This window comes from Vicugna pacos, chromosome 8, assembly GCF_048564905.1.
Source record: "Vicugna pacos chromosome 8, VicPac4, whole genome shotgun sequence".
NCBI classification, from domain to species: Eukaryota; Metazoa; Chordata; class Mammalia; order Artiodactyla; family Camelidae; genus Vicugna; species Vicugna pacos.
Genome location: NC_132994.1, coordinates 32980063 through 33268420, shown reverse-complemented (window position 1 = coordinate 33268420; position 288358 = coordinate 32980063). Strand labels below are relative to the sequence as shown.

The 288358-nt window shown below is 42.9% G+C and overlaps 2 protein-coding genes and 1 long non-coding RNA gene across 11 annotated transcripts in view; 2 read left to right on the top strand and 1 right to left on the bottom strand.

The window, feature by feature from the left end:
• The window catches only part of SCML4 (Scm polycomb group protein like 4), a 114769-nt gene extending 32555 nt beyond the window's left edge, over positions 1–82214 (top strand). Inside the window, exons 3-9 of one of the 2 annotated variants that reach the window (XM_072966297.1) lie at positions 29772–29986; positions 48320–48449; positions 49786–49986; positions 54132–54326; positions 71049–71339; positions 79269–79414; positions 81913–82214. In XM_072966297.1, the coding sequence (XP_072822398.1) occupies positions 29831–29986; positions 48320–48449; positions 49786–49986; positions 54132–54326; positions 71049–71339; positions 79269–79414; positions 81913–82038 (1245 nt within the window). In that variant the 5' untranslated portion in view covers positions 29772–29830 and the 3' untranslated portion in view covers positions 82039–82214. Of the gene's footprint in view, positions 1–29771; positions 29987–48319; positions 48450–49785; positions 49987–54131; positions 54327–63756; positions 63892–71048; positions 71340–79268; positions 79415–81912 lie in introns of those variants that run through there. The other variant, XM_015240418.3, reaches the window with a different exon arrangement.
• A 36456-nt stretch (positions 82215–118670) lies between these two features.
• On the bottom strand, positions 118671–275522 carry SOBP (sine oculis binding protein homolog). Of its 6 annotated transcripts, XM_072965669.1 has the most exons (7): positions 275396–275522; positions 262655–262793; positions 260675–260860; positions 235814–235965; positions 186686–186781; positions 138122–140077; positions 118671–120005 (listed from the first exon to the last, which is right to left on the bottom strand). In XM_072965669.1, exons 1-6 carry the CDS (start codon positions 275489–275491, stop codon positions 138125–138127), a joined length of 2622 nt encoding a protein of 873 aa, XP_072821770.1. In that variant the 5' UTR covers positions 275492–275522; the 3' UTR covers positions 118671–120005; positions 138122–138124. The 6 variants fall into 6 exon arrangements, with proteins under 6 accessions (XP_072821770.1, XP_072821771.1, XP_072821773.1 ...); XM_072965670.1 differs by lacking the exon at positions 186686–186781; XM_072965672.1 differs by lacking the exons at positions 260675–260860; positions 262655–262793; positions 275396–275522 and adding exons at positions 256098–256174; positions 256489–256508.
• On the top strand, positions 256624–274316 carry LOC140697680 (uncharacterized). 3 transcript variants are annotated; one of them, XR_012074893.1, is made up of 3 exons: positions 256624–257243; positions 264595–264683; positions 273528–274316. It is a non-coding gene; the product is annotated as an uncharacterized lncRNA (long non-coding RNA). The 3 variants fall into 3 exon arrangements; XR_012074891.1 differs by having other exon boundaries at positions 264592–264683; XR_012074892.1 differs by lacking the exon at positions 273528–274316 and adding an exon at positions 266978–267126 and having other exon boundaries at positions 264592–264683.
• Positions 275523–288358: the final 12836 nt, after the last annotated feature.

Here is a 288358-nt window from a genome sequence, read left to right as displayed (position 1 = left end):
TTGATGGTATGAATTGGCTTTGACTGGCCTGTCATGTTTTGGTTGATGTCCAGGCATTGAGAGAAAGAACTGGGACAGCTGCCTTGCCTGAGGGCCAGGGGTTTTCCTGGGGACTTTCTGGGTGACTTTATTTATTCCCTTACCACCTGATGCGCCAACTGAAGATTTCCCGATGTGGCAGGCAGGGAGTGGAGTGAGAATGTGTACCCAGCCCAGGAGCAGCCTTTGTGTTAACTGCCCCTTTCCCAGACCACGTGAGCCTCAAGCCTGATACAGAGCTGCTCCTCATGTTTTCCAGATGGATCAGAGGATGTATGGACAGAAAGGGGGATGAGTGGTTACGTGAAGGGGTTTTGTATGCAAAGACTTGCTTGGCTAGCTTCCCAAGTTCCAGTTTAGAATTTTAACTGTTTTGATGGACATCTCCACCTACATGTTCTGCAGGTACCCTAAACTCAACATTGCCAAAACTGGACTCGTTATTTTCCCCCTTCGCCACTTCTTCTCTTTCTCCTTTATTCTGACTTCATGAAAGCAATCACTGCCTCCCCAGCTACCCAAGATAACGGTTTCAGAATCCCTAACTCTCCTCACCCCATGCCTTTGAATTATAAACCACGTCCTTGTTGATGCTACTTCCAGAAGAGTTTCTGGTACTTCCCCCTTCTCCCTCCACCCTCTATTGCCCTTGCTTAGGCCTTCAGTGACACCCCTCCCTGGACCATATTCAGGGCCTTTGGCCACACCCCTCTGCCTGCAGTTCCTCCTCCCGTCACCCAATTGTGCACTGCAGCAAGGTTACCTTTGTAAGACACGATGCACTCTAGTCACTCAATTGCTTAAACATCTTGGGTAGATTCCATTGCTTACACTCAATGGGTACCAAATGTCTGGACCATGTTCTCCATCATAGTTCCTTGAGTGCACATTCCCAATATATGTATATTCATAGATTATGTACACACAACGATATTAATGCATCATACATATTATAAAACATAATATGCAAAACTTGCAAAAATAGAAATGAAAAAGGCTATATGAGCATTTTGCCCTTTCCTATACATTCTCAAAGACTGTGTTTTTTCACTTTCTCTTTCCATATCCTAGAATTCGCTTCCCTCACTTCTCCATGTGATGAAATTCTGTCTTTTAAAACATCGCTCACATATCACTCCCCTGACCCTAATTCTCCGCACAGATTCTCCACACAGACTTTATATATAGTATTTAGATCTTTAACTATCTCCTGCTACATGACTTCAGAATATTTTTCTGGTGGACAAGGAGGAAGAAGGAAGGTGTCAGGATGTGTGTTCTTGTTGCTGCCAAAGAACAAAATTGTAGTAGTAAAGTGTCTTTCCTTCCTTGTTGAACATTCCAAAGAAGTTTTTTCCCCCCTTTTTTCCTCATTCAGCTTTCCTATTACTCTGGGTAAAATACGTATCCCACAAATGAGTGCAGAAGCAGGCAGGCAGGCAGACAGACAAAGCGGGAGGGAGTAATTGCGGGAGATGTGCAAAAGTAAACTGAATTCTGAATATCAAGCAATTAGGTTGATGTGATTTAGAACAACGTGGTGGGTGAAGTTTGTGTTTGTTTTCCCCTCAGACTGTAATTAATTCATGGAAGTGCTGTAGGTTGTTAAATTCTAGTAATTGGATAACAGAACTGTTCTTTGAAATAAAAGCAGTGGCAACAATCTTGTCATTTTACAGTCGCGTGAATGGAAGACGATTACAGTTTGCAAGAACATCCCTGTCCAGTGCAGGAACACTGGTGGGGCGGCTTGTCTTTGGCAGGGAGTTGCTGTGAGCACAAATTGCAAGGTTGATGTGTGCTCAGGGAAACGGCCCAGTATTTTCCCCATCTAGCTAAGGAGAGTGCTTAACTCACTTTTCAGATATTCCAACCAGTGTCCTACAGGGAATTGTGCTAATAAATATGACAATAACGTTGTAATGGGACAAGAAAGGCTGACACGGCATTTAGTTAATTTGTGTTCAGCATTAGCAGGGAGCTTTGCAACCCCTGGGCAGTGAAACAGGAGCATACTGGTTGACTGTGGGCATTTTAATTAGCAGTATTGGGAATATCTCTGTGCTGTGGCAGCTGAGTGAGACCTGGCCCCACAAAGCTTACCCAAGGCAGGCTTTCCTCCTTGGCCTCAGCATCCATGAAAAGGTCTTACTGGAGGCAGGGGGCTGGAGGAGGGGAGGGAAAAGTTTTTAAGAAGAGGACTCCTGGTTGGCTGGTGTCCAATACCAATTAGCTACTCGGCTGTCAGCACCCAGAGCCCTTGTTTTAACCAAGTGGTGGCAAGGATTGACAGAAATGGCTCGATCCCATGATGGATCCCAAAGCATTTTTAAAGGGTTCTTTTTACTCTTGCTACCTTTTCATAATTTGGCTTAAATACAATGCAAGAATAAAGACATCATAAATCAAAAGCTGTTAGCACACATGGCCCCTGAAATTTATGGGTATTAAGTAGAAAAAGCTTAGGAACATTTCACCAAATAATTTTCCAATCCCTTAAGACTCATTTAAAATTCCCTCCTCTCTCTACCCCGTTGCTGATGCACATTTGCTGGCTGCCAGCAATTTATTGCACGGGAGCACCTGAGCCCTAGGGCAGAGGGAGCCGGCTCTTCTCTTTGCCATGAGACAGGCTGGTGGATTCTTATAGGGTGGAAGTCAAAGCTCTGCCCAGCTACCAGCACCACTTGGGCAAAGAGCCAGGAACCAAGGGAAAAATATGGCAACTGCCCTCAGGTCAATGATGCAGCTGTGGAGATGGTAGTGTCCATCGAGTCTAGGCCTCAGTCCCCATTCCTTTCACTTTTAGCCCTGGAGCTGGAGGGTGGGGAGCTTCACTGGGAGATAGTGGGACTAATTGGAGATAAGGAGTCCACTGCCAGGCCAGGATGGGGATTTAGTGCTTAAAGCCAGCAATTTCTGTGATGGTTCAAGGAAGTGAATGCTGGTCCAGTTTGGAGGTCCAGTGCTAAGTCCTGGAAGGCAATGTGTATACAGAGCAGTGGGCCCACCAGAGGTCAGCATTAAGGAGCAGAGACACCGAGTTATGCCCTGGAAGGTGGTTACTCGGTCTGGTCTTAGTGGTATTACATTTGTTAATCAGTGAACTTGACAATAATTATCGAGCCCCTCTGATGGGCAAGACACATGGAATAACTTACTCTGGCCATGCAGATAGACAAAGTCACGTCCACTAGCACCAAAAATTGGATCTCCTGTCCTCCAAGGATCATGTCCTCCAGGAAGCCTCCCTGCCTTCCTCCAGTTCTTGTACATACCCTTGGAGGACCATTCAGGTCTGTACCTCAATCCTCTACTCCTTTAGGTTGGGGGTTATCTATTTCGTGTATGTGTGTGTGAGACTGTGATTGTGTCCTCTCCTCAGGGCAAACTCGGAGGACAGCTGCTGCCTCGCCCTTGCGGCTCTGTGGTGCAGCATTAGTGTCTGGGCAGCTCAGAGTTTGAATCCCAGCCCTGCTACTCCTTAAATAGTTAAATTGCCTCTTTTCATCTCTCTGAGCCTCAGCTTTCCCACAGTTCAAATGTAGACACAAACACCTACATCACAAGTAGCTATGGGGAGCAAATGAGCCAAGATGAGTCCAATACTTAGCATATTGCCAGTCCACAGTGTGCAATAAATTGAAGCTAATATGATTCTGTCATTTAGCACATGGATTGTCAGCTGAGCCCTTGTTAACTGTCTCTTAGGACAAAATCTCTTTCTGATTGTTTGTCCTTCTTGAGTTGACAAGGGACCCTCTAGGTTGAAAGCTGCCCGGGAGAAGTAGAGAAGGTGGTAGGCAACAAGACTCTCTGTGGAAAATCTTATTTTATTCAATGAGGAAAGAAAAGAAAAGGAGCATCTCCTTAGACATTCTTCTGAGGCTGACGGGAATCTTTTGATCAAGAACTCATAACCATGGCCTTCTCCACTTGAATCCCTGGGCTCTCATGCTCTCTGATCCCCTGCCGGTCCAGGTTCTCCTCGGAGATAGTGTCTGTCCATTTCAATGCCATTGTTCTTATTATAATTAGGAACATTATTATTTGCGAACCAGGCTGATTTCTTATCAGGTCTCATTGCCAATGTTATAGCAGCTATGTGCTCTTAGATCCGAAGGCCTATAAAACAGCTCACCACATATGTGATTCTTTACGTCACTCTTCACTGAGCTAAGTTGGAAAATTTATAGTTTAGAAGAACACAGAGTCAAGTTGAAAATGTGACTTTGGCTGCGTTTGTGCATAACTGGGGTTTTCAGGTGTAGTTTGGCAGCTTTCATCTAACAGAAACATCAGGGCTTGTAAAGTCAGTCTAGTGTCAGAGTTTCAGGTTGCTGCAGTAAATATTCCTGCGGTGGCTGCCATCCCTCACTTTTTAAAAAATGAGGGTATAAAATGACAGGATGTGCTGCTTTAAAAAGACTAAAATCTCAGTATTCCTCACAATGAGGGGGAATAAGCTTGCTGTTGAAAAAGATGGTATCTCATGTTTTCTCATTTATTCATATTTTTAAAAACATCCATTGACACCCTGTGTTTCAGGCACTGTCCTGGGGTACAAGGAAACGTAAATTGTGGTCCCAGCTTTCATGGAGCTGATGATGCACTAGAGGGCTCAGCAAACATTTTCTGTAAAGGACCAAATAGCAAATATTTTAGGTTTGGGGGCCATTTTGATTGCAGCACCCGCAACAGTGCAACCCTCAACTCTCCCTCCCTCCCTCTAGCCTACTGACACCTCTCTTCTCTCCCTACACCCGTTATCTCCTCACCTGTAAGGCAGGTAGTAATATCTACAGTGCAGGCTGATTGTGACGATGGGCGGAGCTGACAGTGTGACGTTCCCACTCGGGCTCTAGCCGCCTCCCTTCCTTCCAGGTGAGTCTGAGAAAGTAACATCCTTCCCCCCTTCCAGACTGAAAACATCTACCTGTGCCCCACTGCAACCCAAACATTCAGCACTTTCTCTTGAACATTCTACCTTCCCCTCTATCTTGTTACTCTTTGCCTAAAAACACACTTCAGTCTCCTCTATTTAAAAGAAGGATTTAAAGAAGGAGGAGGAGGAGGAGGACACTGTATTTGACCTTACATTCTCCCCTGGCTACCATTCTTTTTCTCTTCTATCCAGCTGATCTCCAACTGCCTTCACTTTCCCATTAATCTCTTTGTTAATTTCTTTTTCTTCCTTATGTTTTCCTCTCTTAAAGGCATTCTGAGCTGTGGGAAAGGCAGGCTTTAGAATCAAGCACACACCTCCACATCACCATTTGTAGTGTCACAGACCTTGGGCCACTTACACAACACCAAGGTTCTCAGCCACGGAATGGGAAAAGCGAGACCTCCCTCAGGAAGGGAGGATGAGAATGCAACAAGGTGATTGATGAAAGGCGCTGTGTCAGGGCTTGGCTGGTGGCAGGTGCCACTTAATAAATACCTGTCTTCTTCTTCCTCCACTAGCTGCTTAAGGAAGGGCAGGGGCCTTTGTCCTCAGGGATGTTAGGGGAGGGGTAGATGCAGGCAGTTTATTGTTCGAAAAAGTACCTGAAAATGGATAGGTGCCCAGGTTGAGCTTATCAAAGAATTAACTAATCTACTCAACATACACTTATTCAGCATCAGCTGTATGTTCATCCCTGTGAAAGGCCTGGGGATACCAAGATGGCTCCTGCCTGAGAGAAGCTCTCAATCTGGTTGGGGGTGCAGAGGAGTGAGCCAGGCATGTTACACACACAGCATTCCTGGGCACTGAGAGGCCAGCTGTCGGAGTTCCTACAAAGTGCCATGGGAGTGTAAGAAGGGAGTGGTCCTCTTTGCTGGATGAGGTGGGGAGTCTTGCGAGGAAATGTCCTCTGAGCTGTCTGGAAGGGTGTCTTTGAGTGTGCCAGGGCAGAGAAGGCAGGTGGGGAGGGATTCCAACAGGCTGAGCAGTGTGTGCAAGACAGTCTGTGGATCAGGGGGACCATGCCCTGGGTATGGAATGGAGAGAGGGAGGCAAGGCAAAAAAGGCAGGCTGAAGGTGTGAGTCTCACCATGATTTTCCTCTGGAAACATAAAGTATTAGTCTTCCATATGGAGGAGAAAGTGGACTTCCTCATGTAAATCCAGAAATAGAGCTAGAGCCAGGGGAGAAAATTTTCTGGGAGGCAAGGTTCAGCTCAAGATTAGGAAGAATTCGCAATCCTTCATATCCAGCAATGGAGCAGGCTTCTACCTCCCACCTGTGTAAGCAGTACCCAGGGTGCATGAGGGCAGCGAGCATCGGGGAGTGTCTCCTATGCCAAACATAGAAGGAATTGGTAAGAAGGATGAGGGGGAGAAAGGAACTTGACCACCCCACACCCTACCCCTGCCACAACCCACCCCACTCAGATGGTCAGTACTGGTCTCATGACTCAGTCTGAGAAGAGAGCAGGACCTCTTCCCAGATGAGGGCTGCGTGCCCAGCTCAGCTCTGGGCTGCCTCAAGAACCCCAGTTTCACGACACTTTTTCCTTTCAAGGGACAAGAAAAAAATGGAGCAACTAGATAACATCCTCTACTAGCAGGAGAAATTTGGAGTGCTAGACAATTTTTAAAATTAGAAGATTGTGTGTGTGTGTATACACATATGCATGGGCATCAAATGAAGTTATTGTCTTTGGATTCCAAAATTAGGTCTACTTGGATGCATAAACAACATATTGCAATTTGAATCTGGCCCTCATTCTCTCTGTCTCCTTTCGACTCCCCTCTGGGTGGCGTGTGTCTGTATGGCTGAAATGAAACTTGAGAAGCCAAACCCTGGACCCCATCTTACCTTCCCAGGGGGTCTGGCCTCAGGCAATGGTGGGTGTTCTTTCTACCAGGACTTAACTTTGTAACAGGCTGTTGACGGTTATTTATCTATTTAAAAAAATTTTTTTCGAGTTCTGCAAGTTGTACACACACATGTTTATGTTTAAAATGAAAATCAGTAAACTGGTACAGAAACAAACATGTAGCCATGTTCTCCACAGAGCTGCCAGAGCAAGTCACATTACTTCTCTGGCTCAGAAATGCCCGGTGCTTCTGCATCTCACTCAGAGAAAGAACCAATACTCATAAATGGTCTGCAGGGCACTACGCTCTCTGGCCCCTTAGTCTCCTTCTTACCTCGTCTCCCAGCTCTATCCTCAGCCACTCTGTGCCCAGTGTCTGACTTCCGTACTATCGCCCACTACAGGGCTCTTGTACTTGCTGTTTCCTCTGCCTGGAACACTCTTCATTCACACATCCTCATGGCTCACTCTCCAAGTTCCTTGAGTCTCTGCTCAAATACCCCTTGATGAGAGAGGCCTTCCCAGGCCATTAATATAAAGTAGCACCCTCATTGCCATCAGGTTTTATCCTCCTTAACCTAATTCATTCTTCTAGTATTATGTTTGTTTATGGCCTGTCTGTCCCCACTAGAATGTAAGTTCCATTAAAGCAGTGACTTTTGGTTGTTGTTTATACTATATTCTTAGTGCCCAGAAGACTGACATACATAGTAGGTGCTCAATAATTTGTTGTTGAATAAATTAACAAATTAATGAAGATCACAGTTAAAAAGTAAAAATTTCTCTCTTTACCCACTTGTGTGCTCACTCCCATTCCACATTTCTCAGTCTTTAGAATTATAACAGCATATACTTCCGGAAATTTTCCTTGCATATGCAAGAATGTCTAGAGGCTTCTACTTCCAGTGAGGATGTAAAGAAATGTGAAATATTTTTGGTCATGGGAAGGAACAAGAAAAACTTGGGAAAATAAAACCCATACTTTTCTATGGAACTAGCAAAAAGTGATGGATGCAAAGAAACCTTGATGAACTATACTCCAGGGAGAAATGAGCCCTTCCTAGGTAGGCGGGGAACTCTGGCTTCCATACCCAAGGGCTGGGCAGGTATAGGTAGATGTAGCAGTGGGGAGTTTCCTCAAGAAGATACCCTCTGAACCATCTGGAAGAATGACTTTGAGCGCACCAGGCTAGGACGGGAGGTGGGGAAGGGACTGCAGGAGTTGGGAATAGTGTGTGCATAGATAGCACTGTCTGGGAATCAGTGAAAGTATGACTGGGGTCTGTAATGGCGTGGACTTGTAAAAGACAGAGAGAGTTTACAGGGAGAAATCACTTGGACTTTATGTAACAGTGTGTGCTGGTAGGAAGTGCTGAAAGATCCTTGGGTTCAGTCAGAGACATAAATCACACTAACAATTTGAATAGGAAAGATTTAACATAAAGAGTTGCTAACTAGGTAAAAGGCAGCTAATTATTGAAAGAGGTAAAGAAGAACTCTAAAGTAGTAACTTCAGAGAGCAGTAACTATTCCTAAAGCTGAAGGAAAAGTGAATAATGAAGGAACTTAGAAACTCAGAGGAAGGGGGCTCTGTAAGACTGAGGGTCAGACCTCTGTCTGTGGAAACAGCGTGTTGACATGTGGTGGAGACAGCTTGCTGCTGAACCCAAAAAACATCCTTCTCTCTAGGAACACTGCCAAGGCTTCTGCATACTGACCCACTTGCCACCATGTAAAACGAAACACTGGAAGAAGACAAAGTCCCTTCTTTTCTCTTCCAGATTTGAAATGTCTCTCCAATGCCCTCTGTTGACAGAGCCTAAAATCAAGCCAAATGGCAAAGGAGAAATACAGTCTGTAGAATCTAGCTCCAGTATCACAGAACATGATGAAGAAACATGGGTTTGTTGCTGGGAAGCAATAAATTAATGTGGCACTAAAATACATACATGGAACACAAAAAAACCAGTGTTGTTATCTCCCCCTTTCTGAATTTTTTGAGACAGCACCAGTGGAGGAGGGGCTTGTAGGCAGAGAAAAACCATGTAGTTTCAAATATTCTCCTGGTTTTTAGATTCTGGTGGGCCCTGCAAGAGTTGAATTCAAAGGTAAACAAAAATAGAGGAGACTGGTTGGGAGTTGGGCAAATTAATCTAAATAAATTTAGGTGAACTCAACCTAGATAGAGCTGCAGCTTAACACCATTTTAACTCAATTCTAAGTAAATCTGAATAGCCACCTGGCAGAGGAAAGGGTTTGCAATCTGGGAAATAAACAAAACTAAGCAAAACCATTATTTTCCATTCTCCACTATTTTCCTATACACAATTTCTGGATATACAATTTATTATGTGTATATATATATATATATATAAAGAGAGAGAGAGAGAGATGTAAAGAAGCAGGAAAAAATTACTTATGATTGAGAAAAAATACAGGCAATAGGAACATATCCCTGGATGGCCCAGGTATTGGAATTATCAGATAAGTACTTTAAATCAATGATTATATATATGTTAAATAATTTAAAGAAAAGAGCTGAATATTTCGGGAGAGAAATGAAAACTCTAAAATAAAAACAAGTGGAAATTGAAATTCTAGAACTGAGAAATAAAGTACAAGACATAAAAAAATGACTGGATGGGTTTAACAACAGATTAGCCATTGAAGAACAATGAATAAGTAAACTTGAACACAGCTAAGAAAGAAAGCAATGATGTCTAGCTAAAAAGCCAAAAGCAGAGGTAAAATGAAATTCTAAAAAAAATTCAGGAAATAACAAAGTCAGGAAAAGAGAAATGAAGGACATGTAGTAAACAAATAGTAAGATGGTAGACCCAAAGTCAACTTTCTCAATAATTACATTAATTATAAATGGACCAAACACTTCAATCAGGCAGTGATGATCAGACTGGATAATAAAAACAAAACCTAGAAAACTGGCTACAAGAGACATATTTTAAATATACAATTGAAGTTAGATTGCAAGTAAAAGATCAATAAAAGCTAAACATGCAAACATTAATCATAAGAAAGATGGAGTGACATATTAATATCATACAAAGTAGACTTAAAGCCAAGCAGTTTTATCAGAAATAGAGATATTCATAATGATAAAGCAGTCAAATCATTAAGAAGACATTAAAATCTTAAATGTATTTGCACCTCAATAACAGCTTCAAAATGTATGTAGTAAAATCTGTCAGAAGTACAGAGTCAAATGAAAAAATTCACAGTTAGAGTTGCAGATTTTAATACTGTACTTTCTGTAATTGGTAAAACAACTAGACAAAGAATTGTAAAAATATAGAGCATTTGAATACCACTGTCAATCAAATTAACCTAATTAGTATTTATAGAACACTATACCCTACAACTGCAGAATAATCATTCTTTTCAACTACACATGGAACATTCACCAAGATAGACCAAAAATTGGTCCATAAATCTCAATAAATTCCAAAGGACTGAGGTCACACAGAATGTTTTAAAAGTCAGTAACAGAAACTTATCAGGAAAATCCTAAATACATGAAATTAAAAACAAACCACCAAATAACCATTGTGTTAAAGGAGAAATTTATAAGGGAAATTATAAAATGTTTTGAACTGATAGAAAATGAAAGAAAAAAATTCAACATACTAAAATTTGTTGGATGTAGCTAAAGCAATGCTTAGAGAGGAATTTATTGTGTTAAATATTCATATTAGAAAAAGAAGAAAGGCCTAAAATCAGTTATTTAAACTTCCAACTTACAAAGCTAGAAAAAGAAGAGAAAATTAAACTCATACTAAGTAGAAGGAAGGAAGCAATCAAGTTAAAAGCAAAAATGAATGGACTGAAAAACAGTAGAGAAATACCAACAAAGACAAAATTGGTCCATTGAGAAGATTAATAAATTTGATACTCTCTAAGAAGATTGATCAAGAAAAAGAAGGAAAAATGCACATATAGATACTAAAAATATTAAAATGATAATAAGGAATTATTATGAATAATTTATGCTAATAAAGCCACGAACAAAAAATCTCTTTGAAAAACATAATTTACCAAATCTAAGACAAGATGAAATAGAAAACCAAAAATAGTCCTCTATCTTTTAAAGAAATTGAATTTATAATTCAAAACTTTCCCACAAATAGAACTTCAAACTCAAATGACTTTACTGGTGAATTCTATCAAATATTTAAAGGAGAAATAATACCAGTCTTACACAAGCTCTTTGAGAAAGTAGAGGAGGAGAGAACACTTCCCATCTTGTTTTTGAGATCAGCATAAACCCGGTCACCAACCTTCACAAGGATATTATAAGAAAATAAAATTATAAGCCAATATCTCTCACAATAACAGAATAAAAAATAGAAATTATATGATCATCTCAATAGATGGTGACAAAGCATTTTGCAAAATTCAATGCCCATTCTTGATTTACAAAAACAAAATAAAATTGTTAAGAAGCTAGGAATAGAAGAAACCTTCTTAATCTGATAAAAGGCATCTTTAAATACCTTATGATAACACCACGCTTAAAGATAATATAATAAAAAATTTTCCCTCTGAGATCAGGAACAAGCCAGGCTATCCTCTTTCGCTATTTATGTGCAGCATTATCCTGGAAGTTCCAGCCACTATAACAAGGCAAGAAAAAGAAAATTTTAAATTAAAAAGCAAAAAGATTGGAAAGAAAAAAATACAAATATTTTAATTCACAGATAGGACTGTGAATATAGAAAGTCTAAAGGAATATAAAAAACTTACTAAATCTGGTTATTTAGAAGTAGTTTACTAGTAGTATACAAGGTCGATGTACAAAAATCAATTATATTTCTATGTAAAAGTTGGAAAATGAACCATTCCAATAGCATCAAAACCCAAAATATACTTAATGATAAATTTAACAAAATATATGCATGATATCAACACCAAAATCTACAAACACATTTCTGAGGAAAAACCAAAGAAGTCATAAATAAATGGAGAGATACACTGTGTGTAAGGGTTGTAAGACTCCAAAGCGGTAAAATTTCAGTTCTCCCCAAACTGATTTACAGATCAATGCAGTCCCAATCAAAATGCCAGCAAGTTTTTGGTACTTATGTAGAAATTCAAATGTAAATTATGAAAGAACCTTGAAAAAGGAAAATAAAGTTGGAAGACTCACATTACCTGATTTTAAGACTTACTGTAACGTTATAGTGACCAACGAATTTGGCATTGGCATAAGAACAGACGAATATGTTAATGAAATAGAATACCTGATCCAGGAATAGACTCAAACTCACATGGTTAATTGATTTTTGACAAAGGCACCAAGCAATTCAATGGAGAGATAAAGTCTTTTCAATAAATTGTGTTGGGGATGACTGGATATCTATGTGTGAGAAGCATGAATCCTGAACCTTACCTCACACCGAACACAGTAATTAATTTGAGATGAATCGTAGACCTTAAACTGTAATAAGTAAAATCACAAAGCTTCTAAATTAGGAGAAAACAGGAGGATATCTTCATGATCTTGGGGTGGGAAAAAATTTCTTAGAGAGGGCACAAAACCCCATGATTCAACAAGAGATTGCTATATTGGACTTCACTGAAAAAAAAAAAACCAAAACAAAACTTCTGCTTGTAAAAGACACTAGAACAGGCAAGCCACGAACTGGGAGAAAAGTTTTGTTGTACAGATATTTGACAAAGGACTTGTATCCAAAATATATATAGAACTCCTACAGCTGAATAATTTAAAAAAGGCAAACAACCCAATAAATATTTGGGCAAATACTTGAACAGTTACTTTAAGCAGAAGGTACATGAACGGCCAATACACACAAAAGAAAGGTGCTCAGCCTCTCCTCATCTAGGAAATGCAAATTAAATTCCACTCACTAGAATAGCTAAAATGAAAGACTGACAGCACTGTATTGGTGAGGATATGGATCAGCTGTCCCTCTTTCACATGAAGAGGGTGAAAGATGGTGCCACCATTGGAAAACTGTTTGGCAGTTCCTTATAAAGTTAAACATAAACCTATCCTATGACCCAGAGATTCCACTCCTAGGTATTTGCCTTAGAAAATGAAAACATACGTCCACAAAGGACTTGTATATGAATGTTTCTAGCAGATTTGTTTAAAATAGCTTAAAACTGGAAACATTCCAAATGTCTAACGATAAAACAGGTGAATGGATTAACAGATTGTGGTATATTCACACAGCGGGATACTAGTAAGCAATAAAAATAAATTGATTACTGATTTATGCAAAAATATGTTTATGAACTAATGAAGCCAGATGCAAAAGAATACATATTGTATAATTCAATTTATATGAAACTAAAGAACAGACAAAACTAATCTATGGCGATAGAAATCAGAATAGCAGATGGCTTTGGAGCAATGAGGTTGGCTGAAAAGAGGCATAAAGGAACTTTCTGCAGTGAAGAAAATATTCTATATTCTAATTGGGATATGAATTACATTGGTGTATACATTTGTCAAAACTTGTTACCATGTACCTTTAAGACCTGTGCATTTCACTATGTGTAAATTGCATCTCAATTAAAAAAATATTTTTATTTGTAAAATATAAATTTAATTGGAAAAAGTCACTTGCACAAGTTAGCTTGAAGATGAAAAAATATGGTTAAATTATAAGAAGGGCTGTCGGATTTGCTTCATCTTTCCAGGGGATGTAGGAAGAAAAATGCCTCAAATTATAGCAAAAGACTTCTATAGAAATTCCTGTTCTAGTTAACACACCACCATAGCTGGTAAGATAAAGACAGTATTTCCCCTAAATGAAAGTTGATGCATACTACTTGTATGGGGCTGGATGATGTCCCCCCCCAAATCTGATGTCCATCCAGAACCTCAAAATGTGATGTTATTTGGAAATTTGCAGATTAAATAAATTGAGATAATATCATACTGGATTAGGATGGGTTGTAAATCCAGTGACTAGTGCATTATAAGAAGGCCATGTGGAGATACAGAGACACACAGAGAGGGTTGAAGACCATGTGACAATAGAGAAAAAGATTGAAGTTATATAGTTGCTGGCAACCACCAGAATCCAGGAAAGAGGCAAGGAGCAGACTCTCAGATTCTCCCTCAGGGCTCCAAGAAGGAATCAAACCCTGCTTGACACCTTAATTTTAGACTTCTGTCCTCCTGAACTGTGAGAAAATAAATTCTATTATTCTAAGCCAACAGGTTTGTGGTTATTAATTATGACAGTGCTAGGAAACTAATATTCTATTCAACTAGGTTATCGAAGAATAGGGTTAAAGTGTTCAACCATTTGTTTGGTGTACTCGAGTAGATTTTAAATAATAAACTAAACAAAATGTGCTCTAAAAAGTATATATATGCTTTTTCTTGTATACAATTTGAGTAACATAAAATTGAGGTAAGTGTACAGCCTCTTTGGCTACTTCTTACTGTTATTTTCTAATGGAATAATAAATCCTAGAGACATTTCCCTGTTAGCACACAGAGAGATGCCTGAATGAGCCCGTCTGGGCTGCTCTGGGACCAGGGAATTAGTCTTTCTGAAGACTGCACTGTGTTCCGGGATACATATGGATTTCCTATGATTTATTTTGCCAGTCCAGTTCAATTGGATGAAAGTTTATTAAATGCCTCATCCTGAGCACTTCAATTAAAATCTGTTCTGTTCAATCCAACCCAGTATGAACGACTCCAATAGCGTCTGTGGAGCACCTTCCTTTTGCCAGTCACTCTGCTGTGATCTCATCTTTGGTTTCATCTTAACTGATTACCTCTGCCCCTCAGGTCTCGTGGCAAAGATATTTCTTGAAAATCTAGTATGAAATATAACAAGAGACTGATAATAAGACCAGAGGAAAAGAGGCTGATGTTCAGGATGGATAAAATGTTTTTCTTTTCCTAAACTGACCTTCTTATTTTAATAGTCTCTAGTGTCCTTACTTGGCTGGGCTTCTTAGACTTTGGGATTTGCCCCAGATAGAAAGATGCAACTCATCCTACAAAGAGTCGAAAGCAGAAATAATAGGTGATTCACAGTGAGAAAGACACACACCCAGAAGCCGTGAGGAGAAACCCAATGTCCTGCACTTGTTCAGCGTGTGTTAAGTATTTGTCTGTCTCGTACGATTCCCAGTTACTGGTTCTGTGTTTCACGTATGTGCAGGGGCTTCCTGTCCTATAGAATAAATACATACTGGCTGTAATACACAACATCTCACTTAGTTCTCCTTGCTGCTGATGTAAGGAAGCACATTAACTACTGCTTTCCCACTTTTGAGTTATACTGGGTCTTAGATCGTGAGAATTCTGAGTAATCAACATTTTCATTAGTAATTTACTTTAAATTCTTGACACAGTGTGAGAGTGGAGTTGGAGATCATTGGGGCCATTTTGGAGGCTGTCTGCTGCTAGATCCTGGTTTTGCCTTGTGCTGTGTGGAATAGTCCATCTCTTCCCCAAGCCAACGGGCCTCAATTATTTCAACTGCTCCACAAGGGAAAGTTTCCATATGCTGTTCTCCACTCCTTTTGGGTTTAATATTTGCTTTAATTTCTGCCCCCAGAAACAAGTGTGAAACTCCAGATGTTCTGAAGACAGTGGGGTTGTTTCCCTTGATTTGGATGCTGTACATAACCCTGAGAGCTTTTTGATAAAATAGCCTGCACCATAATCTAAATAAGACTTCTTGTTAACTAAAATTCCTAGATCTTTTTCACACAGGAAGCTTTGCCTGTCAAGTCTCTCCTGTACATCTGTGAATGAGGATTTTAAGTATTTCATTTTTTAAAAAAACATTAGTTGATTGGTTTTGTCTCCCAGGCTAAAAAAATTTTTTTTGAATCTTAATTCTGTAATCTGTATAATTAGCCATTCCTCCCAGACTTCTGTCATTTGCTTATTTGGTAGGCCTGCTTCCAAATCTTCATCCATGTCATCCAAGAGAATATAACTAAAACTAGAGGCCTGTGGCATGTCACTAGAGACAACCTGCAGATTGGTGCTGTCATTAGTCATGCAACTTGGAACCTGGGTGGTGTCTCATTAATTATGATTCTGCCCCAAAGTATTATCCTTCCACTCACATTTACTATCTGATCCATGAAATAATATTGGGAAATTTTGTCAAATACTTTGTGGTAATCAAGACAGCCCACGGTTATAGCATTCCTGATTTCCAACCTAATCCATCCCCCACCCCCAATAAATCTAGTTAGGTTAAGCCTTAAACTTTAAGGGAACTTGCTCGTAGAGAGCCAATGTTCCAATGTTAGTGACGATCACATTCCTTATAAGAGCTCACCCATTTGTTTAGTGTCAGTTCTGTAATGGATTATTCACGTCCAGAATCCAGCCTGTTTGGAAATTGGGATAAAACACGCCCCTCTGCTCTTCTAGCACTTCTCTCCTTTCCATGGTTCCTCAACGATTTCCAACAGCAGCTCTGAGACCTTGTATGTAAATTTTTGTTGCCCTGGAGGAGGGTTTGTCTGAACCTGGAGAGATTTGAGCTCACTGAAGTGGTAAACAGTTATCAACACTTCTGCCCCCTACATTGGGCAGCGGTCCCCTCTCATCCTGTTTTCTGCCCCCTCCACTTTGAGATCCTTCCCCTTTCCATACTAAGCAGAAACAAATAGTCTCTGAGCCATTCTGGCATCTCACTGTCAACTTGCGAACTCTCTCGCCTGCTTTAAGCAATAGGCTAATTCCATCCTTGTTCTTCTTGCTCTGAAAAATAGAAATCAACGCAATAGCACATCCCTGTATTCTTAAGTGCTTTTTGTCGCTCTCAGCTCCTTCTGTGCTTTGACCTCTGCTGAGACTTTTCTGCTTGCCTCCTGCAGTTAAGTGTGCAAGCTTTGTCCTAGACCAGGCACGCCTGCTGCTGCAGGCACTTTTTTATTTGTATGCTTGTCCTGATGGCCCTTTGTTTCTCCAGGGCCTGGCACATGTGCCTTGCACTGAGGAAGTATTAAGTGTTCAATAAATATTCATAGAGGTATGGATTTTCAAAAGGTAAACTTTGAAAGCTAATTAAGAATTGATTTAACTGATGTTGCATGGCCTCAGGAGACCCCTGAGAAGGGGAGATCTGGAAAATTATCTAGGAAGCCCCTATTTGCTGACTGCTAACCCACTGGAGAGGGTCCAGGATGAAAGAGTCATTATTTTTTCCTTTTTTGACCTTTTCTTTCACAACCAAGCAGTAGAAGGCTGCAATTGTGTCATTGTATGCTCGCTTCCCTCTCTTTCTTTTTATGAGTCAATCAAATCATATTTGCTGAGGATTGACTCCATGCAGGGCCCCAGGAGGTCACATAAGCTTTAACCAGCCCAGATACAGTGGCAATAACATTGTTGACTTCTCTCAGGTTGTGTGCAAGGCTTCCAGATTCTGAGATTTTGCTCAGACATTTTTTTTTCTTTTGTGTTTCTTTTTTTGGCATATATATATATATATTTAATTGAAGAATAGTCAGTTTACAATGTACAATGTTGTGTCAATTTCTGTTATACAGCCTAATGCGTCATACATGAACATACATATATTCATTTTCATATTCTTTTTCACCATAAGTTACAGATATTGAATATAGTTCCCTGTGTGCTCAGATATTTTTAAATGTAACATCTCCTACCCCAGCTCCAACCAGAAACAAAAGCCCTGGGGGACAACCGCCTTGGGTCTCAGCAGCTAACATCTTGCTAGCCAGGTACTGGCAGAGAGAGGCTGTGTCTGGCACAAGACACAGAGTCTCTCCAGGCTATCATCTGTGTAGATTTGACAGACTCTTTGTGTAATGCAGATATATAACAATACCAAGATTGGTGGGAATTGGTGAGAATTTAACAAAATAATGTATGCATATGTATATATGCTTCTTTAGTTCATTTATTTATTGATCTACTGTTGCCTTTTTGGTCCTGTGAGCTGAGCCCTCTGTGTAACAGTGTCTACCAGGGACAGTGCCTGCAGCATCGGGGGCAGAGGTGTGAGGGAAGCAGCTAACAAGAGCTGGAGGGACTGGGAAACCCGTGCTCCAGGGTGGCATGTACTGAGGGAAGAGGGAGCAGGGGAAGACCTGAACATAAACCTGGCTGTTCTGCTGTGGGCTGCCAGCCTGGTCTACTGAGGCTTTGTGTGGGTGGTTATTGGCCACCACTCCTTATCTGGACTGAGTGTGTGCTGTGACTGCTTCTCCTTCTTCAGTGACCTGCGACTGTCACCAGGCTCAAAACCATCCTAGGAGACCAAGACTGAGAAATGGGCTGTGCTCTGCACACCACAACATGCCAATGGGACACCCTTGGAAGGAGGCTTGTGTGTGTATGTTTGTGTGTGTGCATGTCTGTGGTGGGGATGGGCTGGGACTTGAGGAGACGTGATGACCTGTAGTTGCTCTTCTTCCTTCTGTCCTCCTGAGAGTCTCTGGGAAAGGAGTCATTCTGGGTTCATCTTCATTTCTCCAGTGGGCTCTGCACAGGGTCTGGCACACAATAGGTGCCCAGAAAACTATTCATTGAATCACTGAAGAGATAAATAAGGGTGAGAAGAATCCATTTCTGACCAGCACTTCCCTTTTGAGGGCAATAAGTTGCTTTTTTGGCCCTGATCTTGTAGTACTGTTAACTGTGGGGCCACCAGGCTGTGTTCGGGTGGCCACTGCAGACACTGGTTTGAGAAGTAGTGACCAGTCTACCGTGTTCCTGGTGGGATGATGCTGCAACTACACCTAACAGGACAACTGAGTGATCAGAATCAAATTAGGACTGCCCTTTGTTTTCCTTCCTCTAAGTTAGGAAAACAAAATCAAAAACAAACAACCACCAGGGAAATTTCCCTGTACTCCTCGTTCCAGCCCCCTTTCCTTCATTCATTCTAGTCCCAGACCTGGTAATGGTTTGCGTTCTGCTTTAAGACCCTGGGATTCTTCTTTGTGAAATAAGGGGGAGAGTGAACCAGTGTGCAGTGTGCATGTACAGATGATGGTTGGTGACAGTGCCAGGCACCAGGGACCCCACCTTCCTCCAGGCTTACAGCTTTATGTTGAGCTCTGAGTCCCCGCGATGCCAGGGTGTCAGTAGCAGCTTCACCCCCATAAGGCAGGTATAACCTAGCCCAGAGACAAGACTAATGTGATGCTCTCCAGGAGAAGATGAGGAGCATGACATTCTCTGGATGTATCTGGGGGTATTTCTTTAGCATGGTAAATAATAAAAAATGATTTTGTTATGTGTGGTCTTTGGGGGCTCTGAAGACAAGTTAGTCAGGAAATAGAGTTCCCATCAATTCTGTTCTTTGCAGAGAAACAAAAGAAAAGAATTATTTGTCTGGGAACAGCAGCAATTTATATCACAAACAGCTTAACAGATTAGGATGGGCTTTTCTCATGGATTCTCAAGGCAGTCTGGTGATGTGACCCTGGCAAGTACTGGTGTCTCCATTTGACAGGTCAGGACACTGATACCTGAGAGTTACATTGCTCTTGTCCTTACTTTCCCACTCCAAGCCGTCTCTACTGATCCTTGCTCGATGGCCCCTGACTACGGCTCCTCCTACTGGTCCCTCGATCACAGAAATATGATTCTTGTCTATTGGGGAAGCAAAGCTTTCCGCTACCAAACACAAAGAACCAAAATCAGTTTCAAGATAACCAGGCACTTGCTGTTTTCACTTTTCACCTCTAAATCTCATCTCTCCTTAACTTGCATGAGAGGTAAGGGCACTGATTCCTAGGTTGTTCTCATGTTTGTTTTCTGCTGATTACTGTATCTTACCTATGTGGGGCCAAGGTGTATATCTTTCTTAGACAGTGAGTTCTTCGAGGGCAAACATTGAGTTGATAAATCTCATTACATACCATTAACAGAGTGTCTTGGGTACTTCAGTGTTTTGCAAAGAGTATCATAATTCAGATATCACAATTGCACATTTTTATATTTCAGTCTGAACAACTATGTGCCTGAAAATTGTGTGAGAACATTTGTGTTGAAAAGGGTGTTGTCTAAAACAGCCTTGTGTGAAATCCTTGAAAAATTCACGATCCCCAGGACTGCTGAATGGATTCCTACTCTGTTAGGCATTGATTCAGAAAGTTATGATTCATCTTATTTGAATCTAATTGTTTCATTGTTAAAGCTCTAAGAACTTTTCCTAACGAAGCGTTTTAAAGGAATCTAGCTCTATGGCTGGCTTACATTTCAAAAAATCATTTTGAAAAGAAAGTTTGCTTTGTTGATAAAGATTGAGCTAGAAACAACCAAAACACCAAACCACCAGTGCTTTCTCAAAACTTAAATGTAAAGTATAAATAGAGAACAAAACAGGAAATCGTGGTTTGCAAAAAAAAAGAGAAATACTTGTAGCTACCCTAAAAAGTGCCTTTCCTTACACTGTAGACTGAGTTCAGAGACCAAGTGATTTGGATCAGTCAGTATGTCACAGGCACTGGCCTGACAAGGGTGCTCCTGTATCCATCCAGTCTTCACATGCTCAGTGAGTTGACTGGATTGCCTTATACCCCCTAAGTTTCCCCTAGGGTTAGTGCCACCTCTTTACTTCCTACAGAGACGTGGAGATGTGCCTTGAAGGGTCAGGGTTCCCTCCTATCCCTCTGTTGCCAGCTTCCAGCATGCTACCCGGAGCTGACTCCAGGAGGCAGCTGTAGGGATTTGTGCTAAGAGCCCTGGGATGGAATCTGAGTTCTGCCCACTAATGGGTGGTCTCATGCAATATTTCTGCGCCTCAGCTCCTCACCTGTGAATCCATGGACAGTAATACTTAGCTCACAGAGTCATGAAAATTAATACAGATGAAGGAGGTGAAGGCCCTGGCAGCATGTGGTGCACTGTGTCTTGCTGGGGTGGCCTTGTAGGAAAGTGGCTGTCATAGGGTGGAGTTCTGAGCCTGGTGGTAGAAAGTGTCTTGAGCCGATCCTGCTGCTTCAGTGCTGGGGAGGGGAGGGAGTCCTGGAAGAGGGGCTAGGTTGAGATCATTCATCCATCATTTATTCAGTAAATATTTGTTAAGTCCCTAGGTTGGGCCAGATGCTAAATTAGGTGGGATACTTGTCTATCAAGACATAGTGCCTCTTTCAAAGAGCTCAAATGTACTGGGAGAGACAGACAAGCATACAAACAAATGGAATGACATGTTGGAGGTGCTATGGTGGAAGTTGTTCAGTCACAGCCACAGAGGAAGATGTAGAACAGAAACATTCTATCCAGGCAGGGTTGTTGGGAAGGAGCCTCTGGAAAGCCACCTTTTTGAGGAACACAAGTCTTTGAAGGTGACTCCTTTTCATCCAGCCCAGGGAAAAGGCCTCACATTTCAGGCAGAAGCTGATAGCTTTTGCAGAAATGATAGATTCCTCTCTTGAAAAGCTGAGCAGGGGTCCAGTAACATCACTCCTCTGACTCTGGCCTTAGAGAAAACTGTAAGTGAGGGCACCTCCCTCGAGGCTTTTGAGGAGACCTGCTGTGATTCCCTCACTCACCTTGAGTTCTCCTACCTTTCCATCAGACCGGGAGCAGGTCAGTTTCACCATTATGTTCAAGCCCATGAAAGCCACAGGGAATGAGCTAGGAGTAGGTAATGGGGCAACTCTAGGGGCTGCCTCAGGGGACCCCTCCAGCTTGGAAATCCTCTCAGGTCAGTAGCAAAGGGGAAGGTGCCCAGGATCCCTCAGGGAGTGCTAGCTGCAAGGACCTGAGGTGGGTGGGGAGCGGGACTGGCAGGCCCCAAATGCTGACTTCCCCTTAGCTGTTACGTGGCCCCCAGTATCTTGGCCCCACAGACCTCTTCTCTCTGCGCGTCATGGGCCCTTTGGTCCTCATTCTTAGGATTCAAGTTGTCGTCCTGCCACTTCACTACAAATATCTCTTCTCTCCTCCTCAGTGATTAGCTTCTTGAAGGCAGGAGAGGAGTGTGTAGGCTGGCTCGGTCAGGGCACCCCAGGAACTTGGCATATCTCCACAGAGACCACCAGGCAAGGCTTGGCCAAGCTGATGTTAGTCTTGGCAGAAGCCCTGCGATCCTCTCAGACCAGAAGCACGTGAGAGGCCTGCAAGGAGCTGCTGCCTCCCTCTCTGCCCAGAGGCTGCTGTGGGACAGCCTCTCACTGCCTCCTGGGTGCTGAGCAGCTTTGAGGCCTGGCTCTGCATTCGGGTTCAGCTGCTGCCTCTGAAACTACATCTTGCTGCTCGGTGGCTCCTGAGCAGCCGGGTGCAGCCATCCTGTCCCTTGCTTGTGTGTTGTCCTGTGGGGCAAGGGACACAGGGGCTTGGTGCTCTTCTTTCTGATGTTTCTTGGAAGAAACTGTCTGGATTGAACAAAGGCTTATTGTCTCCCAGCTGCCTGAATCTGTCCACTTTGCTCCCCAGAAAGCTTAGAGATCTAAACCTGCACAGGTGAGGGGGGCAGAAGCCCAGAGAGGTTAAGTGACCAGTCTCTATTTCTCTTCTGCTTAGGAGCAGAGCCAGAACTGGGTGCTCTCCCGCTTAGAGGTACATATTCTCTGCTGTTGTTTCATGCATCTTTCCTCCTTCCCCTTAAGTATATGAATTTTGGCTCTCTATCACCCTGGCTGCTGCACCCTTACTGGATGCAGGGAAGGTTCTAGTTTTAGGGAGGGAGAGGCTTTTGTAAGTTCAGCCAAGGGTGGAATGGATGTGACAGGCTTTAGAATTTTCCCTCACAGCTGACGACAGCCTGTTACCAGAGGCAGGAAGCCCCTGCATCTACCCAGTAGCAAAGTGGGGAGTTCTGGCTGTGGAGAAGGAGACATGTGTGTCTCGGAGTCTCCATATACTTACTAGGCATGTCTAGAAGCTTCATCTCCAGGGGTTGAGGGTATAAGTCTACACATTAAAACTCCCCTAAAGACATTTAAATTATTCATCACCTTTAAACATTCTGTTGAACCCACTTTCTACCTGGTTATTTTGTGGGACAACTGGGGCTGACCAGTCCTTTCATTCCTAGGTCAATTCCTATTTTTCCGGAAGAAATTGGCTTATTTATAATACCTTAGTGCTCACTCCTGTGTACGTAAACATGGAAAGACAAGGGCATATCAGTATGCAACTAATGGAACAAAATACCTGTAGATAAGCCCTCTCATACTTATTAAAATCAACAAAAATAAATTATACTTTATTCTATTCTCCCTTCTATTGTATTAAAACAATTACATCTAGAGTTTGGTGCACCTTAGCTTAGTCTCCTGAGTATCATGAATAACCTTTCACAGACAATTATTTCAATTCACTATCTTACCATTGTTGTTATTATTACAATTGTTGATTCATAAATTGCTACAGCTTGTTTCTTTGTCCTCTTAACACCACCCCTGATACTCTTAAAGTCATCCTTGTCTGGTAATAATAAAATGTTCCACGCTGATTTTGACCTTTCTCTGTCCCCAAGATACAGAATCAGCTGAGGAGTTTTGGTTTCATTTCAAGTGGAAAATAGTATCAGAGAGAAAAAAGTGAATGCTAGGAGTGAGTCCACGTGAGTGTTGGTTTTGGCTTCTGTTGGCCCAATTTTTGTGACAGAATTGGAGAAAAATGTATATTAAGGGAATTACTTTTCTCCATTCAACTGATTATGTTGCTGTCCCTCTTCTCATGTCCTTCTTCTCTTTTCATTGACCATCAAAGTGTTCTATTAAGTTGATCTATTTCTATCCAAAATTAAAACATATGAGAGCATAGCTGTGGGCCCTTAGCCTAAGAGAGATGGCAGACTCCATGGCAAATGGTCTTGCCACAAGTGCCAGGTGCACTCTGTAGGGGCAACATTGCACCAGGTGCTCTGAAGAGCAGAATGACAGATGAAAGAAACATGGCCCCTGGCCTCCAGGAATGTACAGAAATCATTCATGTGCCTGAAACAATGAGAAAACCATATGAATAATCATCTAATCAGTGCCCACAGCAACTGGTGGTGCAGGTGGGGAAGGAGTCGAGAGAAGGGAGAGAGAAGCACATGGAGAAAGAAAGATCTCTGAAGAAGGAGGGCTTGGACCACCTTGGAGAGTGGTTGAATTAGATAGATGCCAAGGCACATCCTTATTGCTGGAAACCACCTCACATACAGACTTAAGCAGCCTGAGGAGCCATGGGTTTTAGGGTGTGTACAAGGCTGCTGGCAAGAGAATGACACTAGAGACTGGTTTATGGTGAATTCAACACGGTACCCCAGAACAAGAGAAAGTAGGATTCCAGTTGTACTTTTAAAATAACAGTGAGAAAGAGCGTTACACCAAGGTCAGGAACCCATCCCATGCAGTTAATAGAAGGAAAAGATCTCGAGTCCATTAGATGGCTAGAGATCCTTGTAACTGCCTCCTCTCAGTACTTTTAGAAACAACAGAAAGTCAACGGTCCTGCTTCTAGTCTGGCTGGCCCAACACTTCTCCATGTACCGCCAAACATCCCTGCACGAACCTGCTCTATTGCCAGCTCTGGGCATTTAGCTTGCTCCACTTGGGTAAATCCTAGCTCTGATGTCACGTTTTTGTGCTTCTCCTGCCTCCACTATTTCTAACCCTGTTAAAGAACTGATTTCTTTCCTTCTTGGTGTTCTCATAGCATTTCATAGGAAGCCTTTGTTACACCATCTATCTCATTTATTATTATTGCCTCCTTATATGTCTGCTCCTCCATAGTGAATATCTTAGGAGATGTGTCTTGTTTATTCTCCTCTTCTGTAACCCAAGTGCCTATGCACAATACCTGGCATTCACTGCATATTCAGCAGATGCTTATTGGATGAATTAATACATGAAAGAGTGAATGAATGAGTAGATACATGAACACATGCCTGAGGATTGAATTAGGTGACTCAATAGCCCCATGGGATTGGTGTTTGCTTTGAATTTGATAATTCCTTGTTCTTTACCTTGATGAAGCACCATTAGCCAGGATCTTGATTTATATGTATTAGATTTGCAAGACTAAAAGGTAAACTGTCATCCCCAAATTCATAGACCAGATCTTAGTTTCTTTTGGTTTCAGCTGTAATATTTCTAGCCAAGCCTTGTTCTGTTAAGAAGAGGGAGACTTAGTAAACAGTGGCTAATCACTTGGTTTAATATGTTGTCAGGATATGACAACTGCTTAAAGGTTATACCTTGGAGATTTAGAGACTTGAATGTTAAGTTGTTCTAGGGACAGACTCTTTTAATGTTTACCAAAGCTCTGCTCCAACACAGCTTCCAAATCTGGATGAACTGAGACAGTCTGTATTCAATGAAGTTCACAACTGAAGGCAGAGAAACTCAGAGGGATCATATATACCTCAGGATTTTGACAGTTTTCAAATGATTTATATAGTTGGTTGTATCATATTCTGTGTCCATGGTGAGGATGTCTTTAGACAGCATTTGAGGTCTTTGAAGGTTTTTGGAGATGGGTGGAAATCTTTGTGAGAAGGGCAATAACCTAGGTGCCAACAGGTCCCTTGGTGGAAGGGCCTGAGCGAGGTGGTATCAAGGAGGGTGAGGGTGGTAAGCTGGTTCTCTCAGGTCCCAGAGAAACACCCTTGTCCACCATCTGTTTATGGGCATTCTTCCTGGCTCTAAAACAACCTTCTCTGTTATTTTTGGTGACAAAGTCTTTTTGCCTTTTTGTTAAAAATTTATTTAAGATGTTAAAGCAGTGAAGTTCTGTGGCTTAGAAGCTAAAACCATTAGAAAACAAGAAAACAAAAGGCCATCTAAAGAAGCACAAATTTCCAGTAGAAACTTCCAGAGAATGAGAATTATTCACTCATGATTTGCTTTTCCCTTTATACTGTTTTTTTACCTATGTTTTAAAAAAAATTCAAACAATGCAAAAAGTACAAAGAAGAAAGCAAAAACATCTTTCAGTATTTTTCTGCCCAGAGATGACTACCATTGGCATTTTTGATAGTTACCTTTCCTAGACCTCTTTCTATGCCTACACACATGCAGATTTATCTATATCTGTATGTGTAAAAAAGATATGAATAGGATCACACTATAAATGCTATTTTGCAATCTTTATATATGCATGTATAAATGTATATACACACAAATGACAAAATATTCCATTTTATGAATGTGAAATAATTTACTAAACTAAAGTTGTTTTAGAAGGCATTTTGATTGCTTTCAGTATTTTACTATTATAAACAATGTTTGAAGAATATCCTTGGCCATATATCTTTATGTTCTTCGCAGATTATCTTCTTAGGATACATCTTTAGGAGTTAGATTAGGAAGTGTGCACCTATAAAGTTTGTGAGTGATTTTCAAACTGTCCTCCAGAAAAGTTAGCCAATTTCTACCTCTACCACCAGTAAATGGGAATTTCCTCTGCCTCCTCCCCAGCGTGAAGGATTATCAGGGTTATTCATGTTTATCAATCTGATAAGTGAGAAATGATATCTCAATTTACTTTTTGAGAGGTTACCAATGCAGTTTAGGATCTTTTTTTGAAATCACTGATCATTTATTTCTCGCTCTTTCTTCCTCTTCTCCCTCCCTTCCTTCCTCTCTCCTTTCCTTCCTCCCTCTCTTCTTTCCTTCCTTCCTTCCTTTTCTTTTCTTCTTTCCTTTTGCAACCGTCCCTGCCACCCTCCCCACCTGTTTTGTGAATTCTGTGTCCTTTGCCCATTTTTCTATTGGAGTGTTCATATTTATTTTAATAATTTTAAGGAGTTTTTGTATTAACTTTTCATTAGTTCCATATACAGCAAATAGTTTCCTCAGATTTTTATTTATTTTCAACCTTTGTAAACGATCTATTTATTCTGACTAAATGCTTATAGAAGATTTTTTTCCCTTTTCCCTTGAGTATTTAATTTTCCTTAGGATATTGTTGTTGTTTATTCTTAAAGAAATTTTTCTGCGACTCAGAGAGGCTTTTCATAGATGATGACAGCCTCTTAATGTATCTTTGAATATTTTCCCTTGCTATTAGTTTTGACCTTTTCTTTAAACATTTGATAAATTGTGATTATGTATCATCCATGGTTATGTTTTCCCTAGAAACCATCTATTTTGTTTCCACTGCATTTCAAGATTGGGACCTTTCTTTATTTTCAGTATTGATTATTGCTATTTTTACTTTTTTAAAATTCATGTCTTAGTTTTGGAAGGGGAGAATTTGGAGACCCTGCACTTTTGCCACCATCTTTTCTAACGTGTCTGGATCTGTTATTGAAAGAACCATTTTGTAAATGCTTTCCCCCAACTCTTTAAAATTATTCCAAGAAGATATTTTGAGACTCCCCAATGGTTAAAATAACCTATTTAATTTTTAAAAGCTTTCTGTCCCCATTACTTAAAGTTGGATTCATTTGTAACAAGAAATTGAAGAATAGCATCTTCCTGATTGATGGATGAAAATGTAATCGCTCAGGTGTGGTGAACTGAGGAGACTGTGAGAAGACTTTCTATCTCCAAGTATCTTCCCAACCACTGTGGTACTTAGTATTCCACTAAAAATACTCCACTGTTTCTCCATGAGCAGGAAGTTCATTGATAGGGTGTAGTTACCTGGAAAAGTCCTTCATACTCCTGAGATGGATGTGCTTCTATAGAAGGAAGTGGAAGATAGCACAAGTCCTGGTTTTTCCTCCCACTTGGGAGAGGGAAGTAGAACAAAAGATCCGGTTTAAAAGATGACATTTTCCTAGGAAATTATTTCTGACATATTGAGAAACTTGAGGATATTTAAGTGTAATTTTGAGTGATACAAATTCTTAGGGTAATGTGCTAACTAGTTTATTACCCTTCCTTTACTCTTCAAAACCTATTCAACAAGAAGGGCTTTGTGAGGGAGTATGTCATTTAGCAGAGTATCCCAATACACCAGGGAAGGGGTGCAGCTAAGTGACCCTTCCAGAGGACTCCCATTTCCACGAGAGGAAAGAGACTCAATGCCTTCTCTGATTGCGGGTTTTCTGTTGTTGACTTTTGATCTTGATGTCAGTGAATACATTGCTAACCTCCTCACTAGAATTAAGTAGAAAGGAAGAAAAACATGTCCTAGACTAGGAAAAATTCCTGTTTCCAAAGTCCAAAGGTAGAGTAATAATGAAAAAGCAGAAACTTGATCATGATAGTTCAAAATGGGACTCATATAAAGCTTCACATTGCAAAAATCTTATTAAATAAACATTTATGGTTTTTCAATGTTTTTAAAAGCGTCTCTTTTGAAAACAGATATTTGGGTATTTGTTGGCACTATGCAGTTGAAACACTAAATCTAGAAATTGAATGATGTCCTTTATTTACCTGTTTGTTTACATACGAGTTTATCTGCATTGATCATGAATCCTTGACACCAGGATGTCTTTAATTGTATCACATATCATTATTTCATGCACCACTAAGAAAGAAAAAAATGCTCTTTGTGGAATTCTGACATGTTTACAGTTCTTTATGGTATATCCTTATTCAAAGATGTTAATGTGTGAAAAAATATCCATCTTAGAATCAATGAGATATAGTATTTTTTTAAACTGACAAAAACAGGGAAGATTGGTGTCCTCAACAGCTCATCCAGCTATCTGAAATAGTTAACAATGCAGTCAGTAAATAAATTTATGCTTTAAAGCAATATTTACTAGATATATTTCCAAGAACAATCAAGATGATCGATAAAGTACCTTAACATTTAGAGAATTAACAAAGTGATCTCTATAGATGATACCCCAAATTTCCCCTGTCATATTTTAAAGAATTTCTACTATTTGATATTTTCCTTCCTGTGCAAAGCAATGTGGTCCCTGCAGCGCTATCCAGACCAGGGTATGGGGATTGCTTCCATCATCTCTCCCATCTCTTTCTGCAGCCTTTTTAGTAAGAGCCTCTCATTTCCACTGTTAGATACCACTAATGCCCAGAAGTGAATTTTATCACCTAACATTACCTCTGAATAAAAGTCTAAAGTTCTGTCCCACTTGTCACATTTCTGAACATTCCAGGAAATCTGGTCATTAAGCTCATGATACAGCTGTGTTCTCTGGGTTGGAGTTGATCAACTATCTCTTGCTGCAAGGTTTAACCAATTCTACCTGAGAAGCTTATTCTCAGTATTCTTAATGCTTAGAATATTATAGTGCTTGGGGGAAAGGATTTATACATGGTGAACAATTATCCATAGCCCTCCCATTTTTGCCATTGGTGGCATTTTAGCACATTTCTTTCCACTTTTTCACCACATTAATTTTTGCATAGATGAGATAACTTTTATGTGAAGTTTGTGTGATGCTTTTTCACTCAACATCATATCATTAAAAAGAGTATTTTTAGAGGCTTTTGACTAGTTGATTGTTTTATTCTGTAGGTATATTCACAGTTCCCCTATTGCTTGTTATTGGGCTGTATCCATTTAGTTTTGCAGTTCTGAATTGTGTCAAAATTAGCATCTTTGTAAGCAAATCTCTGTCCACATTTTGATTGAGGGATGTAATCAACTTTAATACAATGGATTTGTGCTGTTAAATTTCTTTCATGGGAAAAAAAGGTCATAACAATTTGTTACCCAACCAAAGGGATAGGAGTTAGAAAATGGTTATGTTTATTTAATACTGTTATTGCTTCAGTTCACAGTTGAACTAACTGGGAAACTGAGACACAGATAGATAAAGTTGTCTCATTGCTGGTACACTGTCAGTTGTGCTTGTTGCTGGGAATCTATTGTCCTCTCCACCTAGCTCGTATCTTCCCTACCTCACTGTAGTCCCGTGGAAATTCACTTTCCTTGAAATTATACCAGGAGCCAGACTTTAAAAGTCCTGGTGCCTGGCTTTCTTGTATTTGGTCTTCCCCTCCTGTAAGGGGTAGTTATGGCCAAAATCACCAAACCGGATCCATGTTTGCCTTGCAAACCAAACAAACACTTCTGTTTTTGTTTTGCTTTGTGTCTGGACTAATTCTTAGCACCTCTTCTGCCTGTGAGCGATTTGTCACTTCCTTCTGTAAGACTGGCACCAGCAGACATGCAGTCTCAGAGGATCCCGGGGAGAAAGAGAGGCCGACCCCCACTTCACTCAACACCTATGAAGATGGCAGTTCATAACCTTTATTCTGCTTCAGCTGGTTCTTTACCAGCAGTGAAGATCCCAAAGAAAAGAGGGCGGAAACCCGGGTACAAGGTACGGCTCCATCATCTCCTTTCTCCAAAGTGGGATTGGGCTGGGGCATGGTGCTTGGGCAGAACTCCAATGCAAAATGTGATGAGAGGTTGGAAGCGGGGTAAAGACAGGATGAGAAATAAGTTTCTCTCAGTGAAGCATGTGACAGACGAGGCTTCATTGTTGCAACATGGCTCACAATGCATGCTGTCGCTGTTGTGTGCATTTTTACAAGTGGAGAAAGCAAATTGCACCAGATGGGGAAAGCTGTAAGGCGAACAGATTTTAGGGTCATAGCTAAACACACATTATTAAACCTCGCATCTCAATTAGCGTTTCAGACACTGAGCTTTCCCCTGACTGTTCTTACGAGGGCGGCTCTTGAAGTCACTTTCCAGAACTCATTTGTCATTAATTTTAGTAGAAGCAGATGATGTTCCTGAGACATTTAAATTAATAATGAGAGCAAGCTAGTGGCAAAGGACATGAAGAGTTTTCCCCAAACGGAGCCTCAACAAGGGGACTCATCATTCAGGGTGTTAATTCATAGTTTCCTGCTTACAAAAGGCACTGACGTCAAATTTGGCTGCAAGCAGGCATATCAGGCAAAATAAAAATCCCGTTACTCTTTCAAGAATTAATGACTTGGCAAGGCTGCGGGGTGGAGAATAAAACCTCTGATGGAACTGAAATCACATAAAGCAACCCAAACCCGAGGGAAAGCTTCTCCTCTAAGATGTTTTTGAAGAGTCTGCTAGAGAAGAAAGACCATTGAGTTGTTTTCCACGAGCCTTTCGGGCATTAGAAAATGAGCTTCAGAAGTTTTCCTTCATTTATTTTTCTGGAAATAAAGAGCTTATGTTTCCATCTTGAGATCTGAATCTCAAACCAAAATGCAAATTGGCAATTAACTCCCATATATTTAGGAAAATGTATGGAAATTATTTCAGGTCAGCAGAAAGACAAAGCTTCCGGAAGAATTGGTAATGAATTCATCCTCTATCCCTTTGGTTCTCCACAGTTCTTCCAACTGCTGGAAAATAGACACAGTAGGTGGGGGGAAGGTGAGTCAAAGTTATTTGGGGGTCATTGGTTTTAATAAAAGAAGCTTTTACTCAGCCATTTCTTGAAGTAAAGTCTTCTATCACTGGTTATTTTTCTAACAAAGAGAGCTTCCTGTTTCTCATGGGCACACCGGCTTCAGAATTGTGTCTCCCGGAGCTGGTCCAGGGCAAGTCTCCCTGCTCAGCTACCTGTGTGGTTGCTGGGGTCTGGGAATTGCATCTGGAAGTCTGGAGCAGGGCAGCCCTTCTGTTTATAGAGCCAGGGAGCAAATCCAGGATCTGAAGAAACACACTAAAAACTTCTCTCTCCTATTTGGCCTTTCTCCTGCTCCCCTGGGAGCTGTGACCCAAGAATGAAAATTACCGACAGACACAGCATTTCTGGGGCCAGGAAAAATGGAAATTCACTCCATGGAATGAACCCAGCTTTGCAATTTTCCTGTCTCCTGAAAAGGGCAATTTTCAATGCTCCTAACACTTAGAGACAGCTCAGAGCAGGAAGAAATATTTGGGGACAGTTAGCCGACATATGGGTCCTGCACGTGGCAAGTGGGGCTCATTCCCATGCCTCAGAGAGTCTCTTTTCTGGGGACAACGGGCCACAGCTCTTCCTTCAGTCCACCTCCCATATATTTGGGGAAATGTGTGGGAATTATTTCAGGCCAGCAGCTCCCAGATAGCTCCCCAAGCCATGGGCTTTGTGTTTGAGAAGAACGGCTCTAAACCAGGTGCCAGTCTGCATGAAGCTCCGACCCACTCATGGTGGTGACAGGAGAAAATGTCTGAAAGGACTTATAAAGCTAAAATGATTCCACTTAAAGGATCACCCTTTATTCTAAAATGTCTGCTTCCTACTATTTTGGTGTTAAAGTTTATTTTATAAAGTGTTATGTGTTGTGAGGGTTTGGTAATTTTTTAAAAATGTCCTTACTTGGCAAAATAAAGTTAGCAATCTATTAAGTCTCTCTAGTTTTATTCTGACAATTTCTTAGACCCCAAAGCCCCTTTTTACCATTAACAGAAGGGTTTTAATTGTGGAGAAACCAACAAGGAAACTGTACAGTTTCATTCCATTTACCAAATGGCCACTCATTTGGCAATTTTAACTATCTGGGACAAAGTTGTTTAAAAAAAATCCTGAGCAAGCGAAATAAGATAGTACTTGGTCTACCCTTAAAGATCTTGTATTTTATTACTAAGAAAATGCTTCCAAGCCCTCCCTTGAGTCTATTTACCTTTATTGTAGACACGTTTCTTACAAGCTTGATTATCGCAGTTTAATAGCCTTCGATTTGAAGGGGAAGATATTTGGGGGAGAAGACTGCACACACAGCTGGATACTGAAAGTATAATTATATGATATTACATTAATCATATAGAACAATAAGATGCACAATAATATTATCAATGCTATAAAATAATAAATAACAATATAACTTTTTTATACCAAAACATTATTATCATACATTTATGTTAACAATATTATCATAATAAAATTGTAGGTGTTGAGACTTTGGCAGGCTCTTCCCCAGGAGATTCTGAGGATTCCTGGCTGTGCTGATTATGTCACAGGTTTGTGCTGGGTGACATTTGTCACTTCTTGCTTGGTGCTGTCCCAAGCTGCTCTGTCAATCACCTCTGTGCCCCTGCATATGTGGACTCTCTTGTCCAAATATGGGCACAGACCTCTCCCTTTAAGACCCAAGCGCAGCTAACACAGGCTGTGACATTTAACCCCTTCTCTGAGTCTTGAGAATAGCATGAACAAATTACAGGTGGAACAGGAAGAGCTTAATTGGCAGTCAGATGTCAGCACTCCAGAGTTCTTGGGTCATTCCTCCTCCCAGGGCCCATCTGGCCATGTCTCTTAGCCCTGCCTGCAGCCCACTTTGCTGGGACATGCTCACTGCTGTGAGAGCATCATTTTATGGCCTTACTGCCCACTTCTCACCCCAGTCAAAGGAAGCAAAAACCTCTTAACATCATGTTTTCTCTGAAGAGCCATACTCTGCCACTAGAACAACCTTCTTCATTGTCAAACAGAACATTTATATCTCAGTTTGAGGCACCCGCTGTTGATTTAGGTCCTTGGTTCAGAGACTCCCCAAAGTCATCAGGTAGATTTTCCTTACGTTTCATGACTAGAGAGACCACTGAGGTCTTTTTTAAAGAGATAGAGAGGATCTGCACTAAGGACAAACCCTAGCTGCCATTCTGTAGACACAGCTGATTATAATGGCTCTAAATGGTGGGATTTTCAGCTTGTGTCCTTATGATTTAAGCAGGAAGAAAAAAGTGCTGGGTTTTTAAGATAGCCATTTGTCCCCAACAGACAACAATAATAATTAATACTAATAGTAATAATACTTGTAAGTAGCACCTATTAGCACTTCTACATTTGATGCTCTGGGCCTGAGTACTTTATATATTTTTTTCTTATTTGATCCTTGATAGTTAGTCATGAATTAACCAAGTCCCATGGCCTGTAGGGCCAGCAGTCCTCTACAACTTTACCTTATTGTTCAGAATAGTAATTATGATTCAAAAAATGAGTAGATTATTTTCTGTCTGCTTCATTTAATGAGCTAAGAAAAGTGTAAATGTTCTGGAAAGACTATCATTCCTGAAATATTAAAAACAAATGGTTAAAATGTTCTAAAATGTTAGTAATTGTTATCATTCAGCGTATAAATTCAGTTGCTATAACAAAGGCCAAATAACATGGCTTTAAAAAGATAGAAACTAATTTCTCTCTCATGTTACTCATGATTCAATGGCTACATGATGTTGAGGACCCAGGCTCCTTCTATATTGTTGCTCTGCTATCTTAACCTGAAGTCTCTACCTCATGCTCTAAAATGGTTCATCCAGTTCCCACAATCTTACCAGTCTAGCCTGCAGAATGGGGACAGAGGAGGTGGAGGGCACGCCATTCCCTGTAAGGGTGAAACCTCCAAAGTTGCACACACACTTACATTTGCAGCTCACTGGTCAGAACTGAGTCACTTGGCCACACTTAGCTCCACAGGAGGCAGGAAAATATAGTGCTGGGTGACCAGATGATGAGCTAAAATTCAGGAATTCTATTAATAAAGGACGAAGAGAGCATGGATATTTGGGAAGAACCAGCAACCTCTGCTAAGTATTTAAAGGACAGCCTTCCATTAACTGGAAAATTCACTTTATAAAGAAAATAATTTTCTAAAGAACATGGGTAAATGCAACATTTTGTTGTGTTCCTCCTTTCTTATTTTTGTCCTTTTTCACCCCCTGAAAAATATGTGTTCCTGACACTGTAACAAGAATGTGAAGTTCACAAAAATCTCATTTAAGAGAATATTCAAACTTAAGTAGAAAGGGTTTTGTTTGTTTCAACACTTCTTTAAAGCCTCTTTCTAAAATGTTTCTATTAGAACTGTTGAATTGGCTTCAATGCTTCTTTGATTATCCGGGTCTTGTATTGCCTTAGAGTCATATTTGTGAACATTAAATATAGCCTAATAGTATGGAAGGAAAGAATGGATCTCTGATAACCCTTCCTGTGCTTATTTTCGAGGTCCTCCTCTTGCTGGTGATGGGTATAAAGTACCACCTGTGGCCCGTGGGGGAAAATGATTACACATGCACAAGGCAGGGGCCATTCCCTTGGCCTGAACACTGTGTAGCACCTAGGGCAGGGAATGTCTCTCCTAGCGTCTTCTGTGGGCCCCTGCCCTCACCCCAGGGCTGGAGCAAAAGTCAGCGGTGAGGCTTAGCAGTGATCTGGGACAGAGACATCTTGTGAATGTTTCCTGACCAGCGTTCTGAGTATAACTCTGACATGAATGTTCATTGATATTTTTTGCTTATCTTAAGGAGTAAGAGAAATGTAAACAGTAAGGTTGTGTGTTGGAACTTCGCTCATTTGTCAAGGATGTGATTTACTTCTTTGCTGAAACTTCTTTGTGAAAACAAAATGTTTTGGTTTTTTTTTTTGTGCGATTCACAGTGTAACAGTTACAGACAAGACACACTTTTAAGTTTAATTTGCGTTTTAAACGTATTTTCCATTACTCTCTTAAGCCTGTAAATCAACAAAGTAGTTAATCTAGCCCTTGTCTGAAGCATTTGCTAAGGTGTAAATATTCTCAGCATGGCCAGTTCCAAGGCACTGATGTGACACCCCTGAATATGGAGTTGGTAAAAGAAGTGTCACAATACTGTACTGGTAACTGTATTTCCGCACAGATGCAACAGTAAAATAATTAGAAAGTGATGAGTTTTGAGTATCTATTATCTTTGTCTTTGATATTCTTCACTGAATACTCTGTAAGTGTATGCACTTTAATTTTTAATAATTGCTGTGTTTAACAAACAACTTGCAATATTCCCGAAAATTTAACAGTCATCTCTTGTGAATATTAATAAGCTGCTCTAGCCCTCAACTCCTCTGAGCTCTGCTATGCACAGGATACCTGTAACTGCATGTCCCATGTGCCCCTCTCATCTGCAGGGCTGATTCCATGTCGGTTGATGCACAGAACTTGGTCCCCTCACAAGTCTCTGTAAGAAACTCAGTCATAGCAAGCATTCCTTGAAATGTGTGGTCTCTACTAAAAATTGTTGGGGTCACACGGCAGAGTGGACAGCATTCCAATACATACTTCTCATGGATGGCTCTGTTTTTCTGAATTCCACTTTACCCAGTGATGGTGATTTTTGTTTTCATTTTTCTTCCTTCTGTCTCCTAGTACCCATGGAATACCATCTTCATTGTCTCTTTTCTGGGCTCCCCTCTGTCAGCAGGAAATTAAACCATTCTTCCCAGCCCCACCCAGGCAGAGTAGTAGCACAGCAAACCTCCCCCAACCCCCACCCTGCCCCACCCTGCACTTTACTAGTTTCACTGCCTCTCTGGAACCAGAGGAGAGTCTGGATCCAACAGAGTTGGTGGGAGAAAGCTCCAGCATCCTCATCCTATCCCTGAGCCATTTGCACTTCTGAAAGACACAGGAGAGCTGGATCACTCCCTCCCACCTCTGAGGATCCCCTTCTGTCTTCATGATGATGAGGATAGTACATTGTATTTGGATAATTTTCTTCTTTTGGGGAAGTTTTAGTGCAAAGATTGTTTAACTGGAAGCTCAGATTTGACTGAGGAGCATGTTGCCAAAGCCGTCCTCAAGGCCAAAGGATACTGGCCCGTCCATCCCTTCCATGTTTAATCTCTCCCCAGGGAAGGAAGAAAAAGGTGTGGGTAGACCCAGAAACAGGCTGACTCCTTGGAATGGAATTAGGTCATTGGCTGCAAACTTCTTGTTGTTGGAGCTGATTTGCATTCCCAACAGGCAAGTTTTTAGACTAAAGTCTGAGGTTAAACACAGTGGGGTATTCAAATTCCCCTAGCTCTGCTCCCTGCAACATCTCCTCAGAACCCTGAGGGAGTTTGGTGTGAAGACTGAGTGTGAGCTATAAGGAGGAATGTGCCCCCAGGGAAAGCTACGGCAGGGACTTGGACAAAACTATCCTCAGATGGGGTGGGAGGGGAAGGAAGGGAGGGAAAATGACTTTAAAAAATAGAATCTGGTAAATTGGTTTCTAGAACTGCTGTAACAAAATACAACAAACTGGGCGGCTTAAACAATAGAAATGTATTGTCTCCCAGTTCTGGAGGCTGGAAGTCCGAGATCAAGGTCTACCAGGTTGGCTCCTTCTGCGGGCTGTGAGGGAGGATCCAGTGCAGCCCCGTCTCCTAGCTTCTGTTGGCCTCAGGTGTTCCTTGGCTTGTGGATGGAATTCTCCCTGCGTCTTCACATTGTCTTCCTTCTGTGCATGTCGATCTCTGTGTCCAAAGTTCCCCTTTTTATAAGGACACAGTCATATTGGATTAGGGCCCACTCTAACGACCTCATCTTAACTTGATCATCTGTATAGATCATATTTCCCAATGAGGTCACATTCACAGGTACTGGGGGTTAGGACTTTAACATCTTTTGGAAGGGACACACTTTAATCCATAGCATCCTGTGTAATAGTCTTCATCTTTTAACTAGACATTTAGTCTATTTAAAGTAATTATTGATAAATTTGGGTTTAAATCTGTATTTTGTATATTCTATTTGTCCCACTCATTCTGTGTTCTTTTTACCTGTCTTTCCTGTATTCTTTTGTATGTTTAAGTATATAATTCTTTTCTACTCCAGCACTCTGTTTTCTATTGTATTACTGATTGCTTTAGAAATTACAGCATGCTTCCTTACTAGAGTTTTCTAAAGTTAACTTTACCTTTGTTTCTCCCTAGATATACAAGGACTTAGGGACACTTTTTTTTAATCTCTCCATTTGAATATTATTGTCATTATACATTTTAATTTTTTTTTTTTGCTTTTTTAATCTCTCAAAGCACTTATTTTTGTTTTGTACAGTCATTTTCACTTAGATTCACCTGCTTATTTACCACTTCTAAAAAATTCATCATTCCTTTTTGTATATCAGACTTCCAGCTGAGATCACTTTCCATTTGCCTGCAGTACATCTTTTAGAAGTCTCTGTAATATAGATCCTTTAATGATGAATTCTCTTAGATTTTGTTGTCTGGAAGTATCTTTATTACATCTTCATTTTTGGAAAAAATATTTTTGCTGGATATAGAATTCTAGTTGTTAGTTTTTTCCATACAACACATTGAAGATATTATTCAATTTGTCTTTGGGCTCATTGTTGTAAAGAACTCGGCTATCCTTTTAGCTTATTTGAGTGTTCCCTGTAAGGTTTTGTATTTTTTTAAGCTAATTTGAAGGGTTTTTTTTTTTTTCTTTATCTTTGGTGTTCGACTGTTTCATTCTGTTGTGTCTACCTGTGGATTTCTTTTTTTATTCATCCTATTTAAGATTTGTTGGGCTTCTGGAAACTGTGATTAGAATTTTCATCAGCTCTGGAAAATTCTCAGCCATTATCTTTTCAAATATAACCTCTGTTCCATTCTCTCTGAAACTCTAATATTAAAACTCCTCATATTCATGTCTTTTAACCTCTCCTCCATAGTTTTTATGTATTTGTCTCTATGCTACTTTTTGGTTAATCTCTTCTGACATGTATTCTGGCTCACTAATTCTCTCTTTAGCTACGTTTAGTATGCTGTTAAATCTGTCCATTTAGTTTCTAATTTTAGTTATTATATTTTTCATCTATAGAAGTTAAATTTAGTTCTTTTACAAATTTTATATGCTATTTTTTTTATAGTTTTCTGTTCACCAGAGATGTTTTCAAACTTGTCCTTTATATCTTTAAACATAGTACCACAGTTGTTTTTATGATCTAAGTCTGATAGTTGAAATATCTTAAATATTTCTGGGGTTTATTGCTGTGTTTTTATTGCTCATTCTTGCTTTGATTCCTTACTTCCTTGTGTGTTTGGATTGCGCTATTCATTGACTTTGAAAAATCATTTTGGGAACTTCTTTGAGCCTTTCTCCAGAGATGATTTATGTTTGTTTTTCCACGTACTTGGGAGCACTGCCAGATTGGGTAATTTTTAAACTAACTTCACAGGCTGAAGTTTTCTTGGTCACTCAAGTTCTATGCATTTGGGCTGCAAATCTGTGTGAGCTCTGGCCTGTGGCAAGATCTTCTCAGGGATTTCCTTAGAGTTAGGTGGGGTGGGGGTAGGGCAGGACAAGTTTACAGCTGGCTCACCTTTTCTCTGAGGTTGTAGCCCTTTGAGTGAGCCCTGGGATCCATGGCAATTGCAAGGCCTAGATTTCACCTATATTTGGGCCCAATTCTTCTTTGTATATTATTAGCTCCTCAATAATTTTACTAACCTTACATTTTATCCATTATTGGTAGCTGTTTACAGTTGATCCAAATAACCTAGTTTTCTATATTCCCTGAAACAAAACAGCAAAGAAATTTAGGATACCACATCTCTTTTAATCAACATTCAAAATGGCACTGACACTGGTTTTACATCAAATTCTTTAATACTTTCAAAAGTAGTCTTACTCAAGGTACATACACAACATTGTGAGTTGGAAGAGAACTTAGAAACCACAACTCTACCCTCATTTAATGGCTTTGAAAGATGAAGCCCAGAGACATTGAGCGGATTGCTCAGACTCTCATGTGAGTTGGTGGTGGGTTAGAATCCCAGTCCTTTCTGGGTCCTGTGTTCTCACCACTTCCTTGCAGCTCGTTGGGCACTGTGAAGTCATGTCAGTTCTTAGTGTCCATTTCCCAGATGAGGGAATATGGATGCTCGACTTCTCTTCTTGTCCTCTCCCAGAAGTTCTGCACAGAAACTTTTCTGTCCTGGTCTGAAGGTTTACTGCTTGAGTATTAAAGGAGGAATGTTTTGAACCTTAGAGGCAAGCCAGTATTCTTGCTTCCCCAAAGTTAACTAAATAAGCAACAAGTAAAATGCTAATGTTTTAAAACTATCGTACTGTCAAAACAAAGTTTATGTGAATAAATCTAGAAGTTGTGTTAAGTTTTGCACCTCCTCTCACACATCACCTTGAATACAACCAATTGTTTCAACCCACTACTCCCACCCTACTTCAGCGACCAGTGCCTCTTGCCTGGACCACCTGATAAACCCCTTGCTAGTGTCCTTTCTCCACCTTGCCTCTCCCTATCCCCATCCAGTCTCCATAGAGCAACCATATTTATCTTTATAAAACAAAAACTGGGTTGTGTCTTTCCCTTCTTAAAATTCTCGATTTGTTTCCATAACTCTCAGAATAAAATATAAACTCCTTAATCTGACTGAATTTATTTACTAGGGCTGCTGTGATAAAGTACCACAAGTGGTGAGTGGCTTAAAACAACAGTTCTGGAGGCAGACCTCTGAAATCAAGTTGTTGGCAGGGCCATGCTCTCTCTGAAGGTTCTCGGGTATGATCCTTCCTTGACTCTTTCTAGTTTCTAGTGGTTTCTGATAATCTTTGGTAGTCCTTGGTTGTAGATGCATCATTCCAATCTCTGGCTCTGTGGTTACAGGACATTCTCCTTGTGTGTCGGTGTCTGTGTCCAAATTTCCATCTTCTTATAAGGACACCAGTCATTGGCATTGGGGCCCACTCTAATCCAGTATGACCTCATCTTAATTTGATTACATCTTCAAAGACCATATTTCAAAGTCAAGTAACATTCACAGGTACTGGGGATTAGGACTTTTAAACATATCTATTTGAGAGGGACATGAATCAGTCTACAACACTGACTTAGAGAGCCCTCATGATTTGGCTCTAGCTAACCTCATCTTGCATCATTCTGCCTCTTGCCCACAATTCCAGCCACCCTAACTTCCTGGTTCCTTGAAGAAGCCAAGCTATAGGAGGCTTGGAAAGTTCTTTCCCCAGGCTCCCTCTTGTCATTAAGATCTTGATGTAAATGTCACCCCCTTATTGGCCTACCCTGGTCACCTGGTTCCTTTTTATCATATAACTATTTTACTTCCTAGAGTAGTACTTATCCCAATTTTACATTCTTATTGTGTGCTGTTTGTCTCCTCCTGCTATGACATTAGCTCATTGAGAACAGCGACCTTATCTCCCTCATTCAGAGCTGTATTCTCAGCATCTATAATAGTTTCCTGCATATAGTAGATGCTCCATAAATATTAGTTGAGTAAGTGCCTCATAGAGTGATTTTTTTTTCCTTTTTTAGACTTAGCTTAAATGATGCAACTTGAAAAGGGCAGTTCCTGCCTAAGCCATACTTAGGGACCATTGCAAGATGAATTGGGAACATGTTTCTTAAAGCGGATCTGTGTGAGGTGTAAGGTAGGAGGGTGGGTCTGCAAGGATTTGTGAAGATGTGATCCCAAGTGGTAAGTAAAGAAAGTGTAGGTGGTTTCTAGGAGAAAGATGAGCAATTTCCCTGTCCTGCCATGGCTACATAAATAAGAACCTTGGAACTCATTTGTATTTCTGGAATTTCATAATAAATATTTACTAAGTTCTCACTTTGCACTAGCCCTATGCTAAGTGTTTGCACTTCATTTTCGCCACATCCCTGTGAGGAGGTATTATTATTCTTACCTTACACCTGGGAAAGGCAGAATCTAAAACTCTAAAATGAGATTAGAACAGGGTTAGTGAGGGGCCGAGCTGGACCTGGAACCCAGATCAAAAAGCTATGTACCCATTGCCTTATTTGTAGATTTTTCTCTGTTGTTTCATCCTCTGCTGATGTGCAGTCTCCATATATCTTTATACTCCCCCAACCACTTTTTTGTCCTCCGTTTACCAACCTCTTGCTATCAGTCTAACAAATACTGTGTAGTTAGTATGTCTGTTTCTGCCACACTTGCATATTTCTGGAAAAATACTTGAATGTTACATCAGCTGACCCCTCTCCTTTAGTGTGCCCTGGCCACACACTTTAGTTTGCAAACTAATCCCCTCCCAACTCTTTGCAGTGATTCTCTAACAAACGACTTAGAGAGGTCTTACCCTGAAAGACAGCAGGAGCAAGAAACTCTCCAGGCCCTTATTTTTGGATCTGTGAATGGAAAAGAAAGATGAGCTGATCCCAGACTCCCCAGCCCCTTTGGTTGAGACTCCAGCTGGCAGGGGCCGCCTCTGCCCTTCTGCTTCATCCCACCACGATGTTTTAACAAGTCAAAGCACAGCCATTGGCAGCCATGCCCTGGATAAGGAGTTGCCACACCCATTTGATTGAGGTTTTGAATTTCAGATAAAGGTGCCAACTTTGCCAGCATCTGTACAGGGCTATTGGCTTTGAAGGCCCAGGATTAGCGCCTGTAAGTCAGAGCAAGGCGTCCTGGACAGCAAATCTTCTTCCAGTCTTATGCTGCCAAGAAAGAGGCCTCTCCTCCCTCCTTCTTCATTTTACCCAGTTTATTCTGCCAGATCCTGTTTTTAATATTTTAAAAATAAACTATATTTTAGAATAGTTTTAGGCTTAGAGGAGAGCTGCAAAGATACCGAGGCTTGTTATGTACCCAACACCTAGTTCCCCCTACTGTTAACATCTTACATTACTGTGGTATATTTGTCACAGCTAGAGAACCAATAATACGTTATTGTTAAATAATGTCCCTTTTTACTCAGATTCATTAGTTTCTCCCTATTCTGTTCCAGGATCCATCCAAGATACCTCATCACATTTAGTCATCTTGTCTCCTTAGGCTCCTCTGGGCTATGAACGTTTCTTAGACTTTTCTTGTTTTTGATGACATTGGCAATTTTGAGGAGTATTGGTCAAGTGTTCTGTAAAATGTTCTGCAATTTGAATTTGTTTGAAGTTTATTCCACAATTAGAAGGTTACGGATTTTTGGAAAGAAGATCTCAGAGGTAAGATGCCATTCCCACCACATTATATTTCAAGGGTGTGTACCATCGTCATGGCTTATCACTGTGGATATGACCTTGCTCCCCTGGCTGGTGCTGTTTGACAGGTTTCTCTACCATAAAGTTACTTTTCCCCCCATTTCCATACTGCCTTCTTTGAAAGGAAGTCATCATGTGTGGCCCACACTTAAGGAGTTAGGAGTTATGCCCCACAATAAATATTCAGAATTTTTATGCATGGGAGATTTGTCTGTCCCCCTCATTTTATTGACTTAGTCAATAGATATTCAGTGTGTACTCTGCATTATAGTCCATCACTTCATTCTTCATTTGTTGCTCATGTTGCTCCAGATATGGCCACTGAAAGCTCTTTCTGGTGACTCCTGTGTCCCTACCCCCTTCATTGTGTGTGTGTGTGTGTGTGTGTCTGTGTGTGTGGTTTTTTATTTAGTACTTTCTTAATTTCTGGCTCATCTCTTATGTTTCCTGTCCTAGTCCTAGAATCAGCCATACCTCCAAGGATACCTGGTTCCTTTTATTGAAGCATGGTATTAGAAATCAAGATAGCAGCACTCTGTTTTATTTTGTCCATTTAAAAAACCAACCAACCAAACAAACAAAACCCCAGCAATGACAAAGACAAATGCCCTGCTAGGAACAGCTTGGATAGGTTGGCGCACACAGGGAGCTCCTCACTGCACACGTGGAGAGGCACTGACTCCCAGGGTGCCACATCACACCAAAGGAATGTTTCTAGTCAGTGGACTAGAATATGAATCTATTTTAGGCCCTTTCTAAAATCATGGGTGACTCCCTTTTCTAGACTAGGTTACTTTAAACAATGAGAAATTTCAGAATGCTAAGTCAAAGGATATTTCTACTGATGATTTATTCTCTTACCAAAAGGATATTACAAAAAATCATATACCGCCCATAGTTGCACGAGATTCTTTATTTGTTCAAAAGTCCTAGCCGTTGTTTTAGAGGTTGAATGAATGCATATGGTTTTTCCTGCAACCAGCTGACTTATTCTAATCCCTTTAATTGCTTCACCTGGACAGAATTGATGGGCAGAGGTAACAGTCAATTGTAATTGTCTTACTTCATTGGAGGTGGGTTCAAATGTACAGATCCCTCTCTAATAAATATTAAAATAATGAGCAAGCATTAGATGTGAGCGTTGTCATGAGGTTTACGTGAACCATAAACAGTGCCTGTCTGTCTAAATCAGCTGCCATCATCATCATCATTATCATCATCTTTCTAGGGAAGGATCACAAGGATCTTTGTGTAATTTACTTAAAGACACCGGGGGAGGGGGGGGGAATGACGGCTTGCTAATCCTGTTTTTACCCCCACGGACATTGTTATCTGTGTGTTGGGAGCTGGAGGGCTTTACGCCTGTAAAAGGAGGATTTAGCCAAGGCTCTTCCAGAGGCTGCCTTCGGTCCTTGGGAGCTGTCACCGCCAGCCTCTCCCTCACAAGCTATGCAGAACTGGATATCATTCCTAGAGAGACCACCAGGGGGACCCTTGGTGCATGACCTGAGAGGACAGACAGCGAGGCCATAGCTCTCTTCACATTTGGCAGATGAGGAAACCCTGCCAAAGTCATGGTGACTGAGTCACAGCAGGTTTCCCACCTGTTCCTTCCCACCACTGAAGTGTCTTTTAAATTAGTTTTATAATATTTAGTAGTGTATTGGTACATGATGACCCCTTTGATTTTTCAAATGCTAAATTCACAGTAAGATGAGATATCTGTTGTTATATGCTGCTTCTGATTAGTATAGGGTCTCGCACAAGAGCCCCAGATTCTGCACTCATACAGCCTTGTGTAGCCAACCCCCTTACTCTTGGCCTATCTCCTTTTAAATTCATTTCAATGAATTTAAATTCATCTCCACACATCCCATTGTGCCTTCAGTGCTGCTCAGCAGCTATGCTTCATTCCTCCACCTCTCCCTCCAACTTCATCAATATGCCCTCCTCTGCCCTTACACACAGCTTCCAGCGTCACTGAGAAATTAAAAGCCATTGGAAGAGGCCTTCTGTAAGCTCCCACCTCCACATACCCAGATCCAGACCCTCTTTCCTTCCTATTGCACTGGATGCAAAGTCCTTGTTTCTCCCTAAGGCCATAGCTCCCCTCTGATTCACCAAGTCTCATCCTCTATCACCTACTCAGAGACCCGATGCCAGCAGATCTCCACTTACTCCCCTCTGTCATCAAATTTTCACTCTCTACTGAGTTAGTTCCATCAGCATTTGAACATATTTCTCCCATCTCAAAAACAAAAGCATCTTTTAAAATTAAAAAAAATTAATTGTGAAAAAACCACATGGCATAGAATTTACACTCATAACCATTTCTAAGTATACAGTTTAGTAGCATTAAGTATATTCACTTCATTGTGCATCCAATCTCCAGAATGTCTTCACCTTGCAGAACTGAAACTCCATACCCATTAAACAGCTTTCCCTCTCCCCCTCCCTCCAGCCCCTGGCACCCACCATTCTACGTTCTGTTTAGTGCGTCTGACTCCTTTAGGTACCTCATATAAGGGGAGTCATACAGTAGCTGTTTTTTTGTGACTGGCTTATTTCACTTAGCATAAGGTCCTCAGGTTTCATCCATGTTGTAGCGTGTGTAAGAATTTTCTTCCTTTTTAAGCCTGAATAATATTTCCTTGTACATATATACCACATTTTGTTTATCCATTCATCTGCTGACAGACATTTGTAGTTGCTTTCAGAATGACAATTATGAATAATACTGCTATGAATATGAGTATATAAGTATCTTTTGGAGACCCTGCTTTCAGTTTTTTTGGATATATACCCAGAAGTGGAATTGCTGGATAATTCTATTTTTAATTTTTTGAGGAATGCATCATTTTAAGCATTCTGTACCATTTGACATTCCCACCAATAGTGCACAAAGGTTGCAATTTCTCCCCATCCTCATCAACACTTGTTATTTAAGATTTTTTTTTATAGTAGCCATCCTAATGGGTACAAGGTGGTATCTCACTGTGAGGCAAAAATCTTTTGATCCTGCTTTCCTCTTGCTATGGCTAATTTGCTGGTCCCCTTTAAGACAAGACTCCTAGACAGAGTTGACTTTACTTCCTGATCCCAATACCTCTTTCCCCATTATTTCTTGAGCTTATTCCAATCAGGTTCTCATCCCACCTACTCAACCAAGACCTCTCTTGTTGAAAAGTTGCTACATCTAACAGCCACGTCTAGTCTTCCTTGTCTGATCAGAGTATTTGACATGGTTAATCACTCTCTCCTTCATGAAACACTTTCTCCATTTTGCTCCCACATCACCACACTTCCCCAGTTTTCTTTCTACCCCACTGGATGTCTTTCATGGTTTCTTTTGCTAGTTCCTCCTCATCCCTCTAACCTCTTCTTGTTGGAGTCTTGCAGGGCTCAGTGCTTGGATCTTTCTCTTCTCCATTTACACTCAATTCTCTGATGATCTCATCCATTATCATGGCCTTAATTATCAACTCTCTATTGATGATTCCCAAATTTTAACCTCGGTTTAGACTTTCCCCAGAACGCCATACTCCAGTATACATACTTGCCTACTTACCATCTCTACTTGGATCTAGGCATCTTTAAACTTGACATGTCCAAAACTAACCCCTGATATTCCCTAGTTCTCTCCACTCTCCCCTCCTTCTGACTCCACCTACAGACTCTCTGGCCCAAACCTTGGAGTCATCTTTGACATCTTTTTTTCTCTCACACACCACATCCAACGTGTGGAAAGTCTTGCTGGTTCCACCTTCAAAAGCTGTCCAGAATCCATCCCCTTCTCATCACCTCCACTGCTATCACTCTGATCCAACCTACCATCATTGCTCTTCTACCCTAGATTAGTGGTCCTCCCACTTTTTCTCCTTTCATTTCTTTCAACACAGCAATCAGAAATATTGTTAAAATGTCCGTTTAGATTTTGTAGTTTCTCTGCTCAAAAGAGCTCAGAGCAAAAGTCGAAGACCTTGCAGTCTTGCAAATCCCTGTGGCTTTACCACCTCTCCAATCTCACTCTTGCCTCCTTGAAGTTGCATAAATACTCCAGGCATGCTCTTGCCTCAGGACCTTTGCACTTGATATTCTCATTCACTGGAATGTTCTTCCCATAAACACTGGTATGACTTGCTCCCTCACCTCCTTGAAACCTTTATGCAATATCATCCAAGAAGTGCCTTAACTGTCCTATTTTAAAATTTCAACCCCAAATACAATTCCTCTCCATGCTCCTTCCTCTTTTTTCATCCTCAGCTCTTACCATCTCTAACATACTATATCATTTTCTTGTTTATTCTGTTTATTGTCTGTTTCCCCCCATCAGAAAGTCAGTTCTATGAGGACAAATATGTTTCTCTGTTCCCTGCTGTATCCCCAGCAGCTAAAGTAGTCTCTGTCCTGTAATGTGCACTCAATACATATTTGCTGAATGAATAAATGAATGAATTCAGAATGATTGGATAACTAGCAGTAAGAATACTATTTTCCCATTACTATTATTATTATTACATCCTAAAAATCTGGGAAGCAAGTTAGGATATGGATGGGAACTGCATATATATTAACAATGTCTTACTACTCAAAGCTTGGTCCATGGACCAGCCAGCATCAGCACTGCCTAAAGAGCTTGTTAGAAATGCAGAATTTCAGGCCCCATCCCAGGCCTCCTGAATCAGAGTCTGCATTTTAATGAGACCACACCCCCCCAGGTGATTGATTGCACCTTGAAGTTGAAAAGCACTGGTGTTGAGCAGCGGTCCTTAATCTTTGATTAATTTTGTACTGGAATCATCTGAGTATCCGGGGTCCCACACCCAGAGATTGATGTAAGTGGTCTGGAATGGGGTCCAGACATAGGTCGGTGGTGAAGTGATGAAGTGACTGACTTCCTTCTTATTTTTGGGTGGACAGCTAAGATTAGAAACTTATCTGTCAGACCTTGGTACAGAGAGTGACTTGCTGGCATTGACACATCAACCAGTCATCTCCACCCTATTCCATAACAGCAAACTTCAGCTCCTCATTTGTGATTTCAACTGAGGGACCTTCCAGGTGGCTGCTTGTCACTACCAGAGAATGCACTCATGTTCACTCTCAGCTGCCTTGATGGTCTCTGCTGCAGAGGCACTACCCTGCTGAGAAGCACGTCAGCCACTTGGGGGAATGGCTCTTGCTCTCTCTTTTCCAGCAGGAGCCAGTGATCTTTGTGAGCAAAAAGCTCAGTAGAGTGAGCAGAACTTCAGGGACAGTCTCTAGGTGGCTGTTGGGAAAGCCCTGTCCACGGGAATCTCGACAACACAGGGGCTCAGGCTGGGAACTGTCCCCCACTCTGCGTCTTGCACTCGAGGGCTTGCAAATTCCAACTGTCCACATCTCTTTGTGTCCCACACACGCTGCCTGACACAGTCATTTCCTGGGTGGCTCCACTGTAAGGGTGGGGGATGCAGAGGTGACCACTGGGTGTGACCCAAACTTGAATCTTTTTTTTCCTAATTGAACTATAGTTGATTTACAATGTGTGTCAGTTTCTGGTACATACCGTAGTGATTCGGTTTTATATATGTATTCTTTTTCATATTCTTTTTCATTACAGGTTATTACAAGATATTGTCTGTAGTTGCCTGTACTATACAGTAGGACTTGTTGTTTGTCTATTTTATATATAGTAGTTTGTATCTGCTAATCCCAAACTCCTAATTTATCCCTCCTCCCATCCCTTTCCCCTTTGGTAACCGTAAGTTTGTTTTCTATGCCTGTGAGTCTCTTTCTGCAAACTTAAATCTTGGTCATGGACTTGAATCTGAAGTTCAGCTCCCAAAGCTGCACAATAGAAAGGTGTGAAAGCGTGACAGAGTCGCAGTGGTTAACCAACACCCAGGAAAGATCCTGGGAAGGTGCAGAGAGCATCTCCAGATTTTCATTGACTCTGGGCTCTCTCTTGCAGCTCAAGTCTCGGGTTCTCATGACTCCGTTAGCCCTCTCACCTCCGCGGAGCACGCCAGAGCCCGACCTCAGCTCCATTCCTCAGGATGCAGCCACCATACCCAGCTTGGCGGCCCCACAGGCTCTCACAGGTATGTCAGGTGAATGAACTCCTGGGCTGTGATGGTCTGCCCACCATCTAGAGTTACTTTGTGAACTAGAGAGCCACCTCTGAGATTGAGCAAATGGAAGATTTACAGTGTTAGCTGGACAGCAGGTGGGGTGCTCAGGTTCCCTGAGAACAGGATTTAAATGTTTCACAGCCTGGATTATTTAAAATTTGTTTTCAATGCATCTTGGGTTGCTGGCTGCCATAGATGGGTGGGGGACTATGAACAGTGGTTGGTGGCCCAATTTTTTCTTTTCAGAGCCAGGTTTATTTTGCACCAATAGTGAGCCTACTCACCTTGAAGTTGCTTCATTAGTAAAGGAAGTAATAATATCTAAATCCTATGTTGAGAATCAAACAAGATAAAGTATATACAGTGCCCAGGATAGAGTAGCTGTTCAATGAAAAAGTGTTTTTCTTCAACTTTGTTGTTACTGTTTAATCCTTCCGAAATCCTAGTGGTCTCCTCTTAAAGTCCCTCTTGAACACTCCTTTGCACTAGTGGCTCCCAAGGTAAGACGCTCACACCTGGGGTGGAGGCAAGGGGAGACATAAGAGGAGTCATTAACGTATGGAAGAAAATACGACATCTACTATTATTTCTTTTCTTCTCATCCTTTAAAAATGTCCATTTTTTATTATGTTTTAAAATTTATGCAATACATTGATACAGTTGAGAATGTGTATAATCTATAAATAAACACACACTCTTTGGGGCATGTGTTCAAACATTTTTTACCGATGGGGTGTATTACTTTAAAAGTGTGGGGACAATTGGTTGAGCTCATTTAAATGGACAGCTGACTGTTTATTATTCCTGAGGTTGTAAATAGCATTCTCTTTAGAACTTCATTGAATCAATAGTCTTTGGAGTGATTAGCATCATGTTGCTTTTTTTATTTACTTCAGGTTAACAAAAAAAAAAAGGGCAAATATTATGTATAGCTTGATAGCTTCTTGGGAGGAGGGAGGAAGATTTTGTGTGTGTATGTTCCCAGCATAGAAATATATTTATACACATGGTCAACAATTGTCCATAATTGTCTACGATTCAGATTTAAGTACACCAGAGAGGACCCATCTGTCTGTCTCTTCCCAACCAGGAGGCCCTCTTGAGATCAAGCCCTGGTGGTTGGAGGTGATTGGCTCTACTGCCTCTTTTACTTCTTAAGTTGGGAAAAGTTGGTCCCACTTTGGCCTTTTCAGCTTTCCCAAGGCCAAGGCCAAGGGGGCATGGCTGAGGCACCCCCATACACACGAGAGCCACCCCAGGCCTGATGTGTGTTGATGCTGAGGGCTTTGTGGGTCTGTTTCCACAGTCTGCCTCTATATCAACAAGCAAGCCAACGCAGGGCCATACCTGGAGAAGAGGAAGGTGCAACAGCTGCCTGAGCACTTCGGGCCCGAGAGGCCGTCGGCGGTCCTGCAGCAGGCTGTGCAAGCGTGCATCGACTGCGCTCACCATCAGAAGCTGGTCTTCTCCCTGGTCAAGCAGGGCTACGGTGGTGAGATGGTGTCGGGTAAGGCCCCGGAGCATATTGTGTGAGGAGGGCTGTGGGTGTCTCTCTGAAGAGGAAAGAAACTATAATCAGGCTGGGGGGACAGGGGCTATGGCCAGGGTCCGTCCCCATCTGCTGGTGGGACCTTAAATGAGCCTGTGTGCCGAAGGCCTCTCTCAGGGCTTCAGGAGGTGATACTTCCAGACCTGGACAAGAAGACTAGATGACTGAACTCTTACCCTTGACTTGTCTCTTTCTCCCATCTCCCACTTGCAACCCATCAGTAAATCCTATCGCTCTAACTTCAAAATATATCCAGAATCCAGCCACCTTTCACCACCCACAGCAACCATTCTGGTTCTTTAAAAATCTAAGTCAGATTATGCCCTTCCTCTGCTCTAAACCCTCAATGGCTCCCATGCCATTATGAGAAAAAGCCCACATCCTTACAAGGGCCCCCAGGCCCTATGTGACCTGACCCTGGGTAATTCCTAGTCACTTCTCTTGAGTCCACCATTCAGCACTGGCCACAGTGGCCTCATTCCTATGTCTTCCAACCATGCTCCTGTCACAGGGTCTTTGCACCTGCTGTTTTCTTTTTCTGGAATGTTCTTTCCCCAGCTGTCCGTGTGACTTGCTCCTGGACTTCTTTCAGGTTTCTACTCAAATGCTACCTTATCAAATTGCCCTTTCCTGACCACCCTGTCTAACATATCAGCCCTTGTCACTATTTATTCTCCCTTCCTCTGCTTCATCCCTTTTTCATAGCACTTAACACCATGCAGGGCAGTGGGGAAAGCTCGTGGTCTCAACCCCGTCTCACAGGGCATCTTTTAAACAGGAGCCTTCAGGGTCAATCCCTTCTCCCATTGTCACCACCCTCCTCCAGTTTCCGCCCTGACCCAACCGCATCCAGAGGGAGTAGAAGTTGTCGCCGCAGGTGAGAGGCAGAATCAGAAGCTCTGCCGCCTTCAAACGTTTGCCTGTAGAGCCTCTCCCCTTCTTACCCAAGGCTCTCTACATACACAGTGGTTGTCACCACCTGCCCTGAACCCCTTTGCAAGATGCTTTCACTCTAAGGGGACAGGTTGGTGTCTTCTCTGGTCCAGCATTGTGGATATGGCCTCCATATCACCAGGGAAAGAGGGGACGCTTCCCTCACTGTGGGGCAGTGCACGTGACTCTGCTGGCTGGCTAAGAGAGGATCGGGGAGAGGGGCCTCTAATGTGGCTGCACCCTGAAGAATCAAAGCAGAAGCATTTTATGTAACTCCAGATCGACCCCAAGGGCTTGAGGGTGGAGAGGTTGTCCAACCCAGCCCCCCCCGCCCAGCTCTGATTGATTCAGACTCCTTCTGGCGCTCCCTCTGAGCAGGAAGCTGGGTCTGACTTGCTAGTAATTGATTAAAATAGAACTTGGCAAGGTCTGGGTGCATGTGTCTGACCCAGGATGACTGTTAAGAGACACAGAAGATACAGCCAGAGGCAGGAGGAAGGAGTACTACATCAGGAGGGGCCAGGAGGAGAGGCCTGCTGCCAGGCCTCTGAGAATCCCTTTGCCGCTCTTTTCTTGGTTTCCATCTGAGAGCCAGGTTCTCGATCTTGGGCTGCCCTCTGAGGTTGAAAGCCTTGTCGTTTCCTTGCTAAACAGTAGGACATGACACAGATTCGTGCTAAGAGAAAGCTCCTCCTGTACTGTGTGCCCCTCCACCATCCCCTGAATGAATCCCGTCTAACTGAGTTCCTTGTGGCCCCCACCCTCTAAGCTGGGAGAGCTGACCCCATCCTCCCTGCTCTCCTCTCAGCCTTTCTGTGGCCTTATGGGCCTTGGTGCCAGGGAGGAGGTTCTATAGTGCTTGGCACCAGCAGAAGAGCAGGCAGAGCCCTGCCAAGATTCCCTGGCTGCGGGATTCCCAGGAAGGCCAGAGCTGAGCACTTGGTCTTGGTGTCTTGGAGAATGCAGTAGCACTGAGGGGACTCCTCATGCTACCTCCTTGAGGTTGTGAAGTGGCAAGGTGGTCTTCCATGTTTCCGATGGTGATATGGAAGCCCAGCCAAGCTGTGATATCTCCAAGTGGTTTAGGGAGGGACTCAAAGAGCCAGACTCTGCCACTCTCTCCACTTAGAACCTGATCCTTAGGGCACTGCTTTCTAAACATTCCCATGGTGTGACATGTAGAAAATGGTGACGTTGGTGCTGGCACCAGGGGCTAAAGGAACTTAAACTGCCATGGCTGGGCCTCAGGCCACCCCAAAGGCTGAAAGGAACAGCAGCGCGGTACCCATGGACCATTCCCAGCACACCTGTTGGGATGCTCTGCCTTAGTCCCGCTCTCCCAGAGTGGTAGACTCCATGATCTCACAAATTCCATGTCTGCTTCCAGGAGGTGGAATTTTCCCAATATCTCAGAATGTATACACACTGATTTATGGCACAGGCCTGATGCCCCAGACCCTCTTTCTGTGGGTTCAGTCTTTTAAGGTATCAGAGGCAAGCAGCAGCACCCACACCAAGAGAGAATTTCCAGAGAGTCTGAGTGGCCAGGATGACCCCCTTACTCAGCATCTCTGCTGGCTCTCCCAATCAGAGTCACCTGGAGTATTTAAGTGACAAGCAAGTGCCACTTAGATGCCACATGAGCTTGAAAAACCATTCCATGACTTCTCCTCAGTCTCCTCTTCTGTATTATGGGATCACAACCTTTTCTTCATTGACCTCATAGGATGGTCAGAAGGCCTAAATGAAATGATGGATTTGAAAGTTCTTATCAGACTATAAAAAGCTACACAAAATGAAAGGATTCCTTTGATTTTTAATTTAAATGGGTGTGTGAGGGGTTGTTGTTTATTTTTTAGTTCTGAAATCAAAATTAGCTCTGGTTGCTCTGCAGCGTGCCAGCCTTTGGGAGATATAGTATAAAAACTCAGGCTGACCTCCAGGTGTAAGCACTGAGGGCAGAGCCCAGCAGGGAGCAGAGTGTCCTGCTGGGGATCTTCTTGCATGTTCCCTGCACCAGAGCTGGTGTGCAAGCTTCACGCTGCAGCAGAGGGCTGTGAGGAGAACTGCAGAAAGGAACATGCTCTGGGCTGGAAGAAAGTGGTGCCTCTTCTAAATTCTAGTAACCTAGAGAAATTGATCTAGCATCACTATGGAGAGGTGATTGTCCTTTTATAAAGATTCCTCCCCAGAAGGCTGAATGAACCCTGAACTCCGTGATGCTGGGTTAGAGTTGGAGACCTCCAGATAAACTCATGATTGTTTGAATAAACTTATATATCTAGATCTAGGCTTATCTATCTTGATCTACCTACCCATCTAGATCTATCTATCTAGAGTTGCTGGGAAAAAAAAAAGGGAGTACCTCATAGGGATACAGGAGTCAATCTGAAAGCTCCCAAATACAAAAACTAGAGTAATTTAGCAACAAATAAATAACACAGTATTGGGCAACCCAAAGTACAAAATATTGAGTCTGCACTGATATAAATACATACATACATACATACATACATACATACATACATACATACATACACGAAGGAGAAGGGCCAATTCTTCCTTATCGTAGAATTCCAAATGATGCAGAGACGCTCCCTCTCCGGGAGGCGGAGCTCAATCCCGCCACCGCCCTTGTGTGTGGGCAGGACCTTGTGACTTTTCTGGGGAACAGAATATGGAGAATTCAATGGAGAAATGTGGCAAACACTACCTTGGTCAGGAGATGAAGGTTAACATCGCAGTGATGTGATGTAGATATTATGTACTTCTGATCCAATGTGATGAGAAGTGCACTTCACCTCTGTGGTCTCCCTCCCCAAAACTCATAACCCCAGTCAAATCATGAGAAAAACATTGGACAAGCCCAAACTGAGGGACATTTTACAAAATACCTGACTAGTACTCTTCAAGACTGTCTAGATCATGAAAAACAAGGAAAGTCTGAGAAACAATTTCAAACCTGAAGAGACCAAGTTTACATGACAGTGATACCCAATGTGGTCTCCTGGACGAGATCGGACATTAGTGAAAAAAATAGGTGAAATCCACATAAAACTTAGTTTAAAACAAAACAAAACTGAACAAACCAAACCCTGCTCCCCAGGGCTGACGGGCTTGCGGCTTTCTCCAGAGTCCAGCTCTGAGTCTCCATCTCTGGGCTTTTCCAGTCTCTGCATCCTTCGATGGGAAGCAGCACCTGCGGAGTCTGCCTGTGGTGAACAGCATTGGGTACGTCCTTCGCTTCCTCGCCAAGCTGTGCCGGAGTCTCCTGTGTGATGACCTCTTCAGCCACCAGCCCTTCCCCAGGGGTGCCAGCGCCTCCGAGGATACCCCCGAGCGCCAGGAAGGCAGGATCGAGTCAGGTAGGCTTTGTCTGTCTGTTTTCCAGAGACTGCAGGTGGTTCCAGGTGTCTCCACCCTCCCAGGGCAGGTGCGACTGCCCCCCACGGGGCTGCTGGGTGCGCTGCTGCCAGAGGCTCACAGGCTGCCTCTCTGGGCACTGGGGAACGGTCAGGGCCCACCAGGACCAGGGACTCCCTGACAGTCCCCACCCAGGCTGCAGTTGGAAGAGATGTCTCTGGCTACTGAGAGCTGACATTATAGCTTTTAGGCCTGTGTTATTAGAATTTAGACAATGAGACCACATCACATGTAATGAGTGATTTTTCCCCCCTGTCTTCTAATTAGGACTCTTGGGCATTTATTCATCATTTTTGAGTAATTGAAGGACTACTAACCTAAGGAAAAAAGAAACCCTGAAGAAACAAGGGCTAACGAATTGATTACAGTGGACCAGTCTGGGGACCTCAAATTCCTACCCATGTCAATAAAAGTGTCTAGCATGGCAGGGATTTGACCTGGCCATAAATCAAATCTGTCCTCCAATGAGAGTTAGTGTTTCTCTCTCATCACAGGGTAGAAAGTGACCCAGGGGCTGAATGCCTTTTGTACCACCTGCCCCAGAATAGCTCAGCATAGGGAAGTGACCAGTAGGAAGGGCAGCAAGACCACACGGGCAAACTTGCCACACCATTGTCTGCCCAGTGGGCTAGATGCCAATGGGAGTTGCTCTTTCCCTAATTAGCAGCCCCAAGTTATGGATTTGCAAAGAGTTGAGCATGACTCCAGGTTCTAGATTCCAGGTTCCCAAGGATGAACAGACATGTTGCCTTTTTTCTTTCTCCAGAAGCAGTGTTCTTGATACATAAAGAACACATAGACAGTGAAACTGGAATTTAGCCACTATGTCATCTTGCAGACATTTGCTGAACCCTCTTCTGTTCCAAGTACCATGTGAGACCCTGTCTCAGGATAAGGCAAATATGTGAGTTTAGGAGTTTTTGAGGTACTGAGTGACCAGTACAAATAATGAAAAACTGATTCATTTGCAGGTATGTGCTCACAGATAGGCTTAGCATTCAACAAGAGGATATTTATAATAAGAGTGGTGAGGACATCAGGGAAGGATAACATAGATTTTCTCACATATTGTCAAGAACCTTGTCTATAATTTTATTTTAAACTCTCTGAGACCTGGGAAACAGGAAGGAATTTGGCCTTTACAAGAAAGGTACCTAATTAAATACAGTCTGTGTGAGCAGATGCTATATATTTCTATGTTTTCCTTGATGTCTCTATATGTGTGAGCTTGGGAAAGTCTTCTCATTTCTCTGGGCCTCAGTTTCCTGTGTGAAATGAGAGGGTAGAGTTGCTCATATATAATGTTCCTTCTGGTTCTGATAGTCTATGATCTGGCCTTTCGTGTAAACCTTAGTTGACTCAGAAACATTGTAAAGTTAATGTATCTTCTAGTGAATCTCGCAACGAGAATAGCAGAATGATTTGATTTCACTTTGCAAACCTTTGAGTCATTGTTACACTGAACAGACGATGACCCAGGGGACATAATCATAAAGCCACATAATTCGTGTCTCCTGTTCTCCTTTAAATGTATCCTGTGAGACCACTTCTTCCCTGTCTGTGGATGAAATTTAGGGCAAATCTCATGACTTTTATGGCTCCTTTCAGGGACCAAAACAGTCTCTAGTCAATAATTAATATGTCCAGGTCAGTGTGACAATCAAACTTTAAACTTCACTCAAAGATGTAACTTCTCAGCCGTGCTTCAGGCCAGTTGCCTGCAGCAGTAAAGGGGAGCATGGTTGGCTTCTCTCCACCTCCTTCCCAAACCTATGTTTTGGCCCCTTCCGTATCTAGCTAATAATGATTCAAATCCTTCCTGATCAGAGTGAGGGAAGGAGGAGGGACAAGAGGTAGGAGAGTTTTCACTTGACTAATCCTGCTGCAAGCTGGCATCAGGCTCGCTGGTTCTGGCAGGCGTTTCAAGCTGATTCTTCGTCCTGTGGGCTCTTACATGGGGCCTTTGGTGATCCGACCATCTCTCACCTCCATGTTCATTGACATGGACAAAGGTAACTCTGGCTGATCACTTACAATTCTTTCCACAGCCTCAGGGCATCTGAGGGTAGATCTCAAGCTTCTTTCTTCTGAGACCCCCTTGTGCCTCCAGATAGTCCTGTGGAAAGGATCTAAGATAATCTCACTCCAGATCTTTCTTCTGATGGCCCGCATCCGGTCCCTGAGAAATACACATCCTCTGCTCAAACAAACTCTGGGCATGCAGGTTGATCTCTGCCCCTCTCCTTTGTTCTGCCATCAGAGAAGCCAGACTATTTAGTTTCTCATGGGAATCAAACAATAACCCATTGGGTCTCTTGAGCTCCAAGGACAGATATCAAGCTATTCACATGGCGACACTGAATGAAGCCCTTGGGAACATATGAGACCATTCTGTCCACAATTCTTCTATTCAACCTGTTTTTCAGCCTCTACAATTTCTCTTGTAGGCTGCATGTGGGTGATCATCTTCAGGTGTAAAACTGGCTTTCAACCACTTCTTGTTGCAAGATCTGCTCACTTTACTCTGGTCTGCGTGTCTATGGTCTTGAAGCTTCATCCGAAACTGAAACTAAAATAGTTTCATTTTAACATCCTGTCCCAGGAGCCTCTCTTCAGCTTTCCTTAAGTGATCATTGAGGAAGCCCTTGCCCTGGTTTCCACCTTATTCTCTCCTCTTCCAAGCTCACTATGCTGAATAGAAGTTCCTGTCTTTTTCCTGGAAGTAGCGTAGCTGCTCACTTCTTCCCTTGACTGAGGCAGGCATTTCTACCTGGAAGCTGGTTTCCTTCCTAGTTGGCTTGGCTTGGCTTTGGAAGTAATGACTCCATTTGTCTTAGTGAGCCCTTCCCTAGCCCATAGCTGCTTTGAAAAAATGAATTGCTCCAGATCAGCCGACCTTGTGGAAATTTCTCCTTATGCCATGGGTATCACAGAACCAAGTGCTGTGTGTGTCATGTATCCGGGGGACTCAGGGAGGGTGGAGGAAGCAGCCATGGTACAGTGAGCTCTGAGCAGCCCCCTGGCACACATATTTCCTACCTCTCTGCCAAGGGGCCTAAGATGACACCATTAAAGAGTTTACCTTTAATTAAGACATTGCCTCTTTTGAAGTGCCTTGTTAAAGCTCCCTTAAAGGATAACATGTCAAATTATTATTACCTTAGATGAGGAATTAGTTTTTCACTCGCTTTCCCACCACTGTGGCAAGAAAGGCAGGTGTATTTATGAGGGAAGAGTTGGAGGGCTTTGTTGGCTTTAGGCTTTGTATCCATCCATAGGACCATGTGGTTCCTAAACAAGATCATATGGTCTTGAGTTTATTTGAACCAGGTCCTGCTCTGTCCCATGGTTGTTCAGTCAAAGCTGAAGTGTCCCATGCTGAGTGGCACACAGAGAGTTTGTCAGCATTCATTAGGGCATTTCCAGAAGTTAATCAGATGGTAAGAAAATGCAAAGCCATGACACATAAGGAACTATCAAAGAAACCATGATGTTTGTGGCAAGAAAAAAATGGATAATTTGGGGAAGACATGATTTTCTGTTCCAAAAATATGACAGCTGGTCATGTGGATTTGTTCTCTGTGGTCCTGAAGATGGATTTAATTAAACCTGAGGTCTTGCCACTAAAACTCTGGTCAGGAATATTGTCCTCACCTGAGAAAGGAAATGCTCAGTGGCCTTTATCCACTCCTTCACAACAGATCTCAGGTGTTCTGAAGACACATTAAAGTTTGAGAAGCATAGGTTTAAGGAATACTCTTCCAGGTAGAGGACTCGGCCTCTGAACAACCAGAAGACCACTCCCACGGGAGTCAGGTGGGGTTGACACTGTAAAGAACTTTGAAAAGTCAAAGCTGTTCAGAGTAGAAGGGGTTGCTTGGATGGAATGATCTCCGCATTATTGGTGACAAGTACAGGTGTCCACTTATCAGGGCCATTGGGGTGAACTCTGGCAACCCAGAGGAGTAAGAGCAGGATGTCCTCTCTGGTCCCTTCCAAGCTGAGTCACGGCTGGAGGTGGCAGAGGTCAGCCCTGGACAGCCGGAGGTCAGCCCTGGACAGCCAGAGGTCAGGGGCCCCAGGAACCCTTGGGAGGGGCCCCCCAGAGGTGAAGATGAGGATACCAAGACAGAAGGGCTCATATAAGAGCAGGGAGAGCTTCTTCCAAATCTCTTCCTCAGACCTTTGAAATATAAACTCTCTTGCCAAATGATCTTTCTTCTTTGTCCAGGGAAAACCTACTCAGCTGCCTGAATTCAGTCTGAAAGGTAGGGACCTTGGCTTGGAACGTCAGTCATTTTCCTCCAAATCTATTAACCAGCAGCCAAACATTCATCTTTTAGGAAAAACAGTTCTCTGGGTGCTTTAGGAGAATCGAAGCAGAAACATGGATTTGATAACATTTGTGGTTCTGTCAGAAGTCATGAGATCATTATAGTGGAAATTTTACCTTACCTTTGAATGTTGAAAAAAAAAGTTCACGATTGTAAGTAAGCTTTCACCAGGGCTTCTCAACTTTAATATGCCCAAGAACGACCTGGGCATCTTGATAAAATGCAGATTCTGACTCAGTAGGGCTAGGAAGGGGCCTGGGAATCTGCATTTCTGAAAGGATCCCAGGCGATGTCCATGCTGCTGCTGGTTGAGGACCACATTTTGAATGACAAAGGATGTGCTGATGGAGTCCTGCTCACACAGGGAATTTTATTTCAGGTTTTCAATAAAATAATTCTATCTGGGCTGGGACAATGCTGCCCCTGTACTAGTGCTGCCACTGAAGATGACCAAGTGCCCCGTGGGTTGGAAAAGAAGAGAGGGGCTTGAGAGGGCACAGGGGATGTGCAGATCCAGGTCAGAAAGAGGTCTGCAGCCCTGGGAAGAGGGTGAAAGAAAGGAAAGAATGATGACGGGCAAAGGTCCCAGTGTGGCCTGGCCACCACGGGCAGGAGGGTCTCTGTTGTCCTTTAAGCATCCCCAAATCCCTAGAAGACATCCACCTGTTCTCCCACACCCTTGTTTACCTCGCTCAGTGGATTTAATTCCGCCTTATACTGCTAGAATCTGGTCCAGCTCTCATCTCCCAGCTAGACAGCCTTGAAGGCAGGGCCATGCGGTCCTCAGCAGAGCCTGAGATGTAACAAGTCCACATAAATATTTGTTGACTCGAACTCTGTGCAATACAACAGAACAAACTGTCTGCTCACCAAGCGTAGGGGAGATTTCTTTGGAAACCACAAATGTGGTAGCTGAACTCTTCTGCAAGATCTAATTTAGCAATTGGTTTCCTGCCTTTTGAAGGTTTGACCTGATGAGAACAAATTGTTTACTTTTTGTTGAGTAGCTTTTTTGATACACAGATTGTGGGGGTGGGAGATGAGAAAAGACATTTATTCTTGAGACTTGATGTTTTCTTCCTTGGCTGCTGGTCTTGGAGCCAAGCACCAGGAAACTATTGGAGTAATAGACACAGTGTGTTCTGTTATGGTTGAACCTTCATATCCATTCATCTAGAAATTAAATCTGCTTCCCTGTTGATCTACAAATTTGTCTAATGTAATAGTTCTACAGAGAATGACTATCCAGAGAATATCTCTTTTTCCAAAAGATTGTTAATTTCAAAAAGGAAATAGAGCTTTTAATGGCATAAGTTCCATTATATAGAAATGCTCCCATGGTCAGTCGGCAAACATTTTCTTAGCTCCCTCTACTTGTGATGCCTTCAGAGCTGAGGCCACTCATTCAGAGAAGACGGCACAGAAAGGCGGCAAAGGGGTCATGTGGAGTGGGTAGGGAAACTGAGCCCAGATCTTCTTCTCTCTGGCTCTTTGCTTTTCGTCCCAAGCCTGTCTGTCAGTAGGACCCCATTATCCACACTTGCTGGGTGGGGTGTGTCCTGTTTCTCAGCTCGAAGGCTGACTGCACAAAATAGATGTTCACAAGTGACTTGTGGTACCCCTGTGTCACTTCTTGCAGCAAAGATGTAAAAGAACACAACAAACATCAATGCCACTTAGCAAAATCTAGGTAGAAACTGCGCTCCAAACAGATCAATTATCTTTTCTCCACTGGGTTTCCTATCTTGGCCCCAAGGAGTGTTTCGTCCTTATCCTTGGTCCTTGCTACACCATTGCTGGATGACTTCCAGCAGACCCTATCATTCTAGACACCAGGAGAACTTTCTCATCCCTACAAAATTGGCCCATCCCACCGACATTAGGCATAGTTTGACCTGGTATTTTTAAATGTTATATGAAATGATGCAGGAAAAAAAAAAGAAATGAAGGAAGGCATGTGCAGGCCAGTGGTTGGAATATTGTAGAGCTGTGCTCATTCTGTCATAGCCACGGGCCATGTGAACAAAATGAGCTGTCTGCTTCTCAAGCCGTGCATTGGAAAGGGGGCCATTTGGAAAGAGAACAAAGCATAAGTGTCAAGCTCAGTTCTTAACAATCTTTGCAGAAAGTTTTGATAGAAAGGTGAAAAGAAAAATGGCCACAAGTTCCACAGCAAATACAAAGACCTTCATATATTTCCAGACAGATAGGTCCAGGAGAAGCCCAGCCGGAGTTCTTACCAAATGGAATCGGGAGCGTTTGCCAGTGTAGAATTCCTGATCTTAGTTCTGCCTGTGTGCCAATATGAGTTCATTTAGGAAAAGCCATTTATTATATTTTCAATGATATCATTCATTAAAGTGTAATATCTATACATATTTTAAAACATTGAGCTAAAAGGGAAAAATGTAACCTCTAAGGGAAAGACTAGGTTTTGTAGAATTTGAAATAGATTTTTACAATTTTCAGTAATTTATTCCTCCTTTGCACTGTATGGTTTAGGTTCTTTTTTGAATCCTGTGGATATTTTTTGAAAATTTATTTTTAGCTTTATTTTTTTAGAAGCATACTCTTTTTTCTTTTTGCCCTTTTTTTCTTTTTTCTTTCTTTCTTTTTTTAATGGAGGTACTGGGAATTGAACCCAGGACCTTGTGCATGCTAAGCACACACTCTACCACTGAGCTATATACCCTCCCCCTTGAGTTCTGTGGACACTGAGGAAGCACAAGTATTCAATAGTTATTGACTAAATGAATGAATGAATAATATTCCAATTAAGTTGTTGGAACCTCCCAAGGAACTTTAAATATGGGATCAAAAGTATAATATTGAATCATGTTGACCAATTTGACAATATTTTAATAGAAAGTATATACATATTAAAATGAAACAAAAAGAAATTAAGGTAATTCTCCTCTTGTGTAAGATCACAAATAAAATCATTCTGTGGATTAAAGATGCCAACATTCAAGGCTTGAGGAGCAGAATGATGATGATGGTAAATCCCTAGTAGACTTTCTACTGTTTGGGAGAGCTCCTTCTAGGAGGGAGTGTGGAGAAGAAAAAGACCCTGTCAAAAAAGAGGCCATATGGACTCCTTCTTCCTATAAGGCTGGTCTCAGGGATTCTCTAAAAGACACCTCCACCCCTGCCCCATGCCTCTCTTCAAATAAAGAAACCTACTGGAAACCCTCCCCTCTGTTCCATGAGGTTAACTGTCCTTTATGTGACCCCCCCACCCATCAGTCCCCCATGAGCCACTCTCCAACTGATCCGACGATGCTGCAGGCACTGGGCTCAGCTGCAGAAGGCCTTTTGTATCTCTGGCAGGCCTTTCCAAAGAGGCTCCTGCCCATGGGGGAAGAGGAGATACAGGGAATGGGCACGGTCTCTAAGGGATCTAAAGAGATGGTGACCATCCAAACACAGAAAGCATAAGGATTGATGGAGACAAAGGACCGAGGATATGAGATGTGGCCATTCCCAAACCTCCAGGGTGCACACAGTAGCTGTAACTGGAGACTCTCTCCTTCGGGCTGTTCCCCTTGAACTGATACCCTGAGCCTCTGTGGTGGGTCCTAAGGTAATATCTGCAGGTTATCCACACCAGTATCTACTGACCATGCATCAGAATTAGGGTTAAAATGGCAAATCATGCCAAGAGGAATTGAAGCAACTTTGGAAACCAGTAGGCTTCTAAGATAAACTCCACGAACTCTCTCTTATTAATGGGTAGTTTATGGGTCTCAGACATAAGTAGTAAATTCCTTGATTTTGAAAAAAAAATCCCATAAACTTCCTGAGAGAGAATTAGATATTCTATAGCAGATACATCCTAGCTGCTACTGAATTAATAATTACAACTTCCAACCTGGAATATGCAGTCAAGAGGAATGAAACAAACCTCTTTTCCTACCTGTATTAGCTATCTATTGCTGTGTGACAAATTACCCCAAAACTTAGTGGTTTAAACTAACATTTATTTCTCACAGTTTCTGGGAGTCAGGAGCTCAGGTGCAGCTTAACTGGGTCCCCTGGTTCTGGGTCACTCACAAGCCCACAGCGTCTCAGAGGTCAATTAGGGTAGGATCCACTTCCTAGCTCATTCATGTGGATGTTGGCAGGATTCCGTTTCCGCGAGCCACATAGGCCTCTCCACGGAGCATCTCACAACATGGCAGCCTGCTTCACCCGTGTGAGGGATACTGGAAAGTACTGTGAACCTTCCTCAGAGTCAGGATGTCCATTTAGAACCAAAACCTGTATGGTGTTCTCTATTCCAGGGACTCAACATTTTCCTGATTAAGCATCACTTTTACTTTGCCCAGAGTTCTATGAAAGACAAAAAGTGCGGGGGCTGTTGAGGAAACAGAGCTTGACTGCAGCAGGTCCCCCACTCTCGCCCTCCTCCACCTCTTGGGAATTCCCATAAGCCTTGGGGTAGAGACTTGGCAAAGCTGCAAGACCATAGAGAGGCTGGTTATGGAAACTCCTCTCCTCTGGAGACTGAAAGGGCATTCATTATTTCAAACGGCTGACGTTGGGCAAAATTGCCTTTGGGCAAATTTCTACAAGAGGAAATCTTAAATCTTAAAGAACAAAGTCTCAGGCAAACGAGAAACACTGGAAAGGGCTAAAGAAGTTTCAGGTGTCAGGCATTAAAATTATGGTTGGTTTCTGTCCATCTCATTAGGGGAGAAAAAATATAAATGTACTTAAATGGACCTGAGGGAAGTCATAAGGTTGATTCTGAGGGCTGAGTGATCTGAACTTACAGACAAGCTTGAAGAAAAAATCTATACTGGCCAGAGACCAAGTTAATGGAAAATTTAATTGAAGCGAATGAAAGGCTAAGCCTCATAGGTGGTGTGGCCCGGTGCCCTTTGAACCAGGAAGGCTGGGACAAGAGGCCACAGAGGGCCGTAAGGGAAAACGTGGTGAGCTTATCTGAGCGAGAACAAGGGGCGGGACCAAGCCCCGGAGTAAAGGAAATCTGCAAACCTCCACAAGAGCCTCAGTGAAAGGCAGCAGGAGGGCAGAGAGGAAATCGGCTGGTTTCTGCCACCAAGAAGTCCCTCAGAGGTCCTCCCTACCTCCCACAGCACTGAGCACCAGCGGCGCTGGAGAGGGGTGTGCGGGACGCTGCCTGGTGGCAGAGACACGGCCACCCAAGGTAGGAAGCTGAGCCCCACCGTCCTGGGCTCTGAGCAGGGGAGAGGCAGCTCTACCAGGACCCGCTGTTGTTTCCTGGCCCTTCTCCCTCCTGGCCCTCTTTCTCTTTCTGCTTCTTTCCTTGCAGGTTTCTTTCTCTGCAACCTGGAGTTTCCTGGCTGTGATCCTTAGGTGGTGGCACCTGGTTAAGCATAGGGGGATAGTTATTCCACGGTTATTTAAGTGGTGGTATTATCGGACCCACAGTATTACTTTCTTTCCTAATCTGGGTTTCAAGGCCAAGAATCTGTGGTGCTACCGTCTCTTTAAGCAGCAGAGCCAAAGTGCTCCCACATGGAGCCCTCTGGACACTGGTCCAGTGGTCTGACCTTCTTGAGGGCCTGGGCAGAGTTGCGTGGCCTGCTGGGCTGGGCAGGCCTGCTGGTAGTCAGTTCCAAGAGAGGCAATGGCTCCCAGCCTGGGGCAAGGTAGCAGAGATGATTGTAGAAAGGATTCACTCTGAGCAGTGGCTCCATCATTTGCAAAGTTATGACTGATGTGGAGAAATAAGGTGGGGAGTGGAGGGTGAGTGTGTGTGTGTGTGTGTGTTTGCGTGTGTGAGAGGGAGAGAGAGGGAGGGAGAGAGAGGAAGAGAGAGAGAGGAGGAAGGGAATAGAGAGAGAGAGAGAACTGTTTAGTGCTGGGAAGAATAGTGTCTGAGACTCTGGGATGTAGGGTTGTTATTGCATGCATAGATATTATTTGAGAATAAGCTTGCAGATGGTGTTGTTACTGCTTCTCGGGGTTTCATTTGGTTAGAGAATCCAAGTAAAGTGCCATTAAAATTATTTAAATAGATTAAATACTCCAAATTCACTTAACTGTGGGCATTTGGGTCTTGGGTCCTACACATAATAAGGGACCAGCAGCCCCTGAACTCACCCTCACTCAGCAGTATCTGGAGTCTCATCCATGTGGCCCCTCTTTCTTCCCCAGGCCACTGTCACTGCTTTGGGACTTTCTCTTTCTCTCTCTGGTTCTTGGCTTTCTCCTTCCTGTCCCTCTGCCTCTTCCTGCTTCTCTTTGGAGGTTCTCCGCATTCCAGGTGCTCAGCTGACCCTCCAGAACTGCAGCAGGTTGGGCCGTCCTGGGCATCCTGGGAGCTGAGGACGCAGGGGCATCCCCCAGGCCTCTGAGGGTGCAGGAGGAGTCCACACTCCTGACTCACACCCTGGAGCTCTGTTCCCCAGACAGGGAGGCTGAGACATGGTTCAGATTCAGAAGCAAAGAAGTATCCTTTGAGGCTTGAGTGGGTTTGAACTGTTCTAGAGTGTTCTTTGGCCTCACAGGCAGGCTTTATACATAGCAGCTGGAGGAAACTGTAGTCCACAAACAGATCAGCCATGGTGAAGAAGGCACATCAGCCTCTCCTGAAAGTTCCTGAGACATTAAACCCTGAAAATTGTGGCAGGCTTCTTAGAATGTGCCTTTTTATTTAAGCATGCTCTTGTGATTGGACGAGAGCAGTTTATTCCTTTTTCTGGAGGAACGACTTAATGATTTATGAGTGGCATCCTCAGTGTCTTTGACAGAGGCGGGGGGGTCACAGAAGAGAAGCACATGAAGTGCCTCTTGTTTACCCTGCTTTGCCAAGCTGGTGTCCACAGTGGTGAAACGGCCTTAAATAGAATCTGGGTTGGAGCCACCTGTTTAAGGAGAGGTGCCAGGGTGACAAAAGAGCTCATTTCAAATGAGAAGGGATTTTCTAAAACTCTAGGAGAAAAGGACCCAGAAACGTCATAATCTGTCAGCCCTGTGGTTTGCCACGAGTCTGTGTGCGGGGCTTAGATCCGTGCAGGGCACTCACGCTGGACGATCCCAGGTCTGCTGGCCCCATCTGGTGTTCACTCACCAGTAGCCACAGAACACTTGAAAAGTGTAGTTACCTCTCTACAAGGATAGATTTGATCCTTCTTTTTTACCAACTTTAAATAGTGGTTTTAGGTAACAAACAATTCACGAGACACATTTTATTAAAGTTCTTAAGCTGCTAGAAGTTCTGCATACCTATAGTTCATCTTACCTGCATGTTGGATGACTTAACAGTTTTAATTATAAAGGGTATGTATCCAGCAGCCATCTTTTTAACTGAAGTAAGAGGAATTGGGGTTAGATGTAAGGAAGAAGTTTCAGGCAGTGAGATTTGTGGCACAATGACCTAACTGTGAGGAAGCTGTAAAATCTCTTTGGGGAAACTTTAAAATAAGAGGCTGTTATTTTTTTAAACATTTTTAAAAATTGAATTACAGTCATTTTATATTGTTGTGTCAATTTCCAGTGTACAGTGAGAGGCTCAGTTATTTACTTTCTTTTCCTCTTGAGACACCACCCTGCCTGAAAAGAAGAGTTGGGGTCAGCTCAAGGCACCGTCACAGTTTTTGCTATATTTAAGTAAAACCTATAGAAGTGTTTCCTCAGGAAATTCCTTTAAATGGATTCATTTTGTTTAGTCTTAGCCTTTAGTCATCTTAAGTAGTGATACCTTATCATTAAAATATAGTTTGATGGGCTAATTATATTTTATTGCTGTACTCTAAAATATATGACTATAAAAAAAATAACGCTTACCTGTTTCTGTGTCTTCCAAAAAGATATATGTTCAAGTCCTAACCATGGGTACTTGTGAAAGGGACCTTTTTTGGAAATAGGGTCTTTGTAGATGTAATGAAGTTAAAATGAGTTCACACTGGATTATGTACACTAATCCAATGACTGGTGTTCTTATAAGAAAAGGGAAATTTGGATACAGACACACCCAGGGAGAATCCCATGTGACAACAGCGGCAGAGATTGGAGTGGTGTGTCTATAGCCAACGGGCACCACGGATTGTTGGCTACCACCAGAAGCAGGTAGAGGCAAAGAAGCATCTTCCTCTAGAGCCTGCAGAGAGAGCATGGCCCTGCCGACACCTTGATTTCAGACTTGAGTGTCCAGAACTAGGAGACAATATATTTCTGTTGTTTTAAGCCACCAAGTTTGTGGTAGTGTCTGCAGCCTTTGGAAACTAATAGACCAAAGTATCACCAAAAATCATTCCTGTCCCACCAGTGGCACACATTTAACACCTGGGAAAATGCTGGGCTGGGTGCTTTGTGAAGGGCCTTTCCAGCCCTATGGTTGCATGATGATGGCCCTCATTGTATCAGTCATTTTTACACTCAGGTGTGATGTCAGTGTGCGCACTGCTATTTATAAAGGTGAGGAAAAGGCTGTTTTAAGCAGGTTTGAGCAGATGCGTCTCATCAATTCTGAACAGCACCCTGGTGTGTGCACCTGAACGTGCTAATCACTCCCAGAATTCCTGGGAGCTACAGGCTGTGCAGGATCACGGCTGGGGCTTGGTGGTCTGGCCTCCACGGCCGTGCACCTGGCTGCCTTCGGAATCATGGGTGCATCCTTTGCTGGGTAGAGGACTATTGCTTGATGCTCTCTCAAGTCGATTTTACTTTCCGATGAATTTGTTTGGATCATAGCCCAGAAGCTGGCTTTTACTACCTTTGATCTCACCCATGGTTGTCAGCAGTTTTTAAGCCAATAAAATCCATGCTCCCTTGTTCCCCATTTCCCCACATTGTCATAGGAGAACAATATTCCATCTGCATCTGTATTTTCCAGCTATAGTGCAGATTGGTGAACTATCTGCATTTCTACCTTAGACTACCAGAATTACATAGGCATATTTAATTTGGGTTTAAAATATTTAATAAATAGAATGAATGTTTTAGTTAGGTCCTTTTTTCATTGTTTATCATACATCTAACATGAAGCATTTATATTTAATCCTTTAAAATCTGAATTTTAATGTATCTTCTGTGTAACACCAGCCTTACTGCCCAAATTTCTACTTAATAAATACTTATTTAGTGCCCTTTGTGTGCCAAGCACCATGCCAGACGCTGTGAGTAGCTTCCTCATATATACCAGAGCACCTGCCACTGGGGACACCAAAAGGATTAGTATCCCAGAGAATGAAAACTTTCCAACAAAGGGAATGTGATGGCAGCTTTCCTGATCACTGGTTTGGAATGTGCTGCCCCATAGTAGGTGCTCAGTAAATGTCAGTCTTCCTCTTCCTCAGTCCATTCAGGAAGCAGCCTAGTATACAGTTCAATAGCCAGGTCCTTCCTGCTGATGTCTTCTGACCCCGAGGGAAGATGCAATAGGGGCCATCCAGGTGCAGGTGCAGACTTCCAGTTTCCTGAAGTCATCGTGCAGCACTGCATTAGCCACAAAGCATGAGGCACAGAGTGTGCATACTTTTTGCTGCTCAGATTCCCTGTGTCCTAGTGGCCAAAGTGGTGTCGGACCTGACCATACAACACTCTCAAGAATGTGTTCACAACCAAACATTGGGCCTTTGCAATGACCTTTTTAAAATGGCTTTATTGAGGTATAATTCATATATCATACAATTCACCCATTTAAAGTGTACAATTCAATGGTTTTTAGTATATTCATGGATATGTGCAAGTATTGCCCCAGTCAATTGTAGAAAGTTTTTAACACCTCAAACACCACACATCCTTTAGCTAAGAACCCCCACTATTCCCCCAACCCCTAAGTCCTAAGCAACCACTAATCTACTTTTCGTCTCTATAGATTTGCCTACCCTAGCATTTCATACAAATGAAATCATTTAGTATGTGGTCTTTTGTGGCCTGGTTTCTTAGCATAGCATTCCAAGGCTCATTCACACTGTAGCAGGGATCAGTACTTCATTCCTTTTTATGCCTGAATAATATTCCATAGTATAGATATACTACATTTTGTTTATCCATTCATCAATTGATAGCTATTTGGGTTGTTTCCACCTTTGGCTATTAAGAATAGTGCTTCTATAAATATTCATGTATACATTTTTGTGTGGAAATTTCATTTCTCTTGGGCTTTCTCTAGGAGGAGAACTACTGGGTCATATGGTGAATTTACTTTTAACCATTTGAGGAGGTGCCAAACTGTTTTCTAAAAAGGCTGCATCATTTTACATTCTCACCAGCAGCGTATAAGGGTCCCAATTTCTCTACAATATCACCAACAGTTGATATCATCTGGCTTTTTGAATATAATCATCCTAGTGATTGTGAAGTGGTACCTCAATGTGGTTTTAATTTGCATTTCCCAATTACTATTGATTTGGAACAAGATTTCATGTGCTTATTGGCCATTTGTATATCTTCTTCAAGGGAATGTCTAGAGTTCTCTTTATCAGGTATATGATTTGCAAGGAATTTCTCCCATTCTGTTGGTTATCTTTTCACTTTTTTGATAGAATCTTTCAAAATTAAAAAGTTTTAAGTGTTGATAAACCCAGTTGATCTGTTTTTTTCTTTTGTTGCTCATGCTTTTGGTGTCAAATCTAAGAATGTATTGCTAAACACAAGGTCATGAAAATTTACCCCCATGTTTCCTTTTAAGGGTTTTATAAGCTTTTGTTCTGATATTTAGGTCTTTGATCCATTTCAAGTTCATTTTTTCTACATGGTATGATGCAAGGATTCAATTTCATTGTTTATATGTGGATATCCAGTTGTCCCAGCACCAGTCGTGGAAAAGACCATTCTTTTCCTTTTGCATGATCTTGGCACCTCTGTTGGAAATCAGTTGAACGTAGACCTATACATGTGGCCATGGGGCCACCGGATCAGCATTTGTGCCCCCAGTTTGCTATCTTTGGTGGAAGGTCCCTCCCCTCATGTGAATTGTGACTAAAAGTTCAGGGAGGAAGCAGCATCACATGTGTGTTGGTACCCAGTCCAAAGCTGTTTCTTCCAGCTCTGGAACACTGTTACTCCAGCTTGATCTCTCCGAGGAATCCTGGGCCCAGTAGGGGAGGCAGTGGTGCTGGGCAAGAGAAGAGGGAGCAGGGAGATTCAGACAAGCTGGCAGAGACTGCCGGAGCGGCAGAGCCATGGAGGAGAAGAAAGCTTGGTTTGAATTTTATGTCCAAGTCACCGATAACCAAGATAATCCCGTTTTCCTCTGAACATGGAGGGACACATCTTTGAGTCCCTCCTACGATATGCTTCCTTGGTGAGGCAGGTGTCCATCTGAGGAGGCGAGCTATTTGGAAATATGCCGTGAGGTCCATTCCATCTCATCGCCCATCCCCACAGATGGGCCCCGTGCTGCTGGGAAAAGTTTTGCCAAGACTGAGTGCCGGGTGGCCTGTTGAACTGCCTGCTCTCTGATCTCTGCTTCTCTGTCCTGCCTTTTTTTTTTTTTTTCTCGTTCTTTTTTTTTTAATTTTTTTTAACATTTTTTATTGATTTATAATCATTTTACAATGTTGTGTCAAATTTCAGTGTTCAGCACAATTTTTCAGTCATTCATGGACATATACACACTCATTGTCACATTTTTTTCTCTGTGATTTATCATAATATTTTGTGTATATTTCCCTGTGCTATACAGTGTAATCTTGTTTATCTATTCTACAATTTTGAAATCCCAGTCTATCCCTTCCCACCCTCTACCCACCTGGTAACCACAAGTCTGTATTCTCTGTCCATGAGTCTATTTCTGTCCTGTATTTATGCTTTGTTTTTGTTTGTTTTTGTTTTTTAGATTCCACATATGAGCGATCTCATATGGTATTTTTCTTTCTCTTTCTGGCTTACTTCGCTTAGAATGACATTCTCTAGGAGCATCCATGTTGCTGCAAATGGCATTATGTTGTCGGTTTTTATGGCTGAGTAGTATTCCATTGTATAAATATACCACACCTTCTTTATCCAGTCACCTGTTGATGGACATTTAGGCTGTTTCCATGTTTTGGCTATTGTAAATAGTGCTGCTATGAACATTGGAGTGCAGGTGTCATCCTGAAGTAGATTTCCTTCTGGATACAAGCCCAGGAGTGGGATTCCTGGGTCATATGGTAAGTCTATTCCTAGTCTTTTGAGGAATCTCCACACTGTTTTCCGTAGTGGCTGCACCAAACTGCATTCCCACCAGCAGTGTAGGAGGGTTCCCCTTTCTCCACAGCCTCTCCAGCATTTGTCATTTGTGGATTTTTGAATGACGGCCATTCTGACTGGTGTGAGGTGATACCTCATTGTAGTTTTGATTTGCATTTCTCTGATAATTAGTGATATTGAATGTCCTGCCTTCTTGCTTAGAGAAAACAGCCACGGCCGAGGAGTGCCGGGTGAGCCCCGCGGGCATGCACCGCTACAGCGTGGATCCCTCCGCCTCCGCCTTCAGCCACAGGGGCTCCCTGCCCGCCTCCTCGTCGCTCTACTGCAAGAGGCAGAACTCCGGAGACGGCCACCTGGGGGGAGGCTCAGCCACCACTGCCGGTGGTCCCCGCATGAGCCCCATGTCCTCTGGAGGCCCCTCAGCACCTGGGCTGAGACCCCCTGGCTGCAGCCCCAAGAGAAACGGGACCTCTCTCGAAGGAAACAGATGTGGTAACGTATTGCCTGCCCGGGTTCCCCACGACCTAACCTCCTCTGCCCTTGCCCTGGGAGACCTCCAAATGTGGAGGGACGGTGTGTGTGTGTGTGTGTGCGTGTGTGTGTGTAGGGGGGCTGCTGTTTGAACATGGGAACACTGGAGAATTAGAAGTTTCCACAAACCCCTTCATGGATTTTTGTTGCTCTTGAAGGCAGCTGACTTCAACCTTTGACCGTAAGCAAAGAAGATGGTGTGTCAGAGTAGGCTAGGTGTAGGGATAGTGGAATCTAAAATGCACAGCGGCTCAAACACAACAGAAGTTTATTATTTATGCAGGCATCCAAGGTGGGTGTTCCTGATTGGTTCAGGGACCCCGGATCTGTCTGTCTGTGGCTCTGCTCTCCCTACAGCCTCCACGCCTGTGCCTCTGGCAGGTAGAAAGCAAAGGGCAAATGGAGAAGGCACATGCACTTCCCTAGAGCCTGGAAGTGACCCACCACTTCCACTCACATTCTGTCGGCAAGAGCTGGCCATTTTACCACGCTTAACTCTAAGGGAGTCTGAGCGGTGTAGACTAGCTCTGTGCCAGGAAGAGAAGAACCAGAGGTTGGTAAAGCATTTTCTCTTGCACAGTGGGTGACTCTTGCAGGGCACAAATACGTGGGCAGAGCCAGAGTTAGATAAAATTGCCCCCGTGCTGGTTGTGATGCCACGTCTGCCTCACCCGTTAGAGTTAGCTTGTTGGGATGCAGTGTCTGAAAGTGCTGTCATTCTCAGGATGGCTTGGCATCCATTTTGATTTATGTTCTTAAAAAAAAAAAAAACACATTTTCAAGCTTCAGTATTTTGTTAATGAATAGAGGCTGGAAGGTATAGTCACATGGACTGCAGAGCCAGACGGCCCAGACTGAAATCCTGGATATGCCACTTCCTGACCCTGTGATCTTTTGCAAGCCTGAACTTCTCTGTACCTCAGTTCCTCGTCTGTGAAACTGGAATAATAATGACAGCACCTACCGCATAGTTTTGTTGGGAGGATTAAATAAGTTCAATATGTATTTAGTACAAGACCTAGGACTTAATAAGAGCTCAGTAAGTGTTAGTGGTCACAGATCATGTGAACCACCCCTCAGTAGATCGTAGCCCATCAACCCCACACTGAAGAAGTGCTGAAGGATGGAGGCCCCAGGCCAGGGAGTCAGGGAGTCTTCATCTTGCCCCTCTGGTGCCTTCCTTGGGCTGACTGTCTTCTTGGCATTTTTGTTCCGAGCCTTGGAGGTGTCCATCCATAGCCCTGACAGCCACAGCAATGAGCTATTTATTATGATCCAAAGTCCTCCACACGCTCCCCTCAAAGAGCCTCACCACACCAGATGAGCCTCTGCTGGCCAAGGAGGGGTGGCAGTTCCAAGAGGCAGGGCACTGTTCCCTCAGCCATGGGGGATCTGAGAAAGCCCTCTCTGTCGGAGCCTCGGTTGCATCCCAGGAGAGCCTTGCTAGCGCCGGACTTGTGCCTCTCAGAATCTTGGGTGAGGGCAGAGAAACAGAGCCCACCAGCGCCTGCCGCCTTCCACTCCAAGCAAACCACTAACTGTAACCTGAGTATTGATTGTCTCTTTTACAACTTAGAAATAGTCACGAGAACTTTTGCCTGACATGCTGAAAATTAGACTAGTTTATAATCAGCAGGACCCCACAGGGTTGTGGGATGTTCAAAATCACACACCACCCAGGCTCCTTGGAGTAAAGTGCTGCAGGATGTAACAGCTGAAGTTCATTTTGAGCTTTTGTGATACACTGAAGAAAAATGAAATTATTCACCCTTTGTAGGTGCATTAACTCTTTGATATTCCAAAGATTCCGTTTAATCAGTGCCTTCTTCAGGATGGTTCATGGAACCACAGATCCAGAAAGAGCCAGCTGGCCATACATATTCTTAGCATCAAGACAGAGGAAAGATTTGGGGAGAGTAAGAGGACAGAGGGTGGTGCTGGAATCTCTGAAAGTGGTTTCCACGTCTGCTTACATCTCATTGGCCAGAATGTGGTCACATGACCACTTACTGCAAGAGAAGCTGGGAAGTATGGTTTCAATTCTAATCAGTCGTGATCCTAACTGGAAATCAGGGCTTCTATTGCAAAGGAAGAAGTGGGAAAAAATTGGGCAGGCAACTGGCAGTCTCAGCCACTCTTGATTAGAAATGTTCATTCCCTCCTGTTTCCTCCTGTGGCTCTTCGCTCCTCATCTCTAGTACTTCCTCTTCCCCGTCCCACAGTAGGAGCCAGACTCGCAGCCTCCTGAGGTCTCTCACTTGTATTTGAATCCTCTGCAGCCCCAGGAAAGGGGCCTGCTTGTTCGAGACATATCCTAAATAGCTGTTTATTGAGCACCTACTATGGGTCAGACACTTTGCACACATTACTTACAACTTGTTATAAGTTGTATTTTATAACTTCTTATTATAGCAGGTATATATATTATTGTCGAAGGTATTATTATATTCAATTTACAGATAAAGCAAGTGAAGATCAAGAGAAGGTCAGTCCAGTGTTGAGCCAGGATTTGACTTCAACTGGCTCTAAAGCCTGTGTCTTTCAAAACTGCCTCAGGGGTTTTCAAACCATGCTCACTGGTTTCAGGGGGTGTCAAGGGGTCCCTCTGAGGTTCCAGGGGAGCACAGGGAGGGGATGGGGCAGACAGGACTCCAACACCACCCTCTTTAACCAGGGTCTCTTCACATTTGCAGAGTAAGGTTCCACATTTGTGTTTCTTGAACAGAGTTTGCACAGCTAAACACATCTGGAAACCACGGAGATAAACCACGCTGAACTGAGTGACAGTACATTAGAGTAGGAGAGAAAACCTCTGGTTTCCTTACCTATTTGTCTCCCAGCTGCCAGTCCGGGTGCCAGCTGTGGGCTCTCTGGAGAGCTGTTAAGTTTTCCCTCTGCCCAAAGAAGTGCTCAGTCTTGCTCTGAAATTGCATCCCAAGTGAAAGCAGTTGATATTAAGAAACCGTATCTCTTAAAGAAGGTTTGACCCAAGTCATAAACCTGGAAGGGACCCAGAAGTGGATTTTCCCCCATGGTGCAAATCAAAATGGTTTAAAACCACAGAAGCCAGAAAATGGCTTAAGGCTGCAGGCAGGACAGTAGGTATCGGTGACATGACAAACTTCCCAGGCTTCTTTCCCTGTGAATACTTACCCTAGCCTCCTGCTGCCTTGATCTATCAGGCTCATTGCCTCTGCCAGTGGACTCTGAGGGGGTATATTCACAGGACATGTTCCCGTTTTTTGCTGCTACTCAGGTGAAAATTGGAGAGCTCTCCTTTGTCTTTCATCCAAGATATAATCCCCAAGAATGATAACGGGGTTTTGGATAACAAAGCTTCCTGACTTTTGCATTTAACAGGACATGCTGTAGAATTCCCAGCCACAAGTAGGTCCAGGCTTCAGAACTGAAGTGAAGCTGGCATTGTTATTCCCACCCTCAGGCTTTCCATGGGTTGGAGTTTGATTCCATAGGGTATGGCATTGCGGATGGATAGAGAATTGCTCAGCCAGAAAAAGAAGAACCGGGATAGCACTCTTTGTGAGGCGGTGGAATGAGTGAAGGCGTGGCAAGGCCTTTTTCATTCTGAGGAAAGAAAAGAGTTTGTGCAGGGACACTGAGGGAAAGTACGCTGGGAGATTTGGGATTCGTGTCAAGCAGATTGGACTTTCTGTCCTCTGTGGAAATCAGACATTTCTGAACAGGGAAGTGAGCTGATGGCCACAGGATATAGGGAGACAAATCTATTGGCCTTTATGGAATGATGTGTAATAAGAAGAATAGCAACTACTTTTTGAGTAAGTCTTTCTGTTTAATGCTTCACATTGTCCCATTTAATCCTCACAACATGGTAGGTGTCTGACAGGCAAGACAACCAAGACTCAGAGATTTTGTTCAGTCCTGGCCAGCAGATACTTCCTGAGCACAGTATGCCAGGGGCTTTAAGGATGGAGCTGTGAGCAGGACACGTGGTCCTGTTCTCTGACAGCGTCCATTTCCAGAGGGACAGTTGTCAACAATACTGAAGGACCCCGAGGGACCCCTTTTGGAGACTAATGGGCTTCCCTTCAGGATGCTTCTTGTCAGGCTCCAGCCCAAAGCCACATCTTCACTTGATTCTTACAATACTCTTGAGAAATAAGATGAAGAAACTGAGGCCCACAGAGAATAGAATGATTAGGGCCAGGAAGGGGCTCCAGTCCTGGCTGTTGGCTCTGCATTCACCGTGCTTTTCACACGAACACACTGACAGGGCTTCAAATGTGTGAGCAGGTAGCTCCGTAGTATTGCCTGGGACATCCTGTGGTGTGAAGGGACCTCAGATATCCTTCCCAGCTCCCTTACTTCACACCGGAGATGCTCACAAAGCGGGTGGGTGGTGGGAACTTCTGATTTACACCTCATTGTTCCTTCCATTCTTCCCCATGACTCTATTGTCAGCTAAAAAGTTTTCTCTGAATTATGAACGAGCAAAAGGAAATTATGTATGTGCTGGTGGGTATGTGTGAGACAGGGGGCGACTCACAGGCAGCAGCTCAGGAACCTGTGCTGTGAAGATGTCTAGGGTTGCTTTAGACACTGATTCATAGTCACTCTATTCCTGGTGAATGTGAGTTCAGTGTTAGAAACAGCCACCACCATCTTTCATTATACATCCGTTCACAGCTGGGTTTCACTTTACACATGTCTCTGGCAGCGCCCAGTGAACAGATCTGACCATGCACGATGGTCTCCTCCCTGGAGAATGCCACCTTCCCACAAAGGAGGTTGGCGAGCGCTTTGCATGCTCTGTTCCTTTAGGAGCAACATTGTTTCACATCCATCATGTCTGACCGCTGACCAGTCCCATCTGCCTGGCCTGGCTGCGTCAGGCTGGACCCATCTGTCTTCCTGACACCTTTGCAGCAGCTGGAGGGGCTGGTGTACTTATCTTTGTGAGCACAGACCACTGCAAAGGCCCTGCCGCTTCCATGCCGCTGGAAAGTTCCCTCTCTCTTCCTTCTAGAGTGAGTTGATGTGCTTTGGATCCTGAGCAGCTCCTGAGGTGCAACAGGCTTCCGGCTGCTCTCTGTCTTGTATGACTGACCTTACTGGCCCCTCAGAGAGGCCCCCCAGCCAGGCCCCGCTGCTGCTGCTCCAGCCTGGGAAAGTGAAAATGCCCACGGCCTGTGCGAGGCACCTGGAGCAGAGCCACATCCCTCCACATTCATCACCTGGAAAGCCTCCCCCATAAAGACAAGCCAGTCCTCGTCCTCAGCCCCATGGCTGTGGCTCATGGGAAGGTATTTCCCTGATCTTACTTGAAGGACTTTAGGCTCCATGAACGAGGCTGTGAGTCGGTCTGGTGTTTTTCCTTCCTGTCAAACACAGGGAATTAGATTTGACCTCTGCTCTGATCACTCTAAAATCATTCTTGGCACTGAAGATGTCCCGCCTTTGTAATCAGAGCATCTATTATCACCCTGATTGCCACCAATGCTCCGATGGGGCGGGATCCAAAGGCAAATGCGATTTCCGTGATGCCTCCTCCCTGTGTTGAGTGCAGATGTCTTTAAATGCAGTGAAATCATGCCTAATAAGCATGCATCAGCATTCAGATGGCCCCGGGGTGCATGAACAGTTTCCTGGCAAAGTGCCCCACCCCACCCCGTGCCACCTTAGGGGACCCTTGCAGGTCCAGCAAGGAAAAGGCAGGGACAATCTCAAAGAAATCCCAATTCTCAAACATTATGTGTTTAGGACAGACTCAGAAACGTGATGCTGTACTTTTCTCAGCACTAATGGAGACCCATGCACTTCTCAAACATGTTGAAAAGAAGAGGGAAAAAAGAGACAGCAAAAAACCACTGCACTCTGAGATTAAAGGAGGGAAATGGAAGTGAAGGCTTCTCAGCTTCTAACTTAGAATTATTCTGTAGGGAAGCTGCTTCATTGCTCAGATGAAAATAGGATTAAGGATTACTTACACAAAGCTTTTTGTAAGAGTTACTTGTACTGTTTCTTTCGTTTTATGTTCATTAGACTTATATGTACAAATATTTTGCTTGGAACTGCGGAGGAGTCAATGATTATAAACCTTGTAATGAGAGGATCCCATTTTTCACCAAACACGTTGCCCAGGACCTGGTACAGAAGAGATGCCCTGTTGATATTTGTGGAATGAATAGGGGAAAGTTGAAAAAGATCATTCTCCAGAAATTAAAACTAACTGGAGGTTACAGACAAGCACATGCACACTTCTAATATAAGGCAGAATGTAGAGAGCATCTTAAGAGAAGAGCAAGCAAAGATTTGGGGGTTAAAGGTAGAGCAAGGCGACATCCAGATGGCAGGACACAGAGATGCTGCACATGAAGGGGTCTACCAGGGCTTCGATGGCTTAGAGAATTTCTTTGAAAAGGAGGGAGGGTAAACACCTTCCAGAGAGAAGCAAAAGCACCAGCTAAGCTGGGTGCTGGGGGAACATTCAGTCACAACCAGTGTACCCAGACAGGCTGTGCAGGAGGGTGGGTAGGCAGGCAATGCACCTCCTTCCCTCTGCGGACCATCTCATGCAGGCCAGCCACAGGCCCAGCCCTGACGTTATTTCCAAACTCACTTGCCCTTCCAGGTGGAGAGCATTGCCATTTTATAGTTAGTCACAGGCAGTGCCAGGATTGCTCTTCCCTCCATCTAGGCAGGAAAGATGTTACTGAGACCAAAGGGAGCCCTTGACCTTGCACTGGAATGTGGACTCAGTGCACAGGCGAGGGGTATTCACAAGGGGCATGGTGGAGCTGGAACTAGGGAGAGCATGTGGCAGTGGCAGTTTTGCTCTAGCAGGAAGGGAGCCCGGGGTGAGGATACCTGTTAGAAAACCTTTGCAGGGGTTGAGTAAGAGGATCCTGGGTTGGGAAAGCAGGGATGGAAGGGAAGGGGCCAATGTGAGAGGCATTATTCCAAGAGCTTCAGAGTACTCAAATGCAGGGAGCAAATAAGGGGCAGGAGGTAGAGGTTTTAGAAACATGAGAGATAGGAAGAGAAGCTGATTCTGGACAAAGGATGAGTTAGTTTGGGACATACAGAGAAAAAGTCACCCCTTAAATATTGCCAGGCCTCTGATCCACTACCCTTCCTCCTTCACTAGTTCTGCACCTTTTAATCTGCCATGTGGGAAGTGCATTGATGCAACAATGCAACTCATGCTGCAGTCACTGATCAGGGACCAGGTGTAGACCAGGCACAGGACTGGGCTCTTGTTGTCAAGGGCTCCCCCGTCTAGTTGGGAGACTGGAGTGAGTGCTCTGACAGACGGAGGGCTGGAGGCACTCAGTGTGAAGGTGGAGCGGTGAGTGAGACAGCGACGTCTTCTTTCTGCACGTGCAGAGCAAGGCACAGACATCTCACAGACAGGGCTTCCACAGCCTGGTGGCAGAGACCCACGACAAGCACTAAAATGCCCCTCCATTCTGCCACATGTTTATTGTCTCAGTGTGACACGAGCGGAGGCAGAAAGGACCTGAAGTCATTTTGGCCTCACAGCACCGCAGAGGCCTATTTGGAACTTCTTCGGAGCAAGGGTTCTCTGTCACCAAGTACCCGGTTCCAGGAGACCCAGGCCCACTGAGACAGAACTGAGCAGGAGGGTCTTTGAAACTCTAACATGGATCAGCATTTCAGCCTGCTGAAGGACAGCCATTTCCCAATGCTCTAGCGCCCAGGAGAGCAGAGAACGTCCACACAGGTGGAGGCGGGGGGCTGCCTCTAGGAATGGCCTTGGTGCTCCAGGATCCTGGCAAGAGCAGGCATTCGGAGCCTTTCTCTGTCACAGGAGGTCACTCAGGGCCAAGTGGGGCGCTAAGGCCCTTGGCCCACCATCTCACGGCCTCCCTCTCTGTGCTCCCCATCCAGCCTCAAGCCCTTCTCCGGAAGGGCAGGATGCCCGGCGGCCAAGGAGCAGGAACCCGTCCACCTGGTCTGTGGAGGACGTGGTCTGGTTCGTGAAAGATGCTGACCCGCAGGCCCTGGGGCCCCACGTGGAGCTCTTCCGGAAGCACGTACGCCTGTGGTGGGCCTGGTGGGCGAGGATGGTGGGGGAGGGTCAGGGAGCTGTTGGGGTGGGGGCGCCTGCACTATGCCCTGGGGGCACCCAAGGGAGGCCAGATGGAAGCACACTTTTCTCAGAGCAGAACCACCACGTAGTTTTGTTTTTAAGGGATGTTTGTCCCATCTTTTCACTCACTTCGGCCTTTTTCGGGAGCGTCTGTTTTCCTGCCCATCCGTCCGTCTGTGCATTCAACAAACATTTATAGCACCCCTACAGTATGCCAGCAAACTTAATAGTGCCTCTTCCTAAGCTGCTTTGAGAATTAAATGAGAAAATGCACATCAAATGTTTAGCATGGTACCTGGCTCATAGATAGCCTTCAGCTAGCAGGTATTTGTATAATTATTTAGGAGATTCTAAAATATATAAAGATGATACAATTTTTTAAAAGGTAAGAATTCATACTTTACCTGCCAAGCTTACTATGTCAGTTTTAGATTTGCTGCTATAACCAGTCACCACAAAGATAGTAGCTTAAAACCACACAAATTCATTATCTTACAGTTCAGTGGATCAGAAGTCTGACAGGGGTCTCACTGGGCTAAGACCAAGGTGTTGATGGGTCTGACGTGTTTCTGGAGGCTCTGGGGAAAATTCATTTCCTTGCCTTTTCAGCATCTAGCTCCTCCCTCATTCTTGGCTCCTACCTCCCTGTCTGCATCCTTAGAGCCAACAACATCAAGCTGAGTCCTTCTTAGGCTGCCAGCCCTTTGGTTCTTCTGATTTCTTCTTCCACTTTTAAGGATCCTGTGATTGCGTTGTCTCCCTTCTTCTCCAATAATCCAGGATAAATTGATTCGTAGCCTTAATTCCATCTGCAACTTTAATTCCCCTTTGCCAGGTAACTGCTCATATTCACAGGTTTCAGGGATTAGCACATAGACCTCTTGTGGGGAGGAGAGGGAGCGTTATTCTTGTCTACAGGAGTTACTATTATTTTTTTTCCTTCCTGTCTTTCATTTTATTTGAAGTGAAAATCATGGAAATCATACTTTCAGATCTGGAGAGGACACTCACATTTTCTTCTGGATATACGTGACCTCGGCTAACAGCGGGGCCTTGAGAGAAGCACCAGAGAGGGGTTGTGTTCAGATAGATCTGGGTGGGAGCAGTCTGGCCTCCTTCCTGAGTGAGAAGTGGAGACAGTGGAAGTCTAGGAGGTGGGGTAAAGAGAGAACATTAGGCAATGAGGACCCTGGGAGGGTCCACAGATGAGCTTTGCCCAGTCTGCCATTTTGCCATGGACATGGAGAGTGAATGAAATGGAGTAGGCAATGCGTCAGTGCTGACTGGCTGGATAGAGGAATGAGAGGGGCTGGTGACACTTGCCGTTATATGAGTCCTGTATGTGCCTCTTCTCCCCAACTGAGCACCCCAGATTTCTACCCTTTGTCTCTAGTAATCTGAAAATAGCAGTGTAGGTGAAGGAGGAAACCCAGCCTTACTTAGTTCATTAATTTAACATGCAGTCTGGAGGGGTGCCATTTTCAGAGACAAATAGGAGGAATACCAGGACCTCGGAGGATTGACATTCCCTTAATAGTTAATTGTGCTAAGCCCTCTGATGAGGCAGGTGCATGTGCTACCTAGTATTATTGACAGAGACGAAAAAACACCTCAAATCCCTTATAGAGTGTCATTAGCAATTTGGTAATCAGCTAAAGGTGGGTGAGCTTACTGAGAAAAGAAACCAGAGATTAGGATGACAGATAGAAGTCAGGGCCTTAGATGAGCACCTGGAATGGAAAGATAACCGCTAGTTCCAGGATCTAATGGGATGATGCTTTGTCTTAGTTCAGGCTGCAGTAACAGTCCCATAAACTGGCTGGCTTATGAATAACAGCAAATCATTTCTGTTTTGGAGGCTGGAAGTCCAAGATCAGGGTGTCAGCAAGGTCACCTTCTGGGGAAAGCTCTCTTCCGGATTTCAGACTGCCATCTTCTCATTGCCTGAGGACACCAATCCCATTCACAAGGGGCTCCACCTTCAGACCTTATCACTCCCCAAAGTCCCACCTCCAAATACTATCACTAAGGGGTTAGGATTTCAACATATGTATTTGGGGAGGGGATGAAGGGGACACAAACATTCAGTCCAGGGGGCACTTCCTGTTCCATTAGCCCTAGACTGGATAAGGAGATAAACATCGTACATGGTATATTGGGACAGTGGCTGGTGTTATGTTAGATTCCTTCCATCAGGAGAGAGCAGGGATATGAAAGATCCAGTATATCGAATGACCCCAGGGAGATGTTGGGAAGAGGAGCACATAGTATTTGTGGGCTTTAATTTATTTTCTTAAGATCTTGCTTCGGAACTAAGAGAATATGCATCTGAGTAAGTCCGTATCCCCTTATCTTATTTCCTGACCATACTCTAACCATAGCCACTATTTGATTACTCTGACCACCTTCTGGGTTTTCTTTTCTCTGATCCTGTTCCATCAGGAGATTGATGGCAATGCCCTCTTGTTACTGAAGAGTGACATGATCATGAAATACTTGGGCCTGAAGCTGGGACCTGCACTGAAACTCTGCTACCATATTGATAAACTGAAGCAAGCCAAGTTCTGAAGATGTTTAAAGGATAGAAGTGAAATCCAGACAACAGATCTCAAGATCATCTTCTGAAGCCTTACCAACATCAGCCTTCATCGCAAAGATTCTCTTCTGAAAAAAATAACAACCACAAAGACTTGGTCTTTTTATAAAACTCGTGCATCTTTGCCTTTAAAAAAAATTCAACATGGCCCTTTTGAAAGGTTCCTCTGTGTTAGTGATTTGCCAAAAAATTATCCCCCAAATCTATCATTTTTAACATTCCTGGTAGGTTGGTTTCTTGTAGGGTGGGTCCTACTTTTATAATGAGAGTGTGGGGAACTGAGTGTTATTACTCAAAGAGGACCCTTGAGGCTTCCAGTGATGTTAGAAGGACCTTTATCTCTGCAGCACCACCTGTCTTTAACTCGGACCTGGGGACCTATCATTGTGAGCCTTGCCTGATTCAGCTCTGAAAGCTGTCTTCTGAGGATAAATGCCTCACTTTGCACTATCTGGAAAACTTGAATTCTTTTGCTCTCTGAAAGAGAAGAAGGAAAAAAAAAAATTCTTTTCTTTTCCCAGTTATCTGAAGTACTGTGTTGCCCCACTAGAGGGCAGACTGCTGATGAAATTTCAGGCCCCTCATTGCAGTAGCCTGATACTCAGTACCCAGAGGATGGGTAGGGTTTCTGTGAACAAGATCTAGCCTACACAGACATGGGAAATTTATTCCCAGTGAGCACCACAGATTGCAACTTGGGAAGAAATCACCTTCTTCTAGAAGGTTCTAGTTCATATCCAATCATTATTGACTGACTGAGATGCAGCAAAGGCAAGAATTTGGAAGCATGTTCTTCCCAGATGGGGCTTTGGAGTTCCTTCCCTTCCAGAGTCCTTACTGAAGTGTCAATGTGTTGGCACATGGGAGAGTCTTAGTGACATTTAGCCATGGTGTTTCTTAAAAAGAATAAGAAGAAAGATGTCTCGACTAAGCTTTGAAATGGGAGAGTGCTGATTTCTAGTCACACTGAAGGACTGTATAGTTGTATCTGCGGTTAATTTTTCCATCTTCAGCAAATACACGGACATGCTATTATGAGGTTTAATTCAATTTACAAATAGGTTTTCCTTTCTCACCTTGGAGTAATAGAAAAAAAATTGATTTCTACTCCTTTGCAGCTGTGTCCAGGGAAGGACAATGAATCCACAATTTATGAGACAGAAGGGCAACCTCATCTCCATTTTTCTTCTTATCCTTTTCATTTCTCTCCTCCCCTGTCTCTTTTTCCCTTCCTCTCTCACTTAACAGGAAACATATCTTCAAAATGGATGGTCCTTTGCTGTGGGCATATCATTTTCCTTTAAAAGCACCTGTAGTGTTGGAGGTGAGGAGGACCTTGTGATCTCTGGGAGGGCGAGGATCAAGGACAACTCAGGGCCTCCCCTGGCCCAAATGCAAGTTAGAAAAAGCACACCGTTCCCGGTGGGCAGCCTGGCAGGGGTCTCGGCTGGTGAGTGGGGCCAGGTGGGATTTCAGCCCCCTCACCCCTCCACCAGCTGCCCTTGTGCAGGACAGGACCTGTACAGACTTGAGTGCAGCCCTGGGTAGATTTGTGTGTTGATCCTCTGTAAATCATACAGAACCTAGGCAAGGATCGTAAGAAGAATTCCATGCCGTGCCATTAGACCCACTTTGATGAGTGATATTTGAGAAAGCACGTCATAGCAAAAACCCTTTTTAGATACACAAATGGTGGCTGGATTTAGAGCACAACAGAGAAGGGACAGAGGAGAATGTCCTAAAAGTGCCCAGGGAACCGAGCTTGAGTTACCAGGTCATGGAAGAGCTGAATGTTGGTTCCGGCACCTGACAAAACTGCCCTGAATCAGGCCTTGGGACAGAGTCCTCAAGATTTTTAAGCGATAGATTGTCCCTCAAAGTCGGTTAATTGTGAAATGCTTGCTGCTGGTCTGGAGTTAGAGTCTCCCTCAAAAACCCATGGATAGCTTATGCATTCAGAATGGCCAATGTGAAAACAGTAAGAGCCAGAAATCCCACAGCAACCATGTTTCTCCTCCTTTTTCTCAGTCCTCTAAAACTTGCGGTGCCTCTTCCATCAACATATACCTCATACAGAGACTTTCAAAACTTCCTACCCATTCTCAGTAGTGTCCCTTCAGGATTAAAAACTTCAACATTGGTGTCCCCCAAATCCAAATCATCCCCAAACAGTATCAGATAGATGCTTGGTGTGGTTTTCAGGGGAGAGAGATTTTGCCATCTCAAGTGTAGAAGAAAAACTGGGTCCACGTTCGTGGGATCTGCTCTTACGGAGGTGCTATCTCATTTTGCATTAAACTTTAAGTGGGACAGATTGCTGAAGCCATGATATTTAAGGTTTGACTTTTTAAAAATCTTCTTACTCTTAAGATGAATGTTGCCATATCAGAGAATAACCCAGGCAGGAAGTTCTTCCTTGCCTGTTTTTGCACTGAAATGCAATTAGCCCACCACATTATTGTTGTAATACTGCAATTATAATTAATTTTCACCCCTTTCAAAAATCTTGTCAAACCAGGCAGCTAAATAGCTCAGCAAATGTAAAACATGCCAGGCCATTTCCTCTAAACGGACCTTACAGAGTCAGGCCACGTGTGTCACCCCATCCGACTGGGAGCTCTTCTGGGGGGCCTCGCTCTTGTGCAGACGTGGTGCTCGTTACTCCACGGCAGTAGCTTTGCTTCGGGTTGTGGCGAATAATGATACAGTTTAGCATAATTCCAAATTAGAGTGTGTGTGTGTGTGTTCATGCTCCAAACACTTCCAATTACACTTGTCTGTTAAACACTTTTACAAAAAAAGTCTAGAGACAGTTCTATTGCCTAAGGCATTTTAAATATTTAATGAAGCACATTATTCCCTTTGTGAAGACTTCAGGTAAAAGATGTGCATTTTGTGTGTGTGTGTGTGTGTGTTTCCTGACACTGTAGTTGGAAGAGCCTTAGGAAGTAGCTAGGTGTGTATCGGCTGTTGGATTTGCTTGGTGTCAAAGGCTTCCCCAGCTTTGTGGCACAGAGGTGGAACCCACTCTAGGCTGTTACTACTGGGTATCCCCTCTAATGCCAGTAGGGTGCGCCCTGGAGGCTGCTGGGGGGTGGTTCTGGGGTTCTGGGCCTTCCCAGGTCAGGAGCTGGCTGACAGGACTCCACTCCGTGTGACTGAGGGGACAAGCCTAGCCAGGAAGCCCACGGGGCAGGACCAGCCGTCTGGAGCCTCGTTTAGTGCCCGCCAGAGCTGCACCGCTCCCCCATCATTTCCCTTCAGCAGGAAAAAGGAGTGGAGAGCACCTCACCAGAACCAAATAGGATACTGAAATACGCCGGGGAGGGACACTGAGCTGCGGTTAGGAAGGAAACTGCGAGTTGGGGAAGACAAAACTACAAATGTCTTAGGAAGACAGTAAGAGGGGGTCTCTTCTAACAGCCCCAACCCTTTAAGCTACAATATCCTATTTTTGTATTTATGTGTGGAATAGTTCTTATGTTTTAAAACATTAAAATTATGTTTTTTATTTTCTGAGATTGTTTTAGGAGAATTTTGTCATAGCTCCGAAGATTGTTGGAAATGCCCAGAAGTGACCAGGGACTTGAATTTAGTCATTGTCAGAAGGTCTTGAAAGACGGAGATATTCTGCTTTCTTTCCAAAGAACTAGCCAGGTTTCCTCCGTGTGAGCAGAAGGTGAGTGCTGCCTGCCGTTTGCTCTGACCTGGTGCTTTTCTAAGTCTTCTCCGATGGGCTTAGGGGAGGAGGAGATGGGACTCACTTTTTTTTTTTTTTCCTTAAACCTCAGATAATAAGACAGGGGACTGGGAAGGAGTGTGTGTTTTTTTTGGAAACTGCAATATTTCGTTAAGGAGAGGGATGAACACCTGCCCATGGGTGTGGTTTATTTGTTGTCACAAACACACTCCAAGAACTGAGTCACTGCCCAGCTCTGCTCTGGTCTTGCCATGTGCCTTAGTCTCCATGGCATGAGAGGACCATGCTGAGAACCCCAGCTGTGACCCCAGCAGACGGTCAGCTGTTTAGAGGTACAAGCAGTCCTGTTCCCACCTTGTGATGTCACCCTGGTGGCGCCTCTCACACAACTCCCGCCGGTGCTGCCCTGGGAAGAGCCCTGGGAGCCTCAGCTTCCGGAGTCCCCTTCCCTCCAGCCACTAGCCTAATCGAAGACGATTCCTTTGCGGACAATTGGAAGCTGAATTTTTGGAAATCTAGCATTTACTTGAAAGAGAATCGCTCTTATCTATTGCCACCAGTTAAATATTATGGAAACATGTCTGCTAACAATTTGCTTTGTGTAATTTGTTCTAATGCTAATAAGTAACAGCTGGGACACTTCCTGTGGTAAATTCCTTTGTGGTTACAGTGGTATGATCACACATGGACTTCACCAAATCGCTGTACTTGAGAAGAACGCTCACTCGCTCTCCCAGGTTGCAGGAAATTCCCAAACTGAGAAGCAGTTCTGGGCAAAAGCATATATTTTTAGAGGAGGATTTGCTTTTCTTCATTCTCTTGTTTTCCTAAACAGGGCCCCAGACCTATGCTCTTAAAATCCTGCATAAAGAGCCTGGGGTTCTCCTCCCGCTTGGCGTTGAGCTTGGTTTCCTCCAGAGGAAAAGACAGCAAGCAGAGCTAAAGAATGACACCAGCCCCCAGGTCAGTGTGCTGTGCCCAGAGCTGATATGGAGAGGACAGGGCGAGAGCAGTGGAGATGCATCTGAGAGCCAAGTGCTGTTCAGCAGCTGATTAGGTAGTGATGGCAGACAGCGTGGGCATCTTGCTGTCCAGAGGGTCTAAATGTACCACTCAGACTTGCTCAGGGCCGTCAGCCCACCATTCTCTGCTCTGTAGCTCGACCACATGACCTGAGCCACGTACTAGATGCTCATCGCAAAGGCCAGCACAAATGCCTTCTACTGGATCCTACTTTGGAACACAACCAAAGCCTTGCTTCTCCAAACAGCTCACTAGGAAATACCCGACCTTCACTGGGTGTCATTTTACAGTAAGCATATATGACCGGAGGCTACCTCCACCATAACCTATAATTGTAGCATCCTCAAACCTCAGGAAGGCTCTACCTCCCCATCCAGTGCTGGAACGCCTTCCCTACAGCCCTGAGAAATGGCTCTGCCTGACCGCATCCCATTAGGAGGCGTTCACTCCCATAGGAAGTGGCTTATTTCTCCGTTGGACAGCTCTGGTTGTGAAAACATTATTTCTCAGGGAGACACAGATGTCTGTGAATCAGACACAGACGTTTGAGATGAAGCCAACTCTGCAATCCTCTTTTAAACAGAGCTCATCCAGGCAGGAACCACACCTACAATACAAATTGACGTTGGCAAGTCCAGCCCAGCTCCACTACATTAGGGCAGAGGAACAGACACCGCATACAAATGCAGGACTCAGATAGGTCGCAGCCATCAGATTCATCAACCCTGTCATGAAAAACTATTAAAATTCTTGTGACCTCACACACACACAAAAGGGTGTCCTGGGAGAATCTTCAGTGTCATTGTAAGTCTGGCTTTGGTCACATAAGCACACGAGTAACAAAAGATTGCGTGAATGAATCTACAAGTCCATGGGCCTCATTAGCTGAAGAAAACACCATGACACGCGGAGGTTCCATCTCTTAATTGTACTCACTGGTGATTTAATAAACTAGGGAAGCTTTAGTTTATAGACAAAAACAAGGAATAATTGATGATAGAAAAGTAAACACGGTCTGTTGTGAATTTATGCAAGCCTTGTGCAGTTCATGACACCAAGCCCAAGCCGATTTCATGCTTGTGCGTGCATTCCCCAGTGAGCGTGTATTTGTGAGTTAATGCAATAAGAGATGGGAATTGGGGGAGGTTTGGGAAGGGATTGCCAAAGGAGATTTAGCTTTCTAGAGCATTCTTATTCAGAAGAACTATCTAGCAATGATTTAGAAATCAGACAAAACATAGTTTATGTAGTTTACTTAGATAAACTTCTGGATTGTGGGGCAGACTCTCTATGAAAATCGTTCAATCTTGGTAACTTGGAAAAAGCAGCTAAAATCCAGCACCTTGCCCAGCACCTGTCATACAAAAGGCATCTCATTCATATTCATTGACTGACTTAAGGAACTTGTCTAGTTTTCATATTTTATTCAAAAAGCCATGAGTTTCTTTTGGGAGCTCATATCTTTACTGAGAGGAGAACCACTGAAGGGACAGGCCAGAAGAGCAGGAGGCCTTTCCAATGGTTCTCCAAACGCTTGAGCAGGCCAACCCTGTGGTCACCGATGTGAGTTTCTGTCTCCTCTTTTTGTCGTAGGATCTCACATTCTGCTTAGCTCCATGCTCCACTGTGAGTGTTAGAGAGGAACAAAGGCTTCTTCACAGCTGTACTGTTTTTTTCCTTTGCAGATTTCTTTTTATTTTATTTTAAATTTTTTATTGAAGTATAGTCAGTTATAATGTGTCAACTTCTGGTGTACAGCATGATGTTTCAGTCATACATATACATACATATAATTGTTTTCACATTCTTTTTCATTATAGGTTACTACAAGTTATTGAATACAGTTCCCTGTGCTATACAGAAGAAATTTGTTTTTTTAACTATTTTATACATAGTAGTTAGTATTTGCACATTTCAAACTCCCAATTTATCCCTTCCCACCTCCTTCCCCCCCAGTAACTGTAAGTTTGTTTACTATGTCTGTGAGTCTATTTCTTTTACAGCTTTACTTTTAAGACATCTCCTTTTCCTTCTCAATCCACAATGCCTCTCAGAAATAAGTAGGGTATCCACTGGCTGGTTAACTGAAGGACTGTAAGGGTCTCCAGGAGGCAGAGCACACTGTCCATGAGCCCTGCATTCCCAGGACCCTGCTTGCCTGGGCCGGGGGTGGGGGGCAGGTCAACGGGGCGTCCTCCCTACAAGCCACAGGCTGAGGGTAGCACCGCTGAGGAGGCGCCGCCACGGGAAATGGGTAGAAGAGAACCTTCCAGGTCCTTTTCGCTCTTTACTCATCTCCACCCTTGAGAACAGATTCAGAAAGATCAGGGGCTTCTTTTTTTTCCCCAGATGGTTACATAGGAGCATTGAGAATCATGTGACCAATTTTTTTGTCCACAACCACTCCAGAACTTAAGAGTGTTTCACCTTCAAAGTAACCACCTCAAAAGCCTGGGCATGTGTTCCAAGGATGTTCTCATTGCTCAGAATATTCCTAGTGCATCTCTTTTGGGGTCATCTTTAGGAGCTGGAACACATTCTCCTCAAAGTGGAAAGCCTATCACTTGAGGGTGGGTTTTTTTCCTTTTTGGAGCCAAAGGCACTGGAGTCATGTCTGGTGAGCAGCATGAGCAACACTGATAATTCATTTGAGATGTAAAACAACATGTCTTCATACTCATTAGTTTGTCTTTTCCTTGTGTCTTTCCATACTGGGTACCAATGGTTTGAGCAATAATAGCCACAATTCATTTGTTAACTTAACTGTATTAGGCAGGTGTCAGTATAAGAAGCCACAATGTGTAGACTACTTTGAAGGGCAGTGTCATCTGGATGAACATTCAACATGTTCATTTTATTTTTTTATTTTTTATTGTAGTGTAGTCAGTTTATAATGTGTTAATTTCTGGTGTACAGCATAATGTTTCAGTCATACATATACATACATCATTTTCATACTCTTTTTCACTATAGGTTACTACATGATATTGAATGTAGTTCCCTGTGCTGTATAGAAGAAACTTGTTGTTTATATATTTTATATATAGTAGTTAGTATCTGCAAATCTCGAACTCCCAATTTATCCCTTCCCACCCCGTCCCCCCTTTGGTAACCATAGTTGTTTTCTGTCTATGAATCTGTTCCTCTTTTGTAAATAAGTTCATTTGTGTATGTGTGTGTATGTGTGTGTGTGTGTGTGTGTGTGTGTGTGTGTGTGTGTGTGTGTGTGTTTTAGATTCCACATATGAGTGATATCATATGGTATTTTTCTTTCTCTTTCTGGCTTACTTCACTTACAATGATGATCTCCAGGTCCATCCATGTTGCTGCAAATGGCATTATTTTATTCTTTTTATGGCTGGGCGGTATTCCATTGTATAAATATACCACAACTTCTTTATTCGGTCATCTGTTGATGGACATTTAGGTTATTTCCATGTCTTGGCTGTTGCAAATAGCACTGCCATCAACGTGTTCATTTTAAAGTAATCTCACTGTCGTATCTTTAGGCATTGTAAGGTGAGGCTATTGTGAGTTTTTGCAAAGATACAGAGACCACCCTTATACCTAGAACCCTAGAATACCAGGGGACTTAGGAGGAAGAAGCCTTGGGGGGCACCTGGACAGCTCACTCCAGCGTAGAACCTTCTCCACAGCATATGCCACTGGGTCCACATCACTCTGTGGTACAGAGCAAAGAAACAAGCTCTCCAAGTTACCACCCCCACCCCCATCTCCTCATCTGGAAAAGGAGGGGCATCCAGATGACCTTCAAGGGCACTTACAGCAAAGTCTAGCGGGGCTGTTGGCTCCTCGGTCTTCTGTTTTATGACTTCAGCTTCTGCCTCTGCTCCTGTCTGTCCTTGTCTAGGTGTTTTCTCACCCTCTTCTCTCATGGGCCCATAGCTCCTCCTCAGAGCCACATAAGCATCACTCTGCTATCCTTTCTCATTTTTCCTTTTTTACTTTGCATTTCATTCTTTCTTCCTGTCTTCATGTTTTTTTAGTTTCCCCTTTTTTGTTTTTCTCCATTCCACTAGCTCAAATGCCTTGTGGGAAGGAGAGGGGGTGGAGAGAGAAATAACCAACAGGTGGCCTCTTCCCTCACTGGCCAGATGGTCCTGACCCTTGCCTGCCTTCCACTGTCCCATTGTCACCCGCCTACAGCATTCCCCGGCTCTGTCATGCTTCTGGCCCCATCTCCACTTGTTCATTCCATTCCTCAAGGTCTAGCTCTCAGTCTGTCCTTGAGTTTGGGAATAAGAGTCCCATCCCTTTTGATTGCTTTGTTCTGTGGCTCACCCTGATGTCTCACTGATAGGCTTTATCAACCTTCCTCAAGCACATACCCCAGTGCCCATCCCACTGGGTGTCCCTCCTCATTCAGCCTCGAAGGTCAAGAGCCAAGTGACCTGGAGCCATTGTGACATACCTCTTGAGAAGCAAACATTGTTTCTCCCAGCCATGCTGCCTCCTGCAATCTGCAGGGAGTCACTCTGCCCTCCAGTAGCCTTTCCCGTCATTCCACATTTCTTTATGGAACACGTAGCTTTGTCCAGACCCGCTTAGCAAGGACTGCACCTCCTAGTGACCAAAGCCAAGCCAGTGTCTCAGTGTAAATGAGAAGGGCCAGCCTGGATCAACGATGAGGCACAATGAACTACGTCAGAAGCACTTCTGGGCTGAGGGTTTGTCATTAGTCATTTACAGGTCCACTGAGATATGCACAGTATGAAGTGGCTTGTGTCTGGGTGGTGGAAGATGATGACACATTTCCCAAAGGAAAATATGGTGTAGAGGGGGGAGAAAGGCAGCAAAATTCTGGAATGGGGTTGCTCTATTCCTGGGCTTCATCCAGCATCATCACACCCCCTCCCCAGGAACTGAAAGCATTTCTGCCCAAGGGTGAGAGGTTTCGGAGGACTTTGATTTCTTTCATTACCCACTGTGTGCTATGCCGCAGTACTTAACTTGCTGTCATCTTCCACAGATATCTTTGATCACATGAGGATTAAAACAAATGAGCTCCTCTCATCTCATCCGCCAAAAATTTTGAAATATCAGTTGCTTTATACAGCATATATTTTCATTTTACAGACATCGGTTGATCTGTTTGTTTTTCTCCTGTATATACGTAGAAGTAACTTTATCAATATAAAATTTTATACTATAAGTACAATTGTAAATTAATTTACTTTTAATTCGATATACACAAAAACTAAACATATAGATGAAATAAACTCATTTCATCATAATTGTATTCTGTTGCTATTTTTTTCTTCACATTAACAGTGAAAACTTTTTGTTAAATTCTATTGTAACATCACAAAGCATCGTGAGGCTTTGTGTTTTGTGTTTTTCTAGCTATGCTAGGTTGTGAGTATGTGGCATGGCTCTTGCTAAATAATGTGGAATTCTGAGTAAGTGAAAATCCATGTTTGCTAAGCTCTCGAAGTTGAATGATGATGTGCCTTTTGTTTTGTAAGTTGAAGAGGTTATTTTCAGATTCTTTCTTTCAGTGCGGCCTTAGTTAATCTCATGTTTCCACCTCTTTATGCTGAGTCTTGACCTCGCTGTGCCACACTGGAGACTTTCTCTCTCTGTCCACCTGGGAGGCTGGCAGCCACTCCCTTTCCCTGGTTAAGTTTTGTCTTTAACAAGGGTACTAATAAGACATGCCCCCATCTCAGTAAGAGAAAAACCCTCCCTAGATGGTCTCCCCTTTCTTCTAATGAAAGATTTTAAAAGGGTATGTGTGCGCATTTTCATGTGTGTACTTATGATTAGGTTTGGGGATCCAAGACAAAGGTCATCCAGTGGAAGTTTTTACATCATTTGCTTGTGCTGAGCGAGGCACGTGTGCAAGAGGGACCCCATGTGTGTACTTCATATACTCTAGTTACTTGCAAGTTCCTGTGCTTTCACTTTTTCTGGGCATTAGGTAATTCTGGACCATTACTTCAGTTCCCCGCTTTACTTAAAAGTGCTTTAGGAACGTGGAGCTTCAAGCTTAGGAAATAGTATAGTTTTAGGGTATGGCTTTTTTCATTTTTAAAATACCAATGGATCTAATTTTGCAGACCAGAAGTCAGTGAATAGAAGTCATTGTAATGGGGAACAGCGTTTCCAGTGGAGAGAAAAGGCAGCAAACTGTCACCTGGGGAAAGAGCCTCTCCTTAATTCTTGCTCTTTGCGAGCATGATGCAATCAGTGCTTCCTGATACTGGGACAATCCTCTCGCCTCAAAGTGTTCCTATGTAATTGTGTCACATAATGGGGAATTGTAATAGGCAATTTGGTCCTGTAATTCAGTTTGCAGAGCATGCAAACATAAGATAACTAGGTTAAATGCAAATCGGCATTACACTAAGGTACAAAAAACGGGGCGGGGTGGGGGCAGAAAAGATGCTGTGTCCATAACTTAGAAACAACGTGAATTTTATTCCCCATGTGCCTCAAAGTGTAGAGTTTATTAATGTTATTTATCCTCTTAGTTTAATTTCATTCCAGACTGTTCACCCAGGTACCTTATCTGTATATGAACGTACATGTGTCCTTACTGCACATATTTATGGTTTGTCTCTTATTTGTAATAAGCAGTCTCTGAGGGAAGCCCCTTCTTCAGGAGTGAGGTGACGTGCTCATTTTCTACGACGTACGGTGCAAGTAGACTGTTAACAGACACGTTGTTCTATATGACACCGTATCGAAATGTGCTTTCAGTTTTTCAAAGCCTTCTCGTTATTGTCTGTAACTTTTTTCTTTGGGCTAATTCTTTCATTATTTAGAGGTCTATTTTTAATGTATTCCCTTAAGCAGTGACTGGTAGGTACAGTATAGTCAGATATGTACAGTTTCATTAAATAAACACTACTGGCCTTAATGATTTTAATATTTTCAGGTGCTTTTTTTCATTTTTGAAGCAGCATTTTTTTTTTTGTAGTACAGTATATCATGGGCCTGCGAGTGATTCAGTAAAATTTCTAAATCTTAAAATTCCAAGATAATGCAGTATTTTCTGTTCATTCTGTAAAAAGTAGTTCTGTATTTTTAATAAAGAATGGAATTTATATGTGCCTCTGTATATTTTATCTGATCAACTTTTTAATGTTTATTATTCTTTCATTAGGACTAGTTCCTATAAGTAGATAACAAGGAAAAGTCGTTCGAAAAGAGTCGACAGCCAAGATCTCAAAAGCCTAAATCACAGCTGCCTGGGAGGCCCCTCCCACGAGCTGCCTGCAGCCCCTCAGGGTGGCCAACCCAGCTCCCAGATGGCTCAGGAGCCCACGCGTCTCTTATGACTACACTTTGTGTCTCCCTGATCTTTCTATTCCAGCCTGTGACTGCAAAGGGGCAGCCCCGTGGCAGGGAAGGAACATGAAATTTGATCAGAGCCCCCAGGTGAGGGCCCGCCCAGGGTCATCTTGGACCAGGAGCTCCTTCCTGGTCAGTAATCAGGGACAAGAGGGCTGCCTCCTCTGATAGTTGGGAGGATTAAAATAAATGAGGGTGCCTATAAAGCTCCTTAGACAGTTGAATCTGGACTCCTCCTCTGGGACTCCAGCTGTTTGGGGTCACTGACCCAAACAGTCTTGGTTTTTGACCTGCCATTTCCCTGCTCAGAGGCCCTATCCCGTCCAGACTTTTGCAGTAACCCTTGACAAGGGCAACATGGTTCTCAATGTCACAGTTTAGGGCGGGGGACCCTCCTGGGCCAGTGTTCTCCAGGCTGGGTAAGGCCAGCAGGGAAGGCTTGGGGACAGCCCTTGGGGAGAGTTGGGGTCCAGACCTCCAAAGCCTTCTCTCAGTATCTGCCCTTGGTTTGCTTAAAACCTAATAGACTCTGAAAATATTAACCTTACAACTTGTCCTGCCTCGAACACAGTCATTTCTGAGCTCATCTTTCCCGTCTCTCCACCCTCACAGGTCCAAACTAGGTGGCCTTTGTCAGATGTCCATGAGCCCCTGAGCCACTTACGCTTGCCCTCACACACCCGGATCCTAAGGTCTCTTCTCTGAGCCTGTTCTTTTCCAATAGTTAGACACAAGCTCTGAAAACCCAGCTTTTTTTCTCATTTTGCACCAGCTGTAGAAACCTAATTATAAAAGGTCCAATTGGGGAAGAAACCCTAAAGCAAATGTTAGATGTTTTTCTGTCTTTTTTCTGTCCAACCTGAACATAGATTTGGCCACCAGAACACTTGCAGACCTAGAAAGGAAGGAGGGAACACCATGAAGGGAGGCCTCTTGCCCTGGATTACAGCCCCTGTGTGGGGTGAGGCTGACGGGCATCACCGAAGGGCAGGAAGAGCACAGCTGGTGTGCACGGCCAGGTTGGAAGCTGATGTGTGGGCATGTCAGCCCCTGACCATGTGTACGTACCTGCACTGCCCCCACCTCATTCCCTATTTCTCAAGTGCCAGCAGATGAGAAAATTGATCAATAGTCAATCTAAGAAAGAAATGGAAAATTTTATTTGAGCCAACTTGAGGATTATAATCCAAAAGACAGTCTTTCAGAAAGCTGAGGACTGTTCTGCCCATCAGAGGTCAAGGCAATTAAAAGTTTTTGAGACAAAGGGTTATCCATCAAATGACATATTGACAATTTACACAATCAAGAGCTGCAGGTACAAAGCAGGTAGGAGGTCATCATGACCTTTTACCAGATTAAGAAGGAATGTTAGCTCTTAAGGATGTCTGGTTAACACAAGACACACTAAAGGGGAGGGAGAAGGCCCAAATGGGCAGAGAAAATTTTTGTTTAAATTCTTCTTGTCTTGCCATAAAATATGAATTTGATTTCATCAATAGATTGGACCAGAAGACACAAGCCTGGATTTTAGTCCTGACTTCCCCACTGACCAGCTGAGGGTGTTGGGTAAATTGTTTCACCTTTTTAGAACCCACGGAGTTGGACCAGCTGAGGTCCACATCCCTCCACCCCGACCCTGGCCACTCCAGGAGCCCGTGGGCCTGCGGCTTACCTGCAGAAAGGCCATTTGTGACTAGATTCATCCGTCATGATCCTGAAAGTCCTGAGCTGGTAGGACCCACAGGGCCCCGTAGGAAAGAGAGGAGCTAGTGTAGCTGAGACGATGACCACCCACCTCGGGTATCTCCCTAAGGATCTACGAGGGAGAGTCATTCTTAAGAACAGAATGGGGTTGATTTTCTCAGGCAAGTTATCAGAAATGAGAATTTCCTACATACTCTGAACCACTGTGATTCACACAGTGACAGAGTTCTGCTCCAGTGTAGAAATTTAAAATCCCATCACACGCACTGAGCATGGACACATCTTGCCTTCTGACCTCGAAGAACTTCCATTCATTTCAGTGCTCAATGAACTTGCACATTTTCCCATTACACCTTTCATTAAAAAAATCATTTTTTAACAGAATTGCTTTTCTCCTTGAACTCTTCACCAAGGTTGATTCAATATTCATCTAAGAGTGGCTCTCCTAACTTATTGTTAGCCTATTAGTGGAATCAATTAAAAAAAAAAAAACAGCTGTTGAAAGGCAAGGGCTACTTGAATGAGAGATATTTCTGTAAAATCCCCTGGGATTGGGGGATGGAAGAGAAGCGGATCTGACAGCAGCTCTGCTGTGGTTTCAGATTAACAGGTTTGGCAACGATGTTTCATTAGCGGCAGTTAATCAGCAAATCTCATTACTTAATAAGGTTATCACTCTTAGCAAAAGCTGCAAATTACAGTTTCTTTCTCTCCAGGCTGAAGATAACATCCTTAAAATTTTGCATCTACTAATAGTATCTCATTAGCAGAAACCGGTAAACAGAAGCACATTGGAAAATGCCATTTGTGTGCAAATCAGGCTGATGTTTTTATCCAAATATTTTAGAGTCATGCGAGCCTGCCACTTCCCTTCTCCCTCATTGTTTGGTGCTGGTGGTACTGTAAATCAGAGAGAGGTAGGAAGCTGCTCCTTTGTTCATCACCAGCTGAAGAAAAGACACTCTTGTGTCCATGGAGAGTAAATTCATAGATTTGTAAAAGCCTTGCTAAGTCAATGTCAAACACAAGTCCATCTGCTCATCAGCTTTGGAGGAGAGTTTCTAGTGATTTAGTGGTCCAGGAGAGCCCCTTTCCTTCAACAAAACCACCTCCCTTTACCCCACTCGGCTCTCACTTCAACTCTCATCCAGGGCTTTCAGAGTAGCCTATGAGCTCCGCCTCTCACCCTCTCACCTTCTCTTCCTTCCAACCCCTTGGCTCTTGCCGGTGTTTAAATCCCATAGCCTCATCTGCCAAACTTCCCCTGCCTGAGTTCACACATGCTCACCCATCCTTTTCCCCAGAGAGCCTGGGAACCTCAGAGAAGGACCAGGTGGTGCTAACTTTGACCTCCTACCAAGATGGCGTCATGTCCCATGTGGAAGGGGCGGTGGTGTAATGGTGAGTGTGTCATGCAGCTGGTGGGGAGCGCTGTGAGAGCCCCTCAGAGATGGGGGCAAGGGAAACAATTCCCTCTGTGCAAAATGTGGGATAAGAGCTGCTGGGAGAAAGGCATCAGGGAGCCAGGAGAATCCACAATGAAGACCTTTCAGCATCACCTCCAGAGGGGCAGGGCTGTGTCTGAGAACCACCCAGCACTCACAGATGTAACCAGGCAGACCTGTCATTCCCTCTCCACTGTCCTCCGCTTTCCAGTTCAGATCTTTTGTTTGTTTGTTTCTTTTTGGCTCAAGAAAGCTCCAGAGGGGATGAATTGGAGAATTTTTCTGGTGTGTGGTGCATGTCGTGTGCACACACAGAGTCTGCCTCATTCCAGCTGTGGGTGACATTTTTCCCTCCGGCCATTTCTCCCCGGCCCCTCTGCCCACCCCTTCCCACGCATCCTCTGGTCCCTAGCATTTCTCAGAGCTGCATATGATTTCCCTCAGGAGGGACTGTGTCTTCTGGCTGAATTATTCTTTACAATTTCCAACCCCTTTCCCTGTTCGGCTGCACCTCTGCATCCTTCCTCCACTTGGCCCTTGCAGCATTTTTTTCCCTCGGTGTTTTATTTCCTCCTCTGCCTCCTCCACCCCCACCCCAGTGAGACCATCTCTGCGCGTCTCACAGCCTTACATTTTCCACCCGCAAACACTCTTCCAAGGGCCTCAGTGACTTGTGAAAATTCCTTCCAAACTTGTCTCCTGGAAACAGGATGGCAGATGAAAGAGTTCTTCATTAAAATTAGACACTTTAAAGAGGGATCCTGTAAAAGCTCCAAGAATCCCCAGTGCACGGAGCTGGCGAGAGGGCCAGGAGGAGGCGTGGTTTTCAGGAAAGGCCAGGACCCGGGAGCTGCGCTTCTACACGGCCTCACCACCCGCCCTTCTGACACTGTATCCCACCCTCCGGTCCTCGGGGCGGAGGCTTTGAGCCTGGTGGATTGTTTGTTGCCTCGGCTTCCTCCCCTGCCTCCCGCTGAGACGGCTGCTGAAACAGCTCGTGCGACTGCGGTGCCCGGAGGTCCCGACGACCCGCGCTTCTCGGAGAACCCAACATGATTTCTGAGCTGAGAAGCTGGCCGAGGGCCTGGACGTCATTCCAAGCTGTGATTTCTCATTCGGGCTCCTATTGTGTGATTGTGCAGCTGGGCGGTGTCCCCTCTAAAAGGCCCAGCAGAGCGCAACTGGAGCCCGCAGCAGACTCCCGCGGGGCCTCGGGCGACTCAGGGCCTGGGAAGGCGGTTGTCGAGCTCCGGCTGAAGCAGGCCAGGTGGCGGTACGGAGCTGGTTCACCCTCTGCGCCCGGCTGGGCACTGGGTGCTGAACGAACCCTCCAAGCAAACTCTAGGAATCGACATCCTGGCCAGCGGAGTGAATCCTACGGCAAGGGTGTGACCCACGTCAATAGGCCCCTCCTTACCCAGCCCAAAGTGCCCCCTCCTCAGTCCAGCCTCTCCAGACTCATTTCCACGTGTCTCGGGCTCCCATGCTGTGTGAACACTTCCTCCCGAAGCGGGGACTTTTTTTTCCCCCTCATTGAGCGATGCTGAGACCTGTCCTTGGAGGCAGCAGGGGGTTAGGGTGGAGGGCAGGGGACAAACCTGGAATGATGCTTCAGAGGAAGTCGTTACATTGTCTCCAGGCAACGGGAAGCTGTTTTCCTTTGTCTAGAAAGAGCCTGCTTTTGCTGGCCTGGAGAACTAAGGGGAAGTGGGGACTGAAGATTCTCAGGCACTTCTAATCACTGTCTCTGTCCCAAGTCTCAGGGGCTCACTCAGTTGCTTTTTTTTTTTTTTTTGGAAATTTTTTTAATTAAATTACAGTTGATTTACAATGTTTTGTTAATTTCTAGTGTATAGGATAATGATTCAGTTATTCTTATGTATGTGTCTTTTCATATTCTTTTTCATTATAGTTCATTACAAGGTATTGAATATATTCTTTTTCATTATAGGTTACTACATAATATTGAAAATAGTTCCCTGTTCTATACAGTAGAACATCATAGATTATCTATTTTATACATAGTAGTTAGTATCTGCAAATCCCAAACTCCCAATTTATCCCTCCCTGCTTCTTTTCCCCCTGGTAAACAAAAATTTGTTTCTTATGTCTGTGAGTCTGTCATTTTTAGGGTCATGAATTTGCCATAGGAGACCTAAGGCTGCACATTCTGTGTCCTTAGCAGCTCTGCCTCTATTATTATCAGATCTTGGGGCTGAGTTTCAGCACAGGTGTCCCGTGGATGCAGGAGATGAGGGTTAGGGCTGCCACAGAAGCCCCCAGCGTTCCTGGCATGCTCTAAGTTGGTAGTAAACTGTCCCAAACATTTTTTTTAATCAAGTGTTGCAATGCCATCAAAAACATCCAGCATCTACCACAATCTACTTATCATTGTCATTACCCCATTCCACCAATCAAGAGCCATGGCCCATGCATATCCCAGTGGTTCCCAAATTTTGGTGCATGTAAGAATCACCTGAAAAAAAAATTACCTGGAAAACTTTAAAAACTACTGACTGCTGGCTTCCACCTACGGACAGTTTGATTGGTATGGGGTGGGACCCAAGCATGGGGTTATCTGAGAGCTCCCCACATGATTTAATGTGCAGCAGTGTGGAAAATACTGGCCCATCCCAGTGCCTCAACTTCCACCTCCAGTGCAGTGCAGTTACTCCCAGGAGAAGTGTCAGTGCCTCCCTGCACATCAGGGATGTTGCCAGGCCACTTACCACTGGCGACAGGGCCCAGGGCCTTCAGACTAGTGGGCAAGTCAACTCCAAAATCCCATTCTGACGGTCTGCTTTCTAGGGCCACACTTGGAAATGTCTCTGCCCGGAATCCCTAGGAAATAGAGGCTGAACTAAAGGTTACATGCTTAGACTTTATTAAGAGATGGAATTCCAGGGAAGCAGAAGTGAAGATAAGAGTCAGGGGAAGAGAGAGGGCATATAAAGAGGTGTGTCACCAAGCTGCTCACAGCTCCATGAGAAATTGCTCAGTCCCATGGGACATCTGCAGAGAGACCATGTGACTGGCCTATCCCCAGACAGTCCCTCCCAGAGGAAAACAGGAGAAGGACTTACTTTCCAGCTCCCATCTTCCATCGATCCTGGCCTGCCATTTCACTGTGTTCTGCATCTCAGTAGTAAAGGGAAAGTCCCATGGCAGAAGATGAGAGGCAGGAGATGTGCAGCATGGCGTGGAAGAAAGGAACTGTAAGACTCATCTGTTTCTATGGAACACTAAAACTTGATGACATAAGACAACAACCGCTCCATCTGCGCACAGTACTACAGGTCAGCAATATGGGGTGGGTTCAGTGGAGTGGTTCTCCCGTTGGTCTCACCAGGGGCTACTGTGTAACTGCAGTCATCTGAGACTTCCCAGGGGCTCACCAGGCGCTGAATGGTCCAAGACAGCCACCCTCACTCACCGGGCTGTGGCTGCATGCTGATGGCAGGACCTCTCTACCTGGTCATTTACCCTCCAGGGGACCAGCCTGGGCTTCCTGATGGGGCAGGAACGTGTTCTAAAAACTAGGGACGAGAGGCTGTCAGTTCTATTGAGGCTGAGGCTCAGAAGGCACACAAGTTCCTTCCTACACGTTTTAGTGGTCCAAGGAGCCGCAAAGCCAGCCCAGATTCAAGCAAGGGGAAATAGGCCTCTCGATGGGAGGGACAGGACAGGCACACAGTGAGGGGTTTGTGCACAGCAGGAGGAGGGACCCCTGAATCTGTCTTTACAAAGAATGTACCACAAGCATTGTCACTCTGTGCCTGCAGGCAGGCCCTGGGTCCATGGCAATGGTGGCGGCGGCAGCAGCCTCCTGGCTCCGAGACAGAGGGGACAGCACAAGTTGCAGCTGAAGATGCTCCAGCTCCAGCCGAAGTCCAAGCAGGATGTGTGGATCTGGATGGCTGGTGCCTGAATCCAGTTAAGAGTGTATCACTATTTCTGAGAGCAAAATGGCAATGTCTAACAAAGTTGAAGACGTGCCTAGCCTACAACATCTAAGTTCCATGTCTAGGAATTCTCACTGGTGTCCACAAAGAAGTGAGGCCAAATATACACACAGTAACATTGTTTGAAATAGCAAAACACTGAAACAACCCAGAAGCCTATCGACAAGGAAATGAATAAATGAAGGCTGAAACATTCATTCAATAAAATACTATATAGTAACTAAAATTTTATAGGTGAATCAACATGAATAAATGCCAGAAATACAATGGTGAGGGCAAAAAGAAAACTGAAGGAGGCATATGTATTGATACAACTTGTGCAATTCTTAAAGAACACAAAAATGATACCTTATATTGTTTAAGTACGCAAATGTACATAGAAAAATATTAAAACACATATGGGAAATATACTCAGCTTCAGGAAAGTGGTTATCCCCAGGAAAGAGGAAAAGGGTGGGGGTGGGGGAGGGTATTAAAAAATCAGCAACCTTGTGTTCATTAAAACAAAAGGTATCTGAAGTGAATATAGAAATGCCAACTTCTGTTATATGTGGACCTTGGGTTTACTGATTTTTGTACTATTTTCTATACTTATTGTGTATTTGAAATGTATCATAATAAATAAAAACAAATATTCTTACAAGGCACCAAGAGACCTCAGTTCTGGTTTGGGTTCAACTTCTAAGCTTGCTCTTTGATAGAAATAAGTTTGGGAGATAAACACCAAAATGTAAATAGTGCTTTTCTCCGGGTTAGGGGACTTTAGATTACCTTTATTTGCTTGATTTTCATTGCATTTTTCAGTATTGCTTGTATTTTTTATTATCAGGAAAAAAGGTAAGACATTTTCAAAAACTTGTCTTTGGCCTTAGACAAATCACTCAACTTTAAAACCACATTATGCGTACAAGAAAAAAATGGAGGAACATACTACAAAACACCTAACAAGTACTCACAACTGTCAAGATCATGGGAAAGAAAGAAAAGTGAGAAACTGTCATAGACCAGAGGAGACTGAAAGAGACTTGAGGACCAAACAGTGTGGTTTCCTGCCTCAGATCCTGGGACAGGATACGGACTTTAGTGGAAGAACTCGTGAAATCTGAATAAAGTCTGGAAGTTAGTTAACATCAACGTGCCAGTGTTGGTTACTTAATTTTGACATAGGTACCATGGTTATTCAAGATGTTAACAGTGGGAGAAAATGGGTGAGGGGTATATGAGAACTTTGTGAACTATCTTTGCAACTTATAAATCTAAAATTGTTAGGATCAAAAAGGAAAAACTAAAATTGGCATTATTTGATATGGTTGTTTACATAGAAGTCCAAAACAATAGGCAAAGCATTAGAACAAATAAAGCTTCAGTCAATTGCTACCAACACACACACACACACAAATAATTAGAAAATGTAGATACTCTTAAAGATACCATTACAATAGCAATAAAAGCTACAATTTACCTAGGAATAAATCTAATATAAGATGTGCAAGGTCTTTATAAAGAAACAAAATTTTATATTGAAAGATATAAAAGGGATAGACTGGGATTTCAAAATTGTAGAATAGATAAACAAGATTACACTGTATAGCACAGGGAAATATACACAAAATGTTATGATAAATCACAGAGAAAAAAATGTGACAATGAGTGTGTATATGTCCATGAATGACTGAAAAATTGTGCTGAACACTGGAATTTGACACAACATTGTAAAATGATTATAAATCAATAAAAAATGTTTAAAAAAAAGGAAAAAAAGATGCAGAAAAAAGAGAAATGAAATAAATGGAAAGATGCACCATGTTCATGGGAGGAAAGACTTTATATCATAAAGATGCCACTTTCCTACAAATTAATGTATTAATTTAGTAAATTTATCTTCAAAATCCCATCAGTTTTTCATGGGATATTTCCAGATTAGTTTATTTGTACCAAGGGATTTGTACGCAGGAAAACTCCACAGAGCAAGGACCAGTGATGACAGTCTCATCTCTTCTTTGCCATCATCCTAGGGTGATGCGATCTGGCTCTTCATCCCCATTCCCCCCTGTAAGGTGATGAGTAGGGGAGTCTTGAATCAGACCTGTGACTGGGGTGTATTTCAACATCAGCAGAGTTCTGTGTTTTTCAAAGAGGAGCAGTGGATAAAATTGGTTCCTGCTATTTCTATCGCTCTGGAACCAAAGTCTCTTCAACCTTTGGATCTGGCCAGCTAGGACATAATAAATAACCCCACTAGTGGAAAAAACGCCTTCATTCCATTCCATGAGCTTATAAATCAGTATTACTCAGTTATCCCCTGACTTCATCTAGTACTTTTCTCCATCACTCCACCACTGGGGATAGTGTCCTGCAGGAAAAACTTTCATTCTGAAATGTGCATTTCATCTTCTTCCAGTACTGGAAAAGCAAGCTCAGTAAGGAAGAGAAAGCAGCCACTGCCAGCTTTCTGCTTGGAAACATGCCACGGAAAAGCATCCAGGAAGAATCTCGTTGGAAGATGACTCTATCAGGAGTTTACAGCAGGCAGCTCAAGCTGGGGGCTTCAGGGACCAGCTAGGAGAGGAGCTGACCCTTCTCCTGCCGGTGTCGGTTCCTCCAGTCTGAAGGAAGCTCTGTGACACAGCTCAGGTCAAAAGATGAACCCCAACAAATGCACCCATGTGTATATGGTTCCTCATAGTTTGCAAACCTTTTTGTCTCATTTCATCCACACAACGACCCTGTGACTATTGCCATTTGAAATATGGGGACGATGGCGTTTTACAGATGGGGAAGCAAACTTCAAATTCACAGCTACTAAGTAAATAAGCTAGAACTCATGCCTAGATTAAAACAAAAAACAAAACCCCAAAAAACTGTCCACTCCTCTGTGTCCACATTCCATTCTTTCTGGGCGTTTTACCCACGATGTCCACCTGCCTTGACCTCTTCAAGCTGCGGTTTGGTCAGGATGCCCCGCAGCGGCCGTTTTACTTATCTGAAGGCAGAGAGAGGCAGGTGATTAGTCTACAGGCAAGACCGAGGGAGAGGCCTTGGGAAACTTAATCATCGTGCCCCTATTAATAAAAAAAAAGGCAGTTTCTCTAGACAAGGAATTTTAAAGGGCAGCCGGCAACATCTTCTCTGCGTGCTGGGCATTCTTCCTCCGGCCGCGCGCAGAGCCAGCACCTGGCCAGCTCACTGCTGCCACCTTGTGGCCGAGAAAGAGTGCCTGCCCATTGCCTGAATCACCCCAAGAAAGGAAGCTGAATGCTAGGACCAGCCGGATCTCCTTCTGCCCTTCCCGGGCTCCCCTAGCAACCCCCTCCCCTGACCCCTCAGTGGCAAGGCTGCCTAGGGTAGGGGTTGGTGTAAGCCTCGGTGGGTGGCTGCCGGGCTTCCTCAGGCCCCAAGGCTGCCCCGCTCGTGCCAAACCAGGGTGGCGGTCCCAGGGCCCTCTAGATGGCACCTGCTGCCCAAGGAGTTACAAGCACACATGGCACTGGCCAAACAACTGACAGATGAAACAAGGATTTGCTCGTAAAAATAGGCCTGAACCGGACACCTGAACACTGGGTCTGCTTGGGGCCCTGTGTCTGCTGCTGCAAACTATGAACATCAGAAGGCAGGCAGAGGACACGCTGCTGGAAATAGAGCTTGTGGCAGACGGCCTCTGGTGACAGCCATTGAGGCAAATTTAGAGGCAGAAATCATCGGGAGACTTGTTCCCATGTCAGCAGGAAAACACTTCAAATTCTCAGGAGACACTGAGAGCAGTAGGAAAGGGGGGCTTCTGGTATCTGCACACCCTTCTAGTGGAGGCCTCTAAATATGGGGAGTCTATCGCTGCTTTAAAATGTGGTGTGCAATGATTTTAGTTCAAGGTTTTTTTGGTTTTTTTTTTATTCCTAACGGTAATCATCCGTGTGGCTGTGATTCGATTAATAAGAATTTAAGACGGTTCTATCTCAAAGCACCATGATGCTCTATTACACTCGGTGGCGAAGGGTCCTGAAGCAGATCATTTAACTTCTAGCCTCTGTTTCCTCACCTATCAAATGAAAAGACTGAACAAATCTGTATTTCTTAAAATGTGGTCTGTGAACATATGTGCATCAGAATCACGTGGTCTCACTAACAAACAACCCAGATTTCAAAATCACTGCTCTGGGGTCTGGGGATTTGCATTTTAATCCATTCTTCAGGTAATTCTTATGCACGGGTGACTGAGAATCACTGAGCAAGGTGATGTGGGGCTTAAGGTTTATTGAGACCTATATGCATCAGGCACTGACAAGAGGCAATCCTTTTCCACAAAGAGCCCACAGTCCTGTTAGGAACATAAACGAGTGAACAAAAAGCAAGTGCCTGGGCTTGGTGAGGGGGGGGGTTAGTGGAGAGAGTGGATGACTGCCTGGGGCATCATCCCTGAGGGCTTCATGGGGGAGGTGACGCTGGAGTTGTCTGGTAAGACGGGGTCACCAGGTGCACAAAGAGCGCTGCTGACGGAGGTCAGAAGGGGACCGCGGGCCTCGTGAGCAGCATGTGACTTTCCACCCACGTCCTAGGACTGGGAAGGTTAGCGATCTGAAGCCCCACCCTGACGGTGAGGCCAGCATCTGTAAGAGGAGAGGAACATGCTAAGGATTAGTCTGCCGTTTTCATTTGATCCAAAATTGGATCCAAAGCTCTGGTAATCTCATCCTCTCCTTCCAAAGCAGTATGAGGTCAGGTCCTCACAGAGGGAATGACCAAGGGCAGGGCGGGTCCTGTGTCCATCACAGCACACATGTGGGAGGGCGTGGGAGCTTCCACAAAAGCTGGCCGAGGGTTTTGTGTCAGCATATTACTTTTTTAATAAAGGATATTTTAAACATCATAGCCCTTTCCCTCCTTATTTCTCTTTCTCCGTTCCCTTTGTTCCTTTCAATTTCCTTGGCTATCTACTATTTGAAACTGTTTATGTCCTGTAGCTTTTGGAAGGATGTATATAAAAAAAACACCTTTTGTTACCTGCTACATAGTATCTGATCCATGTTCTTAAGTCTTCCCTCTTGGCCTCTGCATGAGTTGTGTCCAGGCCTTCTTCCAGATGGCCAGTGTCCTCTCCTCAGCCGGGGCGGCCCTGGGAGGAGGAGCTACTAGTGGCACGTTAGAGGCTGCTCCTGCGGGCTCCTGAGAGACAAGTCTAAATTTCCAGGAATTTTATGAGCCAGTTGGTAAATACAGACATTATTAAAAATTAAATTACACCCATTAGAATTAAGTAAGCTCTGTTAAAAACAAAAGCAACTGATGCTCAAACCTTACCACTCCCCAGTTATTTTACCTCGTTATACTCTTATCTATGATATTGGAGTTATTTATGTCTGTTGTATCTGAATAGTGGAAATACCACATAAGCAGGAGCCACTGCACACTGTCTTGCCAACTCTGGGTTCAATGACATCGATTGTTAGCTTGAAATTGGTCACGGTGAAAATATCTGTACCACGGAAGTCAGCATATGCTAGAAACCGGGACTTGGTTTATTGTCTTGTTGACTGTCTAGACTTAAGAAAGTGATGGAAAATATTAACAGTGAGGGGCAAACTTAAAATTGTGTCCTGTGGCTGCTGCACTGCACACAGCACAAACATTCAAGGAAATATTTTCCCTGTATTTGAAGACTAATATCTGATTTGGAAAAAAATTCCTATCATTGATGAATAAGCAAAGTTCCAACCTGTGTCTCTGTGGTTTTGCTTTTGTCTTATTTGTTAACATCCAAGAAAATGTCATGGACCACTCCTTCTGCAACTGCAAGCGGATGCAAGAATTCAGCCAAAGTCAACAAAAGCATTCTGTGAAAATCATCTGGCTGTGGGGAATTTATAACAAAGAGCGTTGTATGTTTTATTGTAATTATTATTATTTGTAAATTGTGTGCTACACGTGCTTTATATCAGCAAAATCTATAACAAACTTGCGTATGCAAGTATCTGCACACATTGTGTTTTCTGCAGGGTCCGAAGTTAGACATTTACCAGTGCACCTTTCATCCTCTCTGAGCTCCACATCTGTGGAACACAACTCACACACATCAAGGCAGTAAAAGCTTTAGCTGGTTTTAATTGCCTTGGTGGCCGCTGGAAGGGGCACTAGACTGAGGTCCCTGACTCAGTTGCTCTCACACTGGAGTGCATGATGCCACCCTCGAGGTCACAGGTGTGTTTAAAGTGCCCCATTGTCATTCGGTTACTATACTTTCAATAGGAATGACAAGAAATCCAGCCAAAGAGGAGGAGAGACGCCTTTCCCATAAAGAATGTCTCTCTAGGCCTGTCAGTTTGAAATGAAATAGCATAATTCTGCCTGCAGAGATAGGAGTGAGAAAAGTGTATTAAATATGCATCTCAGGCAAAGACGCTGCTGTCCTAATGGCCCCTCTCCCCGCAGAGCGCAGGCAGCTCATATCCAAAGAGTGATGGCCCACAAAACATGGCAGCCTAGTAGAGAGCACTTCAGGGCTCACACAGTGTCTCTGTGACCTTCACGATGTTGGGCAGGAAATGGTTAAGCAGGGACTGTCCTGAGCCTGGGCCGGTGAGCCAGGAGCTGTGCTGATCACTAACACTGCACCGGAAGCTGGGCCTCCTTCCCTCTGCCCAATGGGAAATCCATTTTCAATTCTGACTTCAAGGAGGAAGTCACTCTTCCTGCCAAAAGGAGTGCAGGACAACCTTCCCCATCCCCGCAGCACAGCGGAACCAGAAGACAGAAGGCAGATGGAGAGAAACAGTACGGAGGGCAGAGCAAAGCCCCGGACAGACAGAGCAGGGGGCTGATGGACACAGCTGTCCTTAGTGGCAGAGGCATGAGACAATTCCTAGCGCTCCCTCGCTGAAATGGAAGACGAGGCCGGGAAACAAGAAAACTCTCCCAAGTGTGGAGCAGGAATAGTGGGGGGACTCAGAAGAAGGTCAGCAGGACGTCGAAGAGTCTAGACACACCAGAGCATATGGCTATAGGAGCCTTAGCAAAGACTAAGTGGAAGGCAGACCAGAAGTACCCTGGATATTTTTTTATTAAGTATATGTTTTTACACTGATATATGATTTTTTTTAATGTAGGTCTTATCCCTTTTCTCCTGTCTTTACAAAATCCCAAGTTGAAGAGCCTCCTCTGGAAATTGTTTCTGACTGATAACTGGCCCAGGAAGATCCTGCCCTTATAGTTAAAGTCCAGGATCTGATGCTTAGGGTGCAAAGACCCAGGTGAGCAGCCCCGCCCCATTGGACTTTGTGGAATGAGAGCTTCTGGACATCTGTTTCCATCTAGGTGTGTGATGTGTTCACGCATCTGCATGCTCTGTCAGCTAAGGTCCAACCAGGAAAACAGGAAGCACCCCAGCACTTATGTTGACATGCAAGGGAATTCAGTGACAGGGCCTGGCTGCACAGATGATGGTGAGCTGAGCTGCTGGACAGGGGACAACAGTGAGGTAACCCTGAGGTTGAAGGGAGAGGGGCAGGAGGCCATTAAGGGAGCTGCAATATGAAGGCCTTTCCAGAGGGGACTGGAGACTTGGCAGAGCGAAAACTGCTGCTGGAAAAGCTGCCTGAGACGGAGAGAGAGAGGGAGAGAAATGCCTCCTCCCACATTCCCATTGGCTGAACTCGGCCAGGGTCAGGTCCCTCCCACCCAGGGCGGAGCAGGGAAAGTTAAGGAATGGGCCCAGAGCTGGCACACATATTATCATTTCATCCTGGAAGTAACCCCAGGAGTAGGTATTACAATTTCCACATCACGGATGGAGAAACCAAGCCTCAGAGACAATGAAAAACAACACAGCCAACAGCAGTGTATGTGGTGGAGCTGAGACAGAAGTGCAGATCTCCCATCTGTACACCCACATTCGTCCTTTCTCCCTGATTTGGTCCTGGGGGCAGGGCTGTCTACGGAGCCACATGGCACTTCCAAGCTACTGATGGGAGTGGGCCTTCACCTCTAGCTCACTCCTGGGCCGGGAGCCACAGTAAGGGCACCACATGGTGCTCTGGCACGAGGGGGGGTCGTCTCGGGCCAGGACTGCCGTCCAGGGAGGCGGACTCATGGAGGCTCTTGCCCAGCCTCCACGGGCCTCCATAGAAGGACCTCGTGTGCTCTTCAAAAGGCAGAGCAATGGGCCAATACGTTAGCTGTGCCAGCTAATTATCTAGCCCTCCTCCTGCTCCCTGGAAGCCCAGGCCCTGCGTTCTGCGGTCCTGATGTCAGACGGCCTGGCTCCATCCCTCACTGGGGCTGGTATTTGGTTGATCCTTCAGGCTCTCATTTGGCTTGTAAAACACAAACATCTGCTGGGGTTCTGCTTGGCCTGTGGCAGACTTCAGAGCGGAGAGGGATGGAGAAAAGGTGAGGAAGGGAGAAGGGACTATGGGGAGAGAGGGTGAGAGCAGCCGTTCTGGAGGAGTTAATTAGCTACCATGTGATGGGGCCGCTTTATCAAGCCAGAGGCCTGATCAGCCCCCGAGGAAGGGAAAGGCAGGGAGGATGAATTTTCATGGAGTTTCGCTGCAAAGCCTAGGGTAGAGTTTGAGCGTGATTTTCCTCCATTGTTTTGCTTCCTCCAACTGTTCCTTTTCTCACCAGTTGGTTATTACTTTCCAACGCATTTTGATAATTACTTTATCAATCAAGAAAGATAAACAAAAGTCTAAAAATGCCTCTGAGGGAATGAGTTCCCAAAGCCAACCGGTCTTCAGTACTATGATTTTTATTTTATTTTTAATTTAATTTATTTTATTTTTTAATGGATGTGCTTAGGAAACAGCTAAGGGCTTGATTCCTCATTCACTGGTGGTTCTGTAGAATATTAGCCAACCTCTGCCCTCCTGGTGCTCATCCAGAGGGCCGAAAAAACGAAGTGAGTTGAGGAAATGCTATCCAAGTGAAATAAACCCCCTAAGAAGACTGGCCTACAGTCTTATCCTTATTAGAATGACTCTTTGCCTTTGATTGGCTTATTAAATCAACAGAGTATTGGGTCAAGAGAGAAGTCTTCACGAGCCACTTTTCAAAGGTAAAATGCAGGGTGTTTGCAACTGTTTAGGAAGAAAAAGTGCCAGTTACTCAATGAATAGAACTATTTCAGAAACCAGAATGTTGTCTAGAGATGCCATGTGAGTGACTGGACATAAACCCAGCCCATTAGCCTCGGATGTATCTCACCGAGTAGCCCAGCCCAGCCCTGCTCTTTGAGAGCCCTGGGGCGAAGACCAGGAGCCCTGCACTGAGGAAGAGGCATTAGTCTCAGCTTCTGCTCTGTCCTAAATCCATGACTTTGGAATGAAAAAGTCACTGGGGCAAAGCATCCTCATGACCAATTGGAAAGGCTTCCATGGCCTATCCCACCCCCCCGACCCCCTCCCCAGTGTCCATTTCCCAAAGTAACATTGTGCCCCGCCAGGGGAAGGCCTGGGTTTCTTCCCCCATCATTAACAACCCAGGACTAACACCTTCAGTGATGATTCCTGACAGTCCTTAGCAGGTAGCATAGGGTATCAGACCTGAAGGAAACCATCCAATTCATGGCTGCTCACGTAAAAGCCATCAGGAGCATCGTGAAGTGATTCTCCATATGGTGCCCTGAAGCTTCCAAAAACTCTACGAGAAAGGGGCTTAGAAGGAATTCTTTCCTTTTCGGAGACAAGGAGGGTTGAAGCCAAGCATCTGTGGCAACCTGGGAGAGACACTGCTCTCCGACACCCACCCCCACAGCGTCCCCAGGGGTGGGTGGCCTGGAAGATCATCTGGGACGTGCCCATGCCCAGGGTCGCCGACGTCGGGGTGTTAGGCTTTTCCATTAACCAAGCTCATGTTTTCTGGTGTAAGTGAACTCTACGGTTACATTGTGTGGAAGCTTCAGGACACAGTTTGCCAAATGGAAAAACATTTGGAGGTTGGGAAAATATCTTGCACATAAATTACTGAAGGCACAGAGAATCTGAAAGAGAGATGAAATCAGAAGCCAAGGAAAAGCCGGGAAGGTGCCAAAGTAAAAATGGAGAGAGAGACAGAGACAGGGAAAGCGATGTAATGATTTCTCTTAATGACCTGCCTTCAAGACCAAAAAGGCAAGTTTCTAAGCCATGTTTGAGCCTCATAAAAGCCATGTGCCTGGGATTGGGAAATATCCTTTAAACAGCCAGATCAAGCCCCCATTCTTCATCCTTTCCACGTGGAGCTCTCCATTGATTATGTTAAATGCTGGCCACCGGTAAGAAACACAAAAAGCTCATTGTCTTTGACTGTGGTAAAGGCCAGTTACACACTTGTTAATTTCCTGATTTATGACGCTGAGGAGATGGAACTGAAAGCATTGCTTCCTCTGTGTGTGTGTGTGTATGTCTCACGGCCTCTGTCTTTGTTTCTCTCTCTGTCTCTCTCTGTCTCTCTTTTGGTGGTGGTGGTGGAAACTATTAAAACAGAGGCAGATCAGGAAGTTTGTGATAAAGAGAAGCCAGGCTCTCGTCTGACATACAATCTCTCTTGGCTTAAGTAAACTTGCTCCTTCAAGGCCGGCCGTCAACAGAGTGGGGCTCACGTTTCAGCACTGAATCTGAGTCAACAATCTCTAATCTGGACACTGGGTTCGGAATCCGGGTTCAGGTTGCACTTGGAAGCTGACAGCAGGGACGAGAGCAGAGAAAAATACGGCCTTTGTTTCTGGTTTGCTCGTCCCCACTGAGCGGAGTTGAGGTCATGTGTCGTTTTCTGTCATCAACAAGATAAAAGTTTGCACCTCTCTGGCCCTGAAACGGCTCTCCTGCCATTTCTATTAAGGCCAAGAAGCTCTCTGCCCCAGGATTGGAGGGCCAAGTTTGCAGAGAGCTGAGATTTGGAGTCCTTTTCATCTTTCTGACATGCGATACCGTGACATAGGCAGCCCTCGCTGGGTTGCTATGCAGATATACAATTTCTGAAAAGTTACACCCGGAAAATGAAAACCCCAGGCTGGATTAGCATTTCACAAAGAACAGGGATAAAATGTGTAGCAGTTAGGCTAAAAAAGCTAAAAAAAAAAAAGTGAATTAAAATTTCATGAAAACAAACTCTTTTTTTAAAGGATCAATAAGATCGCAGAATCTTCTTGCATTCCTGGCCTTTGGTCCTGAGCCCTCATCCAACTACCGGACGTGAAGGGGGTACTGTGAGGTAAATGGCCGAGGCAGGGGAGGGAGGTCTTGGTTGGGGTTGGGGACACGGGGTGCAGGGGGGCACAAAATCCAAAGGACCCCTGATGGGTGCTGTTGTTTTATGAAACGCTCCTTTATTTCTGCCTGTCATTGTTTTCTTTGGTGTCATTTTGTGATCATCTTTCCCTTTTGTTTACATAAACCTAGAAAGAAGGGGAAAAAATACTCCATAGTCTGTGTTCTGGCTACATATGCTTCCGCACTGACCTTCTCTTTCTGTATCAAGGTTAAAGGGCATGCCTCCCAGAGCCCACTCACTCTAACATCCGCCTTTCCTAAGCAGCTTTTCTCCCCTAAGTATTCCCAATACCGGAAATTATCTTACATGGAACATTTAAACAGAATGTTAGGTGTTTGCATGAGAAGCAGGAGAGGGGGAATGATGAGGGGTTTTCCTCATTCTCCCAGACCAGCTGAGGCTTCCCGAACCAGCCGTGTCTGCACAGCTGGGCAGGTGGTGGCCCCTCACCTGCTGCTCAGACACCAGGGCTTCCCAGCAGCCTCAACTGCAGACACTCTGGAAGGAAGCCCAAACAGGAAATGGAAAAGGGGTTTCAGAGATACAGACGGTGTGGAGGAGATTCGAGGGACTCAACGCATCCTGTTCCCCCATGCAAGGAGGCACAACAGCTGGGATCTACACACTCAGCAACTCAGTCCTTCAACGTTGAGTGCGTGCTGTGTGCCAGGAGCGTGTAGGGAATGCAAAGGTGAATTAGCCCTGATCCTTGCCTGCAGACTGTTAGAGGAAAGCAGATGAGTGGAAAGCTCCATAAAGATCTCCGGAGGGGATCCCATTCAGCAGTCCCATTTGTTGGATTACGAGGACCTCCGTGTTTGCAATGAAGAGTGCTCATTCAGAACAGGAGTTGACAGGAGGTGAGGTGAAGAAGATATGGGCGACTGATTTTTTTTTCATCACTCAGGAGATGGGAACCACTTCTGTGCTCCTCTATGTCACTTTCAGAGTTGATGCTCCAGTCCCGCTCAAAGATGAGATGACATATGTGAAAATGACCAGTGTAAGATCTGGCCTCACGTGATGTCCTCAATTAAATGCTCTTTCACTCACACATTCAGGCATCCATCCGTCCATAAGAGGGAAGTCAAAATGTAAGTATGCTGGTGAGGCCTGGGCTAGGTATCCGACCACCCAAAGGCAGTGCAAGGCTCTGCCCTTACTTAGCCTCTGTGTGCTCAGCTGCTTGTCTGTAAAATGGGAATAATAATAGTAATCACCTCACAGGTTGTTGTGAGGCATTAATAAAAGAGTGCAAACAAAGTGGCATTTAGTACACATTGGATAATGTCCATTAAGATTAGCAGTGGTGTTGATACCCTCCTGGAGGGGTTCACTGTCTGCTAGTTTGGCCTAACTCTGCAAGTATGGAATGGGTGAGGAAAGAGAGTGTGGTCCATTCCCAGATGTCTGGAAGCGGGCTGGAATGACATCATCAGGAACATGTCCCATTGGCTGATTCAGATTCAAACTGAGTTACGACCTGAGTTGATGCTGGTATTTTTGCAGCTGCAGTGCCATCAAAGAGCTCTGCTCGTGGGGACCAAGGGTCCAAGTCTTGGCTCTGTCTTACTGGCTGAGTGACTTGAACAGATCACTTAATCTTCCTGAACTGTATCTTTCTCACCTGGAAATGGGGATTGCACAGCCTGTACAGCATGTGGTTTTGGGAGAATTGCCTGAGACAGTCTGAGTGACTGCCCTGGGCTATGTCTGGCATGTCCATTTGTTCGGTTGGTTGGGTGACCTGGGATCCAGTGACCCAGCCCAAAAGTGACTGCGAGAATTGGCTCCAGCCCCCTCCCCTCTGGGCAAAGGGATGTAGTCCTGTGTGGCCCCCGCAGCTCACCTGCTGCCCTTGTTTGACACCTCTTCACCCATCTAAGCAAGTGCCATGGGAGAACCCAGCTTACAGCTCCCAAAATCAGAATAATGGGAAATGGAAAACATCCCCTGGTCTGCCTGCCCCCTTTCTTCCTGCCCCAGGAAATTTAACACAGGGACCAAAGTGCTTCTCTCTTCCCTTCTTTTCTCTGAGCTGCTGGTACAGGCCCCCACCCTACTCCCTCAAACTTTACCTATGGACACATTGGCAGTTGTGATTTTGGTGACGTTCAAAGCCAGGAATCAAGACAAGTAGATTTTTTTTCCTCTCCAAATGCAACACAGAGGTCAAAAGTGTCTCAATCTCATGGTTTAGGCACCAAGTAAATGACCTAAACTCTGCCAAACGGCCTAAACCGCCAGGCGTCCTGGGCCCTGGGGATGCGGCTCTCATCACCACAGGGAGTGTGGACACTGGAGTCCACTGCTGGATTCTGCCTCTTATATTTGTGGACGGAAACCCCTTCATCCTCATGCTTCAGTTTCTTCTGCTCTGAAATGGGGGTGATAAAACTAACCCCTCCAACAGGGCTGTTGTGAGAATTAAATAAGCAAAAGTATGCCAGGCCTATAGATGGGGCCAGGCACAGAGCAAGTATCTAATGGATGTGAACCCTGTTCCATTTCTCAGTGGAGGCCCCTCCTTTCACCAGAAGAACTCCATACCCTGGTGGCAACCATTCATTCCAGGCACGGTTAAGACGATGGAATAAGAGGCCATTTCTGGATGCTGAAGACTAACTTTCCATCAAGAAATGATCTAATCTCTAAGGCTCTTGGGGACAAGAAATGTAACCTTTCCGTGGCCTGGCGTTGCCGCCCAGCCCCAGGATAGTGCTGCGTCTTCTCCCCTTGAGTTGCTCCTTACGTTCAAAAGCAGCCCGAAGATGTGCTGAATCTGGGAAGTCACTGGCACCACTCACCTTGAGCACCAGGGACAAAATGAAACTCCGCAGCCTTCCTGTGTCTTTCGCATGCCTGCTCTGGTTTCTGGGGATGGGTTCCCTGTTATCTTCTCCCATTAGGCTAGTAGGAGGAAAGGGCTTCAACTCAGCCAATGTTTTCTGTTTCGGGGGTGGAGAATAGTTCTTCAAAGATGCAAAGTGCCTGGCTTCAAGCAGCCTGAATGACGTGGGAAGGATGGCTCAAGAAGTGGCCTCGTTCCACGTAAACAAGAGCCATGGGAGCCGAAGGGAGAGGCAATTAACTGCCTCTCAGGGAAATAACCCTGTGATGTGAAGTAACCTTGTCACAGGCTGGACATCACTGAGAGGTGGCACGTCCACTGAACTTTGAAGCGGATGGCTTGTTAATTGTATTCAACATCATAGTAATAAGGAGGGCTTTCCAAGTGCTGGGTCTAGGAGATATGAGGCAAATAAGACAGGGTCCCCATCCTCAAGGACTTTGCAGAGATCATGGCCAGGTGAGCAGCTGGGAGTGTGATGTGCACCAGGATGGAGGTGGGCAAGGAGGGGCGTGGGCAGGGCGGGAGGAGGTAGTGCCTGCAAGCTCCCCAGGAGAGTGTAACTGACTAGTTGGCTGAGTCTCGATGGTCAGCAGAAGTCGCCCAGAATACCGGGAAAGACCTTCAAGGCAGAGGCAGCTTCCTGTGCAAAGACATAGGAGGGCTAGAGAGGAAACAGCTCCTAATTCAGCAGGTGGCGTGCAAGTGAGGCTGGGGGCAGGGAGCAGGTGGGGCTGTAAAGTCCAGCAGAAGCCCAGAGGGCTTTGCATGCCACCCTGTAGGCCACGGGGAACCAACGAAGCATGTCCCCAGGTGGGTCCCTGTTGAAACTGGTGAGGGAACCTAAGGCGAAGTTCAGGGTAGAGGAGGAGCCGGTGGGGAGGGAGTCAGTGTGAGTCTTCTGTGCCTGTGCGCCTGTCCCAGCCCCGGCCCTTGGCTGTGCCATGTGAGCAGCACAAACTGCAATCCATAGCCCTGCTTGCAGCTCAAGCTGCTTTTCCAGTGTCAAGGGAGCACCTGCAAAAAGAGGGTGGCTTTGCAAAGCTGTGAATCCAGGCTCCAGATGTGATTTTTCATAAACCTTGGAAACTTACAGGAGAGATCGTGCTGAGACCAAGAAGCAGCCCTTCTTCACAGCCCCATCTTCCCACTTCATGGAAGCCACTGGAGCGGGGCTGTGAGCTTTATTCTTTCCAGGTCTCCCCTCGGCATCACACATGGGGCCTTGTGTTGGGTGGGGCTTTGATAATCAGCAGGGAATTCACTGCCTAATGTCTCAGAAAGCGGAGTGGCCTCAGCACTTCCCCACAGCCAACAAGGTGCGGAGGCCAGTAGCCACAAACACTCCACTCTCTAGCTTAGTCTAATACGAGGGCCACTTTGGAACAAAACTGAATCACTGCCACAAACTTACAGGAAGTCAAAATAGTAAGTCAGGAAGATGTCAACAGTTTTTCTCCAGATTGGACGTGTGGCCTGGGTTTGACTCCCATCTGTACTCACTGGCTGTGTGAACTTGGGCAATTACTAAACTCACCGAGTTGCCAGTTCTTCATATGCAATAAAGGGAAAACATCTCACAGTTACTGTGAAGACTCGATGAGGCTGATGTCCATAATTGTTGGCATTATTTCTATTTCTCTGAATATGGCTTTGATAGCCCATCAGGATTCTGTATTCGGGGAACACTAAGATTAAGAGAAGGAGGAAAAGGTGTGCTGTCTAATGAGATGCCGTGGAATCTTTTCATATTGGAACAAACGGACCTTTTGTTTCCTGAAGGGTCAGTGTGTTTGCTGGATGATCTTGGACTACAGACAGAAGCAAAATCAATATCCTGGATGACTGTGTCTACGGCCAAATCCAGATGAGTAACGCTATCAGGGACTTTGCACCAGACAGCCCCAGCGGGTTGCTGGCTTGGCACATCCTTGGCTGGGCTGAGGAGTTCTGATGGAGTCATACCCATAACTCACACCAGGAACCTCCAAGATCCCTCAGGCTCCACGAGAGAAAGAAACCCAGTGGCCAGAATCCACTGCTAGGATGGTTATTTAGAGGAGATTGCTGATGGTGCCTAAATTTTTAATGAACATTTGTGTTTTGATGAGCTAAACCAGCTCAGCGTGGGATCTAAACAGGTCAGTTCACCTTTCCAGCTTCAGATTTTTCATATGCAGAACAAGAGGATTAGGGTATGTTAATATTGACTAGAACTAGGTATCAGTGCTCTTTCCATCTTAGAAACTTTCTGATGTTTAATTCAGGTACCAAAGCAAAACTGGATTGACCCCTCCCATCCACATAATCACCCCCATCTCCCTACACACACCCACAGGTGAGATGAGGTACTGATGGGAGCAGAGTCTCCCAGGGAGGTTTGCTTTCACTGCATGATGCTTCTTAAGCCTTAGACCCAGACCCTTGGAGCCAAAAAAGACCAGGACTTAGAGAGCACCTGGGAAGGGGCACCGCAGTCTACAGCCCCAAGAGCTCCTCTATGCGCACTGCGTGTTGTCAAGAACCGGGTGGTGGGCAGCAGACCTTCAAACGGACCAGGTGGGCTCTCGTTTGCAGAGAATTAGCTTGGGAAGGGCTAGGGTCACCCTCCTATCGCAACATCTTATAAGACTTATTAGCTTTATTTAAAAAATATTTTTCCCTGGAGGGAAGAAGTGAACACCTTCTGTAACAAGGAAAATAACAACAATAGTCATAATAATGAGAAAAGCAAAATAAGCACATGTAAGTGCATTTTTCTTTCTGAGAGATTTATTTTTGTTTGATGAATCGGACACCAGTCAGGGAGAGAGGAGAACGTTGGGGGCCCCGCAGGGAACTGGGCACCCAGAGGTGGGGGCTGCCGCGCCTGGCTTGGGCGGGTATGGTGTGGGAGGGCTGGATGGCTTGTTTAATTGGTTGCTGGAAGTTTTCCTTTTGTTCACTTTTATAAATCTCTCCCCAGGCTCGCGAGCTTCCCCTCCCTCCCGCCTCCCTGTCCCCTGCCCCCCAATTTCATTTTTAAAAAGCGAGCTCGCTCGCCAGGTGTGTCCCCCAAGCTCTCACAGCTCTAATAAATAAGGAGCACCTGTAAAACAGTAGCTTGACTTGTTAAGTGACTCTGTACAAAGGAGAATATAGAAATACAGTATGTACACCGCATCCACGGGCCCCGTGGTGCTTCAAGGCCAGCGTGGCACCGCCCCGGCCTCGCCCGCCCGGCCGCCCCCCTCCTGCCACCGGCTCCACGGCCTCGTGGGCGGGGGTACCTGGACCCCTCCAGAGGGAACAATTGCTTTATTGGAGTTAGTAAACAGATACACTGAATCACAAGGTGATTTGATTTTTTTTTTTTTTTTTAGTTTTCTTCTTTTTTGGGGATTTTCTTATTCTCTTTTTTTTTTTCCTGTACTCATCAGAATGGGATACTCCACGACTGTCTCACCAACTCAGTGCCAGTACACATGCTCTAGAGGACTTCTGGACTCGCAGCTACAACTGTACAAGTGCACACAAGAAAATCTACCCTGTTATCCTCCACCCACTGATTGAGGATCGAATTGCACATTTCTCTTAACCATGACAGGAGAAAGCAAACAGTGAAACAGAATCACGGGTGAGCTTTCTCACTTTGCCTCCTGCTTTCATTGGTTTGTCCATACCATTCTAATTATCATGAAAGGACTCTGCGTATAGAGAGATTGCTTCACTGACTTCCTGGATCACCGAAAACCATCAGGGTTGAAATTTCATCCAAGTCTTTCGTGACGCCCAGCAAATATTCCCCCTCGGATTATTTTACACCTTGAGGGCATTTTGGTCTTCAGTTCAACACTCTTACTCTGTTCCCAAATGGGGCACTATTTAGGGGAATTTAAAGAGAAAGCTGAGAAGAATAAACATTTACCGAGTTCTCTTGGCATTCAGTCTCTGAAAAACCACAGTATAAACTATTCATGCTGCTTCTTACATCTGTCAAATCGAAAATTAAAAGCCATAAAAGTGTAACACTGAAAATATGGCATTAAAAAGGATAAAGGTGGCCTTTGTAAAAATAACAAGAAAAGTATATTAGCCAATAAAATATTCTAACTCTTCATTTAAAAGTGCATCCTGGGCAGGACAGAGATGAATCTGAAGTGGTGGGACTCCAGTACGATCCCTCTCCGCCGTCAAAACGTGAACAGTAAACGTCCAAAACCGTACAATGCAAATCACACTTCTTCGTGTAGCAGCAAAACCACAGCAGTTTTTAAAAAGATTTTAAAAAACAGTTTTTGTTTTCAAATCCGTATCATCTTCCAGCCTCACCCTCTGAGCCTTGAAGATGGGGCGGAGGGAATACCTACATTGGTCCTTGTGGCTTGTTGGTGATTTGTTGTTGTTGTGTTTTTTTTTTTTTTTTTTTTGAAAACCAGGGGCAAAATCCCTAAGTTCTCCTCTGGGGAGAAGCCAAGGTGGTGGCAGCAGGAAGGCTGCGCCCGCTTGGTGGGTCCAAGACGTGCTGGCTTCTCTGGGCTAGAGGCCACCGAGGGAGGGCTGCTTCCTCAGAGACGCTTAATGACAGGAAGCGGCTTTATTTGCTTGAGTTTTAGCCAGAGGGGGTGGTGAGCTGACCAGCTGGTGTCACTGGATGGCGAGACATGGTTTGCTCTGCGCCGTCTCTCCATGCAAGGTACCCTGTGAGCGAGCGTTCCTAGAAAAAGAGAAGGGCTCTTGTTAGAATCCACTAGACCAAGCCACCCCCCACCCACAAGCTGGGGAGGCCCCAGGCCTGAGTCAGAGCAGCACGCTCTCTAGCCATTAGGTCAGACTTAAGACCCGAGGCAGCACAGCCTGGTTTCCACACAACTTTCATTCACAGTTCTGCACGGGGCCAATGCTGCCAGCTTCGTGTGTGTGAGGAAATGAAACGCGAGTCGCTTTTTGGAATACCATAATGAGCAGGGCGCACCCTGCCCTCTCCCAGAGACCGCAACAGCATCCTTTGCCACCCAGCAACTTACACTCTCCTCGTTACCACATGCTTAACTGGCAGGAGGTCTTTGGAGTTGCCCAAGGTCACCCCAAAGCCAGGCAAGGTCACTGGGGTACCCTGGTGCTGCAGACCTCACCCCCGTACTCTTTTTAACAGCCCCAGTGTTTGCTGCAAAGGAGGAAGGCTATGAGATTGACTTTTTAGCACAAGAAAAATTACTGGGACACAAAGACCTCTCCTCCAAGGTTTCCTACGGGACGACGGAGCTGGAAGAAGGGCCCCCTCTCTGTGAGTCTTGCCTGACAAAGGTGAGCCACTCACATCTCTTCACATCCAAGCCAAGCTTGGGACTGAGATCTTAGGGCAGAGGGTCTGAACAGGACTGTTCACCAGGAAAGTCGGTTTCTGGGGAGTGCGCATCCCAACTTTCATCACAGACGTTAGGCTCTGCCTCTCTAGCCCTACTGGCTTATTTCACTGGCTACCAGTCTCCTGAGGATACTCTGTCACCCCTAGGAAGCAGCCATTCAGAAGTTGCCAACTAAACTGTGAAGTCCCTGAGGTCTGTTGCTTTGTTTTGCTCACGTCCCTACACTTGAACCCCAGTTCAGCTCAACACACATTTGTCAAATGAATGAGAGTCAAACAGCTCTTGTCCCCCATGTCCCAAAACAGTACCTTTTCCTCCTGCCAATAAATGGGGATGTCAGAAATGTGAATGGGTCAAATTGGGCTAACAGAAGGTGGTAACAGAGGGCTTCTTAAATATCTTTACAACTGTTGAGATTATTCCTAGAACAATGAACAAATAATTTCAGGTGATAGAATGTAGAACTTGAAGAGACCCCAGAGATAATATACACAATTTCCTCATTTTTAGATGAAGAAATGGAGGCCACAAAGAGACCTGGAAACTTGCTCAGAGTGTCTGCAGCATGAATTTAGCACAAGTGTGAGGAGGTCAAAATGTCCATGGGGAGGACTAAGTACAAGCTTGTGCTTTGAACCCTGCTGTCCAAATCCTGGTGTTAATGGCAACGATAATAACAATCAGCCAAAAACAAGGTTTGAAAATCTGAATGTGCACGACAGGAAATGCCTGGGTTCCCCAGATCACATTAAATCACCAGATCTGTGTGCATTTAATATGTATATTAAATAACCAAAGTGAAAATGCAAACCACCACAAATATGCATTGGGAGTGGAATTACAAGGCCATGGAAACCTTTTCATTTGGCATGGTCAGATCTGGAAATGTGGGTATTTATCTCTGAATAAAGAGCTCACTTGAGTTTCTTTCCTTTCCTTTCTTTCTTTTTTTTCTGTCTTTCCTCTTTCTTTCTTTTTTCTTTTCTTTCCTTTCCTTTTTCTTTCTTTCTCTCTTTGCTCCTTGCTTCCTCCCTCCCTTCCTTCCCTTCTTCCTTACTTCCTTCCAGCCCACCTTCCTTCCTTCCTTCTTTCCTTTCTAGGAGACAATGATGAGAAGAGGTATAAAAACAAAACACCAAGAGCCATCATCAAATGAAAGGTCACAAAGAATTGGGAAGGGACCTCTGAAATGACAAATGGATCCAAAGACACAATGTAGTTTCTTCTGGGGGTGACTCTTTTCTGTTTAGGAAGCACAGCCTGGAACTTTCTATGGTGGGAGGGAAACCATTTCCACCTCTGGGCTTGGGACCAAGAGTGACCAAATCTTGTAGTCAGAGGGGACCTCTGAATCCTTTCTTTAAAAAGGGAAAGAAAAAAAAAAGGTGTTTAATGCTTTCTTCCAGTGACTGGGAAGCACCCCAATTTTTAATTACTTAAGAATTCTGCAACTGCTTTTTCAAGGATACAGCTTTTTTCTTTAATGCAGTCATGAACCCCATCATCACCGAAAAGAGGAATCTTTTTCAAGTAAATTTCCTTGTATTGAAATCACCTTTGGACAAAGGCCAAACATGGACAGCCTCAGCCTTCTTGCAGAAAATCTCAAGGCTTTCAAAAGGGACTCAGAAAACAGGATTATAATGAGAACCATTCTGGAACCTTAACTACGGCGTTTGCCACCCCCAACGCTATAATAATCATTATTATTCTTTGGTATCTATTATTGTCTGGTAAATAATATGTGTTTTCCCCCAAAGTTCTAAAGGGTGCAGCTGCACCACACTCTATTTTTTGCAGCCCCACTCCTGCTGCTTGGAAAGCCTCCTCACACCAAGCGTATTTGAAGAGGATGTCAGAGCAGACTTCCGTGCCCTTTCCTTCCCTCTCACCGCACACTCGCCGCGTCTGGGACACCCATCAAGGCCAGATGGTGGCAGTGCAGGTCCCTCTCTGCCGTAACATTTGAGGAGGGGGTGGGAGGAAGGGTATCTCTGTTTGTCCTTCTGGCTTTGGCTAGTTCAGGCAGCCCCCTGGTAGGTGACACAGAAATAGACTCTGGAATCATTGCAAATGAAGAACCAAGCTGGGGCGTCGCTTTCCTGAGAGTTATTGATTTGCAAGGTATGAAACTCAAGAGTGGGGAGGAAGTGAGCTTGGGCTTTTAAAAAGTGATCATGGCAGGAAGTTCCGGCTCAGCCCCTGCCAAGCAGAGGTGTCTTATGGAACAACCTGTTCTCTCCGTCTAAACTTCTTGATCTGAGTAAAGGGGGAATTAATACAATGAGTGAGACGAAGATGCAGTTTAACAGTCAGCGTGAACCAGTCGTGGGGGAGAGTATAGCTCAGTGGTAGAGCACATGCTTAGCATGCAATGAGGTCCTGGTTCAATCCCCAGTACCTTCTCCAAGAGTAAATAAATAAATAAATAAACATACTTCCCCCACCCCAAACAACAGCAGCAGCAGCAGCAGCAGCAGCAGCAACAACAAAAGCATGAACCCTAAGTAGCTGTGTGATCCTGGACCTAGTCCATAACCTTCCCAAGCCTGGAGTCTTCCTCTGTGAAATGAAGGCCTGGGTGAGATTTTCTATTACATCTTCCATCTCTCATATTCTGTGATTGTAAGATCTTTGGACCAAAACCAGCATCAAATATGAAAACATGTCTTATTATCGGTGTACAATAAAGACTATTAATTTCTGGACCCTTAAGTCCCAAGTTTTGGAAAGAGTCTCCTTTCTACTAAACACACACACACACACACACACACACACACACAGTCTCACCTCTAGCAGAGCTCTGTGGAGTGTCCCTTAACACAGAAGGTTCTGGGAAAGTGGCTCTACTTGTACCTCACATTTGGGTTTTCCTCTGAATTGGAGTTTGTCAGGTAGGGCCCCAGGGCCCCACTGTGTGGAACATCTTTCTCTCTCTCTCTCACACACACACACACACACACACACACACACACAGCCCTTCTCGTGTACCATGTATGTATCGTGTATGAAGACCAGCTCCACAGTGCATGATCTCCAGCAGGCATGTATGGCCAGGTGCCCTCAGAACTCCAGGTGCAACTGCCCCTTTGGCCAAAAGAATGAAGTATCTTCCTCATGGAATCACGACTGCACACCAAGTGCACTGAGTGAGCCACTGTCCAATGGCACTTTTCATCAGGTAAGCACTGCTAAGAATGTAATTGAGTTACTTCTCCTCCTTTATCACATGAGAATTTTCAGAGAATTACAGAGACCAAAAATAGGCCTGAGTACTAGTAAATCCTTTCAATGTTGATACTGTCAACATTCGGTCATTCTCACCCTTCCTCCTTCGGCCTTTATAGCCTAAGACGTATGCTGGTTGCGCTTAAAAGGAAATTTTATAGTTTCCAGATAACCACTCCCAGAAGTAAATGTGTATCCAGAGAAAATGGCTTATTCCACATCCTAACATTTCCAGGACGGTCCCTTGGAGGCAAAAGATCCCACCTCTATCAGGAAGCCTGCTTCAGTCAATCTAATCCATTTTCTGAACTTTTATTTTTCTTTGTCTTCTCAAATACCTTTGTCATTAGCATAATCAAAGTCCAGTAGGTCCATCCTGTCTTATCTGTCTAGAAGGCAGCTCTCGGAGTCTGGTATATTTATTCCTGGGAGTCCAAAATCCTGTGGCATCAACCCTAGGATGGGTAAGAAATGCCTGCTACCAGGCTGGCTTGCCTCTGTCCCCAGGCCCTACTTGTGATGCCACTCACTCGGGCACATCGGCCATCACTTATCACCATTAAATACAGCTATTACGTGCTGGCTTCAGCCACGCTGTTTATCTGGGACAATAGTGAGTCCCTGAGGACTGGACTCCTCTCAGGTAGCCGCAGCTATTCTGGGACACTCACAAGGGTAGAGCCCGGCAGTCAATGAACAAGAGCCACCTGCACCAGCTGATAAGCTCGGGTGTGATGCCAGACAGTGGTCTCCATACCAGGCCCATCCCAGACAGGGCTAAGGCTTGGTGAGGTTTTGCCAAAAAATGGTTCCCTCCCTCCTCCATCGGCCATTGCTTCATGAAGAGTTTGAAATGACTTTTACTAATTTGGAAACCATTTTCATTTATTCAGTGGAAGGTTCCTCTTTTCTTATAGCTCACTAATTGATGATTTAAAAACACCTCTTCTCCTTTCTAGCATGATTGCTATGGGAAATAACCCGTGGTGAGGAAAGGACTGTGGAGCCAAGGGTAAGCGCTAGCTCAGCTCATTGCTGGGCTCTGATCTGAATTACAATTCCATCACCACTGCGCTGCCTGCCCCATGGCTCTGATGAGCTAAGGCTTACATATATATATATATATATACACACACACACACACATACGGAGATACGTCTTATTATTATGTGTATATATATATCTGTCTTAAAAAGAAAAAAAACTAGGGGGGAGGGTATAGCTCAGTGGTAGAGTACGTACCTAGCATGCACGAAGTCCTGTGTTCCATCCCCAGTACCTCTATTAAGAAATAAATAAATAAACCCAATTACCTCCCCCCACAACAAAATTTTAAAAATAAAATATAAATAAAAATTTTTTAAATTTTAAAGAAGAAAAAAATTAAACCAAACATAAGATCTTGATTTTCTTTTTTATAACTTTCTTCTTTCACAAATCTCTTATTTTACTCTGCAATCAATAAAAATTACAACCGTATAAGACTCCTACTAGGACAAATCCAACTTTAATTCTTTGTTCTACAAATTAAAATTTCGTTTTCTTTGTGTAGCTGGTTCTATGAGTTCAATGAGTAGAGAGGCCTGTTTATTCATACAAGTGGCCACTGCTAGTTCTTGTTGACCTCTCAAAGTTCCTGGGGAACAAAGAACCCTGAACCATAGACGCCCCCTCTTGTGCACTGGCAAAAGCCTTTATCTTCACCCTGGACAGGGATCCTTTTAACTACCTCAAATCCTTTCGAGAACCTGGGTATTTAAGCAAAACAAATTAAGCAGAGTTCAAGGTTTCTCTGGTCCTTTTCTAAAAGCAGGCAGGGATTCACGACTAACAGCACACATTTTAACAAATGCACTGAAACCAGTGGCTACGTCCACTCACGAAAGAGAAAAATAAAACAAAGAATTACATGATATGGCTAATGTTTTGCAAGAAATTTTGAAGAAGAGCCTGGAGCCCTATCCCCTCTGGCTTTCAGGAGCAAACACTTCTATTACCATTATGGAAAGCTGCAGTGTTTTCAAAGAAAGAAGTCCAATTTTACTGAGTACTTACTTTATGTCAAATACTGTGCTGAACACTTGTAAATATTTATTTCACTTGAAAACAAGTATACTTGATATTCTTATTTCATTGAAACAACAATGTTTTGAACTATTTACTACTGTCCCCATTTTACAGATGAGGAAACTTTCCCAGGAAAGTTAAGAAACCTACTTACTCAAGGTCACCGGCCAGAAAGGGGCAAAGTTGGGTTGAAGTGCAGCTCCTACAATCCCAAAGTCCATGCCCCACTCCACAGAGTCCTGCCCCTGTTCTGGGTTTCCCCTCTCCCCTTCCTCACTCTGACAAGCAGTGGTCACAGTGTCAGAGCTGGAATGGGCCTTAGGGATATACACAGTGCAGTTCCCTTGCTTTGCAAACAAGGACTCTGAGAAGTTACTCGACAAGAAGTAACAACTGCATTTTCATTCAGGTCCTATCCAGTACACAAACTAGCTGATGCTGGTTCATGTGCCTTCCAAAAATTCTGCCTTGGACAAAAAAAAAGTAGATGTTTATTGTACTAAGATTGAGTTTGTTATTTATTTATATAATCTGAACATAGGCTTTCTAAGTTCAAAGAAAAGAAAGAAAAAAGAACCTAGAGAAAAAGCAGCTTTATGTGGCAAGTAGCTATTGTCTATGGGTCAATAGAAATTACGATTTTAGGTTAGGTCTGGAAAAGAGGTCTGACACTTTATTTATTCTTGACAACCAGCCCATTAGCACAAAGAGGGAGGGAGAAAAAGAGTGGGGGCAGCTTCATATTCATAGGAACTTCACTGTAAAAAATAAGAGCAGGCATACTGATGCCCTGACCCACAAACAGCCAAGGAGATGAAGAGTGTGGCTAATCACTGTTTTCCTGCAACCCTTCCACCCTGCCACCCCAGATGTTCAGGTGCAACCTATTTCCTCTCTGAAATTCAGCTGCCCGGTGTGAGGAAGCAATGCCGTGGGTGGCAAAAATATGACTCTGGTCCTTGGCACAGGGCGTGTAACTCAAGCAGCTCTGGTCGTATCCTGTGTCCTACTGAGGGGAAAGGCAGATGAGGACTCAGGTTCTAATCCTGGCCGCGCCACTCTGTGACCTTGAGCATGTCTGTCTCAGTTTTTACTTGTAGAAGTGGAACCAAACATCTTAGGAGGATTTCTGAAATGGTTTCACTCACGTCCAAAGTGGACAGCCTGAAAGTGTTTCATTACCTCTCATTACACATTGAGGGAAGACGTTCTCGGCTGCAGGGACCACCATAATAACTGTCATAACGAGCACCTACTATATATATATGCCAGGTACCCCTGGGCATTCTGCTTCTGCTGTTTACACTGGAGCCTGAGAACTCTCTCAAGGAGGGGTTATTACTACCGTTTTTTTCTGTAGAAGACATGCTCAGGGGTTTAGCAGGGAGACTCTGGGACCAGGCTGCCATCAGATCCCAGCACTGTTATTTACAGGCCAATGACTCTGGATAGGACAGTTAACCCCTCTGTACCTCAACTTCTTCATCTATAAAATGGGTTTAATAATGGTATCCCTAGGGTTGTTGTGGGCACGTAAAATTTGGAACACTGCTTACATACACTGCTTACATGCTCAATACATATTAGCTGCTACAATTATTTAATGAGAAAATGTAGGCACAGAGAGGTTATAAAACTTCTCCATACTCATAGCTGGTAAGTGACACAGATGGTTTTCAGATCCAAGCAGGCCTCACTCCAGCCCTGTGCTCTTCTCCCAGGCATGGTAGCCTTTCTAATAAGACAGTAATTCCATTCCCAGGGCACCTGGGGTCTGCCACCCTCTACGTATGTTTTCTTACCTATTCCTCAAAGCAGTGTTATTATTCAGACCTAGAGACTGAGGCGCAGGGAGGTGAAGTAATTAATTGACTGCTTGGATTTGAACCCAGGCTGGCCCAACCCCAAGAGAGGTGACTTTATCTACTAAACCACACTGCTGCCTCCCTCCACTACCAGGGAGCCCACAGACACCACGTGTGGAAGCTTCAGGAGGTCTACGGCCTGGGAAGTTAAAAATATAAAAGGACATCTCCTAAAGTTGTCAAATTCCCTTAAAAGTACCTGTGGGCCCTGGGAGGATCTGATTCTGATTCTGTGAAAATCTCTGAAGGTGTCTGAGGTAGAGGAAGCCAGCCAAGCCTTATAGCTGCTCCTCCAGCCAAGGACAGAGCTTTGTGCATCAAGACAGCCACTGTCCAGGCTCCATGTGCATCAGCAGAGAAGTTCTCCACTAGGAGAGCTGCTGCCTGCCTCATGCACCCATTAGGTGATAGCCCACGGCCTGCACCATGCCCCGCCCCGCTGGCCTAGGGCTCAGAGCAGCTGGTCCATCAGAGGGGTGGAGCTCCTATTTCCATGACAGTCTGGGGCCCGGCCAACATCCCCTTTGACTGAATGTCAGAATGTTCCATCAGTTGTGAGGTTTCCTTCCACTGTGTGCCATGAAACCTTAGGACTACTCTGGACACAAAGAAAAGAGTCCATCCTGCCACTGCATTGCCACGGTGGCTTTACATACTTAAGACACAGATGTGGCAGCCTTTGCCCCTCACACTGCAGCAGTAACGTCCCGTGATGTTTAGAATCCACCGCTGGTAATTAGCCTGTCATCAGAATGCAACGATCAGCTTCAGCGATGCCAGTCTTTCTCTCGATGCCTTTCAGTCTGCGAACAGCTGCTGAAGTAATTTTCCACAAACACAGATTTCATCCTGTCCCTCCTCTGCCCGAGGTCACGGAGAGGTTGCTTCATGTACAAGGTACAAGTTCCACAACCTCCAGCTCCACTGTCCACCTGCTCCCCTCCAGCCTCCCCCTCCCCCTCCTCTCCTCTCCCTCTGCAGCCAAGTCCTTCACTCCAGCCAAGGGTGGGGGACTGTCATCCCGCATGTGGCTTCCTCTTCTCTGCATCCCTTGTTCCTCCACTCCTGACCACCAGGTCATGGCCCTCCCCAGTTTTAGATTCTATCTCCAAACTCACCTGCCATATGGAACCCTATCATGGTACCTCTATTAGCTCTTCCTCTCCCGACACTCTTCTCTTTCATTCGCTCAATAAATACCCATGCTCATTCTGCCAGTTCTCAGTTATGACAATGCAGGAAACGCCCTGTCCCTGCCCTCACTGAAGCCTGCTGTCTGCAGCATCACATCCATTTGCAGGTTCTGCATGATGCTTATAAAAGTGACCTTGGTTATTTCTTGTCTCTCTCATGAGGTTATTAGCTCCTTAAAACAAGTTAAAGACTCCTGCCATTCCCTCTCCCTTTTTTTCCCTCTTTTCTCTTACCCTCCTTCCTCTTATCTCTTAATAACAGTGTTCCTGCAGTGAATCAGTGTTCAACATCATTAGTTAAAAATGGAGAGGAAGGGTATAGCTCAGTGGTAGAGTGCATGCTTAGCATGCACGTGGTCCTGGGTTCAATCCCCAGTACCTCCATTTAAAAAAAAAAAGATAAATAACATATAGAAGCATAAGGAACACAAATAAATACCTAAACTAATACACACGAAAAATACTTTTTTAAAAAGAAAATGGACGTTTTGCCCTCTAGGGAAATAAATGAAGACTATCTTTGAATCATAAATGAGTGATAGGGGGCTGTCTCCCTCTGCTTGGATATGATTAAGCATTTCTTATCTTTGGTGGATTGTAATATATTAATTAATTAAGTATAAATTAAACATTCCAAATATAGAAAGTTTTTTAAGTTAATACTCCTGTGCACAGGACACACACACACACACACATACATACACACACACACACACAGCTGAGACAGAGAACATTGTAGTTGATGAGAAGAGCAGACAGTGAGGGGTCCTGTCAAAGTTGGAACCCTGAACCCCTGGCTGCTCCTCTTCATTTGCAAGGTCATAATGCTTTTCTACAAAAAATTTTTTTCAGTTTTTCAATTAGCATTTAGGATTCACGTTGCTCAGATCTTGGTGGATGTAAACACGGACATCAAGTCCCACGTTTATGATGTCACTGCATTAAATGAGGGGAATGGAGGGACCTGGATATATTTTTGGTTTGGAAAATTGTAGAACTATATTTTTTTCAAACATTTGGGGTTTGGCTAAAACCAAAACTTATTTTGCCAAGCACTTTGGCCTTAATTTTTAAACCCATGTGTATTTTAAAAGAAATTCAATCTATATGTTTCTGAGTCATTTACACTTAACTCATGAAAATGCTGCTGGGTAAGAGCTATTGGATGTCCAAGCAAGTTTATGAGCCCTTTTAAGCCTCCTTTTCCCTGTTCTCACCAGAAAGTTTGTATTTTGCCAGCCACAGAGAGTGAGAGCCCCAGAGGCCTGTGGTCAGTTTGAAATGTGTAACGTCCGAAGCTTAAATGGATTCTGAGTTTGGAAAAAGGTTTTCTTCCCCCTCTCCTCTTTCTCATATTAAGTGCTCAAACAGGTATTTATGAAAAAGATGGGACCCTACCTACGTCTTACTTTCCGTGATGGCTGGAGATGAAGAGTGAGGTGTTCGATCTAACCGCTACTAAGCTCTCCCCAAGACATTCTGGAGGAACAACATGACACGTTAAGTTCACGTGAACACAGATTCAGATCCAACACCCTAATGAAAAGTTTTACTAATAACTTCTAGGATAAGAAAAAAAGGTAGGAATTGACATGATTCAAGTTGGACACTTTACCTTTAGGGGACTTGGTAATTTTTTAAAAAATCACAGACAACCAATCCTGTTTATGACTTTATATACTTTAAAAATCAGCCAAATCTACTAAAAATGACATCTGAATTAAACCAGAAAAGCAGGGAAAATGTGCACTGATGCTGCAGTGACTTTACAGTGTCCCTACTATACCCTCAGATGATGCTCAGATACCACTCAGTTACAGTATTCTAGTGGGAGAAAGCTTTTGGATAAAGTACTTAAAAATGGCTTTTAAATATTTAAAGTATAAGCATCTAACTAATCATAATGACAAAGTTCTACACTTAACCACATGTGCTCCAAATATCTTGAAATTACCCTAAATACAGGTTTAAAATATCAAAAGGGCTTGTTGATGGGATGCAGAACTTTGCAGTGAAACTTAAACCTGATCATTCTTGCTCCCACAACACCCAATCTGCACAGTTTTTAACATATGAGTGTGTAGAGTTTCTCAGAAAAAGGTCATGTTACAGTTTGAATTTCCAAAACAAGAGTTGAAGGATGAAATATAGGGTTTCCCCTTCTCTCACCAAATGCAGCTTAGCCACTTTGCTTCTAGAAAATTTGTTATTGTAGGTTGGCTCAAATTTAAGACAGTAATGTTTTAGAAACAGTCGGCGAACTAAGCCAGCTGCAAGGAGGATATCATTACAAATTGAGACACATGTTGTATGGGAATAGCATTCATTTTCAATACCAAAAACATGTCTGGGGAAATAAGCCATGCAAATGAAGGAGAGATATACTTTTTAATTGCATTTTTTGGACATTAGGTCAGTGTTTCGTATCAGATGAGTCCATAAAGTGAGTTTCTCTCTCCTGCTCTTTGAAAGCTATTAGGCACATTCTTACTTCCCTTTTTACCCAAAACAAAACACAGCTTGCTATCAGAGAAAGACAACAAACCAGAGGTTCAAAGCGGGAAATGATGAGACATCCAGCATTGCAGCCAGACCTCTGGATGGAGAGAGGCCAGGGAACGCTGGACAGCTGGGACTGTCCCAGTCCCAGTGGAGAGGCAGCTCTGCCCTCGTGTTCCCTCCTCTCTGTTCAGATCTGTGCATGTGGTAAAACCGCACAAACATGTTGATTGCTTATGGCCATAGCTTGGTCCCAGGAGCACAGAGTTAAGGGATCTCAGGGGTAACTTGACTCAGGTGTCCAATTTAAGAACATTTGGTACACTCAGGAGCTATTTTAAAGCACTAGCGATACATTCTAATTTTTTTGTTGTTACTGTCTTTTGCTTTTGCTCCAGTTATTTTCACTAGAATCTTTTAAATGACCCTTGAAATAATGTGTGTGTGTGTGTGTGTGTGTGTGTTTCCCCTCCTTGCTAATGGCCTCATGTTCTCAATCCTGACCCCACCCTACTTTTTTCCTCAAGCAGAAAGTGGTGGAAATCCACAAATCTGGAGAAGAGCTCTCCGCAGTTAGTATGTAGAGCTGGCATGTGGGTTGGCATTTTCTCCTTTTCCTTGAGAACGGGACCCTGTTAAATGATGCCAGTGCTAAACTGTTTATGTTTTAAAGCTAATTTATTTGTTTCTCTGAAATGGATTCCTTTTACGCTTATGAGGCATTTAAAAAAAAAGTTTACACATGCAGAACGCATTGCCTTAACATGCATCCGTGTATAAAGTGTTGTGCATTTAAACCAGCAACTAAAGAATACAGAATAACTCTGCATGGGGCAGGGTGAAAGAAAATAAAATGGTCACCCGCTGTCCCTTTGACACGATCTCTCTGACAAGACAGTCTGGAAAAGGCAGGGCGTTGGTGGTAGAGGTAACCATTCCCCTACATGAGGTAAGTGTTCCATGCTACAGTGTATTTTGGTCCTCGAACACCTCTGTCCCTCTGGGATGCTTGTCTGCACAAAGGTAGGTGTAAATGATTGAACCAGGATACCCAGGCAGTCTCTCAGGCTGGCAAGGGAGTGATTCATTGGAAACCAGATAGGGTACTTATTTCCAGTGCCCTCCTGGGCAATGGCTTGTTAATAGCTGGTCAAATGCTTTCATCTTTCCAAGCTCACTCTCTCCAGGTGAAGCAGCATGCTAGGGAGCTAGGGAGATTGGCAGGACTCCCAATGCCCTGATGTGTACTAATCTGCCCATTTCTCAGGCTCTAGCCATTCCACTCCCTTGGCCTCAATAGCAGGTAGAAGGTTTTCCACTGAAGGACAGCGGCTGCTTATACAGTATAAACTTTTGAAAGTCAAGGTGTTGAGGAAGTATCTAGCTTGTTTCTTTTCTTGCTTCCCTTTTCTTCTCTCCCCATTGGCACCCCAAGATACGGTAACTTGAAACGCTATAACCTCCTGCATGTTGTCACTCTGGCAATCTTAGTGAGGCAAGGGCTACATTATGTAGTTGCAACAGTGACTCTGCAATATTAGGTCCACAGCAAAAAATTGCTAAAAATAGGAATTAAGTTTTAAGGGAAACTTACAATTAATTCAGCTTCCTCAGAATAACAAGAAAAGTCTCAACTCAGAGATTGCTTGGTGATAATATAAAAGACTCCTTCAGAGATGTAAGGCAAATTTTTTGCTGAAGCCCAAATCTATGGACTGCTCCTCCCAAGGAAAATGCCTCTGTGTATAGGCACAGAAAACTTTCCATGAAATTCCAGGGGGAACTAGTCCATGGAGACCAGCCTCGGGGAGCTGCCATATGGATCAGAAGGTCTGGAGGTCAGGGCCAGGACTTGTGCTGCACTTGCCCGACTCTGAGAGTGAGTCCATCTTTAAAGTTTGCACACTAAGCGCTTCTCCTGCCTCACCCTTGTCCCAGCCCTGCTGAAGACAAAGGGTTACAGCTACATGCAAAAGAAATACATACCCGGTCACATATGTCATTTGCTATTCCATCAGAATCTGATTGAAATAACATCTAAAAGCCAGATGCCTGCATGTTAAAACCCTCCTTCAATCCCCTTGTCCTAAGGGTTAAAATAGACCCAGCAACACTGAACGAGATGTGTCTAAGGCCAATCTTGACCTTGTTCATCCAGAAAATATTCTTCTATGAGTTTGAAACGATCACAGCAAGCGTGCTCTCAGGTCCTCACCACACACATGTGGGCATGACGCAGAACTGGCAGTTCCTTGCTGGCTCTGTGAAAGACCTATAGTGAGACTGGGCATCTGCATCCTGACAGGCAGAACTTTAACACCAGGGATTACATTGCCAATGAAGATTTCTAATAACCAAGCACTAGAACATTCAAAAATCTCAAGCTTGGCATAGGATCTGAGCACATCCTATTTTCTCTTCTCACTCAGTGTTTCCGCTTTTTCTTGCTTTCATAGTTGGCACTCATAGTAGTATTTCGAGTGTATGGACTTGACCTCGCAGGCAACTGACTTTCTCAAACTTCTCAGCTGGAGAAACCAAACTGGCAAAAAGTTACCTGCCACCTCCACCCTTTTAGCTTTCCTAACGAGGCAGTATCCCGTCCTCTTCTTAAAATAGTCCTTTCTGGGATTGTGGCTCCATGACCAGACTAATAATTAAACTCTAAACTCCCAAAATCCATAACTACAGCCCCCTTCTTTAGCTTTCCCAGAGAAAACAAAAAGTGGAAGGAACCCCTGCTGCTGAGGCTGGGGGAGCATCTTGGAATGGGGGCCAGGGAAAAGAGTCTTAGATTTTCTTTCTGGTGTTAGAAACACACAAGAAATTTGGGAGCCACAAAGGTGGCAAGTGGCATGATCTTGCTGCTCCTAGGGAATGGAAAAAGTGAGGGTGAAAGGGTTACTCATGGTACACGTTTTTTCCATTGATTATTTTACTTCTTAAAGAGCCGATGTCATTTCCCTGGAAAATCAAGGAGCAGGGAATATTTTCTTTTAAATATCTTCAAACATTTGCAAATGGTTACTCTGAACTCCCCAATGTACCATAAACAAGTGTAAACTGTAGAAATTCAGAAAATGCACAAATACAAACAGCTATCCCCCAAGCTCTAAGGCAAAGACAAAGAAGGGAGTATTCCATTTATAAATGGAATTCTTTGTGGATAGAATAGTTTGGGAAGTGTTTATACATTGTTGTCCTTATTATTTGGGGGGATTTTTTTTTCAGCTTACAGAAGCTGCAGAACTGGTATTTGGCGTCTTAAAAGTTGAAGATTAAAGGAAGTTTCCAACCTTTTAAAATCTTCCACTAAACTTAATTAGCTCTGCATCTTGGAAAATATCTGCCCATTAAAATCATTTGTAATCATATCAACAAACAAGAATGTATAGTCAGGTAACCAGGAACAGAATAACTTCAAAATGGAAAAAGAAACACCCTATAATTTCCTAAGAACTAGCAAAAATGATGACTTCTTTGAAGACAGCTGTAGCTACCTGGATTTTTGATTTCAAGATACAGTGGGCTGTGAATCTATTTTAAATGATTTTTAAAAACAGTGACACAGTATGAAAACGGCGGACATACTAAAAAGAATGAAGAAGCCTGACAGAAGTTACTGACAGACTCTCCTGTAAGAGATAATTGAGTCACCAACAAGCACATGGAGAAAATCCCTCACCGACACCTCACCCACGCCCATGACTCAGTCCAGGTTTGTTTTTTGGCTTTTCATGCTTTCTCCTTTGGCTTTAACGTGTCACCAAACCGCATTCACTGTCAGGGCACAAAAGTCACACAGTCCTTTATTTAATGGATGCATTTCCGGTGTCTGTAACCATATGCATAGGCTGGGTTTCTGAAGGCAGAGAAGAAAAACAGCACCACGTGCGCACCGAAAATCAGGAAGGGTCAGAGGATGTATGTGAATTATGGCAGGTTGAAACTGTGCTGCGAGGTGACATGAAACGACCGAGGGCAAGAGGAAGTGTGATTTAGTGGAGGGGAGGCGTTCTTCCCCTGTCTTAAATCACTTGCCTTGTCACCCCACTGTAGCTGGCAAAGTCTGGGAGTCTCTGGCTTTAGAGAGGAAAGCTGTAATTTCTTGGGGAACCCATCAAAAAAAGAACTTTCCAATCTCAAGGGGCGATAGGCGATTTCGTCATTGTCTTCTGATTGTCTGAAGCCAGGTTAATATTTTTAGTAATGACTCTGGTCAACGTGCAAGACCCTCACCTGATTGCCTATTCAGAAACATATATCATCCAAATAGCCGTCCTATATTTCATGCTTTTATGTTCTTTTGGGCCCCTGCTACTTATGGACTAGTGACACTCTTCTTGACCTGGTCACTTTTCACTCCAGTAATGGTAGTAAAATCTTTCACCCTCTCATTTTTCCTTTAATGTCACTTGAATGAGTGATATTAGGATGGGTTTAAAATGACAATTCCCAATGCTTTTCTGGCTTTCTAAAGGCCATCATTTTTTTTCTGTCCCACATCTTCCCATTACTCACTGCTTTGTCAACCAGATTAAATTACTCTGGTGGAGAAAGCAGGGGCATTTTCAATTGTGGTGACTATGAGAAGGCTGAGGCCATCTGTCTTTGGAGAGCAGAACTTGCAGATGTAAAATCAAGGACTGGTGAACTGATTTTTAGTATTCTGCTCCCCCTGACAAAGCCATCAATGGAAAAGGAAGCCTCACGGTATGGCGGCCGAGAAGCCCTTCTTGCACCAACCAGGAGGGCCCCTTGCACTGGCTCTGTGTTTGCCAAGCAAACTTCTGGCTATAAGTTAGGTAGGTACTCCAAGGCAGCAGTAAATACACTGACTTAGGGACAATAATTTGGACACATCACATCAAGTCCACATAGGTCCACACCTGTATTTCCTACTGTGGAGTAATGGGTTGGTATTCTAGGTTTTTGTTGTTGCTGCTGAAACAACAAACAAAAAACACTGTCCCCCACCCCCCACCAAAAAAATCTGAACACAGTCTAAACACTTAGAGAAGTGGATTGGTAGGCTTGGTTCTGTCTAGGAACTTTCGCCAAGACAACTGAGGTGGATAAAATAATTTTATCACCAATTAACCTATTCTTCTATAGTGTTTTAAAGAAAATACAGCCCTGGAGTCAGAAAGTTTAAACTTGAATCTCAACCCTGCTTACTAACTTGGCAATCTTGGGCACGTTACCTAATTCCTATGTCTTAGTTTCCTCTTTAGTAAAATGAAGATAAAAACAATTGCTACACAGGTCGGGATCCAAATTAACACTACTGACAAAGACTTAGAAGAGGACCTGTATGTACCAAAGCAAGCAACTGTTTCTCCTCGAAGGTCCACTTCTCCTACCCAGGCCTCCGTCCTCCCCAGATATACGTCTCCACCAGACTGTAAGTGCCTTGACAGCCTGCCCTCAAGCATCATATTCACCGCTGTATCTCCCCAACTCCTGGAAAGAGCTGTGCACAAGTTATGTGCTCAATAAATGTTCATTTCCCTTCCCTTCCTTTTCATAAACAGTTGACCTCGTGGACAGGGAGAGCAGTCAGGTTTCGGGTCCAGCAGGCCTGAGTTGAATACTGGTTCCCTCACTTATCAGCTCTGATCTGGGTAACATCTCCAAGCCTCATCTTCCTCCTAAGTATGATACAGATGGTGCCTATTCCTTTATGGTTGGCGGAGAATCAAAAGAAGCCATATCTGGCTATAGCAGACAGCTACACAGCCCAGTTCCCCATCTTCCTCTTGCTGAAATTCCGGACTCATTATGTATGGTTCACTTGGCATTAAGCAGGACCACCCACTCCCCCGCAACCTCGTGAGGTCAGGAATGTGCTCTCTCACCTATTTCAGCGATGTGACCCTTTCCTCTGTCAAAGCCTCCCACTGCCTGCAGAGGTGAGCAACCCACCAACTGAGCCACTAGCCCAAAAGGGGAGAAAGCAAAGCTGGTCAGTGATTCTTGAGACCTGCCCTGGGGAATGCTACTTGGTGAAAAATGAAGGAAGAGACCCCATGAACAAGAGCTGCTCAAACATCTTGCCAGGCAAATGGGGCTCTGTGGCCTGGGTTCAACTGGCATTAGCATGTAGGAAGGTTAGTTTTTATTCTCATCTTACAAACGGAATCCCCTGGTTATTGAGAACATTTAGTGAGCTGGGACATTCTGCCAGTGAGTCTACCAGCTCCAAGAAGTGGCTCAGCTCACCTTTTACTACAGCCCTGTAACCTCATATTGGTCTCAAGTTCTCTCTTCTTCCTCCCTCCCATTCTCTTCTACGTCTGAAGTGTGAATTAGAGATGAGCCTAATGATAAAAGTATAAATAAGTACATAGTGTTTCAAGTCAGGCTCAAGACTGAGCTTTACCATTAAAGTAAGTGACCTTCGGCATGGCACTTACATGCTGTGACTCAGTTTCCTCAGCTGTAAAATGGGAATGATGTTGGATCAAAATGATGAAAGTATGTAACCACACGAAGTGTGCTGCAAAACATGTAAGGTAAAACCATGGTCATCAGTACAACTCTAGCCTCTGCCTTGTAAGAAGTAAGGAGAGGTGCAACGAGTCGGAGAAGAGCCCTGGTGGGCATACAAACCTTTTACTTATTCTGATTTCTAATTCGGAGGCACCTCCTTTTGAGTGGAGGCTCCAGGTCCTCGGGCCCGGCGCTGAGCATGGGCGAGGAGATGATGCACGGCGCCATGGCAGTCTTCTCCGCGGGTTTTGGCACAGGCTGGATCACGCAGCCCGTCTTGGGCAGCATCCGCAGAGCATACGCGTGGTCCTCGTCCGCGGGGTTATTAAGGTTCGGGTCTGACTTGTCGCCCCCCGCCAGAGCCTCCTCCCCTATCAGCTTTTTGGCCGCCTCCCCGTCCAGGTGGCAGTTGGAAGCACAGTTGTTCTCCTTGACGGACTCCAGCTCGCTCACCGCGGGCTCCTCCGGCGACAGCAGCTTCTTAGGGGGCGCGGGAGGAGGCGGCGGCGGCGGCGGCGGCGGGGGCTGCTCCGGCGGCGGCTCTGCGCCCTTGGCGCCCTCGGCGGCGCCGCGCGTGCCGTTCACAATGACATTGCAGGCCGCGGCGGCCTCGGGGCCCGCGGGGGCGCCTGGGCCGGGGTCGCCGGCGGGAGGCGGGCTGCAGTGGCCGTCCCTGCAGCCGCCGCAGGTCCTGCGCTCCGCCGCGCCCGGCTCGCGCTCCGCTTTGACGTGCGCGTGCAGCGCGCGGTGGATCACGTTGTGCAGCCGGGCCCGGTGGCCCACGGTCAGGTCGATGACGCCTTCCTGCGGGCCCTGCAGCACTCCCGGGAAGCCGAGCTGGCCGCCTGCGCCCAGGGGACTGCCGGCGCGCCGCGTCAGGTCCACCACCTCGTTCCGGCCGTGCTCCGCGGGCGCGGGCGCCAGGCTGAGGGCCTGGCCGGAGCAGCCGGGCGGCGAGTCCGCGGACTTGGATGAGCCCTGCTTGGAGTCCCGTGGGGACAGGGAGTGCCCGCTTGGCTTGCCTCCTGCCGCCGAGGAGTCGCCGGGGGCGCTCGGAATGAAGTTCTCCCCGTTGCTGGAAAATCCGTTGGGGGGCTTGGAATCATTGACGTGAGGGATGGGAATAGGGATGGGGATGGGCACGGGCAGCGGCACGATCACGGGGTATGGCACGAGCAAGGTAGGGGGCGGCACGAGCGGGGCGAGCGATGGCAGCCCGAAATTCATCATCTGGGGCACGGGCATCGGGCCATTTGGCATCATGCTCACCGGTGGGAAGGGGAGACTCGGCAAGGGCGCGCCCGGGGGTGGCGGGGGCAGCAGGCCCGGGGGATTCCCCGGCATGGTCGGGGTGCTCGGGGGGTGGATGTGGGGCGATAGCATGGGCCGGTGCATGGGACTGGAAGTGGGGCCCAGGTTCCTGGGGCCGCTTGGCGGGGGCCCGATGCCGGGGAGCATGGGGTTGGACAGAGGGCTGTTGGGGTTGGAGGCATGGTGCGGCGGTCCGCGAATGAAGGGCGGGCGGATCTGCTGCATGATCTGTTGTTCCATGAAGATGGGCAGCGGTACCGGGCCGCGGTTGGTCATCACCATGGGAGGACTGCGAGGCGGGACGCCCAAGGGAGGCCCAATGCTAGCAGGTGGCTGGACGGAGACAGGAGGGATGTTTGGAGTCTCGCTGATGGGCATGGACTTGGGCACTGGCGTAGGGATTTTAGTGACAGAGCAGTTGGCAGTGTCAGATGGAGAGACGGTGGTGGACGCCGATGGGCCAGGGCCCTGGCTTTGGCCAGCTGCAGCCACCGGGGAGGGTGCCTTCCTGCGAGCATCTGTTAGAGGGATATTCCAAGAGTCTGGAGTGAGCAGCTGCACCCCGGTGCCTTCTGCTTTATTTTCCATGGGAGGGTGTAATGTGCTGCACAGCCCAGCTGGAAGATTGGCCTGTGTCTCTTTGTAAAAAATGTCCATTTTGTACTGATTGAGACATTTTGCACTGCAGAACTGAAGCCTTCGTTCCCCGTCCCCAAAATCCAGGTATTCTTTTGTGTGTCTTATGTGCTTACACCAGTCACATACCTACAACACAGTAATAAAGAAGAAAAAAGTAAGATAAGCAATTCCCTTTGGTAGATAACGTTTCATGTTTCACATAAAGGTTCTTTCAAACTTTATCACTATTTTTCAAATCGGCAGAAGTGTTTTCTTCTGAAAGGTAGAATTCTTAAATGTTTGTAAGATGATTTCTCTTTGGAAGCTATAATTGCTTTATAAATATTAGCTCTTCAGAGCAGCAATTATTAACATCTTCTATTTAAAAAAAAAGAAAAAAAACTGTGTTATCCCCTTTAAGCATGACTTAAAGGTGGATCTGACAAAAAGGGGTACATATACCTGCCCACATATTTTCACTGGTCAAGAGGCTCATTGGACATGCACATCTAAATAGTTTTGGCTGGAAGGATTCTCCAGAAATTTCAGTGGGCTTTGAAATGTAGACCCTTAAAATTCTCATGCGAAGTCCCTTTACACTATTGACTGTTCAATAATGCAGTTGGAAGGGGTGTGCTGTGTTAACCAATAACATAGCACTGAACATCATTATGCCTGGCTTCCAAGGGGAAACTTGGAATTAGTCATGAAGTCTGTGTGAGGTTTAGCTATTCCCAACCTGTGATGTTGCAGCAAGCTAGAATTATTTTTTGAGCTGTTTGCCCACTCTCTCTCAGTAGTCAGAATTTTTGGTGACATTTCTTGGCAGGCAGTCTTATTTAACAACTTTTCAAACACCAGAGAACGTTTTCCAAAAGTTTTTATGGCTTTTCCCCCCTTCAAATCTACTCCTGGCAAAAGAAAGACATCACCAAATTTATTTTAAAGTTGGGCTGCAGAACTAATTAAAGGCTGAGAGCTTTTCCCAATTGAAAATCACTAGACATCAAAGTTCAAAAAATAGTCATTCTCGGCTTCAGAACCCATTACTTTGGAGAAATTATTGTGATTTCATTAACACATTAATTTTGCAACACCATCAGCTCTCACAGATGGTGAAGACATGATCTACAATTCAAATATGACTCTTGTTTGCACAAATGTCTTTCCTTCATATGGCATTTTAAACAAGAATTAATATGAGTAATCTTGCCATAGCTATAAACAGATAAACAGATGTCAAAATTTTCAATAGTTCTTTTGGTGCCTTACTTTTTTGACTATTACACACACAATCTTATTTTCTTTTTATTCTTATTCTTTTTTTTTTTTTTTTGGTCATTTCCTCAGCACTCAAGTCATACAGCAGCAGAGGAAGAATTTTGAAACACAATGCAATGGTGAGTTCATTGAATTTAAATCTCTCAATAAAGCCCTGGTTCCAACATTGCTCTAAATAGAACCCTGTTTTTGTTGAGGATGGTGTCTGTTGTTCTGTTGCTGGTGCATGTTGTTTAACTATGGTAAACTGATAGCATTAAAAGATGATACATTTTAATAATGATTGGTCACATAAACAATGCAAAAACAACATATGCTGGGCATTTGATTACTCATCTCATTTAACTCTCAGCTTTCCTTGACTATAAACATTGGTGGCATGCTAGCATGTGATTGTGAGTGTACACACTTATGGCAGATGTGGGTCTGTATGTGTAAATGCACTCTTTTCCTTCTCACTTTTCTTCCCCCTGATATTTGCAGGTAATATACCTGATGGTGTGAGACTGAATTACACTTATTGGCACACATCAGTTTTTCATTAGGCCTCATACCAAAATACCCTTTCAAAATACTTGTTGCAAAAATAAATAAATAAATAAAGTCAATGCTAATATACTCCTGTTTCATTACAGTGTTTCAGGTCTCTCCAGAATTAAGAGAAGTTTTTTTTTAATCATAGTTGAGATGTCTAGTTTACAAATAAGTATGGAATTGCCTTTGATAAGAAGACACACAGAATCTATCAGACTCAAAATTCTCATCTAAAGGTTAAATAAACTAGCAGTGAAAACCTGACACATGTAAGTTATTATCTTTAAAACCAGCTCGTTTTTATAAAGCTAATGTAATAATGATGAGACATTTAAATTCCAATATGAAATAAAGCCACCTGATTCTGTTTCAATATTACGCATCCATAGAAAGGCTAAAATGTAAACTTTTAAGCTTGATGTGAAGGATCAAATATAGCTTCTTTAATCATGAACTAAAAAAACATTATCAATGAATTAAACTAATTAAAATAATAACCAAACTTTCTGGCATATTTCTTTTGGATCATATTTTTTAACCATAAGGGGAAAGAGTTTTCTGAAATCCTTAATTGGTTTTCAGATTGCCAGATTGAATTATTTGCCTCCAGAGGATTCCTCTGTTTCCTCAAGCTAAATAAATATTTTCAAGTAAAGTCACAAAAAATAATCTAAATATAATTTAAATGTTCTCCCTTTACTTCCTTCACTTTCAATAATTCATTGGCGTATAAGGAATGCTCATAAATCTTTCCCAATTATCCAATGAGAATTCTCCACCATATTTTATCTATTTCCACATAAAAGAATTACAGACATCAAAGTTTGAAGCAAATTCTGTTTCATCAGACTTTCCGGTTAAAGCAAAAGCCCAATGGTTAGCTACTTGATTTTCGGCAACATCCCAATGTGTTTGGGCAATACTGTGACAGTTTATGACTAGCTCATTTGGGGTAATGAGTGTGAATGTGTGTGTAGCCTTGCCTTATTACGTTTCAACTCAGAACACTGGTCTAAAAATACAGTAAAGCAATCTTCCTGATGAAGCAAAAAAAGTATTAGAGAAAAAAATTGTCACTTAAGAAATAATGAATCATGTCTGTCTTACAGGACACATCGTTTAAGATTAGGTCAATGAATTTATGGCACAAATGGCTATATCATATGAAGCAATAAAATGCAGCACATCATTCATTCTACATCTAATGACACACTTCTGGTAATTAAAGATTTCACCATAAGAGCCTGAGCTGATTACTTAAGACATGGTAGTCAGGTGAAAATATATACTGTAGATCTCTCTTTAATAAAATAACATTTGCATACCCAGGAAATACCCAGCATGTGTCTCATAAACTATGGTTTTCTAAATTGTGGTGTAACGGGGTATTCTTCCCTTCTTCTTTCCACAGACGGCTTTAATTTTTTTTTTTAACTTTTTGCGGCATTAGTGTTTTCCTCATTATGCCAAGAAGTACCAAAAATCCTTCAGATATTTTAGAAGATAAAGACTGAGAAGTGCAGCACTCAACTCACTGGGCTCTGGAATGATTTCCCCCTAATTCCAGCCGGCTTTGTTTCTGTTGGAATCCGGCCTCTTCGGTTCCACTTCTCTCCCTAACAGGTCCCAGATTGGACGGAGCTGAGGCTGAAGCTGTTTAATGATGGCAATCTGGGGACCGAACAATCAGCTAATGCAAGGCCAGTGAGCAAGACAGCTGAAATGCTTTGTATCACAAATACATAATGTATCACCGGGAAGACAAAAAGATCACAAAGGAGATAAACAAATGCGTATTCCATTCAACCCTATAACAGCAGTCCTCAAAAAGATTAAATTTACCTTCCTGGGATGTGTCCAATTCTAAACAACCGAATGAACATTTCCTTTAGTCCATTTAGAGTATTTATATTTTGGTGGCTGACTGCCAGGGTAGTACTTACAAGCTCAGTGGCCTGATGGATTCACTCCTTTCCTGTGAAATAAATGTGGCAACCTACACCGCTAAACTGCTCAAAAGACACTGCCTCAGCAGAAATATCACTTGCTCTTGATATAAGAAAACTGAAAGGCAGGACTTCTGGTTCCTATAACTCTTTCCATCTTGTATTTCCCCTGGAAAGAAAGAAAGCTATTCACGTTGGCAAATGAGCCTTTATTTTTATATAAACGTCCAAAGTCAAAGCCAAAGTATGCCATGAGGTTACCCACATGGGCACAATATAAATATTCTGCCGGGCTTAGAAGAAGATTCGGGTGATCAGGGAGGGGGACAGGGTTCCTAATTAACACATTAATCAGCTGTCATCTGTGGGAGTGAAGTTCATCCTTTAATGGAACCTACCTACCACTGCCTTCTGAGTGGTAGCCTGGCATCAGGCAGTATTTCATTAAGAAACTCTTTTGCTGAAATCTTTCTTATCTGGGCAAACACATCTGCAGCAATGGAACAGTAAAAAGATATTAGCGATCCCTTGAATGCCATCAACAATTTGAAAAACAAAGCAAAATTTCCTCATGCTCGACTTTATACCAATACAGCACCCTGGTAACAGCTCAGAAATTGTAGCTCTTTAACCAAAACTGGAGCTGGCTGTAAGAGGCTGGTTCTCTAGATCTTGGCCTGTTAAATGGGCATTGGTCTTGCAGTCCAGACCAACTCGAAAAATCATGAGCTCACTGAAGAGTGAATCAAAGGAGGATATGGAGAGACATGGACGGGGGTCAATGTTTTGAAAGGTCTGGGTCTGCTCTACCCAAAAACAGTCACCTCACAGCATGAGTTTAGGGCCTCAGACTGACCCCACCTGAATATTTGCTTCCAGTTCAACCCTGGAGTCCCATGACCCCAGCATCAACTGTTCCTTTGGGTTTAGACTCTGCCTCCATCAGGGCCCCAATCCAATGCACTTGGGCAGCAAAGGATGCTATTGAAATCATGTAGGATTTGGAATCAGAGGATGTGAGTATGAATCTGGGCTCCGTCATTTACTAGCAGTGCAACCTTATGAAATCCTCAGCCTCAGTTTCTTCATCTGTGAAATGGAACTGATAGTAGTAAGTAACACTTGTTATCACTAACCCAGTTGCATAGAGTACTTTTTCAGTTCCCAGCCTGACTCTCTCATGGTTGCTGCTGTCCCAGGAACATCCCATATGTTTAAGTTCAGTTTAACTTAATGAGAGGATATTTCTATGGCAGCGTGAGGAAGGAAAGGGAGGTTTACATCTAGGCTTTCCCATGAGCCTGCGAGTCTTTGAGGTAGAATGGAGTATGTTTCTCTCTGGGCAAACCCATGCTGAATCTCACAGACCCCAGCCCCCATCCTAGATCCTGCCATCCCAAGGGTGACAGAGGGGTTGTCTGCAGTGACAAGGAACAGGGCAACGGGACTTTGTGTTCCCAGCTGCCCACCGCCCTGAGAAGGCTCTATTCAGCTCCTGTTGAGCCCTCCTCTTCTTCCACGGCCAGTCATTCTCTAATTCAGGCAAAAGCTTGATAAAGCAGCATGACTGCTTGGAAATGACTGTTAGAACCATTAAAATGAATAATTCCTCTTAGGCTCAACTGCTGTTTGAATAGTGGAAGCCATAAACTGTGCTATTCATGTTTTATTAAAAAACAGAGCTGATGAACGATCTGCTTGACTCATTACATGGCAGGACTATCTTCCAAAGGAAGGGTCAGAAGCCACAGTATCATGTGCTTTGAAGACAGGATGACCTGAGCCCTGCATGGCAGAATGCACATGAGGGCGAGCTCCCACGGAGGGCTGATGGGCGGACCAAGCTCACCTTTCCAAGTTTCCTTGCAAAGTTGGATTCCAGTGAAGGAAGGAAAAAGATGACCTCACCTTAGACATGCACAGCCATACAGAAATCAGGAGAGGGATTTAGAATCAGCAAGAGCTATTGTTTAAAAAAAAAAAGCCAATTCATGGAGAAGTTCATTTTCAAAACAAACTTTCTGCAGTTTTATATTCCAACATGATCATGTTTGCTACATAGTTCTTTTTATTTAAGGGTCTTAGTTTTTTGTTTTGCTTTGTAGCTTGGCCTGACTCTCTCCCTCTCTCTCAATCTCAATCTCTCTCTCTCTCCTCCCTCTCCTCTCTCCTCATACAGAATTTGGAACTCAAGGAGAGGCTAACAAGCATCTTTGTTAGAACTGAAAATCTCATTAGAAACTGCCCGGTAGGAACTGTACACTGTGACTCAAGTTCTACTTATAAGTTTTAAGCTGGATTTCAGAAACCATGGCCCCAGTCATTAGGCAGATTCTTCTCTTTCACACTTGCAGTGAACTCTGAAAGGCAGAAGAGACGGGCATGGTTTTCAGGATCTCAGTGAGCATTGACAAACAGCTCCTTACTGACCCAAGTCTGTTTCTACAGCCAAAGCAAGAGATAGAGTCCTGGCCTGTATTCAGTGACCACGGGTCCATCCTCATAGCCAAACACATGATTCAGAAGAAGGTGAATTTTCCCTTTATTCTGACATATTAGGCTGCCTAAGCGCATTAGCATATCATCACAAAACTCTCCGCTTCATTTAAGCTGGATAAATGCAACTTACATCTTCTTAACACAAGTCATCCAGATGGAAACTAAAACATTCAAACATTGGAAAATCTGGTCTACCTGGTGCCAAATGTCTGCCTCTCTGTTTTCCAGTCCTGTGGTCCTGAGGGGGCAAGGAAATAGGCCAGGAGATCTCAGCAGTGAAATTCTGCCCTGAACGGAACCTCAGAGGTCATCTAGTCTATCCCATAGCCTCCAGTGCCTGGTGGGGCAGGTATTTAATCACGCCAAGCCTCAGGTGCTCAGCTAAAAAGTGAGATCATCCACGGTGACGCACTGCCTGGGAAACAGGTGAGGACGAAAGAACCAGCAAGTGACTGCAGATGTGGAAAATGTGGAAAATGTGAAAAAGCAGAGAACCGTATCCTACTCCATCTTTCATTGCCATGCGGCTGCCATGCTTCGATTTCTCTCCTTTTTATCAACTCCAGATATTCTAACTATGACCTTCCCTGAAAACTTTGCCATCACAAAATCCAATGTATTCACTCCTAAATGAACATTCATTGAGGGCTCACCTCATGCCCGGCACCGTGCTAGGAACCAGGGAAATGAGTTAAGGAAGATGCACGCTCTGCCCTCATACAGCTTAGCATCTCCTGCAGGACACAGGAGGCCTGCACGTCTTTGTTTTTATTGACTCATCTGTGCTTCAAACTGAAGCTTAAGGAAAAACTGAGCTTCTATTTGTAATGCTTTCATTTATTCAAAAATAAGTACTGAGCTGTGCTCAAGAAGGCACTGAACTGTGAAACAGTATGAGAAAGAGTCAGTACCTGCCCTCAAGAAGCTCAGAATCTATTAACAGTCCTGGGAGAAATGTGGATGCATCTCCTCTCCCCAGGAATACCCTGCGCCCCCTCCAACAACAGATTTGTTCTGAGTTCAACCAACACTTTTTAACTGAAAAGATTAATATTAATATTTTAGTGTCTCAATATCAAACTCCCCTTTGTGCTTCTAACCCTGTGACTCCTCTTTTTTCAAATATATATCCGAATCTTTTTTCTGATGTATATTTACCTTGGTTATTGAAACTCTCCTCGTTTTCAATATATAGCTGAATTGCTTTGATCTCATTTCTTATTACTCTGTCTTCTAAATGTATACTTGAATATTTGAAGTCTCATTATTTGTGATTATAAGAGCCCTCTCTCTGCCTGAAAAAACTGGAGGGAGGGACCTTGGATTGCACTTACATATCAAGGGAGATCCATCAAACTGATGTTTTAGAAAGTGAAGTGTACTTACTAGTTACTTGGCTTCTTTTTATCTGTGGTCACTCACCTCATTTCTCCTTTCACACAGACTTTTTAGAAAATGGCAAAAATCACATTTCAAAACACATGGCTTTAATTCCACAACACAGCTAATCATACATCAAAAACAGGAGTTTTTGGAAGGATTGCTATTATCTGTGATATTTGAAACAGTCTTTTTTTTTCCTAGGGATTTTATTTGAATCTGCCTCCAGCCTCCTCACCCACTGGGGCTGTGTTTTGGCATCAGCAATGAACAGCCCCACTAAAATGCCAGAGGACCAAGGCTGTGTGTGTGTGCAGGTGGTCCAGGTCAACGGCACTGCTGGCAGAATTCACGGCTCCTCCGGCAATCCTGCTCTTCAGCTCCCTCTCTGGCTGCTTCTCAAAGACTTGCAGTGGTTCCTGGTGACCTATCATTTATTTACCAACTATATACAGATTGCTCGGAATCTGGCAGACACCTAGCAAAGGGCTTTACCTGAAATGCCTCGTTCAGCCCCTTTTAACAGTCTTGCATATTATTCTTCTCCTGGGTTCCAGCCCGAACCAACTCCTACCTGTGGATGCTCAGGATGGCCCCACTTCAGTCCATGGTGCCCATCTCTGCCCAGTCCTCAAATCTCTCCAGGACACTCCATCAAAATTTACGGCTTTTATTATAGTACCTACTGGAAGCCCCAGTTTAATGTCATAATAATAGATTATACAAGGAATAATAGCTTGCATTATCTAAGCACTGGTAACCATGCTAAATATGTTACCTGGGTTACCTCTTTAAATCTCCACAAGTACCTTATCATATAGATAATTGGGGTTTAGATAGGCTAAATAACCTGCCCTAGATTACCTATGCAGGTAATAGATGGCAGATCTAGATTCTAACTTAGATCTGTCTGGCTTCAAAGCCCATAAGGTCCCTGCTACCCCAAGGATTTTTTGCATTTTCCTTTAAAACTACAGGATTAATATGACTGACTAATTCAGGCACACCTTGTTTTATTGTGCCTCCTTTTATTGCACTTCTCATTGTGATTTTTACAAATTGAAGGTTGGTGGCAACCCTGAATCCAACAAATCTATGGGTGCCTTATTTCCAACAGTATTTGCTCCCCTCATGCATCTGTGTTGCATTTCGGTAATTCCCACAGCATTTCAAACTTCTTCATTATTTTGTTTTGTTATGGTAAATTGTGACTTGTGATTTTTAATGTTGCTCCTACAAAAACATTAAAATTTCCTGAACATTCAGATGATGGCTAGCATTTTTCAGCAACAAAGTATTTTTAATTAAGGTATGTACATTTTTAGACATCATGCTATTGCACACTTAGAGTACAGTATAGTGTAAACATAACTTATATGCACTGGGAAACCAGAAAATTCATGTAACACACTTTACACAGTATTTGCTTTATTTCAGTGGCCTGGAACCTAACTGCAATATCTCTGAGGTATGTCTGTATTTGATAATAACTTTGTTTTGAAATTTCAGAATCACAGACATCTAGACCTCTAAGGAACTTCACAGGTCAAGCCCAACCTATCTCCCCAGCAAGCTTGGGTTTCCTTCCACCCATAGATGGTCTTCCAGGTGCCACTCATACTTCCTATGATAGGGAGACCACCCAGATCCACCCACATTGCCAAAGAGTGATTCACACCATGATGATCTTTCTAAAGAGGGTTGCAATATAGTGCAGAGCTCTGTGCAGCCTATTTTGTTGTCAAACAGCTTTGATTATTAGAAAGTTTAACCAGTCGATGTCCCTGTTATTTCCACCCACTGACAGTAGTTCTGTTCACCAGCTTCCAGCACAGGTCAGCTCCTCTTCCAAATCTCAGCCTTCCCAATACTTAAAAAGAGCTATCATCTTTTCCACTGATTTTTACTTTTAAACCTCCAAGCTCCTGCACCCAGTCCCCAGGTACAAGTTCCCAGAGCCCTCCTCGCCTGTCTGTCCTCCTGCATCTTTTACCCAGGCATATACTTTACCTTGGTAATGTCTCTCTCAAAGGGTGGAGCCCAGAACAGAATGCAGCAACCTGACGGGCACAGAATCCAGGAACTCTCCCCTCCCTCACACAGAACACCACAGCTCTGCTAATGCCACCCAAGAGTGCACCTGCTTTTTGAGTAGTAACATCCCTCTATTACGCGTATGCTCTTTCAAAACGAGCATTTATTGAATATCTGTTGTGGACTGAGCTTGAAACGTTCACTTATCTCCTTTAATTCTGAGAACAAACTTGAAAAGGAGCTACTGTTTTTCCCATTTTACTTGAAAATGAGAAAACAAAGATTCCCTAAGCTCTCACAGCCTACAGATAACAGAGCTGGGATCCAGATCCAGAACTTCCAACCCAACCTATTTTCACTCTACTGCGTTGCTTGCTTCACTCTGAGTTTCTGGTCAGCCAAAAGCTTTTCCTCCTAAGTGCTCACCAACCACTTGTTCAGTGATATATTCAAGACGTTTGAGGATAAGCCATCAATCCTACTGGTCTAGAGTTTCATAAATCAGAAACCCATTCCCAATTTTGAAACTTTAGTCCATTTTTGTCTTTTTGAAACCTCTCCTTCTCCCAGGATAGAACAAGTATTACCCAAAAGTAGAAATGAAATTATCTACAAATTCCTTCAAAGTGGCAGGGAGATCTGAATTTGTTAGAGAAGCAGGTGCTCTCTGTCTATCTCTTTGCCCTCAATGTGGGATTCCTAGTCTTCTTTTTTGGTATCTGTTCTACCTTTTTCAGTATAAAGAACATTCTCTTTATGGAGACAATGGAAAGAAACCAAGTAAAAGTTGCCCAGCCTTGTCTTCTCACCCTCTTGTGTTAAATATTACACCATTCGCTCTAAACACTGATCTATCCAATTCTGTTTGCTCCTTCCATGAGCATAACCCTATGCTTTTATAAAATTTTATTATAAAAATTTTCTTTTATTACCTTGGGCAGTTCCCCCAAGGGTTTATCCTTTCATGCACCCTAGCCCTCCTGACACAATTTCATTTTCAGAATTTCCCATCCTCCATTTTGCCCTCCCCACCCCCCACAAACTACACTGAGCTGCTGATTTGAGGAACAAATCAACCTTTCTTTGGATTAAAAAAGAATCTGCTTTTCTATAATGCCAACTGCAGTGACATGGATGGACGTAGAGATTATCACACTAAGTGAAGTAAGTCAGACAAAGACAAATATCATATATCACTTCTATGTGGAATCTAAAAACAATGATGCAAACAAACTTATTTACAAAACAGAAAACTATGTTACAAAACACAGAAAACCAACGTAGGGTTACCACAGGGGAAAAGGAGTGGGGAGGGATAAATTAGGAGTTTGGGATTAGCAGATACAAACTATTATATATAAAATAGATGAACAGCAAAGTCATATTGTATAGCACGAGGAACTACATTCACTATCTTGTAACTGCCTATAATGAAAAAGAATATGAAAAAGTACACACACACACACACACATATGTATAACTGAATCACTATGTAGTACACCAGTAACTAATACAACACTTAAATTAACTATACTCCAATTTAAAAAAGTTTTTTTTAAAAAGGAATCTGCTTTTCTAAATTCTAGAGAATGTGGTTGATCACATCCAGCATCCTCTCCCTCTGCCATGGCACGTTCCAACATGGTGTGTCTCTTCCCTCTCCATCCACACACCAAGCAGCTCTCCCTTGTGTTAAACAAACCAGTAGTCAAAGTGAGATTCCTCTCACAGCTTCTCCACCTTCTCAGAGATATCCACAGGCGTGTGAAGAATGATCGGTTGCTTTTCTAAGAGAATGCTATTCTTAGCAGATATCTAGGTAATTGTTCCATATCTTGCTTCTTTGCTAATTAATCTATTTTTAATATCTTCTTCAGATTTTTGTACTCAATACCCCTCTCCCCCCCAAATAATTCTTTTGATGTTTCCTTTTATTTTCTTAAAATTCCCATTTTGCATTTCCCCTCAAGGGCATGGATGGCCATACAAGGTTATATGCTCCTAAATTTTACCCACCTATTAGATATGCTGGCAGGGTATGGTGTTTATACGTTTCAGTTTTATAGGCTGGCTCTAGTCTAGGCATATAATCCCCTCCAAGTCTCAGTGATCTCTCTGAGATTGTTTTTATCTTTTTGTGCCCACAATCTAGGGTAACTTGGTCCTTCCCACTCTCTGCATTAGTAGAGCGATGTCAGAAGTCATTGCCTGTTCCTGCTTATGGCTTTAGTCTTGAAAAGGACTGGCCCCTTTTTCATTATCTCATCTCTTCCTGTGTCATACCTGTGGCCTTCATGGTATCTAGTTTTACAGGTTTAAAACATAGCCAACTGGTTTACACTCTTATTTATTCATCATTCTTTTGTTAAATCTCAGTTATTAAAAACAAAAAGCAAGCCTACTACTATGAAATTTCCTCTGATGTGTGTGTACTTCAAAGTAAAACCAGAAACCCAAATCGACAAAACACTTGACCCCCAAATTCTCTCCATTGTGTTCCCAGTGGCTTGTAGAGTGTTTGACAGTAACATAATTGCAATAATGAGGAGGTCTGCGGGCCAGGCTGTGGTCGTGAGCTCATGGACGTTTTAGCCCTAGGCTCAGCTTCAGGCCAGCAACAGTCGCCTGGGCCAGAGTCGCCAATGGAATCCCTTATGCTCAGTTACACACAAATGTGACATTTATGGCATCTGGTACACAAGGCTACAAATTCAAAAGGCCCAGAGTGCTGGGCTCACAAACTTGGGGAAGATAAATAATTTAGGATGCCTGTTGTCTTGTCTTTTTAGTTAATTAAAACCGGTGTGAGAGCACGTACTTAGTGACGGTTTCTTAGGTTTTGGGGAGGGATGTGCCTGGCTGCTTCTGACTTCAAATCCACATTGGTTCCTTTGTCTCTGAAAAGCTTCCTGGATGTTTGTGGCCTATTGCTTTGCCTGGTTCTCGTCCATCTTTGTTCCATTAATGCAACCATCCTGCTGTGCTAACTACTCAGTGGAAAGCCAACACTCTACTGGTGCTAGATTCTCCACTCAGCGTCCCTCTTACAATTCCATCATCGTAAGCAAATCCTGGGTCAGCCCAACCCAGTCTCCCCATCCAGGCTGAAAGGGCTCAACAGTGTGAAGCAAGATGACCCTGGACAAAGATATGCATTTGTATATGTTTAAACACATCTGTTATTTATAGAGCTCCTTTCTTCCAGTGAATTCAAGTGGTGCAAGAGACACTATCACAGTAGCACTCACCAGAGGTCTGAAAAGAGACCAGCAGCCAGATAACATACCTTATTGTAGAGAGGAGTAAATTAAGACTAGTCACCATCACATATCCATTATCAGTATTTGGGTAAAATCCCCCATCTCATAACCCACGTATAACTAACTACATCATTCTTTGGTCTACTCTGAAGAAAGGAAATGAAATGAGGAAGCATCCTTTCATTTAACCCATTGTGCAGGCGGACTACTGGCTCCTGGGTGAAAAGAGAAATGAATATGACTGCGCTGCCTAACCCACAGCCTGAGCAGTGGGCCTCAGACCTGGTAAGACACAGAAGGAAGGCACACGGAGCGGGGGGGATCTAGACATGTGAGGCGGAGCCTCTCTTCTAGTGCTTAGTGCCTAAGAGTGAAAGGAAATGTATTATTGGACGTATTGTGCTCTATCAAGGCAGGCCCCGGTGTGGATTGGCGTGTGGAGAAGTGGGGAGGAACAGGAAAGGGAGGATAGAGGAGGGAAAGAAGAACTGTGTAGAAACTACCTTTGTATCAGAACAGAGCCCCTTAGATGCTAAGTGCCTGCTCCGGCCACAGCCCCACAGCTTTCCCGGCCATAGCTGACTGGACTCCGGGATGCCTCAAGTCCTTGGGGTGGCTCTGCCTCACAGGGACAGAGCAATTCAATAAGCCAATCAAATTTTCTTCTTTGAGGAGTTGGGCATCAAGATAATAAGTAGTAGCAGGAACAAAAATGGTTATGGGCATAAAGCCAGAGGACTGCAGAGGACAGGCAGTGAGCAGAAGCCCTGGAGGCAGAGTGGAGGGAAGAGAGCTGGAAATAGCAGGAGTAGAAGTCAAGCAGCAGGAGTTGCAAGTCCTCAAAGGCCACATATAAAAGCAGGAGGCAAAGTTGCCCGCTCCTGGAGGACAAGAAGACAGTCCAATCACCCAGTTTTTTTTTAATGTATTACACTTTTATATATACATATATATATACATATATATGTGTGTGTGTGTATATATATATATATATATATATATATATATAATATATATATTTTTAAGGCAGGGAGGTAATTAGGTTTACTTATTTATTTATTTTTTTAGAGGAGGTACTGGGGATTGAACCCAGGACCTTATGTAAGCTAAGCATGCACTCTATCACTTGAGCTATACCCATCCCCCACTATGGGACCATCTTTGCCTCCAGAACCACTGCCCAGACTCCATGAGGATAGGCACCAATGGCTATTTTCGTCTTGATGGTTTTCTTGGGCTTCTATGTAGCAAACCTCCATAACTACAGGAAGACTCAGAATCTGACCTAACTTCTTTATACATTTTCTCTGATTTAATCCTTACCACAGCCCTTTCCAGTATTACTCTCTATTAAAAGATGAGGAAAATCTGGGGAGAGGCAGTAACTTCAAAGTCCTTGCATGATCCCACAATACTTCCTCCCGCAGTTAAGGAGCTCCATGTGGCACAATCCTACCATGTGCCCTGTTGTGGCTGTGGGTGTGGGGTGCCCAGGCAGCCTCAGCCCAGGGAAGCAGAAGTTAACACCAGCATATGCCTCTTTACACCAATGCTATTTCAGAGGGTCACCACAGAAAGGACACGTGACTGCTACATCTGGCACTTGTCTGTCCCTAAACCCACTGCAACCCCCTACTTCTCACTGACCACTCCTTCCCCAACTCTACTGCCTACAGGGTATCTGAGAAACACCAATCCCGTCAATGTTCTGCCTCTAAAAAAGAATTCCATGGTCAAATAAGTTTGGGAAAAGTTGCACACCCTGTACTCCTCTGGGAGATTCTCACTGAAAACTGACATATTAAAGCCCCTGAGAAGTTCTGCAGAAAAGAAATGTTAAACTTGATTAACCCAGAATTTCCTTGATTTTCCAAAAATACAATTTTTTTTTTTCCTGGTGGGATCCTGTAGGCAAACACTTTGGAAAATGCTACTGTAATGACTTGGATGCATGTAAGACAGAGCAGGAAACCTAGGCTTTGCCACTGTTCCTCTGATTAAAGCTTTCCTCTGCAGCCCTGGGCCTGGGTCTCATAGAACTTTTAGACCCCAGACCACTGTTGTGCACATGGTAAGGGTTCCCACAGGCAACTGTTGGTTGTTACCTGAATTGTAAGAGATGGTGAAGGTGATTCACACGCCTTTGCCCTTCTGCATGACCACAGGCTCTGTCCTGCTGGGAATCAAGGTTACTCGTCCCCTCGCAGCACTTTTCTCAGCCCTTCAGCTCCCCCCTTACCTCTCAGCAGCTTCCTGTGCTCAGTGAGGCCTGGGCCCTATTATATTTCACCCTGTGGTTTCAGCTTCTGCAGTCACTACAAACTCAATTTCTGTCCTCTCCATTCTGGTTACCCCACACAGCCCGCCAGCCCACAGGACGTCATGAATACCATTACCTCTTGTGTGACCTTCCAAACCCTGAAGCTCCACCCCAGAGCATTTTGGGTCAGACCACTGCATTTTCTGCATTAAAGACGAATGCATGAGCATCTCATGAGAACCAGGCCGCCACAACCGAGGAGCAAACTCTTGGAGCACAGCACAAGAAAAGCAAAGGGCCGATCGGTATGTTCATATTCATACCCAAAGGTCTGGACTTACCTTTCCTGCTGAACGAAAATAAAAAATCAAGAAATACGACTTCAACCCACTTGCCGGCACGCTGATCTTGAAAAAGATTCGATGGGTTCATGAGGGTTTATTCGACTCTAAGCCCCATTGATCATTTATCTCTTCCTTTGGCCATTCTCTGCCACAGGTGGTTGGGCAAATTCACCCTCAAGAGCGGATGACATGTGTCCTAAAGCTCCAGGAGAACTACGGTCTCAAAAGGAGAATGGGTGATTGACCATCCCTGGGTTAAGTAAGTACATTTTCCTCACCATACACCTGCACCCTGTAACACATACTTCATGGCCTGATAAGCCCAACAGGAACACAGATGCCCTAATACTGTGATTTCTAACAGATCATCTACTCTCCCAAGTCCTATCGGACAGAAATAACTCAAATCCTTTTCTAAGTCCTGGTAACAACAGACATTTTACCCAACAATTTGACTAAAAAGGGTTGTGACCATTGTCTAGTGAGAAAGTCTAACACTACCTAAGCTGTCAATACCTATGTTTCCAAACACTTTAAGAGAACACAGGCTTGGCCCTGGATGGTCTGAGTAAGCCATGGAGCGAGCGGACTCCCTGGCTAATTGAGTTTTTTGCTGAGCACCAGTGAGACGTGAGACATGAGTTCGGATTGGAATTCCATTATGGGTTTTAAATAATTAAACATTACATGTTTGGAACCTCATTCTTCTGTATTACTTTTTAAATATTAATCTATTTACATCAGCGGACTTCCTGCAGCTTGACACACAGTAAATGGGAGTCACACTGAGAGAGACAACTGTGTTCCCAGCTTAAGACATCTTTGATGTTGAGCAACAGTAAATGCGATACTAACCTTAGGTCCAACCTGATCCTCTACCATAATTAGCCCCCTTTTAGAAGGTGGCTTCTTCCGTTTTCCAACACATTCCACATTCCTCATCATCACACTGACTTTTTAAATTAGTGAGAATCCAAATTCATCTTATTTGGAGAGCTTTATAATGCCCCTTGTGACCTCGGGGAGGGGAGGCACCCTGTTCTCTTCAGCGCCAGGGTTAGGAAATGGATGTGGAAGGTATGTGAGGGTTTCCTTGGCTACCACCCCAGACTCTTATGACACGCCAGCAGAAAAATTCAAAACCCGGAGCACACATAAAAACCTCATTAAGGGCTAACCCTGCTTACATAGTGCCCTCATGCCGAGAGGAGTTCTCCTCGGGTGCCCAGAGGCCACTGTTCTTCTGGGAAACACTGCTGTGATCTGCCCTCCTCCCATTTCATCATCCCTGCCAGCAGCTCTCCGGTGCCCTTCTCTCTGCTGATGGAGGGGTGGGGTGGGTGGTTTCTGATTGTGATTTTTGCTGCCTCTCTGTCCTCTCCCGGCTCAAACACAGAACATCCTAGGGACAGAGATGAGGACTGAAACAATGGTGGACGTTGTGATGTTGGACAACAGTGGACTCTGAGGTTCTAGGCCAGGTAGGACGATCGACAGCTGTCTAAATCCAAGGATGGGGAGAACCCACGCAGCAAGTGTCCACTGGTCCGGACACTAGTGACTCACTGTTTCCGCAGTCAAGGTAATCATCAGACACACGTCTCTGCTTGGCCCCTCGCACAGCGTGCCATTGAACGGTCTCCAATTTGGTTTCAATTCAAGAATTCTATTCCCTTTTAAGATAAAGCTAGCCATATAGACCAGCCATGATCTGTTTTAAAGAGTAAAACTCCATTTTACTTAACAAAAGAAGATGTAGACTTCAAAGTAGAAAATTACATGGGAGCTACACTTGTAATAGAAAAAAAGCCCCCTCCCCCTCCGTGACTGCCCACCTTGGTGACCACAGAGGAAGCAGGAAGTATTGACATTCCCAAGAGGTTAAACACAAAAATCTCTACCAAATGTCAGTATATCTTTCTATTGTTTTACCTGTCAGTACTACCGAATGGCTTATGCAAAATACCTCAATGCAAATGTCTCTAATTAGTCTCAGAAGGAAGCTGGGTCCCACATCCTCCAGGTAATGCATGGTGCCGAGCATAGTTGGTCCAGGAAGGCTGCAAATCCTAGTCACTGACTGGTGGTTCCTGGAAGCGGGGTGCACCTTAGAAGAGCTGTCTGTACTTGACTTTGGAAAGAACACGTAGATTCCTAGTGTGTAGGGCAAATGCTCCAGAGGAAAAGAAAAGCTCCGGGCTTGCTGAGGCCTCGTCTTCCTCAACCAGCAGTGTTCAGTTCTTCCTGATGCAGGCATCTCCTTTTGACCCAGAGTTTCAAGATCCTTTCGGACCAATCAGAGGGAGGGATGACTTTCACCTCCTCTGCCTTCCCTTTAGAGGCAGGACAAATAGGCAGGCAGAGAAGCCAGTGCCTGCTCTATCCCAGATTATCTATGGAATTCTCCTCTCATTCTCACATTCAGATTTTACCCTTAGGAACAAACCAATCTTTGAATAATTCCTGGTTTTAAGAAAAGCAAGCACTCGCCACAGGCAGACAGAAGTCATTCAGTAGGAGGCTGAGCTTTTCATGTTTATAAGACAGACTAGAAAGCAGGAAAAACCAAGCACTCTCCGTTTGCCTGATCCCCAGAGACTGTGGTTTCCTCAAGATCATCTCAGTCTTTGTCCCTCTGATTTGCAAGTGACTTGGAGGACATAGGATAGCATTCCCTAGAAATATCTAAAAGCTTCATCAACCTATTGCTTAGAAGTACCCCACTAATATTCAGTCTAAATCTTTCTCTACTTAATTTCATTCCATCACTCTTACCCTAATTATACCTTGTCTCCAGCTAAATAAATTCCTTCCTTCCTCAGTGTTTATATCCTTCAGATGTCTGAAGACCACGATCATGCCAATGACCCAAATCCTCAGACCTCACTAATGTGAGCCGAATGCGATAGAAAGAATGAGAACACAAACAGTCCCTGGGTTTGCCTCAGACTCCAGCTGGGTCTTTCCTGCTTTGTTAGCTCCAAGATCCTTACCCATGGAGCTGCTCCATGTTGAGTTTTCCAATTATTAGCCTAAAAGGGGATATGCCAATAGGTCAGAGCGGTACACAGTTATAAGATACGCAAATTGATGCTCTCACTGAATTAATAAACAGAAGGAGACAAAATCCCCAAAGGGTAACTCTAAATATTTCAGAAATTTCCATCAATGATGCTGAGTGATTTTTTTAAAGGAGGGACATACTTTAAACAGTAAAAATGATAGATCACCATTGATTCCCTTTTGATAATTGGTTTTGCATTCAGCATATAAAAATTCAACCACTTTTGGAAGTTCGAGGTCATAAAACCTTGGAGTTGAACTGGCACCAGGGAGTCTTTTTTATCCCACCTTCCAGCCAGTGCAGGGAGCCCTGCCACAGTGTGCCTGGCTGGTTATCTGATTCAACTGCGATGCTTCTGCCAACAGGGAACTCACTACTTCACCAGGATGTCCATCCTACTGATGTTAGCAACCTTTCTCTGATACTGAGAAGGAACCTGCTTTCCTGCAACCCCTACCCACAGGCCCAGCCCTCTCCTCCAGAGCCACTCACACAGCTGCACCCTCTTCCACACAGACGCCCTTCATATACCAGGCCACAGGGGTATACATGTTCCCTTGGCCCTTTCATCCAAAAGGAACATCCTCAGTTGCTTCCACTGCCCTTCAGCATTGTGATTCCCACACCATCACAGTCCAGGCTACCTCCACCTCACCTCCACTTGATTCTCAATATGTGACACCCAAGATGAAACACAACACCCTCCTGAGCCTGCCCTCCAGGGATCACTAGAGCATAGCTGGCAGGAGACTCCATGGTGTGGTTTTGTGGTTGTTGGAAAGGTATTCCTTTCCTCTTCTTCAGGTATGACATTCTACCTTTAAAGATTTATTTCTTTAGGTTAAAATATTACATATCCAGGAGTCCTCTGTTAAACATCCAAATATCCCCAAAGGAGTAATATTTTAAACCACCCACAGGGAGTGTGAAATGATTTATTCAGCTACTGTGGAGTGAGACCTGGATTCTAATCGCTGGCTTTGTCATTTTCTACAAGCAAGTTATTTAATCTCTCTGAATAGGAAGAATAGTTAAGAATTAGGTATTGGGACTTGTCAATTTTTAAGACAATAATCATCAAACATTATCCAAGTATCTGTGAACTTATAGCAAATATATTTTTCCTTCTCTCTTTTCTTCCCACTTACTGCCTCTACAATTCTCGGAAAAAAAGAGCTGGCTTCAGATAGGAGTAGAGTGGGTCACTTACAATTAATATCGAGATCATCATGGGGTAGCAAAACACATGTGAGTGAAACTCCAATCAACAACTGAGAGATTATCATACTAAAGGAAGTAAGGCAGACAGAGAAAGACAAATACCATATGATATCCCTTATATGTGGAAACTAAACACACACACACGAACTTTCTTATAAACAGAGACTCACAGACATAGAAAACAAACTTATGGTTACCGGGGGGGAAAGGGGGTGGTGAGGGATAAATTTGGAGTTTGGGATTTGCAGATACTAACTACTGTATATAAAATAGATAAACAACAAGGTCCTACTGTATAGCACAGGGAACTATATTCAATATCTTGTAATAAGCTATACTGAAAAAGAATATGAAAAGGAATATATTACATATATACACACACACACACACACACACACATACATATATATATGAAACTGAATCACCATGCTGTACACCAGAAACTAACACAACATTGTAAACCAAATATACTTCAATAAAACAGCAACAAGAACAACTGGATTGGTTATTTTTTTTAATAAATGTTTTTCTGCCATCCCTTTGAAATATTTTGAGGCATCACCCTTGAAAGAAAGTCAAAGAGAATCCCTAATCCAGACAGGTGTTTCTCCTCCGGGATCAGTCTTAGAAGGACCCTTGAGAAACTCTAGATATTGATCTCTGCAGCAGAACTGAAACATAAGTGGACACAGCCTTGACCCCTGGCTGGGATGGATGAAGCTGCAGTGGGACACACTGCATTGAGCGTTCTGAGCTTCTGCATAGACAGCTCTGGGGCCCTGGGCCAGAGCTTCCCCAACTTAACTACACATCAGAACCACCTAGCACTCTTGTTAAAACGGATTCCAGATATTTGTAGACTAATGTTCATTGCGGCATTATTCACATTAGCCAAAAAATGGAAACAACCCAAGTGTTCATCAACAGATGACTGGATAAACAAAACATGGCATATATAGACAATGGAAGATTATTCAGCCACAGAAATGAATGATGTGAGGGGGGAGGGTATAGCTCAGTGGCAGAGCACATGCTTAGCATGTACGAGGTCATGGGTTCAATCCCCAGTACCTCTGTTAAATTTAAAAAAAATAATAAATAACCTGACTACCTTCCCTCTGCAAAAAAAAAAAAATTGTTTAAATGAGTGATATGCTGATACATGCCACAACATGCATGAACCTTCAGCACATTATGCTCAGTGACAGAAGCCAGATACAAAAGGCCACACACTATGATTCCACTTGCATGAAATATCTAGAATAGGCAACTCATAGAGACAGAAAGTGGATTAGAGGTTATCAGGCGCTAGAGGGAGAGGGAAGTGAGGAGCTATTGCTTAATGATTACAGAGTGTCTGGGGTGATGAAAAAGTTTTGGAAACATAGAGGTGATGGTTGTACAACACTGAGAATGCCACTGTTACGCACTTAAAATGGCTAAAAGGGCAAATGTTATGTTACATACATTTTACAACAATATAAAAAAAATGTAACCCCACAAATTCCAGGGCCACACCCCTAGAGTTTGTGGTTCTGTTTTGGGTCTAAGAATCTGCATCTCTAACAAGTTCCCAGGTGATGCTGATGCAGCTGGTCTGGGACCACATTTCAAAACCACTGCCCCAAGCCCACCACAAGGCTGAGCAAACCCTTCAGCTTCTCTTGGTTTGCTTTCTTGATTGTCTAGAAAACTCAAACTTCTGTGCATGTAAAGCAATGTCCACCCAAGCTGGGAATAATAAAGGCAGCTGCATCCAGGTTGACTTGAGGCTTTCAGTGCTGTCCTGTGGTTTTCTCCCTGTTTTTCTTCTCACTCAGTTTTGAGCCACCATTGACCAGTAGGAACGCCAATAACTACCACCACCTTCAGCAGGGTAGAGACAGGTCCAAGTCAGAATAGGCAGTGGGGGAGCGGAGAAGTCATCTTCAGGGCCTCATCCTCAATGAATTGCTGCCCCTCCAATCCAAACTCACCACATTAACCGTGAATTATTTCCTAAGATGACTTAGATAAGTGCTTGTTCCCTAAAATTTCAAAAGAACTTGTGTGCCAGGCTTGCTGATACTGATCTGGGCAAGATATTCACATGGAGCACAGAGGATGTAATCTGTACGTCTCACCTGGGGTCTGGTGAACTGCCGAAGGGCTCACGTTTCTGAGATTCTCTCTTTTGATGTTTTTGGGTTCACCTCAAGTTCACTGGTTTTCCCTATGGTATTACTTAACTTTTTCAAATTTAATATATTTTTCCTCCTGCTCATTTGAGTGCTGCATTTCCACACATGCATGCTTAATTGAGCAAAGTGCACTGGACATTCTTCCCAACTGAGATGACAGCACAGCTCTCTCACCCGGAAAGAGCAGCATTGTCGTCACTGCTGCTGAGTCTCCGGCCATCAGTGGCTGCCACGTGAACATCCATGGCAACGCAGGTGAACCCAACGCCTGGCCCAACCAACCGCGTGAAGCAGGTCCTCCCACTGGGCTGACGGAAGGGAGAGCGTTTACTCAGCAAGTAGATCAAGTGTCAGTTCCTTTCAATCTGCAAGGCTGTCATGTTTAAATATGAAAATGTTGCTTATAGACAAATGTTAGTGACAGCAGCCTGTGGAGAGAATCACGGTTTGCACTCTCGCTCCTGCTAAAAATAGGCTTGCTTTCTCCGGATTCCTTCAAATCCCACATCTGCAGGAAGTTTTTGTTGCCGTTGTTGGCCCTTTTCTTTCTTTTCCGAAGATTACTGTTCTTTGGCTCAGCCAGGGCCCCCTTCTTCTTCCCCCTCCCCGGAGAACACCATTCAGAAAGATAATAAATACCCCGGGCTCAGACAGTCCCACAAAGGCCTCACATGGGTTCTCAGTTATTATCATGAACCTTCTCCTCTGAAGTCTTTAGGCACGAGGGAACTGGGGCAGCGACAAGGGGCAGAATCACTGGAGCTTCAGAAGTAAAAGATGGAACCGGCTGGGCAGGCTGGGAAGCAAAACCGGAGGGTGGGACCCACTCGGCAGCCACACCCGCACCAGCCAAGCAGGCAGCCTGCTCCCTCCCACATGCTGGAATAACTTTGTTTTCCAGGTATTATAGTCACACCCAGCAAATGGCAACTACGGTAATGATGCGTTTTGAGCAAATGTTCAACCCTTCTCAAGGCAAGTGTTCAATCACCTTTGTAATTCTCTCCCTCTCCTTCTTTCCTACCCATGGGGTGTGTGTGTGTGTGTGAGAGAGAGAGAGAGAGCAAGAAAGGAAGAAAGGAAGGGAAGAGGGAGGGAGGGAGAAAGAAAGGTACAAGTTGCCTTAGGTATTTTCAGAACCAGCGAGAAGATCTTTGGAAGGGGACTTGAGGGCCTTTAGATGCTCCAAGTGCTTCACAACACGTTAGTCACGGCAGGAGCTTTCCTCCAGCTCCCACACTCAGGGGTTTGACTTGGCTGGTCTGCAGCAGCCAGGGTCTCCCTCAGGACTCATGTGGCAGCCACTCAGCACCTGCCCAGGGCCCCCTGAGCAAAGGCCATGGGTTGGCTCTTGGATCTCCTGGCTGCTCAGGCTGTGCTGTGTCCCTTTTTCCCAGATCAGCCTTCCCCACTCCCGGCCACCTCTGTGGGCCAGTCACCTTGGATGCGCCCTTCTCTTCAGGAACTGGCAAGGATTTCGACTGTGAAACGTTTCACAGGAGACAATCCATAGAGGTGATATGGCTCCTTCTCCCCCAGAAAGGGAGATGGGCCAGCTCTGCAGTCCTGACCCAGCTGCCCTGCTCTGGGGGACCCTAGGCAGCTCTGGACCAAACGAGCCCCATGGGAAGGGAGGGTTGTCTCACCCCCCCTCCTGCTCCCAACTTTCCCCAAGTACCTAAGCCACAGCAGGTGCCTGGCAGAGGTGTGCTGGAGCGTGGGTGCCTTCTCACAGGTTCCCCTAGAGCACACAGCCTGAGAAGCAGGACAGGCGGCTTTCAATTGGGTGAGGAGATGTGACTAAGAAGAAGGCTCTGCAAATGAACTCCTATGACATGATACCTCTGTGGGCCCCAACTTGGCTTATGGAAATTGGAGATGTGTGTTTATAGTCGGGGTGGGGGGAGATGGCTCACAGAACTTGAAACCCTTGGTCAGGAATGGGTCAAAGAGCACCAGAGGACGGAGACCTGGGAATGCTAAGTAAGGCTGTGCCCTAACACAATCAGTCCTAACAGTGTTTCCCTCCCAGTTTAGTCCTCCCCACAGATAGTGGTGATGTGGGGGGTGCAGCGCTTCCCCGTCCCAGGACCTCTGTCCTCCCTCTGCTACCTGGGATTCCTAATGCCTAATGAGCTCAGCGGGCAAGATCACCCTGCTAACCATGGCTGCTAACACCACGTACGACTCCAGCCTGGAAACTTCTTGGGACAAAGCAGAGACATCCTGGGGATAGTATCAACTACCTACACATTAAATACAAATTCTGCACTAGGAGTTGAATTAGGACAAAGAATCTCAGTATGGTGCCCCACGGTCATTCTGCAGTGTCTCTCTACTGTCCACAGACATCAACGTATTCTGAGATTTGCTCAGGAATAGGGTGTGGAGCCTACCAGTATACATCTTGAGGCTTTTCTTATCTAGAGGAGCTAGTCCTATAAAATCCAGTCTCCTTCAACAGCCTGTGTGCATTTCTCTAGTGTGTTGATCTCTGAGGTGGGATGGGGTACCCCAGAGGGTGCAAAGACAATCTTCTGAAGTGTTGGAAGAAAATATTAGGGCATCTAATTTTTTTTTTAATTGGTGGCGTATGTAATCAAAAACCTGTTGAGATCATAGGTCTAAGGGATAGTCTGGCCTCACTTTTCATGAAACACTGAGAGCAGCAGATTAGGAAGTGAATAGCTGGGGGGCAAGGATGATATCCCTTAGGTTTTTCTTTGGGGAGGGGGATTAAAGAACAGATCAAAAGTGATGGATATCCCTTGTTTCTGTGTCAGCCTAAGGAGCTTTCTGACACTAAATCTAACAGACTCACCTGATTCTCTTTCCCTGATTAGATGTGACTTGTTCCTTTTTGGGATCCCTCTTTGGTACTTTTCTCCTACTCAAAGCTCAGGTCACTGTACTTTCTGATATCACTTGAGTTCTTATCATGTCTGTCCTAGACTCTTAGCTTCTTGAAGGCAGTGTTTTTCTTAACTCATCTCCTAAAGGCTTTGCATATAGTATCTGATGGAAAACCCTTGGAAACATAAAGCTTTCACTTTAAAAGAGATGACCATGTCATAGTGAGGTCATTGGGTACTAAGTATTTCCCTGGCTTTGGATTCCACAATCAGTGAAAACTCAAGAGCAGCTTTTAAGCTTACCACTCTATGTCACTGTCTTGAATTATTTTTGCCTCAAGACTTTTTAAAAACTACTATTTATTATCACTGCAGTTTCATTTGAAAAGAAAAAGAAAAAAGACATTTAAGTACCACACAACTGAAAGACAATTTCAGAACAAAAAGATCATCCTTCCCAGAAAAGGACTGGGATCTTATGCCTCTATATAAAGTAACCAAACAGCACCCTCGCTTTCCCCAATCCTCATGACCCAGCCCAGGGCTCACTGTTTAGGAACAACCGAGGTGAAGGGAAACAACAGCACAAAAATTCCCAGCCAGATCGTGGACAGCGCTTTGCACCACTGGGCAGTCGAGGAAGAGACAAGCCCAGTTCTGAACACACTATGAGGTGTGAGAGGTAAGGTGTTCGTTCCAGCTTCTCCTTCATCAGTCTGTCTCCCCCTTGCTTATCTATCCTTCTTTGATCCAGGAACATAAAACCCAAAATGTCACACCAAGTCTTTTACCTCATAGAGCGTCAAAACCCAAAGAAAACATCCTCTGATGGTAGAATTTCAGGTGAGTGGGTGGCCTATCCCTTCCACTTGAGTAGCCCCTCAAATCACAGCACATTTGTGGCTACAAACCAACCCACCTCTCTCCAGCTGGCCCCGTAAAGAGGTCCAAATCTCCAGCCGCTGTTAGGGTCCTGACTGACACAGAGTCCCTCACATCTGGTCAGAGGACAACATAAATGCTCATATGATTAATTCTATTATTTGAACTGAAAACAATGTTATACCAAAAAATATGATTATACTGACTATACTGTACACACATAATCAAGAAAACCCAGCTCCAAGTTACACACTGCCCATCTGCACACAAAAGGCTGCTGAACTTCACAGGCTCAGCTCTTCTTGAGTTCCTCAGTACGAATTTTTTCCTATTGCTTCTTCAGTTTGTCAAGTGCTGGCATATGCTTGCTACAATACATACCAGGTACCAAATGCTTAAGAAAAATTAGAAAAACTCTTAAATGGAAAATGTTATATTCATTGACTCAATTTTTTTTTGCAACCATGCCAGTATTTGACATCAGTAGCAGAACAGGAGGGTCTAGCTTGGAGGGGCACCGGTGTTCCTTGGGAGCCTAATGATAACAGGCCAGCAATTTTATATCCAGCCCGTCCCAGGAATCCCAGATGGCCACACACATGATCCTTTACCTGCCCACTTCCTGTTGTGCAATAAATTGTCCACAATTGTCTACAAAAAATAATCAGGACACATGATCTGACCTATATTTGTTCTGCCAGTGTAAAGCAGACTGGGACGTATAGCTGGAGCCCCAAGTCATCTAGATGATTTATAGTGACAACAGGCAGAACATTTGAAACCAGGTGTCCTGGAAAATGTACAGTAGCCATATTAATAACATCACCCAGAGCACATCCCCAGGACTGGAGTTAAGGTCAAATGCTCACTGACCCTAATCCCTTGTCACACATACCTTCTCCTCGGTCCCTCTTCTTGGGAGTGGACAACAGACTCTGTCCCCAGACTAGGAGAAACCCAAGGTCTCCCAGTCTGCCATGTGCTAAGCTCCCTCACCTGTTCAATGCACACAGTGGGGAGGGGAGGGAGGCACGGGGGTGGTGCTCAGCCCCAGCTGGGCACCACCGCGGACAGCTACCTTGAAGTCACGTGGCAGACTGGGATGCCCTGCGCTGTCCTTCCCATGGCACTTTCATCAGCCTGAGCTGCGGGAAGCCAGCCAAGTCCAGCCTCTCCTGGCCCTCCAGGCAGAAAACAAGGGGGTGAATCTTGGTGCAGGCCCTGCCCCCTCATCCTCACTCTGCCTAGCCTGTGGACCCCACCTCCCATCCCACCCGGCAGAGCCACCTTCCCTAGGGCGAGATGCCAGGTAGGAACTCTCTCTTTCCACCCAGGGATTAAACAACGAAGCCCAACTTCCAGGCACCAGAAGCAGTTTTGGGATTCAGTTTCCCACTAGCTGCCTCACCCTTTCTTCCTAAATTGAAGCCCTAAGACTCAGACTTCAGATATGCAGAGGCAGTCAAGCAGTGGGCTGCGTTCTCCCGAGGCTGTGTCCCCAGCCCCCCTAGCTTCACCAGCCCTGACCTGCTCCTTCCAGAGACTCCCAGCAAGACGCTCTCTCAGCACTATCTGTTGTACGTGGTAAATTTCTCATTGTCTGTGTAAGAGATTCCAGCGGGGGAAGGAGTGTGGGGTGTGAATTTTTAAGTGCGTGTGTTGTGGGCACATCTCCTATAATGCTAAGGAGCCGCAGAAGCAGACCCAAATTTACAGGATAAAAATCGAGTATCCTACCCTAGCCCAGAGCTTGTCAAACTCTAGTGTGCACACGACTCCCCGGGGGTCTAGTTAAACTGCAGTTCTGATTCAGGAAGTCTGGGTGGAGCCTGAGAATCTGCACTCCCGCCAGAGGCCCCGGTGGGGTCCACGCTGAGGGTGGGCAGGCCACATTTTGATAGTGAGGGGCTCTGAACAACGTGCAGTTGGAGGGCCAGCCCATAGTCAAGGGGACCATGTCTTCTGAACCCCAAACCAGGGCCTATGGTCTGAGGAAAGATTTGGGTTTGCTTCCTGGAGCCAGAGGCAGTCTGGGAGCCACTCCAGGATGCTGAAGCTTCACACCTCCTGGGACATTCTCGGAGACTGATGGTGGTGGGTCTCAAATTCAGCTCCCAAGGACATACGGTCTGCCTGTGAGCTGGACCAGCTGGAGCTACGCCTGCAATCAAATCACTTTTGTTTTCTCCCAGACCACTGTGGAGAAACGTGAACACTCTGATTTTGCAAATGTATGTTTTTCTCCTATATATTTTCCTCAGCTTTAATTAGAAGCCTTCAGGATTTAGCCACAGCAGGAGAATCTCTGGTAGGAGAAGGGCAGCTTCCTGAGCAAGAGGCAGTGACCCCTCAGCTTCACCACCTCTGGGGACCCCCACTTCAGCCGTGCTGGCCCCTCATCTGTCTGTAAATGACAGCTGTACCAGCATAAGCATCAGCCCTCCTTTGACTTGCTTCAATTCCACTGGGACTTCAAAACAAGGTATTATAGTATATAAGATGCGAGAACAAAAGGGAGAGGTACCCAGAGAATACAGGAAGCACGAAGTCAGCCTGGGTAACGGCTCGTCTGTCCAGCATAAAAAGTCAATGGAAATGTGAGCATGGGGCATGAACAGGCAGGAAGGTGACAGAAGGCAATGGGAGGCAGGGAAGATAAGATGGCTCTGAGCAGGCTGACAGGTGACTGGAACCTGTGGAGAAATGTGGCCGGGGAGAAATTCCTGGGGGCAGATGGCTGAAAAACTTTATGAACTGGAATGTCATATTTAAGCTTTTCACAGTCCTGTGATATAAAAGCCCTCACTGACTTAAAGCTTCAGGAAAAGTTGTTGCATGCACACACACGCCCACATGAGAACACACACACATACACCAGAGTCTGGTTCAGAGAATCTAAAATATCAAACTCATGGGTCCCAAAGTGCTGGCACAATCTGCAGACCAAACTGGTGCTTCTCTCTGGGCATAGAGGTTTCCTTCATGCTCCTGTAGCACTTTTTTCAGGTTTCTATTACACGGGTCTAAGACATGGGTCCAGACACAACTTCAGGGCCAACTTGGAGGGTGCTATTACACCCCAACCACTAGGGGGTGCCCTCATAGGCAGCCAGCCCATAGTGAAAGCCAAGAAAGTCTGCCTGTATGTTGCTCTCACCCTTCTTGGTTTCCTAAGGAAGGAGAAGGGAAGGGGAAACAGGTGGTACCCCAGGTTGGGGTAGACGTGTGGGGTTGAGTTTAGAAATATGAGACGCCACTCTCTTCAGGTGAGACCCCAGTCTCTTTGTAAACGGAGTGGCTAGATCTCCAGGACAGGATGAGCAGGGAAATAAACTCACATCACAAGACAGTAACCACAGCATGCATAAACAATAATTACCCAAATTCAGTAGGAAAGGACTTATCTCACGGACCAAGGCTGCTGTATCTGCTAGGAAGCATTCAAAGATGACAAAATCAACAGGCAAGTAGTAACGGAATATGAATGGGAAACAAGAAACAGTCAGTCCTGCTTAGTTAGCCTGAGTGTATATTTGTTAAACTGTTTATGACTTGATATTGCATATGTGTATTACAGATGGTAAAAATTACTCCTGGTTCACACAACAGGGATTAAATAGGACAATAATTCATGATGTTCTCAAAAGAGACCCTGAACTCATTTGAGGACCAGTGATTTATGAAAACAGATGAAGTTGGGAAGGTTGTGCAAATCCTGGGGTATGTGATCATCCCTCTGATAGCCAGGGTGCCTCTGCCTGCCTGCGGGTATGATGCCCCCAGCAAAGGATGCCCCCCAACATAGCCCTGAATCCCAGCCCAACAAATAAGGAAACTTTCCCATGGCAATCTGACTTGCTCAATCCAAACTTCTCTCTGTACCCTCCTGTTTGTAAGGAATTATAACAGGAGTTGAGGGTTGTGGGTTGGGGGGACTCCAGGCCCCCAAAGCATGAGTGCCACAGGCACTGCCTTCCCTCATGGTAGCTCATACCTCTGGGCAAAGGGGACTGGTGTGGACATAGCAGCTTACTGCATCTCTCCGGGCACAGAGGTTTCCTTCATGCTCCTATAGCACTTTTTTCAGGCTTCTATTACATGGTACTTAAACTGCTTTTGAGACAGTTTTCCACTGTGTTTTCAAAGCCAGCCCTGGCATGTCTGTAAACATCAGTTCATATTCCTGGAATAAATCTTTTTTGTGTTCCATCCTACTACCCACAGGGGTACAGATGGCATGTTTTATGTGGTGGCCGCTATTTACAATTCAACCCCACGGAGGCCCATGAGATGCCACAAATGGAGCCCACACAGGAAGACAGCCCCTTCGGCAGAGACGTTTGTCCCGACAGGCCAGGAGTGGCAGGAAAGGACACACCCTGAAAATACACGGGGTGCCTCTGCTGCTGACACCCATCCTCTGTTCTGGGCCAGCAGGGTCTCAGGCATTCCGAGGAGTCACTCGGAGAGGCAGGCTTTGCCCAAGTGACTCTGGGGTATGTACGGCAGTGGCGGTAAGCAGGGAAAACAGTGCACAAAATGCCCAAAATTGGCTGTAGAGTTAAAAACATCAACAAAGCAAATCCTTCCCTACCAAAGAGCTCACCACGTTCATTTGCATGTTCATGAGCATCTGCTAGCTGAGTACCAACGTATCCTTCTTTCTATCCTGATGGACAGCCATTAATCACAGTAGACTTGACCTTGTCAGTACCTCAATGAGGGGATAACAGAAGCAGGGTTTTCTGTAGGGGAGGAGGGAGGGAAGGGGAGAAGAATTACCTCACTCTGAAAAATACTCTGAAGAAGCCACGGCTGCCTCTGTCTCAGACGAAGATAGCATTTGCCGAAAATGTCAACAGATTGCTTCTTGAGTTGGAGTTGTACAGACATCAAAAGCCTATTTTAACAGGGCATTTGCTTAAAATCACTTGGTTGGTTTAGGCATTTAGAATGTCTCCAACTATATAATTTGGATTAAGAGGTTCTTGTTGGGTTTTACTGATTTAGCATAAATCAGAAGGACATACTGGAATAGACCCTTTCACATAACCAGCGCCTTTAGGCCATGAACGTAGTAAAATTTGCTCTTTGTGCCATGTTTTTAGTGGGTTCTTTTTTCTTCTTTTCTTTTCTTTCTTTCTTTTTTTTTTTTTTTTTAACGCGGCTTAGTTGCTATGCAGAGGCTTAGCGCTCCTGCATGGGGATCAGTTCCAGACTTTGGTTTGATTTGAAACAAGCCAAGCAAATTTGCTTGAATGTGATTTCAAAAGGTTTTCCTATTTCTCTCATCAGGAGATTGAAGGAAGCTGAGAAACACGACACTATTTGAGTTCAAATAATACTAGTCTGATTTTCTCAAGTATTTAGTAGGATTCACTAGACCCGGTTTTGATGGACAATCACTGCTTCTCAGAAACGCTGCAAGGGCTCCTGGGTCAGGATCAGAACTCAGGAAGCTAATTTCAAAAGGCAGCTTACTCATACTTGGAGAGAAAGTCTTTTTCTTCCATCTTTACTTTCCTTTCAGTCTTTCTTTTTCACTTTCCTTCTCTGTATCACATCGACTAAATGTGACTCAAAAAGTTAATGGTAATGGCTCTCATCTTAATTTAGCAAAGACAGAGAGAGAGAGGGAGAGAAATGAGTGTAATTTACAGAACTGAGCTCAGGTCATTACAGGTGTGTTATATTAGTGTATTCATGAGCCTCCCGGGACAGGCGTGCTGCACTATCCAATAACTTTCTTAATGTGTAATTACACACCATTGGACTATAATTGATTAATTGAAAAGAGAATGTAGGCAGATGTGAGGGCAAGACTTCTGCTGCTTATTAAATGAATATGTCCTTGCTTCTCTTTAATAAGTTAAGTGGAACAACTCAAAAGCAATTAAGTCAGTAGTGAAATTCATTAAATTTTAAGTAATTATTGGTATTAAATTCTGTAATAAAATTCAAGACTCTGCATAGTTCTATTTCAAAAAGAAGTGTAGTAATTCTATGGGGCCAATTCAGCAGAATGAATGTTCCAGAGAAAACTACATCTTGGACTGACTGATGTTTTGTGTGAAAATCACCTGAGAGACAGAGAGAGCTGGAAGTGGGGAGGAGGATTTTCTGGGAGCTCTGCTTGCCATCCTAGACTGGCTGGAACGAGTGTCTCATGCAAACCTAGGAATATAGTCATGATTCCAAAGTAATTTGTTTGTTTAAAATTTTAATCTAAATAGTTTGAAAAGAATGAAAAAATACATATTTTTAAATCTAATGTCTTGAGTACTACATCTGATACCACCTCTAGTAGCTAAATTCAAACCTAACTGTGAATATGGGGTGCTGAATGCAATTTGGAGGAAATGTTTTTCAGGCCCTACTCTCTGGTTTGGGGAAAAAACCTGGGTGATTGGGATCGGGGGAGAGGATGGGGTATGCCATCATTAGGGAGGGAGCCCCAGATGGTTCTCAGAGCCCATAGGTGGCTTCTATGCCTTCTGCCACTACTCATTCTGCCCAAGAAACTGGACAACTCAGAAATGTGTCAGAGAGGAACTCCACTCGGCCAACGCTGCCGCATTCCAGACATTCCGGACAACTCCCTAGACCCAAGAGAGACCTCAGAGTCTGAGCTGGCTGTGGAGAAATGCCAACAGGGACTGACGCCATAGGGTTTGTTCATTCATTCATACAGTTGGTATTTCTTGAGTACCTAATCAAAGCCTTTAGTAAGATGATTTTGTACAGACCTGTGTATGGCTATATCTATACAGTATATACATATAAAGTAAACATACAAAGATCTTACAAAAACCAGGGGTGGAATTCTGTAGTCCACGCCATACCCACGCAAGGTGATCTTGTGCCCTGTACATCGTCGGCACTCAGTAAAAGCTTGCTGACTGAATAATAAAAGGAATTAATGACATGGGCTTTGAGGAAAGCATGATTGTGTGTGGCACTTGCATGAAGTTCTCTACTTAATTTATGGAAACAGTTAAGAGATACATAGTCAGGATAGGCCAAAGAGATGGTGATGGTGGCAGCTGAGAGTGAAGGAAAACTGATTCCAGAACCTTTGTCTATTCCCAGGTTTCTTGCTCTAACCATCAGCATCCTTAACAGTCCTGTCATTTCTTTCTTGCAATAGAAAACTTAAAATGTAAACCCATGTATTGTGGTCATTAAAAAAAAAAAAGCACAGTGGATTCAACCACATTTTTTTAAGTTGTACTTTCAAATCTAAAAATAATTTTGTATGGTTAGTTTCACAATCTAAAAAAGACATTATTGTACTTCCCTTGCTTGCTGGGGCTAACACTTTGATGACAAGAGAGTCAGTCTAGATGCAAAGCTATGGGGCTGCTGATTCTGGGAGGAACCATTCCCATCATGGGCCCTGTGAGAGGCATCCACACAGCACAGAGAGTAGGGAGCTATGTGATTCTTACATTCCCCCAAGGAGGAGAGAAGAGTATTATACACTCTAATTCCTGTTGGAAGAAAAAAATTCCAAACCTCACACACGTTGTAATTTTAGAAACCATAACTAGAGCTAAAACTAAATTAGACTAAATAGGTGTGTTAGGCTCAGAAAAAAAAAATCAGGGCATGCAGAAAGACATTAGGTCTCATTTTCTGTTTTCATGTTTTTCTGCTATAATGGGCAATTTATTGTCCCACAGCTCATTTTAATCTTGAACATGACCTTGAAAATCTGTGTAGGGGAGAGGCAGCCTAACAATTTCAAAGAGTTCTAACCAAAAGAGATGCTCTCCAGCTTTATCCTGTTCACCTAATGACATTTTGCTCACATTATTTTAGACTTTTGTTACTTTTTTTTCATTTTTACAACTGTAATAAGTCCCAAATGCATTCCAAACAACTAAATCAGACCAAAGGAAAACTGATTTATCAAATCAATAATTAAGTGCCTAACTGATTTCTAAACTTATCAGCATATCAACAAAGAAGATGGCCAAATAAGTGTGTGATGGTGTACACTTCCAAAAGAAAAGTGGAATTTTAATAGTCAGGTAATTAGGAAAATTAGAGAATGTGAGATTATAAGAAATTTAATTTGGGGGATTAACCAGCAAAGCCTTTTGTGTGAGACTTGTTTTCATCCCAAACCATTTTATATTAGTCTAATCTTAGTAAACATAGTAAATTCAATAAGATGTTTTTTCCTTGATGCAGATCTTTTGAAAATCTTCAGGGTCATTACTAGATAAATACCAGTTGTCCTTCTAGAATCCTGTACACAAGCAAGGTGTAAAGAGCAAGCTAAATCCACATAATCAAAAGCTACATGTCATAAGATTTTTCTCTTCATTTTTAAAAAACAATGACTCTAAATACTCATGTAATAGAATACAAACTTGTGGTTGCCAAGGGGTGATGGGTGGGAAGGGATAGACTGGGAGTTCAAAATTTGTAGATACTGACAGGCATATGTAGAATAGATAAACAAGATTTTATGGTATAGCACAGGGAAATATATACAAGATCTTGTGGTAGCTCACAGCAAAAAAAATGTGACAATGAATATATGTATGTTCATATATAACTGAAAAATTGTGCTCTATACTGGAATTTGACACAACATTGTAAAATGACTATAACTCAATAAAAAATGTTTAAAAAAATAATTAATAAATACAGGCATGCATGCATACATACTCATGTAAGTTTTGTCTATGGGCATTTCCTTCTTTCTATTAAAAGCTGAATACAAAAAAGGGGCTTTATTCCTCTATATTAGTTACCTCTTATTGAGTGCTTATTATATGCCATGCACTTTATATGAATTATCTCACTTAGCTTTTACGGCATCTCTAAATGGCATATACAGCTAGTATTCCTGTTTTACAGATATAAAAACTGACCTTCCCAAGGCCACAAAACTAATCACCACACAGCCAGGAAGAGGACCAAGTCAGTGTGACTTCAGGGCACACACTCCACACTGCCTCTGTGCTGCTCTCTGAGGGTTTACTGCACTCTTGTTAAGGGAGAGTCTATCCCTCTTTGATACAAATTTAAGAGCCTTTTCCCCCCTAGTTTGTACTTTTACAATTAAATCACACTGATCTTTGAATCGATGTGGATCACAATTCAGTTTCCTGCTTCTACTTTGACCTCAGTTTTTCTCATTGCACACAACTAGCTACTTACTCAGTTAAGACTCTTATCCAAAAATCTAAATTTACAAGAAAATTGGCTTGAGATGAAATCCTTGCCAGTTATTTATATTAACATGGTCATAAGAACTTGATGGCCAATATTTTTGGACAGTCATTTGCAGTCTCCTTCTTGCCTTTCCAGCTGTGAGAACATTCGTCCTCATCACAGTGTGCCCGGGCCGTCCTAACCGCCTTCTAGAAGTCTCGCCGCTTCAAGCTGTGAAAGCACTGCTTTCATAATAATACTTCCTGGCTCAGATACCTAATAAGGACCCCCACAACCTAAAACACCAAATGTAGAATTAGCTGCCTGACTCTCATTGCTTTTATTATCTGACCACAACCTGCTGAGTTAACTCTATTCTCACCACTCATAAAATGATGCTAGTCCAGGTGGTGTTTCAACTGCCCCCCCCCAATGCTCCCTGCTCACCTCCCTCCCATCATTCCACCAACAGTCTTCCCTTTCTCCAAGATACACTTCCATTCCCCATCCACCCAACAAGGACCAGCCCAGGCCCCGTCTCCTCTGAGGATCTATTTCTGATCACTCCAGCCCCACCTTCTCTTCCCCACTGAATGACCCTTTACTTCCTTTCTATGCCTGTAATACTTTAATATGTATTTCTAATCTCTAAGCACCATACTACCTCACTGGACACTTTAATATACACTGGAAGTTCATCGTTCATATCAGTGCAGTTTGTGTGTAAACTCCTTGTGAGAAGGACCCACATTTTATACTTTGTTTTCACTGCAACACCTGCCTTTTAAGCACAGCACTGGGGAGACAGTAGGCACTCAATAATGCACATTGATTGACAGACAAATGTCTTCAAAATCTGGGTCACATACACACCCTATAACCACCTACTCTCATATTAATTACACTTACTGAGATGTGTCCATGACACTAAATACCCAGATTTTTAAAAAAGGTTTTCAATCTTTATAGACTTTGCATTGAATTATAGATATTGTCTTCATGCAGGGTACACAAGAGAATAAATCAGGGGTATAGGAAACTATTCAGAGCAAATACACCAGGGAATATATCCCTCGAGAAGAGGTTCTTTGGGTTTGAATTACCAAGACCGGCTGTCTCCATTGATGCAGCTCAGTTTTCAACTTGGCTGCTTTGATGACAGTCAGAACATTGTTTAAAAATAAAAATGCTAAGGAAAAAATGAAAGTTTCACGACAATTTTATTTTTCCATGTTATTTATTTTTATGTATTCACATATAAACATCAAATTATGTTTTTGATGTTTATATCAAATACTGCATAAATGACTGAGATGTGTTAAATGCCATAGGCTCATAAGCACTTTTTTAATGCTCTGGTTTATTTTCATTTTCTTTAATGTATGTATCCACATTTCTACATGGGATATACAAATTTGCCTTCATATATTGTATTTTATATGTGTATATACACAATGAGGTCACATATTCTCGAAAGTCAAGCTATCTGGCAAATATATAAATATTTCTCTAAGCCAATGGTGTAAACACCATTGTTGTCCTTACACATTCATCAGAAAATTCAGAAGTTAAAAAACACCACGGCCTGAAAGGGCTCTGTAATGGAGATGCCTAAAGTATTTCACATATAGTTAATAATCTGGATACCCTTCATGTGACGGCCTTATCCTAGTGTATGCTCCATATCTAAATATTGCCTCTCTTCCCACCTCAGGCTTTGACATTTTAAAATGTTTGTGTGGTTCTCCTGTGTTCACACAGCAATGAGCATAACAGAGCCTGCTGCAGTATCAGAATCAGATTCAAATTTTCCATTCAAAGAAAACCTAACTATATTGATATCTGAACACTATAGAACAGGAGAGTTCTTCACACAGTTAACACTGTTAAATTTACCTATACAACAAGTTGATATCCTGAAGGTGGATGATAAAATTTGAAGTGTAGGAAACGTACCTATCTATGTGTTTTGTCTCTTCTGTAGGTTGGGAACCTCTCTAAGGGATGATGATATTGGTGATGATGATGGGTAAAAAGATTCTGATTTATTTATAATAACCCATATTTTGTCCTAATAAAATCTACAGCTTGTTCTATTGAGAGAGAGAGAAACCATTGTTTCTCTACCAATGTATGTATGTTCATGAATTTTCAAGAGAAATATTGATAGATATGCAATCCAAAGCTGAACATTAAGCAATTTTCTGGATAATTAAGACAAAAGCACTGCTTATTATTTTAAACCTGGCTTATCAGAAATATGTCTTAATTGGTTCAACATTTCACCTGAAATTATGAACAAAGCCATCTATTGGCTCTGCTTAAGGGAATGCTCAGAGCAGGAAAATGCTCAGCCAAGACAACCACTAGCCAGCACTCCACTCCACCTGGCCCGTGGCTGATGCACAAGCCAGAACCAACCTTAAGCATTTCTTTTTCACCTGAACTAGAACCAGGGGGATATGTTATTGCATGCAGTCATCCGACAAATAATTTTGGGGCACCTACCTCCACAGCTCATTGAATCTACATCACCATTGATTGTTAAGATGCTATTATTTCATACCACTAGGGGAAAACATTGCCAATTTAAAACTGACAGGTCATCAATTGTAATATTCAATCCCATTTCTGAGATGTTAAGATGTCAGTGGGGGAAAGTGTGCCTTAGAATCTATAAAACATGGAGTGGGCAAGCACGGTTCTCAGGGGTACAGTGAGGAACGACAAAGGTCTTGTCTCACAGAGCTCTCTCCAGGGGCACCTCATCTGGAATTAAAAGAGGATGTCTCAGCTGGTTGTGTGTGGCCAGGGAGGAGAAGCTGAGGAGAGAGCCCTCCAGGAAAGCCTGATGCTTCAAACCAGAAGAGTAATAAGTGCACAAAAAAGCACAATTACATAAGACACTTCAAGCCAAATGCAGTGAGAAAATACATTACTTCGAAGACCTCGTTTGCCTGAATCTGCACATTTGCAGCTTAATCATGGGCTCCTAAGTTTCTTCTTCTGTTTTAAAATTCCTTCTCACCAGTCCCCCATCCTTTCCACATCCCCATCCCAATTTCTTGCCTCCTTTATTACTCACATGTGTCATTCTTCTCAACTCTAAATATTTTTTATATCCTTTCCCTTTTTCTCCCAAGAGACTTTTGTTAGCTTGTTCTTCTAGCCATAATCCAAGCATATGACTAAATATGATTAATGTTAGTTTGGGCTGGTTTCTTGTGCACTTTTATATTGATAATTGATATCCTCTCTGATTTTCTGGTTTTCCTTGATAAATGACCTAGAGTTCCTGTCAAGCCATCAGAGGTGAATTCTCTCTGGTATTTTAGGTAATTGTTCAGTTCTAGCAATAAAAACGATGAGGGAAAATGTCGCTGACACCTAACTCCAGCATGCTACTTGATGGCCAGAAGTCTTGAAGGAAATAGATCAGTTCACCCCGAGGAATACAACCCCCACCAAATCAAAAGAGGCCAAGCCTTTTGAAAACAGACTTACTGAATCATAAAAAGAATAAAAATCTTCAAAATAAGATTTAGCACATCATATATCAGCTAGTGCTGTCAGATTTTTAAAACCCACTCAAATGCATTGAAAAATATATTTTCTATAGTCTACCAAATTAAAAAACATATACTTTGGTTCCTTTCCCTACAATTTAGTAGTTACTGGAAATTCTCAAACACTGACATGCCTTTCTGAATAAACTCCCCTTCTGAACATTCCCATAGATGTTTTTTCTGGCTTCAGAGTTCTACGAAAGAATTGTTATCATAAAGAAGCTGGAAAGAGCGATTCTGGAGTAACTGTTTAATTCCTTCATCCCACAAACATAGATTGAACCCCTCCTCTCGCCCTGGGATGGAAGCATGTATCAGACCTGGTCCCTACCTTGAGAAGTCTGGCAGTGTGTCTTGGCCTGAGCACACGTCAGAGAGATGTGGGTCAAATCTAGGCTCTGTGCCTGCTCACTGCATCCCCTCCCCTCTCCCAGGACAAGGAAAGTGACATCCCTGAATTTTAATTTCCCCATCTGTAAAGAGGAAATAACAACATCCACTTAGCAAAGTTATAAAGCATGTAGGGTCTAATAAAAAGGGTCTGTAAAGACCAAGCATAGTGGCACAAGGGAGACACCCCACAAAGGATGGTTTCTCATTGCCATCCTTTAACAGGTTTATCAGAGGCACGTCCATTTACTACTGCAGATATTTCCATGTGTAAATTATATTTTTTTCCTTTGCTTTGCATTTATTTTCTTAGTTGCATGTTTCCAATATTAACAATTTTACTATTAAATGGTAGGGCAAGACAATGGGGTCTTGGACCATGTAGAGTCTTCCTTGATGGTTATATATATATATATATTTTTTTTTTAAGTAAACTCTAAGAATTGTCTGCATAATGTACCTTGTCCCTCTCATTGCTCATGAGGAGTTTTGTGGCCTTTGCATACAAATATATATACTCAAGATTTTCAAATAATCTATTGCTTGAAAATTTGGTCAGTGGTATTCTACGATGTGATAGTAAGTAAGCAATCTTAAAAGAAATAATCATAATTACAACAACATCAATTGAGTGCCAACGACTTGCCAAATACTGTTCTAAACATCTTATGAGTAATCATTCATTTAGACCTCACACCAACCCCACCACATAGATACAACTGCTGTCCTCATTTTACAGGCAAAGATACAGACACAGACACAGACACACGGACACAGAGATAATCAGTGACTTGCTTAAGGCCACAAAGCCAGTAGGTGGAGTGGTGATTTCTGAATCCGAACAAATTGCCAGGTGTAAGAATCCAGGCTCTGCACTGTAACACCATACTATTTTTTGGAAGTTTTAAATTCTTTGAAACAGTACACCAACATCACAGTACCTCACAAATCAGCAACATTTGCTATACAGCCAACAGGCATCTCTAGTGCCCTCGGCATAAATAGGCAAGTGGGTAGATTTTCTAGAGTTTCTCTGCAGTTTTTTGTCCTAAGTTAAAATATGAAGCATGGGCTTCTATCCAACCCAACTAGGAAGAGACTCTAATCAGACAATAAAGGCAGGTATGCCAAGCATCTGCCTTAAGATTTTGTTCAAACTAATGCCACCTTCCAGATCCATTTTATTAGTAATATGAGTGCCACTTATTTACCTTTTACTATGAGTCAGGCATACTAGTTACTTCCTATACACGATCTCATTTACTCCTGAGGCAGGTAATCTATTTACCTTCACTGTATTGATAAAGGTGCTGAGGCTCAGGACAGGCCAGAAATTTGCCCAGGTTGCACAACTGGCGTGTCTGCAGAGCAGAGATTGGGACACCCACTCCTACCCATCACACCACAGCATCTCCCTTGGAGAACATATGGTCTTCGACACCTCTCTCTGGCTCCAAGAACCACTGTGATGCCCTGTGTGAGAAGCCAGGATGAACACCAGACCATATACCTCTGACCTTTTTGCCCAATGGCCCAGGAACGGGAAAGACAAAGGTCTCCATGCCTTGGAAAGGGGAGCTTGCAGGGGACCAAGGGTCTCTGATCAAATCTAATCCCAAGAAAAGTCTCTATACCAGAGCAGAAGCTGGGGAACTCTAGCCTTCCCACAGATAGTTTCTCCCCCAAAAAAGGAAGGTGAAAAGAGACAGTTAAAATAGGGTTTGCAGGGTGGGAGGCAAGAGGAGATGGTGTTTTTGGGAGAGGGTCTTTGTACAGGAGAAGAAAGAGGCTCTAAATCATGAGACCATGGCAGCAATGGGAGCCAAAAGCCTTAAAAAAGGAGGAGGAGGAGAAGGAAAGGGAGAGGGAGGGGGAGGGGAAAGAGGAGGGGTAAGGGAGGGGGGAAGAGGAGGAGAAGGAGGAGGTGGAGGAGGAAGAGGAGAAGAGCCAGATGGAAAGCAAGGTGAAACAACTGCACAGATGGAAGCAGAGAAATGTGCAGGTGAAATAGGAAGGTCAGGTGGAATACATTCCTCTGCCTGTGTTAAAGTCTAGATGGTCTGGATGGAGAGCATAATGCTGCCACCACTATTGGAACCACCCCTTGCTTAGTCTAAAGTTAGTCCTTTTCTTTCTCAAAAGTTCTATTTTTCTAAAAAAAAAAAAAAAAGTTCAGAAAACTGTGGGAACACAGGAATAGCTCCAGACTTAAGGCACCCAGAGGGTGGGTAGAACAGGCCAACTCTCTCTAGACAGCAACCCAGCCCTGGGGATTTTTTTACACCTTCGGGGCTTTTACAATTACTATTTCAGGAAACTGGTATACAGCATACCCCAAACACATACGTCTTATGATATTTTATTTGATGTGATGGGAGTCCAAGTGTGTCACCATGAATTTTAATTCTCAGTACCTGGGCTGCTCAGTGTAGCATCAAAGAAAGAGTGTCATTCAAGTTGAGCTGGGGCATGAATCTGGCTTTCTGCTAGTCTAACAGTGCTACGGGGAGGTCTTTGGTCATTTATACCTATTTTGGAAAGCCTTTCAAGTTTAAAGTGAAGCGGGGCTGTTTCTATTACCTTTTGGGGGTTCCCATTATGTCTCCATGATCTAGCAGGAGAGTCCTAGCAACAGCTAATATCTGACAGCAAGTCAGAATCCCCCTCACTGCTGTGATGAGGCCAACACGTACTGGTGAGATGGGCTGGCTTGAAATGAAATCTGATCTTGTTTTTAAATAAATACATTTAGAAGCAGAGGCCTGAGAATAAAGCAGACTCAAGTCATCACTAGCATTGTGGTGTGTCTTTCACCATAAGGGTTCTTCAAACTCCATCTGATCGTCCAAGCCTTATAAGGTTGTGCTGAGCAGGGAGGGAAGAGCACACTGCATAACCAAGAGTCATTTGTTTTATGGGTACATAGTCCCAAAGCTCCAGTTCCCAATTTAATCAGTCTCAAAGGATTCTTTCTAGCAAGAGAAGTGGTATGCTAGTCTTAACAAAAACAACAACAAAAAAATCCAAAATAAAAACAACCCAAACAAACAAAAAGAGTATTTGCTTCACAATACTCCAGCAGAATAAAAGGATGGGGTAGGTAGAGGGTAAAGGGATAGATGACACAAGATTAATAGTTGATAACTGTTGAAGCTGGGTGATAGATACACAGAGGTTCCTTACACGACTCTCTACTCTATTTCTGTATGTGTGAGGAACTTTCCATAATAATTTTTTTTTACTCCATAGAAGTACTAGGAATGCTCATGAGGTAGAACTACTAAAGTCCAGGCTTGATAGGATGGTTTTAGATAGGAGGATTTAGACCTCTGCAAATAGGCCGAGCTGCCTGCTCACCCCGTATCCTTCAGGTCCCCTACACTCCAGCCACCTTAGGTGTCAACTGAAGTGTGAGTCACCTGGCCTGTACTTTCCCACCTCCTTGCCTCTGCTCGAGCTATCTCCCTCTGCTTGGAATGCCCCCTTCCCTTATACCCCAGCTCTGACTATCAAAATCCAACCCGTGGAAGGCCTAGTTCAAAGGTATCCCCCTTTGTTAAGTCTCTAATCACTGCATATGGAAATAATCAATTCCTCCTTTGTACTCCAGAACTTTGGTGCTCTCCTGGGCCACAGCTCACTGTGTAATGATAACAATCATGAAAATAAGAAGGATCATAATAATCGCAGCTAATATGTACTGAATGTTACCATCTACCAGGTACTTTAAATACATCATCTCTTTAGATCCTTACAGTATCCTCTAGCGTTTTACAGATGAAGATCCAATGTGATATGATGCCAGATGTGTCACCATAAATTTTAAGCCTTTGTGCCTATGATCCTTAGCTACACCACCAGAGTGCTACAGTATACAGTCCGGCTGGGGCAAAATTCTAACGTTCAGGAAGACCTGAGACCCCCCATTCCTGCGGACTACAATGCTGCATACGCCTGTTCTTCCTACTGAACTGTAAGCTCCTTCAGGGAAGCGAGTGTGTCTTTGTCTATTTGTGTTCCCCATCAGTATTGTCTAGTACAATGCCTTGTACATAGAAGTTGCTCAATAATATCTTATTGAGGGGAGGGTATAGCTTAAGTGGTAGAGCTTGAGGCCCTGGGTTCAATCCCCAGTACCTCAATAAATAAACCTAATTACCTGTCCCCCAGCAAAATTAAATAATTAAATAATACAATAATAAATCAATAACACCTTGTTAACTGAATACTGCATTAATACAGAGCAGTTCTGCCTAAGGGCTATATCCAACTCTTGTAACCCACCTGGCTGCCTCCACAAGGAAATGAGATGGACAAATCAGCCCATCTCTCCTCTCCACCAGCTCGATTCACAAAGCCACAAAACTAAAATAGTTTTCATCCTCTCCCCACACTGGCATTGTCCAATGAAAACTGTCCAGAAAGAACACTTCTGCCATGCTATTTTTATTTAGCCTTCCAGCTGAGGGACCCCTCCCTGCTCCTTTGCACCCCACCGCCCCAACAGCCTAAAGGAAAAGCCAAATGGAGTCAGACTGGAACTAAGGAAGACAGGCTGATTTTCTCCCCAAGTTTCCTTTCTCTTGTTTCCCCTTTCAGACTTCCTAAACCTGGTTTCTTTCCAACCAAATACACCATTCTGGTTGCTGCTAATCTTTGACTATATTTTGACCTTCTTCCTAAATACAGAGATGTTCTCTGGACTGGTCCTAAGAACACCTGGGGAGTAGGCTCAACTGCCTTCAGTTCCTTCCCCAAACCCTGTCAACATTCTTAGCTAGAAGTCTTCTCCTTCCTGGGACCCAGCTTATGCTATATTTCTGCTAGGTCTTACCCCAGCTGGCTTTCAAGAACTGAGCAAGTACTGGCTAACGAGAAGGGATGAGCTCCTAGTATGCTTAAGGTCCTCCTCCCACTCTGGCTCTTAATCCAACTCCCACATTCAAAGGAGCATTTTAAGAGGGGAAATGAGAAGGCCTTCTGGTCCCAAAGAATGAGGCAATAATGCTAAAGGGACCAGCAACAGAGCTGGAATCTGGGACAAGAGCTAGTCATGGTGGCTGGCTCTAAATGTTCCCTCTTCTGGGCTCTCATAAGCCATGTTGCTGTATTGTTAAAGTGATGTGAATTTCCTACGTTCTCTTTTACTGAAAGTTATTTGCTTTTGTCATAAACTAAGATATGCCAGCAAAATACCCTGGGGGATGTGTGTGTGTGTGTGTGTGTGTGTGTATACACACCTATCTTTGAAGAGGCAGGTGGGGCCATGCTGAACTGTGATGTATCAAATAATACTCAAGTTGTATCTAATGTCACTCATCTTGTCAGCCTTGCATTTTCAAAATTAATAAAAAGCATAAGGAAGCTGCTGCACAATCACCAACCAAAGAATCTTGGCCACCAAGCTAAATATCTAGTCATCTGTGTTGTACATTAAGTGTGAAGGCACATATCACAGCTTGGGATTTAAATGGGCAAATCAATACCTACAGGAAATCGACAGTTGCATAGCAGATTTTTCTATCAGCCAAGGCTGTCTTTGTCAGTGCCTTCTGACTACACATACTTGTGTATTCTAGGCGTCGATTCTACTTTGCTTTTGTTTAGGTTACTTAATATTCCTCCCTCTTCCAAGAAGCAGAGACTGGGGATGTGGGGGGAGGGCAGAGACAACAGTCAGTAATAGTTAGAGGCCATGGTCAACCTGGCCAGGGCACTTTCTGCGACAGCACCCGTGGCCCAGAGGGTTAGCCTTGCAGCCATATGTTCCTGGAAAGTAAACTGTGCCCTCAATACCCTCCCCCAAGGGCCATCCCCATCCCCCAAAGAGCACCCTCACTTTCCAAACCCACCCCCACTCTGGCGAACCGTGCAAGATGGTAGACCTACCCTTAGGCTAAGAAGGGGGCTTGCAATCTTCTCTCATGGAGTCTTTTAAATTTGCTCTAAGCTGCACTAAGAAAACTCCAAGGACTTCCTATTTCTCTCTTAAGAATGAACCAGCCTTTCTTATAAAAGCATTACTTCTCAGGGTTTCAAAACCAGCCAAACACCATCGCTTCTCTTGCAGAAGAAAAATTACCTTTCTCCTTGGAGAAATAAGCTGACTTGTTTTTTTGTTTTATTCTTTTTCCCCCTTTTATCACAAAAAAGTATGCTGACCAAAATTAAGCATTTCTAACAGCAACTAAAAGGACAGAGATTGTACCAATCTCTCAAAACTACTGCCAACACAATATTGTGTTTAAGCACAGCAATGACTAAACATATATTTTCTCTAAAGATATCTGGAAAGGATGTTCACATATATGTTTTACTTTCTCCAGTATAAACTGACCACAGCCAAGACCCAAGCACATTCGTTTTTCCAATAAACAGAAAAAAAAATCAAATATGGCATATTACTTTTAACAATTTCTCTAAAAAGAAGTAAGCTACTCCCAAAAGCATTTTGATATCAAAACATAGCATAAGTGGCCCCTATGGTATTCTACTGGAAAACCAGAGTTATGCAGTGAAATATTAATGGAAATGCATGAAAGGGGTTTATCCTAAACAGGTAAAGCTAGCAAGCCTGGAAATTAACGAGCCCTAAGATAAAATATAAGGCGAGTTAAAATTTCGGGAAAAATAAAACTGCACTTAGAAGCAGCGAATTTGCGTGCAGAATAGTTGCTCAAGGGACAGCACAGAGAATTTGTGGTGCTGTTGTAACCATGCAGAGTATGGTGTGGGGAAAGGAGTTTCTTACTGTCAACATCTAGCTACCGTGGCTAGAATGGATAAGAGCTGTATTTGTCTCTCTTCTGCTCTTTGGACACTGTTTTTAATGAACAGTTGGTATCAGAGCTAAGACCAAAGACTGTTACATGTGGGATTTCCTAATGCAGACTGGCAGGGTTGCACTGTGTTCCACCAACAAACTAAACAGAAATGAGACTACCTCAAAATGTAACAAGTGAGCATCCTCCGTCTCTCTCAGTGTTTTCATTTAGTTGGAGCAAATGTTTTGCTTTAATGCAATTGAAAAGAAAAGAACATTTAGGGACAACATAGCTAGATCCCTCATAAAGCTTCATTTTCAAAAGCCGTGTTTGAATCTCTAAATAAATGACAATTCATTCTCTGTTTACTTTAGGTAAACAGAAAATGCATTGCAGAGCACTCGTTTTCAAAAGCTAATCAAGAACGTTAGGTCCCAACAGATTCATTTAATAGAAATATAATAGGCATTCCTGCTCGCTTTTCATCTTGTCTCGCTGTAAATGCTAAAATGAACAGCAAATTAACCCTGCGTTGGAACAGAGTCCCTGTCACAGCTGAGATCCTCTCTCTCACGACTTGGAAACATCCCCGTATCCTGTCGCTGCTTTGACTTCTTCTACATAGAAGAGACGAAAGCGCCTGATTAAGTTTGGCAAGAGAGTGTAGGAATACTTGAATTCTAAAGGGAGTACTGCGTGTCAACTCTGCTATCTTTCCTAGCAGAACAAAATATTACCATGTTGTCTCCTAAAATAGTGTACAATTAGGAAGCAGGAGGAGGGATGGGGTGGGATTGTTGTTTCTTCTTTCCAAGCTACATATATCAACTGTCTTTTTCTATATTTTTCACTTTACTAGCCATTCTCCAAATGGCTGCTTATAAACTACTACACAGAACAAGCTAATAAAGACAGGGCCATCCAAGCTCTATAATCAGATATAAAAGGTTTGCAAGCAATTTGAGATCTTATAATTAATATTCAAGTGATATCAGAATTAGCATTTAGAACTCTATACAGAAAAACTATAATACTTCAAAAATTATGTAATAATGAACAAACCCTTTCAAAAACTGTTTTCACTGTGCTAAAGTAACATTCTAGACTTGTTGTAAGTATGTTATTCTTACAAGTAGTTCGCAGTTATTCTTGAAGGCAAGCCTTGGAGTTTCCTTAGCATAGTGCTGCTGGGGAAAATTTTCAGCATGTCCATCTTCATCTCTAGCCTGAAGGGAAATATAATGGCCTATTTAGGGACTTACAAATAATGGAAGAAAAAAAAAAGCTAAAAGCATAACAGCTCAGATCATTAAACAAACGGGAATCCAGAAATAACAACATTATTAAGAAGTTTGTTTAAATACGCAGTACGCCTTTTAGATATCAAAATTTGGGATTTATTTTTCTTTACATCGTTCAGCTTGAACATGCAAATTCACTGTGGTGTTATATTTAAAATGATACGAAACAAACCAAAATCAAATAATTTTGTTGAAAATTGCCACCACTTCAGAATTCCAGTGACTTTTTGTTGCACATTTAGGATTATATGACATACATACGTGTTTAAACTTTTTGGCATGCTTAAGCAATCTCTAGATAATGCACTTTTAAAAAATTCTAATAGCAAGGCCATAAGAAAAGCAATCTGCATAGTTATATTTTGCATTATAATACTATTAGAGATAAACTGATTCTCCTCAATTTTTAAATAAAGATCTGAAAGGAGCAATGATCTAGTAAGAACAATGATTCTTCAATCAAATACAGTAAAAAAAAAGGTTTAATTAAGAAGCTGCATTAAAAGTTACTGGTTATTTTGATCTACACTGTTAATTAAGAAAGCTGAAGTTTAAATGGAGACATTAACAGAACCCATTAGCAATACCCCTTGCATGGAGTCTTCTCTTTCTAATCTCCATCGGTTTCTGGTTTGGAGTTGGAGAGAAGAAAGAGGTAGGTGAAAGGAGGCGTGTCTGCAGCACACTCATTAAACCATTCATTTGGGTGACACTTGCACTCCACTCTGCTCTTATCTTATCTCAGCCCTAACTGCTCTCTCTTTCCTGGCCTCCTGGAATTCACAGCTGAGCTGTCTCCCTCACATATGGCTTGCATATAATTATGCATATTCCATTTTGCGCTGCATTAAAATGATGAGCTCCTGGCTCCCTGCCAGCTGATTTTGAAAAGCCCAAGTGAAGAAGGAAAAAGGAGAGAAACACAGGGAGAGCCGCACAGGAAGCAGCAGGTAGTTCTGTCTGCTGTCTCTTCAGATAAAATGCATGTCTGGCACGGGGGGAACAGCTGAGAACTACCTGTTGTGATGTATGGATTGAGGGGGAGAAAACAATGCGCAGACGTCTGTGCATAGCGATGGCAGTGCTGATGTATTGGTTCTCTTTTAATGGCATGAAGTCTGCCGCTGACGAGAGCTCTCAGCTAGACTGGGGATCGCCATTCTAGCAAGGGATCCCGATTCTGTACATTGTAGAATATATAGCTTGTCTTTAATAGAGGCTTCTGCTACTTAGTGCAGGGAGGGAGCTGGATGGAATTTAGAAGTGGACTGTCAGAGTGGTAATATTTGGGTCACAAGAAGTTTTAGGGAGAAGAGAAGGCTGTGTTTTGGTTTCATTTGTGAGATTCATAAACATCTCAGGGATTTAGTGTCATTTAATGTACCTTTTTGAGGCTCTCTGCCAAAGCAGAGTAAAATGAAAATGCAGTTATAGGACTGGACTATATGTGACAGACAAAAAAGTGTAAGCATGTTCATGGCCAAAGGCTATCAAGACACTGAAACCACTGACATTTCTTCTCCCAGCACCAGTTCTACTCTGCAGCTACATCAGGGTGTAAGCTAATACAGCCTTTTTAAAGCAGAGTGCATAATAAAAGGCAGCTATACAAAAAGCAATGAGATGCTAATGAGTAGCAAACACGTTAGATTCTTCTTAAATGAATTTTAAGCCACTCTGTGAGGTACATGTCTCTTGAAGGCAGGGACCACATCTATGTCATCTTTCTCACTCTGCCATGCCCAGTGTCTTACTTCTAGCTGGTGCTTCACAAACATCTCAGCGATGAAAAAAAAACATACATGGATAATAACTAGACCCTACCACAAACAACTCTGTAGAAAATGCCACCTCAAAATATGCTAAACTTGGTGGTAGGATTATTATATTCCTGATACACTATGATACATATGCTTGGAAACATACTTTGCATATAGTTTACAAGGGCTACTATTTACATATGTATGTCTACATTCAATATATATGTATCTCATGTATAAATATTCATAAGGTAGAATATGTTTATTATGCATGTACAATGTATACACATTCATACACACCAGATGCCTGGGGATATTTTCAACATTAGTGGCAAAAATACATTCATTTCACTTACATGTAAGGTGTTTACAATGCTTTTTATGCTTTTAAAGGACAAAAAACCCCACTAAGGTTTGAAGTGCTTCCTCAAAGGGGCTAGGATTTTCAATATAAAGGCTCATAATTTATGAGGTTAAATAAAACAGCAGTGGAAGAAAAAGGAGGAGAGCTGGGGTGATTAGAAGTAGAGAGAGAAAGGCAGAAATCTGCTTCTTTACTGAGACATGTATTTGCCTCTGCATCACACTCCACAGCCCTTGGAATGGTCTGCCTCTAACCAAGCTGCTTCCTGAGTCCAAGAAATTCCATCCTCCCGCCATCTGCTGCGTGTCCATCACAGGCCACAGAGACAGAAAGCACAGGACATGCAGGGAGACCCCACGCCATCACCCTCACATGTGTGTGCACACACAAGCACTCACATACCTCTCACCAAAGCAATTCCCTTTGCACTCTCAGGTTTTTAATGTAAATTTTTAAATTATTATTATCAGACAAAGTGAAATTAAGTGCATTCATCTAAGGCAGTAGTTCTCTGTTCCGGCTGCATTATTAGAATCATGTGAGGTGTTTTTTTTTTAACATATGGATGCCTGACCTCCCCTTCCCAGCCATGTTTCCAAGATTCTGATTTAATCGGTCCAGGATAGGGCCTGGACATGTGTGGGGTTTTTTGTGGCTTTTTGTTTGTTTGTTTGTTTTTAAGCTCTCAGGTGATTGTAATGCACAGACAGCCTGAGAACTACTGACCTACTGGGCAGAGGCATCAGAATGGTCTCTAACCGGGTCCCAGGCCCACGGAAGTGAACAGCTATGCCACACTCGGAGACAGGACGTGGCCCCAGCAGTAGGGCTAGGAATTACCCTAAAGATTTTAAGAGATTATATGATTAGCGGCCTGGGCAAAAAATTCTCTTTATTTGTTTATTGAGTTTTAATTTCTGGTATGACAAATAATCCTAGCAGAACTGCAATACCTTCTCTTCAGAAAGGCCTTCCTGAATCTCTCTAATCAAGTCAAATATCTCCACTCTGCCCTCTCTTAGGCCTGACACAGGTGCACCCTTACACTGGCTGTTGTGATTTCTGTCTGCCTCACTAGACCGCAAGCTTCCCAAGGGCAGGGATGGCGTCTGGCTTCTCACCATTGGATCTCTGGCCCCCACCACCTCCTGGAGCACAGTAAGTGCCCTGTAGGAATGGGCTGTATTATCACTCCACAGCAGCTTGGCGGCAGCGTTAGACAAAATCCATTAGAACTTCCTCACCCTACATCCACATCCATCATTCATTTCAGTATGTTTTCTAACCTCCTATGTGTAGAAGCCAGTGCCTTATTCTGCACTGACCCCTTTCTGGGTGGCAGACAATGGAGGTGGAGGGGACAGAGGGAGCTGACGACCCCTGTACGGAGGATGTGAAACACTGAAATTGTTCAGAATCACTGCTCATAGGAACACCACCAAGCAGACAGACTTTCAGCTGCTTTTATTTTTGTTCTTGAATGCTCCACAGGCAGTGCCTCCTTTAATTGCCTGTCTCGAGGTGGACAACCCCTCCCCGACCACCACTACCAGTGGCTCTCGTATCCACCGGGCCTGGCAAACTGGGCTGATGTCTGACTTTGTTCTGAAGTGACCAGTTCTGACAGAAGGAATGTCAAGACACATCACAATGAACTAACTCTCTCCATGTGTCACTCTCTACAGCTTTATTCTGACTAATATGCTAGATACTTATGCCAACCATGGGGAAAAGCAAACAGGAAGCTGTTTTTACATTTTGCTACAAACGTGATTTTCAGACCAAAGGTGCATTTTTGACCTATGAGTCTAAGAAGCCTTCATTTCTTGCCATAAAATAGAAATAAAAATTAAAAGCCTTCAATTAAACTGCAAGGGGATTTTCCCACCTTGCTGTCAGTCATGCACCCATTTCCATGCCGTGCTCAGCGTTTGAATAAATATTAGATTATGTGAGAAACTTAGACTAATTGCCTCTCTACCTCAAATATCTCTGGCTTAAAGAAACTTTATGTTCACCTCTCTTTCCCTGTAAATCATCACTAATTCATATTGTAAATTTTAATTCTTACACACAGCAAATTTTTGCTCTCTTTCAAAGAATCCAATTCTTCTTTTGGGCCAGAGCCTTGGTGTCATGTGCATATCCAAGCAAGATCAGCATTTTTTTCTTCTCTGGAGGACTCCTTTAGAAAATGTGGAACATTCTTTAAAAAAAACGAAAAACAAAAAAACAGCTCCACTGGCCTACCCTAGAAAAGTGAGGTGTTTCTGACTCAAGGAAAAGGTTAATACTTGCCATTTAAGTGGAAAGATAACAAGGCTTCTGAGTTAATCCTCTGGATGATGAATGGGAGTTTACACCTCCGTGTCACTGTGATTTCAGAATTCCTTTTGAAAACAAGAAAAGCTTCTGCCTGGAATCAGAGCTCGGGAGAGCGCAGCAGAGCTTCCAGACTTAGCTTCCCAACTTTTTAGCAGATGTAGCACATGTCAGCTCACACATGTGGTGTGGTGACTAGACTTGGGAACATCAAAAATAGTGCCTCCCAAAGTTGCGGGAATAAGTTCAGAGATGCATAGTTGTAGAAAAGAATTTTCTATTTTATAATTTTTTTTTTTGAACCAGAAGTAACAGAATTTCTTTTCAAAATTCAAGATGAAAGCATGGGGAGACCACTTCTGAAAGTCCTTGGAACTTCGTTTTCTCTTATGCCACTTCTGGTCTGTCCTTCCTTGGTTGAATGCCCACACACACACTCTGGAGGAAGCTCAGAGAGGAATAAATGGCAGCTGTCACATCCAGCCTCTCAGTGTGTGGTGAACATCTTGGTGAACTTGATGTAAACAGCAGCCCAGCTTCTTTGCCCCTCAGTGAGGTTCAGCCAGTGCTGGCCCTGGGCTGGGACAACACAGGGAGGCCCACTGACCAGCTCCTGCTTCCACTTGAGTTACTGCCCAGTTATTCTCCTCTCCGGGGCCCACTTCCTCAGGACAGAAAGCCCAGCTCCCTTCAGCTGGATGCCTGTCCTTTGCCTCATTTTCCCAGAGGAGATTCCATCTCTCCTTCTCATTTCTAGAAAATTCTTAGACCCCTTTTAAGCCTACATTCAGACTGTGGCTCCTTTAGGAACCCATTTGAGACCTCTTTCTCCTGGTCTGACCTTGGCTCTGTGCCAATCTGTCTCTCTCCTGTATCCACTCCATCCACTGCCCTGTACTATGACCATCCATGTGTCTGCCTTCCCCATTAATCTGTGAGGTCCTTAGTGCGGAAACTGTGGTCTATTCAGCTGCAAATCGCTAGAGCCTCATCTAATGCCCGGCATATTATAAGCGCTCCACAAACAGTGAGTGAGTGAGTGTGTGCATGAATGAGTTCTCATCCTTTAACCAAGAACCTGGACATTCTGCGTTGCACTCCAGCCCCAGAGGTGAGTGTTCTGCCCTGAACCCAGGAGTACTCTCCATACTGAGTCTCCACCGGCCTCTGCTGGATCTCTCTGATGGCCCTTGCCTCACAACTGGATCTTCACTGACTATTCCATGCCCTTCTGCCCAACACCCGTCCCTCCCACTTGGTCAGACACTAGAGTATTAGCCTGCAGATCTGGTACTTAATTTGGACTTTAGCCAATAATCCTTCTGTCCCACGTTTCTCCCCTCCACCTCCCACCAGAACTGACCTGCCTAACAAACGCCAGTCTAACCTCTGGTTTTTGCCTAATAGATTCTCATCCCCCAAATTCTGTTCCTAGATTAACCAACCTGGTGCCTTGCTCCCTGTTTCTGCCATCTCACCTAGTCATAGTGCCCTGAGTCAGCCTAGGACTCTGCTGTAACTCACCCTGGTTATGCCTCCTGTCTTATCTTCCTTACCAGAATGGAAACTGCCTGAAGGCAGAGACGCTGCATAATGTAGGAAGCCTCCATGCTCAGTAAGTCCCCTATATAACAATCCTGTAAATATATGTTGAATGGACTCATTGACCCTTCGATCTTCCTTAAACCAAGGCCCAGAAGTGTCGTGTTTTTCTCTACTCTGAATTACCGACCTCTACAAGTGGATCCCACTAAGTGTGAGCTGTTTTTATGTAAGTACACATTCAAGTCACTGAACACCAGGTGGTAGATGGGTCGTGGACAGGATTCTGTTTGTGCATGCAGCTTGGGTAGAGAGCTTTCTCTTAGACAGAGGACTCCCACTTGGCATTGGGCTCCCTGCTCTGGAGATACCCCAGGCACCCAGAAACATCAATGTGCAGACCCAGGCACCTGCTCAATTCACGCTGCTACTAACCTTTGCATCGCGATCCTCTGCCCTTCCTTTTACTAGCTTGTCATTGAAGACTATGGGATTCCCAGTGGTGCTGTTTTACACTGTTCTTTTAACAAAATGAATTTAAACTCCCACTGAGATGCTGTACCCCCCAGCGAAGTTCCTCCTAATTCTCCATCCCCCTCAACTGGCAAGCGGAGGGGCTCTCTCCATACGGCTTCCGGCTCCTCTGACAGCTCACACATCTCTGATGGATGAGATGGACTTATTTGCTGCAGTTATTTTTTCACTCCATACAAACCTTTATATATACCATAAATTTTTAATATCCAATTTGGAGTCTTCAAAGAATAACGGTAACAAACAGGCAACATGAAGATAATGGGAATCGAATCGTGTTTATGGCCTCCACGAGCATCTCCTTAAATGATGCCAGGTCAGAGCTGCTCGGAGCTGCAAGCGTGTGAGGCTACAGGGCTGATCTCCTGCCTGATTAATGGTTGCCCTCACTCAGGGGCCTAATGGATTGCATGACAGTTACAGCAACAGATTCCCCATCAGCCTGAAATACAGCTACCACATGAACTGAAGTATATCATCCTTGTCCCAGCACCTTACAGCTGTGTCTGGAATAATCAGAGCAGTTGCTAAGCAGTTCTGAAATCCCTGGTTTTGCTTTTCATTTTTTAAAATCTATTTTCCCTTTATTGAACAGGTGACCCTTCTGGCTTTATCTTACACTGCTCTTTGTCAAGTCACCTGAGTGTCTTTGTTTCGTAAGAATTATTTTTTTCAAAGTGACCACAGGTAGAGCCCAGCAGTTGGAGCATGTGGCCCCTTCCTCTCGAGTCTCTGCTAAAATGGCACCACCATCACATCCCAGGCTGCTTCTGATCACCCCAGGACCCTTGATCCACGGTGGGCTATCCAGACTCCTTGATTGCTTCCCTTCCCCCACCACCCGCCTCCGCCCATCACTTGCCTTTTGGCTTTTCACTATTCCTTTGCATCTATTACCCGGGGACCCTAGTGGGGAAACAAAAGACTGGGAAATGCAGATGACTCCACTTTGCTACTGGTTGCCATCTATAAAATGTTCAAATTATTGGCCTACTCTAGGCATTTCAGGTGGTCCTTTTATTCTTGTTCTCTGAAAGCACTAGGCAGAAGGGGCTGGACTCATGTCTTTATATACAGACCTCATGATGGACCTGAGAAATTAGAGAAAATGTGAAACAGGCAAGGGATGGAATGAGACTCCAGGACCTCATCTGTAAGGCTAGGAAAGGATCCAGATGTTACAGAGGAGATTTACTATCCACAGGAAGTCTCCGGCAAAATAACTTGGCCTCCAGTGGGAATAAGAAATGCGCTAGAACCAGATGAAGATACCGCTCTGGATATTTTCAGAGATTAATAGTAGCAGCTAACATTTCTGCAGCTCTTATGTACGCACCAGACGCTGCTCTAAGTGCTTTACACGTATGAACCCACTTAACACACATACCCAAACATATAACAAAACAAAAGCAAAACCTTAAGAAGTAGGTACTAGCCTCCATTTTTATATGAGGAAATTGGAGCACAGAGAGATTATGTAGTTTACACAAAGTCACACAACTAATGAATGCTGGAACCAAGATTTAAACTTAGGCAGTCTGCCTCCACAGCCACCACTCTAAACCCTGATGATCTGCTAGTGATTTAAAAAAATCAATTCGGAATAACTTGAAAATACTGATGTCATTAATTTTTAAATATATGTATATATATTTTTTCTTTTTTTAAAGAATGGAGATACTGGAGATTGAACCCAGGACCTTGTGTATGCTAAGTGCATGAGCTAGCATTGAGTTATACCACTGAGCTACACCCACCCCCCTAAATATATATTATTCATTACTTAAGGGAGGTTTTCCTAATTCTTTGGTTTTAGCATTCCAAGACTGAATACACCAAGGAAATTAGAAAATGAGGATATTTAATGGTACGTATAACTAACGGGGATGTGGTGGTCTGAAAAGAGCCTAGGAAAAGAAATCCAAGAGCAAGCACGAGTCAGCAGTGCTCTGGCACAGCCTGAGGGAGACAGTACTTAAAAATCCATAAAATTAATCCTTAAAACAAACCAACCTCTTTAACCTGATTCTTATTAAATAAGCTTGGATCATTGATTAGGACACCTATGCCTATCAATTTCAGAAGGATGTCCTACGGAGTTCACTCAACTATTCAGATCCTAAAGAATTTCCTCTGTGAATTTCTAAAAGCATTATCAATATGATCATATAATTTTTTAATATTCCTGTAGATAATGCTATTCAGACTCTAAAGGATGTTTGTGTGTCTTATCTCATTTAGTCTTGGCACTCTGGCATAAAAATGCAGATTGTGACTTTGGTTAACACGGGTCAGTTCATCCAAGCAGTGGAGACTCTTACACAAATTGATGAAATCAAGTCCTTGGACTTGCTTTAAAGGAGAAACAGGCCTGGACAGTGGTGATTCTTCAAAGGTGGAGCATGGAGAGCCAAAGGCCAACTCACAGCCTCTGCTCAACCCCATAGCCCCCTCCACTACTAGAATAATTGAGACGGAGCAACGGTAATGCAGCCCTGATCAGGTCGATGCCTAATTAGCTCAGGTGGTGGGAAGACAATGCTAGGGGCTTGGGTCATAGTCCTGGGAGAGTTAGCTTGCTCCATGTCTGCCTCACAGAACACACCCTTCTACATGACCTGCCACATCATATGCATACAAGTCTTGGCAAAAAGGAGACAGACACTGGAAAACATGTGAGAGAATGTGGATGAATCGGGGCACGTCTCTCACTACTTCTGGAAGAAAGAACTCAAAGGGCATACCCCGGTGATAGTGGTCATGGATAGCTATGAGTCACAAACTGAAACAAATGGTCTCCTTGAATTAATTTCTAATTCTGAGGTCAAGGACTATAAATTCTGAATTAGCAGTGATATTTGTCAAAGACCATGATGTCACAATTGTTATCCATAATAAAGTTTCAGTGCTCAGACCATTCTTAAATTTTTCTCCCATCAGCAACAACAGAAATGCCATCATCAAGGTCTAGATACAACAGAGTTGCCTACGTCTTCTCTGAATGGTTCATATGCTAAGCCTCAGTCAGTCCTGTCCCCTGGGGGCCTAATAACCTGCAATATGGGACTGTAGGGGCCCCCAAGGCTGACCTCAGCAATCACCCTGCACTCTTGTCATTGGTTCCCTTCCATACCACTCCCAGCTCTCTAGTCTCACCCTCGACTCTGGCCCTACCTGGACCCTCTGATCTGTGTACTTGGCCTGCCTGAAGTTTGCTGTCTCTCATGGACTTAACTTTGGACTGGCCACTCTGGACAGCCACCAGAGGGTCACTCTGGTCACTTCTCTGGCTTTGGACAGTTTTATGGTCAGCATCTTATAACGGTACCCAAACACAATTAGTCTTAAAAATAAGATTTCTTTAGCAAGAAACAGAAGCGAGAATTGTGCAATGTTTGTGAAGATTTAAACTGGCCTGAACATGAAGAAGAAAGACCAGGTCTAGGAGTAAAACCCTCACTGTTACTGTGCACCATCCACACAAATGTTCTGACCCACGTGACTGGTGCTGTGATTTATGCGATGGAGGTGGGCAAAGGAGAAAGACAGGGTGACCCGTCCATTGGCTCTGCCCCCTGGGTCTTTCAGAGTGTGAAGTCAGAACGCAATTCTGAACAAGATGGTCCTCCTGACAGCTTCAATTACCATCCATACACCATTTGACCTGTTAATGGAGGTACCATCAGGGTTAGAGGAACAAAGTCTAAATCACTTTGTTTCCAAATCTGGGAGCAATCGGCCCCTCCAAGGACCCAGATCAGAAGACAGCAGCAAAGAGGTTTCATAAGTAATGGCATCTTCTCAGACAACACTCTCTGGAGTCTTAATTTTAAATCCCAACCATTCTGCTGATGATGAATGGAGGTAATAAAAGGTAGGACTGTGGCATGTCTAAATAGGAGATAATCATTCCAACAGAATTTGACCGGTGTTGAGGGAAAGACCTGTTGAAGCTGAGTGTAAGTTAAGGTCTATTTCTGGATGACAACCTTGGTTAACACTTGCTCCTCTGTCATTATTATTATTGTTGTTGTTGTTATAGTTCCATGAGGTATATTTTGGAATCAAAGCCCAGGTGAAAAAGACAAAAAGGGACATGGGTTTCCACATCCTGTCCCTGTTTAGTGTGACTGGGAACAAGAGATGTGCAGCCTCCCTGCACGGCGAGCAGCCCGGCCCCTCCTGACCACACTACTCCCTCCCTCCTCCAACCTCTCCAGTTACCAAATTTCCCAAACTACTCCAGTTCCTCTGCACTCTGGTACCTCAGTTGCCCAGTGTGGTTTTAGATATAACTGGTAGCCCAACAGGAAGGAGGTTCCCAGACCACAGACTGGACCCCACTGGAAAGACCATGGCCACTTCCAGAAACTTCTAACTCAATGACTGCTTCACAGAGCTGTCACCACAAAGGAAGAAAACTCAATAGAAAAGTCACTTTGGCAGTAATACAAGACTCAAGTTTGTTCCGGGCAAGACATCATGCTAAGAATTTGCAGGCTTTGGCTCACTCAAGCTCCACACACCCTGATGAGGTCTATGTTACCATTACCACCTTCATTTTGCCAGCAAGGAAGCTGAAGGGTAGAGAAGTTAAGTACCTTGTCCAAAGCTAAGAGCTGATAAAGGCAAAGCTGGGCCTTGAACGCAGGTTTCGTGATACCAGGCACGGGCTCCTGACCCCCCACCACAGCGGCACAGTCAGCAAAGGAAGCTTGGCTGACAATGAGCAACAGAAACTGTGGACACTACTGGAAGGCAGAGGAGTCGTGGCTCAAACATCTCTGTGGGTCCTCTTGGGGGAGAGGGAAATCTTGCCTTCCGGTCTCCCCTCTTCACGGTGAAGCACTGATGCCCAAGTCGGCTCAAATGGAGGTGGTCACGGGAGCCGGCTCCTCACAAGGAGTCTACAGACCAAAGGCAACACAAGCAGCAAGGACACAGCCAAAGGCTGAGCGGGCCCAAACCCCATGCTCACCCAGGTGAAGGGCAATGGCCTCTCTAAGTATTCTGCCCTTGAGGTATGGGGCCGAGAGGAGGGAAGGATGGGAGGGAAGGGAGGCTGGGGAGTGCATGTGGAAATGGGAGTGTGCTGGGGGGGTCTGGTACATCAGCAGGAGAAACTCTGCGTGGAGACGGGGAAGGACGCATCATCCCTGAACTCGACAGCCTTCTCCTTAGGGGGCCTGCTTGTTTTCAAAGCTCTCTAATATTCTGGTTTCATCTGCACATCCTACAGATGTAAGATTATGGGATTCTAAGGTGAGAATGGGAACCTAAATCTTTTCATGGATGTGAAGATAGATTGAGACATGTTTTCAAGGACAAAGGATTCTAAATGCATAAAACTCTTCTTGCGGTTCTTGCCTAAGCATAGAACAGAAAACTGTTATGGTTTGATGAGGAAAATAGTAAAAGGGGAATCAGAATGAGCACTTGATATAACTATTACTAGTATTAACCTTCCTTTACTAATACTAACAAGCAGTGTTTACATGCAATCAAGTATCCTAAAGTAATAAAGAAATTTCATTTGTTTCTTTGCCTTAAGGGATATCAGACCTTTGCTTTTGAATTAGAAAGTGTTTTGCCCAGTTTCATAAACTGTAGGTTGCACTGCCCCATATTTACACCAAACCACAATACGTGGCATTGTGACCCCAGAGAACACAGATAGCAATGACAAGGGCACTTAACATAATTTTTCCTCAGGTCTCGTTCATTCCTTCGTCATTCGTTGAGTCTCTACCACATGCAGCTGCAGGCAATCGAACAGCTAAGCCTCCAAAATGAATGGTGTCCAGCCCACGTGTTCAACACATTTTAATTTTTTAAGTCCAATGATAATGATAAAGCAAATGATCCCTTGTCAGGGTCTAACCATACACTGTTTGGAGTGTCAAACAAGATACACTTATATCCTATTTAAAAATTAGATTTTTAAATAATTATAAATCTTAAAAGGTACATAAAAGTAACCCACAAAAAGCTAGAAGTAGAAAATATTCTCATAAACGCAAGAATTATGAGGAAGTGAAAACCAAGAAAAAGCAAGAGCAAATTCTTAAAGGTCGAGCACCCCATGTGCCATGTGGTTGAAGATGTCAGTACAGGAAGGGGTGAGGAGAGCCATTTGGTGCCAGTAATGAGCTGAGTTTGACTTCCGGTGCCACCAATGAGCACGGGGGACATAACATCCAGCTCAGAAACTCGGTGCAAGGACTAAAAGAGAAAATTCATCATATGTCCTACACGATGCCTGGCACAGAGTAAGAACTCAAGAGATGACAGTTATTTGAATTTCCCAAACCCACTTCTTTTCTGGAGGGAAAAACTCCGCTGGCAGGAAGGCAATAGGGACTCGCTATCTTTTCTTATCATTAAAGTCTTGATTAAGTTGTGTGCAACTATAGAGCATGCTCCGCAGCCAAAGGCAAATGCCAATCACAAGGCACCAGCAAAGGTTCGAGGACTTTAAGAAGTGCATAAATGCACCCTCTAATCAGAACCCTAATCCTCTACACAGCCTGGGCACATCAATACTTAACGACCACTTCTGTCTCTCGTCTGCCATCTGAGTACTCATTTCGCTCCCTGCAAACAAGGCATCAATTTGTTTTCTCATCTCTTTATCTCTTCTCATGTTTCCAAAGTAACATCTCTATCTAGAAACTTCCCGCCCTCACTGGGCAGCTCCCACCCACGTAAGCAGCCAGGGGTTCGTGGAGACTGCTATGTGTCGAATCCCACCACCCTCACCGCACTGGTATCAAACAACTTGACCAAGGTTATATTGTTGGTCCTTTCTTTACCATTCATGTCACCTCCCTTTATTCCTTATTTTCCAGCTACTAACTTCATCCTGTATCAAATTTGTTTCTAACTGAGGGACAGAGGACACCTGTATCATTTGCTGATGTCAGTGCTCAGCAGAGGTTGGACCCACACACGTGGTGACCACACACACTTTCGTGCCTGAATGGCCTCATCAAAGACAGAGAGGAGCAGACAAATAAGGGAGAAGGTTTCCAAGCAATCTAATATTTGGTTCATTTTCAGAAAATATGCAAATGAGTGGATATTATTTTCTTATTCAAAAAGCTAGGGCTTTTTTTAAACTAAATGTTGCAACATTTATTAGGTCCTTATTTGTTTTAGAATTCAGCTCAAAATTGTGTGTTTAAGGTTTTTTGGTTGTTTGTTTTTAATGTGTTTATTTCCCATCTTCCTGACACATCATCCCTCCTTCACAACCCTTAGACGGGACTCTGAATCACCTGGCAATCCCATCTCCATGAGTGAGAGTCCCCTCCTCCTCCTTAGTTACCTGTATACTCAGAAACAGCTTTCTTTTACTGCACTGATCTATTTCATCTTAAAGTAAATTGTCCTCCTTGCACAAAACACTTTCGTTTCATTTCTCCCCACCCCTTGCCCGGTCACAGGAAGCTGCTGCATGGGTACCATATAATGTTTATGCTCATTTGTTTCTTTATATTACATCCTGCCCTCCTGTGCTCTAGGATCTGATGTCTACAAAGATATAATCAGAATGAAATTGTATTAGTTTAGATTAGCATCTGTGACAGCAATTCCTATAAATGATACAGACAAGGCAGTAGCTGTAATGTCTCTTATTTCAAGGTAAAAATGAAAAATGACATCTTTGATGGAGAAGACTCCACGGAGACCCGGGTGGAAACGCAGCCGGTTCCCTTGCTCACAGACAGCGCTCTTTCCCATCATATGGCTGACAGGTGTGTAATCATGTTCCTTGGTCACAGTTTGTGTTAAAATAACCAATTACCAAATGAATGAGAGTCAAGCCCCAGTGTGACTGTCGCCACCATTGCAAAGTGATGATGTGCATCCAAAACTCAGGCTTGGAGGGGAGGTTCTGATGGGCTCCTCCCCAGCCAAGGATGCTCTCCAAGGCTGAGAAGCCTTTCCTACTGTACAATGAATTTGCTAATATCCAGAACATTTCTCCCCTGGCCCCCTCCCCTTAGGAATGAAGCTTCCAATGGGGCCACCATGGATGGTCAGTGGGATCTCCTGGACAACTCAATGTCCCTACCATTTCCTGTCCTTGAACTTCCCAGAACACAACACCCTTGCCTCTCATCAAGCATCAGTAGCACAGTGACTGCCTACCTACCCAGATCCCCACGTGAACAGGGCCGTATCTACCGTCCACCTGTTCTCTCCCCCGTGGTGTACATGACCTTCCCCCCAGACCCCACAGTGACAAAGGATGATGCTAAAGCCCAAGGTCCCTGCCATTTCAAGCGCAACCTCCCAGGCAAGAAGCTCCCCAGATCGACTGCTCGGGAAATGTGGGGCACACACAGGTAGCCTCTACGGAGCCATGTGTTGTTCTATGTTGTGGGTATAGTTGAGAGCAGCAAACCCACGAGCTCTCACAAAAAAAATGCAAGCCCAAAAATCACACTTCCAATTGGCCCAAAGGTTATTTGCTGAAACGCTGGGGAAGAAAGAAGAACGACTGCAAATAACTCAAATGAAATCAATGTAGAAAGTTGAGATAATGACTCAGTTACAACAGACATCACAATAGCATCAAATGCACGCTTCATCAAATACAGAGCAACCCCTCCCGTCTGTCACACACACCCTGCCGCAGTGACTGTGGGTGGAGGAGCCCTACCTCCCAGGCTGGAGGCTGAAGAAGTCGAAGGACAGGTGAAAGGCAAACCTGAGGCCTGGTTTCCCACCTGGGAAGCAGGGCCAGTACTTATTACCCACGCTTGGCTGGGTGAGAGAGTGCTTATAACCTCCACGCAACACCCATGGTGTAGCTCACGAAGAGAGTCTGAGTGGTGTGTCCACTGACGTCTCTGGGTCAGAAATACCACATGCTTTCAAACAAACAAGTTTCCAGTAAAGCCAAAGGAGGTGCTGATTCAAATTTCAGACAGTAAATTCCAACTAACCAAAACCTCTCTGGATTGGCTTGTTTCATTCGGCTAAAGGATACAAGGAGATTCAAGACAGATTCAAAGAGGTGAATGAAAAGTATAATTCTTTGATACCTCTCATCTTTTTTTTTTTTAAATAATAACAGGTGTTCCACTGGAAGAGTCACCTACAAAGACCAGACTAACTTTCCTGTAAAAAGACTTGGTAAGCTATGCTTTGCAGGAGATGAAGACAATAAACATTAAAGGGGGGGAAAAATCAGCTGGTTTTCCTCTCATGTCATTCCTCTGTGACTGATGAGTTTTTAATCACAGTCGTGGTCTCCTCATTAGCATAAGTGCTAACTACCACCTCCCCTCTCCTACTGGAAGGGCAACCGGGTCTCCACACTGACCTCAACAACAGCTGGGTCCCAGGCCAAGGCTGAGGGAGCAGGATGGGGTGGGGGGCTGTGTAGAGGTGAGTGGAAGGCAGTGCGACAGGTGAGCTTAAAAAAAGCAGGGGGGCGGGGATCAAAATGCAGGTGGCTGCTGAAAGCAAGGCTCTCCTTCCAAGGAGGGGGCGAGGCCTGGTGCCGCACTGGGTACGAGGTGTCTCTCCTCCACTTATTCATGTGCTCCTGGCAATTCTGGCAGTGGCACCTCGAGTGAAAAGCACACTACTTTGCACATATGGTGGAAAGAATCTTGTGCATCAGTTGAATGCATGCTGTACTACACACACATTCTGTTTTATCTCCGGGCCCAGCCGTGCTGCAAACGCTTGCAAATTGGGAAACCTTCTGTGCAGTAAAAATACGGACAGGAGAAGCTAGACTGTGACTTATAAGATGCGACACTAGCCAAAAAAGCCAAAGGAACTAAAAGTTAAGGCATGGGCTTCACACTCTTCGCAACAAAGGCAGCTTCGCACGTTGGGGACTTGGAGTCCGCACTTATCTCATCCCCTTTCATCCTGTGGTTTCATGCCCAGTGGATGGGCTTCCCTTCCACACACAGAGGGCCCCGGGGAACCTCTGCCTGTATCCATTGCTGCTTTATTTTCTGGAACATTTGCAATTTATATGGAAACAATTTCAGTGAAACTTCTCAGATTTATCTTGGTAGAGGCTAGTGATGGAATTACTATTCTTGTCCTCTGTTTCATCCTGAGGTCTCCATCCTGCCATGGGATACCATTGCCCTTAGAGAGTCACTGGCATCATGTTCACTTCCTAAGTGTTTCTAAAAGCAAAATCTGATACTGCTCGGGATTCAGGACTCCCTGCAAATTTGGGATGTCAAAGTGGCAAGGTGCTGGACTGTTCTGATGGTCCTTCTTTCCCACTCTTCCTTTACCTGACCTCCAAATAAAGTGTGATTTCTTAAAATAACTCAAAATAATTGGTCCCTAATTAAGGAGATTAATATAAAATCAATTTTCCCTTTGAATCACAGAGCTTTCTTTCTTTTCTATTAGCCTTGCATATGTGTAGGGGAAAATGTGTGAGTGTGTAACGATTTCTTTAATAAATGAAGCCAGTTTTTATAGGGGTCAATGCATTAAGGTTTCTATCGCTCTTTTCAGCCTGCTGAGAATGGTTTCACAAATGAAGACACTGAGATGTAACCAGGTGATCCAACTGAAGGCACAAAAGAATTATAATATGGAGATCTTGGCAAGATACTGACTGGTTACCATATAAAAGGGAAAAGAGCAGAGGGTACCCCGAGCAATGCCCAATATAGTTCCCACTATCTGTTGGCAGCCCCTCCTTATTCAAAGACGTCTCTCTCCTCTCTGAGCCCTTTCGTCTGTGCAACATTGGAGGTTGCAAAGGAGCAGCTGGCTTAATAACGCTAAGTGTGTGTTGCTCCTCCCCTCATTTGTTCTGTGTGTAGAATTCGTGATTTCATTCTTATGTTATTCAGAATCATCCTCTCACAAATGTTAGGAGTGATGGAAGTTAACCCCAAACTGGTGGGAAGCTTTGAGTCGCCTGAGGCATGCTTTGGCTCATTGCAGTCAGTTGTTCACTTTCAATATGGTTTTCGTTTGTTGAGTTGCTAGAAACAATAAAATACATATTTACAAGACTGTGTTTTATAAGGACTCCATGGGCAACTTCACCACACTTTCCACTGTTCAGCACTTTGTCCGGCCTTATTCTTCTTTGTTTTCTTCTTGTGGCTGCTTTTTTTTTTTAATGCATTGAAATATACAGACCACAGAATAAAGTCAATATTGGAAGTGACTCCTGCCGTTTAACTCCATCTATGAACAACAGTGTGTGATTAATTATTACCGATATATTTGAAATTCTTAATGGAGATTTCTAAGCAGTGTATGTAAACCAAAAGGAAAGAAATATATCACATACTTGGATAAAGCTCCAGGTTCTTTAAAATGGATCTTTTAACAAGGACATCAAAGAATCAGCCAGTTGAGTTTAAATACTGCCCCTCTTTCCACACACCCACACCAGAGCCAGAAAAGGTGGAGCCGGGGCAGATCCCCTGGGCTACTTTCAGAGTTTCTTTACTAGTCCTTCCTTTTGAACCTCCCTTCTATGCAAGACCTCCCAGGGCAAAGACACACCTTCAGCATCACAGCTCACCCTTGTATGAGAAACCACTTTCTATCTCCTCAAAGTCTATATCCTTCGGTATTTCAAGTACTGCTATTTTGTTTTGGATCATCAAAATACCTGCGTATTTTACTAACCAAATTCTGGGACTGGATGGCATTTTCACGCATACTATGTTCAATCATTAACCAAGACTCCTCTTAGAAGAACTTCTTCCAGTATTCTGAACTGATTTTCCTTATCTCATGGAACATCAACTATAGGAATTACGGGAAAGAGACACATAAGATCTGGTCCATTCTCTCAAGGAGTTTTCTGCTTGGTTAAGAAGATTAGACATACAAACGTTAAAGGGAGGGGGAAAGTGGCAGATTCTTGACTAAATATGTAACCACCTTGCCAAGGCGGTGGAATAAAGGTGTACTTTTGGGTTGAAGTGGTAAGGAAAGGATGAGATTTAACTGAGCCCTGGAGGGATGCTTTCAATAGGGGCTTTTAGTCATTTTTAAGAACCTATCCATCTTTCAATTTCATACTCAAGGAACAAGACTAAAGAGGAAGAAAGTATGTTCTGGATTTTGGATCAGAACCACAAATCTGGTTATAAGTTATTAAACCCTAAACGTCTCCCATCTTCCCCATGTGCTCCCTGCTATTTCTTATCTGCTTCTAGTTGTAGTCATTTTTTTTCTTTCCTTCTTACTACATAAATAGGAAATGAATGAAAGGCTTTAGATCACCCTTGATATCAGCCTAGAATGGTGCTTGACACAAGTGAATGCTCGATAAATGTTGGGCAGTAAACATGAGGTATCAATCAAGGTGTCTACCTATCACATCCTCTTCTAAGAGACTCTGGACCCTGTCTTGTACCATGTGATCCAGCCTCAGCTGTTTGGAGCGAGGATATGCATGTGACCCAAGGGCAGCCACTAGATAAGCTGTCCAGCAACCCACAATGTGTCCTGTTGCCAAAAGATGAACTGATTCCATCAGATTTCCTCTCTCAGGAGGGAGAACTAGAACACAGCAAGAGACTACAGCAGGTAAGGGTGGGAGTGAACTGAAAGATCACAGTATTCAGAGGAGCTGAGGAGACCATGATGAGGTGTACACACCGAAGTGATGAGGACCCAGGGAAGCAAAGTCGTCTGGTTGATGGGGAGAAAAACATGGAGCAGACAGCCGGAAAAACTCAGATACCAAGAGGAGGTGGAGAGAAGCCAAGCCCTAAAGCTGCCTCAGTTCTCACTGCTTTCTGGTTCCAATTCCAGCTCCCCTTCCCTAAAGAGTCTGGCTAAAATAGACAGGAACTTCTTCTATCTTCAGTTTAACTCCCCTCTCTTTGCTTTCAAAAGTCTCGATGCTTGTTTCCTTTCTCTCCCGTGGTGGAGAGGAGAAGCGGCTACTGCAGATGAAAGGAGCCTCAGAGGGCAAGCAAACACAAGGATTCTGAAAGCATCAAGTATCTCATCACGAACCTCCAACACCTGCTGGGTCCAATGCACTGGGCACGGCATTAAATCTTAGGAAAGGGAGTGAGAACAGGTTTTGTTTAGTTTTGCAGGAGAAGACAGCAGTGTTAACAAGCAGAACCAGGTTGCCCGTTTTCCTTCGTTACTTGAAATCACCACTCAATACATGGATTAGACAATGCTGTCTGTTCGGTGAATAGTGGAGTCTGAGTAGATTCTATTTTTTATGGAAAATCAGCCACAGCCCTTCACCCTTCGGGGCATCTGTCATTTCTAATTTCTGAGAGTGGCAGATGTCAGCTCCCTAAGCAAGGGATGATTTTTAAAAATCTGTTTGTACACATAAGCTGACACAACCTGAGCTGAAACCACTGGGGGAGAGTACAAGATGATGCTTAAAGCAGCTGGAGAACATGGCTCTAAGTGCCTTCTCTGCCAGGATGCCTTCCCACCCCAATTCCCTTTACTTCCATGTCACATATTCTAGCTTACAGATACCGAAAGTACAGAGACTGGTCAACCAATCTGAATACTCAGACTAGGGTCATTTGGATTTTTCAGTCTCTGGCTCTGCACTAATGCATAGAGATTTTTGTATATTTTAGCACTTAACTAAAACTCATTTTTGTTTTATGGTTTTGTTTTTTCTGTTATTATTATTTACTCATTCCATTTATCTCCAGATACCTCCAGTTACAGCCGAAGTCCAAGCAAGTGCCAAGGAATCAGAGTTACTCCCTGAACACTGCCTCCTCTCCTTGGGCTCCAGCCACCCCACCCTGTACCTACCTGCTCCATTCTCAGCCCAGGAGCCCTGGGAACTGGGAGTAGCCTCAAGTCACCTCCTACCCAGGTGACCATACAGAAACTGAGTCAGATTTAGCACCCTGTCTCTCTCTCTGTCTCATACACACATACACACCCCTTCCGGTACTCATCCAATCTGAATCAGACCTTTTGCACCTGCCTTGTACTGGATTTGGGGAACCCAGCATGAGAAGGCAGGGAGGGAGGAGGGAGAACTCTCCGCCTGTGGAGACTCTGAAGCAACCTGGCCTCAATCACATGGAATCTGCAAGGGTGTCCTTGGGCAGACCATCTACAGCAGATCAAGACAAGTGGGACTTAACAGGGACTCTGGAACCCATCGACAGCGAGGTCCTATTTCTGATTGTCTATGTTACCTCTTTTGCCTCATTAAATGTTACTAAGTCTTGAAGAAAAGACTTCTTGGGGTCTCTTGACCCTTCAGATGACAAGAGGACTTCACTCTCTTATTACAGCAAGCGTTGAAATACCACATGTTGATCCAGCCACATCACCCAAACCAAAGGAAAAACACAGACCATCTCAAACTTAGTGTTGCAGCCATCCAAACTTCAGCTTTCAATAGCCATCTCTTCTTTCTCTCTTGCCCTCTTTATTTTGATCTGCTGCCCTTTCAGGCAGTGATGCTGTTTTCTTTAGCAGACCAAAAGCAGTTTGTTTCTGAGTTAAATGTCACTTCAATATTTCCCCAAGTGAGATGTTTGAACCAGTTTATGAGTTTCCTAAGCAACAGAGAAATGCTGGAAAAATATTTGGTATCTCAGGTCTGAAAGTTGCCTGAAACCTTGGCTCCCTGAGGCAAATGAAACAGATAGATTGAATACTCTCGTCTCACTAAAGTTTCAAGTTGAAAAACAAAGTATTGGCCTGAAAGCTTAGAAGCTCTAAAAGCCAGCCTCCTAAAGCCATGCCACTTGGGTTGGTGCCCCCAAACAATTTCAATACTGAAATATTCTAGAGACAGTAAGAAACAATCATGGCACAAGTCCAGAATCATGGAACCACAGTCAACAACTAATGTGTGAGGAGGGAAGCAAGCTTCCCCAGCCAAACACAGAATTCTGCAGGAAAATTCCTGTGGGAAACCAGATTATGCCCTGAAGGCTGAGATTTGATTAACCTTCTTGTAGCATGTGTAACGACAAATGTTATTGGTCATAAAATTATCCAGCCCTTATTAAAACACAGCTGCAGCTCTGGGCTCAGTGACCTCCTAGGGGAGAGATTTCCATAAGATAGTGATAGACTTTATAGAAGGAGAGCGCCTTCCTAGCGTTGAAACTACAGGAGAGTGTTTTATATTTTAATGAGGAGTTCTTGAGACAGACCAGGCTCCTTGGTATTAAAAGCTTTAAGAAATAGAAGGACCAGATTACATCCAGTCTGCTACTTGGTGGGCAGCCAGCCTACAGCTCACAATATGGATACGTCTTCCCTTTACATTGAACGTGCACAGTCACATTCACAGACATACCTATCTTGCATCCAAATGTTACTGCTGAGGATGTTTTCATTTCTCTTTGTCTTATATAATCATAAAATTTCAGAATTTGAAGGATACTTACAGAAGAGACTCTCTGGTCCAACTACCCATCCAATTCCATCACTAAGTAGAACTGTATGAAAATGGGAGCCTTTGGAAGTGCCCCAGAGAGGCTCCAAAACCCTACGGGATGTTATCAAGGGTTACCACAGCCGATGGAACTGAGTCCTCCCAAGAGCTAAAACTAGTTGGCTTTCCATCTCAAGTTGCAGGGGGCTTTCCTCTGTTTTCCTGGACCTCCATATTCATGGAGAGTGTAGCTATGAGGCTCCATCCCCAACAAGCCAAATACCATTGTGAGAAGGGGAACCTCTGCCTTTCTGGGCAAACTGGTGAATCCGTGAGCAATGCCCTTTTGTCTATGACAAGTTTTTTAAATAGCTAGAGATAAAATAAGAACAATGAAAATGCTTATTCTTTTCTGTAGTTTGTTCCTCACTATTTATATCCAATTTCTTTCCTTCCACATGAGCCGCTAAACTCATTTTTACTAATGGTGCTTCCTTTGTGAAATTTGAATCTGCTCCTAGAAATCCTTTCCCGAAATATAAAGTATTTCCCCAGTTTAATTTCTCCTAAATCGACAATATATCTGCTGAAAAAAAATAAGAACATGAAGGATTACAGAGTTGTCTCATTAATTTTTTCCTCAGTTATGTAGATTTCCCAACGTTATAATTTTTTTCAACTCATGTAAAGCTTTTCTTGTGAAATTATTCTGGACTATCAAATTGCTACAATTCATGATTCTTATTTTTTTATCTCTTACATAAAATGCTCCTATTATATTTTATCACTTAAAATTTTTATTATGAATTTTTAAAATAGACACAAAAATAGGTAAGTGTAGAATAGCTCAGTAGTAGAGCACATGCTTAGCATGCACGAGGTCCTGGGTTCAATCCTCAGTATCTCCATTTTTAAAAAGAGAAGAAAAAAAGAATATAATAAAATAGACATAAAAATCAAGATAATAAAAGAGTAAATCTCCAAATTCCCATCACTCAGCTTCAACAATTATCAAATTCTTACCCCACTTCCTTTATCCATCCCTTCTTCTCCTTTCTCCTTGCAGAAGTATTTAAAGTAATTCTGAGTCTTTTCATCCTTACACACAGCAGTACACATTTCATTCTATCAATTTTTGCATAGCTTTGATATTTCTTTACTTTCCTTCTTTTGCAATTTTTCAGGTTTGGCCTTCAGGTAAACCTTCTCAGAATGTTTCTGGGGATCTCAGCATCTCAAGATGCCACATTAACTGTCTCTAATTTGGAGATGGGGGTAAGGGGAAAAGTTTGCCTCACAAATAAGAACATCCTATCATGAAATATGAGATTCTGGCCATGAATTCAAAGTCTCTTTTATTATGCCAAATTGGCATATAAAATTATTTGGGGAAGAAAAGTGAATGTGTATAACTACACCACTCAGTAACCATAAGATAAAATATGCAGTTGCTCATAGTTTCATCAAGACATCATGGCACCATGTACCAAATGACCTGCCAGTGTCTATAGACAATCTTTCTTTAAAATTTCTTTTATTAATCTCTAAAAGGTTTCCTTTTAATCTACCATCATTAAGTGAAATTCAGTATTTAAGAACCAGGGAGCCATTAAGAAGCAAGTGTATGATGATTTAATAATATTTTAGTTCAAAGAATATATGATTTTAATGATCTCTTTTGAACACCACAGAATCCCAGACCCTGGAAAGAAATAGAAGCGTATGACACACCATTCAAGGGATCTATTTCTCTCTGTTGTTTTTACTTCTTTTTAAACTCTCAAGCTGTAATAATTATTCAGTCTAAGCAGCCCCCAGTAAATGAAACAGCCCTTAGACAGCTGTCAAGGCTCAGTCTTCCGGAAGCTTTGATTTTAATGAAACTCATTAAGGAAAGAAATTAACAGAAAATATCATAATTTGTCTTGTTTCAGAAAACTAAACAGAAACAAAGGGCTTCTTAACCTGACAAGGAGTCTGACCAGCCAAGCTCCTTTATGATACTCAGAGCTCCCCACCAGACAGTGGGGAGCTGGTCCCAGAGGAATGGCCCAGGCCAGCCCAGCCAAGCTCAGCCCAATGATTTGTCTCAACTTCATGGAGAAGGCCCCCTTGGCCAGAGCAGGGGCGTTGGAGCCACGCTGTGAAAGCACAGAATATTTCAAGGAAATGAAATGCTATGGAAAATGTCATTCCCATTAAAGGGCTACAGTTGGAGAAACTGTCCATACATCTGGCTGAAAACCTAAGGCTAACTTCTCTCCAACAATGATGAAATTTTACCTTGGGTTTCTTTCTTTCTTTAAAAAAAAATTTTTTTTTTTTAATTTAAAGAGACCCCATGAAGCATATAGGCTCCTTGCTTTCCTTTTCATAATGTCTTCCAGGTCAAATTAAGCTGGAATATTTCAAAGACTGGAAGAAGCATTCACCTTAACTTCTAGCTACTAGCTAGGACATTCTCAAGGAAGGGGCTGATGGTGGCCACAATCTTTATGCTGATAGGCTGGGCACAGCTCTGATTTGGATATGTTTAGATCGCACATGGATTTAATTGGCATTTCACCCTGATAGGTCAGATAACCCTGGAGACAGAACTTTCCAGAGAGAGGGCATCAGAAATGTTTATGAAACTGAAAGCAAATATATTACTGACAGTAATCTCACAGCTGCAAGCACACATTTCTGAGTCTCTCAGAAAAAAATGCCTGAAAAGGTGGTTGGGCTTTTCCTGGGATTTAGGTTGTGTTAGTAGCAGACAAGTTAAGGAGCAGAACAGAGCAGGGACCAGGTACATGGCACTGCTGCACCCCCTGGCCACGTGCACCCATCAGCAGCCTGATGCAGGGACAGTCAAATGCACAGGCTGGTGTGGAAAGAGACCCGTGCCCATTCCCAGCCTGGTCACTTACGGGCTGCCTGACCTGAGTGAGCAATTTAACTTCTCTGAGTTTCAGTTGCCTCCTATGGAAGATGAGGACAAAATACCCTTTTCATCAGGTTGTTGTGAAAGTTTAACAACATAAAGTGCTTGCCTCATTGTCTCATGGAGTGAGAACTTTAAAAACAGGAGGACCTATGAATAGCCACAGATGTACAGAGAGGGTGCTACCACGCTAACCCTTGGGGGTCAGGAAGGCTCTTGGGGCCAGGATCTGGGGAAAGGATCACAGAAGGAGGGTAACAAGAGAGGAAAGAACCCCTCGTGGGGTGGGTGGAGGTGACACCTGCCGGGAGCATGGGATGGAGGGGTGGGGTTCTTGCCCTCGGCTGACCTCTCATCCTGGTGTTGCACTGTCCCCTAGGCAGGTCCCCGGGAAACTTCTCAAATCCTCCCTGGGCTAGTCCTATCCTTACAGGAGACTCAGGAGAGAGCTGCATAAAGCTTATTTGAACTTTACTTGGGATGGGAAAGGTTAGGTAAGGCTCCTGAAATCCTCCTCTTTACAAGCTAATTGATAAGACGAAGTCAGGAAGCTGTTAAGAAAGTAGAAACCACCAGACAGACAAGAGGGGGAAAAGAGACGTTCTTCTATGGCACACGTTATTTCAACTATCGAAAAGGTTATTTTGAATTCCTTATTTTCTTCCTTTTCCTGGGCTGCATTTGCTACACACTGGGGCATCAAAATTCCCTCCCCAATTGCTGCCCTCTCCCCACATAAGGTTACAAGTCAGTTCTATGCAAATGCATTGAACACTGTGCCTTTTCAAAGGAGAAAGGAATTGACATGTATTTTGCAAACCAGTGAGTGACTGATGACTGAGATTTCTACTTCAGATTGCAAGAGCCTGTGTTTCGTGCATGGTACAAACTATATGTGGGTGGTGTTAAGAGAAAATAAGCAGATCTATGTGCCACCCAAACTTCGTACAAATCCATATTCTCTCACACAATACAAAATAAGAAGTTTCTTATGGTGATACAACTGAATGGCTGAGAATAAGATAATTATTCCTACTACTACAAACCTGGGAAGACAGATTAGTTAATCTACAAAGGTTTTATACAACCCAATGATTCAGAGATAAAGCCTTGTGGATGAGTGATCAGGAGATTAAGGACCCCCGACGCTGGGTCCCTTTACCCTAGACAGGATTACGCATACATTGTAGTTCTGTTTTTTTTCCAATAGCTCCTCTTCTTCTCATTTCGTGCCTGTTTCTATTGTTTTCTTGGCTAAAATAAATTTCATCTGAATTTTTTCATTTAGATTCTTTGTGTCAAAGGATTTGCATATTGAAAGAAGAAAAAAATATGACGATCAATTAGCATATCCTTTATTTTTGCAGGCTCCATATCCTCTGTAAGGATTCCCAAGTTAAAAAAATGCACCCCACAATTGATGGTAAAAATGAGATTTCCATTAGGCTACAAACTAGCTCTTTTTAACATTTAATTAATCTAATTTGGTAAACAAATTAACATTCCTTTTAATGATCCTTATTTCAAAAAGCCAGGCCTAGTTTATTGAGTTCATCATTTAGTTCAGACCTAGTTCATTCATTTATTCACTCAATGAATATTTATCAAGAATCTTTTATATGGCTGACACTGCTTTAAACATTGGGGACACGCCAGTAAACAAGACAGACAAATTACTATCTTCATTGGGTTTTATTATAATGGGACGTATAGACAAACATCTATAAAAAATATATGATTTCCAGTAGTATTATATGCTATGAAAAGAAAAGTAGTTGTAAGAAGTGAGCTGTTGATCTAAATAGATATTTGTTGAATAAAACAACAAGTGCTCAATTTTTAATATCACTAGGGTGATGTTAAACTTTTTCCTATCTTCCCTAGTGTGCTATGAATTAGCATGTTGGAACAAACATGTAGCCCTGATATTATGTAGCTTTACTTATTAATCCAATTTTGCTTATTAATTTATTTGTGCTCTGCCTCATTCCTGAAAGAATTTATGATAGAGCTACTACACAGTTCCAGAAATTGCCCTGCCCTTTTACTATTAAAGAACTATACCTTCATGAAAATAGTAGAGACACAAACTCATTTCCAAAGTATTTCATTTTCTCTCATCTCAAGTTGATTTCCTTGACAACGTAAGTGTGTCAGTAAGTACTCAGAACCAAGATTTTCCAGGAAGATCAATGAAAAGGCTAAAAAATCAATATAGGCAGTAACCACTTCTTATAATCCCAATTTTCATAGAAATTTAACTTTGTGATTTTTTTTCCCCCACAATGTGTCAGTCTGAGAAGCATATCAGGATTGATCCTGGAGTCAGCATCTTAACTCCATGATGTTCAAATTTCGTATTCTGGTCAAGATACAATGAATGCTAATATAACATGGGAGGGTGGAGGCAGAATGAAGGGAGAAATTATTCATAAATTGTGCAGAGTCATCTTTTGCTGATCCTCCTGGGTAAGATGGGAGAAATCTGAATCACACAAGACAAAGGATAACCTAAAGATTGCAATGGAACACACACAACTAATATTCCCCTCCATGACCAATCTTGGTCCCTCAAAGTCCCACTGGGCAGCCAGCATTTAGGGTGATCATGACGACAGGTAATCCCATGCATTGCTATGAAAACTCAATTCACAAATAATCAAGTGTAGTCTGCACAAAATGTGAGCAGATAAAATGAAATCTGTTTTAAATCCACTCCTTGGCACTTAGCATCCATCTGTTGAAACATTTCAGAATGACTTTCTGAAAGGTTGACTTATTTTGACCACGCCTGATGTGCAACTATAGGACATGAGATCCACTTTGATTTGTGGTTCCTTTTGCCATTCTCAGAAGAATAGCCATTCACTGTTTTCAAATAGCTATATCTTTCATAATTTTTAATAGCTTGAGAAAAATTTTATATGGAAATAGTAGAAACAGATTTCTGCTAGAAAAGCAAGCCTATGGTTCACAGAGGCATTAATATTTATTTAATAAATATTTGTTAATATTTTATTTAAGAATAAAATAGTTTATTTGTTTTACTTTTAAAATCACTGCTACTGGAGGTATTCATTAATCGCTTCTGCAAAAAACATTTCATATGTTTTCATTGTTCTGTTGATTTCAAAGGAAAATGACCTCTAATATGTGACATATATTTTCTACACCTAATTTTTTTTCTCTGCTTAACCACACCAATAACAAAATGAGTGTACCAAGCACACACAAAATATATGCAACTAACACAATTGGTACAGATCAGAGAGAAGGGATGAAGTCCAAGCCTGGAGGTATATGAATGTTTATAAATTATAAAATGTGATACAAACATGTATTCTTATTATTGCTACTGGTGACATCCTATCAATTAATTTCCTCTAAGGCTCGTTACATAATATGTTGGGCCACAGCTTTCTGAACTACCATGAGGCTCTCTTTTATCGGTCACCTTATTTTCAGAATTGCCAGATGGACACATCTGTTCTGAGGTCTGACTCGGCTCTGATTCACCCGGGAAGAAGTAAGGTTCAAACAAGCCCAATGCCTACAGCTGCTGAAAGATCTGTCTCCCAGCCAATTATTTGCATGCTACCTCTTGTTCATGTATAACCGTGGTTCTCCTGCTCAGAGCCCAGGTTTGTAGACGAGATTGTGCCACTTGCTTTGTTAGGCACAAATTAATGCAGTCAGGCTATATAATTAATTCATGCCATTGTGTCAAGGCAATTCACAAAGAAAGAGCATTGGGAAACCGCACTATTACCTCGCTTGCTATCTCCAAATTGTGTTCAATAATTTGCTCTCAAGTGCGATGGGTCAGAAGGGTCTCCAGAAAGGTGTCTGAGGTGATGGGAAATCATGCTGCTGTGAGCACTATGAGATTTCAGGTAAGCTGATTTGTGTGCATGTGTGTAGAAGTATGGCACGGGTATAATAGAAAAGCTTTCACTACATGAAGGTTTTGGAGAGGCCACTATTAGGTCATTTAGCATATCAAGGACAAAGCACTGGTGTACTGCGTTAGCTTCAGTGCATTTCTGCCTTTTACAAATGACAAGCTACTGAGTGGGATCACCACACACCACCCTTCACTCAGGACTAGCTCAGAACACAGGCCACCTGTGCGCCATTATAACACCTCTATTATTTTAACAAGCAGAGCCGAGGTCTGGGTTCCCTGAATTGCCACAGAATTCTCAGGTCAAGTGTAAATGCATATTACAGAGCACCCTCCTGCATGTATTGTTAAAGCCCTCATTAAAGAAGCTCCAAAAGTCTTCAACTGTGCAGTTGGAAATGTTTCCAAATCCTCTTATCCCCAACATAACAAATCCCATTGTTTATTAAATCTGATGTTTTGTAAATTTGATACTGCCTGGCTTATAGGGAAGGGCTATCTTCCAATGCAACCCAAGAGGGTTCTTATGGAAAGAAAAGCAAATCAGGAGAACCCCCTTCCATGATAAGGAGACAGTTCTAGAATTTGGAGACACAACAGTATTGCTAACCAATTATGGTTCTGTCTGGGTCATGTGCTATCTGTAGCAGAAAGAGGCAAGATGGCAGATGCCCTGGGTTATTTTAATTAATTTAATCATGTGACTAATTGGTCTCCGCTGGGTTTCTGTGGTAACTGCTTCCTAAGTGCTGATGGGCAATTGTGTTAAATGTAGCTTGGAATCCGCACGTAGGGCCCAGTGCCTCAGAGAGCTTGAGAGGAGAGCAGTGCAGCTGCTCTCGGAAGGTGCCCTGCTGGGCCTCTGATTGTCTGACTGCGGAGCGCATACAGCTGCAGCGTCCTCTGGAAACTGGCGCTGCCTCCCTTTTCTAAATGAGCATAACTTACCTACCTATGCGGACAAAGGAAAATGATCTGTGATCAAAGAATACTCAGGTTCGGCAAGGAATTGGAAATTTGATTGGGAAAGGTACCTGTAATAAAGGGATGTCGGAACAGGAAAGAGAAGGAAAATTAAGGCTACTCTTCCCAGCACAAGGCGCAGCCCCAGAAGTGATCGTGTTGTTCATAGCTGCCCAAAGGATACTAATGAGCCATCCTTTAAACGCCTTGTGGGGTTTATCTTTTCTTTTTTTTCCTGCTCTTACAATGCCATCTCCTCCTTGTCACCGAGAAGGTGCGTGGGAGAACGGGTGGGTGCGTGGCTAGTTTTAGAGCACAGTCTACTTCAGACAGATGGAAGGAAAATGACTTCCAAATTTTCTCATGAAGTGGGATATGTTTGTATTTGCGCAATGCATTCTAGCACCTGTGCAGAGAAAAAAAATGTCATCACAGATTTCCCTCAGAAGGGGATTTGAAAAAAATAAAATAAAATGATTAACCGCAGCACAAAGCTTCTGCTGGACTTGACCAAGCGCATCCGTCTACAGTCCCAGGAGGGCTCTCAGAACAGCAGTCTCTCCCCACCCCACCACCGACCCTGAAGAAAGAATGGTCAGTGCTTGGACTATTCTGGAAACTGGAGGGAAACTGCTTCCTGAGATCATTCCTGTACCTACGGAATGGTGGCATGAATGATACTTTTTTTCGGAGTGGGAGTGGGAGGCAGCAGCAGGTTGGTGTTGCTTTTCCCTAACAAATACCACAGTGACCCACAGAAGCCATTGTGTGCCGTGTGTGTTCCAGACCTCCGCAAAGGGGCAGCTCCAACGGACTCGGGCCCTGCTTCTCCTCCCCCAAATATGAAGGGACGTCTTGGTAAATTAAGCTAAATTGGCTTCATCTAAAATTTTTACGTTAGAAAGGAACATTAAATGGGCTGACAGTTAAGTTCCTTTAAGAGGTGGCAAGGAGGTCTGCTAAGTATTACGATGCATCTGACAGGACATCCAGGCAGCAAATGTTGTTTAATCCAACATCTTGCTAAGACTGGGTGCTCCCTCACATCTGTTACGTCTCTGCAATGCAAATGGGAGAATCTGTCCATAACATCACCAGTTTTTGTGACTTAAGTGACATTCACTTTGAGAAGGGTCTGTATGCTCCAAGTACTGGACAAATTGGTGAAAAACGGTGTCATTTGATTCTCAAGGCCTACAGAAGGTGCATCACCTCCGGCACTGAGGTAGAAGTGCCCTCTGTCCTAATTACTGGACGCTTTTTCTAAAAATCTGCCAGGGGATGCCAAACGCTACCAGTCAACCCCAAGGCTGCTTGTCCTGGCCCTCATGCTGATAGATTTACAGCTCAACTCACCTCCACATGTTCCAAACCTCCATTCCAGGCTGCATGTGTCAGAAAACCTTTTGTCTTCTATCTCTGGTTTAAGGGTTGAATTCTAGTTTTTAGAAGAGCAAATGGGGAGCTAAACTCTCCCACCTCCAATAACCCTTCCTTAGGACTCTAAACCTGGATTCAAGAGGTCCACGAATGAATTTCAGAGAGTCCATGAACTCGTGAAATTATCTGTAAACTCTGTATGTATGTTTATTTCCTGGAGAAAATGTCCACTCTGACGTTTTCTTTAGATTATCTAAGGAGGCCATGATTCAAACAAGAGGTTAAGAACCCCTGCCCCAGACAGTTGCCTATGCAGATCTGTGCCCCATTCCACCCTCACCCTGCCTCTAATCAGGCTGTGATTTATCAAATTATTTAAATCGGGAAGCCTTGGCCATCATTTCTTTATCAGCCTACTATAAAATAGATTCGACTACTCTTTACCCTTGGCAGCCAGGTTGTCCACCCAAACAACTCCCGGGACGTGGGCCAGCCTTGGGGAGGGATGAGCCTTACACCGTGATGAGCAGCATGGCTCTGCGGGACATGACTGGCCACTGGCTCACTGATTGCGGCGGGAAGAAGATGGGGCCAAACATGGCGACCGTTTATCCCTCCATTTAACTCCTCATCACCTTTGGCCCGAGGCTCAGAACCACAGTGGAAGCTGCCTAGGAGGCTGCTCCTCCTCTTCCCCTTCACTTCTCCAGACCCTCCTCCCTGTCTGGTCCCCTCTGCCTTCCTACCTCACTTTCACCTCATACAGGAGCTTGACATAGCGTGTTTTAAATCTGAGCATTCCCTTTTACTGTCTGATCAGTACATCCATCGCCCCCAGTTCTCCACCAAGACAAATGCATACTTAAAAACAAATTACAAGTGGGGCAACCATTGGCTTTTTTAAGGGATAAATATGACTCTGTTCAGAGAGTCCACAATGGAAGTTCAGAAGAGCTGATAGAAATACCTTGATTTCACCTGGTAAAACTGTAGTGTTAAGGTCAAGGAGACTCCAATGGTGAGGCCTAGAAGGGCCCCCTATCCTGCCATAATAATTACATTTAGTACAAATCTATCTGCAAATCTATTTTCAAGCAAGTTTCTCAATCCATTTAGGACTCCTAACCGGCAACTTTTCAATGAGATAGAAAAGAACAGAAAAGAAAATTCCAGAGTACATCACGCAGGAAAATAAGTATTGTTTTTTGAAACTTCTGTTTTGGTTTTAAACAGAATGCCCTATTTTGTGCATTCTAAAGCCTAAACCTTTTCACATTTTAATACTTCTGAAATCACGATACATCTTACAATCGTTGTCAGCCAGGTTGCGGTTGTGATGTAACTATGTGAAAATCTTCTGTTGATACTTTCAGGTAAAATCAAGAAAATGCTAGCATCAAAGTGACTTAGATACCATGAAATAGGGTATGAATTTGGGTGTGTGTGGGGGGTGTGTGTGTGTGTGTGTGTGTATACTAAATTACAAAGCAAAATTTATTTCTTACTACAAGTTCATGGTAAATAAAAGTTTGAAAAATAGCACACTAAGCCCTTTTATAAAGTCTATATGCACACTTACTAAATACTGGTATTCTAATCATAAGGAAGCACAGTTTCCATTGCTCTTCAGACCACTGCCATTACAACTCTCCTCTTATTAATATCAGAGACCTCACCCAGGCTGCAGATCTGAGGTATCTGTCCTTCACTAGCTGCATGACCCCTGCAAGTCACTTCTCTCCTCGGGGCCACCGTTTTCTCATCTGTAAAAGGAGGATGTCGGAGAAGCTTTCTAACATCACTCTCAGTTTGAACAGTCCAGGAAGTGTGCAGATAAGCATGCAAACCTTCACGGGTCTGTCATGAGCCACTTCTATATATTGTCTACTTTGCTGCTTCTATTATAGAAGAATCTTTGTAGTACAACCAGAAGACAAAATGATATTAAGCATTCTGTTAAAGTTGGTAATGTTTTAAAACGTTAAAACATAATGTGGGAGTTGTGATAAGGGTTATACAGCTGTTTTTAATGTGTGATGTGTGGCGCTCTCATTTCTGCCTCACCATCCTTAGCTTTGTTCCTATCCATCCCATTTCCTGAATTTACATTTTTGTCTCCATCCTCACGTGTGCTCACTCAGGCCTACAGCCTGGCCCCTGGGCTGGAGGAAGTCCGTCTGGCCCCCAGTTCTTACCCACAGCTGTCCTGCCTGCCTTGCACCATATCACTGGTTTATTTGTTGGGCTCTTCTCTTCAGCTGTACTTAGAGGCAGAGACCTCTCCTTATTTATCTTTGTCTCCCCATCCACAGAGCAATGCCCAGCGTGCTCTGGACACCGCATCAATGACTAAGTGAATAAATGTGAGGTATAAGGTCAATTTCCATGCAAGCACAGGAAAACTCAGGCAGACATTCTTCTGAGCAGAAACCATGTCTCAGATTTCTGTGTTCCATGGCACCCAGCCCTGAGATGGGTCCAGCCTCTGAGGACCTGACTAAGCTGCGGCTTCATTCATGGGTTGCACATGCACCAGTCTGTACCCAAATATGCATCCCTGCACTTCTCTCCAGCCTTTTACTTCCCAACCAAGGCCACTCTTCTGGCCCATGCCAAAAGTACTAGGTCCAAATGTCCCTGGTCTTGCTGATAGCAGCCCCTGGGAAGGGGCCAAGTGACAGAAGGATTTATTTCAGCCTCAGAACCCATGATCGAGATGGAAGCAACCAACTTCCTTCCTGTCTCCACTAGGAGCAAGCTTGGCCTTCCAGATGTGGAGAGGAGGAGCCCCGTGGATGCCAGGCTGCCCAGGAGTGAGTGAGGCTCTCTAATTCTCACCCCCTGTACCGCTGGCTAGAGCAACATGGTGATGGCTACCAGGCCCTGGATGTACCTGGAGAGTACAGGTGATAGAGAAAATCTGTGCTAATCCCTCTGGCATAGGTTTTGTTTAATACATCCTCTTCTCTCCCTGCATACACAGGGAGAAGGAAATTGAGGTCCACATCATCACTATCAGCCCCTGACCAGTATTCAGCCAAACATTCAGACCCTGGGGTGTCAAACATCTTCTTGTCCAGAGCTGAATGTCAGAGTTACAAAGAATTAAATTTCGCTGATATTTAAATGATAAATGGCTGCATTAGAAATACAAAGGAAGGGAGCAAAAGGGCTTGAATGAGAAGAGGACTCCAGCTTGCAGGGAATGGAAATATGAATCTCACCTCTGTTTACTTTGCTGCACTTTAATTCTCTTCTCTCATCACATTTTTTATTTTACTTTTTTTTAACTCATCACATTTAATACAAAACAATACCCTAAATGAAACACTATAAGGCATCTAAACATTTCATTCAACTCTTCCTGAATTTCTATTTGATTCTGACTGTCTTGATTTAAGCTTCAATAAATACAAATAATTTCTACAAGCTCCATCCCTGGCCTTAGGAGTATGCCTCTTTGTAATTAATTCTCTGGAGTTTATCTGTTTTAATTCACTCTTTAAGTCAATATTAATGCTCTGGAACTTGGGAGGCCAATATTCTTTTTTACTTACTAAACAATTCAGGATACAGGAAAGTGAAAATTATATCATTAGTGCAAGTCTTTTTCTGGTGCTAAGGGGCTATAAGATTGGGGATTCTTTTTTTAAAAATCAGTATTGACTCACTAATCAGGTTTGAAGTTTCACTAGATTTATAGCAGAGACGTCTATCTAGTGTCTTCATATTTGATTCACTCATACTCATAGTCAGTGTACTATCGATGTTACCAGTTTAATCAGAAGTAAGAAGTTGTCAGACTGAATCATGGACCTCGGGTGTGAGTCCACCTTCTCTCTCTTCTATTTACCTGATGTAGCCTAAATCACCCCTTCCCTGGAGAATGGCCCATCAGCTATGCAGGGCAATACAAAGTGGGGAATGTTTTCCCAACCCAGAAACTCATCAACCTGAACCTTGAAGCATGACATCTGAATACCTTACTGCAAGAGCAGAAGCAGCTCACAACTGCTATACACGATCATTAACAACCTGCTTGCGTTTCCAGGGCTGCCTCGGTGGACTAATAAATATGCATTGTGTATTAAACCATCTGCCATGGAGTCTGACCCAGTCTTTCTCCATGATGGCCAACTGCAAAGGTTACCCCTGAGTGTTAAGAGGCAGGGTACACTTTCATTACATTTATCTTTACCAGTTATTTAGCTTTATTATTGGTTCTTTTGTCCTCCACAGAATACCTTTTCAGGCTCTCGTGTCCCATATTTGTATAGCCCAGAGTCTAATGAAAATATATTTAATCCTCCGTGTCAACTCTTTTAAAGTTCAGCATTAGTCTTTTATAAAAATCAGGTTAAAGAAGAACAAACTTCACATTTCCTGTGAAGATGGGACAAAGCTTGATTATCAGCATATTATTTGATATACTTTTGTCCACTCGAAAAGATTGTCTTTAATGCAGTCAAACATTTAAAAGCTACATATTTTTTTTACTCTAGGCAAGGAACACAATTGAGCCCCCTTCACACAGGAGCACATTCTGCTCTCTGGAGGTGCTTCTAAGAGGCAACCCATATCAGGGAGTATGGAGATTCAAATCTTTTGTTTCCTTATGTTGGCTGATGGCTCGGTGAATGGAAATGGCATTCCTCATTATATTTATGTATTTGTAGAGCAGGGTTTATTTGGGGGAGGGCAGGCAAGGAGAGAGAGGGGAGATATTCTTCTATGGTTTTTCAAATGAAAGCGATTTAGAGAAAGTAACAAACTTCTCCATCCTGACATCACTTCCAAATAAGCAATCAGTATATTAAGTGACACTACGCCTAATATAAACCCCTGGGACGGCATGCTACTAATTTAACTGTACTCCGAGGAATATCATTCACTCCTTACCTAGGTTCTTAGTCCAAGCAAGGCTTTATTCCTTGCCTTCAGCTATTTATTTTCCTCCAGGGTCCCTTCAGAAAGAGTCAGCCAAACTCTAAGTGAATTACTTCGATTTTGGAAAATCCAAGTTTACCTTACTTTTGCAAGGCTATATTTGGTCATTTTTATTTAGGTTTATGTTGAATGTTAATGCAAGACACAAGTACTATTTTTTTCTCAAAGGAGGCTTCTCAAATGGTGACCCTACAACTCTGCACTGTTTTGTTATTCTTCAGAGTCTGACTTTTCTCACAATTATGATAATGGAAGCTCACCAGTCTAAAAACCAGAGACTTTCTGCACATGTACCCATCTATGCCCCTGCACTGCCCATGCACAGGAACATACTTAGAGCATTACATCCATAAGCACCCAAGGGTACCCTCAAAAGTGGCTGGAGACCCACCCACCCCAAAGATTTCCCAGTTCTCAGATATGCTTACAGCTGTTAATAACACCAACAGCTACATTATACTTTATTTCCTTCACGTGCTTTGGACCCTGTGATTTATGGCACTTAAGCTTCTCAAATTTGCTCCAGGTGATTTTTCTTGGAGCTTCAAATTACCATTTAAGTTGCACCAAATTCCTATAAAAAACCTCTCTGCATCAAAAATACAGGCAGGGAAGCCACACCCAACTCTCCACATGCTACATCTTTCTCTTATGCTGCTTTCTGATATCCTTAGAGCACAGCTTCTGATACCCAATGTACACAAACACATTGTGTGTTTTCACCATCTTTGGTTGCTTTCTGACATGTCATCTGTTTGTCCTCTCCACTCTCCATTGGTCTTCTGAATTTCCTGAGACAGATTTTTCACTTTTCTAAAGGATGCCTTTTTAGTCTAATAAAACTTTCATACTTGTCTGCTTAATCACGCCAGCTTTACTGTCCCTTTTTTACTTTTTTTGTTTTTGGCTCAGAGGTATATGAACCATCTGTGCCTCGAAAACAGTTTGCTTAAATAGCCTCCAGGCAGATTTTATGGTTTTTAAGTTTTTTACTTTAACCTTCAGCCTGCTGTTAGCCATTTTCATCACAGTTTTAAAATCAGCCTCTTTTGGAAATGACTGTCACTATATGTAGTTTTCAGAAGTTACTGGAACTGGAAAGGAGGCTGCTGACTCCAGCTGAACTGTACGGTGGTTTCCATTCACGGTCCTGAGGCAGGTGAAGGTTTGGTTAAGCTTGATAAGGGTCATCTCTCTCTGCACCCTGAAGAGTGATGGAGACCCCTTTCATTTAGAATAGGCATGTCCACGTCACCCAGTTAAGACCCAGGAAGATTAAATCCCAGTTACGTACCTGCCTTTTTATTTATCACTACATTTCTATGGTCCTATCACCCTGATCCTAGGTGCTAAATGAAATGCTAGGCAGAAACCAAGATGACAGAGAAAGGGAGGAGAATTCCTCCCTCCTGCCACACCGTGTGCCATGGGAACCACCCTCCACAATCATGCCAGCAGACGTGCTGCTCTGTTTCTATTTTATCACAGTTGTCTAGTCTGGGGACCTGTGTGTCAATAAGCATTCCTCTTTGCTGGAATTTATCATCGCCCAAACTTCCTGTCTGCCCTGGCATTAACGTTAACATAGCTCTATAATTTCTCCCTATAGCAAAGCCACATCTCTTTCCACACTCAGTGGGGTAGGGGGTAGAGGGGAAATCTTTCCATCTTAAAGTAGCTTACCCATTTATTTTCAACCATCCAACCACATTTGTCATGACACTATTTTTTTCTCTCAAATCAGTGCATTTTCACCCAATCTTTTCCCTATGGTCACTGTTGCTTTTCTGATACATCTGATAACTAAAAACACTTAGGTTCTTATCATTATCATTGTTTTCTTTTTTATCTTATTTATTTAAAAAATTTTACTCCTCCAGGAGTTACAAGCTGTCAGTACAGTCCCTGAAATGAATTAGTATTAATGTGCTGACGATAGTTATGAAGTTGAGTGAAGAGTCAAGGAAGGCAGAAGCCAAGAGGCAAGCAACGAATCTCCAGGGGTCGGCAGAAGGAAGGAAGGAAGGAAGGAAGGAAGGAAGGAAGGAAGGAAGGAAGGCAGGCAGGCAGGCAGGCGGGCAGGCAGGCGGGCAGGCATAAACAAGTGGATAAATGGGATTCTTGTTCCAGGGAATATTCATTTGTTCAATGGTTTTTTTGCTTGGAGGGGAAGTTCCATTCCTTCGAAAGGAACTTGAAATGAACAAAGAAGTAGCAAGTCAGGGCCAGGATTGGAAATCACGTTGTGGTGTCCTTAGCCCACTAAGCTCTTCCTTCCCCATTCCCCCTACTTAACACCTCTCCATCTCTCAGATTTCTGTTCAAGAGCTACTTCCTCAGGGATGTTTCCAAATCTCCTGACTAGTCGGATCTCCCTAAGAGAGGCTCTCACAGCACTGTGCCCAGACCATCACAGCACTTGCCACAGTGGTGATTTCACATCTGTGTTATTATTAAAATAAATGTCCATCCCCCACTGAATTGTAAGCTTCATGAGGGCAGGAACCTAGGTTGTTTTGGGTTTTTTGAGGGGGCCACTGTATCTCCAGTGTCTGGAACATAGTAGCTGTTCAACAAATATTCATTGAATAAATAAATTAATTAAAAGATTAATTAACAACCGCAGCCTCCAAGGTCTCTGCTCTTTTGGTCACCTGAACTCAATATATTCAGCCTTAGACTAAATTAAAATTTGTTTGACCATTCTCCTTTCCCTTCTGTTTTCAGCACAGAGAAAGTAGCTTAAATGTGTAGGCGAGCAGACTAACTCTTAATGGGTAACAGCAGCCTCATCCCATCACCCATCCAGTCTCAGGCATCTGCCTCCCCACATCAAATATGGTACTTGGCCAACATCTCTCAGGCCACTGATACTGATCAAACTACATACTGGGCTCTCTGCTATTTTAACTGCACCCTTGTTCCTCTCCATAAATGAGTATATCTGACAGCTAACTATAATCCCTTTGTCTTAGCTCTGTGCAATCTCATGTTCTATAGAGTCCAAAAAGAATAGAAAGAGTCAGCACTTTGGTCCTGGCACTAAAACCAACATTCTAATTACAGGGTTTGTCAAAGCAGCTGGTCCTGGGCAGAAGAGGTAGTTCATCTAAGGGCCCTATGATGAATGTTAACCACGTTTTTATTTTTCAGTCCATACATGGGTTTCAGATTCCTTCTACATGACAAAAATCGATGGGCTTGACACATTCATTGTGTGAAGAATCCCACCTCATGGGATCACCTCTCCTTCTCTCCTGTGGACATTTGCTAGCACCTACCATCAACCATCACTCTGACTCCTTCCCTCTTTAAACAGTTTCCAGATTTTCATTCTGGTAGCTACCCTTCCCCATGCAGCTTCCCATGGGCTTTAAAGGAAAATGAGCCCAACTCCAATGTCAGAGGGAAGCCCTGATCAGCTCAAGATAATCAGAACATCCATTTGCCCTGGTCATAGTCCCCAGTTCAGGCACAAGCATGTGACCTAAGCAAAGACAATGAGTGTGAATTTCAAGACTCTTGCTTGAAATGCTAGGACATAGGCACTCTGTCTTCTGCTGGATGTGAACAAAGAAGCATATAGCTCTGACTGCCACTAGCAGCCATCCCATGGCCTCTGGAGAGCTTGCCTTGGAATTATGGCCAACAGTCTATACAGAAGAATATATAGACATATGAAGGGATGAGACCATGATAAGACCGCTGCACTGCAGGATCAACCTGCCCTGAAGCACACTCAAACTTAGGACTCTACAGTTCCATCAGATAAAAGACACCTTTTATTGCTTAAACCAGTTTGATTTGGGTCTTCTCTTACTTGCATTAAAAATCCTGATACACCCTGAGAGTATGCAATCACCAAATTGGGTCTACTCTTGGAATAAAACAGACTTTAGAATAATCTGATCCCAAAGATGGTCCCTTCAATGTAACCATCTCCTTTTCATCATGCTGCTTCTAGAGGTCGAGCCTGAGAAGCCTGTGGATTGTACAGGTCTCCCAGGACAAGAGTTGGGTTCTACAGAGTTTGAGCTCATGTTCTGAAGCATACCCTGTCTACCCTATAGAAAGAAAATTGCTGTGTCAGAACGTTTAACCAACAACGTCCATCCTTGGTTCATTTCTTCCCACAGCCAAAAGAAAGAAAGAAAAAAAAGAAAAGAAAAAGAAAACTAAATTTGTTCAACACAGTTTTGCTACTGGGAAATGTTTCATAACTATGAATGAATAATTCAGTGAAAATGATATTTTTAGTTTTCTATTGCCAGACACACCCAACTTTGATGGGAATGCTGTTGCCTTTCTTACTCTCCAAATCCCCTTTGCATCCAGGATCTTAAATGTATTACTTCCTTGACAGAGATCCAATCAACAAGAAAAATCAGATCATGTCATGCACCCTGCTCAACACCTTCCAGTAGCTGCCATCACACTCAGAATAAAATCCAAACTATTACCTCTCCAGCCTACGTGATCTGGTCCCAACCACCTTGATCATTCAGACACTCTGACCTTCTTGCTGTTGCTCAAACATGTTCCTGTCTTAGGACCTCTGCCTTTCAGTTGTTCCCCCTCCTCTCTAGAGCCCTCTGCTACCAGTTCTTCACATATCTAGCTCCATCACTTCATTTTTTCCCTCCCCACATATCACCTCCACAAAGATAACATCTGTGACCATCAGATATAAAACAGAATTCTATCACTGTCCACCCACTCACCCTGCTTTTTTTTTATAGCATTTTTCACTGCCTAAAATTGTGTTAGATATATACATATTTTGACTTGCATGTTATCTATCTCCCTTAGAGAATAGATTGTAAGTCCCTTTAAGGCAGGGAGTTTCATCTTATTCAATGATGTAGCCACCAAACCTTAAACAGTACCTAGCACATTATAGGAGCTCAATATAATTTTTTATTTTCTTTTCTAAGAATGAATGGATGAATAAATAACAAGGGTTTTTTCCTTAAGCTTGGCTAAAAACAAGCAAAAGAGCAGCCCAGAGGCACTTGTCTCCTGTTGGGCAAATTCCCCTTGTCTTTGACTATTTGCTTAACTTTATCTCACCTACACCTGGGTCTCTGTATCTCTAAACTCTTGGACACCAACAACTTAACTGCCTCCACTTACGAAACATACAATCCTACCAATGAGCACAAAAAGTGTCAGGGCCTTCAGAGATTCTTCTCATAACGAAGAGTTGGATGTACAGTCACAGACCAGCTTGTCATACTTTAAATAATATGAAATCATTCTATCAAAACAGAATACAAGACAACACATCATTTATTAGCTCCATACAGAAATCACCACTTTATCATGGAATGTTTGGCAAAGGCCTGTGAAGTAGACAAGCAGTCATGATACCTCAAAATTCCTGTTCCCCGCTGAACCCCCCAAATACACTCACTAGGATAGGAGCCAGCTCTCTGCTAATTAGCTAGTTAAGAAAGTGAAACATTCCATTTAAGTTAGTGTGACAAAAATTGGATGCAAAATCTTTCATTTATGTCATAAATTCTACTATCTCTGTGGGAAAAAATAATCCTTTCAAAGTCAAGGCAGTCACTCTTCCACAATCAAAAGTGGGGAAAAAACACACTTCAACATATTTATTAAGGAATTTTTCTATATGCCTCCAAAGCTCTCTCATAAATCAGTATATTTCCAAAGCACATTTGGAAGTAAAACAATGTGTATCTACTAACTGTATTTTCCTCTATTAGAAGTTGAATTAAGCAGAAAATACATTAATATCTGAATTTATTATAGGAGAGGTTAACCCTTAACCATAGCAAACTAATGAGGAATATTTTACCATGGAAGGATTAACTGGGCTCTCCAACACAATGCAACTTGACATTTTGGGAATTAAGAATAAATTGTATTTACTTACTTACTTTTCATCATGGGGATGCCTTACAAAGACACCACATGTTAAATTAAATATAACTCTTGAGTTTAATATCACTGCCTTAAAGAAATGTTGTTTTCAATAATATTCCAAAGCTTTTAAAAATAGTTCTCACAGAAGTAACACTACTACACTTAGGTTATCTTCAGGCCAAATTCAGCTCAAACATTCAGAAAATATCAATATAGCAGTAGTGAGCCCTGGAGCCTGGACCTGACCAAACCTCTGTTAGCAATGAGACAACAACACAAATTCTGGGAGGTTGGGATTACTGGACACTGCCTGCCATCTCCAGCCATTGATTATCTCTAGCTTTGTTAAAGACTACAGGAGTTTCATTTAACTAGAGTGCTCAGTAAATTGCAGCAGAGTTCAAGCATCCTTTATGGATTCATTAAACCATTGATCTGCCTTCTAGTGCTTGTAGTAGTGCCCAGCTCTGGCCCACGGCCTGTGTTTACAGATAACGCAACAGACTGATGTTTGTAACCTCCAAAGGCAGTCTGTCAGGAGGCATTAGATTCCGCCGTGTGCATGACCACCCTCAGAATGCATTGTTACACAGGGAATTTCCCAGTCTTAGGCTGAGCTGCTGGGGCAGAAATTAAGTGGCCTTCTGCGGCAAGATTTCCTTTATTCCCTCCTAATCTCTGATAATGTGAACAAAGAGCAAAGTGCCCAAGGAACAAAGAATTACACATGGCCTGCCCAATTCACACTTCTGCTTATGTGTACAAAAGCTATCCAGAGGTACTGAGATGGGGGAGAAACAAAAATAACCATGAGTGTGCCAACAGTTTGCATCTCCTGCATATGGCCCTCTTGGGTGTGCTAGGCTTTATGATCAGACATTGCAAAAGTGTAGGAGAGAAATTCTGGACTCAAACTACTACCTTAAAATATCTCAAAGCAAGCCACCTGGCCTGTCTTATGCATGCACTTATTTAGACAGTTAACATTTTTAACAAAGCATTTGAATTGACAGAACATAACTACAATCCTAGGAAAATGCACAATCATTCTCTCTTGGTTTCTCTAGACAGTGAGCTAAGCCCTCGTAGAAACTTCTCCCCTCAATTTAGTCCTTACTAGTAAGGTCTCATGACACCTTCCTTTTAAGGTCAGGCACAAAGACTAACTCTGCTGGATGTAGCTTATGATTGAAGAAGCCCGTGAAAACAACCCGTTACCTAATTCTTTAAAAGCTCATTCTTCAGATAAACCGAAACACTGTTAGCAGCGAGGTGAGAGAGTTGGCAATACGAGGGACTGGATCAATAAGGAGAACGCAGGTCCCAAATAACTAGATCCCTTCCTGATCATTCATTTCACCGAACTGCCCGCTGCCCAAACAGACACCCGGACTGTGAACTCAAAGCACGCGCATTCATCACTCTGCCGCCGCGGTCGCCAGAACACAATGTAGCTGATGCAATCTGACACGGTGGTTAATGCTAAAAGGGAGCGTGCCTTTGAGATGGATTGGATAATTACCGGCAGCTCAGATGAGAAAAACTTGATTTAAGTGTGTAGTATAGCATTAGCTATCACCAGAAGGATGGCCAGAGACTGTCTGAAAATTAACATTCAAGCATCTTTGTCAATAACCCTGTGTATTGAACTCTGGGTGACCAAATTCAGATCTATGAAAAGTACCCCCTCTTCCTTCAGCTCATTGAAAAGAAATGTTGAATAAAGTATCGAGGCTTGAAGCTATTTGGAGTTTTAATCATTTCTTTATAGTTAATCTAAAATATCTAATATTATTCAGAAGTTGACATCCATTCTGGGTAATAGATTAAAATTATTTGTTTCCCCCACAATCTCCCCAAATGGAGCCCATTCAAAACTAGACATGGTTGCTAGTTCTTTCTTTCAGTACAATGTTGCTGGCCCCATTCTGTCTGTGTTCTGGGTCTCCCTTAGACCAGTGTTTCTCAAGTGGTGTTCAACTGTTCTGGTAAACCCAAGATCACATGCTTCTCCCCAGGCTTCTGATGGATGGCTTCCTAGGGCATTGGGTCCCACCTGGCCTACAGAAGCGCCGCCCCAAAACTCCTTCTGCCTTTCTTCAAGAGCCTCGGCATCACTTCAGCCTGACCTACATGATACTTCACTGGCCGGACTTCTCCTGCTCTCCCCTCACGCTGAATGTGTTTCAAAGGACGAACACATTCCCTCCCCTCTGCTAGTGCTTTTTTCATAGGTTCTCCGCTGCAGCAGCTCATCAATATTCCATCCCATATTTCAAAATACCAGAGAGCAAGAAAACAGGTGGTTTTGTTGTCCTTTCCCCAGAGCTTCCTGAGGACACCCCTGTTTGTGGTGACCGAAAGGGAACTAACTCAGCCACTGGCCTGCAGATCAAAGCCCTGGGAGGTGGAGGCCACTCTATGGGTGGGCAGTGGGCAGGCTGGCAGCGCAGTTCCAAGCTGCTGCAGAACCAAAGCAATCCTGCAGGCCAGGGTGCAGGGAGACAGACCCAAAAGGTCCATTGGCTCCCCATAAAAACACAGTGAATCCACAGGAAGAACTCCGGTGTTCCCTAAGTGTTCTTGTCAGTCAGGAATATTTGCAAACAGCTGGCAAAATGAAGTCTGTGGCCTGAGCTTCAGGCAATCGGCGGACATTAACTATAAGCAATTTCTTAATGTCCTTCCCCAGACCTTCATGAATGATAGCCATTTCACAAATTAAATCTTGCAGGTGTTTAAAGGAACAAAGTAGACAGGTTATCAAGGCCACTGTAACACATTTCTGCTGCACTACTAGGTTCTATAGCGAAGTCTGAAACTGAGAATCTTTCCCAGTATATATTCAAGTTTAATAAAAAGACGAATAGTCTAAATAAAACGTAACTCCAAATAACACGATGATACATGCTATGTATCCAGGGATATAGTTTGAAAGTAAAGGAAATGCTTATTATGCAACATTCCCCTCATTGAATATTTGTTATTATTATCATGATTGTTAGGATTTCTTAATGATACCACCTGCAAATGTTGTTTCTGTCTATATAACATTTTTATGTTTAATTCATCCTTATCTGTCATCCACACAGGTTTCTTCCCACTATGGTCTGTGGAGGAACAGCAACACTGTGATATTGAAGAAGTATTTCAATCTATTCTTGTCTCAAGATATGGAAAAACAAGAACAAGGAAGCAAAACTTTGGTGCTCTTAGGAATGTGTGTCTGTTACTAAAGTATCAATGCCACTAATCCACAAAGAACGCTATAAATTTGGGATCCAAGCAAGGAAAGAAAACAATCATCCTTTACGTTGTCTGTTTTGGCCATTTGTCATAAATTTTTATTTCTTTCTTGATTTGTGGCCATCAGTTTAGACAATAGGATATTTCCCTTGCAGAAGGAAAAAGATCAAACACAGGATATTTAGAAATGACTACTATTTGCGGTCTTGTCGTTACTCTTGTTTTAGGAGGGATAACAGTTATAAAGCATCACTCCCTTAGGAAAGAATATTTTTTAAAAAGTGTCTGTTATTGTGCAGAGTAAAACAGGTATTACTTGGACTGAACACTTCAGCATCTCTTGAGAAACTGCAAAGGAGTCTCTGCAACCTTCCGACTCCTAGGCACATCGCTAGGCTAGAAATGTTCTTAAGTTCTTCTCTACTTGTGGCCTCAAAAAGGGGCTGGGAAAAGAATGTGCTTTAGTTCTCTGAAAAGCCTCCAGTGCATCAAATAATGAGATTGACATCCCATTGTTCAGCCGATGCCCACAGACTACAAAAGTATTTTTCTTACCCATTGTTTCAAACACTTTCGTGTCAGCAATCGAGCCTGCTGGGGATAAGGATTCTGCGAAATATGGTTATGAATTGACACTCTACACTTCTTAGAGCCAACATCCTGAAACGTGTAAGCTAGTAGTTAGGTTCCTTAAATGAATACAGCTGTGACTCCCAGTCCTAGCAGAAGCATTTTGAAGAAAGCCTACGTATTTTTGCAATCCAAACTGCTCTTCAAATTAAATTTTAAATTGGTTTAAAAATATAACCTACAGGCCATAAAGGGTTCCCTTGGCTTCAGTCCATCCCACCTTACTTCATAACACCAGGATTTGGGAGAGAAAGATGTGACATTCTTAACCTACTCCATCAAACAAACACAGAGACCCAAAGAGAAAGCAGGTTTCAGAAGCAAGTGAAATTTAAAGAGCCAGTTTTCAGTGGGCCTGCATTTTGAGAGTTGGGCTATTTTTGTCCTTGTTTGTAGCAGAAAATCAGTTCTTGCCTCTATACCCAAGCATTTGTGAAGAGTTTAGCATGGGAACCACAGGCACAGCTGTCCAATTTACATTCACAAATGCAGGTGTTGCTCAGACACAAAACAGAGGTCAGCTGAATACTGCTCCTAATTAGCTACCTTTTCTACTAGGATTTTTCTTTCCAAAGTTATGCCTGCAATTTGGGTTCAACTTAAGAGACCATTTTTAGATCCCAGCATGCTATCCACCAAGAAGCGGGCTGTCATTATAAAGCATAATTTACAGCATAGTTAATTTTACATTTTTTTAAGTCTACATTATACCTAGGGCAAAATTCTGTTCTGCACACAGTATTCACTCTGTTTTCCATCCACTCCTCAGTATTTTTAAGTGAAGAATTTAACCAGGAAATGTTTTGGTAGGAATGGGAAGAATTCTGCCTTTTTTCTAAGATTAAGAACCTCTACAATTTTAATAATGAGGACTAAAGACTTTTTGTTAAGTGATACAAGAAGAGAAGTAGCTATTTGCTATTGTCTTCAGTGGGGAACACCCTGGGGCTTATTACAGCAGTTCTTAGAAATGGCAGGATGGAGACTGGTATCTAATACAATCCATTAGGAAACCCAAGCTCTAAATGAAATGACCACAAAATCCTATCAGTTAACAGAAATGCAGCAGCTGTACGTGTTTATGGTAATATAATAGGATATTGTTGCAGAGATAACGCTCTTAAAATAAAAAAAAAAAAAGAATCCAGCAAATGATGTGACTAGTTTATTTCTCTATTTGAAAAACGAGAACGTCTGGTGTGGCAGGGCTTTGGAATACATAAATAAGCATGAAGATTGTAGAGAAGACAGGTATTGTATGTACACTAATGGGCTGCTGGGATCAGCTTGCAAAGTCACTGGCTAAACTTCAAACCACTAGACTCCTAGGTTTTGCAGGATCTTCAAAGAACTACCCCAATAACTCCTTGCAGGAAGTGAAAGGTTACCTACTATAAGTACCCCAAATGCTAATTCTTATCTTAGCTCCTAGTTATTCATTTTTCAAAACTGTATGCTATGGAAGTTTAAATTCAGTTTGACCTCAAACCTCATCATTATAAATATGTGTACATTATTTATATGGTATGTAATACTATTCTGGACTGTTTTTCCAAATGGAATCAGGTGCTTTTCTTCAGAGGCTTACTAAAGTAGGATCAATTTGTGTCCCTGGGATTATGACAAATTCATCTTGCTGGATTTTATTCACTACAGGCAGTCCATCAAGACTCAGAACCATAACTCTTCAGAATCATAGAAAGACAACCCCCACCCCTCTTCTACAGCCATTTTCTGGGACGGAATGCAAAGTATTTTGTTGTGGTAAGTAAGGCTTTGAAGATGAAAGCACTGGGTCCACTCTTGTGATTGTTACCCCAGTGCTCAGCATTCAAAACGGGAGCCCCAGGGTCTCAGAGATCATTTTAATCCTCTTATATTAAAACAAAACGTGTCTCCCATGCGTTGCTCTAACCACACTCCTCTGAAGCCTCACTGGCCCCTCCCAAGGGAAAGTGAACTTGACTGTTGACTGTCGCAAAAGAATTCCAAACAATTTCCTTACTTGCCTCCCTGCCCCAGTGAAGATTATGAGCCTAATTCTTAGAGACTGCTACTAAAATTCCACCCCGCTGAACTCTGCAGCCTAATTCTTTCGGCATTATGTTTTTTGGCAGAATGATGTGACCCAAATTTGCAAGAGACAATTTGCTGCAACAGTGCTTCTTGCAATGCAGTAAGCCCAAAATTAGCATTTCAGGATTGCAAATATCAGACTTTAAAAAAATTGGTAATTGTTTGCTTCAAGAAAGGACAAATCTCGACTTTGTATTATGGAAATGGAAATGCTTAGCAAAATGTGGATGATTTTATGAACTAAGGCAGATTCACAGATCAATGGAAAATAATCAAGAACTAGCAATGTACTTCCATAACTGGTGGCAAAATGCAATAGCAGTTCTTTAAAGATTAAAAATTTAGCTCTGTGTGTATGTGTGTGTTGACTGTAAAAACACCATGCATTCCATTTCCCATCAATGGTGGCTAATGCTATTCTAAAAGGACATTTTCAGATCTGAGATGTCTCAAAACAAAACCAAAAAAGCAAGCAAACAAACAAACAAAAAGAAACCCTAACTGTGGCTGTTCCTGTGTTCACCCACCATGCTTCTCACAACGCCGTGGCTGTGTGAGCAATGTTGGTTCATGTATTCTTTATTTCACCTTTTCTCAGTATCAGTCAACTTTAACATAAGGTGTCAAGACTTGACATTTTTCTTGATTAATTAGAATTTGTGGATCAGATTTTGGAAAGAGCCAGAGCAATATTCCCAGTGGGAACAAGAATAATGCTGAGTGAACTAAAGCCCTCTGGCCATGCTGCTGTGGCGAGTTCCTCAGCCTGGATAAGAAATCTCTACCGCTGATCTCTCGTGGGCTCTCATCTAGGTACTCTACTGCTGGAGAGAAGCTGTCACTTAGGAGACCAGCTGTGACCACCGCGTCCTCATCAGATCCATTCACCCTCTCAGAATTCAGACACCAAGACAAGAGAAATTGAAGAGCAAGTTACACATTAGAAGGGGATTCCTCATTCCAGAAGGTTAAGAATGACAGAGAAAGAGAACAGACAAAACAGAAAGAATACGGGTGCAGGGTGCGCAGTGAGTTCAGCTAGAAGCTAAGAGGCGCATGCGCCCGGGGTCTGGAGAGGCCCGCGTGGGCCGCCTCTGTCTACGGTGCTCTTACCTTATTTCTCTTGAAGTAGGCTCGTCGGCAGGCCGCAAAGCACTTCTCGCTGCAGAAGCTTTTCACCTCACTTCCCATACTCAGGGAATAGCGCTTGATTCCCACTTTCTGGCACCAGGCACACATTATTTGTACATTTGACACATCATCTTCTATAATAAAAGTATAAGAAAAATGTTCATATCAGAAGCAAACATCCCTTCAAACTTAGACACACCCTGAACCTACCTGAGGTCTGATCGTAATTTCCGTACCTCACCACTTTCTGACCTAGTAAAATAGCTCTTGGTGGGAAAGCTCAGGGCTTTTTTCTTTTTTTTTCTTTTCTTTTCTTTTCTTTTTTTTTTTTTTTTTTTTTTTGGTTGGCTCCTAAGTTTCCAAAAGACATCAGATACTTGAAAACCAGAGCATGACTGCAGAGCCATAAGGGTTCCTAGGGCTTCTTAGCCTGGTACAAATGTTTATTCTGCCTGGTTAAACCAGGTTCAGTATTAATGAAGCTTGCAAAGTGACCCATTTCTTCAAAGGATGCTGACAGCCTACAAGATCCACATTGGTTGGGCCACCCAGTGCTAATCTACAAATGCGATGCCCTAACATGAACCTGGACAGTCAGGAGCCAGGCCCAATCTGGACGTGTTCCGGTATTGTTACCGGATACGGGGTGTTGTTTACTCTTGCAGTATCATGATTCCCGAATGATACGGTTAGTCAAAAAAAGGAAAGATGTGAGTGGCCGTGTTCTACCGACGGAAAGGCACTAGGCTGGCTCACTCAGCAGTCTCCTATGATGCAGCCTTCCTGGGTAAGGATGCTGGGTATCCTTAGGGAGGTGCAGGCCTCATTTAAATTCTCCTCCACAGGATACGGTTCGTGGACCCTGGATGCAGGAATGGTAATGGGACCTGAGGTCACACAGCTGCCCTGATCACTCTCAGTCAGACTGGTAGTCCTTGAAGCTCCTGCAGCACCTGCCACCCATGTCATGGGAGAGCTCAGAAAAATGTTAGGTGGTATGCAAATATTTTCATTATTTAAATGACTATATTTCTTTTGCTTTGTAAGAGAAGAAAAATTAGACCAGCACAAGCCCATGATATCACAAATAGTACCGCTTAAAACAAAGAAAGGCTTTTAAAGGGAGTCAGTTAATAAAACATATTGAGTAAATTATAGTATAGGTGGCAGGATGCTGTAACAAAAAAATGATGGTGATACTCAAATGACTGAAGTCTAGGAAATATTGGCCTCTTTATGGGGAACAATAGGAGACTATAAGTAAAAGTCTAAGAAATACTTCCTTGCTGCCTTCTAGGGGCTTTGGCTTTATCTTAAGTTTTCTTGATCCTCCCAATTGACTATGTGTATGTGCATGATTGATTGCCACTGTAAGCCACATCTCTTCCTCCTTTATGGATTTTTTCGGTACTAACCCAGACGCATACTCTGGACATGAATGGTAATCATAAAATCCCCAACAAGCTCTGGTATAGTGTTGTCTGATTTCTGAATAAAATCCCCCAAAGACTAATTGCTAAGCAAGGCCTGGTCCATGAGTTGTTGACATATTCATGGTTCATAGAGTCTGTCATGTAATCATTCCATTTCCAGAGAAAAGATTTGGTTTGAGGCAGTGCGGTCATCAGCCTGCAAAATTAGAAGCAAACTAATTTGCAGTGCAGTGATATGGCTTTTTCCCCCCTGAGTGTCATCGCTCAGAACTATGTGTAGCATTTGATTTACCTTAATGGAATAAGTATTGTCATTTTAATGACCATTTTTATTTCACAAATTACATGTTGTGATTTATTGTTAATTATCAAATGAGACAGCGTAAAAAACTATCTTTGATGTTAATCAAACATTTTTGATAACATCTTTCTTTAAATGGAGTCATAACATGAATTCAAATGTCATATGACTGCATTTAATAATTTGTTCTGTTCAAAGAAAGATTTATTTATATCTTGTCTGACTTCTAATATGGCATCTGTCTACATACAGATATTTAACATGGCATGAAAAATTAACAAGACTCAGAGTTTTTCCAAAATTTTTAAATTAGATTAGAAATAGTATATTTTTAAAATAATCATTCATTATTATTAAACTAACTAGCACTAATAGTTTCTATTTTCCCAATTGATTAGCTCCTTTAAAATCTTAAATTCCTGAAAAAGAAGATGATACAGCAGAACTCTCACAAATGATCCGTGGACAATAAGCTTGATTCTGGTGAAATCTGAAAGGAAAAAAACATTTTTATGGGGGAAATTATTTGGCCCCAGAGTTCAACAAGGAGATTCCATTTCCCAAGGATCCACTTTAGAACATGTATTAGGCTTCCCCTTTCGATTCCTTCCTTTAAGTAGTCTACTCTGGGGGAGAAAAAAAGTAAGTGTTTTAGCTCTAGATCTTTAACTGTCATGGGCTGAAACTGGGGTGCCAGAGGGTAGAGAGCAAAGCTGTAAGAAGGCCGGGCAGTTGGCCTGAGCACTGGCCTGGCCTGGCCTGGGGGAAGGGTGCTTGGGGCAAAAAGGCCACTCACGGGTCTTTTTCCTGCTTTACTCCATCATCAGACGACTTGTCTTTTTTTAAGGGGAGGCAAGGATATTTTCTTACAATAGAGCTAACTAGTAAACAAAAAGTAGAATTTTAAAGCAGATTATTTTTATAAGTCAGTCGTACTACAAAGTAACAATATGGGAAGATGAGACAAAAGAAATTGCGCACTGTTGTTTTGCATCTGGCAGTTGTAAAACTGTTAGAATGGTGGTTAGCATCTGTCTTGTTAAATAATTCACTATTCTCATCCGTTTTTCATAAAATTCTGTTTCATAAAGGCAAACCCTTTGGAAAACTGCCATTAGATCTCTCCTCTCCTGTCACCAAACTGTTATCAATAGGTAATGCTCCATAGAAGAGTCTGAAAAAGGGATTGCTCCAAAAGTTCAAGAAAAGAGTTTTAGATATCTCAGGTATTCTAGTCTCAGAAAAGTCATTTTTATTAATACTATATTTAAGAAACAAAGAACTGTGATTACTAAAAATAATTTTGTAAGAAAAGACCTAGCTCAAAATTCTGCCACCAGACATGACACGGTGTCCCAATTTGAACAGTGTGACCGCACCCCTAGAAAAGTGAGCTTTTCTGACTTGCTTAAAGCCAAAGGGATTGGTTCATTTCAACAACCACATCTTTTGCTTTTATCTGAAACCCAGGAATTGTGTGCATGCTTCACATTAGCAAAATAGAAGACCTCCACCCTTTAGCTTTCCAAACGTCATCTATTTAAAAAAAAATTTCTAAATCAAACTAGGGAAAACCTGATTTCTTATGTTTAGGCTAAAGGTTTGAGCCATTAGAGGCTTGAGATTACCTCAAAGGAAATTCACATCACAGATTTTTCCTTACAGCCATTATTAGCCTGTGTATTTTTCATAATAAACAATGCAAAAACAAATGCAAAATATTTACAGCATTAAATCACATTCCCAAAGTGTATAGTCTGTATACCATGATAACTTTTTCATATGGTTATATCATATAAATATGCATCAGTCAAAATATGCATGCTTCAATTAATCATGAAAAGATTGTACTACCTCTTTAGGATTTAATTAACAAAACATTTAGGGTTTCTTTCCAATCTAATGTTCAAAGAGCTATAGAACATTATTCTACTTTACATCCCAGAAGGAGAGATTTAGATTAACTACTTTGAGATAAAATCAAAATTGTTATTTATCATAGTGCAAAGAAGTATGAAGTCAAGTATTTCTGGAATGCCTTGCTGAGCTTTTTGAGAAATTGCCTTATCTGGTGACTTAACAATAAGGATGGCCACTGGTCAATGCCATTTAGGGGCATTTTAATTGGCTATGAACATGTGTATTAGCTTACCTGACTAGAGCCCAAAGAAAATCAGGAGGGCCTTAATGGACCAAGTGATTAAACTGTAGATTTACCACCTGTTCCTAACTTTCATAAGAACCCAAGACTGAGGAAAAAAATGTGAAAGTATCTGCTGGTGATGTTTCGCACCTCCCACAGTTCCTAGAATATGCATGTCCAGATAATCATTTCAAGACTTGAATTATATTTGAGACAAGTCGTAAGCAGTCAAAAGTGATTCCTGTGTGTTCTACACATCATGAAATGAAACCACAGGTAATACTCCATCAGTCTATTCGTTGCAGCAGCTATATTTAAGAGCAGAATAAAGATATGGCCTGGAAGGCAGGCAAGAAACTAGGATTAAAGTTTGCTTTCTTTGCAGCCCTTCTTGGAATAACCGAACTTCAAAAACTTTAAGGCAGTCTAAGTTAAAAGTCTCTACAGAGTCCTATAGAAGCTTCTGTACAATTCCCTATGTTCCAGAAGTAAACATAAGGGAGACCCAGAGAAAATTTGGACCACTGAACCAAAAGGAAAATAATTATTGTTAGCCATTATTTAGTATTTAGTAGGTGCCAGGCACAGCACAAAGTTCTTTAAATCCATCATTTAATCTTATCACAACCACCCTCCCCTAGGCAGGTACTAACATTATCCCCATTGTGCAGATGGGGAAAGTGAGGTTTAGAGGTTAATTTACTCCAAATCACACAGGCAGTACATACCAAAGCCAAGAGGAAGACGAAAGCATCTGACTCCAGAGCCCAAGCTCTTGACCACTACACCTTAAAGACCACAGCCTTTCTAAATGTGTGAGATTACACACCATCCACACAGACTTCCCTCCACACGAAGGACTAAAAGCTGTCACAGATTACTGCTCCACGACATGCTAATAGACAAAGAAAATGGAATCAAAAAGGTCAAAATGTCTTCAAGGAGACAGCTGAAGTGTTAATCAATATATTTTGATTGATTTTGTTAAGAAAACAAGTTAAAGGCTCACAGTGCAAGCCTTTACTTCTTTATAACAATGAGACTTGGATTTGCTGCAAACATTCTGTCTGAACTTTCACCAGCAAGTGCCATTTAAACATTAAATGATGAGACAGAACCAATAATACCTGGATCTTGGGAAGCAGTCATTCTATCCCAAGCAAGCAATACTCTTCCCAGCTTTCTCTTTTGTAAGGAGGTGGAATCACAGCAGGACATGGATAAGATTGACTTTCCATGTGGGTGAAGTGGGGGGCTACTTACATGTCCAGATTCAAAGATGTCAATAAGAATCGCTTCAAAAATTATCCTCAGTTGCTCACTAAAATCTAATTCTACCATTAGAGAGTAATTTCCTGGGCTAAACATTTTATGTCCCATTAACAAATTCCCTGAAACACATACACAGGGTCGACATACACAGGGTCTATAATGATTTATGCTTTAAAATGAGTGATTCTTTCTGAGAACAAGTTTTCACAGAGAACGAGGAGAAGGACTGGGGACAGGGTTCCAATGAGAAAAGTAGAGGGCAGATATGGGAGAGGCTAGGACACAAGAAGCCTCTGGTCACTACTTTGCTAAGACCTATAGATAGAGCAAGCTGAGGGCTGCCAAGTGAAGGCAGAGTGGACAGAAAAAACACTGCCCGATCATACTGGAGCACAATGTCAAATATTTTCAGAGTGCCTATAAAGCACAATAGAAGTTGAAGGAGAGGGGAGGAATGGCATCTAGCTAGGGATTGCTAGAAAAGAAAAGCAACAGGCAGACTGACTTATTACAGCTCAAGAAGGTGACTTTTTTTAAGCAAATGCAGTAACAGATATATACTGCTTTGTGAACCAAAGTCGCTATTATTTGAAAGACAGTGTCATGGAGTGTGGAGAGATGGAGACAGAGGACGTTGGTCAAAGTACTAATTCTGCCCCTTCTAGTTGTGTGACGTGGGCAAGTCACTCAAGGGATAGTAATGGCCACCCTAACTCTAGCCGCGGTGAAGATCATATGAGATAAAGGAGGCACATTTCCCACGTAAATGAGCCTGCCTTACAATTACTGGCAGTTAAAGCCACAGGAAAAGGGTAGGCATCAGCTCTGTGCAATCTGGAGAGGCCTGATGAGCAGGCCCAGTCTCTTAATCACATCCCCCCAGTGGCTGACATCTATAGAACCACTACCTTTGGATACAAAGAACAACCAAGTAACTGGTTTAATTTCATTAACTCAGACTAGTTAAGAATAAAGCCATTAGATTTAATACAAGCTTCACTTACAGTTATTCTTTTAAAAAATTACTTAACTTGAATTAACAGCTGACGAGGTGTTGCCAAATATATCACTGTACTGCCAGATATTCTGTAATTAACAGATGGGGATTCTTTGTAATTATTACATCAACTATCCACACATGGGTGGATCTTTCTAAGCATCTGAGAAGTTTGCTCTTTTAAAAAGTTTCATAGTAACAACTGAAAATGTCTGCCACCTTGGTAACTGAACTATCAAAAATTGCCAAAGAATAGAGTCTGAATTAATAAAATTTTACTGCACTTATTTCTCATTAAAAGGAGAGATGCAATTAAATGATAGAGGCTCTACACAATTATGACTCTCTGTAGTACCTAAAATTATCCCTATTTTTCTTTTGGAAATAGAATTATTTGAAGTGATTTCAAGAATTTAAATAGTCCACACCCCCTCTAAATAGAGTAGTACTTAGCCCCAAAATAGAATCTAAATTGCTACACATAAACTAAAATTTGATCCCAGAACGTAAGAGGAATGAGCACATACACAAAATGACAGAAAAATTACAGAATTTAAAATTAATTTTCAATTTTCCAATGGATCTTTTCCACCCAATCTAAAATTATTTATATGTGTGTGTATGATATATCTACACAGATATATATATACACATACATATATACACACACATACATATATATCATACACACATATTTGTAAAAGATATGACTACAGAATGAACTAAACATCTACAGGCAGGTGCAGGCCCCCGCACTAGGCAGGTCGCTGGTCAGGAATGCTGAATTGAATAGGACATGGCCCTGCTCCCAAGAGGACAGACAGAAAAGTGTGTGAATCGTTATCTGACAGGGAGAATATGGTAAGAGAGGGGTTCAGAAATCTGTTAGAGCCCCAAGAGCACAGCTGTTGAGTCTTGAAAGATTTGGAGGGAAAGTTCAAGAGAAGGAGGGAAAGGACAGAAGGACCAGTAGGAACCAGGGAGTAGCAGACACACTCAAGGATGAGGAGGAGCCCTGCAGTCACCCAGTTGACCACAACTGTATGAAGAGAAAAGAAGGCGATTAGACAGAGGCTGGTGGGGCCTGAACAAGAATCCCTTGATTGCCGTCTTGCTCTGGGGTTGGAGGGGCTCCCAGATAATGAGGAGCTCCCAAATGTTTCTCATGGGACATGACAGGATCAGAGACATGCTGAGAAATGTTACTCCAGCAGGGTGGATCAGAATTCAGAAAGACTGAAGTCTTGTTCCACATTTTAGAAGCTTTAGTAAGCAGCATGGGAGTAGTCTCCATGACTCATTCACCTTTGTGTGTTCAGTGCCCAGCACACAGCAGTACTTAAACTATGTTGAATGAATGAATAAAAGGATGGATGGATGGATGAGAGGAAAGGAGATGAAGTTCCAAACCTATAGAGTAACAGTAGAAATGAAAAAAAAAAAAAAGAGGGATTTAAGAATGAGACAAACAATTACCATAATGTAGGAATGTGACTCACCCAAATTTCAAAGAATTAATTTCCGTTTCTCTAGTCAAAGCATACCAGGGAAAAGTCCAAAGAGTTCTTTGTGAAAACTGACTCTGCAGTCAAATTCAAAGTGAGTTTGCTTTACTTCCAGTGTCCCTTTCCCCCTTATTTTCCCAGCATTCGAACAAAGAAGGAAAACGAAAGGAGATAGCACATAAAGTCACAAAACAGTCATTCTCTCTTTAATGCCATACTGAACCTAGATTCTTTAACAAGACACCACTAAGCACGTGTGCCTGCAGCTCCTTAACATTAAAAAATAATTTCACTGATTAAGCAGTGAAGGGACTTCTTATAAGTTTCTTCGACAAACCTTCACTTCTCAGTACTCACTGTAGAGGGTCTGTCTTTCCTATGTACTCACCCCAAGAAGCTAGAAGAAGAAAGGAAGAGGGTAGGGTGGGAGGGTATAGCTCAAGTGCTTAGCATGCAGGAGGTCCTGGGTTCAATCCCCAGCAGCTCCATTTAAAACATAATTAAATAAATAAATTTAATTACCTCTCCCTGCCAAACAGACAAATAAAAAAAAATAAACAGCTTAAAAAAAAAAAAGGGAAGAGGGTAGAACTTAAGAGTAAAGAAAACTCAGAATCCTCTATGCAACATTTCCCAAAACACACTCCACAGAACACGAGTACCATGGGATACTTAAAGGAGTGTTATTTTTAAAGACTTCTATGGTCAAATAGGTATGGAAGACACTGGGCTAAACAAAGCTAAACAAGCAGCTCTTTATTGTAAGACCTTTTGGTTCCACCAATGTGTAGTTAGGAATCTTCAAGAGAGAGATAGAATGTGCTGTATTTCACAGATTTGACCATGGACAGGTACTTTCAGAGAATTCACAAGACTGGATTTCTAAGAAAGTCTCCCTGTACGTTCTGCCCTACTGCCCTATACGAGCACTGAAGCATGAGCACTGTCATGTGGGTCATTATTTATCAGAAAGATTTCTCTTCTTTTGCCCAAAATTGCACCTTCCATTGCCAGGAGCTTTGTCTGCACTGGGCAGGAGGAAAGGGCAGGCAGCCATGCGGCCAGTCCTGGGTGTGCTAACCAACACCTACTAGTCCTCAACAAACACCACCAAACTGAACAAAGACACCTGTGGTCCACTGAATCCTGTAGTGTCTGCTATATCCGGAGAAGGCAACCCTTTGCCTGTAAAGTTCTACAGAGAAAATGGCAGAGATCAATACTAAGGCAATGAGAGAGAAATACTGCTCTTAACAGACTGAATAATTCACATTCATTGGGTGGTTGCCATGGACAAGAATCTGACGTAAAATCCTGTCTTCCATCCCTGTGCCCTGGATTTGACCCTCTGTCAAATCTCAGATGTGCTGGGACAATGACGTTGCAATGATGGGTTTGCTTTCCACCGGACCTCTCTCTCCTACGTGGGTGCAGTCCATGCACTGAGCCCTAGCATCTAGACAACAAATGTACATGATTAGGGACAAGGGAGCAAGGTCAAAAAGTGTGCACCAGCAAATTCATCACTGCTGGGAAAGCAATTCCAAGCCCCTGCCCTGCATAGAGGAGCATCATTTCCAAATAAATACCAATAGCAGCACATTAGGACTGAAGGGTCAAAGGCTGCTTTACATAGGACATCAGAGCAAGAAACATATTCCTATTACCCACTATTTATCCAAAGGGCTCATCTCCCCTTCTGAAATCTGGCTGTCCCATTAATTACACTTAATGGGCCCCACAGTGCTTGACAAATCTCCCCAGAGGGGAAACCTTAATTGTAGACAAAGAATTCATTTATTTACTCAATTTTATGCCTGGTACTATACTAGGGGCTGGAACTATGCTGGAAAACAAGACAGACATGATCCCAGTCCTCAAAGAGCTTTCTATGGCTGCCCCCAGCATAAAATGCCAACATGCAGTGGAAGAGGACTGTGGGAAAACCAGGCTTGCTCCCAGGGCTCTGTCACCACCAGGGGTCACAGGAGCCAGGTGTTCTTGGTGCCCACATAGCGGGGTAAAAGCAGCCCCACTGTGACTGAGCAGCAGGCCAGTCCACCTCTCAGCATCCCAGGCAGTTCCACCAAGAAGCATGCCCTGTCTCGGGCTACCCTTCTAGGGGAGGGGAACTGACAGGCTAGAGACTGGGGTCAAAGGGACATGTGGGAAGGGTAAAGCCTTCACATCAAGTACTGTGCCCCCTCCTCAGTCCCCCTTATTCCCTCCATGACCTGAACCACAGTTTCAGCAGACTGAAGAGGGGGGAGAACTTCACTCAACTAAATGCATTGAAAGAACCAAGATGAACCTGCCTGCAACACCATCAAAAAGATGATTTACTTCCCTCTTCATCATCTCATCTTGAAATACTCAGTTAGATTTCTTGAATGAGAGTAATGAATGAATGAGAGTAATGAATGGATGAGGGGCTCGCTGAACGGGACCCACTCCATTCCCTACTTGGGAATGTGATGAGACGTCACGTGCCAAAACAGCCCGGCTCTGGAAAGGGTAGGGGCTACACCCTGGCAATCTTTCAGAGTCCTCTCTTCTCTCTACCAACCCCTCTTGGGCCATATCATCGATGCACTCCTATGACTCTGGTTACCATCCACCATGAGATGAAGATGTCCAAATCAATACAGTTGCTTCTCAGATTATTTCCAACTGCCTCCCAGCATCTTAACTTGTCATGTCCGAAGCTGCATGCACACCCCTCCCCATAATCCGCCCCTTCACGGTGTTTCCCATCTCAGGTCCTGGCCCCCCATCCCTGCAGAAATCTGGCATCTTTCCTGCTTCTTTCCTCCATCTCACCTCCCATCTTCTGATTAATCACCAGGTCCTCCTAAATATTTTTATAATGTATCTATTCATTCATTCAGTAACAATTTACCCAGTCTAATTATGTACAAGGCACTGTTCTAGGCTGTACTAGGCCCATCCTCATGGAGTTTACTGCTGTCCATTCCAGTGAAACCACCAACACCTCTTGCCCATACCACAGGTGGCCTCCTATTTCACTCCCATCTGGCTCATTCCCTCCACTCTGGATGTGGGGGAATTCTAAACAAATCTGTTCACTGCTCTCACCTGCTCAAAACCCTTCAGAGGCATCCACTGCCCTCAAGAAGTTGGAACTCCCCAGCATGGCCTTTCCACATCTCCCGTGACCAGGCCAGCCTCTCAGCTTGTCTACTTGGGACAGGCTCTGAGCCTGTCCACGGACTGCTTCCTCACCCACAACCTCGAAATCCTTGACTGGGGCAGTTGCGCTCTCTTTCATATCTTATCTTAAGCCTCATCCTAGGGAGACCTTCCCTGACCTTGAACCTGGTCAGATCCCAAAGCACTCTGGACTTGATCATCATCAGACTTCACTGAGATTTCTTTTTAATGTCTGTCTCCTCCACCAGACCGTGAGCCAGTTAAGACAGGGAACATATCTGTGTTGTTCACTAGCGTGAAATGTCTGACTTTAGGTCTCAGTATAAGGAGGACAAAAATCAGAATCCTTACTAGATGTACCCGGGTGGTTAAATGCCCAGGGTAGGGGCAGGGATAGGGGGAGGAAGCCAAGGGTACCATCTTTGCTAATCACTCAGAACAAAGTTGCCTTAGAGGGAAACACCAGTGAAAAGCCCCAAAATAGAATGCGATCGTTATTTCCACTCTCCTTGGCCAAGTCCATGAACTAAGTCTTCTTAATTTAACAGGAACTTTGAGAAGTCAGCGTTGGGAATGTCCCTAGAATAACAAGAGTTACCAACTTCACCATCGCTTCTTTCTCTTAACCAAACTTTATTTATACCTTCAAATAATTAATAGCAAACATTTCAGTCAAGTCTACGTTAATTCCAAAAACACACCCACCCTCTACAAGCAAGGGAAAGTGCAGCTGACATTTCCTCTTATTTCCTGTTAGTACCTTAGCTCCTTGGTGACCTGGGGCAGGGCATTCTGAAATCCTAGCTAGGTCATAACCCCAGAAAGAGTTTATATAATGCCAAAAAAAGTTCCAGGCTGCCTTGAGGATCACAAAATGTGCAATTTAGAATCCATGTTTAGATGGTGCCCCTGTTTCTGGTGCCCCTGTTTCTGCCATGAAAGCAACTCAGTGACCTTGAGAAGGTCATTTACCCTCTCTAGCCTCATCTTCCTCATCTGTAAATCTCCTTGGATCTCCTAAGAGATTTAGTTACTTCCCTGGATGTGAGAAAGGGATCATGACAAGGAATTTCCCAAGGTTAAGACAATACCTTCAAACTAGCAGAGTTTTGATAATTCCCTTCCTCGACTCTGGGACAGGGGACCTTAGTTTTAGGGTTGTTTTCTCTTTTTTGCATTCATGCACATTTTTAACTAAATGCTCCCAACACCCCAGTACGTGAGTCAGATATTTCCTAGAGATGACATTAACATGACATACTCAAAGACATCTAGAAGTCAGGAGTAGAAGCGAGCTGGAACTCTCCTCATCATGGTGCCCCCAGTTCAGACTAATCTACATCTGACACATGACCCTCAGTATCTCTGAGAGAGCTGTTTGGAGGTCATGCCCTACACTATTTCGTTAGAAGGGGTCTCCTAGGTCCCTTCTAACTAAAATTCTGGGATTCTACATCTCTCAAAACAGCAAGATCCACTTAAAGGAGTGCAGCCAGCGGATATTCTTTATCCTTTCTTTTTTTTTTCTTGAACCCCTCACTTAATTTCCTCCCTTTTTCTCCTTCTGGATGGCCACCACTATTGTCCTTTGCCCCTACCACAAGAGGCTTAGGAAATTCTTTGGCTGACGGGACAATTTTAGAAGTGGACCTTTAGGAGCTCTCCAATATTTGCACCACCACAAATCTGGTACCTTCTTTTTAATCCTTTAATGCTTCCCTGTAAAGGGACAAACATGAATGTTTATAAAATTCTAACTTTTTATATTCCTTCCCATTAATTTCTGATCTTTTACTGTGGACTTCAACACACATGGTATTTTATCCTGAGTTTTCCAGAAAACAGAATCTGAGACAAAGATTTGCATGCAGGTGGTTTATCGGACATGTGATTCCAGGAAGGAGGAGTGGGGGATAAGGGGAATGAACCTGGGGAGGATGAAGAGCCAATGTGATGATGTGATACTGAGTTAGCCACTATTCAGGGAGGCTGGTGTTCAATCATAAAGAACATTCTTTGGAGTATGTGAAATACATTTCATAACTATTAACCCAGGGGACAAAAGGGGAAAGAATGTATTCATCAACTCTCGTGTTCCACTGACCTAGTGTGTTAATTGCCCTATACATCTGGTTTGCACATGCATATGTGCAGCAGAAAGGATTTACACAAAGCCCATGCTGCCATATCAGAGAAGTCCCAGAGCAAGAAGCTGGAGACATATGCCACAAGCCCTTTCAAAATGCATGTGCCTAGGAAGGAGGGGCCAAGATGGCAGAGTAGAAGGACGCTCGTAGCTCACCCTCTCCCACAAATACACCAAAACTCACATCCACGGACCCACTCAGCCAACCAGAGCACCTGCCGAACTCCAACAGAACACTTCAAAATGCAAGTGCCTAAGCTATCAAAGTACTGCAGCAGTCACTGTGGGGCCAAGAGGATCTGGAGTGGTACATAAGAGGTGCCCCATGCACAGAGTTGCCATCCCTGTACAGCCTGGTTTCTTAACCATGGCACTGTTGACATTTTCAGCCAGATAATTCCTTGTGTGGGGCTGTCCTGTGCATTGCAGGATGTTAAGCCTCATCCCTGGCCTCTACTCTCTACATGCCAGTACCACCCCCTCTCCCAGTTGTGACAACCAAAAATATCTCCAGATACTGCCCAGTGTGCCTTGAGGGGCAAATTTACCCATGATAAGAACCACTGATGTAGAGTAATGTGTATCCTGTTTTTGTCACTCACCTGGGCCCCTTCATTTCTCTCCACTTTACACCATATCAAAAGTAGCTCTCAAGTACACCACTGTGAGAGATATTTATGTCTTAAGCCTATAACCTAATTTTTAGGCTTCACCATGATATAATTCATGTAAATTGTTGATAATTCTTTAATAATAAAGTGATGAGATTTTTAAATGCTTGATTTAAGGAAACTATGAACAGACTAAACATAGGATAAAAAAAATGTTAGAATTACCGTCTAGAACTTAGTTGCTGAAATCAAGAGAAGGAGTTAAAAAACTTTATTCATTTTGAAATTTAGGTCTCTAAGTCAAGGACTCAATATTTTTTGAGACAATTTTTTTTTCTCTGAGCTATGCATATGTGATATACACACAACTTCACATTCAACTTCAAGGCCCACACTTCACCCACCTAAGCCCATCCAAGGGACCCCTAGGAGACAATGTTAACTACTGTTGATGAACATTTAAACTGTTCCCAGTTTTTAGCTGTGGTGAATAAATGCTACTACAGAGGTTCTTCTAAATGTCTTCAGCTCACATACATACATGTTTACATTGAGTATGTATCTAGGATGGAATTATTGGATAATAGGATATATGTATGTTCAGCAATAATAGATATTGGCAATCAGCCTTCAAGAGTGGTTATACTGACTGACACTCTCACCAGCAACGCATGAGAGTTCCAGTTGCTCTATATCCTCCCAGCACTGGATATTGTCAGTCTTTTTCATTTTAGCCATTCTAATGTTGTGTACTGGTATCTCACTGTGATTTAAAATTTTATTTTCCTAATGAGCAAGATTGAAAAACTTTTAATATTTTGGGAGGTCACTTGGATATTTTCTTTGGTGTTATATATTTTTTTTTGCTCATTTTGCTATTGGAATGATTTCTTTTTTATTTCTAGGGGTTCTTTATATATTGTGAATATGAGTCTTTTGTGGGGTATGTATCACAAATATCACCTCCCACCGAGTGATTTGCTATTTCATTCACTCAAAAGATGCCTTTTAATCAACAGAAATTCTCAACTTCAATAAAGTCTATTTAATCAACCTGTTTCTTTATGGTTAGTGTTTTTGGTGTAGAGTTTAAGAAATATTGGCCCATCCAAGATCATAAATATATTCTCTTAGGCTTTCTTCTGCAAGCTCTAATGTTCAACCTATTACAGTTAGATCAACAATCCATCAAGAACTGGTTTTTGTGAACAGTGTGAAGTAAAGAATCAACACACATTTTTTCCCATAAGTACATCTATTGAGAGGACTGTTCTTTCCTCACTGATCTACAGTGTCATCTTTGTTGTTATGGACTGAATGTTTGTGTCCCTCGCTAATTCACATTGAAGTCTTAACTCCCAATGTGAGATACTGTTTGGTGATGGGGCCTTTGAGAGTTAGGGTGAGATGAGGTCATGAGGGTACAGCCCTAGTCTGATGGGATTAGTGCCCTTATAAGAAGAAACACAAGAGAGATTGCTGTCTGTCTCTGCCATGTGAGGACCCAGGGAAAAGGCTGCCACTGCAACTCACAGAGAGAGTCCTTATGAGACATCGGCCCTGATGACCTTGATCTTGGACTTCCATTCATTAGAATTGTGAGGAAATAAATTCTGTTTATTTAAGCCACACAGGATAGGGTATTTTATTATGGGAACTCAAGCTGGCTCACACATTTGTTATAAATTAAGTATCCATTTAGACTTGCTTCTGCATTCTATTACAATGGTTTATATATATATATCTTTATATCATTATCTCATTGTCTTTTTTTAATTCAACAGAAATCATTTATTATTGTTCATGGTTACTGTGGGTCTGAGATTTGAGGGTAGTTTGGAGCAATTTTGGCTCAGGATCACTCATGAGGTTACAATCAAATGTTTTGGGGGGCTGCAGTGATCTGAAGGCTTGACTCAGGCTGAGGGATCCACTTGTAAGGTGGCTCAGACACGGGGCTGGCAAGTCGGTGCTGGCTATTGATGGGAAGCTTCAGTTCCTGTCCACATGGACTGCTTCACAGAACTGCTTGAGTTTCCTCATGCTCCCCTCTATTCCCCTCAAGAGTGAATAATCTGTGAGAATTAGGCAGAAACTGCAATAACCTTTGATGATAGCCTTAGAAGTTGGTCACACAGACCATCTTTGATTCAATGTAAGAAGATATCACCAGGGGGCCAGGATAATTGGGGGTCATCTTGGAAGCTGGCTACCAAAATTTCATTATCTGAAGTCCAAAAATAGGCAAAAATAAACTATATCACATAGGGAGGCATACTGAGGTGTTTAAACTATAGAAGAAAAGAGGGCAATGATTACCATAAAAGTTGTTACCTCTTGGAGGAAAGAAGGTATGAGCAGACAAGGATCACTGTCTACAAAAGAACACTTTTATGTTTTTTGCACTTTTCCAAAATTTATATATTTCATAATTGCAAGAAAAGGTTCTTTACAAAAGTTAAACCAAAAGATAATGGACATGAAGCATCCTCTTTTATGTCTCAAATACAGATCAACAGATTCCTAAAGGATAATTTTAGATAAGGTCAAAGGATAACAATAGCAACAACTAACACTAATAATATTAATTAATTAATAATTATTGTAGTCTTATAATAAATTTTGAGATCTGCTGGCATAAGTCTTTCAATTTTTTTTTCCTTCAAGATAGTCTTGGCTATTCTTACCCTTTTGCATCTCCACGTACATTTTAGAAATAGCCTTTTAATTTCCACAACATTTGATGCTGGAATTTTTATCAGAATTAAATATATAGATCAATTTAGGAATAATCTGCCTTTTTAGAATATTTAGTCTCCAAAACATAAATATGATGTATCCCTCCATTGATTTAGGTTTTCTTTCATTTCTCTCAGCAATATTGGTAGTTTTCTGTGCAACAATCCTGCACACATTTTGTTAGATTTTTTCTTCCCTGGATATTTGATGATTTGATGCTATTTTAAATGGTATTTTTAAGTTTGTTCTTCTGCATGTGTACGGCTGGTACGTAGAGATATGATGGATTTGGGGGCATTGACTGTGTTTAGACATTGATAAATACACTCATTAATTATAATAGTTGACCTGTATATTAGTGAGGTAGAGAGGTTATAAACAATTCAAATCTTATAATATTTTGTTTCTTTTTCTTGCCTTATTATACTGAGTATGAATTCTAGCACAAAATTAAAGTGGTGATGGTGGTTATCTTTATCTCATTCTTCATCTCAAAATTTCAATATTTCACTGTTAAGTATATTTGCTGTAAGTTTTTGTGGATATTTTTTGCCTTATTATGGAAGTTTCATTCTATTCCTGCTTTGCCAAGAGTTTTTATTGTTGTGTTAAATTCTATCAAATTATGTTTCTGCATCTATTGAGAATATTGTATGACATTTTATTTTATTCTGTTAATGTGGTTAACAATACTGACTAATTTTTAAAATTTAACTCAACCTTACATTCCTAGGGAAAAAAAATCCAAATTAGTCATGATGCACTATCCTGTTGTTTATATCACTGACTTTGGCTTGATATGATTTTGTTCAGGATTTTTGGATCATTATTCATGATGAAGAGAAGTTCTCCACTTAATGTAATCAAGTTACATTAAATTATCATTCATGCCTTTGTCATGTGATGGAATCAAGATCATGCTGGGATCATAAAATGAGTGAAAGTGTTTCATTTCTATTCTCTAAGAGAGTTTCTCTGAGTTTGGTTTTATTTTTTCCTTAAATGCTAGAACTTAACACTGAAGCAATCTCAATCTAGCAAGTTCTTCATAAAAAGGATTTAATTATTTAATTTCCTTACCTTCAGGAAATTAAGGATTACTCAGGTTTTCTATTTCTTCTTGTGACTGTTTTGGTAAATTAAATTAGACATAATGTGACTTCTCTTTTGCAGAAATTCTGGGAATTCCAGTGATCACAACTTATGTGTAACATCAAAATAATTAAGTTTGTTAACATATGGGTGATACAGTCTTTTTATTTACTCAAATTTTGCACTTTCTAGCACTTTCTTCAAATTTCAAATTTATTATTTCAAGTCACTCTTTCAGAGTAAAAATTAACAATCAATCACTGAAAGTTGTCCTAAGCAGCATAAATCTTCCATCAGACTTTCAGGTGCCGAAACTACAGACATAGGTAAATGTGCTTTAAATATATTCAATCAATTCACAAATATATATTATGCCATATTGAAATAGACCCTTTCAAGTCATAGAATCAGCTAGACAATTCACTATACAAGTCACAAAATCAAGGTTTTATAAATGTAGGGACATTCCAGATTACCTAAGCTAACCACATCATTTTCAGACAAGGAAATTGAGGCTCAAAGGGGCTAAGTGGCTTATTCAAGATTATCTAGCCAGTAAACGGCAGAGTTGGCATTAACAATCCAGGTGTCCTGGTTCTTGCTCTGATAGTCCTTCCACCACATCATGCTACCATTCTAACTACACAATCCATTTGGCAGTAAGAATGACTGAACACATCGAAATTTGACTTACACTTTTTCAAGATCCTTTGATTGTATAAGAAAAGATGAAACAGGACCCACATCATAGTAGCTAACATTTCAAGACTTCATTTTGTCTTTTTTATCACTCTGAATTTCAAATAACTATCTCCTAGCCTACATTATGTTTCAGATGTCATTTCTTCTCAACTATACAAATTCAATAGTTCCTGATTATCTGCCCACAGTCTTTCTGCTACTCCACTTTAACTACCCTTCTGCTCCCACCCTGCACCCTCTAAATGTTGCTGAAATTATGTCATTCTTTCTAAAGTCAAACTAGAATGATGTTTTGGTTATTTATCAAGTACCCTGTAAATTCTTGGTGGTCAGGGATAATAATATACACTATATACATATTTGTATTATCTATCTCTCTCTCCATCTATGTGTATTGTCTCATGCAATGTGAAGAACAGTCAGTAAATACATTATTGACTGAAAGACAGACATAGTGTTTTGGATAATCCAGTGGTAGAATACGGGTTAAAGGGACACTATGCCTAAGTTTGACTATCAGCTCAGCCACTTATTACCTGTGTGACCTCAGGCAAATTGCTTAACTTTTCTGGTTCTCAGTTTCCTCACCTGTAAAACAAGGTTAATAACAGCATCCACAGAGAGTTTTTCTGACAATTAGATAAGATCATCTATTAGCACAATGCCTGGCCCATAATAAATGCTCAAAAAATAGTAGCTATGATGAGATTACATCGATACTGTTATTAACTACTCCTATTCCTGCCTTTCACCATAATTCCTCCTGTCCTTGTCCTTAGTGGTTTGGAAAACTCTACAAATCTGAGGGTTCAGTGAATCTCTTCTTTTTGTTGAGAAATGTATCTGTACATAAATAGTAAGTTATCCAAATCCCATTAACTCTAGGTAATTTTATTTAATAATCATATTTTAAAAGTTGGACAAATAAATAAAAGGCAAAGTAATTTCTATTAAATCCTGTTTTCTCAATGGCTATTTGGAATACAGCATTCATATGCAAGCCCCAAGAATATTAAATAACAGATAAAATAAATAATGATCATAATGCAAACCACATTCTGATTCCCGCTTCCCTGCAAGAACAACTCCATGTAAGAATTATAAGAGCCAAAAAGTAACATGCTTATTAACTGTGGGTTACTCAGCTATATACATAGAGCTTAGCAGATCACGTGAATGTTTCCATATTCTCAGTTAAGCTAATGGTTCCTTAGAGCCCAGTTCCTATAACCCCTTAAGAATTTAAAGATTTGCCTGAAAAAATATATCATATTTCCATGACTATGACTGAACACGAAGTTGGAACGCTCGCTGAAAGCAAACCATCCTGGAAGACAGGAAATGGTCATTGTTTTCCAAGAAAGGCAAGACTTTTCTGCACACAGGAAATCAAGCTGGTCTTAGGAGCTTAATCTCATGTCCCTCCACACAAACCTGTGTGCGCTGTGTGTGTGGACTCTACCTTTCACCTCACACGTGGGAACACACGAGAGAATGAGAATAAGGTCACTTATTATTTGAGGTAAAAGACATTTTCTTCAAAACTGCCATATAAATGCATCCAGAGAAGTATATTCACTCCGTTTTTCATGTTTCATTTTATTTTAAAGTATTCAGGGATTTAGAGGGTTTGTGGACTTGTAATAGGCAAGTTGTAAGCCTCTGAAAAAACCTGTCAAAAGACTCAGATCTAAAATATCATTTCCTAGATACACAGTGTTTTCTGCAGCCAGGCTCAGTGAAACTTTCTCTAGCTAAGTCACTGGATTTCGTCTTTACCTTATGAATAAAAACAATTACGCTAACAGTTTTACTGACTTTTTTAAGTTTGGAGAGCAAAATGTTGTTTATGGAACAAGTCTGAGACTAGGAGATAAAAAATCCTGGTTCAAAAGTCCCAGCTGGTTGCTTTAGCCAGAGGTAGGCAAGGCTGGGGAGACCCAAGCTTACCCAACCACTACAGAGGACTGATGTCTGATAAATGGAGCTAGATGTTATTACACTTGTAAAGCAATAAAGACCAATATAAGATCTTTGTTTTAAAAAATCCATTTAAAATTCATTTTGAATGGCTTTACTTCAATAGTCAGACTTGTAGGGGAGCAGAGCAGGCGTAAGCATTTTGATGGAGACTTATTATTGTACAGTTCTTACCATCCATGCTGAAAGTCCTTTACCGGCACAACTCTCTTTGAATGCAGTCCCAAAGGGTTGAACCCATATTAAAATCTCTAATATGAGAAGAATGACAGCAAGGTTACAGTGTAATTAACCTGAGTTATCTCTCAAAACTCTTGCTGATACATATTCTGCCACTTCAGACCATGCTTATGCTGTGGTTTTTTAAATTAGCAAAGAAGGAGATTTTCATATTCATTCTGACTTAAAGGATAAAGGAATATTGGCATTAAAAAAAGAGAGTTGGTTGATATTTTCTATTATTTTCTAATATGATTCTTATAACATTTTTTTAAATGGCGAGTCTGCACAGCAAAACCTTATTCTGTACACTTCTCGAGTCTGTAGGAAAGTCTGTAATTCTTACTTAAGAAGCATGGTGATTCCCTTCACTGCTTGGAGAGAAAACAAAAGTAAAAGCAGGGCTATTATTCTGTGTTTATAGCAAGTCTATTACCATAGTAACGACTGTGATGTCACAAACCCTACACCAAGGGCCAGCTTCTGTCTCTGAGGGGGGAAGGACGGCTTAGCCTCGGAAATCAGATGAAATTGGATTGAAACATGTAGCCAAAGCAGGGTCAGTGCTTGTGGTAATCACCAAAGCCCAAGGAGTTCCCATTCTCGGAAGGAAAGGGGCGCGGGGAGAGACAAGCAGCTCCCCAGGCCCGGGAATAAGCTACACCCACACTTCTGTCTGCAGCTGTGCAAAAGGAGAGTGGAAATCCAAGAGAGTGTGGTATCACCGTGTTCCCGATCACGAGTATTCCACTGGGCCCACTGGCTGCCAGACATGGATGGGATCCAGTGGTGAGCCCGCCTGAGCACATGAAACACTCTCTGGAGCTAGTGTCTGACCAGACGGAGCTCTCTGGTACCTCGGAGCAGAAGCAACTCGCCTCATGATGGCAAGACCTTAAAACCAAGCTGGGGTTTTATGCCTACTAGGTCATCCAGGTTCACAGAACCACAGATGCTCAGACTCAGAGAACTTAGCAAGTCTCTCAAAAGATGTGGATTTGGGGAAAACAACCCTGTGAAGGAACAAGTTGTATCCCCTGTCACTAGGGACTCTGAAGAAGCAGATTAATAAGTCTTCTTACTCGGATACGGTCCAAGGAGGTATTGTATAAATACACTGAAAAGGCAACTTTATATTGGATTGGGAGTCAGAAGACCTTACTGCTAGTCTTGACTCAGGTGTTTAGAAGCCACCTGACCTTGAGAAAGCTTTTTAACCTATTTGAGCTTCAGTTCTTTATTTAATGATACCTAAAATGCTATTTACCAGGGTTATTGTTAAGATCAAATTAAATAAAATAATAAATTTGAATGAGTTTCATAAACTGTACAGGGTTTGATACAGGCATAAGGTATTATTTGCATTTTCACATAGCTAATAGGTTTATAGTACAACAGGAACAAGTTAAACGCTAATCATTATTTTCTTCCCAGGAATCCAAAGCATACATACAATCCTCATCTCCCCTATCCCAAGAGGTGGACACGTGCAGGATACAGTCAACTCTTAATTATTCAGGGGCTGATTATCAAGGGACCTTTTGCTCCTCGTCATTGTATCATTTATTAGTGTCCCACAGGAACGCCACGTTAACCTATATATGGCTAGAAAAGTGACAGTGAGCATCCCTCAACTCGATTACCTTGGATAACAATTCGGGGAAAGGTTTTAGCGAAAGGAAGAACTGAAATGATTAACTAGTGGGAAATTTTTGAACAATGTGTAGACTTTATACTTATCTATGGATAAATACCTCACTGTCAGGAAGGCTATGGTCAAGGTCAGACAGGTTGGAACTAATTCAAACATGATCTTAGCATTTTCTCAGAGAACAACAAAGCAGCCCGTACTATCTTATTATGCATGCGCAAGAGGAACTTGAATATCATTCATTCATTTATTCAACAAACACTGATAGAGTATCTGTTATGTGCCGGAGCCCACCACACACCCTGGAAACTGCTATTTTTCTGCTCTGTCACTGTCCCTTCCTTTTGATATTACACAGAGCACCCTGGCAAAGCTCACGGCCTGACTTTTAGAAACTCTATTCACCTTCCTGTTACCACGAGACTTTTGCCAATCTTACCCTAATGCCAGGGTCAGCAAGCTATGGTCCCTGAGCCAAACCAGGCCCACTGCCTTTTTTTGTAAATGAAGTCTTATTAGAACACGGCCACACCCATTTGTTTACGTATCATCTGTAGCTGCTTTTCTGCTGTCACAGCAGAGCTCGGTGGTCATGAAAGAGACGGTATAGTTCCAAAGCCTAAAATACTATCTGGCCCTTTACAGAAAAAGGTTACAGACCACTGCACCAGATAACATGACTAAATCAAAAATTCACCTCTCCTCTAAGTTTTTGCTTAGGGAATAACAGAGTCAGCTCCTTGAAGGCAGAGAAACTTTGTGTATCTTGGTCTTGTCATATAGAACCCTGGAGTAGGACCAAGTCAAGGTTTAGAGCAGATACAGAAAATTAAACACGTCCTTCCCCATGTTCTGCTTTCAACAGATGAGCACCTTGGAGTTCCATGGAAGACAGTATAAAACCGCTGGTGTTGTTACTCTGGCTTCTAATTCCTCAGAGTTCCTACATCTAAGGCTTCCAAGGCTCAATTTTTGGCCTCTATCCTTTGCATATTTATTTCCTGATCTGATGTGGAATTAGAGTTAAATAGGAGCTGTGTGCTTGAATTCCACGTGGCTGGCTCAGCAGGAAACTCCAGGGCAGGTTTTTTGGCATGCCAAACTCATGGTAGCCTCAGCTATGCTAATTTCTAGAGCTGTTTGCTCTGCTCAAATAAATCTTAGAGGGGAATTTGCATTTGGATGCATACCTTTTTATGCACACATTATGTGCATGATAACTCTAGGGCAGAATAAGGACTGAAAAAAGAAAAAAGAAAAAGAGGCATGGTGTTTACTAAATGCTCTTCGTGTGGCAGGCACTATGCTAGTGCTTTTTCTCATCTCGTGGCTACAATTATCCCATGAGGTGAAACTGTGATCCCCATTTTACAGACGGGGAAATTACGTAACTTGTCCACATTCACAGAGCTGGCAAATGACAAAGCCCAGATTTGAACCCAATCTGTCTGAATCTGAAGCCCGTGTTCTTTCTACTTAGTCACTCTGCCTTATTGATACCCTCATCATCAGCTTCACTCACCTAAGCCACTGGACCTACATGCAAACAGGAACCTACATTTACAAAATTAGTCACCCTTCTCTCCCGTTGTCCTATGCAAAATATGTCCTTTGACCTTTGGGAGATAAATTTGGGCCCCTCAGCACCACAAAATAATCAACCAAAAGAGAATAATGTCATTCGAAAGACAAACTTTTTATGATATACAAATAACGTTAGTATTTAGTAGACAAACACAATTACAAATGATTTTGATAGGTAAATGGACTTTGATAACATATCTGAGGACCTCGGTGTGAAAGGACACTTTTACTGCTAAAATGTAGCAGGCAAGCAAGAGAATGTGCCCATATCATGAAAGAAAATGTTAGTAACACTTAGAAGATACGGTAAATATATCTATAACGTAAGCCCAGGAATTTATATCTACAAATACCTTCATTGTTTACGGAAATGTAACCGAACACATATCTTCCCTAGAAAAACAAGCAAACAAAAAAAACCAAACAAAAAACAAGCATTACCTTTAGTGAGTTACAATAAGTACTGCTCTCAAAATGCAGTATTTATCATTGTTCAATTCAACATACAGAAATATAACCAGTATAGCAATTAATCATTCTAGCATAATTCTAACACTTTACAGCAAACCAGATACAATATTATTGAACGCCTCTGTCTGTGTGGAGCATAACTGTAACCTAGCTTGCAATATCACATCATGCTCAGCCCACTGCCATCCAGCTTAATATACCACCATCTAATTTTCTGGAAACATAAAAGCACTGATTATATTTTCATGCAAGTGAAAGTCAGATCTCCACTTTTTTTTTAAGCTCTCAAAGAGAGCTTTCCAGGAATTAAAAAGAACTCTGTAGCAGAGATGGCTAACCCAGGTTGCTTCTTAAGTGGATTTAGAAGAAGGCACACTGAGGAACAAGCCTGCCATACATGCTTTACAAACTGCCCCATCCTTCAGAAAATTCACAGAGGAGACGTGGTCCCCACTGTACCACTACCCGGCTCAACCATGGTTACTTTTGTTCTTGCTAACCAGCCAGTCTATATTTTATTTTTTAAATTAGTTCATCCTTTTTTAACTTTAAACATGATTTCAGAGAAGGAAAATATTTTTTTTATAGCCAGGGATAGGAAAAGTTTATTGTCAGCTGGAAACTGACAGCCTAAGTAGTTGTAGATTGGGGAATTTGTTTAAAAAACAATACTATTTTAAATAATACAGGCACTAATATTTCTTATCTACAAAGTCCCTTAAAATAGTCTTTTCCAAAATTAACTTGAACATTTAATAATTATCATAGGTTGGTTAAAACAATTTTCTGTAAGTCGTTATCATGGGAAGCCCCAGTAGTGACTTACCTGCCGGAGGCTTTATGAAAGGTGGCGGAATTAAAGGTACAATAATGGGCACATTGCCATGATCCTTTGACCCTGCGGGTGAGTCACTGAGTCCATTTCCTGTGGCAAGCCCTGAATAGCCTGTGCTTATATTGTATGGTGAAATAACACTGTCCTCAGGTAATTTTGGTTTTGGCAAAGAATTTTCTGTAAAAGAAAAAAATTACATTCAATATGACAAAAGGACTTATTTTCCTTATAATCACATTTTCTCAAGTAAAATCGCTATGGAATAAAAATGTTTTCTTGCAAATCTTTAAACACTTTACCAGAACTCCACAGACCATTCTGGACCTTTTCAGGCGTGTTACCATAAATTTCCAATGGGCTCCTTTATAATTTGCTCCACTAGGATAGCTAATATCCCAACTGTATCGTGGTGATGAATTTTAGCACTGTAAAAGCCCATAGAAAATTGAGAGGCAATTAACCTTTTCCATGTACAAAATGATACATAGCAGGTATCGCTCTCTGGCTACCAGGGGAGAAGGTTAAAAAGCACCCCCAACCCAGTACTGTAACTATGTCCCACTATATTACAAACTTGGGTGATAATATAATCAAAAGAACCAGTGAGAAAGAAGCCAATAATTAGAGGGGAAAAACCCTGTTGTTTCACAGGATAGACCGATTAATTTAACCCATTAATACCCATTAAAAATTAACAAAAATGGTAATAAAGAAAACATAATGAATTTTATCCTTTCATGTGAATTAAAAAAAAAAAAAGTCAACATGGAAAACAACTTTTTCCCTCCAGTAGCATATCCTGGTACTCTCCCATGTTCCCCAGAGGCAAAGATTTTTACCTAGACCAAGTATTATATGAGCGATTAGTTTATGGGATATAAACTCATGACTTGCATTTTTCATTTACAGTGAAATTGATGATACTATCTCTGTAACATGATGTGTACAATTTCATAGCAAACTTAACATAAAATTTGTCACGTACGTTCAATTCCACATGCCTGCAGGACAGCTCATTTAGATTTCGTTGCTTGGTACATAAGAAGGAAAAGCGCTATCTTAGAGACTGAAAATAAAATGCATGAACAAGTAGTTTACGCCAATAGATTCTGAACGCAATACAAATACTGATCAAATTGCCAGTGATGACACACAATTAGTTTTACCCACATTTTATTAAAGTTCCCCAAATGGGTTGCTTCCTCATATACTCCTTTTCTTTGACAAACAAACCCTTGATCCAAATTTAGCTTCATAAATTCAGTATCCATATCAATCCCCACCAATGGTTCTAGGTTTCCCTCATGACATATCTGGCAGTGCTACTCACCAGCAGAATCAGTGTTGATTCAGCTCTGCCAAACCGCTAATTTCTACTCTTTGGTTGGGCTTTGATGAAAATTCTTATAGAATTTCTTTCTTACTCTACCACTTTCTTACTCTCCTTACACTATCCAAGGCTGTGGGGACGAGAGAAGGGTGAAAACTTCAAACATAAAACAAAAATAGGACTTTCCTTTAGAATTCCTACCAAAAGAGGGGTGGGGGGGAAGAAATTACCAAAAGGACAATGGTTCTCTCCTACAGTCTGAAAATCTAACCCTAACATTTCACTTAACAGAAAGCACCAGTCCTCAACAATTGATAAATCAAAGGGCTTGGGAAACTAGGAGAAGTTAGTAAATATGGTCCCTTTCCATAAGTTTGTGGGCAGGACCACAGCGCTTAAGATCCCTAGTCCTTGTCTAGCTGGCTCTCCCGTTGCTGAAAGATTAAGCTGTGTCTATTTTTGTTTTATGTTGTGCTTTTATATTCCGTGGAATACTGCTTATGGGAAAACACTACCGGGGATGTACATTTAAATCAACCATTGGCATAATCAACAAAACGAGTCCCAAAGCAACTCAATTCTGGCAGGTTGAGATAGTTAATCCTTCTTTGCATGAACAAAGGGACATTAAATGTCATTACCTTTGAGAACAGAAATGTGCTGCCGGCTCTCTCCATCTGTAGGGTAGCTCCTGAATTCAATATCTTCACCATCTTTCAATTCAACCTTATCATAGCCATACCAGCCAAGGAGTTCATTCATGGTGTTTTCTGCAAAGTTCTGAAAGAGAAGCATAGGCTACTTACATATATAATCAATAACTATTTGAAAGGAATGCATAAATCAAATTCTGTTTGCACTACCCGTTCACTGCCAGCCCTGCCGTACCTCCCTTAGAGTCGTGTTCATTTTTCAAAACACGTTCAAAAATTGTCATGCATTTAAATCTCAGGATGACGCATCCAATTATGACGGGCTTTCAGACACTTGCAATTTAGAGATAATAAGAAAAAAGGTATTTATCAGTTTTGCTTACGAATAGGAAGTCATATTTTGGCATATTCTTCTGCAAAGACTATATCCCATACTAACACAAAAATATTGAAAGGTAAAGCACAAACAGAGCTAAGAAAAGATTTGAAACTGAAAACAATCGACCATTTTGTGACTCAGATTAATTTAAATTAGAATTGCTTCCTAATTCAGGTGGTGTTTCTTAACATGACTTTTATATCACATAAAGCAAAATCTCAGCAAAGAATTAATTTCTCAATTGTCAACCACTACCATCCAGAAAGGTGAATAGGCCACAAGGGTTTCCTTTGTTGATTTTCCCTTTTATAACAGTATTCTTTAAAAATCGAAGCCTAATTTGCTTTATGAATTCCATTAGTGACAGATTCTTTCCCCATGAAATCAAAGGTCACTATGATTGTCTTCTGACAAGTAACATAAAAGTACCAAATAACTTCAAGGTTACTAGCCAGTCCAGGTTTTGGATAACACATAAAAATACTCTATGAACTATAAATCAGTTTACAGTCAGGCCTCCATATCTGCGGGTTCTGCATCTGCAGATTTATGGAAAGTATTTAGTAAAAAAATTTCAGAAAGTTCCAAAAATCAAAACTTGACTTTGCCACGCAAACAACTATTTACATAGTATTTATACTGTATTTACAACTATTTACCTAGCATTTACATTGTATCAGTTATTATAAATAATCTGGAGATGAGTAAAGGATTCAGGAGGATGTGCATAGGTTATAATGAAAATACTACACCTTTTACGTAAGGGACTTGAGCATCCTTGGATTTGGGGATTTTAGTATTGGAGGAGAGGTGTCCTGGAACTACTCCCCCATGGATAGTGGAGGAATAACTGTATAATTGTAAGGTATGATCATTGTTGTTCTTATAGATATCAAGCTGTGGAAATAATGGGTATAGTTGGACAAATTTAAATCTGTCAGATGACTGTTTTCAATGAACTTAACAACTGCTAAATCTTAATGCTTGTAAGTGCATTAAAGTATCTTTATCTGAGAAACAGAGAGTAGAGTGGTGGTTACCAGGGGTTGGAGGGTGGGGGAAATGGGGAGATATTGATCAAAGGCTATAAACTTCCAGTTATAAGATTAACAAATTTCAGGATCTAATGTATAATATAGTGACTACAGCTAACAACGCTGTATCATATACTTGAATGTTGTTAAGAGAGTCCATCCTAAGTCTTCTCACTGCAAAAAAAGAAATGATAACTATGTGACAGGATAGAGGTGGTAGCTGATGCTGGTAATCGTTTTATAATATATAAATGTATCAAATCAACACATTGTACATCTTAAACTTACACAATGTTATGTGTCAAGGACATCTCTTTAAATCTGGGGAAAAAATTTTTAAGTTAAAAGAAGGACCCTATGTTATAGAGTAGGGACTTAATAAATGTTTGTTGAATGAATTCTTTTAAGGCACTTCTATTGGCAAGGCAGCCTGAGCTTCCTAGACTAAGCTAGAAAAACTATATATTCTAACCTTCTCTGTGGCTCAAAGAATCTTTTCTCATTCTCCCTAGAAGCTGTCATTGCTGAATTACACTGGGACATAGAATTTATATACCTGAAACAGAGCACCCAGGCTAAACCAGGGTGTGCACAGCCTCAACGTGTGAGTTCCATGTTCTCTTGAATTTCACGACTTTAGATTTCATCAGGGGTTGCATAAAAAAAAGATATTACACTACTGACTCCACAAAAACAAACCAGGCATTTCAAACTACCACAGGATGCCAGATTTTATTTTATTTTTTTCTTTAGTACCCACTTGAGCTCAGAGCTCCAAATGGGTCAATCTGTGATACTATAATGCACAAGCAATTTTTAAAAATCTAGCCAGATTGATTCAGTGCTACCATCCACAAGGCCAACAGTCAGCCATATCAAGTTTTAGTGGGGCATTTATTCTCTCTGATGGCTGGTCATGTCCACATTAAATAGACATTCTTTTCATGAATGCACAAAGATGATATGATCGATATGTGTAATAAGCTCGGCAACTTCTGGAATACCACTGAGGACGATTCGGCTAAACGCTGCTCTACTCAATCAAAAGAGATCCCTTTAATGATGGTCAGTCTCCCCTAACATCCAATCTCTTACACTGAGCTGAGTGCTTGGACTGGAGAATGACAGTCCTTAAGCTCACAAATCAAGGTCCTCCATCAGTGGTCTGGCAGCAGCAATCTCCAAGGATAAGGATTACACCTTGCATCAAAAAACCAATTCGAAACAGTGTTAAAAGCCAGGTTCAAGTCATCATATTGGTCTGTATACTATTTGCCTCAATCTGTAAGAGGAATGTGCCAAAGACAGAAAATCTTTTGCATAGTAACTCCTGGCCATCGTATCTAATTTTCTAGACCATTTGTATCTTAGGCGCCTCTCTCACTGGTTCTGTCTAACCTCTGAAGTGACACAAAGGCTACAGATGCATAATTCATGGAGCAACCTCCCAGCCAAGGATATAGATTTGTTTGTTTTAGTCCAGCTGCAAATCCATTCAGCCTTTCAGAACCAATCTCAGGGATGGGATCCAGAAGTTTCAGACATTTGGGTAAAAACTGAAACCTCAACTGGATTATTAACACCAAATTCATATTATTTGGGCATCATAACTGCATCACTTGGTTTATGGTTTGTGCTGAAAACTCAGCGGCTTCACAGAACAATCAATATGAACTTGATCTATTCCATGATTTTTGAGTTAGTATAAATGTCAGTGAAAATAAACTCTAAAACATTCCCTTTCTTGTCACTGAAAATAAAAATAAACACCTTAATGTTTTGATGTATGACAGCAAAAGCAGAAAACAAAAGGCTTATAAAATCTTGAGCCATAAATCCCAAACCTTTCATAAAAAGAGGAACAAGATGAAAGAGAAAACAAACACAAAAGTTTCTTGTATAAATACAAGAAATAGACTATTACCTCTGTCTTATACCTTATTGTTAAGAAATCAAAGAACCCCAAGGAATTAATAATTCAAAATGTGTCATTTCTAGATAGAATTGGATGCTAGACATTATATGGGCTTGTTAACAGTGCTAAACCAAAAGAAATGAAATGGGTTTTTCCAGTTACCATCCAAGAAACATAATACATTTTAGAAGAAGTGAATTTAATGTTTATAGCCCATAAGGGTTTTCAAGTTTTTCTACCAGAAAATAAAGGTGATAAGAGTTAAAATGCAGAGAGATTTTGGAGATAAGAATGTTCAATAATAGGACCAGCCATTGTACTAAGGGAAGTTGTAAAATTTGCTTCCCCCCAAATCTTCACCCAGATTGTCTCCTGTAGACTTAGAGCAAGAAACCGAAGTAGAGTCTCTGAAAGCCCCTCCCAGCTCTAAAATTCTGTGAAATTGAAGAGCTTCTACTTATACAAGAAATAAAATACCTTTTGCAAAGAAGTATCATAATTACAGTGATCACACATCATAAATTTTACTGAACAGCCACTATCTCAAATATTTTATCACTGTTACCATAAACCATCAAAATGTGCCAGAAATGTCAATACTCTGGCATCCAAATCACATTTTGCAGACTGCCTCTCACCCTTGGAAGTGGCACAAAAATCCTCTCTCATACCATGTGGTCCAGTTTGGGTTTGGAAAATAGGTCACTATAATTATAATGATAATGTCTAACACTCTTATAGCACTTTATAGGGTTTCCACATCCTTTAACTCTCTTGTTCCTGTCAATAACCCTATGCATTAGGTATTTGATTTCCACAATAAACTTTTCATGAACCTATGTGACATCCTCATTTCACAACAGAAAATGAGAGCATACAGAAGGTAAATGACAGGCAGGAGAGATCATCCAGTAAAGTCAGAACAAAAATACAGATCTTCTGATTCTTATATCAGAACTCTTTCTATTATAAATTCTGTATAGCCCAATGTGTCAGCAGTTCCAAAGGAGCTACTACTTCTTCAGACCAATCAAAGAATTGCAAGGAAATCATATCACAGGATGTCAACGTCACATATAAAGAGCTCTCCAACAAGGACACATCTAGCTACATTAAACTTTGCTTGCTTCCAGCTTTGCTCATTGGCCCCTACTCTCCTTAATTATTTGTATTATTGGAATATGGGTTCTTAAAATTTGCAATTAAAATTTAATCTTCTCATTTGACAATTTTTGACAGCACGCCTGACTCTAATTGCTTTGTACTTCTAATACTTTATCCCCATACCCCTTCTTCACCCTTTCCAATTCCCCCCTCTCACCTCCAGGGCTCCTAAGGAAAGAAGAAAATCTTAACATTAACTCTGAAAGCATGATCTCTTCCTAGAATTAAAACAAAAAAAAAGGTCATAGAAAGATAGCAGTAAGACAGGAAACTACTGTTTCCCCACTCCCCTGAGTTCTTTCTATACTGGCAAAATTTATTTTTGTTGGAACTTAATTCCCAGGACATTCACTTTCTTATTCAACTAGAAGTACTGTATGCACGTCAAAGTTCAATCTAAATGGTTTTTAATTGAACATTTTACTAGATAAATAATAAAGACTTGACTTCAAGTCATTTTGAAAATCACAGTAATTACAAAGTCTCAAAATACCTCTGAAATGCAAGGTCTTCAGAAAGGACTAATGACTTTGCTTTGAAAACACCAAACAAATTTAAAGATATAGGGTAGGTTCCTCTGATTGCTTTCATCTCAGACCTGGCATAACTGAATGTCGATCTGTTTTCAACTTGGTATCCTACCCAAGAAAGCAGAAAGTTTTCAGAAAGCTCCCAATCATTCATTCAAATGAGGGAAAAGCCATGCCCTCCCTCTTCCCACAAACATAATTCCCATTTTCGCTCCAAGTCCTACTTCCCTCCACAGTGCTAGTAAAATATGTCATCTCTCCCAAACACCCTGTAAGTTACTTGGGGACAGAAACTTTTTTTTCATCTTATGCCCCATTCAGCACGATGCCTACCAGTTAGAATGTACTCAATAGATGTGCTAACATGTTTGGATACATTCCACAGATATTTTTTAATGTATAAATATAGAAAAATGATCAAACAAAATTCAGAAAAACTGATTCTAAAACTAAATATGTGAAAGTTAAAATAATTTGCAATATCCACTGATAATGAGAACTCTCAGACTATTCAGAATTCAAGTTAGCTCAACTTTTAGAAAAGATGATTTGACTCTATGCAACAAAAGCCTTAAAAATGTATCTATCTACGCTTTGATTCAGCAATTTTATTTCTAAGCAGAGTGAGGACTATTCTGAGGAAATAGGTGCTAAAATATGCATGTTCAGGAATGTTTATCTGTGTTGTTTTCTTAGAAACAAATAAATGCCAAACAATAGGAATTTGGTTAAATAAATTACAGCTTAGTCATGAAATAACTAAAATGGAATACTATTTTGCCACTAAAATATATGCCATGGATAAATTTTTACTGCCATGAAAAGCTATTAACAATATATTAAGCTTTAAAAGGAAGGTTAGTATACTATAAGACCATTTTTTTTAAACATACATCACACATAGAAAAGGACATGAAAAGACATACATCAAAATGTTGACAGTAATTGTGTCTGGGTGGGAAAATTATAGGCTTTGTTTTTCTTTTTGCTTATTTGTATTGCTTATTCTATTGGATCTGTCATGTCCATGTGCTATTTTTATAAAAATAAAAAATAGTTTTAATTAAAACTTAGTTAAAACATAGTCTTCTCATAGAGAACCATGTCAGTCATATCCACAGTCCTAATGACAATAAAAGGATCTGTCAGTTACAGTACTTAACTTCAAAACATTCTGACATACATTATCCAAGAAAATGAAGCATAAGAGAAATACTTTGAAAGCAAAAGGAAACCCCCAATCCTGAACAATTTACAAGGCAGGAAAAAAATGCTAGTATCTCTGCCACTTAAGGTTCGAATAATAGAATTATGGTTATTTTATCTCCCTTTTCACCTTCATGGGTTCTGACTGACTTCCGAGATAGATTTCTATGAAAAGGATCACTGGACTCGCTAATTAAGATTCTAAAAGGGCAGGGGGAGGCAGTTTCTTCTGTAGAAAGTAGGAATTACACTTGATTAGAAGTCTGTTTCTAGCTCTGTCTATGCCCAGGTCTGGCCAAGGGCTGAGTTTAAGTCATCTCTCTTAACACAGACTTAGTGGATCGGTAATATTTTGTGGTTCTACCAAGAAGCGGGAAAAATTTAAATAGTGCGAAAGAAATGTTGGAAGAGCCCTTTACAGACTACAAAGCACTTCCACACTCATGATCCCACTGGATAAGATGGTATCCTAAGGACAAGCTGCTCCCCACAGATGTCCGATTCGAGGCACATCCACATGCCTGCTACAAGAGTGGCCAGATTCATACTCTTGGTGCAGACATTACTCATTGAGCCCTGTTGTTTTCATCTGAACTACACACAGACTTTTGGCCCAAAATCCTTTGAAGATGGTCACTGCACTCCATTTGGGTCATTTTGCAGCACTGTTCTCAGCCACAACACGATGATTATGAAGCAGTTCTAAGGACAGAGGACATGTCATAACACTAAAATCCAGCTCTGGCCTGGAGCAGACCTGAGGAGAAAGTCTTAAGCGTCATATGAAACCAAAATTATGTGTTTCCACATTAAAAATTCTATGTTGTTTTATCATCTTGTTGTGACATGGAACAATTACACCCCCTGTTTTAATGGCCAGGACATCAAATATCCTAAAAAGGCCAAACAAATGCTGTGAAATTGTAGAGACCAGCCCTGGGGCTAACACTGTGGCAGGCGTGGCAGGTGTGCAGCTGTGTGCAGCTGTGTCTTTTCACAGCTGCAGCACTGGCCTCAAAATCGCCAAGACTTGTTACATTGTTTTCCTGTCCATGCCAAAGCCACTGGCCTTACAGCAGGACAGAGTTCCACGGTCCCTTAGTTATGTAAAAGCTATTAATACTCATCAGTCCACAGATCCTAAAATATACATTCAGTAAATCTCACTCACCACAGGCTTTCCTGTCTGTTTACATGTTTCAATTGGCACCATCAAAAACAAAGTTCGGCGGTTTTTTTCATTCTAGCCTGTAAAATCCCTTCTCTTTTAGGAAAATATTCAATAATCTTATTAGTTTGAGAGTGCAAGTGTGGCTGACTTCCCATTCCGCAAGAGAAAGTTTTAGACTTTAGAGATTTTCAAATGATCCACCTTCTACTACTTCTAGTAAATTTTTTTTAAAGAAGGATAAAGACAATAAAAAAGACACTTTCTTAGAAGATATAAAAAGTCTAGTCACCCTAGCAAGACACTCTGTTTCCCTGGAACTCTCCTTTCTCAGACAGTCACTTGCATTCACTGATATTTGCCTTTTTTGAGGCCCTGTTTTTGACTTTCCTTTAAAAACTCTGTTACCTCTTGGTTTCTATGAGTCTGTCTTTCACACAAGGAGAGTAGGGCTTGGCTTCTCAGAGCAGTGCTTGGCAAGCACAGAGGCAGGAAACGCAGAAGGGAATGAGTCTGTCAGACTCATTTTCTTCTAGTTCAAATGTTTATTTCAGATTCGGGAGGAAGTGGAGTGGTTCCTTTCCATTTCCTCCTCTCTGGAACCTGCGAGTTGTATAAGGCTTAGAGAATCTCGCTCTGCCACACATCATACTCACAGGTTCACAGATGGAGAAAGAGACTCTTTTCAGAAAACCTCCAGTTTGAACAGAGCAGAATTCATAGCTCTCTGTGCCCTCCCAGGACCTTCTCTTATGGGTTTAGACTAGAGCCTTGCACTGGACAACTGACAGCAACGTGGAGGACAGGGCTGGCAGGCTCAGGAACATCCTATACCAGCTTCCAAGGGGCAAGGGCCAGGTCCCAGCCCTGACACATGGCACACGTTGCACCACTGCTCAGCCCGGGAGTCTGACATCATTTGTGAATGTCACAGTGAGATCTGGTCCCAAATTCACTTTCTAGGTTCCTGAGACTTACTGTTTCTGACATCAGGATGGAGTTTCAGGAGAAAAACTTGAAGTATACCTGTTTTAGTAATGAGCTGATTTCAACCTTAAATATGCTGACTTCTCCAACCCACACTGTGATATCTCTAGTTGTTTATTTTTTTTAATTTTTATGGCAAGCTAATTAAATCACTGCACTCACCAGCACAGCTCTGCAATATGCTTTATTGTCTATGCAAATAACACAGGTCATTTTTAATGCCAAATGGAGACCATCAGAAACCAAACTAGAAAATCTTATGGTGAGTTTACTACTAAACTCTAACAGATGTGCCTGATTCTAACTGCAGGCACCAGGACTGAAGCATAATTTTAGATACAAATTACTTACTGAGAACATTTACAGACAGAAAACTTCTTCAGCAGAGGAGACCCTGAGACATTTAACACAGATTATCCTGGAGCTGAACAATTGATAAGGAAGCCAAACATTGTAAGTGCATTAATTATGGTTTGTTTAGGAAGGTGTCCAAGGCAGAGTGCTTGATCTAATCACATTGGTTTTGTCAAAGAGTTTTAAAAGATGAAAATCTGACTCATTTTCTTTACTCACAGTTTAGATTATTTTGAGTTGTATTACTGTTTGGTAGTCATTAATCATGTTCCCCAAGATCTATGTGCACAAAATACATACCCTTAAGTGCAACTATATTTACACTTATTCATGTATTTACATATCCAGTATCACAAATTAGTTTTTATATAATGTTCTAGATGAACTCCTGAAACGAATTAACACTTCTATATATCAGAATTCCCTCCTAAGATCCATTTATTATAATCCATGTGAGCTTTAGAAACCGAAAGTAGTCAAAATTTATAAATTGCATTGCAATCTGATTTTTTTAAAATGCTCTCTATTGGTCACTAATTAAATAAGGCAGACTGACTATAAGTACAATAAAGTACCAAGTATTTTTAATTAAGAAAAACCAGGATGAAGTGAGGAAGAAGAAAAGGAAAGATAAGGAAACATTGTAAAGGTCATAATGAGACAAACATTTCTACTTGAAGCTATTTTCACTAAAGGACACTAAAGCTATGCCAAGTCATGTACTTTTCACACACAAAATTACATTGTATCAAATTTAAATTTGTTACAACTGCCATGTGCATTAAACCAGTGATAACGAAAATGTAACTCAATATCTGATCTAGTGAAACAGCAACCAACATTAGCTCCCAGCCACATGAAGACAACCTCCAATGCCATTACTGGTGTCAGCTAAACCTCTGCCAATTTGCCTTCTCCAGCCATGTTTAAATAAATATGTGACTATCTCAGTGAGGAAATCTTGAAGGAAATCTCTATGATGAGACAATTTTGTTGCTCATTCTCAGTGCCCTGCATTTGCTGTACTTAAAATAGACACTTGTACCAATGTCCCCTCTATTACCCGAAGGGGAAAAAAAAAATCACATACACACCAGTCCTTTTTCTTTCAGCTCGCGGAGAAGCAACTTGATCCAACCAGTGTTGAAACCTGAGTAGGTCACTGTACACCACGATAAAATTCCCTAATCCCTGAGCCAAATCTCCCTAAGGGGGGCCTCCTCCTCCTGATCCTCCACTTCCCAGGCTGACTTTTGCATTCGCTCTCTCCTCTTTCCCCCTTTCATTTCCCCTACCTTCAAGCCTTGATATGTGATCCACGGTGGGGGCTCAGGTTTCCGTTTTTACAGCTTAGGCCGTGCTAGCTGTATACATTCCTTTCTTTCTGCTGGGCAGTGATTACTTACCAGGGCTTAGTTTATACTGGTCCAAATGAAAGCCGTTCAGATGAAGGCAAACACAGCCAGGCAGCTCCAGCAGCACCGATATGAAGCTGCACAAGGCCACATTGTGTTCTCAGTGACATTTTGTTACACGTATTTTTATACAGGGCAATCAACGTGTTATGTTACTCTACACTTTAGGTTTGGGGAGATGGATGGGTGGTAATGCCACGAGGTTTGGGGAGGGGTTTTATTGATATGGTTATTAATATTAAAAGCAGAAAAATATTAATGCGCTCAAAATAACCCTTCCACCTTTTGACTTTAACGAAATCACCTTTTAAAAGAGGACTTTGGGTGCTATTATATTAGAAGAATGCATACTGAACAATTCTGCTAGAAATGGGATTTCATGTCTCTCTGGCATGGTGTCCATTGACACAACTGAAGATTTCCACCAGGGATCTCTCTTATACACTGCTCTAAAGTAGGGAGAAAATACTGATCCTTCAGGCAATTGAGTTATTTGCTGCATAAAACTTCTTATTTAATGCTACTCTGTACTGAAATGATGAGGATTAAAATTTCAAATAGTAGGTGGTGATTTGGGAAAAAAATAACATTTTTAAAAGAGGAAATTCTGTGCACGAAGGTTAATTCCATACTTAGTCCTGCAGCATTGGCTAAAAATTGTGTAATTTTTCCCCTTCACACAATGTTGTTTTTGTTTCTTCCTCACCAGTTCAGACAAACATCTGTTATACTGTAGAAGGACAACTATCTCCCAAACCACGGAGTGCTCCCGCAGCCAAAGTCAACAACGTGAGCCCCAAGCATCGAGCACAGTCAGCCTTTATATCCAGCCGGGATAACATTTCACATGTTTTGATTAAAATTAGCTAATTTGTAATTCTAGAACCTATGAAACTTAAAAGCTGCCATCCATATAGATCACATTAGGCAGTGTTTTAAAGGGCCAGCACACACTGTGATTTCTTAGTGGCTTCACCTCTCTCCTCTTCCTCCACCCCCTATTTAAAATGAAATGGAAAAGTAATCTGGAAACGCAGGACAGGAGAGAAGGGCGAGTAAGGAATCATGGTTATTGTAGGCTGTTTGAATTCCACCCCCATGGGAAGACAACAACTCCTACCAGTCTCTTTTTAAAAAAAAAAAAAAACTATCAGTGGAATCAACGGTGGTTTCTATCCCAAGGAATGGCCTCACCCCAAAATAAAAACCCTAATTCCAAGATGTAGATTGCTACAGACATTTTCTAGAAGAAAGGAACACTAAGCATATGCACCTAAGTACACATACAGGTTGTATTATCCATGTGCCCCTTTCTAAATACGGGCTTCATACAAGGCACCTTCTGAGAATATACTTGTTCTAATCAAGACAAGGTCAAACTGCAAGAAATTTTACTTAGTTGCTTGCCATTTTCATCGTTTGTCTTTTAAATACAAATTCAACCAAGCTGACCAAGTCAGTTGTCAGTGTTAAGGATTCTATGCAGAAGATGGGGAACACCAAGACGGCTGCAGAATGAAAACTAAAGTCCCTCCCCGAAATCTGCTACTTGTTAGTAACTTACAGAAAGACAAAAAATACCAATAAAAGAATTTAAAAAAATAAAAAGGGATTCATGAAATCAACACAAAATAAAACCCTCGCCGCGTGAAAGCTGCAACTCCGTGAAAAATAAGTGGGGGGACAAGGGAGGTCCGGAGCTGAGCGGTCTTGAGCAATCACTCCAACGCGAACAGCTGGAGCGTCAGGCTGCTGCGCTTGCCACCTCTGGAGCACCGCTGGCTTGGCGGGGAGCCCGGCCTCGCCGACAGGACTCGGCCTCGCCGACAGGACTCGGGGCTGGCCTTTCGGAACAATGGGCAGGCGCTCTGCGAAGGCCGCCCCTCAGACAGCTATCTTTCAGTGGATCTTGCCCAGGTCCGCTTAACTGGGAAGTGGAGCATGCAAAGGCAAGCGGGAGGCAGAGGCCGCCGAGTGAGAGGAGCGGGCAGGGGCGGGCGAGGCGAGCCGGCCGTCAAAACGGTACCCGACCCGCGCCGCTCGGGCCGCAACTCGCTTCGGCACTTGACAGCCTCTTCATACCCTCGCAGCTGGCTACTAGGGGAGAAGCGGCATCGAGGAGCCGGGAGATGAACTGGGGGGAGGGGGAAATTGTGCGCTCCCGAGGTGCCTCGGCCCGGTGGCTCCTAACTTTGGAGAGATCCAAAGGATGGTTCCCGAAGAAGAGGGAAAAACTATTCCACCGACTAGGGAGTCTCTTCACCATGCCCACACGCCACATGGGCCCCCGGTCCCCTCCCTCTGAAACGCGCGTGTACCAACCAGGGGTTTATAAGGTTAAATAGTATATGGTCTCCCAGCCGCCCCCCACCCTCATCGAATCTGAGATAGGCAAATCTCGGGGACGCAACCCGCGAGTTGGCCTCTGTTTTGCACCTGGAGGAGGAGCTGAGGCGTTCTGGGCATCCTACAGAAACTGACAAGCGCTCCCCTGTACCCCCCAAATCCATACAACGGCCCAAAGGGAGCAGACGGAAGAAAGAGCTCAGTCTCTCCAGCCCCGAAGTCCAAATATACCTTCATTTCCTCATTGATCTCCCTTTTCACTGGGTGAGCCGGCTTCCTGCTCCTTTTATTTTCCGGAGGTCTCCCTTCTTTCTCCATTTCTGCCATGTTTTTGTGTCTGGTTTCTGTGGAGATGAAATGGCTGCTGCCGCCGGCGGCGGTGGTGGTGGTGGCGGTGGTGGTGGTGGCGGAGGTGGTGCTGATGGTGGCAATGCTGGCGGAGGTAGCGGTGCTGGCGGGGCTGGGGCTGGGGCTGGGCGGGGGGAGGGAAGGCAGGCGCCGGAGAAGCGGGGTCTCTTCTAGCGGCGGAGAACGTCAGTGGCTGTCAGAAGGAAAGGTAGCTCGAGGAGTCTCGGGGATGCCGCCGCCGCCGCTCCTGCTCCTACTGCCGCCGCCGCCGCCGCCTCCAACGCCGCCGCTGCCGCCGCTGCCCCTGCCGCCGCCGCTGCTTCTGCCGCTCCCGCCGCCGCCGCCGCCGCCGGGCTGCATTCTCGGTGCCCCGTGGAGTCGTCAGCCATCTTCCGTCGCTCTGTCCGTCTGCATGGGCGAGGGGAACGAGGGCCGGGCGCGGAGAGAGCGGCTCTGGGCGTGCGTGCGTGGAGTCTGTGTGCGCCCGGGAGAGCGCGCCAGCCCCGGCGCCCAGCGCCTCCCGCGAGCCGAGCCGGGGGCGGGCGGGGGGCCGGCGCGGGGAGGAGGGGGCGGGCGGGCAGGGAAAAGGTGGGGGGGCTAGGACTGCCCCCAGCTCCAGAGCGGGCGTGGCTTCCACCGTCACTGTAGACGCGGATGCTGCGCGGCTCAGGGGGCTGCTCGTGGCCAAGGGCTCATCTGCGGCTGGCACCGGCGGGACGCGGCGCCCCTCGGCGGCCGCCACCTCGGCATGGAGGCCCCCGGGCCCGCTAAGACCCTGGTTGTTCCCCTTAGCTCCGTGATGTGGGCTCGAGTGTGCTTGGAGTTGGGTTTTGAGCCGGAACTAGAAGCTGCTGAGGAAAAATGAATGGGGGTGGGGGGAGGAGGGGAGGAGGTTGGGAGGTGTGAGAGCGCGGGGACCTGAGGTCGCATTGCTAGAGGGCCGCTTTTCTCCGCCTGGGGAAGGTGGACTGAGCTCCCCGCCTCTGACTGGCAGAGCTGGGGTCTCGGGAGAAGGAGACCGCAGTCTTCTGACCTCCCCACAGCTGTCGGTATAGAGTGTCCCCCTTTCGGGACTACCTCAGGGCGTGTGAGGCTGGAGGTCCCTTGGAAATGTCCCTTGGAGAGGTCTCCGCGCCTTGTTTCGGCTGGTCCCCAACGCGGCGTGAGCTACGACTGTGCTTGCAAGAAAGCTTTTGCCTTTCAATGAACCACTTAGAAGTAGGACATCTCGGCCTTCAGCTCCCTGTTCTTTCTTTTTTTCTTTCTTTTCCCTCTAGTTCTCGCTCTCTCTCTCTCTCTCTCTCTCTCTCTCTCTCTCACACACACACACACACACACACACACTCTCTCTCATACACACACACACACACACACACACGTGTCTGACTACAAAGTAACTGCGTTATCCTGTGACCCCGCGTGCACCCTTGTCTTGGTGACCTGGGTTTAACCCCCAACCCCCAAAGATGGGATGCAGCCAGGAGTGCAGTGTCCCGCGTGGGGTTCCATTCTCCAGGGACCAGGCGCCCTGGCCACCCCTGACGGGACTCTCCCCACCCTCTGGCGTGCACTCTTTCCCCTCGACTTCATTGCGCGCGTTTGCTCTCCCCTAGTCGTGATCGCTCCGTCTGCGCTCGCGCGCCGCCTCTTTGGCCCTCTCAGTCCACGTCCGCCCGGGGCCAAGCTCAGATGTCGTTTGCCCATCTCTGGGTTGAGGGACTGGCCTAAATGTTTTGATGAGTTTTCGGTGAGAAACGCGGCCCTTAACTGCTCCCACTCGCGGCGGGGGGATACACTGACGCTTCCGACTTCGCTTGCCCCTGCCGCAGCACTTCGTAATTACTGACACAATGCGATATGGGGCTGTCCATTGTTTCACTGCGTGTTACTGTGGAGTGTGCATTGTGACAGTGGTGGGACTTAAAATTACACCGTTTCTTTCCCCAAGTACTAAAAGATAGAATGAATTCGGTGTGCGGATATGAGAAAGCTTTCCTTTAAAATCTCAGTTTGGCCTGTCAAACGAGTCTCATCCTGAATGTTATATTGCCTAATTTGCATTTTGTCATTGTTTTGTTTCTTAAACATCGAATTAGAGCTATTTAGGAACGTACTCGGGAGGGCTGAGCACCTCCGGGTTGGCTGTTTTGCCTTTTAGCATCATTTTGTTTCGTAAAGGCCAAATTACCGATGCTTGGGAGTGTACCCAGGAGAGCTGAGCACCTCCTCTCTCCTCTTCTCTTCCCTATCAGGAGAAAGCGACGAGAAGCCGCATCCGCTCCGCGTGGCTCCTGGATCCCAGGCGAGCGAGGAGGCCAGAGTGAGCGGGGCCAAGTCAGGCTCTGCTCCTGCAAGGGGTCCACGTAAAACACTTGCCCCGAGGAAAGTTAAAAATCCTAGGGAGGTTATCCGGGACGCCTGAATGTCAAGAGAGGAGAATCGATGAGGTTTCAGGGAGCGTTCTGCGGTTCAGGCGTCCCCTACTCAAGATTTTTCCGGTAACCTCTAGGAGCCTACGCGGATTGTGAGCCCAAGTGCTCTGGCCACGTCTCCCAGCCTGCGGTAGCCCTTCGACGACCCAGGCAGCAGGCAGCAAGGATTCCGAGAGAAGCCCAAACTTGTTTGCATTCACACAATCCCCCTCCCCCTTCCTGGACCGCTAACGATACACGGCGGAGTGTGTGACAGTGGGTGTATTTCGCAGTGGGGAATAAGCATCGTGTGCCGGGAGGGAGGGAGGGAGAAGAGGGAAACTTTTTGGTTTTTCAATCTGAATTTCATCCAAAACATCTGATAAATAATATGTGGGTTGGAGTTTGTTTTCTCTGTTTCGTCCTCTTGATCTTTAATGAGAAGTAGTGAGAAAACTTTTTTTGGACTTTTGAATATCCAAAACTGTGGAAACATATGTTGTAAGGTGTACACAGAGAGAAGCTTTTTGTCTTCTGGAAACATATTTAAGTACCCTATGTTTCCTTTGGTGCCAGAACCATTACAATTGATTCACTGTTGTTCAGCTGATATCAAATAACAAGTTATATACCCCAAGTCCTAAGATACAGTTTCACAAGTTAAGAATAAAACAAACAGAAAAGGTGAACTGTAGCCCAGAGTCATATAGAGGCAGCTATACTTTCTTTAAAGAAAATAACTTGTTCTGTCATGGTTCAGGCATTCAGTAAAAATAAAGATACTAACCAGCCACCTGTTCATTCACAGGCATATGTCCTCCAGAAAACTGAGGTGAGAATGTTGTATTAGAATCCATAAAGTATAACTTCAGTGACAGAATGAAAGCTCATGAAGTATGTGGGAGACTTTTAGTTTAGAAAACTTGAGAACTGATGATTGTTACACCTTCTTGGTGACAAGGTGTAGCTTTCTTCAAATGTGCTATAGATGAAGACAGTTATGAGTTGCTACATTATGAATCTGGACATACTATGAGTCCAATAATGTTCCCTGATTAACTTCATACAGTCTCTAAGAGTATAACCCTATGTGGATAGGATCAATCGCATACATATCTCCGAAGAACCGTGTTTTTCTTCTATGACTTACTCTTATGCTCCCCAGACCCTGGACATAGAAAAAGTCCTCAATTTTCCCTTTACTAGCCCTGCCAGTCACCAAGATGGGTACAGGACTGACCTTTGCTTTCATACATTCCTCAGCTATATTTCTGTGACTTCTTTTATCCTTCAGCGTTGCTCTTGATGTTCGTTCTAGCCTGATTCATCCAGAAAATACATCACAGAGTGGATGGGAAGACCCCAAGGTGATCCGCCTTCAACCCTCAATCTCTAGATCTGCTTCTTTGTTATCTCCAAGAACACCTAATTCAGAGGCCCAGTCTTCATGCTTGGTAAGGAATTAATAGTTACTTGCTGACCAATTAGTATGACATAATAAACTTAACAAAGAACTTTTTCCTGTACGTTGTTTGAAATGAATGCCCATCTTGAACAAGCTCTGTGAGCTAACCAAATATGGGGACTAAAATATGTGAAATAATTACTATGCTGAACACATTACAAGAATTATCTCATCTAATACCCACAAAACCCTATGAGGCAGTTTCTACTGTGATTCCAGTTTCCCAGATGAAGAACAAGGCTTATACTAGCTAAGTTATTAAATCACAAACTAGCAACTATTGGGATTCGAATCTATAACTTTCTGTTCAACTCTGGATTTGGAGTTCTTGACACTATGCTAATCTGCTTTAATGAATTTCTTTTAACAATCTGTATTTTATGTAATCTAAGGCCCACACTTTCCACATTTTAACATCTCTGGGGTTGTGATATGTTACAAGGTTTCTTTCAATTATAAATGAAACCCCTTTTCCCCCTCCACAGTATATGAAATACTAGCACATTTTCCAATCAGTGGTGTTTTTGGTTATGTTAGGTTATGCTGCAATAGCAAATTATCAGAAAATCCAAAGAAAATCCAAAAGACTTAAAACAACAGAGGTTTATACCCCTTGCTCACACAAAATCTGCTAAAGATCTATGTGACTGTCCAGAGCCACTGTCCTCTATGTGATGGCTTGACAATGCACCTCTGTACCAGCAGCACCTGCATGTGCTTCCACAACCACTAAGTAGGAGAAGATGGAGCCCTGGAGGATCTCACACAGCAATTAAATGCTCCAGCCTGGCAGTAACATAGGTTACTTCTGCCCTTGATCCATTGGCTAGAATTTGTCATATGGCTCTATCCCACCGCTAGGGAAGCTAGGAATTTAATCCACCCATGTTCCCCAGGGGAGAAAAGAACTGGATGTGGGTGAGCATTTAACATTTACACCACAAAGTTATCTTCATTTAATGAAATAAGGTCATTAGGATCATTGATGTAACTATCCTCAGGGATCTATTTTATTCAAAACCAATTGGCCTATGATTTGTTATACACCATCTTAAGCATACTTTTAAAATTCATGCTCATGTTTAAATTTAAAGAACAAAATTCAGAATTAATTTCAAAAAAACATGAAACAGCATTACTATAATGCAGGAGCTTTAACTAAGGCTATAGATGACTTTCCCAGGGCTTTAGACTCTCCTGAAATTATATACAAAAATTCAGGGCATTTTTTTCTGAAGAATGGGTCCAGAGCTGTCATTCTCAATTGGGATTCATGATTTATTCATTCCTTTATTCAACAAATATGTATTGGGAGCTCACTATATTCCAGGCACGATGTTCTGAGTGCTTGGGATCCAGCAGCAAAGATGACAGACAAGTTCCCAAATCTCAAGAAGCTTGTAGTCTGCAAAGGCGGCAATAAATAAGCAAATAAGTAATAAAGCACACAATTTTAGATCCAGGTATGTGACATGAGAGAACAATGTGATAAAGAGGAACTGGAGTAGGGTGAGTATAGAGGTTGGAGTCTGCTTTAGCTAAAAGAGTCATGATAGACCTTTAAAAGGAGACATTTGACCTGAATCAGGAAAGATAAGAACTGCCTATGTAGAGGTCTTGTAATCCTGGAGAAGTGCTCCAGTCAGAATTCTAAAGGAGCCGAAGAATGCACTCAGCATGTTTGAGAAATTTAAAGTATCTGGAACGTTGAGAGTGAGGAGGAGGTGAGTGGTGGAGAAAACAGTGAAAGAGGAATGCAGAGGCCAGATTATGTGGGGTAAGGGATGGGAAGGGGTCAGAATTTTAAGAGCAAGATGGTCAAATTCACAGTGTGAAGAAATCCCCTTTGCATGGGAAGGCCTGGATTTATTTCTGGTTCCACTACTTGTGTATGTGGGTCATGAGGCCATGATTAGCTCTGCCATTAAACACCAGGTTAACTCAGCATGGCACATCCCTGGGTGGGGATCCCCTCCTCTCCTTACTGTTTTGAGAACATCCTCACCCTCTTTGCCATAGGGTCATGGTGAAGACCATGGTCCTCCCAAAGGAATGCGGGGCCTTCCTTCAGACACAGAGATAGAAGAAGCTTCCCAGCTGGTAGCTTCAAACAGACTTTGCAGGAGAATAAGCGGCTTCAGCCTTCAGTGAGGCCTTGAGCAAGTAATTTTACTTTAATACTCAGTTCTTCACTTGTGAAATGAGAATAGTAAGTTGTATTTTGGTGTGTTGTTGTTAAGACCACATATTATCCATTAAAGTGAACTAAAAATAAAACTGCACAAATTTCTGTATGCAAATGTGTATCACCTACTCTTCTAAGGATCATTATTATCTTACAATAGCCTTAAGTTTATATGTACAGACTAATACGGATGTGTGCCAATTTAAGGAAAGCTGACACATGAGGAATAATCACCTACCTAATAAAAACGTTCTTCATTTTCAAAATAATGTACACCAGGGTCCTTTGTAATAGTAATTTGCTAAAACATAATAATTTTAATTTATAAAAATGAGATTTTTGGGGGGAAGGATATAGCTCAAGTGGTAAAACACATGCTTAGAAAGCATGATGTCCTGGGTTTAATCCCCAGTACCTCCTCTAAAAAAATAAATAAATAAACCTAATTACCTCCCCCCAAAAGTAAAAATAAAACAAAAACGAGATTTTCATATACACTTTCAAGACCATTTCTCCTATATCTGTAGGGGCAAGCATATCAGTACTATAAGTTCAAAAAAAGGTCAGTTTGAGTTATAACTTTTAATCCTTGTCCATTGAAGCAGAGATCAAAGTCTGGTATTTATTTACCCCAAGCATCTCTATGCTCAAAAAAATTTTTAAACTTAACTACCAATGTGTATATCTGAATATAATAGCTTTATGTGTAATCAACATAAATAAATGGAAATAAATGGAGACTACCCAAATGAGAACAAGTAGAAGCTATTTATTTAGAGCACGGCAGTCAGCCACCATCACCTGCATATGGCAGAGACTCAAAGGCAGGCATGGAAGTAAGAAAACTTTATAGTGAGGGGGAAAAAAGTCTTCAGGTGTGCTCTAATTGGAGGGTGTTGGCTTGGAGAAGCTGGAGAGGGCTAACTAGAAGCAGGGCATCCTGCTTTGAGGAGGATCAGTTTGGGGAGCATATTTGACTTTCTCTGGTTGGTCCTGAGTTGGAAGGAAGTGACGAGGAGGAGGTGGGGTGGCTGGCAGTCATTGACCAAGTTCCAATCATTCTGGGATGATTGTGGCAGAGAAGTTGGTTTGGCTTCTCTGACTTGTTGCTTCAGAGGTTATGGGCCAGAGTTCTGTCATCATACATGGTCTGGCCATTGTCCATTTGTATAGTCAGTCTCTCAGGCCATTAACTAGAAAATTATATAGGCCTGACAACTAAAAAGAAACTAAATCCAGGTGTCAGGCAGATTCCATTTGTGGCAAGACAATATTTTGATGTATTGAGAAGTGTTTTGTTTGTTTATACCTGTTAATTCCTTTCTATCCCATGCACTCATTCGTTCAAACTAGACTTTGGCATCCATTGCCTCAGGGTAAGGATGTTACAAAAGAAATTTATGGAAAAATATGAGTTGTCTGTGATTTTTGAGATTTAAAATGGACTTGTGAAATTCAAGGCAGAAAAAAAGTGTTTGGAAGAAAACATTTTTCTTTGAGTTTTAAAAATCTAGATTTTGAGTATCAAGACCCAATGACTTGAAGGATTTAGATTATAAAGTTTGTGCCTTAAAAAGTAGGTTCCAAAAGAGAAACGATGAGCCAAAGGAAGTCCAATCCAGAAATAGATTACAATTCTATGTAGCTGAGAGAAAGAAGGAGCAAAGGAGTTGACACAAGGGAAGGAGCCTGACTGTAGCCTCCCACCTGGGGCCCAGTTCCCTAGGGAGCAAGAGGAACAATTAGAACACTTGCTTGGTATGAGGGAATCTGAAGGCAGAGGGCAGAGAGTAGAGGTGAATCATGCCTCCTTTCCCAGATGGAGGCTGGAAAGCACCAGCCCACCAGAGTACAGGCAGGTCCAGTGGGGTAGGCACAGTGGTGTGCAGAAGCCTGGACAGAGGTCCTGGGGTGGCTGTAAATACTCTCCACTCACCATGGTGTGTGTTTCATGTGTGGCCTGGAATGGAAGTCTGCAGAACTGAAGTAGGCTTGCACCCAAAATGTTTGATCAGAGACTCCACAAGAACTTCCATCTCAGAGGATGTCAGCTGGAGAGGTGACCGTGGCTGAGGAGTAAATGCCACCTACCCACCTACCTGCCATGTAGGTGCCAGCCCAGTGAGAAAAGTGTAGGAGGTGGGCATGAGAGAAAACCAAATCAGCTGGGATTACCTGGAGGTTTCATTTCCACCTGCTAGCATTGTTGTCTTGTGAAATGGAGACTGGGTTCAGTTATAAAGAAAGAAAAAAGTTTACATGCAGCAAATATCTAAAATTTTTACATTGATACTTATAGCTCACACATATGTTCACCCTATTACTCAAATTTGCTTTTGAACAATTTTTAAAATGGAGTTTTCTGGATCCTGAAGTAAATTGAGGGCATTATCTGCCTAATTATTTAATATCTAAATAGTATCACCCAAACAAGAATAGTTTCCTTGGGGTTACGGCCCTAATATCATAATAAGACCTACTTAAACACAGAATATTTTCAGTAATTATTCCAAATTCTGATAAATATAAAACTTAACTCAATATCTGAGTTATCTTGAATTGTCATTGCCTTCCTCTATGACATCCACTGATGAAACAGAGCTCTTATCTTTATTCAATTTATGTAGAAACTAAAGTAGACATAATAATATCACATAATATCACATTTCCTTTAGATAACCAAGTGACATTAAAATTATTCGACCTGTGACAATCTTATGTTGATTTATATCATGAGCTGTCATGCATTGAATTCCTGCTATGAGTCAAGGGTTTTGTGCAAATTATGTCATTTATTTCTCACAACCACCCTTGAGCATCTACTTGTTCTCAATCCACAACTTAGGAGAGTGAGGCTGAGCACAGGATCCCACTAGGAAGTGGCCAATCCAGGATAAAAGTCCCCAGTCTGCCAACTCCCAGACTGGTGAGGTATACTTTCACCTTCACTAGACTCTGCTTCTCTCTGCTCAGCCCTCCTGTCACCTTTTTTGGGAAAATAGAGCATATTGACACAGTAAATAATTTTAATTTTTTCTTTATTCTCATTTACACATGGATGTTATAGAAATTAAAACATCCATAACAAAATACACAAACTTTCAAAAATAGCATATTACATTTTTAATATTCTCAAACCAAGTACAGTATTCAGTAAATGGTTACAGAAGATTGATACCTATGTTTTGACCCACCTCCTTTGAGAAACATTACATGTAGTAAAAAACATTTTTCTTCCACAGAAAATTTCTCTCCAACATGCTGTTGGGGTGTAACTTGTCTCTTTATTACATCCCAGGGGGAGGAAGTTGAGTGAAGGAGATTCCACCGTTTAACAACAAGAGGACGTTATACATTTCAGTGGGAGAAAAAAAAATTCATCAAAAGCTAAGTAGATAAATACAGGATCCTATAATAAGTCTTGGGATATAGGCTGTATATATATATATATATATATATATATATATATATATATATATATATATATATATATATATATTAAATTCCCATTAAAGTTACTAAATCTATATACCAGTTGCTGAAGTAAGACTCGTGCTACAACTCAGTTTTGCCCTTGCCATCTGAAGACAGTCAGTCTTTAGTGCAGGTGATCTCCTTTTGAGTCTGGAGGTCAGGAAGAGCTAGCAGGGACAGACAGAAGAGAGAAGACCCAGGTACAGTGACTAAAAGCTGCACTCCCCAAGAAAGTCTCAGGACGTACAGTATTATAATGATGTACTGCATGGGACGGCACCAAAATCCTAAACTGGAAAACAAAGCAAAACAAAACAAAACCCCAGCATGGGGAAAAAATGAAGTTCAATACTGAGCACAGAGTGTGCACAGGGCATCTTTTTATTTGGTGAGCAGTGGAGTTCTGTGGCCTAAACACACGGACAATTACATAGCATTTAGTAATACAAAAGCTATTATTTACTGAATGCTTTTCATGCACCAGGGCCCATGCTAAGTATTTTACAGAGATTATTCTATTCAGTCCTCACACAGTTGACACAATTACAGATTGTGTCCTATTTTGCAGATGAGGAAATGGAGAGTTAAAGACTAAGCATTTGCCTAGTAAGTGGGCCAGCAGTCTGACTCGAGTCTAGAATTCTCTCTGCCACCTTGCACTATGAATGGTATTAGTGAGGGTTCTTGCTTGCAAGCAACAAAACGAGCTCTAACTGTTTGAAGAAAAAATAATAATACGTTGGCAGAAAGGGGGCTCATGAAATCCAAGAGGCTGAGAGAACAGGCTTGGGAACCAGGCAAGAACCCAGGGCCTCAGGAGACGAGACCATAGAAAGACTATCCAGGATGCCACCATCTCTGCTTTGGCTGCACCACACCTTCTAGATACTACCGCTGGACATCATGCTGACCCCATGAGCTGCCCCAGATGTTCTTCCTTCATGTCAGGGAGCACAGGCCTGGATTGGAGGGTCCACAGCCAGATGTTGGGGCCCCTGCTCCATATTCCAGGGTGTGGGGAGAGTGAGATTCAAACTCTTTGGCATCCACAGTGGAAAGTGAGGCCCTATATCCCAAGAGCACACACAATGAAGAAACACAAGGACAGATGGATTTTGACAGCCAAAAGAATGTTATAATGTCCTTCCAGACTTCCCGCTGTAGCCACTTTGTAGCAAATCATTCCATTAGGAAAGTAAATGTAGGGCTGTTAAAATAATTTTGAAAGGTCAGGCAAGGGTGGAATTGTGCAAACATTAAATATTGCAAATCAAAACCTGACTGACCTAGAAATTCATCCTAATAGATTCATTTACAATCTCTAAATGCAAACTTCAAAAAGACAAATTTGGTAACCCATATGCTAAACACCAATTAATTGGAATGTTTAGGGAATGGAATGTTCTTGTTAACTTAAATTTCTAACTAAACGTGATAAACCCTTTAAAAAAGACCCACAAACCTTTATATTTCAGCTCTTGTCACTGGAATTCTTAATAAAATATTTAGATTGTGAAGATTTTTGCAATGCCTCAGAATTACTGATGCCACCATATGTGGCTGTAAAGTGCAGTGGGTGCCGACTATGCTAAATGTGTACAGATCCCATGGTATACGTTCCATGCACATTTCATTAGCCAGATTTCTAATATGAGTTTGCCTTTTGTTTTCTCCATTGCATAAAAACTGAATAAAGATGAGGAAATAAATTCTGTCTATGAAAACTTTTTATTTTGAGACCACTAAGGGCAAGCACACTACTAGGCACTGTGAACATAAACATAAATAATAAACTTGTTTGAAAAGTGAGATAGGAATTAAGAAAAGGGGATGACTAATTCTGAGTGAAGGATAGAGATGGTGATCATCTGAATTGGGCCTTAAAGGATGAATAGTAGGATATTGTCAGGTGATGGAGGGAGAAAGAGGAAGATTCTAAACGGAAGGAACAATATGAAGAGAGGTGTCAAGATGTGAAAGTGCAAATGGAGTTAAGGGAAGAGTGAATAATTCAGTGGGCCTACAATGAGTGTGTTGAAGGGGCTATGAAGTCACCCCAAAGGTAGGATAGGACCAGATGGTTGGTGGCCACAAAAACCATCCTAAAGGAGCAGGGACTTCTTTCTGAGAGTTCTAGGAAGCCACTGAGTCTTTTTTAATATGAAGGTGATAAGATCATAAATGTGGGACAGGAGGATCACTTTAACAACAGATGAAAGGCAGAAGGAGAGACCAGAGTAGCAAATTACATAAGAGGTGTTTGCAATAGTCTAAGAGGTAGTAAATGATTGTTTAGACTAGTACAGTAATGGGAGGGATTCTTTATAAGAGTTACCTTGCAGAAAGAATCCATAGGAATTGGTATCTGATTGAACAGGGGGGAGGGAGATTGTGTAACAAAAAAGAGCATTTGGATAATAGAGCCCACTGCATTGTAACTAATTCCTTTTTGCAAAAACAGCAACAATAATAATTGCACTTCTTGTTAGCTCATTCAATAAGTGGAGCAGTGGATTCCAGTTCTGATAGATCATCTCCCTGTCCCAGACTTACTGAAGTAGATTGTCTGGAAGTGAGGATGAGTAATTCATATTTTTAAAGCTCTCCAAAGATTCAGGTGATCACTTAATTTAAGAAAGCACTGTAATTGAAAATGTGAAAAAGAAATGACACCCACTAATGTTAAATTCAGCGATATCTTATCAGGTCTTCTCTGCTCTGCTTCTAAAATCTCACTACTTCTCCCTAATTCCACTGCACCCATCCTGATCTTAGGCCTATTTACTGATTGCTAAAACTAAGTAACTGCCACCTACCTGGACTCCTTGCTTCCACTCCTATCCCTATGCAATCGATTCTCCACAAAACAACCAAACCAACTCTTTGAAAACGTAAAACAGACCTTGCACCCTCTTGCTGAAAATATTCCAATGACTTCCTGTTATACTGTGATGGTTGTAAAATATGTTAATAAATTCTTTGTTGCTTCTCCCTTGGAAAAATGGAGCCTGATTCCCCTTCCGTTGACTATGGGCTATACTTAGTGACTTGCTTCTAAGAAATAGAATGTGGCAAAAGTGATGGTGTGTGATGTCCAAGATTAGAACATAAAGGCATTGCGGTTTCCTTCTTGCTCTCTTTTGTTGAATCACTTACTTGGGAGAAGACAGCTACTACGTCATGAGGATATTCAAGCAGCCATATGAAGAGGTCCATTGGGTGAAAAACTGAAGCCCTCTGCCAACAGTCAGCAATGAACTGAAGCCTTCTCCCAATAGTCACATGAATGAGCCAACTTGGAAGCCCACCCC

Excerpts from the sequence above, each read along its gene's own strand:
- SOBP (XM_072965669.1), bottom strand. The coding sequence starts at position 275,491 with ATGGCAGAAATGGAGAAAGAAGGGAGACCTCCGGAAAATAAAAGGAGC. Across the intron at positions 262,794-275,395 it reads AGATCAATGAGGAAATGAAG|AACTTTGCAGAAAACACCAT; the intron begins GTATATTTGGAC and ends CTTCTCTTTCAG. Across the intron at positions 140,078-186,685 it reads AGAATAACTGCGAACTACTT|GTATGTGACTGGTGTAAGCA; the intron begins GTAAGAATAACA and ends ACTGTGTTGTAG.